A 288,358-nucleotide genomic window follows, 5' to 3' on the forward strand; every position below is an offset into this window, starting at 1 on the left:
TATAACATTGTATTGGTTGCAAGAATTTTGTATAAATATTTAAATGGAAAACTTCTTAAGTTTTGAATCTGCCGTCATTTTGTGTATCAGTTCATAAACCATGTGCCATGGAATCGGTACATCGAAAATCTCTTCCCAACTTTTTTGCAACCTGTATGGCACAGCTGTCCGTTTTTTGGTCCTTAAATGAAACTAGTATACTTTTTTATTTATCACAATTTTCCAATTTTGGTCTTTAATGCAGGGCCGACAGACAAGTTCCTTACCTCCTCCCCTTTCCACTTGCCTCCTCCATTTTTGCGGTAATGCTGCAATCAGTTGGTTGTAATTTTGGATAGAGCAGACATTTCACTATATTTTTGTTAACTGCATGTGTGACATACTGTAACTCCACCAGTCCTATTTATGATATAATTTACAAAGATTATACCATTTTTAAAAAAGAATCTAAAAAAAGTATGTTTTTTTGATCAATTAGTATATTTGAGTTTAACCATAATATTTGTTGTAATATTTGTTCTATATTTTCTGGTGGATTCATCTGAAATTGCAACCAGCTTTCTATGGCTTGTTTTAAAAATAGCAATATTTTGGAGATTATTTACAGTGAGGGAAAAAAGTATTTGATCCCCTGCTGATTTTGTACGTTTGCCCACTGACAAACAAATGATCAGTCTATAATTTTAATGGTAGGTTTATTTGAACAGTGAGAGACAGAATAACAACAAAAAATCCAGGAAAACGCATGTCAAAAATGTTATAAATTGATTTGCATTTTAATGAGGGAAATAAGTATTTGACCCCTCTGCAAAACATGACTTAGTACTTGGTGGCAAAACCCTTGTTGGCAATCACAGAGGTCCAATGTTTCTTGTAGTTGGCCACCAGGCTTGCACACATCTCAGGAGGGATTTTGTCCCACTCCTCTTTGCAGATCTTCTCCAAGTCATTAAGGTTTCGAGGCTGACGTTTGGCAACTCGAACCTTCAGCTCCCTCCACAGATTTTCTATGGGATTATGGTCTGGAGACTGGCTAGGCCACTCCAGGACCTTAATGTGCTTCTTCTTGAGCCACTCTTTTGTTGCCTTGGCCGTGTGTTTTGGGTCATTGTCATGCTTGAATACCCATCCACGACCCATTTTCAATGCCCTGGCTGAGGGAAGGAGGTTCTCACCCAAGATTTGACGGTACATGGTCCCGTCCATCGTCCCTTTGATGCGGTGAAGTTGTCCTGTCCCCTTAGCAGAAAAACACCCCCAAAGCATAATGTTTCCACCTCCATGTTTGTCCATGTGGGATGGTATTCTTGGGGTCATAGGCAGCATTCCTCCTCCTCCAAATACGGTGAGTTGAGTTGATGCCAAAGAGCTCCATTTTGGTCTCATCTGACCACAATACTTTCACCCAGTTGTCCTCTGAATCATTCAGATGTTCTTTGGCAAACTTCAGACGGGCATGTATATGTGCTTTCTTGAGCAGGGGGACCTTGCGGGCGCTGCAGGATTTTAGTCCTTCACAGCGTAGTGTGTTGCCAATTGTTTTCTTGGTGACTATGGTCCCAGTTGCCTTGAGATCATTGACCAATAATCGCACCAACTGTTGTCACCTTCTCACCAAGCGGATTGGCGATGGTCTTGTAGCCCATTCCAGCCTTGTGTAGGTCTATAATCTTGTCCCTGACATCCTTGGAGAGCTCTTTGGTCTTGGCCATGGTGGAGAGTTGGAATCTGATTGATTGATTGCTTCTGTGGACAGGTGTCTTTTATACAGGTAACAAACTGAGATTAGGAGCACTCCCTTTAAGAGTGTGTTCCTAATCTCAACTCGTTACCTGTATAAAAGACACCTGGGAGCCAGAAATCTTTCTGATTGAGAGGGGTCAAATACTTATTTCCCTCATTAAAATGCAAATCAATTTATAACATTTTTGACATGCGTTTTTCAGGATTTTTTTGTTGTTATTCTGTCTCTCACTGTTCAAATAAACCTACCATTAAAATTATAGACTGATAATTTCTTTGTCAGTGCGCAAACGTACAAAATCAGCAGGGGATCAAATACTTTTTTCCCTCACTGTAATTTTCAAACAACTGAAGTGGGAGTTTGTAATCGGATTAAAGGGAAAAAGACCCTTCTTGAACACGGCTAGAGCCATTCATACTAATCTGCTCGAGAAATATTTTGAATTTAAGTATAACTTTTGTATGACTGAAGCCTTTAGTGAGAGGTCCAATGCTTAAATATTAAATTATTTCTGCCCTCCGAATTCATTATTCATTGTATAAATAGGCCACTTAATTTTGTCTGGCTTGACGTTCCAAATAAAGTGGAATATGTTTCGCTCGTATAATTTAAAAAACAAGTCGTTAGTTGAAGGCAGGGCCATAAGTAAATAGGTAAACTGGGATATGAGTAAAGAGTTTTTTTCCACAAATAGACAGGTATTGTCCTTTCCATGGTAGCAAGATCTTATGTATTTTGGCTGACTTTCTATAAAAATGCATTGTAGTTAGATTATTTATTTATTTCAGGATATAAATACCGAGTGTGTCCACATCACTGTCAGACCATTTTATTGGTAAACTACAAGGTAATGTAAAAGTTGTATTTTAGCGATCCAATATGTAATATAGTGCACTTATTTTTAATTAATTTGTAATCCAGAGATGTTAGAAAAATTATGTAGATCCTCTATGAGGCTGTGCAGCGATCCAAATTGCAGATTTAAAAGAAAACATGAATCGTCAGTGTACAATGACACCTTTGTTTTTAAGCCCTGGATTTCCAGCCCCTTGATATTATTGTTGGTTCTGATTTTAATAGCTAACATTTCGATGGCCATAATAAATAGATATGCCAATAGTGGACAAACTTGTTTTATTCCTCTTGACAGTTTAATACTTTCAGAGATGTAGCCATTATTTACATTTCCCACCTATGGTTACTATACATAACTTTAACCCATTATACAAGATTCTCCAAAATTAAAATAGCCCAGGCATTTATATATAAATTCCAGTCGTACTTTAAGGCCTTTTTAAAGTCAGCTATGAATACCAGACCTGATTTCCCAGATTTTTCAGTGTTCTATTGTTATCTCCAATGTATCGTCCATGTAAAAATCCTGTCTGATTAGGATGAATAATATCCGACAATACCTTTTTAATTCTATGCGCTTTGCATTTTGCAAAGAAAATTCACAACACTGAAGTGTAAAGGGTCTCCAGTTTTTTAGGTGGACTGGATCTTTATATTTACCAGCTGGGTCCTGTTTCAGAAATAGTGAAATCAGACCTTGCTGAGTATCTGATAGTTTACTATTTTTATAGGAGTATTTAAAACATGTTAATAACGGACCTTTGAGTACATCGAAAATATTTGATATACCTCAACTGGTATGCCATCAAGCCCTGGAGTTTTCCCAGACTTGAAGGCTTTAATTGTATCTAGAATTTCCTCTGTAATTAGGCCTTTACATGAGTCTTTCTGTACAGCTGTTAATTTTACACTATTAATAAAAAAATCTTTACAATTAACTTCAGTTAGTGGAGATGGAGGAGACTGAAATGAAAACATATAATTAAAGTACCTTGCTTCCTCTTTCAAATGATCATTTGGTGACTGCTCACTTTAGAATGACTGACATTGGACAGGGAGAATTTTTGTATTTTTATGAACCACTTTTCTGTAAATGGCTCCAGATTTCAGAGGTATCTGAGACGTCCCATGTCGGATCAATCATCAGGTTCATTGAAATCTGGCACAAGTTCTTCTTTCAATAATAAGTACAGTTGCATAATCTAATTTAGAGGCAATGGCGGATGGGGGCCTGGAGACTATTGCGTAACTGTCGCTCGGGAGACAAGACGCTTGGTTTCTAACTGTGGTTTGGCGTAAATCTCTTTCTGAGTGTCTCCAACTGTCTGCTGTGGATGTGTGTGTGGATGTGTGTGTGTGTGTCCTAACCCATCTGTCCTTAGTTAGAGATCCAGGCTAGACAGTCCACTGACGAGGGAATAATTAAGACATTGACAGACTAACAGCATCAGGCTGGTTGGTATTCTCTCATCTACACACTGAAGCTGCTAAACTAACACAGCGCCTCATCTAAATACACTGATCCCAACTGAAATCAGGCTGTACAGTAAATATTTCTGGGAGTATGCCGGGTCTATGTAATCACTGGCGCAGCTGTATACAATTAGGATCCTATGCTGCCAGACTGTCCCCTCCAATAGACCGACTCTTATAGCTTCTATTGATAAGGTGGAGGAGTTAGCACATTATTATGCCAGACAGCAAGCATTCATTCCACTGTGTCACAGACTAGGATACAGTTGCACTAAGATCAGTCTTGTGTTTACTCCCCTAATGGTTAAGGTTACGATTAAGGGAAAGTAAGCTAATCCTAGATATGTGCCTAATTGTTTAGGCCCAATCAGAGGTAGACCTGAGAAATGCCCCTAGCTGTCGCTCTATACTCTCTCTGTAACAGTCGTCAGTCCCATGGTCAGCTCAGGCAGAAGAGATGCAGCACTGTACGGCACGTAGCTGCAGTATAATAAACCTCTCATCACCAGCAGCAACCCCACTACTCCTCTGACAGTCAATCCTGGGTCTACAACATACTCTCCTGGAGGATCCATTTAGTTTAGACTCTGGCTTCAGCGCTAGCTACTATCATTACAGTCTGAGTGGAGTGTAGAGTTCCTCCTGTCTAGTGGAAACTACTGATGTGCATCTCTGGACACCTTATCTCGTTACTCCAACCATGTTCCATTAGTCATTCTTCAACTACTGCCCAGTCTCTCCACATAACTGCCACCAAACCTGTATCTATAAACCATAACTGAACTTATCAACTACCTATCTGGATTTGATCTCTAGCCTATACATATACAGAACCCCTCTTTGCTACACCTGCCATTGATTCACAACAGCTTTTCTATTCTTACTGCCCTCCATTTTACGGTACCACACATTTATAATGTAATCTAATTTACAGTATATTACTGGAATTACCCAGTGTTCTTTTCATTTTTACATGTTGGTCATTTAGTGGGCGCTCTTGTCTTTAGCAACTTACAGTCAGTGCATTCAACCAAGTTTGATTAGAAAAAAAACATATCACAGTCATAGCAAGTAAAACGGTTATGTTACCGATACTGAAAATGTTGTTCTAGTTAAGGATACATTGGTCTTCAAAATGATTGTAATTACAACAATTTTATGATATATCTCTGACTATCTGGATAGTGCCAATACAATACTACAAACACAGTACAATGCAGTAAAAGTGACTAATTATTTCTACAGTATTTTACTGTAAGTACAAGGGATTAGAGCAAGCAGGTTGGCTCTGTGCATTTCCATATTAATCAATACTAGGTGTTTTATATCACTTGCACATCTAGAGGAGAGTGGTTGACGGTGTATGTCTTTCTGTTGGGGGAGGGGCTGGGGCTGCCAGTTACTGAAAGGAGGTGGCAGTTGTGGTTTGTCGGTGCTGTGTTCAGGTTTGGTGCTGGTGTTGTGGCTGGAACTGGGAAAACCTAGGTTGGTACTGATGTTGGGGATGAGACTTCAAGATGTGCTGGGACCGGGACTGGAGACCAGGGGCCGGATTCACAAAACCTTCTTAAGAAGACATTTCGGCCATTCTTTCCTGAACTATAGACTAAAGAAGAAATTTAAGCAAAATTGCTATTTCTCATTAAAGCTATTGGAAATGTTCTTACGTTTTTTTCCTGTTTCTTCCTAAGAAGAAAGTTAAGAAGAAATGGGATTCTTGAAAATAATGCTTTAAGATTTCTTCTTGGAAATGTACTTAACTTTACGACAGCTAAACCCTTCTCTTGTGCAGACTGGGCCCAGGGGGTGAGCATTTTAAAAATACATTATAACTAAAAACATCAATGTAAACCTTAATTTGAAAAGCTTTTAATAACATATTTGACGATAATAAATATTATAATAATATTTTTTGAAATGGTCATAAAATCAAATGATGACAAAGCTAAATGTATTGATTAGAAAAGTTATTAAAATAACAATAGTCAAAAAACAGAATAATCAAACAGGAATATTTAGTGATTGAAAGCTTACCATGACACTGTACATTAAAGGATGTCAATTCTTTGGGTAGCTGCTAGAGAGAGGGAGAACCCACAGAGGCCTCTCAGAGATCGGATGGATCCTCTACATGTCCCTGACCATGTTCTACTGAGGCAATATTGACTACCACAACACTCTATCATGTACTTAGCTGACCTTTTAAATGAAAACTTAAAAATAAAGACCATGAGATCTTGCCCTCTTTCAATCATCCTGCAAATCATGATTGCCCTGAGATTCCTAGCATCGGGATCCTTTCAAGCCTTGCTTGCAGGGACAGTGTGAGTTAGTCAGTCCTCTGTGATTCGGGTGGTTTGTGCAGTGTGTGATGCACTGTGTCATCATGTGCAAAGATTCATCAAGTTCCCATCAACTGCTGCTGAACAAATAAGCACCAAACAACATTTTTTTTGAGGTGGATAACTTCCCCAATGTCCTTGGTGCTATGGATGGGACGAATGTGACAATAAACGTCAGTGATGATGACTAGCTTCAGTCAAAACATGTCTACATAAGTAGTTTGCACCCGACCAGAATGTATTATTTCAGTAGGCTTTATAAGTATCTGATGTAGTCTTACCATTTATCGGGATAGAGTCCATGTGATGAGGAGGAAATGTATGTTCATCGAAATAACTTCCACTCTATCAATGTGCAAGTAGTCTGCAATGCCACACTAGCCTTCACAAATGTTATTGCCAAATGGCCCGGGAGCAGGAATGACTCCTTCATTGTATCAAATTCAGCCCTGGGAATCAAGTTTGAGGAAGGTCAAATTCCTGATGGATGGCTATAAGGTAAAGAAATCAGAAATCACTAACCCTTTCTTTTCTTTACCTGACACCTGTGGAATTGTTTTATGGTCCACAGCACACTTAAAATAGTGTTGCTTCTTATGATATCAATTTACTACTTTGTATGTTTGGGGTTTTAGGTGATAGTGGCTATGAACAAAAAACATTGCTCATGACACCAATCCTACACACTAACAACGATGCAGAAGAGAACTACAACCACGCTCAGATGAAAACGAGGAGTTTAGTAGAGATCTATCGGAGTCCTAAAATCCAGATTCAGATGCATTGACCACTCTGAGGGAGTTCTTTTATACAGTCCAGAAAAAACATGCAAGATCTTAACCTCAGCATGTATCTTGCACAACATCTGCATACAAAACAGGATGCCACATCCCAATATACCTGACATTCCACCAGCTGTACCTGACCAGGATGTTGCCGCTGATCACAATGCTGCTGGTAGATGCAATGCTGGCCTACAAGCAAGAAATTACTTCATAAGGAGGAGATTCACATGAAAAAAAAATGTATGTTTGTATATCGAAACAGATTTATTTTAGAATTGTAATCTTCAAGTCTTCTTCGCTTCTCCATGGCAAACTTTTCCTTCTCCAGGGCTAGCTTCTCCTTCTCCGGGGATAATCTCTCGCCTTCCGCCTTCAGCAGCTCCTCCTGCACCCTGCGCAGGGCCGTGACCTCCCCCAGGAGCGTCCTCTGGACAGCCACCATCTCCTCCACACCAGCAAGCCTCCTTGCCCGTGGTGGCACTGGCTCGTACATTGGGGTGTCATGATGGATAAGGATCTGAGACAGGCACATCTCCTCTGTGTCTTCAGTGATGATCTGTTGAGAAAATACAATCAATACAATCAATCTGTAATGATATGTGTTGTAGGCCTATTATAGAATAATATGGATGGTGGATCTGGTTCACTTAGGAGCAGGGGGAGGAGTCAGGGGCAGTAGGGGGAATGGGAGGGGTGTTAGGGGCAGTTGGCGGCGGGAGAGGGGATCAGGAATGCATCCTTTTTATCCACGCCAGACTTGGTGCAAAACTATGCCCACAAGAAACTTAGCAACTTTCAAAGCTGTGCTGATTGGTCAGAGTTCGGTTGTTCACTGTGAAAAGTAAAGACACGCGAGAGAAGAAAGAACGCTAGAGACAGAATCCCCACCAAAACAAAACATTGCCATCCCATACCTTGTATTTTCCCAAATTTGGATATGAAGTTGCATTAAACTATGTAGATTTTTAGTGAGTGGTTGCAGCTAGCCTGACTGACCAACTGGTTAGCATTGACATCATGGATAGTTGCATTGTTTTTGGAGGTAAGTAAGCTGTGAATTATATCAAGTGTTATCGCTATTTAACAACAGCAATTGGGATTAAGCTGTTTATTAGTGTGTGTCTGTCTATTAGTGTGTGTCGTCTAGCGTTAGCTAAGTGTGGTTATCTACATGTTTAGGAAAGGACTATTGAGATACTTACCTATATGGCGTTTGTGCTAGTTGGCAACTAAAAGAGATGCTGCATAGCTAGCTCTAGCTGTATGTGCAAAGCTAACTTCATTGATTCACTATTACTGACAATCATGTAATGTTAGCTATCTACAGAGTCACTTGTTTCTTGCCTTTCGTTTAGATAATTTCAAAAGAGGCCACAAAACTGAACTGAAAACGTTTGCGGGGATTCCCTCTCTAGCGTTCTTCATCTCTCACTTCGTTACAGGGAACTTCCAAACTCTGACCAATCAGTACGGCATTGTATGTTGCTAGATTACTTTTGGCATCTGTAGAAGTGCCCCTCCCCTTTGCACAGGTTGCAGGGTCGTAATCGTTTGCATTCTGATGTGGGGTGGTTGCCTTTGCAGTTTTTACAGAGGATGGCTCAGCAGGCACTGTGGCCAGATGGTCCAGTTAGCCGCAGTGCCTGCACAGCTTGGGCATACCGCAGTAGTGGATGGAGCCCCTGTTCTTCCTCAGCGTGATGGTGCTGGGGTTATGTTGGTATAACTGAACAAGCCATTTTTTTGCCCCAGTCCAGAGAACTCCAGGACTCTCCTGGCCGTTGATTTGATAAGGGCAAGCCTGCCGAGCCAAACCTGGATGTCAAAGTCTTGAACACATTCGTTATGGAGTTGAACAGTGACTACCTTGTTTCCTGTGTCTGAGAGAGGGTGTACTCTGAATTTGTTAATCGTGGGTACATTTTTGAGGTTCCTAAATGCTACCCAAAATTAGAAACTGCCCATACCTCTCTGGAGAACTGCCTTGCTGAAGCCAGGAGGGTCATGCTGTTTCCTGGTCTGTTGGTTCCGGTTGCCGCTGTTTCTCCATATCCGTTTGTGGTCGACTGTGGCACTCCCCTGTGGCCTGCTCGGTCCTGAAGTAGATTCGTTTCTTTGGGTCCTTCCTCCGCGATTGTAGCTGGGTCTGGTCTTGGGGGTTGTCTAGTCACTGGTCTACTCCGTTCCTGCAGGGGGAGGAAGGACAACCTCAGAGTAAGCAGTCACACCTGGTAGCCCATGACCCGGAGGTCAATGGCGGATCTCCCCTGTGGTCTGCTTACTCCAGGTGTAGTTTGGTGTCTTTGGTCCTTCCTCTGTACCTTTGGTTCTGGTGGTGATTGTGTCTGGTCTGGTCTCTCCTTCTGTTGGTCTGCTTTGGATGGTTGGCGGTCAGCTGGTCCTGCTGGAGTCAGGCCGGACCGTGGTCAAGCCACTGTTATCCTTCCAACTTCCCCAACTTCCCCAGTCCTGCTGTCTCCTGGGTTTGCCCAAAGAAAAGGCTAGTGAGAAAAGAGGGTAGAGAGTGGGACACAACCCTGGAAAATCTCCAGCGCACAGGTGTGTGCGTAATGAAGAGAAACCAGAGTTAAATATCTTGAATTACATTTTTCCTTTCATGGCAGAAACATTAACATACATACAGGGAGTCATGCAACAAGGCAATAGGTACATGAACTAACATTCATTGACTTGGGGGCAGTTACTGTCTATCATTCAGACATTGACATATGTGGAAACACTAAGAAATCTAGAAACGAAGAAACAAAGGGCAGGGAGGGTATGAGTTTCAGATGGCTTCTTAAGGAGGGTGCAGGTTCTAAGGAAAGACAACACAACATAATACAACACTACATATACGATATTAACTGGGGTTTATAAATGGGGTGGCATTATGTTGGTAGGTCAAATTGCGGGGGCAATAGTCAAGCAATGGTCTATTGGGGGAAGAGAAGGGGAGGGGCTGAAAAAGAAAAAAGTATTTGTGTCTGATGGAAAGGGGCGGGTGAGGCTACATTGTTCCATACTGTTGTGCTTTGATCAGTGTTCAGTGGGGGGGATGATGGTGACTGTGTCCCTGTCTGTGATGTGCTTTCTGAGGGTTTTGAATGACCGGTACTGGCTTGTGTGTGTGTGTCTGGAGCTGTAGGGAGGTGATGACTTTTTTAAGGGCTTTGTAGTGTTTCGGGGAGTCCCATGAGTAAGGTGTCCTATGGTCAAGGGTACAGAGCCCTAGTGGTCTGCTCATGGTGGAGAAGTAGAAAGTGTTGAAGATGCTGGCCTTACTCTGTTTTTTTTCTGTATTTTGGAGATAATGTAGCTAAGGCCCTGTACTGCTACCATGAGTGGGATGTTAGGGATCCCCTCAAAATGCATACTGCCTCCAGCTCATTGCAAAGTTGTTTGTGACGCGCTGATAAAGCCTGCCTTCCGTTGCCTATGCATTTTCTGTTTGAGATGCTGTAGGAGCAGCTCAAAGACTCTGTATCTGTATGCTATGAGCTACACGTGTGATACATAGGATAGGCCTACATAACGAATATACTGCACACAATTTCATTCCAGTAAATTATACAAATTAACCTATAGACCGGCATTACTAGTCAAATGTACACTATTTCCATCGACTGCTATTTTCATCAATGAATAGGCTAAAAAGCCTTATTTGGCAATGGGATTTTTTCTTGCAATTTTATTTATCAGCTTTTCTATTTTTTCCATCTGCCAAAAGCCAGCTATTCTCGGCTAATGGAAACCCTGGTCTGGGCCCAAGAGACTGATACGTCACCAGTTCTTGAGCTCAGTAGCTTCTCCCTTTCCCTTGTACAGGAGAGTGATTGCACTATCCCGTACTGAAGGAGCTAACCTTCAGTGTGGGAGAGTGCAAGCTAGCCATCCCTGTACATGCTACTGTAAACTGTCCCCAGACTGACTTACAGGTGTTTCCAAAATGCTACGTAAAACTCAGTAGGGAGCCCAACTGGACCTGGTGTCTTACCTTTGTTTAAGGAGTGCACGGCCCGGATGAGCTCATCCAGCGACAGGCCCATTTCCTCCTACAAGTCGTGTTGTGGGATTGGCGCTATGTGGCTGTGGAGTTAGTCGATCAGTGTGTCATCTTCGTCTTAGGTGAGTACAAATTACTGTAGAAGTCTGTAATGATGTTATTGATGGCCTGATCGTCAGTAGTGTCTGTTGGTCATCTTTCAATGCATCTATTGTCTGTTTCTTTCATCTGATTTGTTTGAAAAAGTATTTGGTGCATTTCTCTTCCTCTTCTAGGTGTTGGATTTTGCTTGTGTGTTTGATTTTCTGCTGTTTCTGCCTGTGTAAGAGTGCGAGTCTGTGTTTGGTGTCTGCTATTTCGGGTGCCAGATCGAAGCCTGCTTGCTGTAGGTCGGATTGGCTTGTAGTCGTTGGTTGAGTTTGTTCAGTTGTTCTCTTTTTACCTTTTGCTATTGTTTTGCCTGCCTTGATGTAAAGGTGTTTAGTTCTCCTCTTGACCATTTCCCACCACTCGATGGCGGAGTCCAAAAGGTCAAGGAGAGAGGTCCAGTTCTTCAAATGCGTGATGCATAGGTTGTTGAATCTGGTGGTCAGTAAAGTGGTGTTCAGTTTCCACAGTGCCTTTCCTATAACAGTCTGTATCGCTGGGAGGTGTCTGTGGTCTGAGAAGAAAGTGGCTGATGTGGTACCTGATGCTGTGGGGGTCTGGTCCAGGAGGAGGAGGTAAATCCTGGAGTATGACTGGTCGTCAGAGCTCACCCAGGTGTAGCAAGGCACCAGGTCCTTGCCCAGATCTTTTAGTTGGTACTCATTATAGACTTCTACAGTAAGTCCAGAACAGACTATGGGAGGCGCACAGTACTACATAGAGCCATGACTACATGGAACTCTATTCCACATCAGGTAACTGGTGCAAGCAGTAGAAACAGATCTAAAAAACAGATAAAAAATACACCTTATGGAACAGCAGGGACTGTGAAGTGAAACCCACACAGGTACAGACACATGCTTACGCACACACACGCTAGCACATGCACTCTACACACACGTACATTGTAATATTGTTGTATGGTGGTATTATACATTTTGTATTGTAGTCTATTGGTGTAATACTGTTGTATGATGTACTGTTTTCTTTTGTTTTATGTGTGATGTAAGTGCCTTAATTTGTTTGAACCCTAGGAAGAGTTGCTGATGCATAGACATTAGGAAATGGGAATCCCTAATAAATACAAATACAAACTTTTACATTTTCCCACAATGCACCATTAATACTGTAAAACAGATTTATGGTATTTTACTGTGCATTCTACAGTGTTTTACTGTTGAAATTACAGAAAGGTCTGTAAAACAAATGTATAGTATTTTGCTGTATTCAGTTCATACAGTATCATACTGTTTATCAATACAGTACATTACTAATAAAATGACAAAAAAGGCCAACAGTGCACATACACTGCACAGTCTTTCTAATGAGTGGGTTTGTAAACAATGGGATACACCTCCTGGAAATAATAACACACAAAGCTGTAGAGTGCCAGATATTATTGATGACAAACCACTACAAAAGTTGACAGACAATGGCATATTGAATAGCCAACAAATACTGTATGTCTTTATGTAACTTCATATCTTGCCTAGGGGCCTTAGTGTCTCATAACAAATATTTGAACAAAACTATACATTAAGTAATTATTCATCTGAACTAGAAGAGATCATTTAGGACTATTGTGGTGTGAATGTCCACACTTCACACTCACACAGCCTCCTGAAACAACTTTGGGGAATGTTTTGGCTCAAATTCAAGATGGCTGCCACTGTTCCAAACGCTAGCCTCATGGAGAGAGAATGGATTACTATGGTAAATAAGCCTATCACTGTCACATGTGTTTCTGAGGGAGCAGTTTGGGAGGAATGTGTATAAAATTCCATCTCTCCCTGGCCGTCGATGACAGTTTCTGACGAGGACCGTTGGCAACGGCAACAAGGGGAAGAAATGTGAACGGGACGGGAGGGAGGCCATAAAAAGGCATGTTTAAAATATGTGCTCACATTCTAGCTATGCACAGAGCTAGGGACTAAATTAGTCAAGGCTATTTTCATGTATTTGTATGAGGTCTAAGCATTTTTACTGTAGGGGTCCTAGGCATGAATGGTAAAACCAACATTGCAACTGAACATTGATACACTACTGACAACCTTCTCCATAGTACTACTTCACCGGTTTACTAGTTTCCCTCACCCTATCCTAAAGACGACAGAGAGGAAGTAAGATGGATAAATGAGGGTACTTCTACACTAAAAAAACTGCTGAGTTAAAACAACACAGTACTGGGTAAATAGTGGACAGAACACACATTGGATTAATTTTGACTCAGCCAGTTGAGTCACAGTTGGGTTATTGAGCTCATCGAGTCAGATCAGAAGACTGGAGGCGTGGCTTAATAAAGGTGTGGCTTTCAGATGGTTCCTTTTGGCCACTTGTGAGAGTAAATGTCATTCTGGTTCATCTGTTCCTTTGTATTGTCTACACCTGTTAAGGTTGAGCACCGACACTTTTGTAGTTTAACGCTGGGCTGTAAAGTCTCCTGTTTAGGAGATCTGCTTGGTTCTGTTTCTGACTCACATTTTTGCTTATAAATCAATCTGTGGAAATCCGTAGATCCAAATGGCTTGCATTGAGCGATAGCCCTGGTTCCCATGGACACAGAGCCTGCGTGACGTGGGATGTGAAATCTGAAACGACTTGATGCTGGGATGTCCCTCCTTCCATTTTCTTCGCTCTTCCGACTATCCATTAACTCCTGGCTGAACCCTATGTCACAGCCACTGACAATCCTTACATCGTAGCGCAGCAGGAGAGAGTGGTTTCATCTCTATAACACATTCAGAGATCAATTTATAAACAAAAAACACTTTCTGTTTGGCATAGATGGACTAGATTAATATGAGATGAATGGTGAGTTCCTAGCGATTTCAGGAAGCCAAGCTAGAGCTCTGTGTGATGTTCACAGCGGTGGGGCCAGACGTTTTGATCAAGAGAGACATTTAGAAAATATGCACATTTTCTCTAACACTAAACATACAAATATGTATTCTACAGTTATATAATTGAATAATGATGTAATTAATTGTAGTGATGTTACGATTGATACCGGAGCTCCAAGGCAAGTGTCGAAATCTCTAAGCAGCAAACTTCGAAGCAGTGTGCCAATGCATGTATCACTTTATCAGAAGTACGTCGTCAATGACGTCCGAAGCTTTGTTTGATTGCATGCTTTTTATAACCGTGTGTTGCAAAATGCGAGATCACACTGATTTCAACGTGGTTCCGTTGGTTTCTTTGATTCCAGGCTGGTTTCAAACACCAACCTCTGCTGGACAACGTACTTACAAATATAGTTAGGATTATGTAGTTTCACCTGACGGGTAGTTTAGCGGGTAGAGGAGGGAACTCAGGGACGTGAGAATATGAGGTCAAATCCTGTCGAAGACACACTCTTTAGAAAATTGTGAAACCACACTTTCTGCACTGTTGTTGAAATAATTTGTTTCATTTAGTATTGTATAAACTTCTGTCTTAAGCATCCTAAATAATGCCATAGATTCCGTTTTAGAAAAATAGTCAACTTGAAGGCAAAAAAGGGAAGCGTGATGTAAGATGCAAACCTGGTATTCCAACTGTATATAGGCTATTAAAGCCAACAACTTACCATTGCGCCATGGAGTTCTAATGAAAACAATGGAGAGAAAAAAACATCTATCTGATAATCGCACTCAGCTATTTATTTCTGACCAGCAGAACCGATAATGAACCACTTTTCAGCACAATTTGGTGAAAGCTCCAAAGCCTTCAGAAAGCCTTGGTTTCTTATCACTAATTAATTGTATATTAAAATATCTTACGTGCAAAAAATGATGAACATGAATTACATTTACTCTCACCCGTGGCCAAATATACCGATCTGAAAGCCACAACCCTAATAGGCCATGCCTCCTGAAAATAACCTATGGATTACGTTAAAAAGACCCATCCCTGGTTCAACCCAACATAATAGTTAATAAAACCTCAACTGATGGTTAAATTAACCCATGTTTGCGTAATCCAAAGGTGTGGCCTATTGGGGGCATGGCTTTCACCTATATATCCGTGAGAGTAAATATCATTCATGTTCATCATTTTAAGTTTGTAAACTGCAAACTTCAAATTTACATTTAAACTCAGTTGTTCACAATTCCTGACATTTAATCCTAATAAAAATTCCCTGTTTTAGGTCAGTTAGGATCACCACTTTATTTTAAGAATGTGAAATGTCAGAATAATAGTAGAGAGAATTATTTATTTCAGCTTTTATTTCTTTCATCACATTCCCAGTGGGTCAGAAGTTTACATACACTCAATTAGTATTTGGTAGCATTGCCTTTAATTTGTTGAACTTGGGTCAAATGTTTCAGGTAGCCTTCCACAAGCTTCCCACAATAAGTTGGGTGAATTTTGGCCCATTCCTCCTGACAGAGCTGGTGTAACTGAGTCAGGTTTGTAGGCCTCCTTTCTCGCACACGCTTTTTCAGTTCTGCCCACAAATTTCTATAGGTTTGAGGTCAGGGCTTTGTGATGGCCACTCCAATAGCTTGACTTTGTTGTCCTTAAGCCATTTTGCCACAACTTTGGAAGTATGCTTGGGGTCATTGTCCATTTGGAAGACCAATTTGCAACCAAGCTTTAACTTCCTGTCTGATGTCTTGATGTTGCTTCAATATAGCCACATACTTTTCCTCCCTCATGATGCCATCTATTTTGTGAAGTGCACCAGCCCCTCCTGCAGCAAAGCACCCCCACAACATGATGCTGCCACCCAGTGCTTCACGGTTTCCCCTTTTTCCTCCAAACATTACAATGGTCATTATGGCCAAACAGTTATATTTTTATTTCATCAGACCAGAGGACATTTCTCCAAAAAGTATGATCTTTGTCCCCATGTGCAATTGCAAACCGTAGTCTGGCTTTTTTTATGTTCGGTTTTGGAGCAGTGGTTTCTTCCTTGCTGAGCCGCCTTTCAGGCAATATCAATATAGGACTCGTTTTACTGTGGATATATGCTTTTGTACCTGTTTCCTCCAGCATCTTCACAAGGTCCTTTGCTGTTGTTCTGGGATTGATTTGCACTTTTCGCACCAAAATACGTTAATCTCTAGGAGACAGAACGCATCTCCTTCCTGAGCTGTATGTTTATACTTGCGTACTATTGTTTGTACAGATGAACGTGGTACCTTCAGGCATTTGGAAATTGCTCCCAAGGATGAACCAAACTTGTGGAAGTCTACTTTGGCTGATTTCTTTTGATTTTCCCATGATGTCAAGCAAAGAGGCACTGAGTTTGAAGGTAGGCCTTGAAATACATCTACAGGTACACCTCCAATTGACTCAAATGATGCCAATTAGCCTATCAGAAGCTTCTAAAGCCATGACATCATTTTCCAAGCTGTTTAAAGGCACAGTCAACTTAGTGTATGTAAACTTCTGACCCACTGGAATTGTGATACAGAGAATTATAAATTAAATAATCTGTCTGTAAACAATTGTTGGAAAAATGACTTGTGTCATGCACAAAGTAGATGTCCTAACCGACTTGCCAAAACTAGCTTGTTAACAAGAAATTTGTGGAGTTGTTGAAAAATGAGTTTTAATGACTCCAACCTAAGTGTTTGTAAACTTCTGACTTCAACTGTACATTTAGAAACATTCTTATATTATAACAAATATTATATTATATTATATAATATTATATCATAACAAATCTGTAACTTTTCCAACATTGGGATATTCATAGGCACTTAAGGAACTCATATTCTTGACTTATTAAAGCTACAAAAAGTGTGAGGGTTCAAATTAACATGCATTTACAATACGACAGAACAGATTAACTGGAATGACATTTACTCTCACACCACTAGTACCTCACTAGCTTTAAGCACCAGCTGTCAGAGCAGCTCACAGATCACTGCACCTGTACAAAGCTCATCTGTAAATAGCCCATCCAGTCTACCTCATCCCCATACTGTATTTATCTTGCTCCTTTGCACCCCAGTATCTCTACTTGCACATTCATCTTCTGCACATTCTACCATTCCAGTGTTTAATTGCTATATTGTAATTACTTCGCCATCATGGTCTATTTATTGCCTTACCTCTCTTATCCTACCTCATTTGCACTCACTGTATATAGGTTTTTCTACTGTATTATTGACTGTATGTTTTGTTTATTCCATGTGTAACTCTGTGTTGTTGTATGTGTCGAATTGCTTTGCTTTATCTTGGCCAGGTCGCAGTTGCAAATGAGAACTTGTTCTCAACTAGTCTACCTGGTTAAATAAAGGTGAAATAAAAAAATTAAAAAATAGTAAGCCACACCTCCAGTCTTTTGATCTGACCCAGTGGATCATAGCTCAATAACCCAGCATCAACAACCAATCTTAAAGAAAACAATGGGATGTTTCTGACCCAACTGGCTAGGTCAAAACAACCCAATGTTTGCTCTGTCTAATATTTACCCAAATTGGGTTGTTTTTAACCCAGCATTTTTTTTAGAGGGGTTTAAGGCCTTGGATGCAGGACGTCCTGTTTGGCTTGACTGAATGGAAAACATGTCATCACTGTGGTAGTGGTGGAGAGATGTACGGAGCACAGGGAGAGGGGGTTTAAGTGTGTGTGTGTGTGTGTGTGTGTGTGTGCACGTGTGTGTGAAGGTGGGGCTATATGAGGTTCCCAGAGACTCTTCCTCCTATCTTCCTTTCTTCTTACTCATCCTCTCTTCTGTCTTATCTAAGCAACACACATTGTCATGACGTGTGTGTATGCAAGAATTAGTGTGAAGGATGTGTGGTTTTATAACAATGTGTGTATGCATGATTGAATAGGGATAATAGGTGTGCGTTTGCAACTTTGCACATATCTGTCTCCTCCACACATGCTCGTAAGCCTTACAGTACAAATCTCCACAGCATCCAGTCTAGCCTCATCATTCTAGTGTCAAGCATGTAGACAGACAGACATACACTATATGACACCCCTTTGCTGCTATAACAGCCTCCACTCTGGGAAGGCTTTCCACTAGATGTTGGAACATTGCTGCGGTGACTTGCTTCCATTCAGCCACAAGAGCATTAGTGAGGTTGGGCACTGATGTTAGGCCATTAGGCCTGGCTCGCAGTCAGCGTTCCAATTCATCCCAAAGGTGTTCGATGGGGTTGAGGTCAGGGCTCTGCGTAGGCCAGTCAAGTTCTTCCACACCGATCTCGACAAACCATTTCTCTATGAACCTCGCTTTGTGCACGGGGGCATTGTCATGTTGAAACAGGAAAGGGCCTTCCCCAAACTGTTGCCACAAAGTTGGAAGCACAGAATCATCTACAATGTCATTTTATGCTGTAGCGTTAACATTTCCCTTAACTGGAACTAAGGGGCCTAGCCCGAACCTTGAAAAACAGCCCCTGACCATTAATCCTCCACCACCAAACTTTACAATTGGCACTATGCATTGGGGCAGGTAGCGTTCTCCTAGCACCCGCCAAACACAGATTCATCTGTCGGACTGCCAGATGATTTAGCGTGATTCATCACTCCAGAGAATGCGTTTCCAATGCTCCAGAGTCCAATGGCGGCAAGCTTTACACCACTCCAGCTGACGCTTGGCATTGCGCATGGTGATCTTAGGCTTATGTGTGGCTCCTCGGCCATGGAAACCCATTTCATGAAGCTCCACACAAACAGTTATTGTGCTGACGTTGCTTCCAGAGATTTGTCATCCTATGACGGTGCCACGTTGAAAATCATTGAGCTCTTCAGTAAGGCCATTCTACTGCCAATGTTTGTCTGTGGAGATTGCATGACTGTGTGCTCGATTTTATAAACCTGTCAGTAACAGGTCTGGCTGAAATAGCCCAATCTACTAATTTGAAGGGGTGTTCACATACGTTTGGCCATGTAGTGTACTGTACATACATTAAGAAACCCCATTGCCCTATGTACACTATTGTAAAAAAAAAAATTGGGGTCACTTATTAATTTCCTTGTTTTCCAAGAAAATACACATGAAATTAGTTGCAAAATGAATAGGAAATATTGTCAAGACATTGACAAGGTTATAAATAATGATTTGTAATTGAAATAATAATTGTGTCCTTCAAACTTTGTTTTCGTGAAAGAATCCTCCATTTGCAGCAACTACAGCCTTGCAGACCTTTGGCATTCTAGTTGTCAATTTGTTGAGGTAATCTGAAGAGATTTCACCCCATGCTTCCTGAAGAACCTCCCACAAGTTGGATTGGCTTGATGGGCACTTCTTACGTACCATACGGTCAATCTGCTCCCACAACAGCTCAAAAGGGTTGAGATCCGGTGACTGTGCTGGCCACTCCATTATAGACAGAATACCAGCTGACTGCTTCTTCCCTAAATAGTTCTTGCATAGTTAGTTTGGAGTTGTGCTTTGGGTCATGTTCCTGTTGTAGGAGATTATTGGCTCCAATTAAGCGCCGTCCACAGGGTATGGCATGGCATTGCAAAATGGAGTGATAGCCTTCCTTCTTCAAGATCCCTTTTACCCTGTACAAATCTCCCACTTTACCACCACCAAAGCACCCCCAGACCTTCACATTGCCTCCACCATGCTTGACAGATGGCATCAAGCACTCCTCCAGCATCTTTTAATTTTTTCTGCATCTCACGAATGTTCTTCTTTGTGATCCGAACACCTCAAACTTAGATTTGTCTGTCCATAACACTTTTTTCCAATATTCCTCTGTCCAGTGTCTGTGTTCTTTTGCCCATCTTAATCTTTTCTTTTTATTGGCCAGTCTGAGATATGGCTTTTTCTTTGCAACTCTGCCTAGAAGGCCAGCATCCCGGAGTCGCCTCTGCATTGTTGACGTTGAGACTGGTGTTTTGCGGTTAATATTTAATGAAGCTGCCAGTTGAGGACTTGTGAGTCATCTGTTTCTTTAACTAGACACTCTAATGTACTTGTCCTCTTGCTCAGCTGTGCACCGGGGCCTCCCACTCCTCTTTCTATTCTGGTTAGAGCCAGTTTGCGTTGTTCTGTGAAGGGAGTAGTACACAGCGTTGTACGAGATCTTCAGTTTCTTGGCAATTTCTCACATGGAATAGCCTTCATTTCTACGAACAAGAATAGACTAACGAGGTTCAGAAGAAAGGTCTTTGTTTCTGTCCATTTTGAGCCTGTAATCGAACCCACAAATGCTGATGCTCCAGATACTCAACTAGTCTAAAGAAGGCCAGTTTTATTTCTTTACACTGTATTTATGATCAATTTGATGTTATTTTAATGGACAAAAAATGTGTTTTTCTTTAAAAAACAAGGACATTTCTAAGTGACCCCAAACTTTTGAACGGTAGTGTATGTAAATGCTATAATTACAAGACACATGACTTCCTACTTGCAATTTGCCAAAAGGCACCTAAATTACTCTCAAACCATGAAAAACAAGATTCTCTGGTCTGTTGAAACCAACATTTAACTCTTTGGCCTGAATACCAAGCGCCACGTCTGGAGAAAACCTGGCCACATCCCTACGGTGGTGAAGCATGGTGGTGGCAGCATCATGCTGTGGGGATATTTTTCAGCAGCAGGGACTGGGAGACTAGTCAGGATAAAGGGAAAGATGATCGGAGCAAAGTACAGAGAGATCCTTGATGAAAACCTGCTCCAGAGCGCTCAGGACCTCAGACTGGGGCGAAGGTTCACCTTCCAACAGGACAACGACCCTAAGCACACAGCCAAGACAACGCAGAAGTGGCTTCAGGACAAGTTTCTAAATGTCCTTGAGTGGAAATAAAATAAAATAAGCTTTTTGTGCATATGGAACATTTCTGGGATCTTTTATTTCAGCTCGTTTATATTTTTGTTCAGTATAAGATAAGGAAGAAATGGAGAGTGAGGAAGAAAGAAAGAGAGAGAGAGAGCGATGGAAGAGAGAGAGATTTTATTTTTAATCAATGCTCCGTTTAAAGATTCATGGTTTTAAAGATAAGCATATCAGTGGTGGATCGAAGAGCCTGCAGGCACAAAGACAGCCTGCAGGCACAAGATCTGTAAACACACTTGTGATGCCATCAATACTTAGTGACAGGGAGGGAGGCGTTCACTATATCAGTAGCCAGAGGGAAATACATTCCATCTGAGTAAACACACACATGCTGGCGACACACACACGACAGCCCGCCCGTACAACGTACACACACACTGGCACAATCAATGCTTTCTACATAAACACACTCCTATGCTTTTGTGTAGACAGACAATGAACAAGAGGCGGTACGCGGTGGGAACGCTCCAGACCTATTTGTTTGTCAGCCACAATAATATTTACTGTATGGTATGCTCTCCTCTCCTCTACCCTACCTCCACCCCCCCCTCTCTCTCTCTCTCTCTGTCAGCATTCCCATTCTTTCCATCTCTACCACCTATCACCTTGCTTTCCCGCTCTCTTATGATACTTTCTCTAGAACTATCTCTCACCCTATCCTCTCTCCTATACTCGCACCTCTCAGGGCTCATCACGAAAGTTAGTTCATGTTTCATGGCATTCTTCAGACCATAGCATGGGCACAGCGACCCTTCTCTCATACCCTCTCCAGGGTCAGTGCTTCTGCCCTTTAGCCAAATCTGTCAGGTTCCATTTTGACGCAGGTCCGCTTCCTGAACAAGTGAGATTTTAATTGTTTCAAGGGACCCGACTCCAGAATCTCACTTCCACAGCCATTTCCTGCTTCCTCTCTGGCAGGAAGTGCTGCTTTGCTTCAGGTTTTTTTTTGGTCTCAGCAATCGGCATCTTTTCCTGGGCCAAATCTGCAATATGCCAGACTACAAAACTTTGCTTGCCTTGATTTCAAAGAAAGAAAATAATTCCTGTCTGAGAGAAACAGACACACACTCACACACTTGTACCTTTTGCGTCTCACATTCCTTTAACCTTTCCTGCCGCTCACCCTTGACAGAATGTCCTGAGTGTGTGTTGGTGTGTGTGGTCACCTGCGACCCCCAGCCATGGTGCTACAGCACGTAGGCTTCTCTGTTATCTCAGTAAAGGGTCACATCGCTAGGCTAAACCCCCAAATCACTGGGCCTTTAAACTTACCTCAGGAATAAAAACATGGCTAACCCTAGCAAGTTTTGTCTTTTCATTTAACTAATATGTTATTCTATTACTCTGGTGGTTTTGTAACATATCTGTAAACCAATATAAAATTATTACCAGAGAAAATGTGAACCAAATGTTAACCTCTGAACAAATTTTAAATGTACCTTTGATGTAAAATAAAAGGTACAAATCATCTATTCAGCATAGATAAAGACTGAGTAATTCAAATTCATGGGTTTTTACAGTCTTTGCAGCCAGTAACTAGCCTATGGTCTCTACTGAGTTTATACCCAGTCAGTGTGTATGACACGGTGACAGATGAAACACACACTCTCTTTCTTTTCTGGTTCATTGCAGCCACTCTCAATAGCTTTAGCCACATGTTGTGAGTACACATTATGAGTAATTGTTTAGAGTATTTATGTGCAGCGTGCGTGCGTCTGTCATTTTGTACACTTAGCATGACAAATGAAGACTGGATGTCAAACTGACTAATCATAATCTCATCTTCAAAGGAAACAGATGAGAGTGCTCCATCTTTAAAATGCTAATGACACACACTTCCCATTTACCTCCAAAAAGTTCTGGACCACATCAAATGAACATTAAACACCGTGTTTCCTCTCCCTCTCAGGCACACATTTATCTGAAAAACACATCTCAGATCCCATAACTCTCTCACACGTCCTCATCCACCCAGTTGGGAGTCAAAGTCAAACATGATGAAAATCAGCAAATTCACCACGAAATCTAAAATATGATTCATAGACTACATTATGACAGGTTTAAGGCAATACAAAACAGAAAGCAGCAAAGGAGAGTCCTCATGTGCTCCTAACACCTAATAAGAATATCAGTGAATACAGCACTCAGCTCTTGCCAGGATGAACACAATTGTTTTCACTCACTATAATTCAATGTTTATTCTTTGTGTGTCGTTGTTTCCATATTTCTGTGTTATACTGTCCTCTATTTTATGTATCGCTGTGCTGATGTGACGATATGTTTCAGAGGTTTTGAGAGTGACTGTACAGTATGTTTTGGAGGTGTTGAGAACGACTACAATCACAACTTATAAAGACCGATCCAACTCCAAATAAAAGCACAATAAACAAGTCCTAAAATGACACCCTCAATGCTTTTGCTTTGACTCGACTTGGAGCAAAAGGTCTCATGCTGCATAAGAGGGCCTAAAGTGTACATTTGAACGATAAACACATTTTGACGGATTATGGTTGCACTGGGACTATTCATTGGTTGTCATTCCATGTTCTCTGCAACTCTGAACACGAATTGTCTGTATTTTCAGTAGTAATGTTGCTATGCCTTTGTTGTAATGTAATAAAACATTTTGTGGGTTAAAATCTGATGGCTACAGTCCAGGGAGCCAATTCAGGAAGTAAACTGAAATTCAGTAATTGAATCAATGTAATATATTTTCAATGGTTTCTTAATTATTAAACAAAAGTTGAAGCTGTAAATTCAAATCACTTCAATGGACGCTTTTTCTTGTCCCCTCAAAACTGTCCGTAGGCAGAGAATTCTTAAAAAGGTGATTCACATAGCAGTTTGAGCAGGATGGAGAGTGTTTGTGCAGGAGAACGGTTTTATCAGCGCGAAACACTCACAGGAATTCCGGTTTGGGATTGTCCATCCAATTCCTGCGTTCCACAGGAAGCTCTGCATAAAAAGCAACTGAAAAACGCCCAAAGGCATTCCACTTTTCGTCAGTCGGTTCACGGGGAACATCTAGAAATTAACCGTTGAGGTTTTGTTCTAATAAAAAACCGTGGGTACGAGTTTAAAAGAAATTGTGTAACGATGGAAGATTATTCTAAACTGCCTGCCAAGTGGTCGGGGTTGGTTCCTATGGCAGCCTCCATTCATCGCGCACGCAGAGACGCACAACCACATGACCTCATACTGAGGGGGTAAGGAGAGTTTCTTTTTTCATTGATCTAAAAAAGCAGAATTTATGATAATTTCATTTACTTTTGAAGAAAAAATATATACATATTTAAACTTGTGTGATTGAATGGTTTAATTGAGCCATCCTTACTGCCAGCAGTAAAATGACATTCAGGCCTATTTGGATGTAGCCAGATATTAGACATACATAACCTAACCTTACCCTGGTTCAAAGATGCCACATAACTCCCATCAGGGCCGGCTCTAGCCTTTTGGGGGCCCTAAGCGAGAGTTGGTTGGGGTGCCCCACACCTCACTGCAAAACATTTCAGTAGCCCCCCTCATGATGGTGGAGAAAAACTATGTCGGCAATTCTACACATTTTGCCATGGGGTGTAAAGAAAATGTTACAGTTTTAAAGGGGCAATATGCAGAAATCGCTCTGACATTTCCTGGTTGCTAAAATTCTAATAGTTTGCCTAATTTTCGTTTTTGTGGCAAAACAGGCAATGTATAGTGTAGAGAGTCATTGTACCCTCTAAAATATTGTATTTTCAGCTGTTTGAAGCTGGTGTAAAAAATATAAAGTAAAAGATGCAAAAACGAAACTTAAGAAAGGGAAACATAGAAATAGTGCACATAGAACAGATTTACTGCTTCTTAGACTTGCTTTCAATGAGAATGACAGGTCTATAACTCACATTTCTATGTGAATTTGGTAGGGTCGCCAAAAAGTAACCTATTGCAGCTTTAGAGCAAGTTTTCTGCAATTCGACAAATCTTGCCATGGGGCGAAGAGAAAACGTTCCAATTTTACAATGTCCTGCGCTCTCTTTCACTTCAAATTTCATGCAATTCTACTCATTTTGCCATGGGGAAGAGAGAAAGTTTTAGCAGTTTAACAGCTAATTTCCTGCAATTCTACACATTATTCCATGGGGTGGAGATAACTTGATGCAGTTTTAAAGCTAATTCCCTGCAATTCTACACATTTTGTAATGACTTATGCCATGTTGATATGATGTCTGAGTGAGAATGACAAACAAAATCAATGTGGGCCCCCTGGAAGTCAGGGCCCTTGGTATTCAGCCATTATTACTACAAGTTTAGATAGCTGGCTAGCTAGACTAATGCTGCGTTCACATGCTATAAATTATAGGAAGCTCCTAGTTCCCAGTGGGAAATTTCACTTGAACTACCAATCTAGAAATGTTTAACTGGCATGGCTAATTGAGTGACTGTCAGTGACTGACATAACAAGTGAAAAACTGCTGGTGCACAACCAAATTTCCAAATTGCACCTACTATTCTTACTCTCACCAGTAAATTGAGCCCCCGACTGAGTTTTATGCCTAAAACCGCTTATGACTGGAACCGGCCCTGACTCCCATAGCAATGGAATCCATTCAGATCAAGCCACAGCCAACTATGATAGAATTCTAAACTATCCATTCACATTAACCATATTAGGCTAGGCTACTTTCTTGGCATGCATGAAAATTATATTTGTCATATTATTGATTATCAGCTGATTGAAAAAAATATGTAAATGCTTGTTGTAAAAATATATAAATGCCTGTTGTAGTCAAAAACGTGATTGTCATCGGTTTTATATATATTTCCACACTATGAGGTTGGAATAAAACTGTGAAATTGTGAAAATGATTATAATGCCCTTTTGGTGTAAAAGCTGTTTGAAACGACTGCCTGAATTTTCAGCCTGTTTTGGTGGTTTGAGTTTTGGCCTTCCGTGGTGACATTACTCTGCGGTTAATTAGTTGATAGACCAATAAAAAAGGGAGTTCCAACCCTCTCTGCCAATAACACCCAATTTTCACCTCCCCACTCAGACCACTCCCAGACAGTCTTGCACAATTCTTGCTTGAGAAATTGCCCTTTGCTAAGCAGCAATTTAATTTCAATTTTTTTAAAAACTGAAATCACAGTACGGTAATTAATTGTTACCCAGAAATGATTTGATATTGAGATCTCCGTATGCCGACGTCACGAAAGGTGCCCCCCTCAACCCGTCGTGGGACACCCAGCTGGTTCGAGCTAGAGGAGGTGCTGTTTTGGATAGGCTACCTACCCCTAATACGCGCGTTAACGTTAGGCTACTCATAGAGACCTAACCTGCATGTGAGATGACTGAGTGAGATATTACTACTAGGCTATTAACACAGGACGACTCATATGAGATGCTTACTACTCAAGCGAGTGGAAATAAAAGGCACCATAACTTTCTGTTGAGGATTTCGTCTTATACCGAAAGGGTTTTCTGTTTTGCTGGGAATTTCACATTTTGGTAAAGGGGACAGTGCGTGGCTACTAGGCTGCACATGGAACAGTTGTGAGTTTTGTGATTGGATTTGACAACATTTTACAAAAAAGCTCAGTGGAATAAGTATTCAGAGAACTTGCTTGTGAGTTGCACGTTTTTATTTATTTTCAGTCCATTACGCACATTCAAAACCAGTATGCATGCACTCGCCTCCATTTCGTTTTGATATGAACATAGGCTGCATGCTACAGATTTTTTAGGGTAATAATTTAGTTGCACTGTGACTATTAATCAATATCGATAACTTTAGCTTATTGTTGTATTGAGAAGAGGATAGGATGTCATTCTCTCTCTCGCTCTGTGTGTGTGTGTGCGTCTGTGCCCACGAAAGAAAGAAAGAAAGAAAGAAAGAAAGAAAGAAAGAAAGAAAGAAAAAGAGCAAGAGCATCTCTGGCTGAGGCAAGTTTGCGGTGTGTGATCTAATGATTAAAGTATTGTAAAACACTGCCGTCTTTGGGCCACTGTAAGAAATGTGTCACTTGTGCCAACTGCTTTATTATCATGATGCATTGACTAGACCAGGGCAATGAGGGCGCATGCTCTATCCATTTACTGTGTTGGCATAGCTGGTCTTGAATTTGACTACCAATCTCATTTGCAGCAATAACACTATTTTAATTTCTCAGCTAGATCAATATTTAACTGAGCTCAGGGCACTTGATTATCCCATTCATCAGTCCAGGTGTAGCTATTTTGTTTGGCTTGGCCATGTCTGATTTAACTCAGAGTAGTGTGTTCTCGGCTAGGTAGAGTTTTGGTTAGATGGTGCTTTGTGTGAACTGAGATTTAACCTACATGGGATATGTGTATTTTAGGGCTCCATTCAGTCAGGGCAGGGAGATACAGACTTTATCAGTCAAGAGTCAAGGGCTTTGAATTGCTGTAGGATTCTGCCAGTTTTAAATCCCCACCTCATGCACTCACACACACATCCCCAGGGTTAATGACATCAACCTCTGAAATAATCCATTCAGGAAGGTAGAAGTATGTGCTCTTCAACCTACAACTCACGCACTTTTTTCACTGTACCTGGAAACGGCAGTAAATTTTTTTGTGCTGCCCTTGTCCTCCCCACCCTTCCACTACCATCCCCTCTCTCCACTCTGAGGAGAGACCCTCAGACACAGTGGTGGTAGTCTGTCTTCCCACCCACCCCACCTCCATAGTCCCCTTCTTTGGCCCGACAGGCACATTGTGTAAGCTGATCCTACTGTCTGGTCTGTAGCCATTAAAGAGACATCCTCCCCTCTACACAGGGCTCCATAGAGCCTCACCCCTTTTCAGACACACACTTAGACAGATAGACAGACAGACACAGCCTCCAGGTCTCCTCTGCACTCCACTCTCAAACACTATCATCATCTGTCTGTCTGTCAGCATAGACCTCATTGCACCCTCTCTAGCTGGGTGGGGTCACCTGGGGCTGGGACACACCCAGGACGAGAGAGATGGAAGGGGGCACTGAGATGTTGGGCTATGTATGGTGGAAAGGGAAAGTGTTTTTTTAATGGGGCTTCATTGCCTGGATGACTTTCCCATGTAGTTCTTTATCACCTGTGGAGTGGAGTGTCATGTTGAGTCTGTTGTACAGGTAGAGTGAACCCAGGCATTAGCTGCTTCACTCAGTATATTTCTAGAGAGGATTATGTTTGTAAAAAGTATTGTATGGAAGAGCCAGAGTTGTGGATTCAATGAATTAATCCCCATAATCCCTCTTTGGCTTCCAAGCAAACAACTATTTCTTCAACCGGTGTGACACCCATTCTACCAATTTAAAGTCAGCAAAGATATACGCAGATATACAGTATCAGTCAACTTTGGACACACCTACTCACACCTACTCATTTGTCTTTATTTTTAAAATAAATGTTCTACATTGTAGAATAATAGTGAAGACATCAAAACTATGAAATAACACATATGGAATCATGTAGTAACCAAAGAAGTGTTAAACAAATCAAAATATATTTTATATTTGAGATTCTTAAAAGTAGCCACCCTTTGCCTTGATGACAGCTTTGTACACTCTTGGCATTCTACATTTACATTTACATTTTAGTCATTTAGCAGACGCTCTTATCCAGAGCGACTTACAGTAGTGAATGCATACATTTCATACATTTTTTTTTTCTTTCTGTGCTGGCCCCCCGTGGGAATCGAACCCACAACCCTGGCGTTGCAAACACCATGCTCTACCAACTGAGCTACAGGGAAGGCTTCTCTCTTCCACAACTTAACTATCTTCTGTATACCAACCCTACCTTGTCACAACACAACTGATTGGCTCAAACACATTAAGAAGGAAAGAAATTCCACAAATGACCTTTTAACAAGGCACACCTGTTAATTGAAATGCATTCCAGGTGACTACCTCATGAAGCTGGTTGAGAGAATGTCGAGAGTGTGCAAAGCTGTCATCAAGGCAAAGGGTTTGAATAATCTCAAATATAACTTTAACACTTTTTTGGTTACTACATGATTCCATATGTGTTATTTCATAGTTTTGATGTCTTCACTATTATTGTAAAATGTAGAAAATAGTAAAAATAATGAAAAACCCTTGAATGAGTAGGTGTATCCAAACTTTTGACTGGTACTGTATCTCGCCCAGACAGGTTGTTACTGTATGTGTCCTGTACTGTATTCCCTTTAGGGAGTGAGAATCAGACTATTGGAAGCAGTAACCAGTCTCAAAGCCTTACATTACCTACAACCTAATCATCAGCGTTACGGCCTGCCAGCAACAAGGCAAAGCTGTGATAGCTGCACACCCTAAGGTCTTCTTTGATACTTCAGAATTTCATTGATCTACTCTAAAGATAAGGGACACACACACACAAAGATAAGGGACACAAACACATGCATGCACACACACACACACACACACACACACACACACACACACACACACACACACACACACACACACACACACACACACACACACACACACAAGCCCCTGTCTCCCAAAGTGCCCCCCTGCAGAGCAGACTGGAGTTATTGGCTATAAAGGGATTGTAACATACTCTGTTTCACGGAAACATGGCTCTCTCGGGATATACTGTCTTTGACCATCCAGCTAGCTGGACAGGAATAATTAACTCTCAGGGAAGAAGAAAGGCGGGGGTGTATGTTTCATGGTTAACTACTCATGGTATGATTGTGATAACAAACAGAAACTCAAGTCCTTTTGTTCACCCGACCTAGAATTCCTCACAATCAAATTCCAACCGTATTACCTCCCAAGATAATTATCTTCGGTTATAGTCACAGCCGTGTATATTCCCCCTCAAGCCAACACCACGACGGCCCGCAAAGAACAACACTGGACTTTATGCAAACTGGAAAACACATATATTGTAGCTGGGGATTTTAACAAAGCAAATTTGAGGAAAACACTCCCGAAGTTCTACCAACACATTGGCTGTAGCACTCGCTCTGAGAAAACATTAGATCAAATCAAATGTATTTATATAGCACTTCTTACATCAGCTGATATCTCAAAGTGCTGCACAGAAACCCAGCCTAAAACCCCAAACAGCAAGCAATGCAGGTGTAGAAGCACGGTGGCAAGGAAAAACTCCCTAGAAAGGCCAAAACCTAGGAAGAAACCTAGAGAGGAACCAGGCTATGAGGGGTGGCCAGTCCACTTCTGGCTGTGCCGGGTGGAGATTATAACAGAACATGGCCAAGATGTTCAAATGTTCATAAATGACCAGCATGGTCAAATAATAATAATCACAGTAGTTGTCGAGGGTGCAATAAGTCAGCACCTCAAGAGTAAATGTCAGTTGGCTTTTCATAGCCGATCATTGAGAGTATCTCTACCGCTCCTGCTGTCTCTAGAGAGTTGAAAACAGCAGGTCTGGGACAGGTAGACCACTGCTATTCAGCTTTTCGAAATGCCTACAAGACCCTCCCCAGCCCTCTCTTTTTCGCAAATCTGATCACGACTCCATTTTGCTCCTCCCTTCATTATATTTGGAGGAAAAAGGGGGAGGTTTGCAAGCCGCAGAACACCATCCCAACCGTGAAGCACGGGGTGGCAGCATCATGTTGTGGGGGTGCTTTGCTGCAGGAGGGACTGGTGCACATCACAAAATAAATAGCATCATGAGGCAGGAAAATTATGTGGATATATTGAAGCAACATCTCAAGACATCAGTCAGGAAGTTAAAGCTTGGTCGCAGATGGGTCTTCCAAATGGACAATGACCCCAAGCATACTTCCAAAGTTGTGGCAAAATGGCTTAAGGAAAACAAAGTCAAGGTATTGGAGTGGCCATCACAAAGCCCTGACCTCAATCCTATAGAACATTTGTAGGCAGGACTGAAAAAGTGTGTGCGATCAAGGAGGCCTACAAACCTGACTCAGTTACACCAGCTCTGTCAGGAGGAATGGGCCAAAATTCACCCAACTTATTGTGGGAAGCTTGTGGAAGGCTACCTGAAACTTTTGACCCAAGTTCAACAATTTAACGGCAATGCTACCAAATACTAATTGAGTGTATGTAAACTTCTGACCCACTGGGAATGTGATGAAAGAAATAAAAGCCTAAAGAAATAATTCTCTCTACTATTATTCTGACATTTCACATTCTTAAAATAAAGTGGTGATCCTAACTGATCTAAGACATGGAATTTTTACTAGGATTAAATATCAGGAATTGTGAAAAACTGAGTTTAAATGTATTTGACTAAGGTGTATGTAAACTTCCGACTTCAACTGTAGACTTTAAATCAATGGCCACTCTAATAATGGGACACTAGTCACTTTAATAATGTTTACATATTTTTGCTTTACTCATCTCATATGTATATACTGTATTCTATTCTACTGCATTTTAGTCTCTGCCACTCCGCCATTGCTCATCCTAATATTTATGTATTCCTTAATTCCATTCTTTTACTTTTAGGTTTGTCTTTATTGTGTGTTTTGTTGTGAATTGTTAGATCGTACTGCACTGTTGGAGCTACAAACACAAGCATTTCGCTACAACCGCAATAACATCTGCTAATCATGTGCATGTGACCAATACGATTTGATTTGATTTGATACTCTGCCATAGCTGTGGCGATTTGTGAATGAACACAGGCTGAGTAAGGTTTGCCTGTCGACTCTCTGGGCATGGAGCCAGTAGAGGATCAGAGAGACATGCACACTGTCAGCCAGGGCTTTGCGGCACTTCCAGCCTAACTCTGCATCCCAAATGGCACCCTGTTTCCTATATAGTGCACTACTTTTGCCCAGGGCTCATAGGTTTGTCGTAAAAAGTGGTGCACGGTGCACTGTATAGGGAATATTTGGGACGCAGGCTAACTCATTGTTACGTGTCAGGCTAGCTGCTAGCCCAAGCCCAAGGCTAAGAGCAACCCTTCACGGTAACAGTTGTATAATGCTATAGGCTAGAACAAAACCCAAGGCCCCTGCCTATAGGATCAATTCCAGGTTAACTGTAGTCCTTCTCTTCTGAAGATTAACCAAACTCCTGCTATAGCTCTCCGTACATGTAATGGAGTAAGGGAGCAAGGAAGAGAGTATGGGCCAGAGCTGGAGGGAGACCTATCTTCACTTTATGTTCTGAGAGACGACTCAGTGTGAGTTCACCCCGCCTCACACAGGATGTATGATTGTGTGTGCGTGTGTGGGTTGGTTCGTGCTTATGTTTGTATGTGTGTGCATGTTGCCTTGGTGAGGGTGTGGGTCAATAGACAATATAACAGAGCTATAAAAATGTACTGGGTAATGGGGGGGGGGGGGGGGGGGTTAATGCACCCATGATGCCACCTCTCTCCCTGTGGCCCTGGCTGTGGTGTGGCGTGACGGATAAACGGTCCTCTAATGACAGGTCATCATTCTGCGACCGTAGGGGTCCAGCGCCAGTCTACATAATGGGGGTTAGCAGGGAACGTTAACCCAGCAGAGAGAAAGGTCAATGTTTACACACAGACGCAGACAAAGACACACACACACACACATACATACACACAACCTACCGCCTTGAGCATCCGACAAACAATCTAGCTCAGACGCAGTGCATAAAGCACAAACATGGCTCATAGCATCTTTACAGTCAGTCGTGAACTGTGTTCTGAGTAGAGGGGGTATAGCAACCAAAGTGCTAAATCTGGTTACTGTACCCCCTACTGCTACCTATCATCTGAACTCCTTGACTTTTACGCCATGTTTAAAAGCAACCACCAAGGAAGCACACTCAAATCTATTTTAACCAAAGCTCGGGGGGTCGTTATACGTCAAAAACTGGGTTGATTACATTAAGCTTTCCAAGATGAGGGGCTCTGTCGTTCATACAAATAGCTGTGGTAGGGAGACTAGAGTCATGGAACAAACAGGAGAGAAAATACATAGCTACATGTTATGAATACAGTGAAAATGGGACCTGTGTGAATGTAGTGAATGTTGAACGAGTCATTTGAAGTCAAGTGAAATGAATTTCAGTGCTGGTATGTTAATCACTGCCACATTTTTTATAATACAGTGGAGTCTTACTGTTCCTCTGAGTCTCTGACTTTACCTCTCTCTCTCTTTCTTTCTCTCTCTCTTTCTTTCTCTGCGTGTGCGTTTGTGTGTGTGTTTGTCCAACCCCATTCCATTACAACGTTATAATGTAGTAACAGAGTCATACTCTTCACTGCAGATTCAAACTTTGTATTATAACAGTATGTGTATCAGCTGTTTTAACGTCAAGTATTAAATTGTCCACTTCTGTCCATGTTACACTATCACTCCAGAACTTTATTTGAGGTGCAAAGTCAAGCAGTAAGTCTGTAACTTTGCAACGTTCTCAACCCTACCTGCCCTTTAAAGCTAATTGTTTATGACTAAGCTGTGTAGAGGAGGGTTGAAATCTGGACTTTGAGACTGTTTAATGTCCTCTATCCGGACCTTTGGCTGCAGCACTTCATCTAATGGTCTCTAATGCTTTCTAACTCAGGGTAGCTCGGGGTAAAGCTCTTGAGATGTGGAGGAGTGAGGGGGGAGGAGGAGGAGGGTGGCTTTAGTGCTCTCGCTGACACGACACAGCTAACAGCATGACAGCGTTCATTGGTCAGAGTGAGCCTATCTCAAGTGGCCCATATGCTGCCATAGAGATACAGTATGCTTGCTGGAATGGCGTGGGAACTGATATTGGGTGTGTTTTTAGGAGATGGATTGCCATGAATTTCACATGTGATCACATGCGGAGTGTTCCAAAAACACGTTTTCATGCGATCACGTGATCTTACGTGAAGTTAATGTCATAATGTGACGTGTCAAGAAACGGGGTTACATGGAACTACACGTGAAAACGTAATCACGTGAAAACGTGGTTTTGGAACACTTGTGCTCATTTCACATGAAATATTGTGATTTTCCCACATGTGAAATCATGTGGTTTTTCCGTAAAGGTGTGTTTGCGTATGTCTGTGGGGGTAACACTGAAGTCTTCCACATGAGATATGAGAGTGGAGAAGTAAGCTAGTCGTGTCTCTGAACGTATTTCTAACATGGTTTCTTTCAAATGTGCAAAATGTTACTATGACCAATTGGGATTCAAACTAGTCTTCTGTGCATCACAAGTGGAGTAGAAACATCAAGTGGAAATGCATGGGAAAAAAGTGAACAGAAGTTACTCTTCTCTTTCTAACACCTAACCTCTGTGTTTGTCTCTCTCTCTCTGTGTCGCTACAGGTAGCTGCCATCATCCTCCTGGAGATCAACACAAGGAGCCGTAAGATCAGAGAGATAGGAAGCCCTGCCACAGCCATTCTCCCCTCCTCCTCCCCCTCATCCTCCCTTCTTCTCCCATCAGACTGACAGAGAGAGAGAGTGAGGAAAAGAGTGAGGGAACGTGGGAAAAAAGAGGGAGACATGTACCAAACACTCCTCCTCTCTTCCTCTCTCTTCCTCCTCCATGTCACGGCCACTCCACAGTTCCACGGTCATCACGGGTAACCGCTCCCTCATTCCACTTCCTGTGCTTGTTATTGGCTGTCACTCATTGGTCGGTCAGCTTTGGTCCTTGGGACGGCTCGGCTACATGGGTGGCTAGCTTCAGTTACAGACTAACTACTTACTTAATTGGGAGCTATTTATTTTAAAATGTTATTTGCTTCTCCTGACATTCTTACCCTGAGTAAATGTGTACTGATTGGCCAGATAACAGTTCTTAGATTATTAGACTTAGGTCAACTCTGAGGAGATGCAGGTTCTATTTTTGAGATCTCAGTTGATTTTTATAGAGACCAAAACAAAATAAAGCCCTCACGAGAGTTCAAAGGGCGATGAAAGGTCAGAGGTGACTCTCAACCCTGACACCTTCAGTGGCGATTACATCGGCCAATCAGCATCAATTACATGTCAGCTAACCTCCACTGACACATAGAGACCTCAAGGTCACGCCATCAATTGAGAGTTAAAATGCTTGATGGACTGTTTAGTTTCCAGACTGGTTAGGAGACCACATAGACTGGTTCAGATAGCATATAGTAAGATTGAAACCCAGTCTTAATTAAACTGTCCCCTGATGCAGCACAATCTATAGGTGAATGCTTCAGAGGTAATAGTGTAAGTGGTGTAATTTCACATTTAAACCATGAAGATTCCTGTCAGTAATTTAACTACCAACATTATATAAATGGTTAATTTGATGTAAAATAATTATGATTATGATGAATTTCATGACTTAGTGTGGAGCTAGCTGTTACACTAATACAGTGACAGACTGATTTAACAACAGAGACAGTCCTCATATGTCCCAAAGAATACCTCTCCAGTGTGTGTGGTTATACCTGTGTGTGTGGTCTCACCTATGTGTTCCTACGTGTGTGTGCGGTTTAAGGAGGAGGGTGTGTGGCAGAGATGTCCGTCACAGCAGTGTAGTCACGACGACAGAGTCGTTCGTCCAGCCCGTTCACAAGCCCTACATCACCCTGTGTCAGGGGCACCGCTTCTGCAGCACCTACAAGTAAGAGACATAGCCATGACTGTCATGATCACGATCACTGTTACTATCGCTGTCACTGCAAACATGGTAGCTGACTCTATAGCCACTCCTATCTGTCATATCTTTAATCTGAGCCTAGAGGAAAGTCTTTGTCCTCGGGCCTGGAGGGAAGCCAAAGTAATTCTGCTACCCAAGAGTGGTAAAGCTGCCTTTACTGGTTCTAACAGCAGACCTATAAGCTTGCAGCCAGCTCTTAGCAAACGGTTGGAAAAATGGTGTTTGACCAAATACAATGCCATTTCTCTATAAACAAATGAACAACAGACTTTAAGCTTGCTCATAGAGAAGGGCACTCAACACATACTGCACTGACACAAATGACTGATGGTTGGTTGAAAGAAATTGATAATAAGAAGATTGTGGGAGCTGTACTTTTAGATTTTAGTGCAGCCTTTGATATTATTGACTATAACCTGTTGTTGAAAAAAACGTTTGCGTTATGGCTTTTCAATCTCTGCCATATTGTGGATTCAGAGCTATCTATCGAATATAACTCAAAGGGTTTTCTTTAATGGAAGCTTCTCTAATGTGAAACATGTAAAGTGTGGTGTACCGCAGGGCAGCTCTCTACGCCCTCTATTTTCTATTTTTACCAATGACCTGCCGCTGGCGTTAAAGAAAGCATGTGTGTCCATGTATGCTGATGATTCAACCATCTACACATCACCAACCACAGCTAATGAAGTCACTGAAACCCTTAACAAAGAGTTGCAGTCTGTTTTGGAATGGGTGGCCAGTAATAAACTGGTCCTGAACATCTCTAAAACTAAGAGCATTGTATTTGGTACAAATCATTCCCTAAGTTCTAGACCTCAGCTGAATCTGGTAATGAATGGTGAGGCTGTTGAACAAGTTGAGGAGACTAAATTACTTGGTGTTACCTTAGATTGTAAACTGTCATGGTCAAAACATATAGATTCATTGGTTGTAAAGATGGGGAGAGGTCTGTCCATAATAAAGAAATACTCTGCTTTTTTGACACCACACTCCAAAAAGCAAGTCCTGCAGGCTCTAGTCTTGTCTTATCTTTATTACTGTCCAGCTGTGTGGTTGAGAGCTGCAAGGAAAGACCTAGTTAAGCTGCAGCTGGCTCAGAACTGAGCGTCACGTCTTGCTCTTCATTGTAATGAGAGGGCTGATGTAAATACTATGCATGCCAGTCACTCTTGGCTAAGAGTTGAGGAGAGACTGACTGCATCACTTCTTTTTATAGGAAACATTAATGTGTTGAAAATCCCAAATAGTTTGCAAAGTCAGTTTACACACAGCTCTGACACACAGACTTACCACACCAGACATGCCACCAGGTTTTTTTTTCACAGTCCCCAAATCCAGAACAAATTCAAGAAAGTGTACAGTATTATATAGAGCCGATATTGCATGGAACTCCGTTCCATCTCATATTGCTCGAATAAACACCAAACTTTGTTTCAAAAACAGATAAAGCAACACCTCGCGGCACAACGCCTCTCCCCTATTAGACCTAGATAGTTTGTGTGTATACATTGATATGTAGGCTACGTGTGCCTTTATAAAAATGTATGTAGTTTTGTCCTTGAGCTGTTCTTGTCTATTAATGTTCTGTATTGTCATGTTTCATGTTTTGTGTGGAACCCAGGAAGAGTAGGTGCTCCTTGTGCAACAGCTAATGGGGATCCTAATAAAATACCAAAATACCAAATACCAATACCTAATCTTATCATAATACCATGCTAATGCCACCACAAGGTCCAAATCACTTCCCATTCAACTCTGCCCAAACTACCAAACTGCCAATACATAACCTATTAACTCTGCACGAGCAAGGTCCAACGTCTGGTCTGCTCCCAGCTGTACCATATTTACCATTGGGTCTATACAGTCTTGCCTCAGCCAACCTCATGCAACACATTCATCTCTGAGACAGATGCTACAGTTTATAAAATGTTATTCAATGTTTATTTGTTAGTTGGGCTACACTCTAAAGAAGGTAAAGGGCTCCTAATGTTATTTTGACTGAGAGTTGATGAGCAGAGTAGAGGAGCCTCACCCATCCAGCAGAAGACAAGGCACTGTCCTCTCTCATTCTCTGATTTTGTCTCTCTCTCTCTCTACCCCCCTGTCTCTATTACGCTCTTTCTTTCTCCCCACTCTCTTGTTCTCTCTCGCTCTCTCTCTCCCCGCATGAACAAATACTACAGTCTACTATATACTACTACAGTTAACTGTAGTATACTGTAGAATACTATACTACACACTGTATTATCCATCGATCATGTGTAGTACTTACTATATAATTGTGTAGTATAATGTAGTATACCATAGTAAATACTACAGATACTACAGACTAGGGTTGCACATTTTGGGGAATATGGAAACTTTCTGTGAGAATTAACGGGAATATATGGGAATTAACAGGAATATATGGAAATTAATGGAAATATATGCAAATTAATATTAATACCATTTAAATGTAGATGTTTTTTGCAATGGATATATTTAACATATCATATGGAGACAGAAACATAAACCTTTTACCTTATCATAAGTACACATAATTGCAAATGATTAAATCCTTCCAATATAATTTTTTTAAAACTATTTATGAATTGAACAATATAAATGAGTTGACTCTTCACATGGGATGATTTCACTCAACTACAAAAGAAAGGGAATATTGAATGATCCCCAATGATCCATCGCATCTCCCAAAAAACGTTTTCAACATACATCTGTAAAATTATAGTCTAGAAATGAAAGCTTTGGTTATCTTCCTCTCAGGCTTCCATGTCTTCTCCCTGGACCTACTCAATGTCCACCTCTTGAACATCAGACTGAGGCCTCATCTTCACTGTCACTTTCCAACCTTGTTGAGGATGGCTCGTTGTCAGGCTCGAAAAGCCCAACATTTGCCCAGATGATCACCAATTTTTCAACCCTTGTATTGGTCAGCCTGTTGCGTGCTTTGGTGTGTGTGTTCACAAACAAGGACCAGTTGTGCTCTGAGCAGCTGATGTTGGTGGGATTTGGAGGATGATGGAGGCAACCGGGGAAAGAGCCTCAGATCCACAAAGTCCTTTCCACCAGGTGGCTGATAAAATATGTTGGCACGACTGCCATATTGTCTCTCCATCCCAAAGCCCTTGCTTGGAAGTGTACTTTGCCAGACTGCCAAGAACCTTGCACTCATCCAGGCCAATGTGGCGAGACACAGTAGTGATGACACCATAGGCCTTGTTGATCTCTGCACCAGACAGGATGCTTTTGCCAGCACACTTGGGGTCCAACATGTACGCTATGGTGTGTATAGGCTTCAGGCAGAAGTCTTCACGCTTTTTGATGTATTTCAGAACGGCAGTTTCCTCTGCTTGGACCAACAGTGAAGTGGGCAGGGCAGTACGGATTTCTTCTCTTACATCTGTAAGCAGTCTGGACATCAGACAGGATGGCATTGTCTCCCTCAATCCGTGCAATGGCTACTGCTAAAGGTTTCAGGAGTTTCAGGCTGCTTACCACTGCTTGCCATCCAGGTGGATCCTCTTGATGGCGCTGTCCTTATCGGCAGACTGTGATATGGCCATTTCTTAGAGAGACTCCTTCCCCTCCTGGAGACTGTCAAACATGATGACAACACCACCCCAATGGGTGTTGCGTGGCAGCTTCAATGTGGTGCTATTTTTCTTCTCACTTTGCTTGGTGAGGTAGATTGCTGCTATAACTTGATGACCCTTCACATACCTAACCATTTCCTTGGCTTTCTTGTAGAGTGTATCCATTGTTCTCAGTGCCATGATGTCCTTGAGGAGTAGATTCAATGCATGAGCAGCACAGCCAATGGGTGTGATGTGAGGGTAGGACTCCTCCACTTTAGACCAAGCAGCCTTCATGTTCGCAGCATTGTATGTCACCAGTGCAAATACCTTCTTTGGTCCAAGGTCATTGATGATTGCCTTCAGCTCATCTGCAATGTAGAGACCGGTGTGTCTGTTGTCCCTTGTGTCTGTGTTCTTGTAGAATAGTCGTTGAGGGGTGGAGATGATGTAGTTAATTATTCCTTGCCCACGAACATTTCAACTACCCATCAGAGATGATTGCAATACAGTCTGCTTTCTCTATGATTCGCTTGACCTTACCTTGAACTATGTTGAACTTTGCATCCAGCAAATGAGTAGATAAAGCATGTCTGGTTGGAGGGGTGTATGCTGGGCGAAGAACATTCAGAAATCTCTTCCAAATATACATTGCCTGTGAGCATCAGAGGTGAACCAGTTGCATACACAGCTCGAGCAAGACATTCATCAGCATTTCTATGACTACGTTCCTCCATTCTGTCAAAAAAAACTTCTGATTCCAGGAGGACCATGAGCTGTTGCTATCGAAAAGGTGTCTGATTCATCATTTTCACCTCGAATAGAAGTGGAGGGACTTTTGTCAGAGGTTGCTTATGGTGAACGCTGAGGGAACTTTATGCACTCTGCCAGATGGTTCTGCATCTTTGTTGCATACTTCACATATGATTTGACACAGTATTTGCAAATGTACACAGCTTTTCCTTTTACATTAGCTGCAGTGAAATGTCTCCACACATCAGATGTGGAGACATCAGAACCCATTACTCCTGCCAATAGTCGACCAATTAGTCTACTCCCTACACTCAGTAAGATATTGGAGGGTATTGTGAGTAGACAAATATGGGAGTACATGGAAAAGAAGGATCTGATTACAGCCAATCAGCATGCTTATTGCAAAAACCATTCCACTACTACTGCATTGGTTGACATGACTGACCAGTGGCTCAATGCTATGGATAATGGCAAGTTTGTGGGTGTACTATTTTTAGATTTCAGTGCAGCATTTGATTTAGTGGATCATGAAATAATTTTGACAAAATTAATCCATTATGGTTTTAAGGAGGTAGCATTGAATTTGGTACAGTCATATCTAACTGACAGGAAACAGTCCACCTATATCAATGATTCATTTTCTTCCCCTCATGTGTTAAACTGTGGAATACAGCAGGGCAGCTGCCTTGGGCCACTTCTTTATTTAATATATACCAACGACCTTCCCTATGCCTTAGCTGAAACTCAAGCTACTATATTTGCAGATGATACTGCAAGTTATGCAGCAAGACAATCGGTTTAACAGGTACAGCAAGCTTTACAAGGAGATTTGGAGAATATCAGGGAGTGAGTTTGCCAAAACAAACTTGTTTTAAACAGCAAGAAAACCAAAGTTATGTTGGTCTGTTCCACTAGGAAAAGGCCAAAACAGCATGGGATACAATTAAGTATGGGAGGAGTACTAATTGAAGAAATGGCAGAAACCAAACTATTGGGAGTGCAGCAAATAACTAATCTATGTAAAAAAAAATATTAAAACAGCATGCATAATCAGAAGGATAGCTAAATATTTACCAGGAAAAATTATTCAGCAAATAACACAAGCATTAATTGAGAATCAGGTGAACTACTGTTCTGTGGTCTGGGGAAATGCATAATCAAGTGAAGTTAGGAGGCTGCAGATTGCACAGAACAAAGTAGCAAGGATTGTTTTAAGGTGGAGATGTGGTTCTTCTGTTGCAGTCATACGCAATGTTCTTGGTTGGTCATCAATCGACAAGATAATTGAAAAAAAACATGCTTATTTTACTTCATAATATACATAATTTAAAACTGCCAAGTTCTATTCACAATGGTATTCAGTTGGTAAGAGACAGACATTCCATAAATACTAGGAATAGATTGTCCACCATCTATGCGTTATCCAGACAGAAAAGAGAAATAGGCAAAAGAACATTTCAATTTAGAGCAATAAAGAAATTGAATAAATTAACTGAGCAAACCAGAAACCTTTCAATATATAAATGTAAACATTATTTTAAAACGATTTAAATATAATACATAGAAATGTTGTGGGACTGTAGTAGATGAAGAATCAATATTTTTTAGATTGAGTATTTATTGCTTCATTATGTTAGTATATTATGTATGTTTGTAATAGTGTGTTATATGTGAAAATGTGTTCATATTATAAATTGTATTTTAATGTTTAAGGACTCTTGGAAGATTAGTCCAAAAGAGATCCAAATCAAATCAAATCAGATAGTGCCCGTGGCATTTTCCTGTAAAGATTAGGAAAGAAATGAGTAAAAAAAAAAATAATACATTTCCACGTACAGATAAATGGTTAAGCAGTTAGATTTAAACAACTCCTTTGTAAGATACATGTTTTAAAATGAAACATGTATGGAAACAGGTGAATTAACACTCCTCAGTTAGCAGGCTCAAGAAAGCTAAAACCCATATGGTTGCAAAAACTAACTAGAAGAAATTGTTAACAAGTTAGAAATGATTTAAACACACTTTGCTGTAGGCTACTATTTACTAGTTAACAAAAAATCATGTATGTCATATAAAATACATTCACCCCGCCCAGTATTGTAATCCAAACTTACCAGAAAGTATGTAGTCCTTAGCTCAGACAGTGTAGTAGTGTGGGCTCAATAGCATCTCGTTAGTGTGCAAGATCTTGAGAATCAGCTGTACATGGATGGAGAGTGCAGTGCACATGTGATGGAGGAATGCACTGTGCATGCAGAGGGTTGCAATTCCATTGAATTGGGGATAGTTTAACCAAAATATGCCAGCAAAATTCTCAAAATGCCCGGGCTTAACTTCCCATGGAAAATTTACGGAAAACTTCCATAAATTTACCGGAAAGTTTCCGACCCTTTGCAACCCTACTACAGACTGGAAAAACGCTACAGTAAATACTACAGTAATGTCCGCAAAAAAATATTCACAAAAACACTAGTAAATACTACAGTCCGCAAACATTACTATATTATATAATTACTATAGTATATACTTCTATATACTTTTTCGGATGTATTTTTAACTACAGTATTTATACTATAGTACACTGTAAATACTACTGTATACTACAGTAATGTCCACAAAAATACTACAGTGAATAATGCAGTAAAGTCCTCAAATACACTACAATGAATACTATAGTATTTATACCATAGTACACTATAGTATTTTTTCATGTGTGATCACTCTTATATCATACTCATACACAGAAGTGGGTCACCTCACATATTTTGGTGGAATCCAAATATCAAGCACTTTGTATAACTACGTGAAATGACCAGCCAGCCCACAGAGCCCACTGCTGTGTTTATCTTGGACAACCTCTCCCTCCGTACTTACGCACTCTTTCTTTCATTCTTTCCCTCCTACATTTCTCTCTCTTTCTTTCTCACTCTCCCATTCCCTTGTTCTCTCTCTCTCTTTCTCTCTTCCTGCACAGTAATGTGACAACATTAAAAAATACTATACTATGATATAAATACTAAAGTATTCACTGTAGTGTTTTTGCTGACTTTAATGAAGTATTCACTGTAGAGTTTTACTTTACTGTAGTATTCACTGTAGTGTTTTTGCGGACTAAAGTCAGCAAAAACACTATGGTGTACTATGGTGTACAGTATACTACAACATTCTATAGTAAGCACTGCACATGATGTGGGTGGGCAATGCAGCAGACCTCTCATAGCCAACAACTATAATTATAAACTTTCCTTCCCACCATGAGGCTGTTATGAATTAATGTGTTTGAGTCATCTTTTGTGAGGCAATTGTTCTCCTTTCTTCCCTCTTTCCCCCTCCTTCCCTCTCTCCCTCTGATGTCTGTGCCCGCACACTGAGGACAATGCCAGGAAACATTTCAGCAGATTTCAGTGAAACAGCTGAACCAGAACTGGCTTGGTGTTACCCCTTCTTCTCCCCCCCCCCCCCCTCCCCAGCACTTGGTAACCAGGGGTCCATGGTCTAGCCTAATATTACTGTGAATTCCCATTATCTCATCTACACATACAAAAGTATGTGGACACCCCTTCAATTTAGTGGATTTGGCGATTTCAGGTGTATTAAATCGAGCACACAGCCATGCAATCTCCATAGACAAACATTGGCAGTAGAATGGCCTTAAACAAGAGCTCAGTGACATTCAACGTGGCACCGTCAAAGGATGCCACCTTTCCAACAAGTCCGTTTGTCAAATTTCTGCCCTGCTAGAACTGCCCCAGTCAACTGTAAGCGCTGTTATTGTGAAGTGGAAACGTCTAGGAGCAACAACGGCTCAGCCACGAAGTGGTAGGCCACACTAGCTCACAGAATGGGACCGCCGAGAGCTGAAACGAGTAGCGTGTAAAAATAGTCTGTCCTCGGTTTCAACACTTGCTACCGAGTTCCAAACTGCCTCTGGAAGCAACGTCAGCACACAAACTCTTCGTTGGGAGCTTCATGAAATGGGCTTCCATGGCCGAGCAGCTGCACACAAGCCTAAGATCACCATGCGCAATGCCAAGCATCGGCTGGAGTGGTGTAAAGCTCATTGGAGCAGTGGAAACGCGTTCTCTGGAGTGATGAATCATGCTTCACCATCTGGTAGTGCGATGGACAAATCTGTGTTTGGCGGATGCCATAAGAACGCTACCTGCCCAAATGCATAGTGCCAATTGGAAAGTTTGGTAGAGGAGGAATAATGATCTGGGGCTGTTTTTCATGGTTGGGCTAGGCCCCTAAGTTCCAGTGAAGGGAAATCTTAACGCTACAGCGTACAATGACATTCTAGACAATTCTGTGTTTACAATTTGGGGAAGGCCCTTTCCTGTTTCAACATGACAATGCCCCCATGCACAAAGCAAGGTCCGTACAGAAATAGTTTGACGAGATCGGTGTGGAAGAACTTGACTGGCCTGCACAGAGCACTGACCTCAACCCCATCAAACACCTTTGGGATGAATTGGAACGCCGACTGCAAGCCAGGCCTAATGGCCCAACATCAGTGCCCGACCTCACTATTGCTCTTGTGGCTGAATGGAAGCATGTTCCAACATCTAGTGGAAAGCCTTCCCAAAAGAATGGAGGCTGTTATAGCAGCAAAGGGGGGACCAACTCCATATTAATGCCCATGATTTTTGAAGGAGATGTTCGACGAGCAGGTGTCCACATTCTTCTCAGGAGCTCATCACACACAACGTTGACAGATAGGGGAATCTGACCAAATGCTACTCTACAGTGTAACAGACCAGTCTTGATTTCTCAGGATCATTATTCACACCTAACTGACTCTATGTCGGCAGCACAGACCCTGTCTAACCTCTCACTCTCTTTTGTGTGTTTTCTTCAGGACAGTGTACAGGGTGGCCTACCGTCAGGTGACCAGAGCGCCGCCACTCTCACACTCTTATCCAGAATGCTGCCCGGGCTGGCGACAACTCCACTCACACAACTGTAACCAAGGTAACGGGGGCTAACGCTCTCCTAGCATCCCATATGTCGTGTGTGTGTGTGTGTGTGTGTGTGTGTGTGTGTGTGTGTGTGTGTGTGTGTGTGTGTTTGTTTCTTATGCTATTTCTCTCTGTCCTAACCAGCGGTGTGTATCCAGTCCTGTGTGAACGGAGGAACATGTTTAAGACCCAACCGCTGTGCCTGTCCTCTGGGCTGGATAGGACAACACTGCCAAACAGGTACACGCATACACACACCTACAGTGAGGGGAAAAAGTATTTGATCCCCTGCTGATTTTGTACGTTTGCCCACTGACAAAGAAATGATCAGTCTATAATTTTAATGGCAGGTTTATTTGAGCAGTGAGAGACAGAATAACAACAAAAAAATCCAGAAAACGCATGTCAAAAATGTTATAAATTGATTTGCATTTTAATAAGGGAAATAAGTATTTGACCCCCTCTCAATCAGAAAGATTTCTGTCTCCCAGGTGTCTTTTATACAGGTAACGAGCTGAGATTAGGAGCACACACTTAAAGGGTGTGCTCCTAATCTCAGTTTTTTACCTGTATAAAAGACACCTGTCCACAGAAGCAATCAATCAATCAAATTCCAAACTCTTCACCATGGCCAAGACCAAAGAGCTCTCCAAGGATGTCAGGGACAAGATTGTAGACCTACACAAGGCTGGAATGGGCTACAAGACCATCGCCAAGCAGCTTGGTGAGAAGGTGACAACAGTTGGTGCGATTATTCGCAAATGGAAGAAACACAAAAGAACTGTCCATCTCCCTCGGCCTGGGGCTCCATGCAAGATCTCACCTTGTGGAGTTGCAATGATCATGAGAACGGTGAGGAATCAGCCCAGAACTACACGGGAGGATCTTGTCAATGATCTCAAGGCAACTGGGACCAGTGTCACCAAGAAAACAATTGGTAACACACTACGCCGTGAAGGACTGAAATCCTGCAGCGTCCGCAAGGTCCCCCTGCTCAAGAAAGCACATATACATTCCCGTCTGAAGTTTGCCAATGAACATCTGAATGATTCAGAGGACAACTGGGTGAAAGTGTTGTGGTCAGATGAGACCAAAATGGAGCTCTTTGGCATCAACTCAACTCACCATGTTTGGAGGAGGAGGAATGCTGCCTATGACCTCAAGAACACCATCCACACCATCAAACATGGAGGTGGAAACATTATGCTTTGAGGGTGTTTTTCTGCTAAGGGGACAGGACAACTTCACCGCATCAAAGGGATGATGGACGGGGCCATGTACCGTCAAATCTTGGGTGAGAACCTCCTTCCCTCGGCCAGGGCATTGAAAATCGGTGGTGGATGGGTATTCCAGCATGACACTGACCCAAAACACACGGCCAAGGCAACAAAGGAGTGGCTCAAGAAGAAGCACATTAAGGTCCTGGAGTGGCCTAGCCAGTCTCCAGACCTTAATCCCATAGAAAATCTTTGGAGGGAGCTGAAGGTTCGAGTTGCCAAACGTCAGCCTCGAAACCTTGATGACTTGGAGAAGATCTGCAAAGAGGAGTGGGACAAAATCCCTCCTGAGATGTGTGCAAACCTGGTGGCTAACTACAAGAAACGTCTGACCTCTGTGATTGCCAACAAGGGTTTTACCACCAAGTACTAAGTCATGTTTTGCAGAGGGGTCAAATACTTATTTCCCTCATTAAATTGCAAATCATTTTGTAAAATCTTTGACATGTGGTTTTCTGGATTTTGTTGTTGTTATTCTTTCTCTCACTGTTCAAATAAACCTACCATTAAAATTATAGACTGATCATTTGTTTGTCAGTGGACAAACCTACAAAATCAGCAGGGGATCAAATACTTTTTTCCCTCACTGTACACACTCACACACTAATGCTAGCACACTTAAATAAACAACATCAGTGACTCTCTCCTCCCTCTCTCTATCAGATGTGGATGAGTGCAGTGAGCAGCAGCCCTGTTCTCATAAGTGTGTGAACATGGCAGGCAGCTACCGGTGTGTTTGTAGAGAGGGCTACAGGCTGGCAAGAGACAGACACTCCTGTGAGAGCCTTCCTCCTCCTCCTCCTACACCTCCTGCCCCTCCCGCCTCTCCCACCCGCCCCGGCCAGGCAGCAGCAAACGATTACAGACCCCCCTCCAGTGATACAGGTACATCTACCTCCTCTCACTATTCATCCACAGGCATAGTAATCAATCATGTGCTATATGTGTGTGTGTTCCAGCATAGCCTCCTATGGGAGTGAAGAGGAGACACGACAATAGCCAGGCTCGCTGTCCATTATTACTTTTGGTACGCGCTATGCCAAACTCAACTCGTACCGTGAGTAATAATGCACTGCGGCTGGTACCAACTGCAAGTGGACCACATGCGCTCAACAACCAAGTGTGTGGTCATGTACAGTATGGTATGACCAGATGAACCATGCTGATAACTGCTGTTTCAACATAGATTGATGTAGACTTATCTTCCTTATCCTTTGCTTAGGAAAACGTCCCACATTTACAGAACTTTCGTTTAGTATTGAGTGAAGCATCCTTCTCTCCCGCACTTTCACACACTCGAGCGTTTCTCTAAACTGCTGCATATCACTCTGAAAAAAAGGAATAAATTGACTTTATGCAAGTGAAGTCATGCCGTATAAAAATAAATCACAACAACTGCGATGGAAACAGGTTTCGGTCCAATTTTATAAATACCGACAGATCATTTGTTTCGTTCGACATGGTGGGACTTTTTTGTTCTCGCATAATAAAATGTATTATGCGAGAAGTGGCGGCGAAGCGCCTTTATGCGCAAATATTGATATAATAACCATCATACTGAAGTAAACTTGGAGTAACGTGATGATGTGGTGTGTGGTCCTCCCACTACGACTCGAGAAAGCATGCAGTTTATTAGGCTACAGATGAAATAAGTTATGAACTTCACAGGGTGGTGAAAGAGCACAGTGATGAGCTTGATGCTCTTTTCCAATAAATATTGAGGGTCTTATTCTGGTGACATGAGGATCGATGCTTGACATATAAAAATATTCTCGCTATTATCCACAATAATCTCATCATGTAGACTAGCCTACCCGCACAGCCTACCGGCACTGTATCTGAGAGCTGTTAGCTAGAACGCATGTGCCAAGACCAGAGTTGCACATTTGCAATTTAACACTAAGGTTTTTGTGACAAAACTATTGGTAGAGTGAAAAATGTATTTTGTGTACACTACGTCATCACGCACTGATTTCTAGCCGCAACAAATCAGTTTGGTGGAAACACACCACTGGTGGGAAAATGTGCATATTTTCTTTATGCAGATTTAGAACATTCGCATGAAAATCTGTAGCCAATTGGATGGAAACCTAGCTATAGATGTGCTTTGTTTGGCGTAACATAGCAACGAGCTAAAATAACCTCTTGTCTAGAAGTGTCTGGACAATACATAAGGAAATTCCCTTTCCTCTCTTCTGTGGAGTATGGTTAACATACCGTACACTCATAACCTCTCAAAAGACTAATCATGTCCCCCTTTTTCTCTGTCTAGACCAGTGTTTCCCAACTCCGGTCCTCGAGGACCCCGCCAACAGTACATATTTTTGTTGTGGCCCCGACAAGCACACCTGATTCAACTAATCATAAAGCCCTTGACAAGATGAATCAGATGTTTTTGTCCTGGGCTACAACAATAAAAATGTGTGTTGTTGGGGGTACTCGAGGACCAAAGTTGGGAAACACTGGTGTGATAGAGGGGAGATATACAGGAAAGGTTGTCTTCCATGTGTTAAACACACTTAAAGACATAAAAACTGGTAGTACTGTACATAAAGTAGAAGCGGCAGCGTTGCCAAACCAATGACCTCTTTCTCCTAACCGCTTTCTGTCCGTCTGTATTTGTGTCCAGAGGAAAGGAAAAAGTGGTTATGACCAAATTCACACAAGATGGCTCTTCTCAGCTAAACTTAGACAGGCTGTTCACCCCCCTGAGTGTGGCTGAGGGTGGATATACGGTGGAGGGGCTTGTGTGTGCGTGCGTGCTTGTGGATGGATGAATAGGGGTTAGGGAGATCTTTTGCCTAATCGGCACAAAAGGAGAAAAACAGCAGGAAAAAACATATGACAGATCTCTGTACTTGGTGAAAGTGATGTGGGTGAGGGGAAGTTAGTTGGGGGAATATGTGCAGGCTCAGGCTCAGTACAGAAGTGTTCTCCTTGGCCAACAGAGTGCAAGGCCAGCAGGCAGTCGCAGCAGCAACATCAGTGTTGTGGTTAATGGCCCTATTATATCCATTAACTGTTTATATCCAGGCTGACGTCTGATGTTGATGAAGATCACCGAGATAAGCATGGGAATAAATGCCCTGCTCAGACCGTAACAGCTCTCGTCTGACCCCCTCTTCCTCCCCCCTCCCTCCATTTCTGGAGCCTTTTTTCTTCCTTCTCTCTCCCTCTTCTTGGCTGGGACTAGCGCTCTCATTCCAGCTCCATCAACCTCGTCTGCTGGGGGTCATCGCTCCCCCCCGTCCTCTTGTCTCAATAATAGGCCACATCTGGGAGAGATAAAACTGTTCTCAGTTTGACCCTAGCTCCAAGACGCGGGTTCCTACCCCAGCTCTGAACCCCTAGCTCTGGGGACCTGTCGTGGGGAGCAGGGGGACACTTGGTGACTGGTTGGACTCCAGCCCAGCTCACCCCTCCTTGTCCTGTAACCGATAGGACGACACGTTTAGAGAAGGCATGATGGACTGTGTGTCTGTTCATAGTGCCCTCTGTCAGTTATATGGTGTGTGTCTGTGTCATTTTCCCATATTCTCCAGACCCTTATGCAGGCTAATTTATGGATTTGTCACTGGCTTCACCCAAAGAACTGAATTCCCCAGCTGGCTTGTGGTTCTTCGGTTCTCTTCCCGTTTGTTTCATAGCTCTGCTTATTTATGAATCACTCTGTAGCAGGATCAGAGCAAGATGCTAGAGGCAATATCTATCTCAAAGACATGTCACAATTCCAAGCTTTTAATAGAATAGGAAGGATTAACAATCACACTCTTTCCCCCTCTGCTGAACCTGTCTGTAAGCTAACCCTACCAGGTCATATTCTGTAGGTTTCATCGTATCAAAACGTTTTGCAACAGAAAAGGAAAACGTGTTCTTATCAGAAAAGTTCAGGCAGTACAATCCGTTTTCAAAACGTTTTCTCTCTATAAGCAACCTTGGTGTGCAGTTGGAGGGTGTTTTAGATAGTGATCAACATTCTATTTTCATGTGTGTGTGTGTGTGTGTGTGTGGGGGTTGTCTACAGGTGGAAGGGTCACAGAGGAGGTACAGAGCCTGAAGAACAGAGTAGAGCTGCTAGAGCAGGTACAACTGCACTCCTCTACCATCACATGAACACGCACACGCTCTCGTGAACGGGTGTAAAGTCCCCCTTATAACCATTGCTAATGCCCCTCTAGCATCCACCACCCACCTTGACCCAGCCTTAGTCACACACTGCATGGTGTAATATCAAATACCATTCACGATGTAATCATGAAGCTTTGTTAATCGACAGAGAACACACACACACTCACAAAACCCAGCATCCTTTGAAACACCAGACTGTGCACCAGACATCCTTTGAAACACCAGACTCAAACCTTTTAAAAGCCTTTGAGTTTTTCATTAGAATTCATGTTGTTCATGCTCCGTGGATTACAGTAGAATGTAATATCTCTCCCCCCCTTCCCTCCAGAAGCTCCAGTTGGTCCTAGCCCCCTTCACCAGTCTGTTCCCCATGTCGCTGGACGAGGGCGTGTCTGAGAATACCAGCTTCCTGTCTCACTCCTTCCAGCAGCTGGACCGCATCGACTCGCTCAGCGAACAAATCGGCTTCCTCGAGGAACGCCTCGGTACCTGTGAGTGGATAAACACAGTTAAAAATGTATTTTCGTTGTACTCCTCTTGTTGGACAGGACAAATTGGCCATATAGAGGCTTGAAGTGGGTGTGAAATGATTTGGCTATAGATAGTAACACCCCACTGGGCAAATCAATGATGTTCCCACGTCTTTTCAATGAAATTACGTTGAACCAAAGTGGAATAGACATTAAATTGGCATATGTGCCCAGTGGGACTGATTTGTCCACTTTTCTGTCCTCACTACAGGTTCCTGCCAGGAAAATTAGACACAGAACATGACTGGGTGAAAACCAACCTGACATCTCAACAGTCTGAATCCACAACACAATAACAATAGGAATGGAATGATTGCCCCAGCCCAGGGATATGGTAGGAGGAAGAAAGTTAGCAGAACATAGGCCTACTCAACATTTGTGCATTCATGTTCCTGTACCAGCCCAAAGACTTGCTCTCGAGAACCCAAGGCATTAACAAGGCATTCTGCCTTATCTCAAGGGTTCTCAGCTATAAACACTAGTTACCGGTAGCACCATGTGAACTACAATCCCAACGCTGTTTTAACATTTAGAAACGTCAATAATCATCGCTTCCGATACGGTTTCTGAAACATAGAAAATGTATCTTTCATATCAGCGGGAATTAATCTTTCAAATAAAAACATACTTACTGAAACAGGTTTGCCCAGATCCTTACGTCTGTGTGCCTCCAGCCGTCAAACTACACTTCCTCCCCAGTTACGCTTACACACAGGTGTTCGAACACACTCTAGATAGCTAATTAGCACAGGTGGTCGTCTCTGTCCACCATCTGTCTTCCGTAAACAAGCGCTGTAAGATGGAGATATTGCCGTGTGCATGGGAACACTAACCCTAACCATATAAAAGGGGTGTAGTAATTTAACCTTTAGTTTTTTTACAATTATTTCTCGCTGATATGAAAGATACGTTCCTTATGTTTCCAAAACCGTACCGCAAGCAATGCTTGTTAACGTTCAGAACGAGCGTCGGGGCTCTTAACAAAACTCCCCTGGCCAGAAGATACAGCCATGAATAGATGCTAAAGGTAGTTTGTGTATATGTTTCAGGGTTCCTTGAGTGGCGCAGCAGTCTAAGGTACTGCATCGCAGTGCTAGAGGCATCACTACAGACCCGGGTTCGATCCCGGGCTGTATCACAACCGGCCGTGATCAGGAGTCCTATAGGGCGGCGCACAATTGGCCCAGCGTCGCCTGTGTTAGGGGAGGGTTTGGTCGGGGGAGGCCGTCATTGTAAATACGAATTTGTTCTTAACTGACTAGTTAAATAGTTAAATAAAAGTTAAAATAAATAATTTAAAAAAAGAATGAATGAGCTAGCCAAAGACTAGCTCTATGATGGGCAAACCTGTCATGTGCTGAGTCTCTTTTCTCTCCCAACAGCATAATTTCATGTCTTTACATTGCTGTTTTACCGAAAGACAGAATAGTGTAACATCACTACCTGTGACAGGGTTACTGGGGCCTCGTTCTCCCATTACCACATTACTGGACAATCTGAGAGTTTAAGGTCAAACAGCCATTTTGACTATGATGTATCTGGTTTCTGTGTTTTAAGTTCACATCAGTGCAGCTGGTTTCACTGTCAGAGCCCCCATGGTGGGTCTCGCATGGACATCTGTATTTATCTATTTAAGTTATAATTCCATGTGCTTATCTCAGAGTAACAATAGACAGTTGGCTTTTTTTATATATTTTTTTTTACATAGCTTTGTAACCTTTTGTAATAAAATGGATCAATTAAAAATGTCTAGTAGAGGATTTATTGTGTGAATATAGAATTTTTTTATGTGAAGCCACTTGGAAGAAAAGTAACTATACAGATCGATATCTCAATTTGACCACTCAAACACATTCCTATACTGAACAAAAATATAAACACAACATGAAGTGTTGGTCCCATGTTTCATGAGCTGAAATAAAAGGCACCAGAAATGTCCATATGCACAAAAAGCTTATTTCTCATATTTTGTGCACAAATTTGTTTACATCCGGTAGTGAGCAGTTCTTTGCCAAGATAATCAATCCACCTGACAGTTTTGCATCTCAAGAAGCTGATTAAACAGCATGCTCATTACACAGGTGCACCTTGTGCTAGGAACAATAAAAGGCCACTCTAAAATGTACAGTTTTGTCACACAACACAATACCACAGATGTGTCAAGTTGAGGTAGCGTGCAATTGGCATGCTGACTCGAGCTGTTGCCAGGGAATTTAATGTTCATTTGTCTACCATAAGCCGCCTCCAATGTCTTTTTAGAAAATGTTGCAGTACGTCCAACCGGCCTCACAACCGCACACTACGTGTAACCTCGGCAGCTCAGGACCTTCATCTGGATTCTTCACCTGCTGGATTGTCTGAGACCAGCCACCCAGACAGGTGATGAAACTGAGGAGTATTTCTGTCTAATAAAAACCGTTGTGGGGAGTAAAACTAATTTTGATTGGCTGGGCCTGGCTCCCCAGTGTGTGGGCCTGGCACCCAATCCATAGATTAGGGCCTCATGAAGATATTTCAATTGATTGATTTCTTTATATGAACTGTAACTCGATAAAATGTTGCGTTTATATTTTTGTTCGGTATAGTTACAATGTCAATTCAATGGAGAGTTAGGGAAAAAATATTGCCGGAGCCATCCTAAATCTCATCTGCAAAGCCTGAGTGTCCGAGGATAAAATTATATTTTAAAATGAAATAACACACAGCAATAAAGTAACAGCTCTTTAAGGAAAAAAATGACATTTATTTATCATTTCCCAAGGCATTCTTCAAACATCACACACAGAAGGCTCACCAAGATGTCATAAGACAAGACACTTTGGCCAGCTCACTTGTACATAGTTATCTTAAGCTACGAACAGATTACATTTTAATAGCTTTGGTGAAACTCATAGAATATTTTAAGATCATTTTTATATAACCACCCAAACTCACCATGAAGTGCTTAATTAATTTGGAATATTTGAAATTTATCCAATTTAATTGTGGAAAAAAAAAAACACCAGATCAACCAACAAGGCTCTCTAAAGAAGTGTTGCAGAGCCTGTCGAGTTATCACGGTCATCGAGTCGATGACGCTTTTAGCTGACACACTAGGAAGTTGAGCTACAAAACGTCCATGAAAATAATCATAGGCTAACTCTTGACCATTGTCTAAAATCATTGACAGATTACATTTGGTTAGTGCCAAATTGGAAGCATCTCTGAACATTGAAAACATTGTTGTTGCAGGATTTCAAAAATGTAACACCACATGAGGATAAGCAAAACAAATAAAAAATACTCTCATAAATATACTCTCCTGTGAACAAAAACAGATGTCACAGATTAATTTGATGTATTGGGACCGACTGGCGTTTGTATTTTACTTACATGGTGTTACTGGTATTAAATAACAAAGATGAGGAAAGCCCGAGTGCCGAGTTGATTTACTCCTAGGAGCCAAGTAAGCCAAGAGTCCAGCAGGTGACACTAAAGCTCCTGCAGCCACTTGACTATGAAGAGGCGTAGTAGTATACAGGTTTATTGCCAGACGAAACAATGTTTTCACTCCTACAACGTGAGCAATTTATCAATACCATTTCAATCCAGTAATTTCAGGAAGTAAACTGAAATTATAATTCCATATTTGTCTTATAGAAGAATTGAGGAAAATTGGATTTGGAAATTCAATTTATTTTCTGAATTGATTGACCCCAAACCCTGCTCCTCAGGAAGTTTAGGTGCACAAGAAATAAAAATGGATTCTGGAGGTTAACTAATTTAACACTTAATTTCAAATAAATACATTTGACACATTTTGTAGTGTCAGAAACCAACGTTATGCAAGATAACATTCTATTGGAATATGTTATACTTGAAAGAAAATTTAAAAAACTGTTACATGCAATTAGGCTGCATATACACAGGTAGCGCAATACGGATATGTTTTTACTAATTGGTCTTTCGACCAATCAGATCAGCTTTTGCCAATAATTGGGCATAATATAAGAAGTGGGCTGCCTGTGTAAACGCAGCCATAGTACACAAAGAATCATGAATGCCGAAATACATTCTCACACTGGCGTTTTTGACAGGCAAAAAGCTGCAAGCTACATTTTTATCAAACTGTAAAGTAAAAGCAGTGAATACAAAAATGTCAAGATCTGTATGCAAATGATAAACTATTGCCATAAATAAAAAAGTATCAGTAATTTACTGTAAGACGTCATCTGTCTATTAATTACAAAATATAAAACCTCAAGTTTAATTACTTCACAATCCTAAATTTGATGATTACTGTACCACCTTTTGACATAAGGCTAAAACGTCACAAATCTCAGCCAATTCCTTTTTTAAATAGCCCAAGCCTTCTAAACTGCAGTCAGACTTTACATATCATACACCGATAAAATAAACGTATTCTTAGTTTGGTTTTACGTATCATAAATTGGTCAGAAAACTACAGTAGGTGTTGAGACATTCCCGTAACACATATCCCTATTCCTCATTAATCTATAGTATAAACAGGACCTGTTTCTCAAGTATAAAGCTAAGGTAGCCTCTCGGACAGCAGCCCTCCTAGTTACCAGGTACCAATAGGGAACATTTGGCCAAGCAAAAGATTTAGAAGAGTCGTTACTGTGCTGTTACGATGCCAAGATTGTTTTAGAGCAATTGACAATTGCTCAATTTATTAGGCTATATTTTACTTCTTAACTACAGGTATCACAGGGGTTACCAAAATACAGGTGTGGTATTCAGTTTGAGGAGCATTTGATTCCTATTTCACCTCTAAAGATATGTATTTTTTGGGCTAGGCTGAAACAAGCAGGGTTTATTAGTAGTTAGTTATGGTGCTTTTCCATTAAGACTTAACCCCCACACCAATGGGTTGCCAGTGTTGGTTAAATGGAAGCTCTAGTGTAATTGTGTTTACATCAAGAGTGACTTGGGATGTGCAGAATCAACATCTGCATCATTCAAGACAGTTGCTTTGTGGGAAGGTGTTACATTTCACAGTTAGCCATTGTTATGTAAATGCCAGCTGAAAAGTTCCCAGGGCCTTGCCTCCAAGTTAGAGCAGGTCCGCCGGAGCCATGGCCCAGTGAGACAGGTGCTGGCCCACGTAGATAGAAACCGAAAAGTGTGAGCCTTTTGGGTAAATCACTGGGGAAAGTCCTCATTGGAAATGCACCATTAGTAAAAAAAAAAACAATTATAGTTAAGAGGACCATAAAAAAAAATTAATGTCAAACATTCGATTTGAAATGTGAAACCTGGCGACTGTCTCTACCGTCATCACCGCAGTGCAGCGAGGACTAGTAACAGATTTTTCATTGGAAACCATGAAAAACGATCAATCACTAACAGGTCACTTGTTACATTTAAAACACTTCCCTCAGAACCCGTTGTACTGTAACATCTAGATCACTCCCCAGTGTTAGGTTTAAAAACACTCCCCCTCAGTAAAACCTCTCTCCACTGTGTTACATTTACTTCCCTAAGAACACGTTGTACTGTAACATCTAGATCACTCCCCAGTGTTAGCTTTAAAAACACTCCCCCTCAGTAAAACCTCTCTCCACTGTGTTACATTTACTTCCCTCAGAACACGTTGTACTGTAACATCTAGATCACTCCCCAGTGTTAGGTTTAAAAACACTCCCCCTCAGTAAAACCTCTCTCCACTGTGTTACATTTAAAACACCTGCACACTGACATGGCACAAAACGGAATCTTGAACTTCATGAAATCACCTGACACTTCTTAAATAGAGAAGAGATATTTGATAAGACAAAAAAAAAGTGGAGTCAAATTTATGCCATTTAGCAGAAACTTTTACCCACAGCGATTTAGTCATGGCTGCATACATTTTCCGTATGGGTGAGGAATCAAACTCACAACCCTGGTGTTACAAGAACCACCCTCTACCAACTGAGCCCGTTGTTTTTTTTACTAGCTAAATAAACTATCATATGATGTAGAAATAAATATAAAGCAAAATATATAACACAGCTGAAGAAAACACTTTTTGCACAATGTTATTTCTAAGCTGTTGGGAAGTAAAACAAGACAACGTAGTAATAATAATTTGGCGGGTGCTTATATATGTCCTATTTCACACATGTACAATGTGTATTAATACATGTGTGAATGGGAAATGTGTATTTTTGCATATGCCAACTCCCCGAGACACCCTCAGAGAGTGAGGTCACGGCCAGGGTCTGCCATTATCAACGGAGCAATTAGGTTTAAGTGCCTTGCTCAAGGGCACAGACAGATTTTTCACTTTGTTGGCTCTGGAATTCAAACTAGCGACCTTCTGGTTACTGGCACAATGCTCTAACCACTAGGCTACCTGCCAGGCTAGTACACCAACAATGTACAGTGTTTGTAAATCGTTGAGTCCACTAGAGTCCATGAATTCACTGATGATTGTTCTCGTTGTACTTTGTTTCTTTGTGTATAGCTTGTTTGGCGTCGTCACAGTATGTCATTGAGCTATTTTGATCACATGGATTGAGAAGCAAGTGTGGTATGTACAGTGCATTCAGAAAGCATTCAGACCCCTCGACTTTTTCCACAGTTACGTTACAGCCTATTCTAAAAACAGATTAAAAAAATTATTATCCTCATCTACACACAATTCCCTAATTGTGACAAAGTGAAAAACAGGTTGACATTTTTGCAACTTCATCAGAAATGGCTTATTTACATAAGTATTCAGACTCTTTGATATGAGACTCGAAATTGAGCTCAGGAGCATCCTGTTTCCTTGATCATCCTTGAGATGTTTCTACAACTTGATTGGAGTCCACCTGTGGTTAATTCAAATGATTGGACATGATTTGGAAAAGCACACGCCTGTCGATATAAAAAGGTCCCACAGTTGACAGTGCATGTCAGAGCAATAATCATTCCATGAGGTCGAAGCAATTGTCCGTAGAGTTGTGAGACAGGACTGTGTCGACGCACAGATCTAGGCAAGAGTACCAAAACGTTTCTGCGGCGCTTTATTTTTGTCAATAAATTTGTAAACATTTCTAAAAAACCTTTTTTTGCTTTGTCATTACGTGGCATTGTGTGTAGATTGAAGGGAAAAAACGATATAATCAATTTTAGAATAAGGCTGTAACGTAACAAAATGTGGAAAAAGACAAGGGGTCTGAATACTCTCCAAATGCACTGTATGTAACAATAAGAGTTGATTGCACTGAGACACAGCTAAAGAACAAGTCCCTGATCAACTACTGACCTCTCCTTCCGCTCTGTCGCCCTCCATCTCCCCTCAAGACCCATGGTCCAGACCCTGGTTCCCTACTCCTTCAAAGAGAGGCAAGAGGCTGGTATGCACAACAGAACAGGAGAGGATATACTGGGGTTGGGTGGGGTGTTTGGGAAGGGGGTACTGTGGTGTGTTGTGCGTTAGCGGTGGGAGTGGTTTGCGTGTCTTTTATAGCACATTAAGAAAAAAAAGTTAAGGCAGCACCAGAGGATCAGTATAAATATCCACCGTCAACATATGAAATAACAAAAAAGTTGAGCCGGAAGGAAGGGAAAAAAGCAAAAGTACAACCACTGGCTGGTAAAATAAAAAAATTCAACAGAAATTCACACAATAACAATAAAGCCTCTTTTAAAAAGGTGGAGGTAGAGAAAAAGGTATCCCAAGCATGCATGATGAACGCACATTAATCATGTTCCGTTTTACTTGCCGTCCGTCCGTCACTCTACTCATAACCTGCAGAGCCAACAGGTCTTCTGTAGTGAGAAGTCAGGACTGCACTGTATGGGGGCTGGGTCGGAGCAAGAGCCAACCAGAACCAAACTGTACCAGGCCAAAACAGATGAGTTCATGAGGCCTGGTGTGTGTATTGTATCCTGGTACAGATGTGGTCAAATATATTGGCACCCTTGCACAATTCTCTATTTCTTCAAAAACAAGTTGAAATTGAAAACTGTGTTTACAACTGCACATTTCAAAGAAAAATGTCCTGGACTCTTGATTGGAGGCAATATAATTTGGTTAGAGGCAATATCTTGTTTACTGTGTCATTTATCTCACACCTGTGGTAAATTGCAGGTGCCATTCAAATAGTTTTGAAAAGATAAAATGGAACATTCTGCGCAATAAGGGTGCCAATATATTTGACCTAATCTGTAGGTACCGTAGGTAGGGAGCTGAGACGATTGGGGGGGGGGGTTTGGTGTCTCGGACATGAGAAATGTTCAGTGGTGCGAGGGGGGCCCGTTGCTCTGGGTTACGGGGGCGAAGCCAGAGATGCCCAGGAAGACTGAGCGCATGAGGTCGTAGGACTTGTCGGAGAGGCCGGCCACGTCGTCTGACGTCATGCCCTTCGTCTCGATCTTCGGAAGGATCTTCAACTTGATGGTCCCTGGTTTGAGCATAGCATCATCAGTCCAACCATCATTATCAGCACATTCATCATCAACGTGTTTGCATGAAACCAAAATACATCTTTCTATACATGTCATGAGCAGTTCATTTCAAGAGTGGCTGTGTATGAGCAATTTCACTATGAATTAAAACGTGATCGGTACCCGAGTTGAACAGCTTTTCTTTCTGTATGTAGAAGTTACTGTAGGAGGAGAACACAATGGGGATGATCGGAGCCTAGAACAGAGAGAGCGAGAGGGGGGAGGGGGGGGGAAGCGAGAGGAAGAGAGTGAGCAAAGCGAATTGGGAGGGAGGGAAAGAGAGAGTTACCATGACAGTTTGTTCCACATTCGATTCAAGCCCTGGGTACCTAAATACAAATTCTTTTCTCCAAGATAAGTTTAATCTTTTCAATGATTTTTCCTTCCCTCGGGCAAGACAAAGACAAACATGAACAATCAGATACAGACAATCACATGCATGGCTGACCCAGCTACACACAGACTGTCTGTACACACATCTACCTCTCCTCTGTCCACCCCGCCGTCCCTCCCTCCCTGACTGGCGCTGAGAGACGAGAGCTTGAACCATAGTGTAGAGAGAGACATCCGACCTTCAGTACAGACAGCAGCCTTGAACTGAACTGAGAGATTAGTGCTGCTTCTTCTGGACCAAGCTTTCAAAATACTAATCCTTTGTGTATCCCCCACTCTTCTCACCTCAGAAAACCTACCTGTGCCTTTCTCACACCAACACTCATCCTATCACCCTCTCTCGGTTACCTCAAACCCTTTTCATTACATCTCTCTCCCTCTGACTCTCTCCATCCCTCTTTCTTTTTCTCTCACAAAGGTAGTGAAAATATTCCCTGAAAATCAGATCATGTTCATTCAGTAACCACGTTGTTAGCTCCCCCTTGTGTCCTAAATAGGTATAATACCCACGACCCCATACTACCAGAGCCCCCCTACTCCGTAAACACCAAAATCTAAATCCAGATCACCACACACACACCAACTCCCTCCAAATAGAGTGACCACTGAAATAGAGGCATGGACATAAACGGATAAAGCCATGTGGCTCACCTGTGCCTGCACTGCCAGGTGGAAGGCTCCCTTCTTGAAGGGCAGCAGGTCGCCCCTCTGGTTCCGTGTGCCCTCAGGGAACACCCACAGCCGGATCTACCGGGGGCAAAGGTCAGGGGTCAAAGGTGAGGCCCATGAGGAAGCATGGACACAGTATGTCAATATCAGTGGTGGAGATTGACCAAGATACTCAGCTAGAAATTACAATAGAAAAACACAAATATCAAGTATTCGAACTTGAATGGGTTAAGTTTCAGGATATATTGGCTTGAGATTGTTATAAATCAGTCGCTCAAAGTCTTACGCTCCATCTCACTATCTGGCATAATTGCCAAATCAGGTTGGAGTTAATCATGACTTTGGCATGGCCCAGAGTACAGCAGAGGGCTACATGTATAATAATGCGGTCCCATTGATTAGTCCTGTAGAATTACCTGGTCTTCCAGCATGGTCTTGGCAGCGTCGGCCATGACACTCTTGGCATCGCTGGTCTTCTTGCGGTTGATGAAGACGATGCCGCCCAGCCAGGACACGATGCCCACCGTGCCCGCGTACATCAGCTCCTTCTTGGCAATCATGGTGCAACGATCTGGGAGAACCTCCATTAGACCTGGGGATTGGAGAAGATCTGTTAGGATCCGTTACAGGATCTGGTAGGATCTCCATTAGACCGGGGGTGAAAAGGATCCGAGAGGATCTGTTAGTGGATATCTAGCCCATTAGATCCTTTAGAGGATCTTTTAGACCTGATAACTGGGATATTGACTGTTCTGTATGAACTCACGTCATGTGGGGTTGAATCTAACGGAGTTTTCGCCCGATTCCATTGACAACACTGAATGGTTTGGAATGAGACTTTAGGACATTTTTGTGACCTTGAATGGTGCACAGCGTCTCTCTCCTGGGGCCTCATTTGTAAACATTGTGTAAATTTCACACTAAATATCTGTGTGCACTCTGAAAAAAAACATTGAGATTTCTTAACCTGACGCACATTTGTCGTGTCAGATAACGCGACGACGGCCATCTGCACTGATAACTCGCAAACACTCATGGGATAGCTAAAGAAAAGTTTGGCCACAATATGCTGTCCTGGCATTTGAAAATGTTACCAAGGTAATGATATTGTCCACTCAACTCCCTTTCTTCATCAAAAACAACCTGTAGCTGATATTGAAGTTTACCATCACCCATTCTACATCTAGCTAAGGTGTTGTGGTGGTAGAATCAGTATTTATCAAATTGGAAATTTGCACAAAAATGTAGTGTCTGCTTGCTGGCTGGACCAGTATCAAATCAATCCATATGAAAAGGCAGGCATGCTAACAATGCCAGTTCACTCACTCAATGCTGAACACTCCCTCTAGCTAGTGTAGTGAAGTTTTAGCTAATGCACAAATGAGTTACGATATCTGTTCTGCCGTGATTAGTGCGCAGAGTTCTAGAGCGCAGCTAATTGCACTCTGATGTTACAAAGTAGGGAGGCACAGTGCCAGCTGTCAGAGTCAGATACAAGCTGATTTCTGAGAACAGTCCCATAAATTGTGTCATGGCTTGTTGATGAAGTTCTGGCAAACTAGCTACAGTATGGCCATTCAAACAAGCTAGCACTGGGTTGCTAGCTGGAGCATGGTTTGCCGTAGTAGCCACTGCGTCAGAGAGCTGAGTGATTTTCAGAAATGGGAACTAGTGTACGGAACCCAAACCGGCTGCGCGCGTGCGCCATCGAGCATAAATATTTTTTGTCCCCCTACACCAAACGCGATCACGACATGGATGTTAAAATATCAAAACAAACTCTGAACCAGTTACATTAATTTGGGGACAGGTCGAAAAGCATTTAATTTTAACTTGCTAGCTAATGTGTCCTTTATTTCCAACTTGGAACTATTGGAATTAGGCCACAGTCATTTCAAAAACTAAATAAAATAATGGCACATTTTATCAAAAATGTTTTTGGATGTGTTGGCAGAAAGCAAAAATTATGCTGGACCTGTCAGCAGAACGTTTGAATTCAACAATGTTTAGCATCGACTTTTGACCCCAACCTAAATGCTGGACTGCCCCGAATTCTGAAATACTGTAGGCTACTCAACAACAAAAATATTACAGTAAGTGTACTTAGTGGTAGTGTAACCGATGTGAAATGTCTAGCTAGTTAGTAGGGTGCGCGCTAATAAAGTTTCAAATCGGTGACGTCACTCAGACCTTGAAGTAGTTGTTTCCCTTGCTCGGCAAGGGCCCATGGCTTTTGTGGAGCGATGGGTAACGATGCTTCGAGGGTGGCTGTTGTCGATGTGTGCTGAAGGTTCCTGGTTCAAGCCCAGGTAGGGGCGAGGAGAGGGACGGAAGCTATACTGTTACAGTAGCTTCAATGTTAAAAACCAACCGTCTTTTCACCTGTTCAGTTCTACAGTGTATTATAAATGTGCTTACACGTGGTCTAAATTTTGCATGGAGGTAAAGACATTCAACTTTTGCGGAAAAACTGGCACACGCATATTTTGGGGTATATTTTCTAAGTAAACAATGTTTATAAATGAGGCCCCCTGATCTGTTGTTCTACTCAAGACAATTACATCATTACTGTATCTGAGATGAGCTTTGGCCTGTTACTATCTTATCTCACACTGGCCTTGCGAAGGGAAAGCTAGTGAAATACGTCATTTATTTGTGTGGTGGCTGAAGCAATCCGTAATGGTATTTGGTCCTGGGTCAGGGAGCCATGCCTTGTAGTGAGTTGTATGTACAGTTGAAGTCGGAAGTTTACATACACCTTAGCCAAATATATTTAAACTCAGTTTTTCACAATTCCTGATATTAATCCTAGTAAAAATGTCCTGTCTTAGGTCAGTTAGAATCACCACTTTATTTTAATAATGTGAAATGTCAGAATAATAGTAGAGAGAATGATTTATTTCAGCTTTTATTTCTTCCATCACATTCCCAGTGGGTCAGAAGTTTACATACACTCAATTAGTATTTGATAGCATTACCTTTAAATTGTTCAACTTGGGTCAAACGTTTTGGGTAGCCTTCCACAATAAGTTGGGTGAATTTTGGCCCATTCCTCCTGACAGAGCCAGGTTTGTAGGCCTCCTTGCTCGCACACGCTTTTTCAGTTCTGCCCACAAATTTTTTATAGGATTGAGGTCAGGGCTTTGTGATGGCCACTCCAATACCTTGACTTTGTAACCTGTTATGGATAGGGGGCAGTATTTTCACGGCCGGATAAAAAACGTACCCGATTTAAATCTGATTATTACTCCTGCCCAGAAACTAGAATATGCATATAATTATTAGCTTCGGATAGAAAACACTCCAAAGTTTCTAAAAAACAGTTTGAATGGTGTCTGTGAGTATAACAGAACTCATTTGGCAGGCCAAAACCTGAGAAGCTTCCAAACAGGAAGCGCCCTCTCATTTTTTGCCCTCCTTGATCATCTCTATCCAATACAGGGGATCTCTGCTGTTACGTGACACTTCCTACGGCTCCCATGGGCTCTCAGAAGGCGGCAAAAAGCTAAATGACGTAATTCCAAGCCCTGGCTGAAAAGCTTTAGCGCATTTGCTAAGTGGTCTATCAGCGGACAATGGGACTCATGCTCGTGCACGAGACGACCCCATGTTTTTATTCTATCGTCTTTGAACGGATACAACGACTACCGGTCGGAATATTATCGCTTTTTTACGAGAAAATTAAATGATTTTAAACAGCGGTTGACATGCTTCGAAGTACGGTAATGGAATATTTAGATTTTTTTTGTCACGAAATGCGTCGTGCTCGTAACCCTTCTTTACCATTCGGATAGTGTCTTGAACGCACGAACAAAACGCCGCTGTTTGGATATAACTATGGATTATTTGGGACCATACCAACATTTGTTATCGAAGTAGAAGTCCTGGGAGTGCATTCTGACGAAGAACACCAAAGGTAATCAAACTTTTCTAATAGTAAATCGGAGTTTGGTGAAGGCTAAACTTGCTGGGTGTCTAAATAGCTAGCCCTGTGATGCCGGGCTATCTACTGAGAATATTGCCAAATGTGCTTTCACCGAAAAGCTATTTTAAAAATCGGACATATCCAGTGCATAGAGGAGTTCTGTATCTATAATTCTTAAAATAATTGTTATGTTTTTTTGTGAACGTTTATCGTGAGTAATTTAGTAAATTCACCGGAAGTTTGCGGGGTTATGCTAGTTCTGAACGTCACATGCTAATGTAAAAAGCTGGTTTTTGATATAAATATGAACTTGATTGAACAAAACATGCATGCATTGTATAACATAATGTCCTAGGGTTGTCATCTGATGAAGATCAAAGGTTAGTGCTGCATTTAGCTGTGGTTGTTTTTTGTGACATTATATGCTAGCTTGAAAAATGGGTGTCTGATTATTTCTGGCTGGGTACTCTGCTGACATAATCTAATGTTTTGCTTTCGCTGTAAAGCCTTTTTGAAATCGGACAGTGTGGTTAGATAAAGGAGAGTCTTGTCTTTAAAATGGTGTAAAATAGTCATATTGTTGAAAAATTGAAGTTTTCGGATTTTAGAGGAGTTTGTATTTCGCGCCACGCCCATCATTGGATATTGGAGCAGGTGTTCCGCTAGCGGAACGTCTAGATGTAAGAGGTTAACCTGTCTGGGCTAGGGGGCAGTATTTTCACGGCCGGATGAAAAACGTACCCAAATTAAACAGGTTACTACTCTGGCCCAGAAACTAGAATATGCATATTATTAGTAGATTTGGATAGAAAACACTGAAGTTTCTAAAACTGTTTGAATGGTGTCTGAGTATAACAGAACTCATATGGCAGGCCAAAACCTGAGAAAAATCCAAGCAGGAAGTGAAAAGTCTGAGAATTGTAGTTCTTTTGATTCTCTATCGAAGCAACAGTGTCTGTGGGGTGACGTTACACTTCCTAAGGCTTCCATTGGCTGTCTAAAGCCTACAGAAAGTGGTTTGAGCCTTCTGTCACTGGGCAGAGTATAGGAGCTCAGTTACTGAGTGGTCTGCCTGGCAACAAAGGGATTGGATATGCTCGGTCCCGCGAGCACTCCACTCCTTTTCCTTCTTGAATGAATATGCTATTGTCCGGTTGGAATATTATCGCAATTTTACACTAAAAATACCATAAAGATTAATTTTAAACAGCGTTTGACATGCTTCTAAGTACGGTAATGGAACATTTTGACTTTGTCTCTCGTTCCGCGCTCGCCTTTGGATAAGTGATCTGTACGCACGAACAAAACAGAGGTATTTGTACATAAATATGGATTAATTTCTAACAAAAACAACATTTCTTGAGGAAGTAGCAGTCCTGGGAGTGCATTCTGACGAAGATCAGCAAAGGTAAGAGAATATTTCTAATACTAATTCTGAGTTTAGGTTTCCCCGAACTTGGCAGGTATCTGAATAGCTTACCGTGATGGCTGAGCTATGTACTCAGAATATTGAAAAATGTGCTTTCTCCGTAAAGCTATTTTAAAATCTGACACAGCGGTTGCATCCAGGAGTAGTCCATCTATAATTCTTAAAATAATTGTTATATATTTTGTCAACGTTTATGATGAGTATTTTTGTAAATTGATGTGCACATTCACCGGATGTTTTGGTGAGAATACATTTTCTGAACATCATGCACCAATGTAAAATGCTGTTTTTGGATATGAATATGAACTTTATCGAACAAAACATACATGTATTGTGTAACATAATGTCCTAGGAGTGTCATCTGATGAAGATCGTCAAAGGTTAGTGCTTCATTTAGCTGTGTTTTGGGTTTTATTGACACGTCCTTGCTTGGAAAATGGCTGTGTGATTATTTTTGTCTATGTACTCTCCTAACATAATCTAATGTTTTGCTTTCGCTGTAAAGCCTTTTTGAAATCGGACAATGTGGTTAGATTAACGAGAAGTTTATCTTTAAAATGGTGTAAAATAGTTGTATGTTTGAGAAAGTTGAATTATGACATTTTGTTGTTTAGAATTTTCCGCCCTGATATTTCACTGGCTGTGTCCCGCAGGTGGGACCTAGCCCATAGAAGTTAAAGACGATTTTATACGCATCTAGATACATATGCTGCTGATGGAGCTCATGAGCTGGACCTCTCTCTCTCTGTGTGTGAGAGTGATTCAGGGTGTGTGCATTTTATTTTATTTTATTTTATATATATATATATATACATATATACATACATACATACATATAAATAAATACATATAAATATATAAATAAAGAAATACATATATACATACATACATATATATAAACTGAGTGTACAGAACATTAGGAACGCCTTCCTAATATTGAGTTGCACCCCCCCCTTTGGCCTCAATTCATTTGTGCAAGGTGTTAAAAGCGTTCCACAGGGATCCTGGCCCATGTTGACCCCAATGCTTTCCACAGTTGTGTCAAGGTGGCTGGATGTCTTTTGGGTGGTGGACCATTCTTGATACACAGTAAAACCGTTGAATGTGAAAAACCCAGCAGCGTTGCAGTTCTTGACACACTCAAACCAGTGCGCCTGGAAACTACCACCATACCCCGTTAAAGGCAGTTACATTTTTTGTCTTGCTCATTCACCCTCTAAATAGCACACATGATGGCGGCGCCGGAGGGTAGGGTAATGATGGCGCCAGAGGGTAGGGCTGCAGTCTTATCGGCTCTTAACCAACCATGCTATTTTGTTTGTTTTTTCGCATTGTTCATAACTTGTTTTGTATATAATGATGCTGCTACCGTCTCTTATGACCAAAAAAAGCTTCTGGACGTCAGAACTGAGATTACTCACCTCAAATTGGACGAGGAGTTCTTCTTCAATGTGTCAAAAGCGACGGATATACTACGGACACCCGACCAGGCCCAGATCCCTGTGATTGGCTGGAAAAGGAAACGTAGGTTTCGCGAAAGAGATCAGGATGCCTTGTGAGGATCAAGCGACGAGTGGCTAATCTGCTCTTGCCTTCCGTTCTGCTAGCTAACGTTCAATCGCTGGAAAATAAATGTGATGAACTGAAAGCATGCATGTCCTACCAACGGGACATTAAAAACTGTAATATCTCATGTTTCACCGAGTCATGGCTGAACGACGATATTAAGAATATACAGCTGGCGGGTTAAACACTGTATCGGCAGGATAGAACAGCAGCCTCTGGTAAGACACGGGGTAGGGTCCTATGCATACTTGTAAACAACAGCAGGTGCACAATATCTAAGGAAGTCTCAGGATTTTGCTCACCTGAGGTAGAGTCTCTCATGATAATCTGTAGATCACACTATCTACCTAGAGAGTTTCTGTATTTTTCATAGCTGTCTACATACCATTACAGACCGAGGCTGGCAATAAAACCGCACTCAATGAGCTGTATTCCGCCATAAGCAAATAGGAAAACGCTCATCCAGAGACGGCACTCCTAGTGGCCGGGGACTTTAATGCAGGGAAACTTAAATCAGTTTTACCTCATTTCTATCAGCATGTTAAATGTGTAACCAGAGGGGGGAAAAAATTCTAGACCACCTTTACTCCACACAGAGTACAAAGCTCTCCCTCGCCCTCCATTTGACAAATCTGACCATAACAATATCCTCCCAATTCCTGTTTACAATCAAAAATTAAAGCAGGAATCACCAGTGACTGTCTATAAAAAAAGTGGTCAGATGAAGCAGATGCTAAGTTACAGGGCTGTTTTGCTAGCACAGACTGGAATATGTTTAGGGATTCTTCCGATGACATTGAGGAGTACACCACATCAGTCACTGGCTTCATCAATAAGTGCATCGAGGACGTCGTCCCCACAGTGACAGTACGTACATACCCCAATCAGAAGCCATGGATTACATGTGCAACATTTGCACTGAGCTAAAGGGTAGAGCTGCCGCTTTCAAGGAGCAGGACGCTTATAAGAAATCCCACTATGCCCTCTGACGAACCATCAAACAGACAAAGCATCAATACAGGACTAAGATCGAATTTTACTACACCGGCTCCGACGCTCGTCGGATGTGGCAGGGATTGCAAACTTCTACAGACTACAAAAGGGAAGCACAGCCGAGAGCTGCCCTGTGACACGAGCCTACCAGACGAGCTAAACAACTTTATACTCACTTCGAGGCAAGTAACACTGAAACATGCATGAGAGCATCAGCTGTTCCGGACGACTGTGTGATCACGCTTTCTGCAGCTGATGTAAGACCTTTAAAACAGGTCAACCTTCACAAGGCCGCTGGGCCAGACGGATTACCAGGACGTGTACGCTGAGCCTGCCCTGACCAACTGGCAAGTGTCTTCACTAACATTTTCAACCTCACCCTGTCCGAGTCTGTAATACCAACATGTTTCGAGCAGACCACCATAGTCCCTGTGCCAAAGAACACCAAGGTAACCTGCCTAAATGACTACCGACCCGTAGCACTCACATCTGTAGCCATGAAATGCTATGAAAGGCTGATCATGGCTCACATCAACACCATTATCCCAGAAACCCTAGACCCACTCCAATTTGCATACCGCACCAACAGATCCACAGATGATGCAATCTCTATTGCACTCAACACTGCCCTTTCACACCTGGACAAAAGGAACACTTATGTGAGAATGCTATTCATTGACTACAGCTCAACGTTCAACACCATAGTGCCCTCAAAGCTCATCACTAAGCTAAGGACCCTGGGACTAAACATCTCCCTCGGCAACTGGATCCTGGAGTTCCTGACGGGCCGCCCCCAGGCGGTAATGGTAGGTAACAACACATCCGCCACACTGATCCTCAACAACCTCTCCCTCAACGTGATCAAGACAAAGGAGATGATTGTGGACTACAGGAAAAAGAGGACCGAGCACGCCCCCATTCTCATTGACGGGGCTGTAGTGGAGCAGGTTGCGTCTATAGCCAGACGAGTCGCATCTCAGGTGGTTGCTTAGGCTACTTTTTTTTTTATTTTTTATTTTTCACCTTTATTTAACCAGGTAGGCAAGTTGAGAACAAGTTCTCATTTACAATTGCGACCTGGCCAAGATAAAGCAAAGCAGTTCGACAACATACAACAACACAGAGTTACACATGGAGTAAACAACATACAGTCAATAATACAGTAGAAAAAAATAAGACTATATACAATGTGAGCAAATGATGTGAGATATGGGAGGTAAAAGCAAAAAAAAAATGCCATGGTGGCAAAGTAAATAAAGTATAGCAAGAAAAACACTGGAATGGTAGATTTGTAGTTTGAAGAAAGTTCAAAGTTCAAATATAAATAATATGGTGCAAAGGAGCAAAATAAATAAAATAAATAAATACAGTATACTTAATATACTCTTGTGAATTCTATGTTTTTTACTAGATTACTTGTAGTTTTTCATGTTGTTTGTCTGTAAAAAATGTTTTTACATTTTTGTAATGACTTGCTGCTGCCTATCTTGGCCAGGACACTCTTGAAAAAGAGATTTTAAATCTCAATGAGCCTTTCCTGGTTAAATAAAGGTTAAATAAAATAAATAAAAAACTATTTTCAACAGTGCATTTGATCAAAATATCCTAGCAAATTAAACGTATTAGTTTATTGAACTAATAAAGCCTAGTATTGCGCAAGCCATTTTACAAACATTTGAAGGTGCTGAAGGTGACACGCAGCCTACCTCGGTCAGCACGCAAAGTGGTGCACCGGTTGACTAGGCTACTGATAATGTCTGGGTTGTTCAGCATTGTAAAATGACTTGTTGATCAATGCCTGTCAACAGTTACATGCTTAATTCGACACTGAAGGAGAGGATGCATCAGTTGTCACAAAAGATAAGAGGTATTTTCAGAAAGTAATACGAGTAAAAAAAATTATATAATAATAGTGAACCGGCCATTCCTAAATTTGGAATTCATTATCTGACCCGATGCATACTACATTTGGATCGGTTTGGGGTCCCAACGATGGATGGACTTGCATCTATGCATATAAGTGAATCGTTACATCCCTAGCAGTTGGTATGGTAACTCTGAACCTAGATCAGCAATCAGCCTCCTGCTGTTTTCTCTCAGCTCTAATTAGGCACCACATCTTTCACATTTTAGTAATTTAGCAGACGCTCTTGTCCAGAGCGACTTACAGTTAAGTGCATTCATCTTAATTTAAGATAGCTATGTGGGACAAGTACATGTTTCCTCAATAAAGTAGCAATCAGCAAAAGTCGGAGCTAGTAAGGGGAGGAAAGAAGTACAGTGCGAGTGTTAGTTCACAATCTCCTTCTCCCTTCCAAGTTATCCATCCCTCTCCCTACCCTCCCGCTGTCAGTCTCCTGGCTTGCAGCCTGCTTATGTCACTCAGTCATCACCCAGACACACACCAACTCCACCAGCCAGCAAAGGAAAAAACACAGAGGCCAAATTAGCAGGCTCACGAAAGAGATTTAGGGGGTATGCTGACAGACGAGGCACACACACACACACACACACACACACACACACACACACACACACACGAGTAGCATAACCTAGACCCTATGGGAATCCAGTAGTAGACATGTTGAGAATTTCTCTCTTCCTCTGCTCTCAGACATGCAGGGAGACTGACTTTCCAACTCTGAACAACAGACAGCTCATCACATCTCTCCAAAGAAGTTTCATTCAAAAGGACTATACAATATAAACAAAATCTCCCATTAGGGGAAAACAAAATCTGCACTCAATACAGCCAGTCAGCCACTTCCTGGCACCATTTAGGGCTAGTGCTGCACAATCCTCTGGTGCAAAGTCCTCTCTTTCCTATTGTCTGAGATCCCTAAAGATTGGAAAGCTGCCACGGTCATCCCCCTCTTCAAAGGGGGAGACACTCTAGACCCAAACTGTTACAGACCTATTTCTATCCTACCCTGCCTTTCTAAAGTCTTCGAAAGTCAAGTTAACAAACAGATCACCGACCATTTCGAATCCCACCGTACCTTCTCCGCTATGCAATCTGGTTTCTGAGCTGGTCATGGGTGCACTTCAGCCACGCTCAAGGTTCTAAACCATATCATAACCGCCATCGATAAGAGATAATACTGTGCAGCTGTACTCATCGACCTGGCCAAGGCTTTCGACTGTGTCACTCACCGCATTCTTATCGGCAGACTCAACAGCCTTGGTTTCTCAAATGACTGCCTCGCCTGGTTCAACAACTACTTCTCAGATAGAGTTCAGTGTGTCAAATTGGAGGGCCTGTTGTACGGACCTCTCGTAGTCTATGGGAGTGCCACAAGGTTAAATTCTTGGGCCGACTCTTTTCTCTGTATACATCAATGATGTCGCTCTTGCTGCTGGTGATTCTCTGATCCACCTCTACGCAGACGACACCATTCTGTATACTTCTGGCCCTTCTTTGGACACTGTTAACAAACCTCCAGATGAGCTTCAATGCCATTCAACACTCCTTTGGTGGCCTCCAACTGCTTTTAAATGCAAGTAAAACTAAATGCATGCTCTTCAACCGATCGCTGCCTGCACCCGTCCTAGCATCACTACTCTGGACGGTTCTGACTTAGAATATGTGGACAACTACAAATACCTAGGTGTCTGGTTAGACTGTAAACTCTCCTTCCAGACTCGCATTAAGCATCTCCAATCCAAAATTAAATCTAGAATCGGCTTCCTATTTCACAACAAAGCATCCTTCATTCATGCTGCCAAACATACCCTCGTAAAACTGACTATCCTATCAATCCCTGACTTCCTCGATGTTATTTACAAAATAGCCTCCAACACTACTCAGCAAATTGGATGTAGTCCATCACAGTGCCATCCGTTTTGTCACCAAAGCCCCATATACTACCCACCACTGCGACCTGTATACTCTCGTTGGCTGGCCCTCACTACATATCCGTCGCCAAACCCACTGGCTCCAGGTCATCTATAAGTCTCTGCTAGATAAAGCCCCGCCTTGTCTCAGCTCACTGGTCACCATAGCAGCACGCTCTCCAGCAGGTATATTTCATTGGTCATCCCCAAAGCCAACACTTCCTTTGGCCGCCTTTCCTTCCAGTTCTCTGCTGCCAATGACTGAAACGAATTGTAAAAAATTAATTAAAAAAAATAATAAATAAATACAATAAAAAAAGTTAATACATTTCTGAAGCTGGAGACATATCTCCCTCTAACTTGAAGCATCAGCTGTTAGAGCAGCTTACTGATCATTGCACCTGTACACAGCCCATCTGTAAATAGCCCACCCAACTACCTCATCCCCATATTGTTTTTTGCTCCTTTGCACCCCAGTATCTGTACTTGCACAGTCATCGTCTGCACATCTATCACTCCAGTGTTTAATTGCTAAATTGTAGTTATTTCGCCACTATGGCCTATTTATTGCCATACCTCTCTAATCTTACTACATTTTCACACACTGTATATAGATTATTCGATAGTGTTATTGACTGTACGTTTGTTTATCCCATGTGTAACTGTGTTGTTTGTGTCGCACTGCTTTGCTTCATCTTGGCCAGGTCACAGTTGTAAATGAGAACTTGTTCTCAACTGGCCTACCTGGTTAAATAAAGGTGAAATTAAAAATTAAGAAGCATAATGCATTTCATATTGATCCTGGCTTTTCGCTTCAGTCAAATACAACCTTATCTATGAAATAATACAGTCTTACAAGTGCTGTTGTGCGGTTGATTGATTACATGCACCAGTCTGTCCTAGAGTTAGGCTACAGTCTCCGTTGGATTTGGACTAACTTCCTTAGACAGCCATGTCAGTGATCACATCTTGTGTGATGCTATACCAACTGACAGTTGTCAGTCTGTACCCACTGAAACCATGAGTGTAGCCCCATTATACTTTTCTCTCAGAATAGAGTGCCCTGTGACTGCACTCAAACCATTTCTAGAGGATTCCCTTAGGACGTGAGCTATGGAGGGTAAAGTGAAGTTAGTGGGAAGGGAGACAACCAGCACTTGCACTTCTATGATATGTGGTTGTCCCACCTAGCTATCTTAAGATAAATGCACTAACTGCAAGTCGCTCTTGATAAGAGCATTTGCTAAAAGACTAAAATATGAAATGTAAATGTGTGTATCGGCGTATCAGTGCATATGTGCGTCTGTGTGTGCAGGCACATCCATCTCTGTGTGTGACTGTCGGCAGGACCGCCCGTGTGCGTGCGTATGTATGTGGTGTGTGCACGCGTCCGTCCTTGCTGTCTGCTTGTGTGGCCAACCGACCGTGTATGTGTGTGTGTCCCATACCCAGAACGTCCAGGGAGCTCTGGTGGTTGGAGATGATGACGTAGGGTCCCTCTGTCTGCAGGTGTTCCAAGCCACTCACATCGAACCTCAGACCCAGGAAGTACTTAACATGACGAACCAGAGCACGGACCACCCTGGAGACAGGAAAGAACACAGCAATGTTCAATTCAATCTTGATCTGAAATTTAAAAATAAATAAATCCTTCTGGATTGGTTTTAGTTTTTATTTCCTTATTTAAGTTCCAGAGGAAATTGTGTATATACAGTGGGGGGAAAAAGTATTTGATCCCCTGCTGATTTTGTACGTTTGCCCACTGAAAGAAATGATCATTCTATAATTTTAATGGTAGGTTTATATGAACAGTGAGAGACAGAATAACAACAAAAATATCCAGAAAAACACATGTCAAAACCCTTGTTGGCAATCACAGAGGTCAGACGTTTCTTGTAGTCGACCACCAGGTTTGCACACATCTCAGGAGGGATTTTGTCCCACTCCTCTTTGCAGATCTTCTCCAAGTCATTAAGATTTGGTCTTTCACCATTTGTGAACAGGGTGGTGTACCTAATAAACTGGCCTAATACAACTATATTCAGTCAACAAAAAAAACAATTGCCATTTAAGATTAATTTATTGAAACGTAACAATTATATTGTGAACCAATCTTCAAAAAGGCAGTTATCGCAGCAGTGGCGCCTGCTTGTAGAAACCTATGAATGTGTAATGGCATAGCCTTGTATTGTTAATTTAGCAGATGTAACGCTCTTATTTCCTGAGCCCTTATCGCAGTCAAGACACCCATTTTATAGAAAAAAAACTATGTTGTAGAACAGAATATTTTCCAAATGAGAAAAAAATTTGCCAGTGCGAAGTGATGCGTGTCTGGAACGGTTTTTGAAACAGGGCTTAATAACAAAATGCCTTAGTTTTGATATAGGCCAACAGATTTTGTTTATTCTGTCTGTTCTGTGGAATTTTCTAAGTGGATTAATAATTCCACATTGAACACTGCACAGTGATTAATTACAGCCACGGCATCTGTTGGATGAGTTATAGGCCTAAACCGAATGATTCTGATGAAAAAAACACTCCGTCTTTATCAAACTACAGTTTTTGCATATTTTCAGTGTGGAACCTGTCAATGTTTAGGGGGGGGGGGGGGGGGGGGTGTTATAGCCTAGGCTAACCAATTCTAAATGAAACTAGCGGTTCGCAAAGTAGCCTAGTGGAAAATAGACAGGATGCAATTATTCCAAAAGTTACAGCTAGTTGTTGGAACACAGTCACATCTACTCATTAAGCCCACTTCCATTTTTGGACAAAAAAAATAAATAAAGCTTTGCTGTTTAATGTTTCAACCAATTTATCTGGTTATATTTATACCCATTTTTATACTAAGCCAATCAGATGTTTTATTTATTAAGTTGACAGTTATTTGTAAGTAACTTGTGTTGAGACGACCCTCAGATAAGGAAAATGTTCCTGATATTTTTTTTTACCTTCTCAGATAAGTGATCATGTCATTGGAAACACTTACTCCACCCCCCCTTTCTAAATTTTTTTAGACATGCATTTCTGTAGGCCTAATGGGAGCTTGTGCGTGAACTCGGCATGTGTGTGTGTGAGGGAGCGGTCAGAACACAATTGAGTGAGACATGGAGAGGAAAGGGAATTTATGGAGAAGAACTGTGTGATGCTTGCCTTGGCTGTACTAATGGAACACTAGAGTCAAAACAAATTAATGTTTTCAAGACAATTTCTTTTCTTCCCAGAACAAGCCACAAAGCGCATTCCACCAAAATAGTTTTACAGAACTCTTTTTTATTTTAATTTTTTTATCTCTGGTTCAAAAATTAAGTACTCAAAACGAGTGACAAAACTATTACTCATACTCATCCCTACAATAACGTAGCTAGAACATTGCCTGCTGGTGGCATCACATGTACCATTACATTCAATAACATGACTAGAATGTCTGCTGTTGGCATGACATTCAAAACATGTGTAGGCTAGATGTAGAACATTCTTACCCAACCACAATAAGGGGAAGGAAATGGCTCTCTTTGGGTTAGGCTCTCCCTGTGCCCTGTCAGGAAAGCAATAAAATCATGGCCGCCAAAACCAAAAATATCATTTTTATTTATTTATGGAAGATAAAACATGTGTAAACTTAAATGACTAAAACCAGATAAAGTATGTAGAAAATATACATGTTTAAATGAGCTCATCTTTGGAGAACCACCCGAATAAAAAGTAGACAGAATCAACATTTCCAAAGACGTCATGACATGGGGCCCTCATTGATTTTGTTTTAACGTTTGAGTCATTCCAATAGAATAAGAACATGGCATCCGCCATGGCAAAATGTGTAGAATTGCAGGAAAGGAGCTTTAAAGTGTCCAGTGTTTTCAGATTCTTATTAAATATGACCTATAATTAATGGTAAAAAAAAAAAAGGTAATGAAGTGTCAAACTGCAGCTTTTCTGTGTTTATTTGTACCGTAATTTCCGGACTATAAGCCGCAACTTTTTTCCCTCGCTTTGAACCTCGCGGCTTAAACAATGACCCGGCTAATATATGGATTTTTCCCGATTTCATTTTTTTTCCTCCAAAAGAACATTCTATGACGTGCTCAGTTTTTTGGCGGCATGAAGCTTTCATTAGACCAATGAAATTGCCAAACGGGTTACGGTCAAACAACTTTTTTGTTTACTGTTTAGATTAAATCGAGCGCTCTCAAACTTCCCATCATTCTGATTACGGTAGTCATTTTGTCACCCTCATCATGGCAAAGACACGGAGAAATGCATATGATGCAGCTTTCAAGTTGAAGGCGATTGATCTGGCTGGTTAATAGAGCTGCTGCACGGGAGCTTGGTCTTAATGAGTCGATGACAAGCAGTGTTTCGCTAAAGCATATTTATTTTTGTTACAAGCCGTGTTTCATTAAAGCCTGTGTAAAGTTCATTTGTTTCAATGTACCGGTAGGCACCTGCGGCTTATAGACATGTGCAGCTTATTTATGTTCAAAATAAGATTTTTTTTTAATTCAGTGGGAGCGGCTTATATTCAGGTGCGCTCAATAGTCCGGAAATTACGGTACTCCATTAGCTTTTACAGAAGCAGCAGCTATTCTTCCTGGGGTCCACAAAACATGACAAGTATCAAAACACTGGTAGACAAGGACAGTCACATTAAAATACAAAATAATTATACAAACAATACAACTGAAAAATAGTGTGTGCACGTGTCCCCTCACAGTCCCAGCGTTCCATGAGTTGTTTACATTTTTTTTTCTACAAAAGGTACTTTCGCCGTTTGGTTGAGTAATTGGAAATGGGAGTTCCATGCGATCATGGCTCTGTATAAAACTGCATTGCCGTGAATTTGTTTTGAACTTCGGGACTGAAAAAAAAAACCCTGGTGGCATGTCTGGGTGTCTGAGCAAAATGTTTTTTTTGGATCACGCAATTGAATTTGTCACAGTAATACTAAAACAAAACAAAAAGAGAAGAGAAGCAGTTACTCTCGTCAACCCTCAACCAGAAAAGCCTGGCATGCATGTTGATGTTAGTTCTGTATGTGCAGTTTAAGGGCAAGCCATGCTGCTCTGTTTTGAGCTAGCTGAAGCTTTGCTACCTCTTTCTTTGCTGCAGTTGACCATATTACCAGACAGTAAATCAAGATGAAACAAGACCAGAGCTTGAACTACTACAGTTTTTATAAACAGATATACCCTTCCCCCATCTTCACAACAACTCTTGTTAATATGACTTGACCAGCCAATGTTATACCTAAGAGTTAAGCTTTCTGTTGGAATGGTGTGGGCGTATATAGGGTCGTGGTGTCATGAAATTTTGTCCGCCAGTAATTATAATGCAAATGACTGCCAGTCTCACGGTAATTGACCGTTAATTAACAAACATGTTTAGCATCTCCCGGCTTCCATGTGCCCTAGGAACACCTACATTTTAAAAAGTAGAATAAATCCATTTCATATAGCCTACACGTCACAATAAAATCCATTATTTATTTAGTTGCGATAGTCCTAGAAACTTCATAGAAATCAAAACATAAGGGCTGTATGGTGCGACTATATTGAGGATTTGGGAAAAGTTTCAATGCAAGGTGGAATGAAAAATGAAATGAGAATGAAGAGCCAGAAGGTAGGCTGCTATTTACATTATAACCTGAATGGAGTTGTGTAGGCTAAATGTAGGACGGTGAAAAGCGCAGTAACGTTATTGCTAGCCTCAATTAGCTTCTCTCAGTTTGATGCAGTCAAGATAAATAAATCATCATCCCATCCGGTTACATAGTACCTATCAAGAACTAAGTCTAGCAAGAAATAAGTGGTTGCGGTCTCTCCCACCGTGCCTGCGCTGGTGCTTTGAGCTTTCCATGTCTTACTCACATGCACTGCACAGCTGTCACTCCCTAATAACCTTCAGCTGATCGCTCTGTGCCTCTCCCCCTCTCTCCATGGCTCCAGTTTAACAACAAAAAAAAAAGGTGCTTTTTGCCACTTCCCTCACTTGGATCGAACCGGTTGTTTTTTTTAGCATTGTTTGAGTTACACCAGACAAAGGTGTAAAAGTTCCAATCTAACTGAACAATCAGGGGTTTGTTTGGACAAGGCTGTAGCAGGCGTGGAAACAGGAGCAGGCTGACAGGGGAGGGGGATTTGAGTCTATTCAGGAGGAGAGCGTTTTAACATAACCCAGTGAGAAGGGTTGACAAGAACACACTACACAGCAGCACGTCATGGTTCACTAACACACCGACAGGTCTGTAATACTGTTGGCACTTCATCATAAGCCACTCCCCTTGAGCAGCTAGGAGACCGGTTAGTTAGGGTCTAAATCATATGTTTGTTTTCATCCCAAACTCAGTGTGAAAATTCATGATGGAATCTTGGCGACTGTTGACAGCAGCATTACGATTCCATTTGTTTGGAACGTCAGACAGGGGAAATCAGACAATTCCATCCCTGTTCCGGCTGAGGCTGAAGTGACACTTCAGTTCGCTTCAATGTTTGCTGCGTTGCGTGATGGTTTGTACTGAATGACAGTTTTCCACAAAACGGTGCACAATGTTCTTCAACAGCCTTTGAGTTACGTTTAAACCTGTTTGGTGGGTGTGGCAAGGTAAATCCTGATCAATATGGGTGACCATCTGAAATCGCAACACACCATATGGCAGGGATCATCAACTAGATTCAGCCACGGGTTGATTTTTTTTCTTTAGCGGGTGGTGGGGGGCTGGGAAAAAAATTACAAATAATTGGTAGACTGCAAATTGACTGCAAGAAACCCAAACAGATATATTTGACCAAAACAATTTCAAACCTTGCTTACATTTATATAGGATCACGTCTCTATTATGCGTGGGAATACTTCAGAACAGATTTATGGGGTCTATTTCACACCATATGTATCGAATTCAAAATTAAATCATGAATAAGTTGAGAATGTAAACATTTGAGGACGGGTCAAATAATGGACGTTGAATTCAAAAGTCAAACAATTGAAAGCATAATGTATAGAACTGTAAACAAAAATAAGACATCAAAAGCAAAACTTGTAAGCAAAACATTTTAAAGTGAGAGCAAAACTCTGACAAATTATTTAAAAAAGATATTTGAAAAGGAAAGCTACTCGATTCTTTGCTTTCACTGACAGTCTTTTCGATTGCGAGTTTTGGCATAATTTTTTCCATGAAGGGCGGGGTTTAGAGGGAGGCGTAGACAATGAGTCTGCATTGGTCCGCTAGTTTTGGAGCGACGATTCATCTTAAAAAACCTGCATCATGTTAATTTATTTGGTTTTCTACTGCCTGCTTAAGTAGACGGTCTGATGTCACCACTACACGCGAAAATGTTTCACCCTGTGCCTGCATGTTCTGAACATGGCGAACCAGTTATCAACACTTGCGCCGAACGTTGTGCAACAGGTAATTAATATGTTTACCTAAGTAGTTAGAAGGGTCAGAGCCAGTGACACGTCAAATCGTTGATTGGGTTAAGACGAACCATCACTCCAAAACTAGCAAACCAATAGAGACTGTCTACACCTCCCTCTAAACCCCGCCCTTCGCAGAAAAATAATGCCAAAACTCACACTCAAAAAGACTGGCAGTGAAAGCAAAGAAACAGACATCGAAAGCAACGATACGAGTAGCGTAACCAAAAGGTAGTACATGCAGGAAAGATTGTAGGCAAAATGTATTCAATAGGATTGGTTGCTGGGAAAGTTGAACCAAAAATGATTTTTGCATCCGTTTTCAAATATATATATTTTATCATTTGTCAGAGTTTTGCTCTCGCTTTAAAATGATTTGCTTCCAAGTTTTGGGGTTTTGCTTTTGATGTCTTATTTTTGTTTACAATTTTATACATTTTGCTCTCATTTGTTTGTTTCTTTGATTTCAACATCCATTATTTCATCCGTCCTCAAAAATATAAAAATGTTTACATTCTCAACTTTATTTTTCATGTTCACAATTTATTTTATTTCGAATTCTATACATATGGCGTAAAATTGACCCCATACAGATTTCCCAAATTAAAATGCCAGAGGGGATTTCCTGGTGTCAAAAAATATATATAATAATAAAAAATAAAAAAAATTGGTGAACTTTTTAATATGGCCTGCCCCCCTCTGGGTCACTGTGTCTGGGTCCCTATCGCTTTCTCTTCATCTTGCACACTCCCTCTCCGTCTGTCTGTCTCTCTCTCTCACACAACACACACGTTAACGACAGTGAATAGGGTCCCGCACCGGACACCCTTTAGGGTAAGAGAGAGAATGCTGCCTGGAGCAACATGACACCACTGCCAATACTACTGATCTGCACACCTGGCTGTGAAACAGTTCAGTTATTCCAAGAGCACTGAGTCAGAGCCAGGTCAGTCTGCCTTGCCCTGTGTTATCACTAAACTAACAAGGACAACAGGTAGCGCAGGCTGGGGGAGGCCATCCATTGATTTCTAGGGGACCTTTCGGAAGACATAACCAGTCGATAACATGACCCTAACCAGGGGGGATATTCAGTTCTATCTGACCCCCATTCCTCGCTGAGTAATTATCCGATAATATAGCCACTTGTGTCCAATAGGCCGTGTCTCTGTCCACAGTACAATACCCAATCCCTCTGGCCTGCTGACAAGTGGACTGAGTGACACAGATGTAGTTTAACTCCACCAAGGAAAGTATTAGGTGGAAGTTGACCCGGTAAGAAGAGAGATGTTTACAATGTACGTTTCTTGTGTAGGGAATGCCAGGTGGGATTTTCCTAAATTAAATAGCCAGTTGGAAATTGGCAACCATCCAAAACACTGTAAAACGATTTAATAATCGATTCCAACACGGAAGTGGTATTGGTTTCATTTAGACTAAAATCATTGACATTTTGATTTGCTTGCATTAGCCTTCAGAATGACAGGCTGCCATGATCAGGACACCGCAGGGCCAGTGTGAGATATTGCTCAAAAAACGTATCTCAATCCAGGGATGGTAGATAGCGATTTACTGTTAATTATCCCATATGATACATCGAGAAGATTGAAATACAGCTAGTTTTTAATTTAAAAAAAACGGCCTTTTTAACAGTATACTAGGCTAGCTAAAGAAACCCCTTGGAGTCGACTAGACTTCCAGTAGTTAACCACCCAAACGCTAGGTATCACATGTTCATGGAATCCAATGGGCTGCTATAGCATCAGCTAGCCTAGCACGCTGACAAAAACAGCAGTTACATTTTTTTTCTTAACGAGTAGCATTCCAATCTTCTCGATTCATCACTCAGGAATAATGAGTAGAGCGACATATTCCATTCCTGGATTGAGGTACATTTTCCAAGCCATATAGCGCGCCGGGCTCCGATGTCCACATTCTGGCATAGAAACATGGCGATGTCTTCAATTGTGTAGGCAACGCCATGTACATTTACATAGGAAACACCAAAACGTCCCTCGTCTGTCATGAATGTTGAATTATATTATATTTCGACTTACTCTGCCAAATGTCAGCTTTTGAGAGAATTTGAGACAAAATATCCACTGGAAAAATATATTAAACTGACATGGGTCTGTGTGTGTGTGGCAATCAATAAGCGTTTGCTCATGACCAAAGGCATGTGCACAAGACAGAAGTACATACACACTAAAAAAGGTGTTTACATGGTTTTATGCATGTGCCAGGTGATTAAAATAATATAAGCTGGGTAAACATTTCGAGCAGCTGAATGACAACTGGTAGAGTAAGTTGAATACAATTACATCCAAACATGCTGGCTTGTAAGGAAAATGTCCACAAAAGTGCAGTGGTTTGTTTGATTGTATACGAATAATTGGTATCAAATACAAAAGTATTATTAGACTAGGCAATGTTCCGAATAGCGAGAAGAAACTAACGAAAGTCGGATTCTTATGGCTAGTATGGGGCATGACTCTAAACTAAAAGAATTCAGTTGACATTAAACAAACTGATGAAACCAAACATCCTCTTTTCTTGGTCCTGTTTAGACATGAAACATTGACACACAATCTATGCAACAACCTACGCAACAACAACAAAAATGCATAGATTAAAGTGGCATTTTCTGCAATCTATTGTTGGTTTACATCTGTGCAAAAAACACACGCCTGTTGGATATGTTGTTCCAAACCGGTTTACAGTGACGAAAATGTCGGGCCCAGAGGCCATGTCCGGATGCGAGGTGAAGCTAACGTTAGCAAGCTAGCTAGTATTAGCCGCCTGGTTTTGAAAGTCCCAAACATCTGGCAATGCATTTGAATCTAGCTAGCTAAATGTGCTATCTTTCCAACCCCTGGATAACCACCGCGCATTTCGTTATAAAAATGTTGCAACCAACCGGTGAAAAATATCAGTAAAATGGCTTACGATAAATTAGGGTAAAGCCACAGATTGATGTTATGTTTAACATTTCAAGATTTGGCAAGTTAGGCATCTTCCATTCAAATGAGCAAACGAAACGTTCCCTGGCAAAGCACGGCTCGCGCTGTTGTACAACCTGGAACTTACCTCATGTTTTCAACGTCTCTGCCTCCGCATTTCAGAAAACTAAGCGGAATCGCAATCGCACCCAAAACCATCATATAAGCCACGTAGAAACACTTTTTGAAATAAAAAACAAAGGTGCTGCTAGTCCATAGCAGAAGTGGGACCAGCAGCATTAGGAATACCCAGAGCGCATCCATACTGATTCCTGCGAGAAAATTGGCAGCAAAAGCTGACGTTACTGTAGCTAGTGAGCAAGCGTGAGCGGCACTGTGGCACCGGCTGACATTTCAACTTCCAAGGTGCACAACTCGTTCTCTGGGTTAAAATAACGCGACCGTGAACAACAAATATGACAAAACTTTTCAGTCGACGATGGTGCAGGCAGCCTCATGTAGGTTCCGATATGAAATTCAATGATTTCCGGTGGCACAAGCATTAAGTTCCTCTGCAGAGATGGGCAGTATAAAGCCCCACAGTGGAGTTGTAATAATACCCATAAAACCTAGCGGGCAATTAAGGAAATGGTTCCAATCGTTTTTCTGCCATAAATTTTTCCCATAGGGAATTTTAGAAACACTTAAAATAAGGGCTGTGTTTCGTGTAGACTTACCCTGGCGTGACGTTTTGATAACCATGTAAGTCTCTCTCAGACAACGTGACTTTTAACAATCTATTCAGCTCTATTTCCACTCAGATTCAAAAATGCAAATTAGCATCCAAGTAGACATCATGCAAGACTACAAATCCCTGCAAGCTCCTGCACATCATCTCTAGCTGACACTTTTGATAACATGGATTGTGTCAATTGAAAACTTGCACAAGACAGTTCTCAGAATTGTCAATAAAAAAAAAGTAAACTATTTATTCATGACAAAATTTTGCTAACGTTAGATAGTCAATGCAGAGATTCTTACCTTTACCTTGATTCGGCAGTCTCGTCCAGATCATCACGGTATTAGTAGTTGCGGACGTTACTTCTGTTTATTTTGTCATTCAAGTTACACTGGGCTGAATTATACTCCAATGTATTTTCAAAATACTGTAATTTGTATTTTCAAAATACAAACTACTTTACTATTAAAATGTTTTACAGCAGTTCAGATTTTGTGGTCCACCTTTCAAACTGCATTGGGATCAGAAGTCTGATAGCCTATGGATCGGTGTGATAAGAGCATCCGCTAAAAGAACAAAATATAAAAGTATGTGTACAAATCTTGATAAATACTTTGTTGAATGTACTTAATATGTACTGAATGTAGTTAATACGATTGTTATATTATGTTGTCTCACCTAGCTATCTTAAGATGAATGCATTAATTGTATGTCTCTCTGGACAAAAACGTCTGCTAAATTACTCAAATGTCTACCCGGACTATTTGCATTGTGTGCCCCCCAACCCCTCTTTTTACACTGCTGCTACTCTCTGTTTATCATATATGCATAGTCCCTTTAACTGTACATTAATGTACATACTACCTTAATTGGGCCGACCAACCAGTGCCCCCGCACATTGGCTAACCGGCTTTCTGCATTGTGTCCCACCCACCACCCGCCAACCCCTCTTTTACGCTGCTGCTACTCTCTGTCCATCATATATGCATAGTCACTTTAATCATATCTACATGCACATACTACCTCAATCAGCCTGACTAACCGGTGTTTGTATGTAGCCTCGCTACTTTTATAGCCTCGCTACTGTATATAGCCTGTCTTTTACTGTTGTTTTATTTCTTTACCTACCTATTGTTCACCTAATACATTTTGTTGCACTATTGGTTAGAGCCTGTAAGTAAGCATTTCACTGTAAGGTCTACACCTGTTGTATTCGGCGCACGTGACAAATAAACTTAGATTTGATTTGAGTGGATTTGAAATGGAAATGTGAAAATGAACAATTTCAAAGCAGGACAACTGGTGAAAGTGTTGTGGTTAGATGAGACCAAAATGGAGCTCTTTGGCATCAACTCAACTTGCCGTGTTTGGAGGAGGAGGAATGCTGCCTATGACCCCAAGGACACCATCTCCACTGTCAAACATGGAGGTGGAAACATTATGCTTTGGGGGTGTTTTTCTGCTAAGGGGACAGGACAACTTCACCACATCATTTGACGGGGCCATGTACTGTCAAATCTTTGGTGAGAACCTCCTTCCCTCAGCCATGGCATTGAAAATGGGTCGTGGATGGGTATTCCAGCATGACAATGACCCAAAACACACGGCCAAAGCAACAAAGGAGTAGCTCAAGAAGAAGCACGTTAAGGTCCTGGAGTGGCCTAGCCAGTCTCCAGACCTTAATCCCATAGAAAATCTGTGGAGGGAGCTGAAGGTTCGAGTTGCCAACGTCAGCCTCGAAACCTTAATGACTTGGAGAAGATCTGCAAAGAGGAGTGGGACAAAATCCCTCCTGAGATGTGTGCAAACCTGGTGGCCAACAACAAGAAATGTCTGACCTCTGTGATTGCCAACAAGGGTTTTGCCACCAAGTACTAAGTCATGTTTTGCAGAGGGGTCAAATACTTATTTCCCTCATTAAAATGGAAATTATTTTATAACATTTTTGACATGCGTTTTTCTGGATTCTTTTGTTGTGTTTCTGTCTCTCACTGTTCAAATAAACCTACCATTAAAATGATAGAATGATAATTTCTTTGTAAGTGGGCAAACGAACAAAATCAGCAGGGAATCAAATACTTTTTTCCACCACTGTATAAGGTCCCACAGTTGACAGTGCATGTCAGAGCAAAAACCAATCCATGAGGTCAAAGGAATTGTCCTTAGAGCTCCAAGACAGAATACCAAAACATTTATGCAGCACTGAAGGTCCCCAGGAACACCGTGGCCTCCATCAGTATGGAATCACCAAGACTCTTCCTAGAGCTGGCCTCTTGGCCAATTTGAGCAATCGGGGGAGAAGGCCCTTTGCCAGGGAAGTGACCAAGAACCCGATGGTCACTCTGACAGAGCTCCAGAGTTCCTCTGTGGAGATGGGAGAACCTTCCAGAAGGACAACCATCTCTGCAGCACTCCACCAATCAGGCCTTTATGGTATAGTGGCCAGACGGAAGCCGCTCCTCAGTAAAAGGCACATTACAGCCCACTTGGAGTTTGCCAAAAGGCACCTAAAGGACTCTCAGACAATGAGAAACAAGATTCTCTGGTCTGATGAAACCAAGATTGAACTCTTTGGCCTGAATGCCAAGAATCACGTCTGAAGGAAACCTGGCACCATCCCTACGGTGAAGCATGGTGGTGGCAGCATCATGCTGTGGGGAATTTATTTCAGCAGCAGGGACTGGGAGACTAGTCAGGATCGAGGGAAAGATGAACGGAGCAAAGTACAGAGTTCCTTGATGAAAACCTGCTCCAGAGCGCTCAGGAACTCCGACTGGGGCGAAGGATCACCTTCCAATAGGACAACGACTCTAAGCACACAGCCAAGACAACTCAGGATTGGCTTTGAGACAAGTATCTGAATGTCCTTGACTGGCCCAGCCAGAGCCTGGACTTGAACCTGATCGAACATCTCTGGAGAGACCTTAAAATCTCTGTGCAGCGACGCTTCCCATCCAACCTGACAGAGTTTGAGAGGATCTGTAGAGAAGAATGGGAGAAGCTCATCAAATACAGGTGTGCCAAGCTTGTAGAAGACTCAAGGCTGTAATCGCTGTCAAAGGTGCTTCAACAAAGTACTGAGTAAAGGGTCTGAATACTTATGTGATATTACATTTTTTATACATTTGCCAACATTTCTAAAAATCTGTTTTTGCTTTGTCATTATGAGGTATTGTGTGTAGATTGATGAAGGAAAAAATACAAATAATCAATTTTAGAATAAGACTGTAATTTAACAAAATGTGGAAAGAGTCAAGGGGTCTGAATACTTTCCAAATGCACTGTATATAAAATATCTGAAGTAAACAATGCATTAGACATGCATACAATGTTATGCATTTCCTCTCATACAGAAACATCTACTTTGATATTGATCTAAGGATGACTCATGTTTGACTCACACATTTAGGACTGAGCTGAGGACACTCTGAAATGCATGTTGGTGGACTCCCTAACAGCACTCAATACATTCAGCGAGGTGGACCTGATGGTTTGAGGTCTTCAGTACAAAGAGGTAAGCAAAACATTTTGATATTGTTTGTTTCGCTTGTACAATAAAATCCTTATCAACTGGGGTCTAAGCTTAACCAGATTTCATCATTTCTGACCGTGAAGAGACATGTCATGTTTATCCCTCTTATAAATCAAGTTGTTCAGGAGTCAATATGCCAGATTTAGACTACAGATATAACAGGATTAGTTGTGATAATCTAGGAGTGTAATCCAGCCCTGCCCGGCGCCTCAGATCTCAGACCGGTGTATCTGCTGTTTGTTAACTAGAAGCTTTGGACCGATGCCAGTTAATTAATCCCTGAGTGACTGCAGTGTTGTACCACTACTACTGTTCTACTCAATCAAAATCTGTAGTTTTTGACTGAAGGTTTTGATTGAGTGGTGCAGCGGTCTAAGGCACTGCATCTCAGTGCTTGAGGTGTCACTACAGACACCCTGGTTTGAATCCAGGCTGTATCACAACCGGTCGCTGTGATACAGGGCGGTGCACAATTGGTCCAGCGTTGTCCGGGTTTGGCCGTCATTGTAAATAAGAATTTGTTCTTAACTGACTTGCCTAGTTACATAAACTAGAAAAATTAAAAACAGCAGTTTCAGGAGTAGGCAACACAGCATTGATTCATTATGATTATCTTTCACTGTCATTATTTACAGTCAACATTGTATTGTTTTTATAAAATCAGTAACCTGATGTAAATAGTGGAAGAAACCTCACAGGAAGTATATGGCTGATTTATATTTAGGGATACTATACTACCTGCCGCCCCACGCAGGTAGCCTAGTGGTTAGAGCATTGTGCCAGTAACCTGAAAGGTTGCCAAATTGAATCCCTGAGCTGACAAGGTACAAATATGTCGTTCTGCCCCTGAACAAGGCAGTTAACCCTAGGCCATCATTGTAAATAGGAATTTGTTCTTGCCTAGTTAAATAAAAATACAAAATAGTTGTATGGTTTTGGACAAGAGCCCAAAGATTTCCGTATCACGGTGTTGCTTATGCATCTATCAGTTTTGGACATATTGAACTGAGCTGTGATTCCATTATCTTTTCCAGCGTCTTCTCCTCATATACAAAATGGGGGGCGGGGGCGTCTATTTATACCGGCGGAATAAAAGCTGCGAAACCAGATGAGATTTGTAACTTCCCCTTTTAAGATAGCGCTCACATGAATCGCTACAACAGCGCTGTAACGAACGAGGGTTGGTCGGTGGAGTCGGAAAGTGTAGCAGCGTAGCATATTATAAAAAGGCTACAATATATGGAAAACGGGGTATCTAACTTTATACATTATTTATTTGTTGAAACAGGGGAGTGGGACAGGATTTTTCTGCTGTCCTAATCGATGGCGCCTCGGCAGCTGAAAACGTGTGGCTAGAATGTCATTCTGTATGATCTGAACGGAATATCGCTGCACTTTGTATTTTTCCCCAAGGACGGGTGAAAGCCTTGGATCGGTTATTATTTTCTGCCAAAAAATAATGGCGTTCTTGTTGAATAGGATTATGAAACGATGCCCTCTGTCTCGCTGACCTGACTCATCGCCGTCGCTCTGGACTGTTTATTATTTTGTTTTCAATTTTCTCAAAAGATCTTTGCCCCTCATGCAAATATCGCACGACAAAGGCGCATAATACTGAATGCTATGGGGTTGAACGAGTGATGTCAGTTTATTGTGCTCAGACGGGAAAGGCTGATCTCAAGGATTTTATTGTGCTCAGACGGGAAATGCTGATCTCAAGGATGTGACTCGACGGGAATACGGTTCAGTGATTTGCCATCCCAGCCCCAGCGCGTCCTAATCGCCCATGATGCACAGAGGTTTACGGAGACTCGTGCACCTGGTGCTGTTTTGCCCTCTGTCGAAGGGGCTGCAGGTGGGACCAGTACCTGAGATTTGGCTGCGTTTTTGTGCCTTAGGCCATCAGATAATCACAAATTAAGAGCTCTTTCTGTATAATTAGGTCGGCCTAATAACACCATAAACCAGTGTGTGAATTTTATTTTGGTTGAACAAAGGTGAAAACAGGCTATTTGCCTTGTGGACAATGAGGTGCTATTGAATATCAATGTGGAAAGATTTGAGTGATATAAATCTGTGGTATTCATTTTGGAGATGGATGCACAAGCCTCCGTTTTTGGCTGCGGTCATGGCGCCGAAACTGAATGGTGGCTTGGCAAATTGCATGAAAATCGAGACAAGTTACTACCCCCACAACATATGGGCTGCACATAGGCCTACTTCACTTATGTATTAAAAGTTATTGTTCATATGTCATATTCATATGACAATCAACCCGTTTGAGGAGTAAAAGAATGGTGCCAGAAATGGCATGGCTAGTTTCACGTTTTTTATGTCACCTGCACAAGTACAGTGAAATGCCTTTCTTGAAAGCTCTAAACCCAACAATGCAGTAATCTTTAACGCTGTAATACTAAAAATAACAAGGTAGAACAAAAACACGAGAAATAACAAATAACAAATAAGGAACATGAGTATGTAAGTAAGCATACTATATACAGGGGCAGTCAGTTTCAGTAACATTTACTGTGTGTGGGGGTGGGGGGTTATGGTGACGAGCCATTGTGAGTGCGCGTGTGTAGAGCCATTATTAATGTATGTGCATATTATGTGTGTGTGTTGGAGTGAGTGTGTAGGGCCCTGTCAGTGTGCATAAAAACAGTGCAAAAAAAATAGGGTGAAATCAGTCCATGTAGCCATTTTGTTAGCTATTTAACAGTCTTATGGCTTGGGTGGCTGCAGATTTCTTTGCACATGAGATGGTTCAACAACAGGAAATCTGTTAAAAATAATGTGTACTTTGTTAATATCCCACTCTGGCACGGCACTACAGATAACAGTAAATACAGGTGCCAATGGCCCAGTAAGTTAGAGCATGCTGCTGGCAATAAGTTGATTCCCGCGCGCGCCACATACAATGCTGACACTTCTGTAAATTGCTTTGGATAAAAGCATCAACTGAATGACCATGGTGTCTTCCTCTCTCCCATGTAGAGTCGTCTCCCGCTGTTAAAGGTGAAGTACCTGCTGCTGGCCTGGTTGGGTATCCTGGTGGCCAGCTGGGTCCTCTACATGCAGTATGCCTCCTACTCCGAGCTCTGCCGAGGACATGTCTGCCACATGGTCATCGTAAGTATGAGTGTGCTCACAAGATTGGATAGCTTACTTTCTAAATGTAATCCATAACAGTTACTAGTTACCTGTCCAAAATTGGAATCAGTAATGTAACTTCTGGATTACCTTCTGTTACTTTTAGACTACTTTCCCTGAAAGAGGCACAGGTTAGTATCTGACACAGTGCAAGTAGTCTTACTCCCATCGGCTACGGAGAACGTGATCATAAAGTCGTCCGGAACAGCTGATGTTCTCATACATGCTACAGTGCTGCTTGCCTCGACGCGAGCATAGAACTAATTTAGCTCATCTGGTAGGCTTGTGTCACTGGGCAGCTCATGGCTGTGCTTCCGTTTGTAGTCTGTAATAGTTAGCGAGCCCTGCCACATCCGACGAGCGTCGGAGCCGGTGGAGTACGATTCAATCGTAGTCCTGTATTGACGCTTTTCCTGTTTGATGGTTCGTCGGAGGGCATAGCGGGATATATTATAAGCATCTGGGTTAGAGTCCCGCTCCTTGAAAGCGGCAGCACTACTTTTTAGTGCAAATGTTGCCTGTAATCCATGGCCTCTGTTTGGGGTATCTTTAAAAAATATATATATATTTAACCAGGTAGGCTAGTTGAGAACAAGTTCTCATTTACAACTGCGACCTGGCCAAGATAAAGCAAAGCAGTGCGACACAAACAACACAGAGTTACACATAAACAAATGTACAGTCAATAACACAATAGAAAAATCTATGTACAGTGTGTGCAAATGTAGAAGATTAGGGAGGTAAGGCAATAAATAGGCCATAGAGGCAAAATAATTACAATTTAGCATTAACACTGTGGTGATAGATGTGCAGATGATGATGTGCAAGTAGAGATACTGGGGTGCAAAAGAGCAAGAAGATAACTAACAATATGGGGATGAGGTATGCTATTTACAGATTGGCTGTGTACAGGTACAGTGATTGGTAAGCTGCTCTGACAGCTGTTGCTTACAGTTAGAGAAGGAGATATAAGACTCCAGCTTCAGTGATTTTTGCAATTCGTTCCAGTCATTGGCAGCAGAGAACTGGAAGAACGAAAGGCGGCCAAAGGGAGTGTTGGCTTTGGGGATGACCAGTGAAATATACCTGCTGGAGCGCGTGCTACGGGTGGGTGTTGCTATGGTGACCAGTGAGCTGAGATAATGCGGGGCTTTACCTAGCAAAGACTTATAGATGACCTGGAGCCAGTAGGTTTAGCGACGAATATGTAGCGAGGGCCAGCCAACGAGAGTGTTGGAGGCTATTTTGTAAATGACATCGCCGAAGTCAAGGATCGGTAGGACAGTCAGTTTTACGAGGGTATGTTTGGCAGCATGAATGAAGGATGCTTTGTTGTGAAATAGGAAGCCGATTCTAGATTTAATTTTGGATTGGAAATGCTTAATGTGAGTCTGGAAGGAGAGTTTACAGTCTAACCAAACACCTAGGTATTTGTAGTTGTCCACATATTCTAAGTCAGAACCGTCCAGAGTAGTGATGCTGGGCGGGCGGTTGCGGGCAGCAATTGGTTGAAGAGCATGCATTTAGATTTACTAGCATTTAAAAGCAGTTGGAGGCCACGAAAGGAGTGTTGTATGGCATTTAAGCAAATTTGTAGGTTTTGTTAACACAGTGTCTAAAGAAGGACCAGATGTATACAGAATGGTCTCGTCTGCGTAGAGGTGGATCAGAGAATCACCAGCAGCAAGAGCGACATCATTGATATATAAAGAGAAAAGAGTCAGCCCAAGAATTGAACCCTGTGGCACCCCCAATAGAGACTGCCAGAGGTCTGGACAACAGGCCCTCCAATTTGACACACTGGACTCTGCCGATAAGAATGCGGTGATTGACAGAGTCGAAAGCCTTGGCCAGGTCGATGAAGATAGCTGCACAGTACTGTCTTTTGTCGATGGCGGTTATGATATTGTTTAGGACCTTGAGCGTGGCTGAGGTGCACCCATGACCCGCTCGGAAACCAGATTGAATAGCGGAGAAGGTACGGTGGGATTCGAAATGGTCGGTGATCTGTTTGTTAACTTGGCTTTCGAAGATTTTGGAAAGGCAGGGCAGGATGCTTATAGGTCTATAACAGTTTGGCTCTAGAGTGTCTCCCCCTTTGAAGAGGGGGATGACCGCGGCAGCTTTCCAATCTTTGGGCATCTCAGACGATATGGAAGAGGTTGAACAGGCTAGTAATAGGGATGGCAACAATTTTGGCGGATCATTTTAGAAAGGGTCCAGATTGTCTAGCCCAGCTGATTTGTAGGGATCCAGATTTTGCCACTCTTTCTTAACATCAGCTGTCTGATTTTGGGTGAAGGAGAAGTGGGGTGGGGGCTTGGGCAAGTTGCTGCAGGGGGTGCAGAGCTGTTGGCCGGGTAGGGGTAGCCAGGTGGAAAACATGACCAGCCGTAGAAAAATGCTTATTGATTATCGTAGATTTATCAGTGGTGACAGTGTTTCCTAGCCTCAGTGCAGTGGGCAGCTGGGAGGAGGCGCTCTTATTCTCCATAGATTTTAGTGTCCCAAAACGTTTTGGAATTAGTGCTACAGGATGCAAATTTCTGTTTGAAAAGCTAGCCTTAGCTTTCCTAACTGACTTTGTATATTGGTTCCTGACTTCCCTGAAAAGTTGCATATCGCGGTGGCTATTTGATGCTAATGCAGAATGCCACCGGATCTTTTTGTGCTGGTCAAGGGCAGTCAAGTCTGGGGTGAACCAAGGGCTATATCTGTTCTTCTCCACTTCTTGAATGGGGCATGCTTATTTAAGATGCTGAGGAAAGCACTTTTAAAGAGCAACCAGGTATCCTCTACTGATGGGATGAGGTCAATATCCTTCCAGGGTACCCGGGCCAGGTCGATTAGAAAGGCCTGCTCGAGGAAGGGTTTTAGGGAGCGTTTGACAGTGATGGGGATGGTCGTTTGACCACGGACCCATAGCGGACGCAGGCAATGAGGCAGTGATCGCTGAGATCCTGGTTGAAGACAGCAGAGGTGTATTTAGAGGGCAAGTTGGTCAGGATGATATCTAAGAGCGCGCCCATGGTTACGGATTTAGGGTTGTACCTGTAGGTTCCTTGATATTTTGTGTGAGATTGGGGGCATCTAGCTTAGATTGTAGGACGGCCGGGGTGTTAAGCATATCCCAGTTTAGGTCACCTTACAGTACGAACTCTGAAGATAGATGGAGGGTGATCAATTCACATATGGTGTCCAGGGCACAGCTGGGGGCTGAGTGGGGTGTATAACAAGCGGCAACGGTGAGAGACTTGTTTTTCTGGAAAAGTGGATTTTTAAAAGTAGAAGCTTGAATTGTTTGGGCACAGACCGGGATAGTATGACAGAACTCTGCAGGCTATCTCTGCAGTAGATTGCAACTCCGCCCACTTTGGCAGTTCTATCTTGTCAGAAAATGTTGTAGTTGGGGATGGAAATTTCAGGATTTTTGGTGGCCTTCCTAAGCCAGGATTCAGACACGGCAAGGACATCAGGGTAGGCGGAGTGTGCTAAAGCAGTGAATAAAACAAACTTATGGAGGAGGGGACGACTGTGGGGATGACGTCATCGATGCACTTATTGATGAAGCCAGTGACTGATGTGGTGTACTCCTCAATGCCATCGGAAGAATCCCAAAACATATTCCAGTTTGTGCTAGCAAAACAGTCCTGTAACTTAGCATCTGTGTCATCTGACCACCTCTTTATTGACCGAGTCACTGGTGTTTCCTTTTTTAGTTTTTGCTTGTAAGCAGGAATCGGGAGGATAGAATTATGATCAGATTTGCCAAATGATGGGCGAGGGAGAGCTCTGTACGCGTATCTGTGTGGGGAGTAAAGGTGGATGCACATTTAACAGGCTGGTAGAAATGAAGTAAAACTGATTTAAGTTTCCCTGCATTAAAGTCCCCGGCCACTAGGAGCGCCGCCTCTGGATGAGCATTTTCCTGTTTGCTTATGGCCGTATACAGCTCACTGAGTGCGGTGTTTGTGCCAGCATCGGTTTGTGGTGGTAAATAGACAGCTACGAAAAATATAAATGAACTATCTTGGTAAATGGTGTGGTCTACAGCTTATCATGAGATAGTCTACCTCAGGTGAGAAAAACCTCGAGACTTCCTTAATATTAGATTTCGTGCAACAGCTGTTTAGAAATATACACAGTCCACCACCCCTTGTCTTCCCGGAGAAAGCTGTTCTATCTTTCCGATGCAGCGTAAAACCCCGCCAGCTGTATGTTATTCATGTCGTCGTTCAGCCACGACTTGATGAAACATAAGATATTACAGTTTAATGTCCCGTTAGTAGGATATTCGTGATCGTAGTTAGTCTATTTTGTTATCCAATGATTGTACGTTGGCTAATAGGACTGATGGTAGAGGCAGATTACACACTCGCTGTCGGATCCTTACAAGGAAATCGCTCAATTGCACTGTCTCTTAAGGACAAGACTTGTCAACCTGCTTAAGATGCATTAGAAGAAGACTAAAATTAGTATTACCAATTTAATGACATCTATTGCAGGATACATCAATGTTAGAGGTTACATAACTGGCCATAAATGGATGTTGCCTTTTACTTTATGGGTTGGTTGGTTATGTAGGCTTCTTTAACCCATTGCTTTCTACTACAGATAGTAATACCGTTAGGAAATATTTTTACATAAAAATAAATAAAAAAAACTGTCAGATTTCCAGTCATTCCAATTAATTTAATACCCCTTGATCTTTAAGAGTAGGACTTGGAAATATAGATTAGCTAAATTGTTTTACCTGAGGATAACCCCAAAACCAATGACTAATTAGCCTTATCTTTTGTAGTGATTTGTAATTGTCATGGAGGACTGATTGGGCTCATTGCTTGTAGTTGGAAAAATAAACGCTGGTTTTGTCTTGTTTTGTGCTGTTTGCGTCCGTAAGGATACGCCCCTTTTAAAAAAAATGTTTTGCCTAAAATAACATACCCAAATTTAACTGCCTGTAGCTCAGGCCCTGAAGCAAGGATATGCATATTCTTGGTGCCATTTGAAAGGAAACACGTTGAACTTTGTGGTAATGTGAAAGAAATGTAGGAGAATATAACAGAATAGATCTGGTAAAAGATGATACAAAGAAAAAACAACCGTTCTTTTGTATTGTTTTTGTACCATCATCTTTGAAATGCAAGAGAAAGGCCATAATGTATTATTCCAGCCCAGGTGCAATTTAGTTGTCCACTAGATGGCAGCAGTGTATGTGCAAAGTTTTAGACTGATCCAATGAATCATTGCATTTCTGTTCAAAATGTTCTATCAGGACTGCCCAAATGTGCCTAATATGTTTATTAATAACTTTTCATGTTCAAAATGATGCACTCTCCTCAAACAATAGCATGGTATTCTTTCACTGTAATAGCTATTGTAAATTGGACAGTGTAGTTAGATTAACAAGAATTTAAGCTTTTTGCCAATATCCGATACAGTGAGGGGAAAAAAGTATTTGATCCCCTGCTGATTTTGTACGTTTGCCCACTGACAAAGAAATGATCAGTCTATAATTTTATATTATATTTGATTTACAAATATTTTTTATATAAAAAAAATCTTTGGTAAACATAATTCCACTTTGACGTTATGGGGTATTGTGTTGGCCAGTGACCAACAACAAAAAAATCGGGCTGTAATACAACGAATTATGGAAAGTCAAGGAGTGTGAATTCTTTCTGAAGGCTCTCAGAAGTGGTTGCTCAGCAGTCAGCACACACATATTCAAGTAGTGAAGGATCATGAGAGAAAAAGAGGCGAAGTGTGAAGATTAATGGACAGCCTGAGGTGGTCCTGTTTTGGTTTCTCTATCTTTGCATTGTGATCAATACGGCAGCACTGTTGTGCCCAACTCTTCTTTGTGCTGCGAGAGGGAGGCAGGCTCTCTCGGGACATACAAGACATTGAAAACAGTGTCTGAGAGAGGAGAGATGAGAGTAAGGGAAGGAGGATTGTTCTGCCTCAAAGCACAAAAAATAGGATTTCGACACCCACCATCTCAGATTGTGCTGAATTTGTTTCTGTAGTTAGAAACGTAACATTAGTATTCTTGAAACAGTATTTTGTTGCAATGTAATTTCATCTCTGTGAAATTAAGCTAATTAATTGCACCCAAATTGGCCATTTTAATTTATAAGATTCATATAATCTTCAATAAATATAGTACCTAAAATCCGATTTGGAACATAATTCTTCCTATCAATGAGTAAGGCATGCGGAATCCAATAAAATGCGCAAAGCCTCCATACCCCACGCTAATCCCACCCCAATTGATATTAGATCGAAGAAGTTTACACAAGGGAACTTTACACAAAGTAGTGTGGCGCTGCAGCTTGGAGTATTGCTCTTTCACCCTATGTAATGTATTCCCTGTGAATGTTTTTTTTTTCGCCGTTCAGAGAAATTTGCCATTGAAGTCGCTTACATTATTTACCATAAATTAGTGTGAAAGTACTAGGTTTTGCCCACTATATGCCGCTGTTTGTGCTATTGCCACATCCTTTTCCATTTTGCTGGTCTCTAGTGTTTATTAAATGGATACCTCTACCCAACATTGAGCAGAAAACCAATAGCTTTTTCTCATGATGAAAATAAGTTGTGGTCATCCTTACAATTCAAGCCAGTCCTCCATGAAAGCAATTCAGTTTGTCTTTCTCATAGGTTTAATCTGTGTCAAGGAATCGGCCCCTCTGTGTGGTTTATTCCCTTCAAAAAGATCTGGATTAGTTAGACCATTCCTGGTGAACAAGCAAACCATTAACCAAACCAACCAGCATTGTAAGTACATTTACATTTTAGTCATTTAGCAGATGCTCTTATGCAGAGCGACTTTCTGGATCAATTAGGGTTAAGTGCCTTTCTCACCTGGGTACTATATTATGTGAATCCTAAAATGTATTTTTTAAATAAGGAAAAATAAGCATACTGTCTTAATAAAAGCACAATTTTCCACCACCATGCTAGAGTGGCTAATGGTACTTCCTGATGTTCAACAAATCAGGTTGCAGCAGTCTATTGTTTGCCCCTGGCTTAACCCTGTGTGCATTTTTTTTGTTCGGTGGCTCGCCAATACAGCTAGTTAAGGAGGAAATCGACGCCTTTGCAGCCTGAATGCAGGATGTTTTAACCCCGTGTGCATTTTTTTGTTCGGTGGCTCGCCAATAAAGCTAGTTAAGGAGGAAATTGATGCCTTTGCAGCCTGAATGCAGGATATTTTATGTACGAGCCTGTCACCAGGGGACACAAGTGTATAGCTGGCTGCATACATTCCAGTTGTATGCAGATGACAAACAACGTAAAAGGAATAATAGCGCCATCTGCCGACCGGTTGGGCTACTTGACTTGAATGATGCAATTCATATTCCACTTTCAAAAAATATAACATAAAATTCTACTGAACAAATCCCCCTGTCGTTTTACAAGATATAAACCACAGTAACATTTAATTTGGGAGGTATTTCATGTTTTACATATGTGAAATCTGACAAACAAATGCACGTAATTAGGCACGCTTCTCCATTATTATGTGTGAAATTGCGCAAACTCAAAAATAACAGTCCTGGGATTCCATTTTGTTCTGAAGCTGGCAGCTTTGCTGGCTCGGTCTGAGTTGTTATTGGAGGGTCTAATTATCCCCTACACCCTCCCTAATTTTCACTCCCTTAGCTTTGTGGACACTTGTGCATATGGCGGAGGCGAGGGCTGATGATAAGGAGGTAATTTGGGATTCTGTGTGTGTGTGTGTAAGAGTGTTAGCAATGTTGTGTGTACTCCCAGGGTAATCTGCACATTACTGTGACATTAAGGACAATACAGTAGCTGGGCCTGCAGAATTACCCCCCCCCCCCCCCCAAAGGAAGATAAACAAATAATTTTAAAAAAGTCCTTTAATTGGTTGGCTCGCAATCCATAGTGTCCATAATTAAGTCATATTACCATAGCAACCACCATACAGTGGAGGAGGAGGTCACAGCCTATAGTCTTAAGTATTTTTGTTTGGTATGATTCATGCTGTTTGGGTGGATCTCATTTTACTGGAGCTAGCTCTTAGAACAGTGGAGTTAGCTCCAGGCTGGCAGGGTGCCTGGATGTTTTCCAAGCAAGATTATCTCACACCCCAAAAGCATGCTATTTTATGCTGTGGTTAGGGTTGCAAAGGGTCAGAAACGTTCCGGTAAATTTCTGGAAATTTTCCATGGGAGGTTAAGCCTGGGGATTTTGCTTAAATTCATCAAAAAAGTTAGCGAATAACAGTGAACCTTTGTTGTGGGATACACATAAGGCAATTCTAGGTCTTGTGGCATGTTTGGTTAACCTCTCTTGGGTAGGGGGCAGTATTTTCACGTCCGGATGAAAAGCGTGCACAAAGTAAACGGCCTGTTACCCAGGCCCAGAAGCTGGGATATGCATACAATTGGTAGATTTGGATAGAAAACACTCTAAAGTTTCTAAAACTGTTACAATTATGTCTGTGAGTATAACAGAACTGATATGGCAGGCGAAACCGTGAGGACAAACCATCCCCCCCCAAAAAAAATCAGCCTACAACTGTTTTCAATGGCTGTCACTTTTATTATAAGGCGAAATCCTCCCAGATTGCAGTTCCTAGGGCTTCCACTAGATGTCAACAGTCTTTAGAAAGAGTTTCATGCTGGTTTTTGGAAAAATGAGCCAGAAATTGTAGTTTTCTAGGTGGCTCCCATTTTGGAGTGCCAACAGAAGAAGATCATCAAAGGTAAGGCATTTATTATATCGCTATTTCTGACTTTCGTGTCGCACCTGCCTGGTTGAAATATGTTTTTCATGGTTTTGTATGCAGGGCGCGGTCCTCAGATAATCGCATGGTGTGCTTTCGCCGTAAAGCCTTTTTGAAATCTGACACAGCGGCTGAGTTAAGCTTTATTTTGATGTATTACACTTGTGATTTTATGAAAGTTAAATATTTATAATTCTGTTGGCCAGGTGGGATGCTACCGTCCCACCTGCCCATAAGACCCACCTGCCCCTCCCCATTAAACTATCCCCAATTCAATGGAATTGCAACCCTTTGCGTGCACGGTGCATTCTTTCATCACATGTACAGCTGATTCTCAAGATCTTGCACGCTAATGAGATGCTACTGAACCGACACTACTACACTGTGTGAGCCATGGACTTAAATGCTTTCTGGTAAGGTTTTGATTACAATACTTTGTGGAGTGAATGTCATAAAAAATATACATTATTTTTTGTTAACTAGTAAATAGTAGCCTACAGCAAAGTGTGTTTAAATCATTTCTAACATGTTAACAATTTCTGCCAGTTAGTTTTTTCTACCATGTGGGTTTTAGCTTGTTTGAGCCTGCTAACTGAGGAGTGTTAATTCACCTGTTTCCATACATGTTTCATTTTGAAACATTTATCTTACAAAGGAGTTTTTAATCGAACTGCTTAACTATTTATCTGTACATGGAATTGTATTTTTGTATTTTTTTACTATTTTTTTCTAATTTTACAGGAAAATGTCACAGGCACTATCTGATGTGTGGAGACATTTCACTGCAGCTAATGTAGAAGGAAAAGCTGTGCACATTTGCAAATACTGTGCCAAATCATATGTTAAGAATGCAACAAAGATGCAGAATCATCTGGCCAAGTGCATAAAATTCCCTCAGCGCTCACAACAAGCAGTCTGACAAAAGTCCCTGGAATCAAAAGTTTGACTCATTGGAGGAATGTAGTCATAGAAATGCTGATGAATGTCTTTCTCAAGCTGTGTATGCAACTGGTTCACCTCTGATGCTCACAGGCAATGTATATTGAAAGAGATTTCTGAATGTTCTTCGCCCAGCATACACCCCTCCAACCAGACATGTTTTATCTACTCATTTGCTGGATGCAGAGTTCAGAGTTCAAGTGAAGGTCAAGCAAATCATTGAGAAATCAGACTGTATTGCAATCATCTCTGATGGGTGGTTGAATGTTCGTGGGCAAGGAATAATTAACTAAATCATCTCCACCCCTCAACCAGTATTCTACAAGAGCACAGACACAACAGACACACCGGTCTCTACATTGCAGATGAGCTGAAGGCAGTCATCAATGACCTTGGACCACAGAAGGTATTTGCACTGGTGACAGACAATGCTGCGAACATGAAGGCTGCTTGGTCTAAAGTGGAGGAGTCCCACCCTCACATCACATGCATTGAATCTGCTCCTCAAGGACATCGTGGTACTGAAAACAATGGATACTCTCTACAAGAGAGCCAAGGATATGGTTAGGTATGTGAAGGGTCATCAAGTTATAGCAGCAATCTACCTCACCAAGCAAAGTGAGAAGAATAAGAGCACCACATTGAAGCTGCCCAGTAACACCCGTCAGGGTCGTGTTATCATGTTTGACAGTCTCCTGGAGGGGAAGGAGTCTCTCCAAGAAATGACTCGATCACAGTCTGCCGATATGGACAGCCCCATCAAGAGGATCCTCCTGGATGATGCATTTTGGGAGAGAGTGGTAAGCAGCCTAAAACTCCTGAAACCTATAGCAGTAGCCATTGCATGGATTGAGGGAGACAATGCCATCCTGTCTGATGTTCAGACTCTGCTTACAGATGTAAGAGAAGAAATCCGTACTGCCCTGCCCACTTCACTGTTGCTCCAAGCAGAGGAAACTGCAGTTCTGAAATGCATCGAAAAGCGTGAAGACTTCTGCCTGAAGCCCATGCATGCCACAGAGTACATGTTGGACCCCAAGTATGCTGGCAAAAGCATCCTGAGATCAACAAGACCTATGGTGTCATTGCTACTGTGTCTCGCCACCTTGGCCTGGATGAGGGCAAGGTTCTTGGCAGTCTGGCGAAGTACACTTCCAAGCAAGGGCTTTGGGATGGCGATGCAATATGGCAGTTTTGCCAACATATCTCATCAGCCAACTGGTGGAAGGGACTTTGTGGGACTTTGTGGATCTGAGGCTCTTTCCACTGTTGCCTCCATCCTCCAAATCCCACCAACATCAGCCGCCTCAGAGCGCAACTGGTCCTTGTTTGGAAACATACACACCAAAGCACGCAACAGGCTGACCAATACAAGAGTTGAAAAATTAGTTGCCATCCGGGCAAATTTGAAGCTTTTTGAGCCTGACAAAGAGCCATCCTCAACAAGGTTGGAAAGTGATAGTGAAGATGAGGCCTCAGTCTGATGTTCAAGAGGTGGACATTGAGGAGTTCCAGGGAGAAGACATGGAAGCCTAAGAGGATGACAACGAAAGCTTTAGTTTCTAGACTATCATTTTACAGATGTATGTTGAAAATGTTTTTTGGAGATGCGATGGATCATTGGGATCATTCAATATTCTCTTTTGTTGTTCAGTGAAATCATCCCATGTGAAGAGTCAACTCATGTAAATAAAGTTACATTCTAAACTAAATTGTTTTTAAAAATTTATATTGGAAGGCTTTAATAATTTGCAATTGTCTGCTTATGATAAGGTGAAAGGTTTCTGTCTCCATATGATATGGTAAATATATCCAATGCAAAAAACATCTACATTTAAATGGTATTAATATTAATTTGCATATATTTCCATTAATTCCCATATATTCCCGTTAATTCCTACGGAAAGTTTCCACCTCTGAATATTCCCCAAAATGTACAACCCTAGCTGTGACCACTTTTTTTTTGCGGCTTCTGCAAACTTTCTTTTAGAGATGTGTGTGTGTGTGTGTGTGAATCACAGTGGATTGCTAGGCCTGCTACGCTGCTGCAAAATGGACCACCATCGGCTAGTGGGATAGAATGGTAGACTTTTGCACAGAGTGGGCTCCATTTATGGTGGGACGGTGGTCAGGCCTCTGCACTCTAGTTATGCATTTGTCTCCCACTGCCATATGGACGCATTGTATGATACACCAAGAGCGAACCGCACCCACTGTGTGTACGCCTGCTTGCAGAACTGTGTGGAGATATGGGATCAGAGCATGACAATTTGCTATTTCACACCGAGGCTCATATTTTGTTAATTGAGGTACTGTTGTCATTCACAATGGATGTAAAAAAAAAAAAAAAAACTGACTTTGTTGACGTTTTGTGTGATGAAAAGAAAATGTCTCCTTGCCTATGTAACAGACATATTTGGGAAACTGAACGCAAGCATGCAGGAGAAATACAAAAACATTAAATAGATGAGTGACCAAATCAGTGGATTCTGAGGAAAGAGTGTCCCACATGAGTGATGCCCGCTCACCTCCAACGTTTGGAAGAGCACTTTGGGACCTAAACTCAGCAAAAAAAAAAGAAACGTCCTCTCACTGTCATGGTTGAGCAGGGAGTACAGGAGGGGACTGAGCACGCACCTCTTGGGCGGTATGCGAATTGGAGTGGGTCCAGGGTTTTCTGGGATGATGGTGTTTACTTTGAATACTTTCGCAAGCCACTGTACGTATGGTCACTGTGGGGACAACGTCGCCAATGCACTTATTAATGAAGCCGGTAACTGATGTGAACTCCTCAATGCCATCGGATTAATCCCTGAATATATTCCAGTCCTGTAGCTCAGCGTCCACTTCGTTGGACGACTTCCGTATTGAGCACGTCACTGGTAGTTCCGGTTTGAGTTTTTGCTTGAAAGCTGGAATCAGGAGGATAGAGTTATGGTCCTCTGTATGCATCTCTGTCTGTGGAGTAAAGGTGATCTAGAGTTTTTATCCCTCTAGTTGCACAGGTGACATGCTGGTAAAACAGATTTCAGTTTTCCTTCGTTAAAATCACCGGCTGCTAGGAGTGCCGCCTCTGGATGAGCATTTTCTTGTTTGCTTATGGCCCTATACAGCTCATTGAGTGTGGTCTTAGTGCCTGCATCGGTTTGTGGTGGTAAATAGACAGCTACAAAAAAATACAGAAACTCTCTTGGTAAATAGACATGGTATCAAGAACAAGATGAAATGAGCTGAAACGAACCACTTACGATTCCCCAGTTGTCATTCTTGCTAGCAATCAGGCCATTCAGAATCACAAAAACACGCTGGCTTCTGCCCCATGGAAGCACAGCTAACCCATTCATAACTCACTAGAACAGATAGGATTTTTTCTATTTTCACCCCGTGAGATTCTAACTTGACATCTATGTGGGGAATCTTGAAATTCCCAATTGACATCTACAGTATACATGATTTGTATGCGGGTGGGATTTGGGCCATAGTACAAATGAGCAAGAGATTGTAGGATCCTTGGATCCTCTTCCTGTTGATTAATGTATTTCTGGTTTCATGTCTGTCTGTGCCAGTGTGACCACTACAGAAGCGGCATTGTCTCAGGGTCGTCCTGCAAGGCCCTATGTGAGGGAAGGACTCTGACCCTGCAGCGATGCATGTCCACCTCTTCCACACATCAGGTAGGTAACACACACACATCAGGTAATACACACACACACAGCCCTACCAGCTGCCAACCACACTTCACAAGGTACAACCACCTTACACCTGCTAATCTTGCTTGCCAGACTTGACAGCTGGTGTAAAGGTAGCCGGAGTATATTTCAGTAAACGTAGACACATGTCTGGCTCTGCGTGATTACACATGCACGCATACCACTTGACAAAACCCCACACCCTACCTACTCTACCTAATGACTGTCTATCTGGGGTGGCAGGTAGCCTAGTGGTTAGAGCGTTGGACTTGTAACCAAAAAGTTGCGAGATCAATTCCCTGAGCTGACAAGGTAAAAATCTCGTTCTGCCCCCGAACAAGGCAGTTAACCCACTGTTCCTAGGCCGTCAGTTCTCAACTGACTTGCCTAGTTAAATAAAAGGTCAAATTAAATAAATAAATGAAGAAAAAAATCTGTGTTTGTAGGTTTACAGTGGTGTGTGGAAGGAGAGGCCTGTGGTCATTAAGTGTGGTCTGGAGGAGCCTCTGAAGGGAGACGTTGCTCCTGACTCTGTACTGAGACAAGAAATGACTCTGTTTGACAAGCCCACCCGCGGGACCTCCATGGACGAGTTCAGAGAGATGCTGCACAGCTTTCTGAAGGTCTGGCTGCTCATTTCCCTTCATCTCAGTCCTCACAGTTAGATTAGATATAAGAACTTTCCACAACTGGTGTTTTTTGGTTATGTTAGGCAGTAGGCAGTATTACAGACAGGCACATTTGAATACAATACCATCACACAAAATAATATGTTACTTGTAGTATTATGAGAAATTTTACAGATTTAAAAGATGTACTGTAATTTACACATTGACCACGGGACCAATAATAGAAAAGTGAGGTGAGGACCATAATTGGAAATTAGTTTGACCTTGTGGCGGAGGGAAATTAGGGCATGTTGATACAGTATATTGAGTCGGAAGCTAACATAACATGGTAACTGTTAATCACTGTGAAGCTGAGTCTCTCTGAGGGACGGTTCCTCTGTAGACAGGCTTCATGTAGCTGGTGCTGGAAATGAACAAAGGCAGGGCAGAGTGACCTTATTACTAGTGTGTGTGCTTTCAGAATGCTGCTGGCTCCCCAGAGAGAGAGAGAGAGAGAGAGAGAGAGAGAGAGAGAGAGAGAGAGAGAGAGAGAGAGAGAGAGAGAGAGAGAGAGAGGAAAAGAAAGAGGGAGGAGGGGTTAGTGTGCGATGGAAGGAGGCAGTAGACATAGGGGGAGAATCTCAATTGCATACTCCTCGTGTCCTCTCACCTCATTCTCAAACCCCATTGGAGGAGAAGGTCAGAGGGTAGGAACCTCTGGCTTTCTCGTCCAATGGGTTTTGAGAAGGAGGCGAGGAAAGAGGACACGAGGAGTATGCAATTGAGATTCTCCCAGGGAGTGTGCGTGATGGAAGGAGGCGGTAGGGGGAAGTGAGAGAGAGAGCAGGAAGCTAGGGTTTAAAGCCCTGTGCCAAATATAGTGCAAGACAAGGTGCTGAAATAGCAGTCATTTTCAGCACAATGGATCCACCCAACTGTAGTGAGATCGAATCATATTAGTGTCCCCCCCTGCCTGTTGAACATTAGCTATGCAAGGTTTGAACATTACTCTCACCTGTAAACATTTCCTCACTTCCTATTTTCTTCTCTCCATCCTCCCTGCAGTCTAAACTCGGGGAGCAGCCCTCTCTCACCACCTTGGTAGGGCGTGTCATCACCCTGGCTGACGTCAACAAGGACGGCAAGGTGTCCCTGGCCGAGGCCAAGTCTGTGTGGGCTCTCCTCCAGATTAACGAGTTCCTGCTGATGGTGGCTCTGCAGGAGAAGGAGCATACCCCTAAACTGTTGGGCTTCTGCGGGGACCTGTATGTGACTGAGCGCGTGAGCCACAAGTGAGGAAAGCTTAATTGCAATGCAACAAATATTGTTCCGGTTTTTCTCTTGGCTTTGTAACCAACAGTCCAATCGTGTTTTCATTTATGCTTTCAAGTGATATCCTCTGGGATCAAATGCACATCTTGTTTATATAGACCCATTTCCCGGCCGCATCGTCAAAAATTGCACTCGCAGTTTCGAATCAATGTTTACATTCATGGTGAGTGGATACAGAATCCTCTGACTTCAAATGCAGCTCATGCAAGTTAACAAACACGTAATCCGATGGTTGTCTACATACATCACCGATGTCAACGCAGGATTGATTACCTAGCAAATTAGCAAGCCAGCAAGGTACAATATCACAAATAGAGCTAGATAAAGCCAGAAGAATAATATACCTGTTGAACATAGCCATCAGACGTGCGTGTTTTCATGGTCATCACTAACTCACTGTTAAGTTTATCAAGGTCCCGACATCAGTTAGCTATGCTGCTAGAGCATTTTTAGTGTAAGGATGTGCATGCATCACTCGAACTTGACATTTGCTTGTAAACAAAAGAATTCTCTATATACAGTACCAGCCAAAAGTTTGCACACCTACTCATTCAAGGAGTTTTTCTTTATTTTTACTATTTTCTACATTGTAGAATAATAGTGAATACATCAAAACTATGAAATAACACACATGGAATCATGTAGTAACCAAAAAAGTGTTAAACAAATCAAAATATATTTTAGATTCTTCAAAGTAGCCACCCTTTGCCTTGATGACAGATTTGCATTCTCTCAACTAGCTTCATGAGGTAGTCACCTGGAATGCTTTTCCAACAGTCTTGGAGTTCCACAGATGCTGAGCACTTGTTGGCTGCTTTTCCTTCACTCTGCGGTCCAACTCATACCAAACCATCTCAGTTGGGTTGAGGTCAGGTGATTGTGGAGGTCAGGTCATCTAATGCAGCACTCCATTACTCTCCTTCTTGGTCAAATAGCCCTTACACAGCCTGGATGTGTGTTGGGTCATTGTCCTGTTGAAAAACAAATGATTGTCCCACTAAGCGCAAACCAGATGGGATGGCGTATCGCTGCAGAATGCTGCGGTAGCCATGCTGGTTAAGTGTGCTTTGAATTCTACATAAATCACAGTGTCACCAGCAAAGCACCCCCACAACATCACACCTTCTCCCCAATGCTTCACGGTGGGAACCACACAAATAAAATAAAATGTTATTGTTCACATACACATGGTTAGCAGTTATTGCGAGTGTAGCAGAGATCATCCGTTCACCTGTCTCACAAATTTGGACTCATCAGACCAAAGGACAGATTTCCACCTCTCTAATGTCCATTGCTTGTGTTTCTTGGCCAAAGCAAGTCTCTTCTTATTATTGGTGTCCTTTAGTAGTGGTTTCTTTGCAGCAATTTGACCATGAAGGCCTGATTTCACACAGTCTCCTTTGAACAGTTGATGTTGAGATGTGTCTTTTACTTGAACTCTGAAGCATTTATTTGCGCTGCAATCTGAGGTGCAGTTAATTGCTGATTTCTGAGGCTGGTAACTCTAATGAACTTATCCTCTGCAGCAGAGGTAACACTGGGTCTTCCTTTCCTGTAGCGGTCCTCATGAGAGACAGTTTCATCATAGCGCTTGATGGTTTTTGCAACTGCACTTGAAGAAACTTTGTAAATTCTTGATATTTTACAGATTGACTGACCTTTATATGTTAAAGTAATGATGGAATGTCGTTTCTCTTTGCTTATTTGAGCTGTTCTTGCCATAATATGGACTTTGTCTTTTACCAAATAGGGCTATCTTCTGTATACCACCCGGTGGGTAGCCTAGTGGTTAGAGAGATGGGCCAGCAACCGAAAGGTTGGTGGATCGAATCCCGAGCTGACAAGGTAAAATCTGTCGTTCTGCCCCTGAACAAGGAAGTTAACCCCCTGTTCCTAGGCTGTCATTGTAAACTGACTTGCCTAGTTAAATAAAAATAAATACCTTGGCACAACACAACTTGATTGGCTCAAACGCATTAAGAAGGAAAGAAATTCCACAAATTAACTTTTAACAATGCACACCAGTTAATTCAAATACATTTCAGGTGACTACCTCATGAAGCTGTTTGAGATAATTCGCTGTCATCAAGTCAAAGGGTGGCTACTTTGAAGTTTCTCAAATATAAAATATATTTTGATTTAACGCTTTTTTGGGGGGGTTACTACATGATTCCATATGTGTTATTTCATAGTTTTGATGTCTTCACTATTATTCTACAATGATGAAAATAGTAAAAATAAAGAAAAACCCCTGAATGAGTAGGTGTGTCCAAACTTTTGACTGGTACTCTGTGTGTGTCTGTGTGCGTTTTTTACCCAAAATAACATTCAATTCACAGCTCCCTCTACAGGCTGGAGGTCCCCAGCTACCTGCAAGCGTTAGTCCCGGAGGCCCTAAGCTCCAGCATGAACCAGTGGCTGGCCCCGGCGTGGCCCCGGAGGGCCCGCATCACCATCGGCCTGCTGGAGTTCATAGAAGAGGTAAAGATAAGATACTGACCGTGTCTGAATGCCCATATACCGTACTACATACCATGTACTCAACGTCGCATACTATTTAGCACGTACCATTTAGTAAAAAGTATGCAATATGCCACAGCTGAATAAACAGCATGATCATTACACAGGTGCACCTTGTGCTAGGGACAATTAAAAGGCCACTCTAAAATGAGAAGTTTTGTCACAACACAATGCCACAGATGCCTTTAGTTTTGAAGGAGTGTGCAATTGGCATGCTGACTGCAGGAATGTCCACCAGAGCTGTTGCTAGAGATTTGATTGTTCATTTCTCTACCATAATCCGCCTCCGTCGTTTTAGAGAATTTGGCAGTATGTCCAAACGGCCTCACAACCGCAGACGACGTGTATGGTGACATGTGAGCGAGCGATTTGCTGATGTCAACGTTATGAACAGAGTGACCCTTGGTGACGGTGGGGTTACGGTATGGGCAGGCATAAGTTACAGACATCTAACACAATTGCATTTTATCAATGGCAATTTGAATGCACAGAGATAAAGTGACGAGGTCATGAGGCCCATTGTCGTGCCATTCATCCGCAGCCATCATCTCATGTTTCAGCATGATAAATCATGGCCCCATGTCACATAGAAAATGGCATTTCTTCCATGGCCTGCACACTCACCAGACATGTAACCCACTGAGCATGTTTGGGATGCTCTGGATCGACGAGCACGACAGCGTGTTCCAGTTCCAATATCTAGCAACTTCGCACAGCCATTGAAGAGGAGTGGGACAACATTCCACAGGCCACAAACAACGGCCTGATGAACTCAATGCTAAGGAGATGTGTCGCACTGCATGAGGCAAATGGCGGTCACACCAAATACTGTCTGGTTTTCTGATCCACGGCCCTACTTTTGTTTTGTTTTTAAGGTATCTGTGATCAATGGCCCGTTGTGTCAAGTCACTCTGGTTCACACTGACCGTGTGCAATGCCATAACAATCATCTTAAGCTTTAGCCCCCACCCAAACTCTGACCATTTTACTCACCCTAGCAGAGCTGGTTAGGCTGTTTATGTTATCCAAAGCATTGGTGACTAACTGTGCTCCTGGCAACAATTGAATTACGCTTTTTTGCTGGACATTTACTGACACCAGCGATATTCAACCGGTGTTGAGCCTTCGTAAATACATCCGCTTTTCTGCGCTCTGGCACACTGACGAGAGTGCTCTGAAATAGTTGTTGCAGTGACATTCTATTGAAATGGATACTTGCATAGTGGAGTCTTTTGTTTTACTACGCGATACATTTCATAAAAAGCATCGTTAAGACATGATTACCTACACATACTGACCAGCTCAAATAGACAAGCGTGCTATATGGCAGACCAATCCAAACTCATCTCTCAGCATGTCTAGCCCAATCATGGCTAGCGGGAAGGTTGCTCACTTTCTGTGGTTTAATTTAACCATTTTATTCATATTTACAAATGGCATACAAGTATTATTTATTATTATTTTACCCCTTTTTCATGGCATCCAATTGGTAGTTAGTCCTGTCCCATCGCTGCAACTCCTGTACGGACTCGGCGAAGGTCGAGAACCGTGCGTCCTCTGAAACAACCCAGCCAAGCCGCACTGCTTCTTGACACAACACCCGCTTAACCCGGAAGCCAGCAGCAACAATGTGTCGGGACGAAGCGCCTTACACCTGGCGACTGTGTCAGCATGCATTGCGCCCGGCACAGGAGTCGCTAGTGCGCGATTGGACCCTCCCCTAATCCGGACGACACTGGGCCAATTGTGTGCCGCCCCATGAGTCTCCCGGTCGCGGCCGGCTGCGACAGAGCCTGGACTCAAACCAGGTTCTCTAGTGGCACAGCTAGCACTGAGATGCAGTGCCTTAGACCATTGCGTCACTCAGGAGGCCCACAAGTTTAAGGTACATGAAAGTTCACGTTTTGAGAAGGAATTTTTGCCAAAAAAACCCCCACATTTTGATTCAAAAGTTCAAACGGCTCTCCTGCCCGCAACATATGTCTACTTTCCTGAAACGGGTCACATCAGTAATCCCAGTTTTGTGAAATCCATAGATTAGGGCCTAATGAATGTCTTTAAATGGACATTTCCTTATATGAACTGTAACTAAGTAAAGTCTTTGAAATTGTTGCATGCTGCGTTTTTATATTTTTGTTCAGTATAAGTAGCCTATAAAGCAAAAACAATCCATATGTTCAAATGAAAAGGCCTGATTAACATGACATCAATAAGGAAGCCACATCCTGAGTGCACATTCAGAAATCAAAAGATGGTTTAGCGTTTAGTTTAAAAGCTATGATGAAGGCCAAGAAACACTGAAATGAGAACAGAATCCACTATGGATAAAACATTTTTAAAGACTTGTTTTCAAAGATGTAGCCTAGGATGCAATACTCATGATAATTTTTTAAGCAGAACAAAAACGGCTTCACTTACGTTTGAACATCACCGTAGAAGCTTCCCAATTAAGTAGCCTAGTTTTGTTGTTTGGCTACTTGAAGAGAACCAGCGCCTATAATTCACAGCGCATTATGCATCATAAACTCAACAAAAAAAAGAAACGTCCTCTCACTGTCAACTGCGTTTATTTTCAGCAAACTTAACATGTGTAACTATTTGTATGAACATAACAAGATTTAACAACTGAGACACAAACTGAACAAGTTCCACAGACGTGACTAACAGAAATGGAATAATGTGTCCTTGAACAAGAGGGGGGGGGTCAAAATCAAAAATTAACAGTCAATGCATTTGGTGGCCACACCAGATACTAAGTACTGCAGTGCATCTCCTCCTCATGGACTGCACCAGATTAGCCAGTTCTTGCTGTGAGATGTTACCCCACTCTTCCACCAAGGCACCTGCAAGTTCCCGGACATTTCTGGGTGGAATGGCCCTAGCCCTCACCCTCCGATCCAACAGGTCCCAGACGTGCTCAATGGGATTGAGATCCGGGCTCTTCGCTGGCCATGGCAGAACACTGACATTCCGGTCTTGCAGGGAATCACGCAGAGAATGAGCAGTATGGCTGGTGGCATTGTCATGCTGGAGGGTCATGTCAGGATGAGCCTGCAGGAAGGGTACCACATGAGGGAGGAGGATGTCTTCCCTGTAACGCACAGCGTTGAGATTGCATGCAATGACGACAAGCTCAGTCCGATGATGCTGTGACACACCACCCCAGACAGAGTCAGTATAAAGGCCTCTTTAGTCTCCTAAGTTTTCATAACGGTGACTTTAATTAACAGCTTACAGAAGGTAGGCAATGTCTTAACGACCGTTCCACAAGTGCATGTTCATTGAACAAGCATGGAAAACAGTGTTTAAACCCTTTACAATGAAGATCTGTGAAGTTATTTGGCTTTTTACAAATTATCTTTGAAAGACGGTCCTGAAAGACGTTTCTTGTTTTGCTGAGTTTATTTTACTAGATGAAGAGCCGAAATGAGTATACATCCGGGCATTTAAACCATACTCCATTTTCAAAAATTCACATACTATGAAGCTTTCTATTTTCACATACTGGTAATGCGCAATTGCGTTGTTTCCCGTTATTCGATGATTTCAGTAGCGCATCCCCATATCTTGTTGATCAACTGTTGTCAGAGCCGAAATCAGTATGATATCTGGCATTTTAAAGTATACTAGATTTTCACATACTCAAACGGCCTACTATTTAGTATAGGTATTCGGATGCGACCACTGTATTATCCCCATAACATTTTGTTTTGCAGCTTTGTGCATACATAAACAAAGGACAGACCGTTACAGAGACTAAATACAATCATTGGGAATAGAAAAAGTTCAGTTAATGTGTGATTCAGTTACCTAATTATATACCACATTATCAACAGGTGTTCCACGGGGCATATGGCAGCTTCCTGATGTGTGATGCCAGCCCGCGCCATGTGGGCTACAACTTCAAGTACGACTGCAAGATGGCCGACCTGCGCAGTGTGGCGTCTGAGACGGCGGTCCGCGGGTTCCTGCGGGGGCGTCACTGCGAGACCAACGCAGACTGCACCTTCGGGAGTGACTGCACGGCAACCTGCGATCGGTTGGTGAAGCAATGTAACACGGAAGTGGTCCAGCCCAACCTGGCCAAGGTGTGTGTGTTGCTACAAGACTACCTGCTGTTCGGGGCGCCCCAGGACCTCCGCACAGACCTGGAGAAGCAGCTCCGCACCTGTGTGACGCTCAGCAGCCTGGCCAGCCAGATGGAGGTGCACCACTCATTGGTCCTCAACAACCTCAAGACCCTGCTGTGGAAGACCATCTCCAACACACAGTACTCATAAGGACCACAGAGATACTAGGATCCTGCCTCAGACCTGGGTCATATTCATTAGAAAACTTGACTCAGGTAGACATAACATTAATTTGTGGATGTCCATCTATTTTATGTTACACATTTCAATTTGTGGCCAATGTTAGCTAGGCGGCAGTTATGCTAAGTAGTTGGACATGAGCGTTATACACACACCCAGCTACCTTGTTTTTTGTCTGGCGTGTCCTGGATTTGTTTACTGTTACATCTTGTCAGGCACGCTGCGCTCCTGAGTGGAGCAGCATCTGCTGGAGAGGGGGTGTCACTGGGCAACCTGTTGAGTCCAATAGGGCGGCACACAATTGGCCCGTGTAGGCTCTCATTGTACATAAGAATTTATATAAAGCTAATTTGACTTGATGTGCCCTGATGAATAAAACCCTGGAGTCCCCCCCCCCCAATAGAACTTAACCAGGGAAAAACTACAGGACCTGCTGATAAGTGAAGCATGTCCAAACTACATCATTTACTCGAGGTACTTGTACTTTTCTTAGAGCCATGCTGGAAGGTTGATGTATGCTCTGGGCCTTGCAATGATCATTTTAAACTACTCTACGAGAAGTAATACTGAATAAACTAGTGCCATCAAAAGATCTGATGTAACTGTATGGTGAGTTTTTATACATTTCCTGTCAGGAATATGATCCACTCAGACAGCCAGGGAAATGAAAAAGGATTTCTCATGGGGAGATCCCGTAACCAATCTCATGAACATATCTGGAACAAGTAGACTGCACTCCAAACAACGGCCAGCATACAGCCACTTATGGGGAACTTTGGAAGTCGGCCGATTATGATTTTAATTCCGATTTAATCAGGCGTTTTATTTTTTGTAATAATAATTACATCAATAGAATAAATTATACCTCAAATAATGCAATAGTGTTGGAGAAAAAAGTAAATGTGCAATATAAGAAAGCTAAAGTATACATTCCTTGCTCAGAACATATGAAACCTGGTGTTTCCTTTCAACATGAGTCTTCAATAGTCCCAGGTAAGAAGTTATAGGACTCTCTCTATACCTTAGACTATTGGATGTTCTTATAGGCACTTTAGTATTGCCAATGTAACAGTATAGCTTCCATCCCTCTCCTTACTCCTACCTGGGCTTGAACCAGGAACACATCAGCCACCCTCGAAGCATTACCCATCGCTCCACAAAAGCCGTGGCCCTTGCAGAGCAAGGGGAACAACTTCAAGGTCTCAGAGCAAGTGACGTCACTGATTGAAACGCTATTAGCGTGCACCCCACTAACTAGCTAGCCATTTCACATCGGTTACCCCAGCCTAATCTCGGGAGTTGATAAGCTTGAAGTCATAAACAGCTCAATGCTTGAAGCACAGCGACGACCTGCTGGCAAATGCACAAAAGCGCTGTTTGAATGAATGCTTACGAGCCTGCTGCTGCCTACTACCCCTCAAATACTTAATTATAACACAGAAATACAAGTCTTAGGTCAATAATATTGTCAAAAGTCGAAACTATAAATTTCAAAAACAAAACATTTCAGTGAAATACGGAACCATTCTGTATTTTATCTAATGGGTGGCATCCGTAACTTGTAATACCCTGACTGTTGCACAGAACGCAAGAAAAGTGACCATTTCCCTAGTTAAAATAACTTCATGTTAGCAGGCAATATTAACTAAATAAGCAGGTTTAAAAAGATACTTGTTTAGGTACACATTGGTGCAACGACAGCGTTTTTTGCAAATGCGCTTGTTACTCATTTGGCAAAGTATTCAATGATAAATTAACAAGCAACACAGGACAAGCTAGTAACATCAACCATGTGTTGTTAACTAGTGATTATGTTGAGAGTTTTTTTTGTATAAGATATGTTAAACGCTAGCTAGCACCTTACCTTGGCTCCTTGCTACATTCGCATAACAGGTAGTCAGCCTGCCACGTAGCCTCCTCGTGCAGGGCAATGTAACCGGCCATGATCGGTGTCCAAAAACGGCGATTGTTATGAAACTTGAAATCGGCCCTAATTAAATCAGCCATTCCGAATAATCGGTCGACCTCTAATCCGGTTGCTATTAGTGTGTAGTTTGTCCCTCCATTTCAGTCAAGGCATGAAGGTCACACTGAAACCATGCTCAACTTAATTTCCATCCATTCCAGCAGACCTGTGACTTCACTGGTTTGTCAATTCAATAAGTTCACACAACTTTCAGTTCTCTGTAGTTAGTCATAGTGAAGGGCAACAAAAAAAAAAGCTTACATTTCTACCAACCACTGAGACCAGCTTTAGTTTATTTCAATTATCTTGAAAGCAATACATTTATTTAAATCAAACAGGGCAGGTACATTGGCTCAACAAATACTAATTAAACAATTTCACACCAAGTCAAAAGGGTTTCCACGTGATAACCAGATACAAACTTAAACTGAGCACGCTATGGTAAACGACATCTAAAGGCTATAATGGCGGCAGCTGCATACACAAAATCAGATGGCACCCTAGTCTAGGACCGGCAACTGAACAATCTCCTTTCTTCTACTAAGGTACAACCCATTACTGCCACCTTGCATCTTCAACTGAAACGGGCCACAATCTTCATTTGTTCTTCAGCACCTCCGATCTAGCAATGAATCAGGAAGTGGGTGAGAATTAATGCCAAAAAAACCTGCAACCTTGAGTGACCAAGTCCTAAAACCTCTAGTTAGTTGAATCAACTAAGTATTGGCCCAATGGCAATTACCCGTCGGTAATAAAATTGGTTTTGGCAAAACAAGATCAAGTACCTCAGTTTAAAACAAGCACTCAGACACCTGTTCAAGCACTATAAGATAACATTTGTCTACGGGCCTAAAATTGGTCCCAACACGGCCAAATATCGGTGCTATGATCACTCCAAGTACCCACTGTTCTGGGTCCTTGGCGTAGACATAGCCCTGTCACTCTCCGCCCCTCATGACACAGGCTCAACACGTACAGTCGGACTGCAACACCTCAAGGGGCAGATTTCGATGAGACCGATATACATTTGGCCAGTGTGTAACCGAATGAGGCGGACTTACAATGATTTGCGGCTCCATGTCAACCCCACTACGACCAGTGTGCACTGCTGCACCTCCAGACCATCTGAAAATAACAGACGTAACGGTTAAGTTTAAAAAGCCATAGATCAAGGCAACAGCATACATATTAAGTAGCGGGTCCAAATATACTGCTCCAAAAAATAAAGGGAACACTTAAACACATCCTAGATCTGAATGAAAGAAATAATCTTATTAAATACTTTTCTTTACATAGTTGAATGTGCTGACAACAAAATCACAAAAATAATCAATGGAAATCCAATTTATCAACCCATGGAGGTCTGGATTTGGAGTCACACTCAAAATTAAAGTGGAAAACCACACTACAGGCTGATCCAACTTTGATGTAATGTCCTTAAAACAAGTCAAAATGAGGCTCAGTAGTGTGTGTGGCCTCCAAGAGCCTGTATGACCTCCCTACAACGCCTGGGCATGCTCCTGATGAGGTGGCGGATGGTCTCCTGAGGGATCTCCTCCCAGACCTGGACTAAAGCATCCGCCAACTCCTGGACAGTCTGTGGTGCAACGTGGCGTTGGTGGATGGAGCGAGACATGATGTCTCAGATGTGCTCAATTGGATTCAGGTCTGGGGAACGGGGGGGCCAGTCCATAGCATCAATGCCTTCCTCTTGCAGGAACTGCTGACACTCCAGCCACGAGGTCTAGCATTGTCTTGCATTAGGAGGAACCCAGGGCCAACCGCACCAGCATATGGTCTCACAAGGGGTCTGAGGATCTCATCTTGGTACCTAATGGCAGTCAGGCTACCTCTGGCGAGCACATGGAGGGCTGTGCGGCCCCCCAAAGAAATGCCACCCCACACCATGACTGACCCACCGCCAAACCGGTCATGCTGGAGGATGTTGCAGGCAGCAGAACGTTCTCCACGGCGTCTCCAGACTGTCACATGTGCTCAGTGTGAACCTGCTTTCATCTGTGAAGAGCACAGGGCGCCAGTGGCGAATATGCCAATCTTGGTGTTCTCTGGCTAATGCCAAACGTCCTGCACGGTGTTGGGCTGTAAGCACAACCCCCACCTGTGGACGTCGGGCCCTCATACCACCCTCATGGAGTCTGCTCAAACGGTCAGAAACAGAGACACATGTGGCCTGCTGGAGGTCATTTTACAGGGCTCTGGCAGTGCTTCTCCTGCTCCTCCTTGCACAAAGGTGGAGGTAGCGGTCCTGCTGCTGGGTTGTTGCCCTCCTACGGCCTCCTCCACGTCTCCTAATGTACTGGCCTGTCTCCTGGTAGCGCCTCCATGCTCTGGACACTACGCTGACAGACACAGCAAACCTTGCCACAGCTCGCATTGATGTGCCATCCTGGATGAGCTGCACTACCTGAGCCACTTGTGTGGGTTGTAGACTCGGTCTCATGCTACCACTAGAGAAAGCACCGCCAGCATTCAAAAGTGACCAAAACAGCCAGGAAGCATAGGAACTGAGAAGTGGTCTCTGGTCCCCACCTGCAGAACCACTCCTTTATTGGGGGTGTCTTGCTAATTGCCTATTATTTCCACCTGTTGTCTATTCCATTTGCACAACAGCATGTGAAATTTGTCAATCAGTGTTGCTTCCTAAGTGGACAGTTTGATTTCACAGAAGTGTGATTGGCTTGGAGTTACATTGTGTTGTTTAAGTGTTCCCTTTATTTTTTTTGAGCAGTGTACATTGATGCTAGTTCTAGAGTACTGCACCACTAACAAACGTGATTAATAGGTTAGGGTTCTGTACCCGCTTCCCACTAGAGGGCAGTCAAGTCATTGTGGGTCAGTTTGTCATGCAATGACCAGGCAGACAGTGGCATTGGAGCCACAAGTACATCTCAAGGGGTAGGAAACACCATTAATACATGTGCTGAAAAACAAACCTATTAAACATTGGGGCCTACATGGATTCTCCATTGAAAGAGCTTTAGTCCATGAGTAGGTTTAATCTATACTGAATATAAACTAAATTCAAAATGTCAGAGTTAAGTCACAAGGATATCAGTCAATGGTACTAAATTCATTAGGCCCTAATCTATAGATTTCACATGACAGGGAATACAGATTTTGGTCACAGATAAAGGCTCGTGCGACAACCATTTACCTCAGGCATCACAACATCTTCACATAGAGTTGATCAGATGATTTAGTGTGGCCTGTTCCACCTAAATGGCTGTGTGAAGTTGCTGGACATTGCAGGGAAATGCCGTCATACACGTCGATACAAAGCATCATAAACATGCTCTGGTTAGTATGTAAGCCATGGAAGAACCGGGACATTTCAGCTCACAGGAACTGTGTACAGATCATGGCGACATAGGGCCATGCATTAGCGCTGAAACACGAGGTGAGGCAGATGGCAGCACAACAACGGGCCTCAGGATCTCATCACGGAACCTCTACATTGAAATTGCCATCGATAACATGCAATTGCGTTTGTTGTCCATAGCTTATGCCTGCCCATATCGTAACACCACTGTCACCATAGGGCACTCTTCACAACTTTCCCTGCCATCTACCCGGTACAGTTAAAACTGGGCTACACCTGTGAAGGGCACACTCCAGCGTGCCAGCAAAGGTGAGCATTTTGCTGCTAAAGACACCGAACTGTAGTCAGGTCAAGACAACGATCGTCCTGAGACTGTTTGACAGAAATGAATGTTGCGCAAACCCAGTTTCAGTTGTCCGGGGAGCCGTCTCAGATCCTATAGGTGAAAATATGGCGGTCCTGACAAATTCTAAAACGTCGGGAGGCTGCTTATGGTAGAGATGAATATCCAAATCTGGCAACAGCTCTGGTGGACATTCCTGCAGTCGGCATGCTAATTGCACTCCCTCAACTTGAGAGATCTTTGGCATTGTGTTGACAAAATGGCATATTTTATTGTCCACAGCACAAGGTGTACCTGTGTAATGATCATGCTGTTTAATAATGAAGCTTATGTCATATCAGGTCGATGGATCATCTTGGCAAAGGAGAAATGCGCACTAACAAGTTTGTGCAAAACAGAAATAAGGTTCTTGTGCACATGGACATTTCTGCGATCTTTTATTTCAGCTCATGAAACCAACCCGTTCATTTGCTCAGTAGCATTAACCTGTTTGGTATAGGGGGCAGTATTGAGAATTTTGGAAAAAATATGTTCCCATTTTTAACTGCCTCCTACACCAACTCAGAAGCTAGAATATGCATATTATTGTTCAGGTTTGGATAGAAAACACTCTGAATTTTCTAAAACTGTTTGAATGGTGTCTGTGAGTATAACAGAACTCCTATGGCAGGCAAAAACCTGACAAGGTTTCAAGCAGGAAGTACCCTGTCTGACAAGGAGTCGTGCGTCTTACCTCTTTTTATTGAAAAGTAAGGATCTTAGCTGTAACGTGACAATTCCCAGGGCTCCAATAGGCTCTCAGAGCCCGCGAAATAACTGAAGGTTTACGAGGGAACCTCAGGTTGAAACATATTATCGCCTTTTGTAAGTGGATGCTCGGAGGACCTTTCAATGATGCGCGTGCATGAGTCGCTTCTGAGGAGAAATTTTATTCGGCTGTTTAGGCTCAATGCATACTCCCGGTCGGAATATTATCACTTCTCTACGACATAAATGGCATAAAAATTGGTTTTAAACAGCGGTTGACATGCTTCGAAGTACGGTAATGGAATATTTAGACATTTTTGACACGCCAATGCGCCATGCGCGACACCGCGAAAAAGCATTCTAGAACTCACGAACAAAACGTCGCTGTTGGAACATAACGATGGATTATTTGGGACCAAACCAACATTTGTTATTGAAGTAGAAGTCCTGGCAGTGTATTCTGATGAAGAACAAGCAAGGTAAGAACATCTTTCTTATAGGAAATGTGATTTTGGTGGATGCTGACCTGGGTGGGTATCTAAATAGCTAGCCCTGTAATGCCGGGCTATGTACTTAGATTATTGCAAAATGTGCTTCATCCGAAAAGCTATTTTAAAATCGGACATATCGAGTGCATAGAGGGGTAATGTATCTATAATTCTTAAAATAATTGTTATGCTTTTTGTGAACGTTTATCGTGAGTAATTTAGCAAACTGTTAGTAAATTCACCGGAAGTTTGCGGTGGTTATGCTTTTTCTGAACGTCACATGCTAATGTAAAAAGCTGGTTTTTGATATAAATATGAACTTGATTGAACAGACATGCATGTATTGTATAACACAATGTCCTAGGTGTGTCATCTGATGAAGATTATAAAAGGTTAGTGCTGCATTTAGCTGTGGTTTGGGTTTATGTGACATGATATGCTAGCTTGAAAAATGGGTGTCTGATTTTTTCTGGCTGGGTACTCTGCTAACATAATCTAATGTTTTGCTTTTGTTGTAAAGCCTTTTTGAAATCGGACAGTGGGGTTAGATTAACGAGATTCTTGTCTTTAAATAGCTGTGAAATAGTCATATGTTTGAGAAATTGAAGTTATAGCATTTCTAACGATTCAAAAATCGCGCCACTGGATTTCAGTGGCTGTTACGTAGGTGGGACGAAATCATCCCACATGTACCAGAGAGGTTAACAAGCTTTGAGAATTTGTAACCATGTCTCTGCAGGCCTCAGATTATGTGGTAGAGGTTATCCATCACAAGTTCAGCGTGGTGCATGATTTCTCATCACAGACCTATTAAACATTTATTTTAAGACTTAGTTAAAATGCCATGGATGCTGCTTACCGTTAAGTGCACAGCATTCTTTCAGGAAGGAAAGGCGGCAATCATTCTGCTACTTCCAGGTTACATCCGCTAGGACAGGACACCAATCAGCGGTACTCCAATTTCTCATTGGCAGCTTCACATCTGAAGGACAACCAGAGAAAACAGGACGTTACATGTATGATATGAACCCCAGTCATTTAGCCGTATTACATTTCATATTCTGTTGCTGATGTTGGCGCTATGATCACTCCAAGTACCCACTGTTCTGGGTCCTTGGCGTAGACATAGCCCTGTCACTCTCCGCCCCTCATGACACAGGCTCAACACGTACAGTCGGACTGCAACACCTCAAGGGGCAGATTGCTAGGAGAACAAGACATTCAGCCAGTGTGTAACCAAACGAGGCAAGGACTTACCATGGCTTGTGGCACCATGTCATGACCCACTATGACCAGTAAGTCAGCACTGCTGCACCTCCAGACCATCCTTTATCTGAAAATAACAAGATGGTAAAAGTTAGGGGTAAAAGTTAGGGCAACAAATAGTCAAAGTGTAGATATAATAAGTCGTTTGTCCAAGTAGATAGCTGCTAGTTCTACAGCCCTGTCTGGACCTCAAAGCCACTTCTGAGTTTGTTTCCTCTAAATCAGGGACTGATTTAGAACTGTGATCCCAGGTGGGTCCAATAATCAGGTATAACAGAACACCAGCAGGCTCCAGACCTCAAAGGGTAGCGTTTTGTTTTTTTGCACCAACAGAACTGATTCAAACTAGCAAAGCTTGATTAGTTCATTATTTAAATCAGCTGTGCTTCAACAATAGCAAAACGTGCACCCCTTGGGGTCAAGAGGACAGTTTGGGAAACCCTGTCGTAGGGCAAGGGTTGAATACCACCGTTCTAAAGCATCAGCCATATCAAGATCAAATGTACTTCACTAATAGGTCAGACACATCCTTTCCTCCCGGTGAGTGGATGATACCTGGGCCTATCAGGCCCGGTTCCATGCCCACTGAACAGGGCAGCCGTGCCATCGTTGGTTAGTTTGTCTGCCCGCTCATTGTAACAGTGGCATTGTAGGCACAGCTACATCGCAAAGGGCAACAACCACCAAGAAATACCATTAGTAACTGGTCTTCTGAAAAACAAGCCCATTAAACTGTTAGGGGCCTATGTGGATTCTCCACTGAAATAGCTTTAGCCCAGAAGTAGGCTTAATCCATGTCTGGGAAACCAGAACCAAGCATTCACAACCCAGCCTTATGAACTAGCATTTATTTGTAACCAGGTCTGTGCAGGTCTCAGATTATGTGGTAGAGGTTATCCATCACAAGTTCAGCGTGGTGCATGATTTCTCATCACAGACCTATTAGACATTTATTTTAAGACTTAGTTAAAATGCCATGGATGCTGCTTACCGTTAAGTGCACAGCATTCTTTCGGGGAGGAGAGGCGGCAATCATTCTGCTACTTCCAGGTTACATCCGCTAGGACAGGACACCAATCAGCAGTATGCCAATTTTTCCATTGGCAGCTTCAGATCTGAAGGACAACCAGAGAAAACAGGACGTTACATGTATGATATGAACCCGTCATTTAGCCGTATTACATTTCATATTCTGTTGCTGATGTTGGCGCTATGATCACTCCAAGTACCCACTGTTCTGGGTCCTTGGCGTAGACATAGCCCTGTCACTCTCCGCCTCTCATGACACAGGCTCAACACGTACAGTCGGACTGCAACACCTCAAGGGGCAGATTTCGATGAGACCGATATACATTTAGCCAGTGTGTAACCGAATGAGGCAAGGACTTACCATGGCTTGTGGCACCATGTCATGACCCACTATGACCAGTAACTCAGCACTGCTGCACCTCCAGACCATCCTTTATCTGAAAATAACAAGATGGTAACAGTTAAGGAAACCGATCTAGGCAACAAAGCCAACAAATAGTAAAAGTGTAGATATAATAAGTAGTTAGTCCAAGTAGATAGCTGCTAGTTCTACAGCCCTCAGTCTGGACCTCAAGGCCAGTTCCACAGAGTTCGTTTCCTCTAAAATCAGGGACTGATTTAGAACTGTGATCCCAGGTGGGTCCAATAATCAGGTAGAACAGAACACCAGCAGGCTCCAGACCTCGAAGGGTAGTGTTTTGGTTTTTTGCACCAACCGAACTGATTCAAATTAACAAAGCTTGATGATTAGTTGATTATTTAAATCAGCTGTGTAGTGCTTAGACCAAAAACATGCACCCCTTGGGGACAAGAGGACATTTTGGGAAACCCTGTCCTATAGCAAGTGCTCAATACCCCTGTTCTAAAGCATCAGTCATACCAAGATCAAATGTTCTTGATTAATAAGTCATAGACATACATTCCATGCCATCATTGGTTAGTTTGTCTGCCCGCTCACTGTAACAGTGGCATTGTTGGCAGTTACATCACAAAGGGCAAGAACCCCCAAGAGGTACCATTAGCAACTGGTCTTCTGAGAAACAAGCCCATTAAACTTTTAGGAGGGGCCTATATGGATTCTTCATTGAAACAGCTTAAGCCCAGAAATAGACGTAATCCATGTCTGGGAAACCAGAACCAAGCATTCACAACCTAGACTTATGAACTAGCATTTATTTGTAACCAGGTCTGTGCAGGTCTCAGATTATGTGGTAGAGGTTATCCATCACAAGTTCAGCGTGGTGCATGATTTCTCATCACAGACCAATTACACTTTACTTTTTTAGACTGGACAGAGTTCCAAATGCCACCTGGTGTAGCTTACCATTATATTATTCTTTCAGGGCGAAGGCAGGCCTTACTGCTACTTTCATGTGCCATCTGCTTGGACAGTGACACCAATAGGTTATGGCGGTATCTAATGTTCCCCATAGTACTCTTCACCTCCGAGACAACTAGAAAAAGAGAACACAGGACATTAGTGATTCTTTACCCTTAAAAGAGCAACTCCGCCACAAACATATTCACAATCTCCAGCACTAAAACAGTCTACATATGTGAAAACGGCACAGTTACGTTATAGCCGATGACAAAACTAGAAATTGTAAGGACTGATTTTCAAACACTGATATTCGCGGGTCATGGGGAGCAAGAAAATAGACTCCCTCTGGTTAAAAGTTACTATATAGGTTTAAAAAAAGAAAAATATTTTACTTCTAAGCCTACCGTGATGTCAGAAGCATTTAGGACCTTTATCTTAACCACAGAAACGCAACGTTTTCGTATATGTAGACACTGGTTTGGTGCTGGAGATAATGAATGAGTTTGAAAAGTGGAGTTGCCCTTTAATAGTTGACATATACATAAAATGTAGACAAATCTGTGAGCGCCCAGGTGGCCGCCGCAATCGAAAAAACGGAAACGCCACAAACCGAGCCTGCAACGCCTCTAATTAGAGAACATTTTAAAGGCATAAAAAGCATGCATACCCCGCTAGAAATGAAACGTATACGACGTGCGTGACTGGCTGTCAGTGAGCTACTTTTGCTAGCCGCAATTGCCAACAGCCAATGTCAGACTAAGTTACATGTGTTAATTTGAATCAGCAACATGTTACTTCGAATATTTCTCAGACGCTCCAGAAACATCGTTGCCAACCGTATCAGAAACCGTCTGTACAGTAGTACGGAACCACGTGCGTATGGTTACAACTCAATTTGTAGAGTGGAAGAAAAAAAAAATATATATAGCTGCACCAGAGATAAACAAGTACTCAAATACTCATGTTTGACATGTACTACAGTAGGTAGGCCTGAAACTAAAAACACGTAAACCAACATGTGCTACTCACCATACTCAGACCACTGAGTGAGAACAGAAGACAAGAGAACGAGAAACCGGGAGGTGTCTCTTTATAAGGATCACCTACGGAATCTTTCAAGGACAATTTAAGGCAAGCAAATATGCGTTCGAGTGGTTTCATTCAATCGCATACAGGTCCACTAGCTAGGTTTCCATTCAACTGGCGGCAGATTTTTAAGTGAATACTCATGAATAAGCAAAAAGTAAATATGCGCCTTTTCCACACCAGTGGGGTTTCAACCAAATGTACTTTTTGCGGATCAAAATCAGTGCGTGGTTAAGTAGTGCACACCAAATGTACGTCTTCGCGTAAGTCTTCATGTACCCAATAAAAGCTTATAGTTCAATATGTTTCCATTGCATTTTCAACTCTACTCATAGTTTAGTCACTAAAACTGTTGCATTAATTAAATAGCAAATATGCCTACTCTGGCCTTGGCATGTGCACTCCAGCCCAAGGTTTCCCATAGTCGGTCCTGGGCCCCCAGGTGCATGTTTTGTTTTTTGCCATAGTACTACACAGCTGATTCAACTTACCAACTCATCAATCTTTGATTGTTTGAATCCGCTTTGCAGTGCTTTTGCAAAAAACAAAACGTGCACACAGGGGTGGGGGCCCCAGGACCGACTTTGGCCAACCCTGCTCTAACCAACAGCTCACAGTGCTGGTAGGCTGTAGACGCAGTGGCCCAAATGTATTTATTTTTTAGGAACTGTCTGGGTCTCAACCTACTGTTGAGAGTTAGCATAATAGAATACACAAGGTGCAATTTCGAAATTTGGTTGCGCATCAGCAGTCACTCAATTAGCTCGTGTCAGCTAAACGTATTTAGATTGGTAAATTAGTCTAGAGGCCAGCTATCTAAACTTGTAGTATGCATGGTCGAATTACTGACCAGGGTGTGGCCCATTGATCGTCAGTTACCATATTAAATGCTGCATTTTTTCTACCCGCTCCATGGCAAAATTTGTAGAATTACAGCAAATTTGCTTTAAAACGGCAACATTTTCTCGACGTCCCATGGCAGAATTGTTTTCTCTTCGCTGGCACGAGGGGGGCCTATAAAATGTTTTGCTCGCAGAGGGGAGGGCAGGGGTGGGGTACGCAGAGCCACTGCAGCCCGCATGATTTCCCATTCCTGATCTACATGAGATTATGGATAAGAGTGAGAATATTTGTGTTTGTCAAACGGCAGTCAAGCATCAGTCATCATGTCACCAGAATAAGACCCACGATATTTTTTTGAAAGGAGCATCAAGATCACAGTGCACCTTCACCGTCCTGTGAAGTTCATCATTTACAATATTTAATCTGTAGCCTAATAAACGGCATGGTCTCCCGAGTCGTAGTGGGAGAACACACCATGTTATCACGACTCCAAATTTACTGCGATAGGATGGTTATATCAATATTTGCGCATAAAGGCGTTTCCACTGCCATTTCACACAACTTTACAGACACAAAAAGATCACACCATGTTGAACGAATAAATTATTTGTCCTCATTTATAAAATTCAACCTAAATTTCCTGTTTCCATAACAGCTGTCCTGACTTTTAAAATACGATATGACTTTACTCACATAAAAACTGTAGATGGAAACATGGTTAAAGTTGATCAAAAATGGAAGCTACGATGAAGACATCTGAAATGTTGATTGCTATACAGTGGGTGCAATAGCCCTTCCACTGGAGTCACCATGATCACTCTCCTTGGTGTAAGTTTCATGTTTTCATATGTAATAATAAATATGCCATAGCTATACATTTTATTGGCACAATGATAAGGATTAGATGAATTTAGTCATTGCCAAAGTAATAGTTTTTTATACTAGTTGGACATGAACACTTTTAGCCCAGTATTAAAATCCACGAAAAAGTGTGCGTGAAGACAAATGCGTACAAAAGAAGAGACCAAACAAATTTAGTGAAAATAAAGTTTACTTGATAAATATAATGAATGTAGTGCATTCACGTCATTTGATACAGAAATGCTATTGTTTCATTGAATTTGACCAGACAATGAAAAACAAGCTGAGATTTAGCAATAATCTGGAAACATGCTGATCAAATCTGGATCATTTGATGGAACAAACATAGGAATTACACATTTTGTACACCTCAGCTTCTCCAGATACATCTAAAAAAGAGCAACAATTCTGTACAAATTCCACAAATCTGTTGCTGAAACATGATGCTTCAGAGTATTCAGAGTATTTTAGCAGTAATGTCCTTGTCCCTGTTCAAATACTGAAAATGAATCCTTTATCTGCTCTTCTTTGTCATAAATCCATCATCTGATATCCATGTGTTGGGGCAAACTAAGAAGTGGAACACTTGCCTCCAGATACTACTCTCTTAGCAAAAAGGTAAAGATTTCACCTATCCTGTTACTTTAGATCAGGTATTACTTCAAGGAAGGGAGTAAAGAAGAATGCATTTTCAAAGAACTCAAACAGGGGCCCTTCATTCCCCCTTGTTGACGCTCACTAGGAGTCTGGTGTGAGGCCCACTGCCGATAGACACTGCAGCAGCTCCATCTGTCTCCTTTTGTCCTTGGCTCGGTTGATGGTCATCTTGAACAGGCGGCAGTACAACTCCATAGCGGCTGGTGTGTCGTCATTCCCAGGCACCGGCTAAGTCACCAGGCTGGGGTTGCAGTTAGAGTCCACCAGCCCCACTGTGGGTATATTCATCTTGGCCGCATCGCGGACCCCCACGTGCTGCTGGAAGACGTTGTTCAGCGTTGAGAGGAAGACGATGAGGTCAGGCAGCCGAACCCCAAGGCCATACTGGATGGGTGCGTTGGTGAGCAGGCCGCCCTGCCAGTAGCGTGTGTGGGCATAAATCTGGCATTTCAACGGGAAGGTTCAGGATCTTGTCAGTGACATCTACAAAGAAAGAGAGAAGAGATTATCGCCTTGTGATGGTGGAGTAGAGAATGTTCATGAATGCGTGTAAAACTTAATATCCATACCTATAACTACTGTAAGATAGCTAAATGTACGTGTCACTGACAACTGCCTACCTGTGCTGTCAGTTTGCAAGGGGAGTGTTTTGACTGCCGCAGCAGTCGCACAGAGCGGTCCACTACAGGAATATCCGGCTGCAACAAGCCAGGGGTGGTGGAGCCTGCACAAACCTAAGAAACACACCAGCATAAAGTTAGCTTGCAGTCATAAAATTACGACAGTAGCTAACTACAACATATCAGCAATTACATTGTAGCGCTGACCATCCAACTTGATTTGAATGTGTGATGTAGAGGGCTGCATTCCCGATGGACCCGACAGAGATCATTGCGGTGCGCCAGGAGCGGGCAGTCAGACAGATGACTTTGGCATTCAAATATTTGTTGTCCCGCAGATTATTTGAAGATGTTTGTCATGCATGCATTATTTTAAGCCTACCTATTGTATTAAAAGTACTTTATTTTTTTTGCATTATTCACACATAATTCACTGGTTCAACTTCAGTAGCCTACCTCTCCTCTATAGTTGGGTATGTAAGTTCAAGTATGCCTAGTATGTGTGGTCTCATTGAAATAGAGTAGGCTGCCAACATGGGCAGAGAATCAAGTGGCAGTTAAATATGAAATTAACTACATATGATTAGACTGTTGTTTACTACCGTGTCTGTAAATAAATATTGATAACGGAAAAAAGTGTAGGGAGCTCAACCAACGTGAGTCGAGGTGCAGTAAAAAATAAATAAAATCATTAAAAATGAAAAGGCTGCAGTGCATTCAGAAAGTATTCAGACCCCTTGACTTTTACCACATTTTGTTACGCTACAGCCTCATTCTAAAATTGATTAAAGAGTTTTTTCCCCCTCAATCTACACACAATACCCCCCAATGACAAAGCAAATACAGGTTCTTAGCAAGTCGCCCTAAATCTTGTGAGATGCTAATTGTTAGCCGCTAATGCTAATAGCCAGCAAATAAATGTACTGAGTAAGAGCAAACGTAGCTAGCTAATACAGCCTGATAATACCAGTGATGGTGTAGACCTAAATCCACATGTTGTTTGTGCAACAGTATCTTCTAAATCAAAGAGGAATATGCAAAGCAAGAATATGTTATCTACATTAAGTAGCTAAGAGAAAACATGCAATGTAGCCAAAGCTTATAGGGTCCCCTAGAAAACACTTAAACACTTTAGTTCCTACCATGTCAGAATAACTCCTCCCTGGCATTTTTATTTATTGTCATCTCAAACACTGTATTCAAAGTGTTCACTATTATAACAATATAATTAGAATTACTATTCTATTTCCATGATTCCAGCAGTTTTGCTCTAATTCGCAAGTCAAATCACAATTGCAACATTTGGTTAAAAATAAGTCCTCGATTATTTTCCCGTGTCATGCAGCGCTACGTGGCAGTGTGGAAATTCTCTAAATTGAGCAGTGGCGTAAAGTACTTAAGTAGTACTTGAAAGTATTTTTACTTAAGTATTTTTTTTTTGTATCTGTACTTTACTATTTTTGACAACTTTTACTAAACTACATTCCGAAAGAAAATACTGTACATTTTACTCCATACATTTTCCCTGACACCTAAAAGTACTTGTTACATTTTGAATACTTAGCAGGACAGGAAAATGGTCCAATTCACACACTTGTCAAGAGAACATCCATGGTCATCTACTGCCTCTGCTCTGAACGACTCACTAAACACAAATGTTTTTTTTGTAAATTAAGTCTGAGTGTTGGAGTGCGCCCCTGGCTAGCAGTAAATAATAAGAAAAAGAAAAAAAATGGTGCCATCTGGTTTGCTTAATAAGGAATTTGAAATGATTTATACTTGTACTTTTGATACTTAAGTACATTTTATCAATTACATTTACTTTTGACACTTAAGTTTACTTAAAACCAAATACTTTTAGACTTACTCAAGTAGTATTTTACTGGGTGACTTTCACTTGAGTCATTTTCTATTAAACATATCTTTACTTTTACTCAAGTATGACAATTGGGTACTTTTTCCACCACTGCAATTGAGTGCAGGAAATGATAAGTGCTGAAATTTGTTTTAGTTGAATTGAACAGTATAAAACAATCAGAATGGAGAAAGACTCATTGAAATCACTTAGATTGAATGTGTTGCCACCCTAGGATCACTCACTACTCATAAAGCAAATGTACAACTTTCATTATTCAAAAACTAAAAATACCGGCCAATTTAAAAAAAATACAGCCCTACTGAGGAGTGACTTCCATCTGGCCACTCTACCATAAAGGCCTGATTGGTGGAGTGCTGCAGTGATGGTTGTCCTTCTGGAAGGCCCTTCTCCCCCGAATGGTCAGTTTAGCAGGGCAGCCAGCTCTAGGAAGAGTCTTGGTGGTTCGAAACTTCTTCCATTTAAGAATGCTGGAGGCCACTGTGTTCTTGGGGACCTTCAATGCTGCAGAAATATTTTGGTACCCTTCCCCAGATCTGTGTATCGACACAATCCTGTCTCGGCGCTCTAAGGACAATTCCTTCCATCTCATGGCTTGGTTTTTGCTCTGACAGTCATTGACAACTGTGGGACCTTATATAGACAGGTGTGTGCATTTCCAAATCATGTCCAATCAATTTAATTTACCACAGGTGGACTCCAATCAAGTTGTAGAAACATCTCAAGGATGATCAATGGAAACAGGATGCACCTGAGCTCAATTTCGAGTCTCATAGCAAAGGGTCTGAATACCTATGTAAATAATGTATCTTTCATTTTGGGGGGAGTTGTGTATAGATTGAGGGCTGAAAAAAAGAGAATGTAATCAATTTTAGAATAAGGCTGTAATGTAACAAAATGTAGAAAAGGGGAAGGAGTCTGAATATTTTCCCACATTTTAATGATATCCTATATGCAAAACGTAGCAAGTGTTGCTGTCATCATTCTTGTTGCTTTAAGTTCAGTAGCCATACGTGAGAGTTTAGGTACGCGTGTGGTCTCAACTAAATAGAGTAGGATATAGCCTATGCATGGGCGGAGAAGCACGGGGCAGTCATCTTTCCAAGGAAATGTATTTCCTAAATATGATTAGGCTATAGTTTACTCCGTCTGAAAATCTTCCCACTCCTAAAAGGTAGGCTATGAAAATAGCTCAAGAGAAAGTGCAAGTCTCCAACTCTGCGCTCTTCAAACTACATCTAGCATATTGGCTAGATGTAGTAAAAAATAAATGTTCTCTCACTGTCAACTGTGTTTATTTTCAGCAAACATAACAAGTGTAAATATTTGTATGAACATAAGATTCAACAACAGACCTAAACTGAACAAGTTCCACAGACATGTGACTAACAGAAATGGAATAATGTGTCCCTGAGGGGGGGGTCAAAATCAAAAGTAACAGTCAGTATCTGGTGTGGCCACCAGCTGCATAAAGTACCGCAGTGCATCTCCTCATGGACTGCACCAGATTTGCCAGTTCTTGCTGTGAGATGTTACCCCACTCTTCCACCAAGGCACCTGCAAGTTACCGGACATTTCTGGAGGGAATGGCCCTAGCCCTCACCCTGCTCAATAGGATTGAGATCTGGGTTCTTCGCTGGCCATGGCAGAACACTGACATTCCGGTCTTGCAGGAAATCACGCACAGAACGAACAGTATGGCTGGTGGTATTGTCATGCTGGAGGGTCATGTCAGGATGAGCCTGCAGGAAGGATACCACATGAGGGAGGAGGATGTCTTCCCTGTAATGCACAGCGTTGAGATTGCCAGCAATGACAACAATCTCAGTCCGATGATGCTGTGACACACCGTCCCAGACCATGACGGACCCTCCACCTCCAGATCGATCCCGCTCCAGAGTATAGGCCTCGGTGTAACGCTCATTCCTTCAACGATAAACGCGAATCTGACCATCACCCTTGGTGAGACAAAACCGTAACTCGCTAGTGAAGAGCACTTTTTGCCAGTCCTGTCTGGTCCAGCGACGGTGGGTTTGTGCCCATTGGCGACGTTGTTGCCTGGATTTCTGGTGAGGACCTGCCTTACAACAGTCCAGCCTCTCTCAGCCTATTGCGGACAGTCTGAGCACTGATGGAGGGATTGTGCGTTCCTGGTGTAACTCGGGCAGTTTTTGTTGCCATCCTGTACCTGTCCCGCAGGTGTGATGTTCGGATGTACCGATCCTGTGCAGGTGTTGTTACACGTGGTCTGCCACGGTGAGGATGATCAGCTGTCTGTCCTGTCTCCCTGTAGCGCTGTCTTAGGCGTCTCACAGTACAGACATTGCAATTTATTGCCCTGGCCACATCTGCAGTCCTCATGCCTCCTTGCAGCATGCCTAAGGCACGTTCATGCAGATGAGCAGGGACCCTGGCCATCTTTCTTTTGCTGTTTTTCAGAGTCAGTAGAAAGGCCTCTTTAGTGTCCTAGGTTTTCATAACTGTGACCTTAATTGCCTATCGTCTGTAAGCTGTTAGTGTCTTAACAACAGTTCCACAGGTGCATGCTCATTATTTGTTTATGGTTCATTGAACAAGCATGGGAAACAGTGTTTAAACCCTATACAATGAAGATCTGTGAAGTTATTTGGATTTTTAGGAGTTATCTTTGAAAGACAGGGTCCTGAAAAAGGGACATTTCTTTTTTTGCTAAGTTTATGTGCAGACAGAGCTCCCTGCCATCCAGGACCTCTACATCAGGCGGTGTGAAAAGTACACCTGGAAAACTGTCAAAGACCCCAAGCCATAGACTATTCTCTGTACTGCAGCATGGCAAGAGGTACCGGTGCATCAAGTCTGACACCAATATGCTCCTGAATAGCTTCTATCCCCAAGCAATACAACTGATAAATAGCTATAAAAAAAGTTTAAAAAAGAGCTACACGGACCTTGTACCTTGTATCTTTATTGACCTTTTATTTCAATATTTGCGCTGTCCCTATGCACACTCGCAGGGCCCTACACACTCACTGTCACTCCAACACACAAACACTCACTGCATAATTTGCTCACTCACACATAATATGCACATACATTTATACAGACTCTACACACCCACTCACATACAAGCTGCTGCTACTGTTCTTATATCCTGTTGCCTAGACCCCTAACCCCTATACATGTCTACCTCCATCACTCCAGTATCCCTGCACATGTAAATATGGCATTGGAACGGACTTTTTAAATATGTCCTGTATATTGTATGCTTGATCACTTACTTACTTTGTGTATTTCATATTTTCTATTCCTCGTGTTTTTTTCTAGTAATACATTTGTATTGATTATTACATTGTTACTTATTATTACTTGTGCATGTCAAATACTAGTATACTGTAGCCCAGTAATACAGATAGCCTAAAATAATGGGCCACCTGAGAATCTCTGGTGTTTTAACCTATTTCTTGAATTATTTTTGCGCATTTGATACTGCCTATAGGGGGCAAAATTGCTGGGACTAGGTCGGGTTTTGGACAATTCTTACGGTAGTGGGTGGGAGTCGGACAGAAAGCCAGAGGGTGCGGGCGGACGGGAGCAAGACGAAGAAATCAGGCCCAGGCAGACCTCTAGTGTGACGCTACTGCTAGCTAGCCAGTATGCATTGGTTGTGTAATGGAATTATCGGCCTATCAAACGAGCAAAGGTTGTACAGTTTTACAAGGTAGCAAAATAGATTTAAAATCTATTTTCTTTAGAAGCATAACCAACATACATAAATTGATTATATCATTTCAATAAACTGTATCTTTGGTAAAAACTCCGGCTGCCATGCTTGATTAGGCTCTGTATCCTCCCACTGAAGGTCAAATAAAAATGTGACTGGGTAGTTGTAGTCCATTGGCTGTTCCGTGCGCGCTAGATCGAGCGTCAATAATTTCTATTAGACCACAACTCCCATGAACATTCATTAATTTGAATGTTTATTCAAAAACTTTATTGAAATGTAATACAAAATCAATGTACAGGTAACTGCCAAAATAAAGGAAACACCAACATAACGCGTCTTAAAATTGGGCGTTCGGCCGCCACGAGCCGCCAGAACAGCATCAATGCGCATTGGCGTATATTCTACAAGTGTTTTGAACTACATTTGTGAGATGTGCAGTAGCGGTGTCTGTATAAAATCACTGGGGAAGTCAAGCTAGTAAAAAATCCATTTAACAAGTTAGTTTGTGATAATTGTGTTGTTTGCTCTATAACCCATTCCTTCATAAGCCACCGTGATATAGCCTAAAATAAGGCAGAGACAACTGGCACACAGTGGCGGAATAAATTGAACGACACATAGCTTTGTTTAATCACATAACCTGAGAGCAATCTGTCAGGTGAAGTCCATAAAACAAATATTGCATGTAACAAACAGTTAGACCTACAGCGTGGTCAAACAAGTTAATGTTTTTGACAGTTTCCTAAACAACCATACTGAACAAAAATATAAACGCAGCATGTAAAGTCTTGGTTTCATGAGCTGAAATAAAAGATCCCAGAAATGTACCATACACACAAAAAGCTTATTTCTCTCAAATTTTGTGCACAAATTTGTTTACATCTCTGTTAGTGAGCATTTCTCCTTTGCCAAGATAATCCATCCACCTGACAGGTGTGGCATATCAAGAAGCTGATTAAACCGCATGATCATTACACAGGTGCACCTTGTGCTGGGGACAATAAAAGGCCACTTGAAAATGTGCAGTTTTGCCACACAACACAATAGCACAGATGTCTCAAGTTTTTCTATTGGCATGCTGACTGCACGAATGTCCACCAGCGCTGTTGCCAGAGAATTGAATGTTAATTTCTCTACCATAAGCCGCCTCCAACGTGGTTTACAAAAATGTGGTAATACTTTCAACCGGCCTTACAACCGCAGACCACGTGTAACCTAGTCAACCCAGGACCTCCACATCCAGCTTCACATCCAGCTTCTGAGACCAGCCACTCGAACAGCTGAAGAAACTGATGAGTATTTCTGTCTGTAATAAAGCTCTTTTGTGAGGAAAAACTAATTCTGATTGGCTGGGCCTGGCTTCCCCAGTGGGTGGGGGCCTATGCCCTCCCAGGCCCACCCATGGCTGCGCCCCTGCCCAGTCATGTGAAATCCATAGATTAGGGCCTAATTTATTTATTTCAATTGACTGACTTCGTTATATGAACTGTAAATATATTTCTGAACTGTAAATAATATATTTATTTAAATGTATAAAATCGTTGAAATTGTTGCATGTTGCATTTAGATTTTTGTTCAGTATAGAACCACCGAGTTACCAGCAAGTCAGCACAAAGACAACAGGAGCTTTGCCTCCACTATTCCAGCACCATTTCAACATCATCAAATCAACTAGGCTATATATCATTAGTTTAATACCGTGAAAACAAACTTAAATATACCAAAAATGATTTAGTCCAATCAATGTTGCTAAATATAATGTGGCTGTCCATGGTAATGATTTGTTTGTGCTCAAGTAATAAAAAACAAAAACAAGTTGACTTTTATTTTTTTTCACCTTTATTTAACCAGGTAGGCTAGTTGAGAACAAGTTCTCATTTACAACTGCGACCTGGCCAAGAAAAAGCACAGCAGTTCGACACATACAACAACACAGAGTTACACATGGAATAAACAAACATACAGTCAATAATACAGTAGAAAAAATAAAAATGTATATACAGTGAGTGCAAATGAGGTAAGATAATGGAGGTAAGGCAATAAATAGGCCACGGTGGCGAAGTAATTACAATATAGCAATTAGACACTGGAATGGTAGATGTGCAGAAGATGAATGTACAAGTAGAGGTACTGGGGTGCAAAGGTGGAAGATAAATAAATAAATACAGTATGGGGATGAGGTAGTTGGATGGGCTGTTTACAGATGGGCTATATACAGGTGCAGTGATCTTTGAGCTGCTCTGACAGCTGGTGCTTAAAGCTAGTGAGTGAGATATGGGTCTCCAGCTTCAGTGATTTTTGCAGTTCTTTCCAGTCATTGGCAGCAGAGAACTGGAAGGAAAGGTGGCCAAAGGAGGAATAGGCTTTGGGGGTGACCAGAGAGATATACCTGCTGGAGCGTGTGCTACGGGTGGGTGCTGCTATGGTGACCAGTGAGCTGAGATAAGGCGGGGCTTTAACTAGCAGAGACTTGTAGATGACCTGGAGCCATTGGGTTTGGCGACGAGTATGAAGCGATGGCCAGCCAACAAGAGCGTACAGGTCACAGTGGTGGGTAGTATATTTACATTTACGTCATTTAGCAGACGCTCTTATCCAGAGCGACTTACAAATTGGTGCATTCACCTTATGATATCCAGTGGAACAACCACTTTACAATAGTACATCTATATCTTTTTTTTGGGGGGGGGGGGGGGTTAGAAGGATTACTATATCCTATCCCAGGTATTCCTTAAAGAGGTGGGGTTTCAGGTGTCTACAGAAGGTGGTGATTGACTCCGCTGTCCTGGCGTCGTGAGGGAGCTTGTTCCACCATTGGGGTGCCAGGGCAAAGTATATGGGGCTTTGGTGACAAAACGGATGGCACTGTGATAGACTGCATCCAATTTGTTGAGTAGAGTATTGGAGGCTATTTTATAGATGACATCGCCAATGTCGAGGATCGGTAGGATGGTCAGTTTTACGAGGGTATGTTTGGCAGCATGAGTGAAGGATGCTTTGTTGCGAAATAGGAAGCCGACTCACTCTACTTCTAGACTAGTTGAACGCCAATGCCATCCTCTTCTTTCATGTTAGCAAAACGGTCTATGGCTCTGTCATACAGTACACTTTTAGTTTTTGTTGTCATAGGCTACGAAGCTAAAATGCTTGCTAGCCTAACTTCTTCGCATGGGCAATAATGAACAAGCTATGTTAACTAGCTAGTTATGTGAGCCTACTAGGCTACATCTATGCTACATATTGAACTTCAATCGTCTCAAGCCAACATTAATTCATGGTTAGATCAGAATCGCCATCATAATCATTTTCCTGTACAGATAATTAAGTCAAAACCACAAGTCCAAATCCCCATCTCCATCGATGGTTTAGAAAATGGCTTATTTAGCAAGCTAGCTACTGCAGGACATCAACACAAGCAGACCAGAAACAGACACGTTATTCTGACAATGGCAGATGTGATTTGATTGTTGTGAAGCCAAATCCATACTAGCCTCCCTTGGGGGGTTGCTGCAGCAGGACAACCCACAGTTGAGCTCAGTGTGTCCAAACGTTTGACATGTACTGTATATATTTTTTAATTAGTCTAATATTTGGGGAAGCCTGGCTTTCCTTGACATCCATGAATACACACCACTGGGGATGCGACACCATTCATCCACAAGAAATTCCATCCACTTGATATTTTGTTGATGGTGGTGGAAAATGCTGTCTCAGGTGCTGCTCTAGAACCTCCCATAAGTGTCCAATTGGGTTGACATCTGGTGACTGACATACGTTTGTTTTACTATACTTTGAGGACCAACAATTGATTCCCATGAAAAATTATTTCCCCTAACCTTAACCCCAAATCCTAAGCTAAAGTAGCTGTTTTCCTTGTGAGGACCTGCAAAATGTCCTCACTTGTCAGCATCTTCCTTGGTTTACAATTGTGAGGACTTCTGGTACTCAGCAGTATAGTAAAATACACATACTTTAAACCCCCTATGCACCTTTGAGACCCCTCGTTCAAAGTCATTGAGATCTCTTGTTCTAGCCATGGTAGCCAAAATAATGGGTAGCTGGGCATATTTATACATGACCCTAAGCATGATGATATATTAACATGCTTAATTAACTCAGGAACCACACCTGTGTCAAAGCACCTACTTTCAATATACTTGGTGTCCCTCATTTACTCAAGTGTTTCCTTTACTTTGACAGTAACCTGTACATTCCTCTTTCTTGTCAAATTCTAGCCAGATTTTCCAGATCTGTTGATTTCATAACCTTGTTTTTACCAAAAGTGTCAAGAAATTATATTTCAACATTAATATGAACATGATGTAGAAAATTTATTGGCATTTAAAACATTCAACAACTCTCAAAATGTTAATATTGAAGATCAATGGCCTAATCAAAATAGCCTACTATGCAAATACGAAACAAGTATAAATAATACAAATATTGTTGAACAAACCAACAAAGAGCTGAAGTGCAACTTCAACACAACTAACATACTCCCCAATCAAACAATTCAACCAACGATAAGAGTTCAACATTTCATTGTTTCATAAGAATTCTTGAAGATGTGCTTCACTTCCAAGTTGATTCATTTTTCCTGCAAAGCAGAATCATTTATCATTACACTCATTTTTTCTCTCTGCATTGTTGGGAAAGGCCCATAAGTAATCATTTCACTGTTAGTCCAACTGTTGTTAACTAAGCAGGTGACAAATAAAATTTAATTGGACTCAAGGAACCCATTGGATTCTAATCATGGAATTTCCTACTCCTTTATTGATCTCCTTATTGTACTATTGTGTTATCAAGTATGGTAAATGTGACAAGATGAGACTGACAAAATGTACCTGGATAGTGGTAGAAATTGGAGCACTCTCTTGACAGGTTTTTTCATCTTGGTCTAATGAAAAAAAGCAACCGAAAGATTCCATTGTCAACAAACCAAGCCAACAAACCCCAATTCATCACAAACCTATTCCAGACAAATCAGAACACACCCTAAAGCCACTTGCACAATGCCCATACAATACCCAACACACAGACACACCTAGCCAACTCAGTTTCTGTTGGTGTTTGTTTGGCATTGTATGGGCAGTGTGCAACAGGCTTAATTGTTCCTGTATGTCACTGTACCTTTGGCTGCTTTACAGCGACTGCTTTATACATCAATCCTCTCCTCTTGCTCCTCTCCTCTGTGTTCAGTGCTATGTAAGGGCTGAGGTCGACACCAGGGTCAATGGCGCTGGATAGAGACCTGGGGGCAAGGTAGGGGATGTAGCATCAGTGCATGTTTAAGACTGGCTACATTGCAGCCGGCAACAGCAGACTGACTGACCTACACATCACCCTACATCTTAAATGACTACTCATTATAATTTGGAGATTAGACAATCTGCTCAAGAATAATCGAACACAGCCTTATCTCCATACTCCTTAAACAGTGACTGCTTATGCACTACACGTTATGAAAAGTATGATCATATCATTCTCAATCTCAACATTAGAGAAATCTAAATAGTCAGGCCGCAGAACAGAGTTACATGCGGTTACCAGAGGGAGATGTTAAGAGATCAAGCAGAGACCTTGGAGTTTCTCATTCATGTCTTCCAATCAGTCTGTCTGATAAAATGTATCTGGGCCCAAGGTACTGCTGAGTAACTTTGTTTTGATACAATAATGAAAGGAGAAGTAGGAGGAGACTGAGGCCTTTAACATTAGCTAAATGAGTCATGTACATGGACAATATAGCAAGGGTTACATACAGTGCCTTCAGAAAGTATTCACACCCCTTGACTTTTTCCAAATTTGGTTGTGTTACAGCCCTTATTTAAAATGGTTTACATTGATATTGTTTGTCACTGGCCTATACACAATGCCCCATAATGTCAAAGTGGAATTATGTTTTAATGTCTACACATTAACTAAAATTAAAAAGCTGAAATGTCTTGGGTACAATAGGTATTCAACCCCTTTGTTATGGCAAGCCTAAATAAGTTCAGGGGTAAAAATGTGCTTAACAAGTCACATAATAAGTTGCAATAATAGTGTTTAACATGATTTCTGAGTGACTACCTTATCTCTGTACCCCACACATAAAATTATCTGTAAAGTCCCTCAGTCAAGCAGTGAATTTCAAACACAGATTCAACCACAAACACCAGCAAGCTTTTCCTATGCCTCGCAAAGAAGGGCACCTATTGGTAGATGGGTAAAAAAAGCAGACATTGAATATATCCCTTTGAGCATGGTGAAGTTATTAATTACACTTTGAATGGTGTATCAATACACCCAGTCATTACAAAGATACAGGCGTCCTTCCTAACTCAGTTACCGGAGAGGAAGGAAACCACTCAAGGATTTCACCATGAGGCCAATAGTGACTTTAAAAAAGTTATGGAGTTTAATGGCTGTCATAGGAAAAAACTGAGGACGGATCAACAACATTGTAGTTACTCCACAATACTAACCTAATTGATAGATTGAAAAGAAGGAAGCCAGTACAGAATAAAAATATCCCAAAACATGCATCCTGTTTGCAACAAGGCACTAAATTAATACAGAAACATCCAATACAACACATAACTGAGTACCACTGCATATTTTCAAACATACTGGTGGCTGTATCATGTTATGGGTACGCTTGTAATCCTAGAGGAAAACCTGCTTCAGTCTGCTTTCCACCAGACACTGGGAGATGAATTCCCCTTTCAGCAGGACAATAACCTAAAACACAAGGCCAAATCTATACTCCGAGTTACAGTTTTGACTTAAATTTGCTTGTAAAATCTATGGCGACCTGAAAATGGTTGTCTAGAAATGATCAACAACCAATTTGACAGAGCTTGAAGAATTTTGAAAAGAATAATGGGCAAATGTTGCACAATCCAGGTGTGAAAAGCTCTTAGACTTAAGACGTCAGCATGCTTCAGTTCGGCTGGTGTCTAGCCGAACGGAACGAGTGTGCTCGCATACTCCCTTTAAAGACCTTTACTTGTATAATGAGAAAAAAGTGGCAATAGTACTTTGTCCGTCCATTTTGAGAAGCGGTAAACAGTACACACTTCCTCAAAATAGTATGTATTAATCTAAGATAACTCAAGAAATCTGTCATTACTTTCAACATTTTTGCCAAGGAGATTTTAGTCGCGCAATTGTACATCTAAAATGTTTGGTGCAGGACCGTAGACTTCAGCTCCAAACTTCGTCTTGCCCACCCAAATAATTGTGGGCTTGAACAGCCGAAAAAACCCTCACCAAAACAAAACAAACAAAAAAGTCACAAAATGTCATCATAATATACGCATGAACTCTTCCGAACTGTTTCGGCTGGGAAGCATGCGGATGCCTTTACCCAGAAAGACTCACAGCTGTAATCGCTGCCAAAGGTGCTTCTACAAAGTATTGACTCAGGGGTGTGAATACTTAAGTAAATTAGATATTTCAATAAATTTGCTAAAATTTCTAAAAACATTATGGGGTATTTTGTGTTTGAATTCAGGCTGTAACATGTGGAATAAGTCACAGGGTATGAATACTTTCTGAAGGCACTGTAGATATTGTTGTTTAACAGCAATTCACAGTCCTCGAGTGGCAAGTGTCCTGAGGAGTAACAGCTGGTGGGTACATCTTGAAGAGCTCTTCCATTGAGGCTTCCATTTAATTTTAAACTATATTAAAAATACAATATGATTGTCTTTTGACATTTTCTCATTGGTTCACAAATACATGCACACATACTCATACTGACCATATCAATCTTGAATTGTTAAATCAGATAAGAGGCACCACTGTTGTTGAAATTCACTCTTTATTATACAGTTGCACTTTAAAGATACAGTCAAAGTATCCTTCCTCTGACAGGGAAAACCGGTGAAAGTTCAATTTTTGCAAAATATTTATGAAAACTGGCGATGCACAGCATGTTCAGTAAGTATTTTTTCCTCCTTTTTTCCCCATAAACAAAAATAAATAACATTCTTTTCACATATGAAAATTCAAGAAAAAACTACTGGAACATAAAACAAGCAAACAAAGAAAGAAAAAAACCCCCACCAAATGGCAAGTGGAGAAATACAAAGAGCCCGATGAGTTTGTGTGTGTGCTGTTGACAGTTTGTGAGCGGGAAATGAATCATTGATATGGGCAATGTGCCTATGATTGTCTTCTTTACAATCTCTTCATGATAGGCCACAAATTCAGAAAGTATTTGTATATTTTCATCAGAGACAAAACAGAGCAAACATACAAACATACAAAAAGCATGTGTAAAAACAGCATCTGAACGGGTGTTGGTCGCTTTTGCTAATTTAACCGCTGCTGACAGAACCCTTCAGAACAGAAACGTAGCTTATGATAAGGGCTTGTTATGAGAATGATACTTTTTTTCCCCCCATGCGTTTGTGTCATTAAATGGGGAAGACTGTTAGAATGCACAGGGAAGATTTTAGTCTATTAAAACATTACAAAGAGGGTAAGGGAACACAGACACACACGGGAATATTAGGCTAGTTGAATGCAGAGTTTGAAGTATTTGCATTATAAAAAGGAGTCCCTTAAGCAACTCATCCATGGAGCTACAAAACACTTCTACCTCACTGCTCCCTGTTAAAATGTCTTTATAATTCTGTATTTGACCTAACATTTTATAGTACTAGTGTAGTATTTTAGGGTGGTTAGGTTTATATATTTGATAGGGTTTGAAAGTTTAGCATTTTTTTTTAAATGTCAGTGAGCCAAAAAAGACCAGTTCCTGTATTAAATGACCAGACACACACAGCTGTGCATTGGTGGTATGAACCTTCATGCACTAGGCTTGTTGTTTCAGGGTGTTGATTGATATTGCTTTTAAGAGCTTGAACGATAAGAATGTAACAGAAAATGGAATCTCAGAGCACAAATGAAAAAAAAGAAGGTAGGTTTGTCTTAAATTCTTGATGACATTGTGTTATAGTATTTTAAATAGATGTATAAAATGTACAAACATATAAAAATAAGCTTTGTACTATGCTCATTTTGTGTATCAACAACAAACAAAACTATCCATTGGAACCCTCAAATGAACGAATGTACATGATATCCACTAGGAAGGAGGGCACACTCAATAGGTTGACTAAAATAAAGGCTATGTGATGCTACTATGTGAAGTTACAAGGAAAAAGCCTGAACTTACAAAGTAGGAAAGCCCTGCTTCTTCTCTGGGCTCGTCCTCTCGTCTGACTCGCTGACATCTGTCTCATCTACACACTCCTCTCCTCGTCTTTCTATCTGCTCTCCTCCTCTCTCCTCTGGCTTTCTGCTCTCCCTTTCGCTTTCCTTCTCTCCTGCTGGCAAGTCACTGCTCCTTTCCTTCTTTCCCTCAATCACTGTCACCTCCCTGCTCCTGACCTGTACATGGTTGGTCTTGTTCTCGGACAGTTCGACAAACGTGGTCTGGTTCTTGGCCACGTGTACCACGCTGCTCTCCGACAGCCCTGGGGTCAGAGTTGGAGGTTGACCCCAGCGGCTGCCCGGCCCTGACCCATGACCCTGGAGGAAGTACCTCCCTGACGGCCCCGTCTCCACAGGTCTCCTGGTTAGGCTTGGGAATGGAGAGCTGAAGACGACGGCAGTCTCTGAGGATGAGGGGCAGTGGAAAGGAACCAGTGGTGATTTGATGATGCTCCCAATCCGTACAACATCAGGACAGGTGGAGACAGGTGTGTCCAATGCAGGTGCAGGCTCAGCTCTCCTCCTATGTTGATAGATACTGGCTGGTACTCCACACTGATACGCTGGCGTGGTGGCTGTCTTCTCACCAAAACTAGGTGAGCTGTACTGGAATGGGTTCCGGTTATGGATCTTCTCTTTTGTCTCAGTGGGGGGGAACACTTGGCTCTTAAGCCACTGCTCTGAGTCAGTCCTGGGCAAGGGGGTGCTGGGGCTGGGAAATGACCTGTGGCTGTGACCCCTTGCCATCTCTGAGCTGGCATACTGGTGGGCATCACCGCTTCCTGAACCCGAACTGGATCTCCTCCTCTTGTCAGCTCTGGCAGCCCCAGCGCCATCAGCAGGCTCCAGGGCTGTAGGATAGGAGCTGGGGGTGAGGGCTGAAAGGAGGCACGATCCCCTGGCTGTTCCTAGGGTGGAGGTGGGGTTGGGGTTTCCTGGGGGTGTGTTGGGAAAGACTCCTCTGTCCGGAACTCCTCTTTGCTCAGAACTGCTCTGACGAGGCGGGTCAGGGAATTGGGTAACATCCATTCTTGGAATTTCAGCCAGCTGATTTTCCGTTTTGATGCGTTTCTCTGTGAGAGGGACCGTAGTTTTGCCCTTGCCGTTCCCGATCTCCTTTCCATCTCCCGTTTTCCCTGCGGTAGTAGAAACTTTAGCCTTTTCCGCCAGGAACTTTCTGATCTCCTGTTCAATGCTGTCATCGCTGTCCACTGAACTACTATCTTCCTTTATCTGAAGCACCCCTGGGTTAACAACTCCCGACAGGCATTCTACACCTTTTGTCCCTTCAGATCGGTCTGTCTCATATGCCTGGTGAAGGGGCTCTTTCTTCTTATTGCTCTGTGGATGCTTTGACACATTCTTACTCACTTTGCACTTCTCTCTGTTGTCGTTCCCACTCTGGGCTGTAGTAGTAGTAGTAGTAGTAGTAGTGACTTTAAGGGTCGTTTTCAAAAGCCTGGTGGTCTTGGGCTCAGGCTCCGTTCTGAGCTTCTTTAGAGGTGATGCTGTTTTTCTAGACAAATACTCATCCTCCTTGAGGCCCTTCCTTGACTTCAACTTCATATCTCTAGTCTTCTTTTTCAACTTCTTCTTTGTCTTGAGCAAGTCTTTTATTGCAGTGTCCAGGTCTTCGTCACTGTCCAGTGAGCTACTCTTCTCTCCGCTCTGTTCCCTCCTCCTCTCTGAGCCCTTCACTGATTTCAGTGGAGCTTTCTTCAGGGATAACACGGATGAGCTTGGCCCTCTGTCATGCTCAGTCAAGGGTTTTGGGACTGCCTCTTCTTTCATTTTGAGATCAGTCTCTCGTTCCTCCTTGGAACCGTTCCTGCTGCCGCCTTCCTCTCTGCGCTTTCTTCTCTGCGTCAAAGACAGCCTCAGTGTTTTCTTCTGGGCCAGACTCAGTTTGGTGTTTTTCTCTGGTTCAGTCATAGTGTTAGTTCCACCCTGACTTGTAGTACCAACAGCTGAACCAGGCAACAGTTTGTGCATTTGGGCCTTCTGCTCGAGAAACTTCCGGATTTCCTGTTCGATCCCCTCCTCACTGTCAACGGAGCTCTCATCATCACTTTTATTATTATCATCAGGACAGTTTGTGGAGATGAGGAGGGAAGTGGTGGTGGTGGACTCTGTGGAGCTGCTGTTGATATTGATAAGGTCTGCTGCGTTAGGGTTAAAGGCCTCTGGAATTTTAATGACAGCTTTAGAGATGTCCAGAATGGCCTCAGCACACATCAGCTCAGCTGTGGTGGTAGTGATGGTGTTCACCTTCAGGGTGGCTGGGCCTGGGGTGGTGTCCCTCTCTCGCAGGGGCTCCACATGAGTCAACAGGAGGAGGCCGTTCCCTTTGGGACTGCTAGCTGCTAATCTCTTCTTGATAAGAGAGAGTGAGGAACTTGGAGTTTGTGAGGGTAGATAGGATTTTACATCCCTAGTCTCAGGTTTATTTTTTTTATTTTTAGACAGTTTGTGTTTTTTCATGGCCCCTGCCGGAGTGCTGATGCTCTCTGGACAGCACAGGGAAGTGGCTGCTATACTCACTTGCTTATGTTTAGGGGGTAGAGATAGAGAGAGTTTGGGTACACTCTTTTTCTCTTTCTGCTTCTCCAGCTGGTAGTGGCGGATAGCCTCCTCAATTCCGTCATCGCTGCTGCTGGAGTCTGACTCCTCTTTGAGGAGAAGAAGGGGCTTGGAGGACTGTCTGCCTCCTCCTTCATGTCTCTCTTTCTTCTTCTCCTGCTGGTAGCGTTGAATAGCCTCCTCTATACCGTCATCACTACTGCTGTCACTGTCAGACAAGTGTTCCTCCACTGCTTTCACCAAGGGACACTTCAGTTTGTCAGAAAGAGGGTTCGAAATAGAAGGGCCTCTCTTCCGTTCGAAAGAGGACAGTTTTTTGACCACCGCTGCTTTGCTTGTTGTGCCCAATTTCTTAAAGGGATTCTCTTTGCAGGTGGGTGTCTTACTTTTTACACGTTTTTTCATGGGTTGTGGTGTGGTGTTTTGCATTTCTTTTTTGACACTTCTCGGGACCTGGTTGCTGGCAGTTAAAACCTTATTGCTGTCGGATTGTGGTTTGGGAGATTCTGGAACGGTTAGAGGAGACTTCCTCCGCGGCATCTTGGGTGGCTGCAGAATATTAGTGGATGGCTCTGGCTCGGCCTTGCGTTTGTGGTCGTCCTTTTCCTTCAGGTACTCCTGTATGGCCTCCTCGATCCCTCTATCCACCGAGTCATCGCTGTCAGAACTCTGGCTCTCCGAATCAACATTTGAGGAAACTTCTGGCACTGCCAGCAAGTTATTAATGTGAGTGGCAGGAAGAGGTCCTCTGAATTTGGGCCCCATCACCACAGGAGGCCCCCTCCCGGCCTTGCAGCCCTGGCCCTGGGAGCCGCGGGCTCCGACATCCTGTCCTGGTTGTCCTGACAGCACCTGGTTCCCCTCTGTCTCATTGCCCATGTCGCGTGAGGAATGGGTGCTCCTTAGGCTCTCTATGATCATCTGGACCTTCTCTGGGATGGGTGTTCCAGTGGTGGACAAGTCGCTGTCAGAGTCATTGAAGCAGATGGGCAGACCGCTAAAGCCTCCGGGCGGACCGCCACACGATGACTTCCATTCTGTGTGAATAGCCGCGACTGGAGGCACGTTCATCAAGTACATTCTAGTGTGGTGCTGGGGTGGGTGGAAGCATGGGAGCACATCTGCCTCTGACAATACTCACATTTTTACATCTGAAACAAAGAGAGAAACGAGAGGGGGTCAAAATACAGCTTTTGTATGCATATCATACAACATTCTTTATGTACAGCTGAAGTCGGAAGTTTACTTACACCTTGGCCAAATACATTTAAACTCAGTTGTTCACAATTCCTGACATTTAATCCTAGTAAAAATTCTGGTCTGAGGTCAGTTAGGATCACCACTTTATTTTAAGAATGTGAAATGTCAGAATAATAGTAGATAATCATTTATTTCAGATTTTATTTCTTTCATCACAGTCTCAGTGGGTCAAAAGTTTACATACACTCAATTAGTATTTGGTAGCATTGACCTTAACTTGTTTAACTTGGGTCAAACGTTTCAGGTAGCCTTCCACAAGCTTCCCACAATAAGTTGGGTGAATTTTGGCCCATTCTTCCTGACAGAGCTGGTGTAACTGAGTCAGGTTTGTAGGCCTCTTTGCTCGCACACGCTTTTTCAGTTCTGCCCACAAATGTTCTATAGGATTGAGGTCAGGGCTTTGTGATGCCCACTCCAATACCTTGACTTTGTTGTCCTTAAGCCATTTTGCCACAACTTTGGAAGTATGCTTGGGGTCATTGTCCATTTGGAAGACCCATTTGCGACCAAGCTTTTAACTTCCTGACTGATGTCTTAAGCTGTTGCTTCAATATATCCACATAATTTTCCTGCCTCATGATGCCATCTACTTTGCGAAGTGCACCAGTCCCTCCTGCAGCAAAGCACCCCCACAACATGATGCTGCCACCCCCATGCTTCACAGTTGGGATGGTGTTCTTTGACTTGCAATCCTCCCCCCTTTTCCACCAAACATAACAATGGTCATTATGGCCAAACAGTTATATTTTTGTTTCATCAGACCAGAGGACATTTCTCCAAAAAGTATGAACTTGGTCCCCATGTGCAGTTGCAAACCGTAGTCTGGCTTTTTTATGGCGGTTTTGGAGCAGTGGCTTCTTCCTTGCTGAGCGGCCTTTCAGGTTATGTCGATATAGGACTCGTTTTACTGTGGAAATAGATACTTTTGTACCTGTTTCCTCCAGCATCTTCACAAGGTCCTTTGCTGTTCTTCTGGGATTGATTTGCACTTTTCGCACCAAAGTACGTTCATCTCAAGGAGACAGAACGCGTCTCCTTCCTGAGCGGTATGGCGGCTGTGTGGTCCCATGGTGTTTATACTTGCGTACTATTGTTTGTACAGATGAACGTGGTACCTTCAGGCGTTTGGAAATTGCTCCCAAGGATGAACCAGACTTGTGGAGGTCTACAATTGTTTTTCTGAGGTCTTGGCTGATTTCTTTTGATTTTCCCATGATGTCAAGCAAAGAGGCACTGAGTTTGAAGGTAGGCCTTGAAATACATCCACTGGTACACCTCCAATTGACTCAAATGATGTCAATTAGCCTATCAGAATCTTATAAAGCCATGACATCATTTTCTGGAATTTCCCAAGCTGTTTAAAGACACAGTCAACTTAGTGTATGTAAACTTCTGACCCACTGGAATTGTGATACAGTGAATTATAAGTGAAATAATCTGTCTGTAAACAATTGTTGGAAAAATTACTTGTGTCATGCACAAAGTAGATGTCTTAACCGACTTGCCAAAACTATAGTTTGTTAACAAGACATTTGTGGAGTGGTTGAAAAACGAGTTTTAATGACTCCAACCTAAGTGTACGTAAACTACCGACTTCAACTGTATGTTGTTCAAATAGTCACTGTAAACTATAGGCTATCCATCATTGCATTTCGATTAAGGACCTATAAAGGACTACATCACATTAATGCTGAAATGCTCCTTTATTGAATATCATGATTATTACAATGCTTTTTAGAGCTACAGCAATGCAGTAAGGGCATAGGCCTAAATTGGCCAAAATACCAAATCTGCCAGAATATGAATTGCTTATAATTTACTAAATCACTTAACCAATTAGGGTTAATCTACAGAGACTATGGGATGCACGAGTACACTGTATTAAACTAGCAGCAGGTGGAGGGGTGGTCATGTGTAGCGCGATACTCAAACCCGCCATACTGTATCTCCACTGTCTGAAGCCTACCAATGAGAGTGATCAACAACGTTGCCGACTTCCAAGGCTGCAGTAAACCGCCGAGGAAGGGCCTCAAGCTCCGAGAAGACCAAGCCTAGGCTACTGTTTCATTCAATAATACTTCACAGAAACGCCAATATCATGTGATACACGAATAGAACGGGATATGAGTCAATGTACATGTACAGCCAGTGTATGACGGTAGAAAGTCAAACTAGACGACAATCTGTCCAAATAGCCATCATCATCATACATAATTTAACCCGAGAACGACTTCACACTGGATCCAAAAATGATTTGTTCAAATTGAACTTTACCTGTGACAACATTAACATAGTCTGCATAAGGCTATACCTGATAAATAGGACGGTTTTATTTCCAACAAAATCGTTCACGTACGTCGAGGACATTCTCTCCGTACCTCAATGCATCGGTTGTCACAACGCCACCCCCGGCAGTCCCCGTATCCCTCTAGCGGCCCAGGCTGCACTTATGGCCGGTGTGTATCACTAGGAGACACCGCAGACCAACCAATGTTCCTTCGCTACCCGGCCACTGATCATCCAAACCCTCACTTTACGTTGTCATCTTCTCAAAAGGACACGGGTTGCTCGACAATATGTTTTTATCACTAACAACGATATTAAGTTAAATGTATAAAACAGGCGGGATTGGGAAATCTCATTGAACCTATTCGTTGTCTTGAGAAATAAGATACTTGCGGGCCTCTTCTGTACAACCGGCATTTTTTCTGCGAAGAAAACCTTTGTATTGTGCTCCTCAACCACCTCTATAGTCACACGGGACTGTCGTGTCGGCACAAGATATATCAGGACGTCAACTTAGCTCAATTTACCTGGTTATGGTTGAATCGCTTCATACGCGTTAAATGTCCACCAGTTTCGCTGGTTTTCCTAGTAGCTAATTCTATAGATTTCAGCAGTATTCACACACAGAACTGACACAAGCAAACAGCGCACGGTCTCTAGCACCCCTTCCTCTCCGCCTCGGTCAGCTCTTTTTTTTTTAAAGGAACATAACCTAACTCTCAAAGTTGACCAATGACCGTAAGGACTATGTTGGCTTATGTAACAGCTCCAACCTAAAATTAACCTACAAACCATTTCATATTCAGATTTCATTGATATGGACAGATATGTTAGACATTAAACAGGGAGGCCTCAGCCTAATTTAATTATAGTAGCCTATGATTTTTACAAATCATGCCCACAGAGGGGTTGGCTGTTTAGCGTGCACAACTATGGTGTGAAAGTTATGGCGTTGGCTTGGGTTGTTGACAACATGCATGCTATATTTTGTCTCCAATGTTTTTTGAAAACGTAAATAAATTGGCACGATGAGCATTTGTTGACTTTGAAATACATCGTTAAAGTTGTTGGTTAGCTAGCTAGAACATGTTTTGCCATATTAGTATAGACTTGACAGCAGTCAAAACACCTAAAAACAAAACAAGGTAAATATCAATAACAAGATAAAACGGTCTGAAACGAGCCACCTATGATTCCCCACATTGCAGATTTCTGTAATTGTTGCTATCATCAAGAATCACAACAACAACACGCTGATTTCTGCCCCATGGAAGAGTGCACGATGTACTTACATTTTAAGAAATATTGTGGCTAATTATATTTTGTAATAATTACACCTTCTTCAATGTGAAAAGCACATCACAACACCTCAAGTTAAAAAGTAAATAATCATAATAGTATGTTAAATTGATTCCACTTTTATTCCAACAAAGCTGCAGGGTCAAACATTATACAGTTATGCATTTAGTGCAGTACAAAGTAGTAATAGTAGCCTAATAGAAAGTAATGGTCAAACCTTGATGTTTATAATTCATAAAAAGTTTGAAATATGTATTGCCTACTATGTTTCATGCATTTACTGTAGGTTGATGAAGGTACAGTAGGTAGGTGAATACTACATGGCTATACTATACATATTCTGTATCTGCAGTTGTTTCAAATACCACAAGATGGTGCTATATGCAAACATAAAACATATATCTTATTTTCTTCTCATCCGCGCCCCTCTCCTCACCTCTCCCCTCCGTCTCTCTTTTCTCACCCTCTTCTCACCCCTCTCTTTCGCTCTCTCCTCCAGCTCTTCTCACCTCCCTCTCTTCCCACCTTTCCTCATATGTCCTCTGTTTTTCTTCCTCCATCTTCTCACCACGCTCTCTTCCTCAGGTGCAGTTTCACCTCATGTTCAAAATACTGATTCTTCTTGTCTCCTTTAGCTTCTTTCTGCTATTTCCTAATGTCTGTCTGCTTGTCTTTCTCTCTGGGTGCGTCCCAATAATCTCTCCTTCTTTGTGAAGTGAACACTTGTTCACTACTCTGCACACATTTAGAAGCATTTCATTGGTGTAGGCATGGTCTAGACTAGGGGGACTTCCCATACCAGTCATTTACTTTAAAATCCACAAAGGTAAGCGAACAAGTGCATACTTCAGGAGAAAATAGAGATTATGGGAACAACCCCTCTCACCTTCTATCCCCTTCCTCCCTCCTTCCTCCCTCCCTCCCTCTTTATTAATGATTCACTGGCTGGATACTACTTGCAACTCTTCCTTGTTGTTTACAAAATGAAAATACAAAAATAAAAAACATTGCTATCTCCCCTTTGTGAATGGGAATGGGACCGTCGAGGATATCATGTTACCAAAAGGTGTTCGCTACTCCAAAAATCCCACTCCTCCCACGTGCAAGCATGCACGTAGATCAACAGAGTGGAGCTTGTAGTAACCTTAACAGGCTTCTATCACAGTGATTCTCAGTGGAGTCGGTCACTTTCTCTCTTCCTCTGTAATTAATCACTGTTGTGTCCTAAATGGCACCCAAATCCCTACAAAGTGCACTACTTAGCCCTCTCGTCAAGTAGTGCACTTTGTAGGGAATAGGGTGACATTTTTGAGGCAGACACTATTTCACACACCAGTTTAAAATATCTTAAAGCTACAGTCTGGGATCTGGGAATCTTTACAATTCTTAGCCAAAACCCATTGATTCTTGAATAATATAACAAAATATATGCCTCATGACTCATGAGATTAGCACAGTCCTTGGATCTAGAGTGATGTCTTTGAATTTGAGAAGGCTTACATTTCCCACCTAAACTCCTTCTCTCAGATGAATACCAAAATAAGTGGCAAGCGGCGCTGCAATTTGGCTGAAATACGAATCGCAGATTGTAGCTTTAATGACGACAAATTCCGATTGGTTCCCAGGAACTCAGTAGTGAGAGTGTATGTGTCCCAAATGGTAACCTATTCCTTATATAGCGCACTACTTTTGATCAGGGCCCATAGGGAGTATGGTGACATTTGGGAAGAAGAGGGCCTGATTAGGGAGTTGGGAGCAGTTTTCTATCTTTAGGCCCAGTATGAGGAATGTTTCATATTCAGGTCGAGCAGTTTCTTGAGTTGCACTGTTAGTATCTCCATTAAAAACTTCTCAAAGTCCCTCACCGCACCAAAAACTTTTCCCCCTTATGTATATTTTCCCGAACTGTGTGTGTGAGATCCACCAAACATTGTATTGATGCAGCCTTAAATAACGAATGGGTATTCTAATACTAAGGCTCATGAATGTTCAGGAGGATGAGTCTTAGTATTAGAATACCCATTCGTTATTTAAGGCTGCATCAGAACAATGTTTGGTAGGCCGTCACATTGGCTGTAGCAGTGAAGAGGCAGACATGTTTTACAAAAAATCTGCCCTTAGGCGAGGCTGTTATTAACAAAAGTGGAAAAATAAATAGGCACCAAACATCCAAACATAGGCTACTACTTACAATATTTACAAAATGATAAACAGGATGAAGAGCAACAAGTCATAGCACGGACCTAATCCAGGCCTCAGTCATGCATTTGACCCATAATGCATTTCACCATGGGATATTTCCAAAGGCATAAATTAGCAAGAACACCAGTGAATGAAAATATAAATAATAATATAAACTTCCGGCAATACACATAAGCTTACATACCAATAGCACACACTTCAATCAAGGTGCTAAACCATGCTTTAATAAGCTGCACATTTCAACGTTTTCTAATCACACCTGGAGTAGCATGGTGGTGATTTAGTCAAATTTGCATTTTTCTCTGCTCTGAATGGGATTTAGTTAAGGAGTTGTTGCTGTGTTTATAAGAATGCAACACACACATTGTTGCAATTTCCATTATTTGTTAGTGTGACACCACAGAAATAATATTTATGAGGATAGCATGCCAACCAGCATTAATGAATTAATTATTAATTAAACGTATAAATGACATAATGATTAGTTATAAAATGTTTGCTCCTGCGGACTTGTCATTGTTTGTTGACAAGGACGCCCTTGAAAATCCTTGATGGCCATTAGTGAATTAATGAGTTTGCACATCGAGCGAGAAAACATACATTTATTTTCCTCTCTGGTGGACAGATGACTTTGTTGTAGGTCACGCAGAGACAGATGTGAGAAGGGCTGATTTAGCGAAGTTCCATTTATTTGCCCAAAGTTTGCAAATAAATTGTCAAACACACACACACACACACACACACAAAAGTGACCCTTGGCTGGCTGTGAGGATAGTTTCATGTCAGATAAGAGGCAAAGTGTCTCTTCATCCCACTGTGTGTGTGTGTGTTTCAGCCCACGGCCCTCTCCGTATGGCTCCTCTCCCAGTCCACTCCCTGCCCCACAGTGTGATATTGATTGTTGGAGAAAATACAATTAATATCTCTCACAGCAGGTTGTCTGTTGTGGCCAACTGTCCTTGAGGCTCCCATTTGACTTATTTTAATAGAATATTACAGAGGGAGAGGGAGGAAGAGATAGGGATAGGGAGGGAGGGAGGGAGGGAGGGAAGGCAGGAAGGAGAGAGTAGGAGAGAGGGAAAAAAAGGGAGAGAGAGAGAGAGAAAGGCAGAGAGAGAGAGAGGGAGATATGCCCCCTAAAAATGTTACTCTCCAGTGGAAATATTGAGTTGATGGGTTTCTGTCCAAAAAAGTAATGATGCACTTTGCAGTGTATCCAAGACGTTGTCATCTTCCAAGATGGCGTAGCAGTCGGATGTCTGTTTTGTTTGTCTTGTCCCGTCCCGTGTATATATTGCTTTTCTTCGCATATATTTCATATATTTTTAATCTCAATTTCCATCTACCGACTGAACATACTCTCCTGCTACCCACCTCACCCAATGTGGTACGGATCTGCTATTTTTTATACTTTAGAACCGGAAGCCACTTCAGAAGCTAATCAGCTAACTAGCTACTAGCTAGTAGTCAGTTAGCTACTGCTAGCGGTCATCACCGTTAACTCGGACATCTGCCAGCCTCAGTCAATTTCTACCAGTCTGCACAGCGCGATATCAACCCAGAGCATATCAGCCTGCTTTTTCTCTACCACATCTCCGGATTCCTACCGCAAGCTCTGAACCTTTACTCCGGATCATCGCAGCTAGGTAGCTGCTATCCGAGTGGCTACTCCTGGCTAACGTCTCTGGCCCGAAGCAAGCACCAGTTAGCCAGGAGCTAGCCTCCCTCTAGGCCCATCTACTGGCTAGCCGAAGAGATCCATCAGACAATTCCTGGGCTTCAGTACCTCTTTTGCCAATTGGCCTGGACCCTTGACACGGAGCCCCGCCGATCCATCACGTCTGGTCTGCCGACGTAACCGTGCGAAGGGGTTTCAACAGACTCTTCAGTTGCGACGTCCCCCTGAGGCCCATCTGCTAGCCTGCTATCCCCGGCCAGCTAGCCTGCTAGCCCCGGCCTGATAAATGTCTGAATCGCTGTGCCTCCAGCTCGCCTAGCTACTCACTGGACCCAATGATCACTCAGCTACACATGCCTCTCCCTAATGTCAATATGCCTTGTCTATTGCTGTTTTGGTAAATGATTTTTGTCTTATTTCACTGTAGAGCCTCCAGCCCTGCTCAATATGCCTTAGCTAGCCCTTTTGTTCCACCCCCCACACATGCGGTGACCTCACCTGGCTTAAATGGTGCCTCTAGAGACAAAACCTCTCTCATCGCCACCCATTGCCAAGGCTTACCTCCACTGTACTCACATCCTACCATACCCTTGTCTGTACATTATGCCTTGAATCTATTCTTCCGCGCGCAGAAATCTGATCCTTTTATTCTTTCTTCCGAACGCACTAGTCGACCAGTTATTTTAGCCTTTAGCTGTACTCTTATCCTACTCCTCCTCTGTTCCTCTGGTGATGTAGAGGTTAGCCCAGGCCATGCAGCCCCCAGCATCACTCCCATTCTCCAGGCGCTCTCATTTGTTGACTACTGTAACCGTAAAAAGCCTTGGTTTCATGCATGTTAACATCAGAAGCCTCCTCCATAAGTTTGTTTTATTCACTGCTTTAGCACACTCCACCAACCCGGATGTCCTAGCCGTGTCTGAATCCTGGCTTAGGAAGGCCACCAAAAATCCTGAAATTTCCATCACTAACTATAACATTTTCCGACAAGATAGAACTGCCAAAGGGGGCAGAGTTGCAATCTACTGCAGCGATAGCCTGCAGAGTTCTGTCATACTATCCAGGTCTGTGCCCAAACAATTCGAGCTTCTACTTTTAAAAATCCACCTTTACAGAAACAAGTCTCTCACTGTTGCCACTTGTTATAGACCCCCTTCAGCCCCTCCTTCAGCCCCCCTTCAGCTCCCAGCTGTGTCCTATCTTCAGAGTTCGTATTGTTAGGTGACCTAAACTTGGACATGCTTAACACACTGGCCGTCCTACAATCTAAGATAGATGCCCCCAATCTCACACAAATTATCAAGGAACCTACCAGGTACAACCCTAAATCCATAACCATGGGCACCCTCTTAGATATCATCCTGACCAACTTGCCCTCTAAATACACTTCTGCTGTCTTCAACCAGGATCACAGCGATCACTGCCTCATTGCCTGTGTACGTAACGGGTCCACTGTCAAACGACCACCCCTCATCACTGTCAAACGCTCCCTAAAACACTTCCTCAAGCTGACCTTTCTAATCGACCTGGCCCGGGTATCCTGGAAGGATTTTGACCTCATCCCATCAGTAGAGGATGCCTGGTTGCTCTTCAAAAGTGCTTTCCTCACCATCTTAGATAAGCATGCCTCATTAAAAAAATTTAGAACGAAGAACAGATATAGCCCTTGGTTCACCCCAGACTTGACTGCCCTTGACCAGCACAAAAACATCTTGTGGCATTCTGCATTAGCATCGAAAAGCCCCCGCGATATGCAACTTTTCAGGGAAGTCAGGAACCAATATACTCAGTCAGTTAGGAAAGCTAAGGCTAGCTTTTCAAACAGAAATTTGCTTCCTGTAGCACTAATTCCAAAAAGTTTTGGGACACTGTAAAGTCCATGGAGAATAAGAGCACCACTTCTCAGCTGCCCACTGCACTGAGGATAGGAAACACTGTCACCACCGACAAATCTACAATAATCAATAATTTCAATAAACATTTTTCTACGGCTGGCCATGTTTTCCACCTGGCTACCCCTACCATGGCCAACATCTCAGCACCCCCTGCAGCAACTTGCCCAAGCCCTCCCCCTGCTTCTCCTTCACCCAAATCCAGACAGCTGTGGTTCTGAAAGAGCTGCAAAATCTGGATCCCTACAAATCAGCTGGGCTAGACAATCTGGACCCTCTCTTTCTAAAATTATCTTCCAAAATTGTTGCAATCCCTATTACTAACCTATTCAACCTTGCTTTCGTATTGTCTAAGATCCCCAAAGATTGGAAAGCTGCCATGGTCAATCCCCCTCTTCAAAGGGGAGACACTCTAGACTCAAACTGTTATAGACCTATATCCATCCTGCCCTGCCTTTCTAAAATATTCTAAAGCCAAGTTAACAAACAGATCACTGACCATTTCAAATCCCACCGTACCTTCTCCACTATGCAATCTGGTTTCCGAGCTGGTCATGGGTGCACCTCAGCCATGCTCAAGGTCCTAAATGATATCATATCCGCCATCGATAAAAGACAGTAGTGTAGCTGTCTTCATCGACCTGGCCAAGGTTTTCGACTCTGTCAATCACCGCATTCTTATCGGCAGACTCAATAGCCTTGGCTTCTCAAATGACTGCCTCACCTGGTTCACCAACTACTTCTCAGATAAAGTTCAGTGTGTCAAATCGGAGGGCCTGTTGTCCGGACCTCTGACAGTCTCGTGAGGGTGCCACAGGGCTCAATTCTCGGGCCGACTCTCTTCTCTGTATATATCAATGATGTCGCTCTTGCTGTTGGTAATTTTCTGATCCACCTCTACGTAGACGACACCATTCTGTATACATCTGGCCCTTCTTTGGATACATTGCTAACAAACCTCCAAATTTTTTCCACATTTTGTTACGTTACAACCTTATTCTAAAATGGATTTTATATATATATATATATATATATATATAAAAACTCTGCAATCTACACACAATACCTAATAATGACAAAGCAAAAAAAGGGTTTTAGAAATTTTTGCAAATGTATTCAAAATAAAAAACAGAAATAGCTTATTTACATATGTATTCAAACCCTTTGCTATGAGACTCGAAATTGAGCTCAGGTGCATCCTTTTTCCATTTATCATCCTTGAAAAGTGTATACAACTTGATTGGAGTCCACCTGTGGTAAACTGAATTGATTGGACATGATTTGGAAAGGCACACACCTAGGATTGCAAAAGGTTGGAAACTACCCAGTAAATTTCCGGAATTTTTCCTCAAAAAAGTTAGCATACAACAGTGAACCTTTTTGGTGGGATACACATAAGGCAATTCTAGGTCTTGTGGCATATTTTGGTTAAACTATCCCCAATTCAATGGAATTGCAACCCTCTGCATGCACAGTGCATTCTTCCATCACATGTACAGCTGATTCTCAAGATCTTGCACACTAATGAGATGCTATTGAGCCCACACTACTACACTGTCTGAGCTAAGGACAACATGCTTTCTGGCAAGTTTTGATTACAATACTGGGTGGGGTGAATATATTTTACTTGACATACATTATTTTTTGTTAACTAGTAAATAGCAGAGTGTGTTTAAATAATTTCTAACTTTCTGCAAGTTAGTTTTTGCTACCATGTGGGTTTTAGCTTGCTTGAGCCTGCTAACTGAGGAGTGTTAATTCACCTGTTTCCATACCATGTTTCTTTTTAAAACATTTATCTTACAAAGGAGTTGTTTAATCTAACTGCTTAACTATTTATCTGTACATGGAATTGTTTTGGGGTTTTTCTTTACATTTTTTTTTCTAATCTTTACAGGAAAATGCCACGGGCACTATCTGATGTGTGGAGACATTTCACTGCAGCTAATGTAGATGGAAAAGCTGTGTAAATGTGCAAATACTGTGCCAAATCATATGTGAAGAATGCAACAAAGATCCAGAAGCCGATATGGACAGCCCCATCAAGAGGATCCTCCTGGAGGATGTATTTTGGGAGAGATTGGTAAGCAGCCTGAAACTCCTGAAACCTATAGCAGTAGCCATTGCATGGATTGAGGGAGACAATGCCATCCTGTCTGATGTTCAGACTCTGCTTACAGATGTAAGAGAAGAAATCCGTACTGCCCTGCGCACTTCACTGTTGCTCAAAGCAGAGAAAACTGCAGTTCTGAAATACATCAAAAAGCTTGAAGACTTCTGCCTGAAGCCCATACACACCGCAGCATAGATGTTGGACCCCAAGTATGCTGGCAAGAGCATCCTGTCTGGTGCTGAGATCAACAATGTCTATGGTGTTATCACTACCGTGTCTCGCCACCTTGGCCTGGATGAGGCAAGGTTCTTGGCAGTCTACATTTACATTACATTTACGTCATTTAGCAGACGCTCTTATCCAGAGCGACTTACAAATTGGTGCATTCACCTTATGATATCCAGTGGAACAACCACTTTACAATAGTACATCTATATCTTTTTTGGGGGGGAGGGTGGGGGGGTGGGTTAGAAGGATTACTTTATCCTATCCCAGGTATTCCTTAAAGAGGTGGGGTTTCAGGTGTCTCCGGAAGGTGGTGATTGACTCCGCTGTCCTGGCGGCGTGAGGGAGCTTGTTCCACCATTGGGGTGCCAGAGCAGCGAACAGTTTTGACTGGGCTGAGCGGGAACTGTGCTTCCGCAGAGGTTGGGAGGCGAGCAGGCCAGAGGTGGATGAACGCAGTGCCCTTCTTTGGGTGTAGGGACTGTTCAGAGCCTGAAGGTACGGAGGTGCCGTTCCCCTCACAGCTCCGTAGGCAAGCACCATGGTCTTGTAGCAGATGCGAGCTTCAACTGGAAGCCAGTGGAGTGTGCGGAGGAGCGGGGTGATGTGAGAGAACTTGGGAAGGTTGAACACCAGACGGGCTGCGGCGTTCTGGATGGGTTGTTGGGGTTTAATGGCACAGGCAGGGAGCCCCGCCATCAGCGAGTTGCAGTAATCCAGACGGGAGATGACAAGTGCCTGGATTAGGACCTGCGCTGCTTCCTGTGTAAGGCAGGGTCGTACTCTGCGAATGTTGTAGAGCATGAACCTACAGGATCGGGTCACTGCCTTGATGTTAGCGGAGAACGACAGGGTGTTGTCCAGGGTCACGCCAAGGCTCTTAGCATTCTGGGAGGAGGACACAATGGAGTTGTCAACCGGGATGGCGAGATCATGGAACGGGCAGTCCTTCCCCGGGAGGAAGAGTAGCTCCGTCTTGCCGAGGTTCAGCTTGAGGTGGTGATCCGTGATCCACACTGATATGTCTGCCAGACAGGCAGAGATGCGATTCGCCACCTGGTTATCAGAAGGGGGAAAGGAGAAGATTAATTGTGTGTCATCTGCGTAGCAATGATAGGAGAGACCATGTGAGGATATGACAGAGCCAAGTGACTTGGTGTATAGCGAGAATAGGAGAGGGCCTAGAACTGAGCCCTGGGGGACACCAGTGGTGAGAGCACGTGGTGCGGAGACGGATTCTCGCCACGCCACCTGGTAGGAGCGACCTGTCAGGTAGGACGCAATCCAAGAGTGAGCCGCGCCAGAGATGCCCAACTCGGAGAGGGTGGAGAGGATGATCTGATGGTTCACAGTATCAAAGGCAGCAGATAGGTCTAGAAGGATGAGAGCAGAGGAGAGAGAGTTAGCTTTAGCAGTGCGTGACACAGAGAAGAGCAGTCTCAGTTGAATGACCAGTCTTGAAACCTGACTGATTTGGATCAAGAAGGTCATTCTGAGAGAGATAGCAAGAGAGCTGGCCAAGGACGGCACGCTCAAGAGTTTTTGGAGAGAAAGGAAAGAAGAGATACTGATCTGTAGTTGTTGACATCGGAGGGATCGAGTGTAGGTTTTTTGAGAAGGGGTGCAACTCTCGCTCTCTTGAAGACGGAAGGGACGTAGCCAGCGGTCAAGGATGAGTTGATGAGTCTAGCAAAGTACACTTCCAAGCAAGGGCTTTGGGATGGAGAGGAAATATGGCAGTCGTGCCAACATATTTTATCAGCCACCTGGTGGAAAGGACTTTGTGGATCTGAGGCTCTTTCCCCTGTTGCCTCCATCATCCACCAAATCCCACCAACATCATCCACCTCAGAGCACAACTGGTCCTTGTTTGGGAACACACACACCAAAGCACGCAACAGGCTGACCAATACAAGGGTTGAAAAATTGGTGACCATCCTGGAAAATGTGAGGCTTTTTGAGCCTGACAACGAGCCATCCTCAACAAGGTTGGAAAGTGACAGTGAAGATGAGGCCTCAGAGTCTGATGACCAAGAGGTAAGCATTGAGGAGGTCCAGGGAAAAGACAAGGACACCTGAGAGGAAGACAACCAAAGCTTTAGTTTCTAGACTACATTTTTGGGACGTGATGGATCGTTGGGTATCATTCAATATTCCCTTTCTTTTGTTGTTTATTGAAATCATCCCATGTGAAGAGTCAACTCATTTAATTAAAGTTACATTTGCAACTAAATTGTTTTTTAAATTTCTGTTGGAAGGATTTATTCATTTGCAATTATGTCTACTTATGATAAGGTAAAAAGTTTATGTTTCTGTTTCCATATGATATGGTAGATATATCCAATGCAAAAAACACCTACATTTAAAAGGTATTAATATACATTTGCATATATTTCTGTTATTTCCCATATATTCCTGTTAATTCCCATATATTCCCGTTAATTCCCATGGAAAGTTTCCACCTCTGAATAATCCCCAAAATGTGCAACCCTACACACACACACCTATCTATATAAGGTACCACATTTGACAGTGCATGTCAGAGCAAAAACCAAGCCATGAGGTCGAAGGAATTGTCTGTAGAGCTCCGAGACAGGATAGTGTCGAGGCACAGATTTGGGGAAGGATACCAAAACATTTCTGCAGCATTGAAGGTCCCCAAGAACACAGGGGCCCCCATCATTCTTAAATGGAAGAAGTTTGGAACCACCAAGACTCTTCTTAGAGCTGGCCGCCTGGCCAAACTGAGCAATCCGGGGAGAAGGGCCTTGGCCAGGGAGGTGACCAAGAACCCAATTGTCACACTGACAGAGCTCTAGAGTTCCTCTGTGGAGATGGGAGAACCTTCCAGAAGGACAACTATCTCTGCATCACTCCACCAATCAGGCCTTTATGGTAGTGTCCAGACGGAAGCCACTCCTCAGTAAAAGGTACATGACAGCCCTCTTGGAGTTTGCCAAAAGGCACCTAAAGACTCTCAGACCATGAGAAACAAGATTCTCTGGTCTGATGAACCCAAGATTGAACTCTTTGGCCGGAATGCCAAGCGTCATGTCTGGAGGAGACCTGGCATGATCCCTATGGTGAAGCATGGTGGTGGCAACATCATGCTGTGGGGATGTTTTTCAGCAGCAGGGACTGGGAGACTAGTCAGGATCGAGGAAAAGATGAATGGAGAAAAGTGCAGAGAGATCTTTGATGAAAACCTGCTCCAGAGTGCTCAGGACAACAGACTGGGGCGAAGGTTCACCTTAGAACTGGACAACGACCCTAAGCACAGCTTGAAGAACCCTACATAGAGGGTTCCAGATAGAACCCTCTGCAAAGGGTTTTACCCAGCACCAAAATGGGATCCTCTATGGGGACAAACCTAAGAACCATGTATGGTTTTACTTAGCACCTTTTTTTTCTTAGAGTGTAACATTCACAGTGGCAGCCTCAGGTATCTGTTCCACAACAACAACAACAACAACAACAACAACAGGGAAACACTGATGTATTTTCAACACCAGGAATCCTCTCACCCCATCTCCCCAGGTTCCTGGTGAGAGTTCCTGGGAAGGAGAAAGACACTGGACGACCTATGACAGTGATCTTCCCTGTCTCACTCTTCACCGGAGACTCATTTCAAATATCTGGATTAGGGATATCCAAGTCTTGTCCTTGAAAGTAGAAAGTAGAAGGAGGAAACAGGGATGAAGAGCAATTTAGAGGCAAGAAAAAAGCAGAAAAGGAAAGTTGAGATAATAAGAGGAAGTAAAAAATGGGGAGGCGATATCAGCAAGGTAGAGTGGTGTTGGAAAAGAATGGAAGGCTATTTTTGGGTCACCAGTGTGTTGCAGCTTGTGAAGCACCAGCAGCTCACATCCACTTCATTCACACTCCACACAAAGAACAAGCCAATCTATTTCAGTCATCTCCACTGTAGGCTAGTCTGTAGCTCCTCTCAGCCTCTGACAGCCCTTGTGTGTGTGTGTGTGTGTGTGTGTGTGTGTGTGTGTGTGTGTGTGTGTGTGTCCTTGAATAGGGAAGCTAGTTGGACTTCATTATAACTGCCTTGTTCTTGTTGACTGAACTTCGGAACTCCGATAAGATGAAGGACTTGGAGAATAGGTCAACAACGTCATAACAGTAAACTTTTACGTGGAAGTTAAAGTAATGGTGTGAACGTCCTCACATCGCATTTGTCTCCTTTAATACATTTATATTTGTCCCATCCCTCTCTCTCTTATTGTTCAAGGGAGAAAAGCATCCAATATCTGGATGAGCTTTGGAAAGTCCAGGGGTAATAGAAAAGTTTCTAAATTACGAAACTCCCCTGCCTCCAGTTCTAAAACTACCTTGAAAATGAAATCGATCAGTTATTTTCCAACTAGTTTCATAGCCTCATCATACCATTTTTATCAATCTCTCCTCATTTTCCCATCTTGATTGACATCTTGAAGTCAATATTTAATTTCAGAAGTCAGTGAGAATATCAACCCTCTGTTGGTGTGGCATTTCACACACAGCAACTGTCTGATCCTTTATGACGGTTGCTGTATAAATGGCAGGATTAACATTGATGGGAGTTTATGGCACATCCTGCTGAGTTCTCGGCAGTTGAGAAGAAAATGTTTGCGTATTCGATGTGACTTTTACCCAGAATAACCCCATGGGGTTCAGAGCTGGGATCAGAGTGAAAGGTTGTCTATAAAATATGCATGCTACGGGAGGGAGGGCCTGAAGTAAAGTGTGTGTGTGTTTGCGTGCGCACGTGCTTCTGTGCGTGTGTGCATGTGTTTCTGAGTGTGTGTTTGCATGCTGGCATGTGTTTCTCTTTGTGTGTGTGTGTGTGTGTGTGTGTGTGTATATGAGGGGCAAGGAGACTTCCATAACGAGTTATACTATGAAACTGATTTAAAAGGGCTTTCAGAGGTGCACTTAGCCAAAGCCTGAGAGCTAACTGCTTATGTCATCCACAATTGGCCACTGGAACTAAAATATAACACACTCTTTAGTCTGTTAGCAGAACCACACACAGCACTGACAGGAAGGTTCTTACTTGAAAACAAAGAGATCCTCACCTGACTTGAACCACCCATCTGTGGTTCTCACTATTTGACAAAGTGGTAACATACAGACAGTAAACGAACCATGCATTGCATTATAGTGTTTTAGAGCATTGATGTCTTCAAAAGTGAATGTAAGTTTGAAATGACAGTTTTGGTTTGGTGTACTATATATAGGCTACTTGGTATTGAAAACAGACTACTAAATCAATGAGCTTCGGTTAGAACCGCTTACTAGCATAATCATTTTTTTGATGAATACTGTCTAGAAAACATGCATTTGTGACTACTAGTGTAGTCTAGAGTAGCCTAGGAGGTAACTCGTCAGAGTATTTAGCACTGTCTTGTAGGAACGTCAGAGAATGATACTGTGATGTGTACCACCGCCTATCACTGGTTATTTGGTTCAAAGTTCAGAGTGTTTCGGGCTCTAAGCAGGTCCAAAGGAGGGAGGAGGGGGACTTAGAGAACATCAAATAAACAAATTAAATGACACCCTATTCCCTATATAGTGCATATAATCCTGGTCAAAGATACACAGGGAAAAATATCCTGTAATTTTTACAGTAAATTACAGGCAGCACGGTAGCCAGTAGGTTACTGTAAATTTACAGTAAAATACTGGCAGCACAAAAGCCAGTAAAACTGGAGATTTACAGGACCTTTACTGAAACACAAATTTAAAGCATATTAGTCTAACACCTGACTACAGTGACATACTCTATTTCTATCATTTTCAGTGCATTACTGGTAGCACAGTGGTCAGTAAACTGTTGCAAAATTACAGTGCATGTAGCATAGCATCAACGATGGGCAGTATTTCTGTTACATGGATTTGATGTAGGTATTTCGGTCCCACTTTATTTGAAGTGCACCTTCATATAGGCTTCATATGCTCTACATAGATTCTTCACAAATCATCTACAAACATATATCATGCTCGATAAATATTAATAATGTGGTATAACTGTGTAACATAACCATCAATTTATTTGTTCACATGAATGAATATTTTATAGAGCATGAAATACGGTTATAGATGATTTGTGACCCATTTATGCAGTGCTTATAAAGCCTATATGAATGCTTTATGAAGCCTTCATAAGATGCACTTCAAATAAAGCAGGACCAGTATTTCAATAGTTTTAATTCTTATTTTGTAATTTTACTGACCTGCAGTACAGTTAATGTATTTTGTAATCAGTTTAATTATATATTGAACAAAAATATAAACGCAACATGCAACAATTTCAGCGATTTTACTGAGTTACAGTTCATATAATGAAATCAGTCAATTTAAATAAATTCACTAATCTATGGATTTCACATGACTGGGCAGGGGCACAGCCATGGGTTGGCCTGGGAGGGCATAGGCCCACCCACGGGGGAGCCAGGCCCAGCCAATCAGAATACATTTTTCCCCACAAAAGGGCTTTATTACAGACAGAATTACTCCTCAGTCTCATCAGCTGTCTGGGTGGCTGGTCTCAGACGATCCCGCAGGTGAAGAAGCCAGACGTGGAGGTCCTGATCTGGCGTGGTTACACGTGGTCTGCAGTTGTGAGGCTGGTTGGACGCACTGCCAAATTTTCTAAAATGACGCGGGAGGCAGCTTATGGTAGAGAAATTAACATTCAATTCTCTGGCAATAGCTCTGGCGGACATTCTTGGAGTCAGCATGCCAATTGCACGCTCCCTTAAAACTTGAGACATCTGTGGCATTGTTGTGTGACAAAACTGCACATTTTAGAATGGCCTTTGATTGTCCCCAGCACAAGGTGTACTTGTGTAATGATCATGGTGTTTAATCAGCTTCTTGATATGCCATACCTGTCAGGTGGATGGATTATCTTGGGAAAGGAGAAATGCTCACTAACAGGAATGTAAACAAATGTGTGCAAAACATTTGAGAGAAATAAGCTTTTTGTGCTTACGTAACATTTCTGGGATCTTTTATTTCTGCTCATGAAACATAGGACCAACACTTTACATGTTGCGTTTATATTTTGTGCAGTATAATACATTTACTTCGTATTTTCTAATACAAAAAGACGCTTGCAAGTGGCCCACTTAACTACAACAACATTCTCGGTAATGGTAACATAATCTTTCTATTTGCTATGACTGTGATATGTTCTTGTTTATCTACCTTAGTTTAATGCACTGCTAAATGACCAAAATGTACATGTAACAGTTATATGTACATATCACAGTTATAGCAAGTAAAACGTTTTTTGTAACCGTTACTGAGAATGTTGTTGTAGTTAATGACACATTGGTCTTCAAGAAGTTTTGTGTAAAGATACAATTTTATGTATCTCTTCCATTGCTGGCTAGTACTAAATATGTTACTGTATGGGAACTTGCCACCAGCTTCCTGTAAATTAGTGATGTGGAAACAAAGTTTCATGAAGCATTAATGCTTTCCAGCCAATAGTGTCAGAAATATGTTCATTACTAGAGGCTTTGAACAACACAGTGTTCACTAGTTGCACCTGCTGGTCAAAAGAATTTAGATCAGCCAAATTATTATAGATGACGTTCCACACGCTATAGCGCATGCACAGAGTAGCCTTTTTGTCTTCTACCAGAACCAATACCAAACCAATCAGGTGGTTGTTCGACAAAACGAAGCTTCCGACGTCATTGATCATGTGCTTCTGATAAAGTGATACAGGCATCAGCACGCTGCTTAAAAGTAAACTGCTTAACGATTTCAACGCATGTCTTGGAGCTCTGGTATTAAACGTAACATCACTACTGTTGTTTCAGAGCAATGATTAGACTACTATACTGTGAGAAAGTTAATGCTAATGTAATCATAATACTGCTATTTTACAGTATTCTACAGTAATTACATGGGATTGTGGGATCGGTGCAAGCAGGTTGGCTTTTATGTATTTGTATATTACAGGATATTTATGAATATTTTGTGTTTTATATCACTTGCACTGCTAGATGCCTAAACATAGGTTTTCAAACTGGCCGTGATTACAGAGCAAATAACCAGTAAAGTTTTAAGATCATTTTATTTGTTTTTTTTCTCAAGTCAATAGAAGGTTCACATTTCAGTTGTTAAAAACAGTGTAATCAATCAGTTCAAGAAATGTTAAAATAGTCAATAAATAGTAAGCTATTAATCAAACAGTTCTTAAATCAACACTAGGCAACATTTACATTACATTTTAGTCATTTAGCAGACGCTCTTATCCAGAGCGACTTACAGTAGTGAATGCATACATTTCATAAAACATTTTTTCATACTGGTCCCCCGTGGGAATCAAACCCACAACCCTGGCGTTGCAAACACCATGCTCTACCAACTGAGCCACACGGGACCAACAAAAGTAAACTACATACGGGAAGGAAAAATTATCATTCCTTAAACAACAAAGAAAGACAAAAGAAAACTACACATAAAAATACATTCAAAGTCTTAATCTTACTGGCCATAATTCGTTTGTCATTTTATTTGGTTATTGCCAAATTCAGTACAAGTTAAAAAGTTCAATCAGTTTAGTTAAAATTCAAAATAATACATACAGTGCCTTGCAAAAGTATTCATCCCCCTTGGCGTTTTTCCTATTTTGTTGCATTACAACCTGTAATTTAAATGGATTTTTATTTGGATTTCATGTAATGGACATACAGTCCAAATTGGTGACTTGAAAGGGAAAAAAATAACTTGTTTAAAGAAATTCAAAAAAATGAAAAACGGAAAATTGGTGCGTGCATATGTATTTGCTATGAAGCCCCTAAATAAGATCTCATGCAACCAATTATCTTCAGAAGTCACATAATTTGTTAAATAAAGTCCACCCATGTGCAATCTAAGTGTCACATGATCTGTCACATGATCTCAGTATATATACACACCTGTTCTGAAAGGCCACAGAGTCTGCAACACCACAAAGCAAGGGGCACCACCAAGCAGGCAGCACCATGAAGACCAAGGAGCTCTCCAAACAGGTCAGGGACAAAGTTATGGAGAAGTACAGACTAGGGTTTGGTTATAAAAAAATATCTGAAACTTTGAACATCCCACGGAGCACCATTAAATCCATTAATTAAAAAATTGAAAGAATACGGCACCACAACAAACCTGCCAAGAGAGGGCTGCCCACCAAAACTCACAGACCAGGCAAGGAGGGCTTTAATCAGAGAACCCTGAAGGAGCTGCAAAGCTCCACAGCGGAGATTGGAGTATCTGTCCATAGGACCACTTTAAGCCATACACTCCACAGAGCTGGGCTTTACAGAAGAGTGGCCAGAAAAAATAAGCAAACATGTTTGGTGTTCGCCAAAAAGCATGTGGGAGACTCCGCAAACATATGGAAGAATGTACTCTGGTCAGATGAGACTAAAATTGAACTTTTTGGCCATCAAGGAAAACGCTATGTCTGGTGCAAACTCAACACCTCTCATCACCCCGAGGACAACATCCCCACAGTGAAGCATGGTGGTGGCAGCATCATGCTGTGGGGATGTTTTTCATCGGCAAGGACTGGAAAACTGGTTAGAATTGAAGGAATGATGGATGGTGCTAAATGCAGGGAAATTCTTGAGGGAAACCTGTTTCAGTTTTCCAGAGATTTGAGACTGGGGCAGAGGTTCACCTTCCAGCAGGACAATGACCCTAAGCATACTGCTAAAGCAACACTCGAGTGGTTTAAGGGGAAACATTTAAATGTCTTGGAATGGCCTAGTCAAAGCCCAGACCTCAATCCAATTGAGAATCTGTGGTATGACAAAGATTGTTGTACACCAGCGGAACCCATCCAACTTGAAGGAGCTGGAGCAGTTCTTCCTTGAAGAATGGCCAAAAATCCCAGTGGCTAGATGTGCCAAGCTTATAGAGACATACCCCAAGAGACTTGCAGCTGTAATTGCTGCAAAAGGTGGCTCTACAAAGTATTGACTTTGGGGGGGTGAATAGTTATGCAAGTTTTCTGTTTTTTTTGTCTTATTTCTTGTTTGTTTCACAATAAAACATATTTTGCATCTTGAAAGGGGTAGGCATGTTGTATAAATCAAATGATACAACCCCCCCAAAAAATGTATTTTAATTCCAGGTTGTAAGGCAATAAAATATGAAAAATGCCAAGGGGGTGAATACTTTCACAAGCCACTGTAATTCTAAAAATTATTTGTTAATCTAACTTAAGCTAAGCCAATAAAAACATTTATTGTAAACAAATGTATTCAATCAAAAAAAAAATATCCATAATGAGTCAATTAGTAGAACCCTGGGACCGGGAAAACCTGAGTTGGTGCTGGGTCTGGAGCTTGGACTGGGGGCCTGGGAGAAACAGGAACCGGGAACTGGGAACTAAGACAGGGTCAGGGTTGGGATCTGTGTCTGTAGAGGGGAGGAAGAACAGATCCAGAGGTCAATAGTGGTACTTCCCTATGTCCTGCTCACTCTGGGTGAAGATGTGGTCTTTGGTCCCGCTTCCGTGCCTCTTCTGGTGGTCTGGTGCTGTGACTGGGTCAAGTGCTGGAACTGGGACTGGTGTTTGATCTGCAGAGGGAAGGAAGGACAACCTGAGGAACTAGCAGACACACCTGGAAGCCCAAGACTCGGAGGGCAGTGATAGTACTCCCCTGTGGCCTGCTCTCTCCGGGCATAGGTCTTGATCTTTGGTCCTTCCTCCACGCCACTTCTGGTGTGGTGATGAATGGTTCCTAGTTCTGGTCTGGTTCTGGTTCTGTGAGAGGGATTAGTGTAGAGGGAGGAACGGGGAAAGTGATGTAGAGGGAGCTGGGGGGTAGGGGTGATGGAGGGTATGTCCATCAGCCTTGGCTGGTGTTGGAGGAGGAGCGAAGTGGTGGCAAGTGTGGACGCTGGAGGGAACAAACAGGGCCCAGACCCACTTGGTCACAGAGCACTCACAAACAGTTGGTGGGTGAGTTTAGTGCGAGTGCCTCCATGAGGGCAGTTCTCTGTACGTACCTTGTGCCATCGATAGATGGATTTCCTAGTGGGAAGGCAACCATGAACAGATGTCTGAGCAAAATCCTTCTGTTCGGAGTGTGTTTTCAGGGTCATGATGATGGGTTATTGGGTGGGTCCAGGTCTTATCATTTCATTGCAGAGGGCCTCTAGCAGGTGGTTTGTGTTGTTGGGTGGTTCTTGGCTGTTCACAAGTCTTGAGATGCCTCCCCACTGACTGCCTGGTGGCCCACTGTACTGACTTGGTATTAGACTGGGGTGCGGGAAGTGGTGAAGGTGGTTTGGAGTGTCCGGGGGGTCTAGACTGAGACTGGTTGGCTTGCTGCAGAGTGGGATCATTGGCAGGGAGGGCTAAGGGGGGTGGATCTGCATCGGTAAGGATCAGGGAGGAGGAGTCAGGGGCAGTTGGTGGTGGGAGTGAGGAATCAGGGACAGAAAGGAGCGATCAGAAGAAGTAATGGACGGACGGATGGACAGGGGCGGGGGGTGGTATGGTGAGGGGTCTAGGAGGGTGAGACGGTTTCTGCACAGTTGGCCGCATTTCCTTGGTGGACTGAGCTCTGTTGTTTCGCAGCATGATGGTGCTGGGGAGGTGTTGGACTCCGCCCACTCCGGTTGGGTCAATCCCCAGTCCAGATGTTGTCTTCGTCCAGGACCCTCCTAGCCGCTGACTTGAGGGTGGCGAACCTGCTTAACCAAACTTTTATGTTGTAGTCCTGGATGCATTCATTGTGAAACAGTACTGTAACTGCTTTGGATGCTGTGTCAGAAAGGGGGTATGCTTGGAGCCTGTTAAACAGGGCTGAATCTTTGCCCTTTCAGAATTTTTACCAAAACTGTTCGAGTAACTGGGGGGTCTTGAAACTGGCTTCAAATGATTCCTGTGGCCCTTGGGGTTTCACCAGTCAGTTCAGGTCAGACGGCACAAACCCCATACCTCTCTGGAGAACTGCCCTGCTGAATTCCATGTGGGTCATGGTTTCTGGTCTGGCGGTTGTTGTTCCTCTTGCTGCTCCCCGGCGATTGGTGGCTCTGTCCTCGGCAGCCTTCTCGATGGGGATTAGCGTCAGCCTCACCGCGTTGTTACGGTGCATCACTCCTGGGTTCTTCCAGGTCATCTTGGTCAGGTGGAGGGGTGGTTGTTGTTTTGGGTCTTGATGATATCTGGTCTGGTCGTTAGTCTGCTCCGGTTCTGCAGGGGGAGAAAGGAAAAACCTCAGAGCGAGCAGACACACCTGGAAGCCTGTGACCATAGGTCAATGGAAGCACTCTCCTGTGGTCTGCTACCTCTAGGCATATGTTGATGTCTTTGGTCCTTCCTCCGTGCCTCTGGTTCTGGTGGTAATGCTGTCTTGTCTGGTCTCTCCTTCTGTTGGTCTGCTCTGGTTGGTTGGCAGTCTGCTGGTCCTGCTTTGGTTGGTGGTGGCCTGAGGAGGGCAGATGGAAAAAAAAGGCGGGGGAGGAAGGCTGCAGGCCAAGGGAAGAGGGAGTTAAGGCTCACCTTGGCAGCACTCTACTAGCCTCGATGGCCTGCAGTCCATCGTCTCCTCCTCAGGCAGTTGCTCCGGTACTAGTTCTGGATGCTGAGGGGGTGTTCATGTGTTACCCTTCTGTGTTCCCCAGTCCTTCGGCGGTTCTGACCTTATCCGCTGGACCAGAAAGACAGCGCCTGACGCTGTCAAGACACTGTTACCGTTGTTGCCTCCTGGTCCGTCCAAAGAAAAGGATAGAAGAGAGAGGGTAGAGAGAGTAGAGAGCGGGACACAACCACAGAAAATCTCCACCATGCAGGGTTGTGTGTAATAAAGAAAAAACAGCGTTGTACTGTACTGTAATTTAGAGTAACTAACTATAATTTTGTACTGTATATTTACATAAATTTGTTACAGTGTAGTGCACACTATTTTTTGAATATGGTGCCATTTCAGACCCTCTATAGACTTCAGAAGATGGAAGCTTAGCATGGAGGCTATTTATACCATTATTCTTCACACAATCTGCACAGGGTACAAGTGGGAAGTGAACTCTAAAACACCTAGCTATTTCTAGGTTTAACAACCGACATGCAGGGGAAATGAAAAAGCAAATCTAAAATGAAAGAGCAATGGTTGTAAGATTTCTTATGATTGAGAGAGAGAGAGAGAGAGAGAGAGAGAGAGAGAGAGAGAGAGAGAGAGAGAGAGAGAGAGAGAGAGAGAGAGAGAGAGACATAAATCCATTTTCCATTTACATCCTTTTACATTCAAATGGTACATTATTGAACCCATGTATGCTGTGAGAGAAGTATGACTCTCCCACTGCCAGTAACCCAATTTTCTCAGAAACAACAGAACACAACAACCGCAAAGACAGAAACGAACATTAGAATGGCACTTTGAAGTACACAGTAAATCAAGGAGTGTGGAAATCACAGAGTAAAAACATTTAGAGTTAAATTTAGTGTTGATAACTTAAGTTGATTGGGACTGAGTACTTTTAAATCCATTAAGAGTAAACAGAGACAGTGGCTGTGTCCGAATACCAATACTTATGTCCTAAATAGTAAGCTGTTTGAGTTTGCGAAAAAAGTATGTGACATTTTCTAAAATCAAATATACTTTAAATGATGTTATACTGATGTCATACTGATACTTTGACAAAAGCTAATAATCCTATATGGGGATGTGCTACCGAAATTAACTCATAACTCGAAAACGACATTCTCTCTGAGCCTCTTTACTGTGTCGCCACCATGCTCGATGCGAGGTACATGGACCACTACTTTGATGCAGACAAGAAACAGGGTTTACGTGAAATGTTTCATACACAGCTGGACAAGATGGAAATGGACACAGCGCACCGATTAAGAGAGGCCACGGACAGACAGAGCTGAAACTTCACTGCTTGACATGTATGATGAAATCCTGGTTGAGACTGAACAAATGAACAACGAAACAGCATAGCAAGTCAAGAAAAAGGTTTTGATTACGTTTTACTGGTAATGGGGACATACGTAAATGCCAACAAAATAACTTTTTGGTCAGTGTGGTGTGGTATGTGTGTGGTGTGTGTGTGTGTGTGTGTAACCTTTATTTAACTAGGCAAGTCAGTTAAGAACAAATTCTTGTTTACAATGGCGGCCAAACCCGGACAACGCTGGGCCAATTGTGGGCCGCCCTATGGGATTCCCAATCACGGCCGGATGTGATACAGCCTGGAATCTAACCAGGGACTGTAGTGACGCCTCTTGCACTGAGATGCAGTGCCTTAGACCCCTGCGTCCATGTGTGTGTGTGTGTTAACTATTTAACTGTACTAGAATGCTTAAATATCGGTTATCGGTATAGTTTTATTTGGCAAGGAAAATATTGGATATCGGTATCAGCCAAAAATGTCATATCGGTGCAACCCTATTTAGAATGCAATTAGTGTCCTGTCCTCCCAGGCTGCCGGCCTGGTGTAGTATCAGATAGGGCCAAGTAGTGGAATAGTGATTTTACAGGGTGAAGGGTTAGTTGTTTTTTTCCCCTTTTCCACTTCTTTTTTCCCTTCCCTTTTTGTGTCACAAAGTGTAATGAATTTACCCTCTAGAACAGTAGGTGGAAACACAGGGCTAAAAAAGAGAAATTGATAAATAGGGAGGCGTGACACTACAGTACCGTAGGTAGCGATGTATCCACCTCTCGTTTCAATCTGCCAATACAAATTTAAAGAAGAAGAAGTACTCTCCTCTGTTCTGACATGCATTCTAAATGTAAGTTGTGTGTGATGTAAAATTGCTGGACAATCCTCCCTCTTAAATGAATACCAATAGAGATTGGATAACACACTGCAAGCCACCTTAATATGACACATTAAGGAATACGTAAGTGACTTCACACCTTTAAATATAAACCCCAAAATAGTGATGAGTTTGACTCCACAGGAGTTGAATTAACTCTTGCGATTATATTGGGAGAGTAAACATTACTCTAAATAATTAACTCTAGAATACTGAACAACACAGCAGTACCACCACTAACAGAACAATATTTGGTGATTGGTTGCCAGCAGAGATTCTAGCGGCACTAGACAATTTAACTATTACAGACTAAATCAATCTACTCGGACAGTCTTACTTCTCTGTGGAAGCTGTATTACCTTGCCATGGTTGCTAGGAGACTACGGGGCCTCAGGTATCTAGGCTCTACTTTCTGTCATTCTGGAGGCCTCCTGACTTCACCAGGGGAATTAGAGCTAAAAGTCTGAATGTTGTGTTGTAAGGAATGATTCCAGAATTGAACTGCAAGAAAATCTGCTTTCCGTCAAATATGTGCAGCTGCTGAATGGATAATTTAGTACTATAACATTATTTGGTTCAAGTGTTGGAATGAATGTGTAATTTACTTGGGATTACTACTTAGAATAGATTATCCAGCACCGCTCATCCCAGTCAAAGCTGTTCTCTGTCCTGGCACCCCAATAATGGAATGAGCTTCCCCTCATGTTATGATAGCAGAGTTCCTGTCCATCTTCCAAAAACATCTGAAAACCTACCTCTTCACAAAGTATCTTGATTAAATCCCACAAAAAAAGGAAATAATACGCACTTGTCTTATCTTACTAGCACTGACTTTGCTGATGTCTACTTTATTGAGTAAAAATGTACTTACTATGACTATTGGTTAGAGCCTGTAAGTAAGCATTTCACTGTAAGGTCTACCTGTTGTATTCGGAGCACGTGACAAATAAACTTTGATGTGATATGTGGTTGTCTCACCTAGCTATCTTAAGATGCATGCACTAACTGTAATTCACTCTGGATAAGGGCGTCTGCTAAATTACTAAAACGTCAATGTAACATTTAGATTTTACATCTGAACGTATGTACATTTCGTAAGTGGTTTGAGGAAAAGAGAAGAGAAGAAGAAGTTTAGGATAGATGGAAAGAGAAGATTGAGTGAGTAAAGAGTGACTAGAGAGAAGAGCCACCTAAGAATAATTTCTGCTACATGTTAGATTTGCCTGGTCTATTGTTTCACAGCAGTTCAGATCTCAGCCAGACAGGGCCAGTAGTGTTCTGTCTCTCAGGTAGCCCCATTGAGCACTGCGTTACCCTCGCCTCACTTCTCTCTCTTCTCCTCTTTTCTCATGTCTTCTCTCCTTTATTCTATTCTCTTCTCTTTCTCATTATAAGGTTTCTACATCTGTGAACAAAGACGATGACAGTTTAGTTTTACCCCATACATAATCCTAAATAATGTATTTCCAAAAGGGGAGCCAATGAAATGGATTTGTAGTGCCCATGTAGATTATCCGGCATGCTGGTCCGATCGATCCCAGACTCCTTCGCTTCGCAAAAGGCCTTTGGCTCGTTCATTAAAACTGGAATTGGTGGTACGATTGAAACCTGTGAAAGAGACAGTGTGCGTGATGTCAGACAGACAGTAGAGGATAAAAACACTCCTCTTATGTCTCTCTCTCTCTCTCCATTTCTGTCTTTTGCCCGGGGCATTTTTGTTTTTAGAGAAAGGTGTCACCTACCTGGCCCCCTGTGTAATACTGTATCTGGTCTGCAGCCCATTGGTTGAGGGCTCAGGAAGGGCTCCGGTGCCTCGGCAGGCGATGCTTAAGGCTGAGAAAAGGTCTTGTTGGCACCTCCTGTTCCCTCTGCTGTGTTGGGACTTGCTACAGGAGACTTTCTAGCAGAGGCACCATGAAAAAGCTGCTCCGAGCTAATGACCTATTCATTTTGTGGTGACAGGCAGAAGGGACGTGTCTGGACTTTGACCATCTGGGCTGCTTTAGTTCTGTGTGGCCCGCTAGTCCTGCTTTTTCTAGAGGGAAATAATTAAAATATACGTTATCCCTGAAACATACTGATCTGAATGTTTTAGAGCCCTCAAACTCAACTCTAGACCTCAAAGCCAGTTCCAGTGTATTTTGTCATTGTTCCCCTCTAATCAGGGACTGATTTAGACCTGGGACACCAGGTGTGTGCAATTAATTATCAAGTAGAACAGAAAACCAGCAGGCTTCAGACCGCGTAGTGTAAGAGTTGAATACCCCTGTTTTAGAGCACTCACATCTATGATGTAATACCCCACTACCTCTAGCTGTGATATAATATTCCTGTATATGTCAGCGTCGGCCTAGCGCGCCTCTTTGAAGCTCCTCTATAACGCCACCAGCCATATAACACCCCTGTATATATAGTGAACAAAAATATAAAAGTAACATGTAAAGTATTGATCCCATGTTTCATGAGCTGAAATAAAGACTCCAGAAATGTTTCATATGCACAAAAAGCTTATTTCTCTCAAATTCTGTACACAAATTTGTGTACATCTCTGTCATTAAGTATTTCTCCTTTGCCAAGATAATCCATCCACCTGACAGGTGTGGCATATCAAGAAGCTGATTAAACAACATTGATATCTTTCTTGTGATGTGCTTCACAGCAGCTCTGACGGATGTGTTGACTTGACAACTGCGTTTGAGTTTTTAACGACACTTCCCACCCTTTTGTTCCATGTTGGCTGAAGACCTAGTTAGCCAGTAACTAGCAAACACCAGACACAGATGAAAGGGGAAACATACAGTATCGGTATCCATAGATGAAAAGGGTAAACCTTTAATTATATTTGCTGACACCTACAGTTACATTTTGGCACCAGTAGAGTAGCTATCTAACTATATAAACCAAGTCCCTCTGCAAACACACCTTCTCCGATGTTGATTACAAGGCAATACTTACTTAAATTAGGTAAGAGAATATCATGTTACCATTACTTTTGTTAATGGGTTCCAAAGTATTCCCACGCAGAATAGAGAGATATGCGTGATGGTATAAAAATGTAAGCGAGGTTGAAATTATAATTTTCTTGTCAAATATTATATCTGTTTGGGATTCTTGCATCAATTTGCAGTGTACAAATTATTTGTAATTATGTGCCGGCCCGCTGACCATCTGCTCAAGGCTGAATCTAGTTGATGATTCCTACGTTATTAGTTACCTGTCAATAATTGTAATCAGTAAGGTAACTTTTGGATTACCCAAACTCAGTAACAATCTGATCTCACTCCAATATATTTTAGCAAAAATAGTTAGCAAAAATAGATAAGATCTTGCTACCATGGAAAGGAAAATACCTGTCTATTTGTGGAAAAATCCCCCTGATTAACTCTTTAGTCATATCCCAGTTTACCTACAGTATTTGCTTATGGTCTTGCCTACACCTAGCGAACAGTTATTTAAATTATATGAGAAAATAATATTCAATTTTATTCAGAACGGCAAGCCAGACAAAATTAAACGGGCCTATTTATAAAATTAATATGAATTTGGAGGGCAGAAATTATTAAATATTAAAGCATTAGACCGCTCACTAAAGGCTTCAGTCATACAAAAGTCATACTTAAATTCGAATGGGTTCTCTAGCAAGTTAATACGAATGTCTCACCCTATGTTCAAGAATGGCCCTTTCCCTTTATTCAGATTACAACCTCGCACTTTCAGTTATTTGAAAAGGAAATCATCTCCCCAATTACCGCTATTTTTAAAACAAGCCATAGAAAGTTGGCTGCAATTTCAATTTAATCCACCAGAAAACAAAAACAAATAATACAACAAATATTGTAATTAAACTCAAACATACTAATAAATAAAAAAAACATTATTTTTGGAAAAAATGTTTAAAAAAGGAATAATACTTGGAAATTATATCATTAATAGGACTGGTGGAGTTACAGTTGAAGTCGGAAGTTTACATGCATCTTAGCCAAATACATTTAAACTCAGTTTTTCACAATTACTGACATTTAATCCTAGTAAAAATTCCCTGTCTTCGGTCAGTTAGGATCACCACTTTATTTTAAGACTGAAATGTCAGAATAATAATTGAGAGAATGATTTATTTCAGCTTTTATTTCTTTCATCACATTCCTAGTGGGTCGGAAGTTTACATACACTCAATTAGTATTTGGTAGCATTGCCTTTACATTGTTTAACTTAGGTCAAACGTTTCGGGTAGCTTTCCACAAGCTTCCCACAATAAGTTGGGTGAATTTTGGCCCATTCCTCCTTGTCAGGTTTAAAGGCCTCCTTGTTCGCACACGCTTTTTCAGTTCTGCCCACAAAATGTCTATAGGATTGAGGTCAGGGCTTTGTGATGTCCACTCCAATACCTTTGAATTTGTTGTCCTTAAGCCATTTTGCCACAACTTTGGAAGTATGCTTGGGGCATTGTCCATTTGGAAGACCCATTTGAGAACCAAGCTTTAACTTCCTGACTGATGTCTTGAGATGTTGCTTCAATATATCCACATAATTTTCCTCCCTCATGATGCCATCTATTTTGTGAAGTGCACCAGTCCCTCCTGCAGCAAAGCACCCCCACAACATGATGCTGCCACCCCCGTGCTTCACGGTTGGGATGGTGCTCTTCAGCTTGTAAGCCTCCCCCTTTTTCCTCCAAACATAACGATGGTCATTATAGCCAAACAGTTTCATCAGACCAGATGACATTTCTCCAGAAAGTATGATTTTTGTCCCCATGTGCAGTTGCAAACCGTAGTCTGGCTGTTTTATGGCGGTTTTGGAGCAGTAGCTTCGTCCTTGCTGAGTGGCCTTTCAGGTGATGTCGATATAGGACTCGTTTTACTGTGGATATAGATACTTTTGTACCTGTTTCCTCCAGCATCTTCACAAGGTCTTTTGCTGTTGTTCTGGGATTGATTTGCACTATTCGAGGCAAAGTACTTTCATCTCTCGGAGACAGCGGTATGACGGCTGCGTGGTACCATGGTGTTTATACTTGCGTACTATTGTTTGTTCAGATGAAGGTGGTACCTTCAGGCGTTTGGAAATTGCCGCCAAGGATGAACCAGACTTGTGGAGGTCTACATTTGTTTTTCTGAGGTCTTGGCTGATTTCTTCTGATTTTCCCATGGTGTCAAGCAAAGAGACACTGAGTGTGAAGGTAGGCCTTGAAATACATCCCCAGGTACACCTCTATTTGACTCAAATGATGTCATGGGTTTAGAAGCTTTTGATAGGCTAATTGACATCATTTGAGTCAAATAGAGGTGTACCTGGGGATGTATTTCAAGGCCTACCTTCACACTCAGTGCCTCTTTGCTTGACATTTTCTGGAATTTTCCAAGCTGTTTAAAAGGCACAGTCAACTTGTTTAAAGGCACAGTCAACTTAGTGTATGTAATTTTCTGACCCACTGGAATTGTGATTCAGTGAATTATAAGTGAAAAAGTCTGTCTGTAAACAATTGTTGGAAAAATTACTTGTGTCATGCACAAAGTAGATGTCCTAACCGACTTGCCAAAACTATAGTTTGTTAACAAGAAATTTGTAGAGTGGTTGAAAAATGAGCTTTAATGACTCCAACCTAAGTGTATGTAAACTTCCGACTTCAACTGTATATGCTGCCGCTTTCCCCAACTTTAGCAAGGGCCAGTGATAACTGTTAAATGGCTTGGCTATGGATATTGGATCACTACACACGATGCCCACAGGCTGGGAACAAGACTGAGAACAAGATATATCTCAAAGTAATGCCTGGATTGCCATAACATTTGTTGTGCACAATCAAGACCCCAAGTGGAAGAAACCCGTCATCAGGCCATCAGGCCTTTTCATTTCCATGTTGTTTTCCATTTTCCATTTCCACTTTTACAGCTGCTTATTTTCTAGTTGGTATATATACTTAGTTCAACAATCTGCTGCTGATTTTATTATTTTGTTTGTTATATCATCCTATAGATGATAATGTTCATTTATTTTCATTGAAGAGGTTAATGTATATTTAAATTATATTTATTTTAAGTTAATTATTAATGTTAAGAGAATTCCATTCCATTCAAAAATTGTAACATTAAACTTACATTTAGACTGTCAAAGATGGCCTTTAGCACATTTCTTATAGAGGGTATCAGTCTTGCATCAAATAGCAAATTCCACTGTATGCAGAATGTTGCATGCAGGTCTGCACAGTGTTATATTTTCACAGCTCACTGTCAGTAAATATCGTACAGTAAATATTGGACTACTAGAGAGTTGCAAGCCTGCAAAGGTAGAGTTATTTAAAGCTTTGCATGGGTTGATTGGGTTCTGGAGGTGTGGTTACAGCAATTGCACAGGGTTGGTGTGGCCTGTGGTGGTGGGGCCCAATGTGATATCTTTTCATGGGGTCCAAAATCCCTGGCGGCGCCCCTATGCACAAGTAATGTAATATTAATCAAACAATAACTTTATTGGAAGAATACGGTTAGGGGATGTCACGATTCCCACCGACGGTGGCGCCCCCTCCTGCTCGGGTGGCACTCGGCGGTCGTCGTCACCGGCCTATTAGCTGCCACCGATTCCCTTTTGCTTTTCCCTTTTTTTATTTTAGACACCTGTGGTCAATTAGCCATTAGAGGGGCTATTTAGTTTAGCTGGCCCGCTCCTTGTCGTGCGGGATTAATTGTTGTATTCAACTGTCTAGTTCGTGTTGGCTTGGCATTGTCGTACCTTATATTTATTCCCCTGTGTTTGGGAACTTTGTTTTCTTCTCTCAAAGTGTTATTAAAAAACAACACTCCCTGTGCTCGTTGCTTCCTGCGCCTCATTCCTACAACACGACTACCAACGCCGTTACAGGGGAATACATTGTCTCATTCCCCTTATGGAAAAAAACACATGAATTTCACAAGTGAACACGTGATCTTGTGTGATCACCCTATATTATTATTATTATGATCTCATGTGAAGTTAATAAGATAACGTGACAACCTGTGAAGCAACATGTGAAGCAAGATGTGATAACAAAACTACACATGTGAAAACATGATCCCATGTGAAATAAATGTGACAACATGGGGATGCAAAATTTCAACATGTGATACCATGACACTTCACATGTGACAACATTTGAGCACATGTGAAATCCCAGGTGTCAAATGCAATTTAGAATATTTTACTTTGAAAGGCATAATTTACATTGATTCAATGTAAACAGTCATGGTCCCCTGCAGGGTTTGTCTAGTTCCCAGTTTGTTCCAGGGACGTCCCCAAGGACATTTTTAGGACTTTCTTAGAATGTTGTGTCATGGTCCCCTGGAGGTTTATGTCTAGTTGCAGTGAAAATATGGTAAATCTACAGCTAAATTCAAGTGTTAAAGGACAATATACTGATCACTTCAGACTCAACCTCCCTTGGGATTTGAACTTACAACCTCATGGTAGCAAGCTACAGTGCATTCGGAAAGTATTCAGACCACTTGATTTCTTCCACATTTTGTTACGTTACAGCCTTATTCTAAAATGGATAAAATAACACATTTCCCTCATCATTTTACAAACAATACCCCATAATGACTAAGCGAGAACAGGTTTTAAGACATTTTAGCAAATGTATAAAAAATAAAGAACAGAAATACCTAATTTACATAAGTATTCAGCCCCTTTGCTATGAGACTCGAAATTGAGTTAAGGTGCATCCTGTTTTCATTGATCATCCTGTGGTAAATTCCACCTGTGGTCCACCTGTGGTAAATTCAATTGATTGGATATGATTTGGAAAGGCACGCACCTGTCTATAATAAGGTGCCACAAAAACCAAGCCATGAGGTTGAAGGAATTGTTCGTAGAGCTCCAAGAAAGAATTGTGTCGAGGCATAGATATGGGGAAGGGCACCAAAACATTTCTGCAGTATTTGAAGGTCCCTAAGAACACAGTGGCCTCCATCATTCTCAAATGGTAGAAGTTTGGAACCACCAAGATGCTTCCAAGAGCTGGCTGCCAGGCCAAACTGGTCACTCTGAAAGAGCTCCAGAGTTCCTCAGTGGATATGGGAGAACCTTCCAGAAGGACAGACGTAAGCCACTCCTCAGTAAAAGGCACATAAAAGCCCGCTTGGAGTTTACCAAAAGGCACGTGAAGGACTCCCAGACCAGGAGAAACAAGATTCTCTGGTCTGATGAAACCAAAATTGAACTCTTTGGCCTGAATACCAAGCATTACGTCTGGAGGAAACCTGGCTCCATCCCTATGGTGAAGCATGGTGGTGGCAGTATCATGCTGTGGGGATGTTTTTCAACAGCAGGGACTGGGAGACTAGTCAGGATCGAGGGAAAGATGAATGGAGCAAAGTACAGAGAGATCCTTGATGAAAACCTGCTCCAGAGTGCTCAGGACCTCAGACTGGGGCGAAGGTTCACCTTCCAACAGGACAACGACACTAAGCACACAGCCAAGACAACCCAGGAGTGTCTTCGGGACAAGTCTCTGAATGTCCTTGAGTGGCCCAACCAGAGCCCGGACTTGAACCGATCAAACATCTCTGGAGAGACCTGAAAATAGCTTTGCCGCAAGGCTCCCCATCCAACCTGGACAGAACTTGAGAGGATCTGCAGAGAAGAATGGGAGAAACTCCCCAAAGGTGTGCCAAGCTTGTAGCATCATACCCAGGAAGACTTGAGGCTGTAATCACTGCCAAAGGTGCTTCAACAAAATTACTGAGTAAAGGGTCTGAATACTTATGTAAATGTTATATCAGTTTATTTTTTTATGTCCTAAAAAAATCTAAAAAACATTTTTTGCTTTGTCATTATGGGGTAAAGTGTTGAGGGGAAAAAAAACACTTTAAATTCATTTTAGAATCAGGCTGTAACATAACAAAATGTGGAAAAAGTCAAGGGGTCTGAATACTTTCCAAATGCACTGTACCTGATATTCCTGCTGTACCACCAGGTCTGGGGACATAATAGAGATTGGCACAGATTGGCACAGATACATTTCTGCACTTAGCCTGAAGTTTCAGTAAAAATCGAAATAAATGTATTCAAAAACTTTGTGTCATTCTATAAAATCACAGTAAGCTGCTGTATTCTGATTTAAATTAGTGTGAACAATCTTGTTTATTTTTGTACTGTGGCCACACTTGGGACTCAGCGTTAAATGGGATTTGCACTCATAACCTCTTGGTTGCTAGTAACCTGAAATATCCCATACAGTGCAGCTACACCACCAGATCTGTGATCATGAAAGATATATGGCCAAATACTTATTTGCAAGAATGCATTTATGTACTTTGCTAAAAGTTGCCCAGAATCAAGTAAATAATGATCCAATTATCACCACCAACTTAACACTAGAAGTGCTCAAGGACACTTAACACAGAGTATACATTAATTATTTGAATGTGCAACCTCTTGGTTGTGAGAGCAGTGATGTTTCTACAGTGCCACCAGTTTCATACATATTCATATTATATTCTCCAGTAGAATTGCATCAGACCTCAGTGAGTTATAACGAAGCCTGTATGAGATGATACCTATGTAGTCAATGAATAGTTGTCTTTTTATAACTTCACGGTATCGGTACACTAAACCTCCACATTCCTCATTCTTTCCCTCCCCCTAGCGTTGAGTGAACCTCGAGACCATGCAGGAGCTCCAGAAACCTCCTACAACTCAGCAACCCTGTGAGAAACCCAGGTAACGACCAACATACTGTACAGTGTACATACAAATTGTTTTAAACCAAGTACATTACAATGACAGAATTTGAAAGCGGTTTCATTTAGTTTTTCACTACAGAATTATTTGCCCCTCACAGTAACAATTGTATTTTTTCTGTCTTATCTTTTGGAATACGTCTCTAGATTAACAGTAAAGGCCCTGATGGACTAAGACCCCTGCTGCTGGACTTCTCTAAAGACCCCTCTGAAGCCTCCACTATCAAGCAACTAGGGGGAGACCTCCCTGCCTGCCTCCCAGTCCCAACCTCAAAACTGATGCAGCACTTTCTCCATGTACCAGGCCACACACACAGACTGGTGACAGGAACATACACAGGGATAGCTCTATGGCTGGCTGGCATGGTGAAGGAATGAGATGAAATTAGCATTGATATAATGATGTGCGGAGGGGCCTACAGTGCCAGACCATTTCTGTAGGTTTACTTTGCTCTGTAACCATGGCCTTACTTTTGAGATTGCATTACTTACCATTATCACGTGATCACCCCATTCAATTTGCCAAGCAGCTCCTTCTAAAAGGCTCTTCACAAAAAGTGACATCACACATCCCAACTTGCGAACGAATCATTGGTTTAGAAGACAAAATAAGAGTGGCAACGTGATTCTAGCCTATTGAAACAACACAGAGCAGACCATCCCCTTCTCAAACCCCTTGCTTCACACCTGAACCTTATTTTGATTTAAATTGTGGTCGGTGGTGTACGTGAGGTCATTTGAATGGGGTGATCACGCTATGACAGTGGGCCTTTTAACAGTTAGTTCAGATTAAATCTATAGAGGTCTTTACACAGCTAGAACCATTGATCATCCTATGCTGCTATGTCTTACCCGGACCACCTGTCAGCCATAGCTCTATTAAAATATATTGTTGGCCTCTTTACCCTCCTCTAATCCTCCCATCCCTGTGTTCATGTGGCTCTACCTGCTTCTAGGGGTGTATATTATTTCTGGGCTGACACACACATCTTTTATTTCTTGTTAGGTGACAAGTGACAGAAGGTTCTGGATCATATGTGTTTTTGATCTGGTTAAATTCTGAGTTTCTGTTTTAGTCATTTATCAGTTGACCATTGTTCTTGGTAGTTAAGGGTTAACTTGCGTTTGATCATGTTCACATTGCATCTTAACTCCTTAAAGCTGGAATCGGCGAGTCGTCTGCGACCCCTAGGACGCACCTCTTTTGTAATTTCATTTGTAACAAAACCCAACACTGACCTCTTTTTCTCACTTCTCTTTTCGGCTCGAGTTGATCCAGATCCAATACTAATGATGATGACGCTTGTTCAGTAGAACATTTCTGAAACACGTTGTCCCTGCAACCACAACTGTTTATCTACAACTAGCTAGCAGCTGACTACTCTGCTGTGTACATTCTAGCTCTCTAACACACGCTCATGCACTCTCCCTCATGCCCAAGCGCTCTCTCTCGCATCTGTGCGTTCTCCCACTCTCTCACAACCATATATTGTATATATAAACAACGCAAGAAGCAGGGGGAAGTCTGGGGTAATGGTCCCTGACCACAACACTTCCTCTCTCTGTCTGTAGGAATCCCCCATGCAGTTGCCACAGGTGCAGCAAGGTGCACCTGATACATGTGCAGGTGGTCGATCATCATTCCGCCGCCGGTAAATCTCGAGGACATTAAAAACCAACCCTGGCTCTCGTTGAAACATCAGCCTCACCGTCTCCCTGTTGTCTGCATCATCCAGCTCCCTGATGAGGAATTCCTGAAGGAACAGATGCACACATAGCATACTATCAGTAAGGCTGAATGTGATATTTTTCTCCACACCCCACTAAAGGTATTTCTCATATGTGTTGCTGTGGAAATTCTTACACATGGACACTCGAAGTCAATCTTAAATGAATCACTGTTTATTGTCAGCGCACTGGAGAGGTTACAACAAACTTAATGCACTATAGTGAACATCTGTCAGAAGCTCTGCTGGGGCAGTCCCAGCAGTTGTCTTGTATACGGCTATACAAAGACAAGTTATATTTGAATGATTTAGCATAATTATTTAATCATTACTATTTTGTTTCATTCATGTGACTGAATACTACTGCTTCATAACATGTGACAGACCAATACCTCATAGACTTGAGATATCTTTCGTTCTCAAAACAAGGCCTGGGCGTACTGCCAAATTGCAGATACTCAGGATTCGTTCAATCAGTTACTTGCATGAACACAGAAATTGGTTATTAGAACAGCACATGAATAGAACACAGAAATTAGTTAAAGAAAAGCACATGTATAAAATGTCCATCACATTCCATCCTCTTATCACTTGTGTGATAATAATCATAAAATGTTTATGTAAGCATTTAGATTTGAGCTTCTATATCAGAAATTTCTATATACCTATTAAAGTAAGGGAAGTCAACACAGAAAACCCCCAGAAACTTCATAATTTCAAACCCTTAATTCTGGGCTGTACAATCCAATTTGTATGGTAATACTATAACCATAATAAAATTTTGACTTCTATTAATGGTAGTGAGTATCAAAAATACACAAGGGATCTGTAGATTCAGAGGTAATAACTCTCTCAATGTAACCATTATTTCCATATCTTACCAAAATTGGGTTGGATGTAAATAGTCCGGTAGCCTTTTGATTAATTGTTCAGCAATCTTATGGCTTGGGGGTAGAAGCTGTTAAGGTGCCTTTTGGTCCTAGAATTGGAGCTCCAGTGCTGCTTGCCGTGCAGTAGCAGAGAAAACAGTCTATGACTTGGGTGACCGGAGTCTCTGACAATTTTATGGGCTTTCCCCTGACACCGCCATCTCAATTCCAAGATGGCGTAGCAGTCGAGTGTGTGTTTTGTCTTGTCCCATGTAATTATCGTTTTCCTCGTTTTTTTCTCTCGTATATATTTCGTATATATTTTAATCTATGGACTGAATATACTCTCCTGCAACCCGCCTCACCCAATGTGGTACAGATCTGCTATTTTTATACTTTAGAACCGGAACCCCCATCAGAAGCTAGCCAGCGAACTAGCTACTAGCTAGTAGTCAGTTAGCTACTGCTAGCGGTCTTCACCGTTAACTCGGACACCAGCAAGCCTCAGCTCGGTCAATACCTGCCAGTCTGCACAGAGCGATATCAACCCAGAGCATATCGGACTGCTGAATTGGCTCCCTGACTCACCTATTGCTACTCATTGGACCCTATGATCACTCAGCTACATATGCCTCTCCCTAATGTCAATATGCCTTGTCTATTGCTGTTTTGGTTAGTGATTATTGTCTTATTTCACTGTAGAGCCCCCAGCCCTGCCCAATATGCCTTTCATAGCCTTTTTGTTCCATCCCCCACACATGCGGTGACCTCACCTGGCTTAAATGGTGCCTCTAGAGACAAAACCTCTCTCATCGTAACTCAATGCCTAGGTTTACTTCCACTGTACTCACATCCTACCATAAGCTTGTCTGTACATTATGCCTTGAATCTATTCTTCCACGCCCAGAAATCTGCTCCTTATACTCTCTGTTCCGAACGCACTAGACGACCAGTTCTTATAGCCTTTAGCCGTACCCTTATCCAACTCCTCCTCTGTTCCTCTGGTGATGTAGAGGGTAACCCAGGCCCTACAGCCCCCAGCACCACTCCCATTCCCCAGGCGCTCTCATTTGTTGACTACTGTAACCGTAAAAGCCTTGGTATCATGCACGTTAACATCAGAAGCCTCCTCCCTAAGTTTGTTTTATTCACTGCTTTAGCACACTCCACCAACCCTGATGTCCTAGCCGTGTCTGAATCCTGGCTTAGGAAGGCCACCAAAAATCCAGAAATTTCCATCCCTAACTATAACATTTTCCGACAAGATTGAACTGCCAAAGGGGGCGGAGATGCAATCTACTGCAGAGATAGGCTGCAGAGTTCTGACCAGGTCTGTGCCCAAACAATTCGAGCTTCTACTTTTAAAAATCCACCTTTCCAGAAACAAGTCTCTCACCGTTGCCGCTTGTTATAGACCCCCTCAGCCCCCAGCTGTGCCCTGGACAGCATATGTGAATTGATTGCCCCCATCTATCTTCAGAGTTCGTACTGTTAGGTGACCTAAACTGGGATATGCTTAACACCCCGCCCGTCCTACAATCTAAGATAGATGCCCTCAATCTCACACAAATTATCAAGGAACCTATCAGGTACAAACCTAAATCCGTAACCATGGGCACCCTCTTAGATATCATCCTGACCAACTTGCCCTCTAAATACACCTCTGCTCTCTTCAACCAGGATCTCAGCGATCACTGCCTCATTGCCTGCGTCTGTTATGGGTCCGTGGTCAAATGACCACCCCTCATCATTGTCAAATACTCTCTAAAACACTTCAGGGAGCAGGCCTTTCTAATCGACCTGGCCCGGGTATCCTGGAAGGATATTGACCTCATCCCGTCAGTAGAGGATGCCTGGTTGCTCTTTAATAATGCTTTCCTCACCATCTTAATTAAGCATGCCCCATTCAAAAAATGTAGAACTAAGAACAGATATAGCCCTTGGTTAACCCCAGAGTTGACTGCCCTTGACCAGCACAAAAACATCCTGTGGCGTTCTGCATTAGCATCGAATAGCCCCCGCGATATATGTAACTTTTCATGGAAGTCAGGAACCAATATACACAGTCAGTTAGGAAAGCTAAGGCTAGCTTTTTTAAACAGAAATTTGCATCCTGTAGCACTAATTCCAATTTTTTTTAGGGCACTGTAAAGTCCATGGAGAATAAGAGCACCTCCTCCCAGCTGCCCCCCGGCGAACAGCTCTGCACCCCCTGCAGCAACTTGTCTGAGCCCTCCCGCTTCTCCTTCACCCAAATCCAGATAGCTGATGTTCTGAAAGAGCTGCAAAATCTGAATCCCTACAAATCAGCTAGGCTAGACAATCTGGACCCTCTCTTTCTAAAATTATCCTCCGAAATTGAAGCAACCCCTATTACTAGCCTGTTCAACATCTCTTTCGTATCATCTGAGATCCCCAAAGATTGGAAAGCTGGCGCTGTCATCCCCCTCTTCAAAGGGGGAGACACTCTAGACCCAACCTGTCCATCCTGCCCTGCCTTTCTAAAATCTTTGAAAGCCAAGTTAACCTGTTGGGGATGGGGGCAGTATTTGCACGGTCGGATTAAAAACGTACCCGATTTAATCTGGTTATTACTACTGCCCAGAAACTAGAATATGCATATAACTATTGGCTTTGGATAGAAAACACCCTAAAGTTTCTAAAACTGTTTGAATGGTGTCTGTGAGTATAACAGAACTCATATGGCAGGCAAAAACCTGAGAAGATTCCTTACAGGAAGTGCCGTCTCTGACCATTTATTGGGCTTCTACACTCTCTTTTTTGAAAACTGAGTATCTCTGCTGTAACGTGACACTTCCTACGGCTCCCATAGGCTCTCAGAAGGCGGCAAACCGCTGAATGATGTCTTTGCAGGCCCTGGCTGAAAAACATTAGCGCATTTGGATGGTGGTCGATCAGAGGACAATGAGACTGAGGCGCGTGATTTTTTTTGTCACGAAACGCGTCGAGCGCGTCACCCTTCGGATAGTGTCTTGAACGCACGAACAAAACAGAGGATATTTGAACATAACTATGGATTATTTTGAACCAAACCAACATTTATTATTGAAGTAGAAGTCCTGGGAGTGCATTCTGACGAAGAACAGCAAAGGTAATCCAATTTTTCTTATAGTAAATCTGACTTTGGTGAGGGCTAAACTTGGTGGGTGTCTAAATAGCTAGCCCGTGATGGCTGGGCTATCTACTCAGACTATTGCAAAATGTGCTTTCACCGAAAAGCTATTTTAAAATCGGACATAGCGATTGCATAAAGGAGTTCTGTATCTATAATTCTTAAAATAATTGTTATGTTTTTTGTGAACGTTTATCGTGAGTAATTTAGTAAATTCACCGGAAGTTTGCGGTGGGTATGCTAGTTCTGAACGTCACATGCTAATGTAAAAAGCTGGTTTTTGATATAAATATGAACTTGATTGAACAAAACATGCATGTATTGTATAACATAATGTTCTAGAAGTGTCATCGAATGAAGATCATCAAAGGTTAGTGCTGCATTTAGCTGTGGTTTGGGTTTATGTGACATTATATGCTAGCTTGAAAAATGGGTGTCTGATTATTTTTGGCTGTGTACTCTGCTGACATAATCTAATGTTTTGCTTTCGCTGTAAAGCCTTTTTGAAATCGGACAGTGTGGTTAGATTAACGAGAGTCTTGTCTTTAAAATGGTGTAAAATAGTCATATGTTTGAGAAATTGAAGTAATAGCATTTCTAAGGTATTTGAATAACGCGCCACGGGATTCCACTGGCTGTTGAGTAGGTGAGAGGTTAACAAACAGATCACCAACCATTTCGAATCCCACCGTACCTTCTCCACGATGCAATCTGGTTTCCGAGCTGGTCATGGGTGCACATCAGCCACGCTCAAGGTCCTAAACAATATCATAACCGCCATCGATAAAAGACAGTATTGTGCAGCAGTCTTCATCGACCTGGCCAAGGCTTTTGACTGTGTCAATCACCGCATTCTTATCGGCAGACTCAATAGCCTTGGTTTCTCAAATGACTACCTCGCCTGGTTCACCAACTACTTCTCAGATAGAGTTCAGTGTGTCAAATCGGAGGGCCTGTTGTCCGGACCTCTGGCAGTCTCTGTGGGGTTGCCACAGGGTTCAATTCTTGGGCCAACTCTTTTCTCTGTATATATCATTGATGTTGCTCTTGCTGCTGGTGATTCTTTGATCCACCTCTATGCAGATGACACCATTCTGTAAACATCTGGCCCTTCTTTGGACACTATGTTAACCTCTTTGGGCAAGGGGGCAGTATTTTGACGTCCGTATGAAAAGTGTGCCCAAAGTAATCTGCCTGTTACTCAGTTCCAGAAGCTAGGATATGCATGTAATTGGTAGATTTGGATAGAAAACACTCTAAAGTTTCTCAAACCGTTAAAATAATGTCTGTGAGTATAACAGAACTAATATGGCAGGCGAAACCTCGAGGACAAACCATCCAACAACAAAAAAAGGTTCAGCCTACCACTGTTTCCAATGGCTGTCATGTTTATTATGAGGCGAAATCCTCCCAGATTGCAGTCCCTAGGGCTTCCACTAGGTGTCATCAGCCTTTAGCCTGTTAGGGCTAGGGGGCAGTATTGAGAATTTTTTGAAAAAATATGTGCCCATTTTTAACTGCCTCCTACACCTACCCAGTAACTACAATATGCATATACTTATTATATATGGATAGAAAACACCCTAAAGTTTCAAAAACTGTTTGAATGGTGTCTGTGAGTATAACAGAACTCATTTGGCAGGCAAAACCCTGAGACAGATTCTGACAGGAAGTGGATACCTGATGTGTTGAATTGACTTTGAGCCTATGCCATTGAAAAACAAAGGGGGTTAGGAATATTCTGGCACTTCCTATTGCTTCCACAAGATGTCCCCAGCCTTTACAAAGTGTTTTGAGTATTCTACTCTGAGATCTGACCGAATAAGAGTCATGGAACGTGATGGCCGATTAGACCCCTGGCGCGCGATTTGATGGTGGGTACTCTCATTCCGAAACGTTTTAAAAGAAAACCCAATGGTCCGCCTTGAATTTGATTCATGTTCTGGTTAAAAAAGGCCCTAATGATTTATGCGATACAACGTTTGACATGTTTGAACGAACAGAAAATATATTTTTTCCGTTCTTGAAGTGAAGTGAAGTCCGGCTGGCTTAGCTCATGTGCTACAACACGGAGGTTTTTGGACATAAATGATGAGCTTTTTTGAACAAAACTACATTCGTTATGGACCTGGGACTCTTTGGAAGTGACATCTGATGAAGAGAATCAAAGGTAATGGATTATTTACATAGTATTTTCGATTTTAGATCCCTCCAACATGGCGGTTAGTCTGTATCGCAATGCGTATTTTTCTGGCGCAGTGCTCAGATTATTGCAAAGTGTGATTTCCCAGTAAGGTTAATTTTAAATCTGACAAGTCCATTGCGTTCAAGAGATGTAAATCTATAATTCTTTGAATGACAATATAATATTTTAGCAATGTTTTCTAATATTAATTAATTATTTTGTTGTCATGACTTGACTGCCGGTATTGGAGGGAAGCGATTTCCTGAACATCAACGCCATAGTAAAACGCTGTTTTTAGATATAAATATGAACTTGATAGAACTAAAAATGCATGCATTGTCTAACATAATGTCCTAGGAGTGTCATCTGATGGAGATTGTAAAAGGTTAGTGCATAATTTTAGCTGATTGTATGGTTTTGGTGACGCCTGTCTTTGAATCGACAATGCATTGCACACAGCTATTGTCAATGTACTCTCCTAACATAACCTAACTTTATGCTTTCCCCGTAAAACCTTTTTGAAATCGGTAAACGTGGTTAGATTAAGAAGATGTTTATCTTTCAAAGGCTGTAAGTTAGTTGTATGTTTGAGAAATTTGAATTTGGACATTTATTTGGTTTCAAATTTGCTGCTCTTGAAATGCACCTGCTGCTGATAGGGTGCGCCACGGGGGGCACGCTAACGTCCCACATAGCCTCAAGAGGTTTTAAAAAGAGTTTCAGGCTTGTTTTTGGAAAAATGAGCTAGAATTTGTAGTTTTTCTAAGTGGCTCCCATTTTGTCTGTAGTGTTTTCATGCGCGTGAATGAGAGCGCGTTCTTTGTTGTTTATCTCCGGAAAAGACAATAACGATTCTCCGTCTTAAATTTGATCATTTATTTACGTATTAGGGTACCTAAGGTTTGATTATAAACATTGTTTGACTTGTTTGGAGAAGTTTATTGGTAACGTTTGGGATTCATTTTGTATGCATTTTGAAGGAGGGAAACCGGTGGATTTTTGAATGAAGCGCTCTAAACTGAGGACATTATCTGCCTTTCCTGTGTTTGTGATGCTCGTTGTTTGGTGCAACGCAGGCAGGTTGGTGTGAATGGTGAAATACGAGTCGTTGTCTGTCATTTAGAGTTTTGATGTTGAGTCTTTGCCCAGCAAAGGGATGTTAGTTATCTCGTACAAGCTTTTGTGATGAATACATTACGCTGTTACAGGTGTTAAGCTTATGGGCATGTGGCAGCAGTGTGTAGGATGGAGGTTCGTAGGTGTGAGAATTGTGCAGAAGGGCATTGGGGAAAAGTAGTGGTATGTGTTAATTGTAGGTGTGCCCATGGGGCTGGGGATCAGAAATGTCTGGTGCGAGTGAGGCAGGTTGAGGTTTCCAGGGTTAGAGTACTGCAGAAGTTGTCGGATGCTGAGGCAGTGAAGAAAGTAGAGGAAGATGGGTCAAGGGGGAGGGATCCTGAGAGGAGTGATGTGAGTAGTAGAACTGTACCAGTACAGAAGGATAGGCCAACAAGTGATATACGTTTCAGTAAGATTGGATTTTTTGCTTTTATAGCAATGGTTATCAATTGTACTGCAGGGATGGAACGTAAGTCGCAGAAAATTTAGGAAGTGGTGACAGCTGCAGAGAGGTATTTGGGTGTGCGAGACTTGATGTCAGAAGAGTTACAGGGTGTGTTAAGTGGTGGTGTCCCATCCTTTCAGGCTGTTGGCCTGAAGTAAGAATAATTTGATTTAAATAGTGGAGTAGGGTGGTGGGTTTTTAGTGAGTGTAGGGTTAGATGGTAGGGTATTTGTTGATTTATTTTGTATTATTATTTTTCAAGCAAAGTATAAGGGAGTTATACTCCCGTCTAGTAGGTAGCAGTAATGCAACATTTATTGGATGCCAACCACTGTTAAACCTCATTGAAGAAGAAGAAAATGGTTCATTTGATGCTGCAGCCACAGGGGGGTGCCTCTCCCCTACTCAATCTGACAGGATATGACCAACATTGGCAGCTCCATCATTCAGATTTGGACAAGAATTTCAAGGTAAGAAACTGTCATTTGTTTTTATGTTGGTAATGATAATATCGACATTTTCAAGTATTTTTTTCGATTGATGAGATGAGTCTGTGAAATCAACTTTTGAAGCCTGGTGAGCTAACTAGCTACCAAGCCAAGTAGAATTACAAAGTAGAATCAGCTTGAAAGTGAGTTGACAATTTCTATCTGAGGTAAAAGTTAATATTATCTGATCAATGACATCAATATTTCTAAAGTACATGAAAAGCTCTATGAAGTGAATCAGAGATGATAAAAAATCTCCTCAGATAATGCTAGCTATCTAACTAGATTGCTAGCTAGCCACCTAGCTAACTATGATGGTTAGTTAGCATGTGTTGGTCAAGTCAGTCACCCAAGACGGAGCAAGGTAGCCTACTTGATTTAGCTTTTGTCTTGTCTTTTTGATGTAATGTTTTCTTTGGTAACTGTACAAAATAAAATGCATTTGTCATTAGGTATTAGAGCTAAAAACAAACTGGCCAGTGATTATATTTAGTCTCTAGCTAGCCAGCCAAAATAGAGAAGGGTGCTATGAAGGAAAATTGGATGGCTATATTTTACTAGCTAGTCATATCCACTCGCTAGATGACTACATGGCTATATCTCATTAGGTGTCTGTGATATGATTCCTATGAAATATTAAGCATTCTGGCTGTTGATTGCAAGAATTAATGTAACGTTATAGCTTAAACCTTACGATAAAAGCTTATAAACAATGACTTTGTGGTGGTCAGCTTGGTAACTAAATTAGCTGGTTTGTGATTTTGATTTTGCTACTTACAGACAGATTATTTCAGTTATGGATTATCAGATATGCAATTGATAACTTGTGGATACACTATTCACTTTCATTGATGAGTCTCATTTTTATGTACTGAAGTGTATTCTGAATATAACTTTGTGTCACTCTTGGGCTATTCTTTGGAGGGGTTGTCACTGGTTTACATTTGAAATGTTCATTTTCATGCTTTGTCTTTATGTTTTAGAAATGGACAGAGGAGACCAGTACCAAAGGATAATGCAGTTCCTGTCCTTGAGGAAGAGGATACTGACAGCAGATGAGCTACGGGTCATTGCTGCGGAAGGCCTGCAGGATGAGGAGGACCATGAAGGCATGGCCTTCTTAGAGGAAGATGCCTTTGAGGTTGAGTTACTCTGAGAAGATGAGGATGAAGAAAATGAGATCAAGGAGCCAGGGGGAACCACCTGAGGCCTCTCAGCCAAGCTCTTTAACTGGAAGTAAAACGCACATGACAGCCCGCTTGGAGTTTGCAAAAAAAGGCACCTAAAAGACTCCCAGAAACAAGATTCTCTGGTCTGATGAAACCAAGATTGAACTCTTTGGCCTTGATGCTAAGCGTCACGTCTGGAGGAAACCTGCACCATCCCTACAGTGAAGCATGGTGGTTGCAGCATCATGCTGTGGGGATGTTTTTCAGCGGCAGGGACTGGTAGACCAGTCAGGATAAAGCGGAAGATGACCGGAGCAAAGTACAGAGAGATCCTTGATAAAAACCTGCTCCAGAGCGCTCAGGGCCTCAGACTGGGGCGAAGGTTCACCTTCCAACAGTACAACGACCCTAAGCACACAGCCAAGACAACGCAGGAGTGGCTTCGGGACAAGTCTCTGAATGTCCTTGAGTGGCCCAGCCAGAGCCCGGACTTGAACCTGATCGAACGTCTCTGGAGAGACCTGAAAATAGCTGTGCAGCGACGCTCCCCATCCAACCTGACAGAGCTTGAGAGGATCTTCAGAGATGAATGGGAGAATCTCCCCAAATACAGGTGTGCCAAGCTGGTAGCTTCATACCCAAGAAGACTCGAGGCTGTAATTGCTTCCAAAGGTGCTTCAACAAATTACTGAGTAAAGGGTCTGAATACTTATGTAAATGTTATATTTAAGTTTTTATTTTTAATAAAAGTGCAAAAATGTCTAAAAAACAGTTTTTGCTATGTCATTATGGGGTATTGTATGTAGATTGATGAGGAAAAAAACCAATTTAATCCATTTTATAATAAGGCTGTAATGCAACAAAATGTGGAAAGAGTCAAGGGGTCTGAATACTTTCTGAATGCACTGTACATACACAGAAATCAGTACCATGGGCAGCCACATCACATTTAAGTTACGTTGATTGGACAAAATCGTTTTTGATATCTTTTAGTTGTCACTGTATTAGCACAGGTGATTAGATGATGTTGAAGTTGAAATGGTGCTGGAATAGTGGAGGCAGCTCCTGTTTTCTTTGTGACTTGCGGTAACTCGCCGTGGTTCTAAATCAATAGTTGTTTAGTAGTCCAAAAATGACAGAACAATGACCTTGCTTGACCATGCTGTAGGTCATGTAACTGTTTGTTACATGCAATATGTTTAGTGGACTTCACCGAACAGAGGTTGCTCTCCAGTTTTGTAATGAAACAAATATGTGGTTGAATTTATTCTGCCACCGTGTCTTCTCATCGTCTCGGCGTTAGGCCTATATATCAAAGTTTCAAGGCATATGAACTAACAGGTTATAGACCAAACAACGCAATTATCACAACACATTGTTTGTAATATGGCTTTTTTTTCTGGATTGGCTGCCCCAGTGATTTTAGCCACACACTATTACTGGTTACTTGATACACTGATAAACTCTGTGCCGTATAGTTTAGGACCCAAAGTTTTTCGCTAACTACATGTCCTGACCAGGAAACACTCTGGGCCCTAGTTATAGATTATTATATTGTCGTCCAGTTTTTCCTGGCAGTAGGGCACTACCATCTCCATGTTCGGCCCCCAGCCAGCTACATTCAACATCCTTTAGTACCCTCACAGCGAGAGTCTGGCCTGTGCCACCAGTCCCCCTATACCCCAGTCAGAGGGCAGTCTGTAGTGGGCCTGGTATAGTAATAGAAACATACTGGTACCTACTCCAGTGTGTCCCCATTGGCTCAAAGCCTCATTAAGGCTGCTCAGGGCTCAAAGGCCTGTCACACTGCATCTCTCTGCCCATTTGTCTGACTAGCACTCAGGCCTGGGTATGTGGGTGTGCGTCTGTGTATATATTTGTATGAGAGGTCAGTATGCCAAAGGAACAATTTCTCTATCCCTCCATTTCCCTCTCTCCCACTTTGGTGTCCTATTTCATTCAGATAGTGGGATTCTGCTTGGCTATGTGAGGCTGCCTATAAATGCAGGAAATACAAACTTACATAAAACACTGCTATGTTTCAACAGCAAGCAGCTGGCAGAGCAGGTAAAAAAAAACAAGTCCATGTTGAAACTGTTGCTAAAGGCGGATAAATACCCTAATTTGGAAACCTGACAAGAAATGCTGTTTATTTTCAAATGGTAGCTTTTGATACTGCCCTGCAGGGCATCTCTCTCTCACACACACGAGCCAACTCTTGTACATGGACAGAATGTCAAAGATAAACACAATATGGCTGTGCATGGCAATTAACACTTGAGGCACACTGGAGATTCTGTGTTGTTGTTTGTGTGTGTTTTCTCTCCCAGCTATCTTAAAGTCACTGCCACTCATTAGAATTCCCTGCAGGCGTAATCCAAAAGCAGCCCTGTTCTCAGGTGCATCATATTCAACTGTCTGTCAGGACACATCTCTGCTATGAGTGAGTGAGAGTGAGAGAGGCTGAGCAATGTTCCCTCCAATTGTTTTTCTAGCTCTGAGCAAAATATACCCGCTTTCCTCTTAGATGTAATGGCAAAATGTAATTTTCGCCTAAATAGACATACCCAAAAGTAACTGCTATTCATGTCTAATTACATGATTCTGACATGCCAAAACTTGGTATATTTAGAAAGAAGACATCTGGGAGATTATGAGGAAATGATCAGAAGATAGATAGGAGTTACATAGTTCAGAATACACAAGATCAAGCACACACAAAATAATTTTGAAAGTAATCTTTCATTGACAAGCTATAAGTAAATTATTGATGGCCATAGCTGGAAAAACATCAGATGGCTTACACAACATGTGAACAATATCAGAACAGACCTAACAACTAGAAATGGGCAGATGTTTTAGTAAGTGGTGTCAGGTATGGTCACTGGATGTTTCCAAGTTTCCCTAAACCTCTCCAAAGTGGCATATGTCTGTAAATTAGATAATTCCAGTGCTACATATTTGTAATCCCTAAATGCTAATTGTTCAGTATAAAAACACAATTTCTACCATATCAACCTCACTCAAACATTGTGGTGGTGTTATGGGGTATCCAGGGTACATTCAAGTGTCCCTTTAACCTCTCCAAAATGTCAGAATGTGGTAATTGCACTGTTTTTGCACACTGGATGTGCTTAAAAGTTATTGTTCACTATAAAAACATTTCTACAACACCAACCTCTCTCAAACATTGTGGTGGTGTCGGGGGACATACAGGGGATATCTGTCACGCCCGGACCTTAGAGATCCTTGCTATTCTCTATGTTTGGTTAGATCAGGGTGTGACACGGGTGGGAAATTCTATGTTTTCTGTTTCTGTTTTTGGGCCCTGTGTGGTTCCCAATCAGAGGCAGCTGTCTATCGTTGTCTCTGATTGGGAATCATACTTAAGCAGCCTGTTTTCCACCTGAGTTTGTGGGATCTTGTTTTCTGTTTAGTGTCTGTGCCTGACACAACTGTTCGCTTTCGTTTTGTTGCTGTAGTTATTTTGTTTTAGTGTTTCTTGAATAAATGTATCATGAACACTTACCACGCTGCGCCTTGGTCTACTTCTACCACCAACGAGAGCCGTTACAATATCCAAGTGTTTTCATCATATTTTTCATGTGCGAAGATATAGTCACTCGGTGGACATTCGATGTTGCCATTAAGTCATACATCATCAGATAACATTGGCAATAGGCTACATTTGTTCCTACGAACCAATGGGTTAATTTTATATGCCCCATTTAGCTATAGCTCAAACACAGACCACCTTGTAAGATGTTTGCTGTTTGATGAAAACATTGTGTAAAATAAACATTTTGACTCTCGGGGCTGGTGATCAATAACGGTAGGTCACCGGCAGACAAATAAGACATGATCTGTGGGGTCCCGGCTTGTGAATCAAAGTATTACGTGTTTATTTTGTTTATGCTTCACAACGCTAAGCGGAATGTAGGTAGCAGCCATCTTGAAATGAGGTCATCGGATCGGCCTGCCCTTATACATTCGTATGCCCATTGATGGGTTCTGACTTCTAAACTTGAAAATTTGAAATATCCTTATTCATGTCACTGAGAGAGAGAAGGGAATGTAGAACGTTTACATTCTGTCAGAGAATGTTATTGTTAGACATCAGGGATCCTATGGAAAGTAGAAGGGCCACCGTCTGGTACAAGTCAACAGGACAGCCGTGAGTTGGGGAGGAGTGAGGAATTTGGGACGAGGTCAGTTCAGATGAAGTGAGGAAGAACAGATGTCACTAAAGTTCTGTCTAGCAACAGAGGTGTATTGGCTGTTCAGATGTGTAAGGAGGAGACTCAGCATAGGAGAAAGGGTTAAATACCAGTGCTTGTGTGAATATGTCTTTGTCTGTTCATCTGTCTGACCCTTTGGGTGAATAAACTAGATTTGAGCTTTTCATAGTTGTCCGTCAGTTTTTACCCTATTATTTAGAACCTAACACCATATATGATAGTAAGTCACACCAAAGATTTTATTAAGGCACAGATCAAAAGCCTAGATACTCAGCTTTCCGCAGACACTCTGCTTTTGCAGAAAGGGGCTACTGTTCTCATACCAGACTGAATTGAATAAAATAAAATCAAATAGGGTCCCCAAGAGGATTTAAAACCTGTTAGGGTATAGGGGGCAGTATTGAGAATTTTTGAAAAAATATGTGCCCATTTTTAAATGCCTCCTACACCTACCCAGTAACTACAATATGCATATACTTATTATATATGGATAGAAAACACCCTAAAGTTTCAAAAACTGTTTGAATGGTGTCTGTGAGTATAACAGAACTCATTTGGCAGGCAAAACCCTGAGACAGATTCTGACAGGAAGTGGATACCTGATGTGTTGAATTGACTTTGAGCCTATGCCATTGAAAAACAAAGGGGGTGAGGTATATTCTGGCACTTCCTATTGCTTCCACAAGATGTCCCCAGCCTTTACAAAGTGTTTTGAGTGTTCTACAGTGAGATCTGACCGAATAAGAGCCATGGAACGTGATGGTCCATCATTCACCCTGGCGCGCGATTTGATGGTGGGTACTCTCATTCCGAAACGTTTTAAAAGAAAACCCAATGGTCCGCCTTGAATTTTATTCATGTTCTGGTTAAAAAAGGCCCTAATGATTTATGCGATACAACGTTTGACATGTTTGAACGAACGGAAATATATTTTTTCCGTTCTTGAAGTGAAGTGAAGTCCGGCTGGCTTAGATCATGCGCTACAACACGGAGGTTTTTCGACATAAATGATGAGCTTTTTTGAACAAAACTACATTCGTTATGGACCTGGGACTCTTTGGAAGTGACATCTGATGAAGAGAATCAAAGGTAATGGATTATTTATATAGTATTTTCGATTTTAGATTCCTCCAACATGGCGGTTAGTCTGTATCGCGATGCGTATTTTTCTGGCGCAGTGCTCAGATTATTGCAAAGTGTGATTTCCCAGTAAGGTTAATTTAAAATCTGACAAGTCCATTGCGTTCAAGAGATGTAAATCTATAATTCTTTGAATGACAATATAATATTTTAGCAATGTTTTCTAATATTAATTAATTATTTTGTCGTCATGACTTGACTGCCGGTATTGGAGGGAAACGATTTCCTGAACATCCACGCCATAGTAAAACACTGTTTTTAGATATAAATATGAACTTGATAGAACTAAAAATGCATGCATTGTCTAACAAAATGTCCTAGGAGTGTCATCTGATGGAGATTGTAAAAGGTTAGTGCATAATTTTAGCTGATTGTATGGTTTTGGTGACGCATGTCTTTGAATCGACAATGCATTGCACACAGCTATTGTCAATGTACTCTCCTAACATAACCTAACTTTATGCTTTCCCCGTAAAACCTTTTTGAAATCGGTAAACGTGGTTAGATTAAGAAGATGTTTATCTTTCAAAGGCTGTAAGTTAGTTGTATGTTTGAGAAATTTGAATTTGTACATTTATTTGGTTTCAAATTTGCCGCTCTTGAAATGCACCTGCAGTTGATAGGGTGCGCCACGGGGGGAACGCTAACGTCCCAGGTAGCCTCAAGAAGTTAAGTTACAGTTTTAACAGTGGCCAAGTAGGCTACTGTGGCAATTTGATGAAAATGTAGACCAACCAGTGTGGCCTATCATCAAAATACAATGGAGAAAATGGAAAATGCATCCATAACATTTTAACATGGAAAGAGCTATTCTATCATTCAGCCTACAGCAGCAGCCAATATGTGGTATTCAATGTAGGCCTACATTCCATGAGACTTTTGAAAAAAACATCCAGGGCTTGACATTAACCTGTTTATCCACATGTCCTTCAGACAAGGAGATGGCTGAAAATGTTGTTGTGTTTGATGCAAAAAAACACTTTACAAAATAATGGTTTTACATACCATTAATACAGAGAATAAGACAAATTATGCTACCCTCTGCCTATTGGCTACATAGCCTATTCAAACCTGTCTCAAAATACACCACTGCCCCTTTAAGAAAAAAAAGCTCTTTACCTAACTTGCTTTTCAAAGATGTCTCGAAATGTACACGTTTTGTGCTCTTGTAGGAAGCAATCACTCCTCTATTGCTGACTACAAATTATATATAACTGGGCCAATAACTCACTAACTAGCAAAGGATATGAACAAAATACGCACATGTGGCTACATGCAGCCCTTGCTGTGATCTCAAAACAAGCGCACCTACTCACGACCACAGATGTAAACACAATCCAGTTCAAAGTAAATGGCACAGATCCATATATGGCAATGGTCTATCTGCAAATAGGCCTCCTGCAGCTCCTGCAACAAAATTGAAAAACAATATAACTGGGAATCAAAATGGCATGCCCACACTCCAACATTTCACAATAATATCTTGCAATCTGGAGGGCGGCCTTTTGTATCCCCCCCAATGGGTCTAAATGTGGAATCCGTACCCTTGCCAATATCATGGGCAGTAATTGTTTGAAAACATTCCAAGATTTGAAAGACATTACGAGGCAAATCCTTTTTTCTATTTACAAATTAAGTCAACTATGCTGGCCTATGGAGTCCCTTAGGAAACCCAACTACCGAAACATCCAATGATGGGATTTTAAAATAAATTTAAAATCTCTATAATATATAAATAACTTGCAGAAAGCTCATATTCTGAGCTAGCCATAACAAAAATGGTCCACAGATCTAAGTGAATGTGAACGACCCTTTAACTGAACAGAATATGGAAAAATATGAACTTGGAATCCCATAATCTGAACCATCAATTTATACATTTTAACTTTGTTCACAGTCTGTGTTAAACACCAAGGAAACGTTTTACAATGAAATTGTATGGGAGACGTTAGAAAGTTGGCTGTCAGAAGTATTACAATGGAAATGAACTTTCAATCTGTCTTTTTGCATATTTCAAGATATGGCATATAAGGGTGCAGTGAGATACCCTATGGGTTGGACAACACTTTTATTGTCAATCATCTTGAAAAATAAGATATAATAAAAAAATGAAAATCAACCAATGTCAGCCTTTAAATGCTTCATTATCCAAATGTTGAAAGTAAGTGAAACAAAATGGTGCAGTTTGAGACCATGTGGCGGATAGTGATGCAGGCGCTGGAGATGGGGGTGTGAGCAGGTGGATCTGGGCAGGTGTGATGTAGTTGTACTTTGTATGTATATATTTTGTATTATCTAAAAAAATTTAATCTTACAAAAAATAAAGGAAAAATAAGAAGCTTGCAACACGCGTCTGATTATTCATTATGAATTGGATTTATTTGATTTATTTTGGTTACATTCTTTATTGTAACCACAATGTCACAAATAATTGAACATGTACACACACAACATGAGCAGATTAACTTGGTCAAAACATTTATTTATTAAAGACAATCAGAAAGAATGTTGGTACTTATTTAATTTGATCTAAATCCACAAATGGATAGTCACTGAGCTTCATGCTGATAAATATAGCTTTATTCTGCAAAATAGCCCACTAAATATGCCAAGCCTAAACAAATATATTACATTGACTAAATAAACTAGTGTATTTCATAAATAAAATAAATAAATTAGGTCTCAACTCAGAAATATGGGCAAACTTTTTCCCCTCCCTATCCTTGCTGGACTCTTTCATTTAGTTTCTTCTTCACATCAGCAAAGAAGGACTCCGTGTTTCAGAAACTCACTTGAAACAGTGCATTAGGAAATTATTCATACCGTCAACTTTTTCCACATTTTGTTAAGTTACAGCGTTTTTCTAAACTTGATTGAATAGTTTTTTCCCCCCATCATCAATCTACGACAATACCCCATAATGACAAAGCAAAAACAGGCTCTGCGTTGTCTTGGCTGTGTGCTTAGGGTTGTTGTCCTGTTGGAAGGTGAACCTTCGCCCCAGTCTGAGGTCCTGAGAGCTCTGGAGCAGGTTTTCACCAAGGATCTCTCTGTACTTTACTCTGTTCATCTTTGACCCCGATCCTGACTAGTCTCCCAGTCCCTGCTGCTGAAAAACACCCCCCACAGCATGATGCTGCCACCACCATGATTCACCTTAGGGATGGTGCCAGGTCTCCTCCAGATGTGACGCTTGGCATTCAGGCCAAAGAGTCTTTAGGTGCCTTTTGGCAAACTCCAAGCGGGCTGTCATGTTCTTTTTTCTGAGGAGTGGCTTCCATCTGGCCACTCTAACATAAAGGCCTGATTGGTAGAGTGCTGCAGAGATAGTTGTCTCCACAGAGGAACTCTAGGGCTCTGTCAGTGTGACCATCGGGTTCTTGGTCACCTCCCTGACCAAGCCCCTTTCCCCCCGATTTCTCAGTTTGGCCGGGCGGCCAGCTCTAGGAAGAATCTTGGTGGTTCCAAACTTCTTCCATTTAAGAATGATGGAGGCTGTAGGGGTTAGGGTCTCATCTATTTATATTCATTTTGGAGAGGTAATTCAATGACAATTACCTAAATACTAGTTATTTTGTTTTTGGAGAGGTGATTCAGCAATAATCATCTATTTATTTTGGGAGGTAATTCAGCAACAATTACCTGAATATGAGTTATTTTGCAGAGGTGGTTTGATGAGGCTGCCTGAATTGGATTGTGTTTGAATATTGTACTGTGTTTTATTTGTTTTCTCTTGTGGATTATGGTGGTTTTATTGGGTAATGGCGCAATGGTGGAATAAAATGTTAGGAGTGGGACAGAAGTTATTTGAATAAAAGGTTGAACATATTTGTTAGTGACACTTTCCTACCATAGGACAGTATAGGAAATGTACAACCCTTAGTATATCAGTAAATTATTACAAGGAAGTTGTGTTCTGTAGAGATTTTCATAAAAAATGACTTTGTGACGCTATCACCAGGGGCACTGGTGAATATAATATTACTGTTACTCTACACCCTTAAGATATAATATTAGGACTTGAAGTCTATCATGCGGTTGTCTCTGTGAGGCACGTGTGTGAAAAATATTTGAGTTTAGTAGAACCATTTACTATAGCCTGGATTAATAATTGTCTTAAGTCTTACAGGCAAGTGAGAAGACTAAGTGATAGTAGAATGAGGATTTCAGTATCACCCACTGTTGTTTAACACACACTGAAAGGAGATAGAGAATAATTTATATAGGCATATTCATACATATTACACCCACTGTAGGATAACCCTATAGAAATTGGAAAACACATCACACGCAGACTATCTAAATAAAAAGCCGGAGCACCATGGCACAGTCAAACCAGAATGAGGAGATAGGAGCAATGAAGCCTGTCACGCTTGTTGAATATATGCAAAAGAAGTTCTCTCCCCAGGAGTCGCCAATGCCCTATGGACAAGGAGGACAAGTTAATGACAGAGGACAGCCATGGCCAATGGGAAATCAGAATACCAACAGTTCTTATTTCCCTCTGAATCAATAATGAAGGCACCCGACTCCCCTGCTCCAGTGTCCCCAGTACGAATTCAATAATAAAAGATAAGTGCCAATGGTTACTCTTAATGTTAATGGACATGACCTACCATTTCTAATAGACACTGGAGCTCACTGTTCCTGTTTAGGCAAACCTGGACAAGTTGTTTGGGCTTCTCTGAGCAAATCATCAGTAACAGTAACAGTGGCATCTGGACAGCCCAGGAATGTGTACTGGACAAAGACTTGTTTGATGAACCTCTGCTTGACTCTGACACGGTGCTGTTCGTTAATGGTTCTGCTTATATAGATCAAAGTACAGGTAAAAACATGTAGGATTTGTTGTAGTATACGTGGAAGATGATATTGAGGTTATACAGCCCCTACCAGAACATTTATCAGTGCAACAAGCGCTCTGTAAATTAGCTCTGTAAACAGCTTTTGAATTGGGGGAAGGGAAGGCCCTTACTGTCTACTCAGACTCAGCATATGATATTGGGGTTTGTCTGTCCTGGTGTGGAGTATGGAGAGCCAGAGGGTTTACTAACACCACAGGAACACCTATTAAGAATAGGACATAGGACACAGTTGATTGAAGCAATGCGAAAACCTAACAAATTGGCTATTGTTAACTTGTTGGGGATAGGGGGCAGTATTTTTACGGCCGGATAAAAAACGTACCCGATTTAAACTGGTTACTACTCTTACCCAGAAATGAGAATATGCATATAATTAGTAGATTTGGATAGAAAAAAACTCTGAAGTTTCTAAAACAGTTTGAATGGTGTCTGTGAGTATAACAGAACTCATATGGCAGTCAAAACCCTGAGACAAATCCTAACAGGAAGTGGAAATCTGATTTGTGGAATCACTTTCAACCCTTTGCCTATGAAACACACCGTGAGTTAGGATTCATTTAGCACTTCCTAAGGCTTCCACTAGATGTCAACAGTCTTTACAAAGTGGTTTGAGTCTTCTCCGGTAAAAACTGACCAAACGAGAGGCCTGGAAAGTTTGTCATAGAGGGAGGGCCATTACTACTATGATGCGCGTGCTCGTGGGTACTCTCTCGTTCCGAAACGTTTAGTAAGACAATGCAATCGTCCGCCTTGAATTTTATTGAAGTTCTGATTGAAAAAGGCCCTAAAGATTTATGTTATACAACGTTTGACATGTTTGAACGAACGTAAATACATTTCTTTTGCACATTTGTGACGACAAGTCCCACGCGCTTCGTACATTATGAGTAGCCTTCGGTACGCGCTAACAAGAAGGAGCTATTGGGACATAAATTATTCACTTTTTTGAACAAAACTACATTTGTTGTGGACCTGGGATTCCTGGAAGTGCCTTCTGATGAAGATAATCAAAGGTAAGTGAATATTTACAATAGTATATTTGATTTTAGATGAGTCCAAGATGGCGCTAACCTGTATCGCCTAGCCTATTTTTCTGAGCATAGCACCTCGTTTATTGCAAAGTGTGATTTCCCAGTAAAGTTATTTTTAAATCTGGCAATGCGGTTGCATTCACGAGATGTTAATCTATAATTCTTTGAATGACAATATTATATTTTACCAATGTTTTCGAATAGTAATTTTGTAAATTGTAGCGCTGATTCACCGGAAGCATTTGAGGGAAAATATTTTCTGAACGTCACGCGCCGATGTAAAATGCTGTTTTTATATATAAATATGAACTTTATTGAACAAAAAATGCATGTTTTGTGTAACATGATGTCCTAGGAGTGTCATCTGATGAAGATTGTCAAAGGTTAGTGCTGCATTTAGCTGTGTTTTGGGTATTTGTGATGCATGCTAGTTGCTTTGAAAATGGCAGTGTGATTATTTTTGGCAGGGTACTCTCCTAACATAATCTAATCTGTTTTGCTTTTGCTGTAAAGCCTTTTTGAAATCGGACAACGTGGTTCGATTCAGGAGATGTGTATCTATAAAATGGTGTAAAATAGTCATATGTTTGAGAAATTAAAGTTATAGCATTTATGAGGTATTTGTATTTCGCGCGACGCGATTCCACTGGCTGTTGACTAGGGTGGGACGCAAACGTCCCACGTTTCCCAGACAGGTTAAGGTTTAGGCACACACGGGTAGGAGTGATTATGCTAGTCTTAGTAACAGCATAGCTGATGAGGCGGCCAAATTGGCTGCTTCTCGTTGTCACACACATGCATTCTATTTTTAGTCGTTTGTGTCATCTGAAACTACTGATCTTGAGAAACAGCAGCAGGCTGATATTCTCAAATCACCAAGTGTGGAGGGAGAGAGGGTGTGCTCTCTGTCCTAGGTCTGGCTTGTGGCTACATCTTTTGTCTGGCATGACCTGTTTACCATCAACCATGATCTCTACTGTTTGCCAATTGGCTCATGGAGTGAGCCATTCGTCAAGGGGAGATATGGTGGAGAAGATTTCGGCCCAATGGTTTTGGCCAAATTTGAATCAGCACGAAAAACAGTTAATTTACTGTTGGGCGACATGTTTGTTTTATAAAATAGACAAGGGAACTCCACTGCAACCAGGGATGTTCCCCACTCCAAAATGACCTTTTGTCCACCTTGCTATGGATTTCATAGACATGGTAGAGCGAAAAGAAAGAAAGAGATACTAGTTTGAATGTGGTTTTTTATACTTTATGCAGAGAGGTAATGAGAAACAACCTACTAGGCGAAGAGAGACCACAGGACTGGTCTTTGGGAGAAGAACTGAGAGGTTAGCTGGGGATCATGGGACACATGTATGTTGGGGCGGTCACAAGAAGGGAGCAAACTTACCTAATGTGGTAGAAGAAAGCAGGCAGATCCCTCTATGGCCTAGAACTCCTCTCGGGAGAGGTGAGTCAGTCTTCACAGTAAGAACTACCCATCCTGTACGGTGTAATTATCCCAGCAGTTAGGAAATGTTAGGAAATGGAAGCTTGAGCGTCAATCCCATACTGACCTCCCTAAGCCCAAAGTCAACCCCTGCCCTGTGTCTTTGTAATGATGGGAAGGAAGATATGGGAGATACTAGAGCTTGTCGTGTATATATGGGTAAACTGAGAGAAGATTATAGTGATAGGAGAAACTATGCTAAAGTGGATTTTAGTGTGTTAGGCTTACAGCAACAGATGACAGGTGTAAACCTCTCCAAGATAGAGGAAGGCATGGGAGCACCTTTTGGGTGGATGTGTGTATGCAGTTACAAGGAGTACCTCACTTTACCTCCTGGATGGGGGGGATGTTGCTATTTGGGGAGAACAGAAATGTACATGTTAAGAATTCCGGTCACTGACCTTTTCAATGAGACAGGTCAAACCAACTCTGGGGAACTGAAGTGTGCCAAACGACTCATCCCAGACACCCTGCTGAGATTTTTGGTATGTCAGCCATACCCTCCTGGGGTGTGGCTGTCCTGGGAAAGTGGGTAAACAATTTAACCAACTCTTTACAGGCCCATATGAATTTGACGATCCGAGGATTTAGCCAACTCTCATTAGATGTCCAAAATCTGAAAGCAGTCGTCAGCCGCCATGAGTTGGCGTTAGATTATATTTTGGCAAGGAAGGAGGACACTGTAATGTACTAGGTATTGTTGATCTTGGCAATTATGTTATGCTCCTCCCTGACTCCTCTGAGAATATGACTGCGATAATGGATAAGATTGCTGATCTGAGTAAAACTCTCTCAAAATCAGAAAAATCTGTCTTTGACAAAATTGGTGACCGGTTTAACCTCTCTGGGACAGGGGGTTGGTATTTTCACGTCCAAAGGAAAATCATGCCCAGAGTAAACTGCCTGCAACTCAGGCCCAGAAGCTAGGATATGCATATTTGGATAGAAAACACTCTGACATTCTAAAACTGTTTGAATGATGTCTGTGAGTATAACAGAACTTATTTGGAAGGCGAAACCCCGAGGACAAACCAACCAGGATTTATTTTTTAGGTCACTCTTGTCAATGTTTTTTCTATGTGTATATAGATTTATAAGGCACTTGCTTGCAGTTCCTATCGCTTCCACTGGATGTCAACAGTCTTTAAAAATTGCTTGATGTTTTTCCTTTGTGTAATGAAGAAGTAGCCCTGTTCAGAACGAGGGCCGAGTGAAGTGTACTGTTGTGGTTGAGGCGCGTGACCTGAAAGCACGCTCCACTTTGTTTTCCTCCGATATTGAACGCAGTTTATCCTGTCTTAAATTTTATCGATTATTTATGTTTAGAAATACCTAAAGTTGTATTAGGAAAGTTGTTTGAAATGTTTGGCCAAAGATTACAGGTAATTTATGAGATATTTTATAGTCATGTTGCGCGAGTTGGAACCGGTGTTTTTCTGGAACAAATGCGCCAAATAAATGGACATTTTGGAGCTATAACGATGGAATTAATCAAACAAAAGGACCATTTGTGATGTTTATGGGACATATTGGAGTGCCAACAAAAGAAGATCTTCAAAGGTAAGGCATGAATTATATTGTTATTTCTGAGTTTTTTTGTCGTGCCTGGCGGGATAAAATATGATTGTCTGTGTTTGTTTGATGGGGTGCTGTCCTCAGATTATCGCATGGTGTGCTTTCGCCGTAAAGCCTTTTTGAAATCGAACACTGTGGTTGGATTAATAAGAAGTCTATCTTTAAAATGGTGTACAATACTTGTATGTTTGAGGAATTTTAATTATGAGATTTCTGTTGTTTGAATTTGGCACCCTGCAATTTCACTGGCTGTTATCGAGGTGAGACTCTAGCGTCCCTCAAATCCCAGAGAGGTTAATGCTACATTTGGAAATGTAATGGGAAAAGTTATGTTGACTTTGTTGTCATTGCTTACTCCTGTACTTGTAGGAGGTTTGGTGATTTTGGCTACTGTTTGTATTTGTAAGAAATGGCTGAAACTGCTCTTGAACATGCTGGAGTGATTGTGTTGGTGAAAGCTGATAAAAATCGTACTGAAGGTGAGACTGGTGCATTTCTGGTTCTCTTAATCCCATTGTCTTTCCAACTTGTGAGGTTCTTCCCAAAACTCAGGAAGAATGGGAATATAGACAGACTCACCCCACCCCACCAGCATTCCAGGAACCTCAGGAGTTGTTTCTCCCTTTAGCAGGCCATCCCTGGGATCAAATGGATCCCGGGGATTTGCCAGATCTGTTTGATTACTGAGGATAATATTATAATTGAAACTGTGAGTCTAATTAGTCTCAAAGGGGGGAATGTAGGGGTTAGGGTCCCAAAGACCCTCCACATTATTTATTAAGGGGACTTTAAGATTCATATGTTTTGCTGTAGGCCTTATAATAGATACTGTTGCTATGTGTTTAAAACTCTGCCACTATATGTTGCACAAGCCATTTATATTAGTATTTGTGGTTAAGCCCAAACTGTTGCAAGACTGTGCTTGCAGGTCAGGTCTGAGTCAGACCAAAACTAGATAAAGAGAAATATCCACTGTCTGGTTTTGACATTTTCATCTTGTGTGACAGTGGACAATGCTAATGAATTCAGAGAATCTACTGTACTAGGTTACCTTATAAGGTAACCTCAGCTTATTGCTGCATACATACATTGACGTAGGTGATCATACCACCAGGGAGTGATCACATGTATAAAATCAGCTGCGCCCTTAGGTGGGTTGCAGAACTTACTCTGAAACATACATGCTGTTTCCATTGTCAACTTCTGCCTGCAATTGCATTAATAAAGGTATGATTGATTTACTTAAACACAGTTGTGTATAATGGCAGGGTATTCTTAGCAAACAGAATGGGCCGGTTTGCAGACAAACTGAAGGGGTTTAAGGTTTTAAGCAATCTTGGGTTAAATTAGTCAAGTAGTATGTTAAAGTAGGGGAGTTTAATAGGTTTGAAGTACAGTATTGTATCCAAGGGTAGCGCATGTGCAAGTAAGTTTAAAACTAATGACCGGGGGGAGTATAATGGAATTATAAAGTATTTTTAGGTTTGGTTTGTAGTTAACGTTTGGGTTTTTGAATCGGTGTAGTATGAGGAAATGCTGACAAAGTGGTTATTTTATGGAAAAAGGAACGCTTAACTGTCTTTGGAAAAAATCCTAGGGACAGGATATCTTAAAGGGGTATACACACATGGCATTTTGGAAGTTTTGTTTTCTGAGTTTTAATAAACACACAAAATTCTTTTGATAAGGGATGTTCTGGGAACCTGGGATACAAATGTAGATAAAGTTCTTAGCTTTAATTTGTTTAATGTAGTAAGAAACACGGTTCTGAAAGGGTGGTATGACTTTTTAACCCCTCTGGTGACTTTTCCTGTGTGGTCTGATCAGCCACATTGAAAAGCCATTTGAATGGTGAATTTAAGGGCATTGGTGATATTGATTTTAAGGGAATTTGTAGAACTGATAATAATGATGAGTTAAAGCTCTTAGACACAATTGATAATTTGAACCAATGATAGGACTAAAAGGGTAAAGCCTTAGACTAAGGGTAGGCTTCCTTAAGTCTATTTTCCTAGAACAATAAGGGTAAAATATTTTTTCTGGGTGGAGTAAATCAGATGAGTTTTTTTGATCTGATTATGTGATTTGAAAATATTTTGACCAGTAGCAGGGGTATTTTTTACATGATCTAGATACGTTTATTTTCCCTTAGGAAGTCAGCTGTTGTTGAATTCAGTGTAAGAGATTTAACACAACAAGGCTGTGAAATTGATATACTAGTATTACTATATTTTGTTGTGAATAAGTTTAATAATGGTAGACTTATGTCAACAGGACAGGGATACATGACATCTTTAGGTGATCCAGGATTATTGAGGGTATCGAGATACATTTAAGTAGATATGCAATATCTAGACGGGTTGATTTTTCTAAAGTTCAGGAGTGCAACCAAGGAGACAATGAGACATTTAGTCAATATTTGGAAACAACCCAGATTTGATACTTTCTGTTATGGGAAAGAGCTGGAGACAGATAGAAGGGCAGACAGAGAGATCCTCCCCTGCACTGCTGTAACCTTGAGGGTTGGGGAGTAGCAGGAAGAAAGAAGGGGGGCCAGCAGGAGTAGATAGGAAGAGAATTTGGTTCACTTAGCTTTAGGATATTAATTCATGGAGAGACTATCGGCTCCATTGGCAGGCATGTATTTTAGTTTTGATTTTATGTTTGGTAAAATTCGCTAGGAAAAGATATGATAATTTAATGGAAAGTAGTTAAATCTTAAAGAAGATAAGACACTTGATAGAGAATTGTTACAGGGTAGCTAAGGAGGAATGCCCCAGGGAGAATTGGACATGTGGAAAATGAAAGGGGGCAATCCTACAAGAGAAGGGCTGACATAAGGATAATTTACTAACCTTACCAAAGACACTGTTTAGATATGCAGCAAAATTGATACATGGCTTGAGCCATGTATAAATAGGGGGAGTATGGTAGAGCAGGTGATAGAACAGGTTAGGATAATTATTTAAACAAAAACATTTTTTGTAGAATATCCATTCCAACATTTGGAAATGGACTTATTGAACTATTCCGAATTGAGGGGAAGAAGGGGTGTTTAACAATAACAGATAAGTATAGCAAATGGGTAGAAGCGTTCCCAACTTACTTGGTGGACATGATTATGGTAGCTAGAATATTAGGTCAAGATATTATCCCTAGAGTTGGTTTACTAGGATCTATCTCTTTAAATGATGGATGACAGTTTAGCTAATCAGGTAGAGCCTATAGAATGCCAGAGTTAGAGATACCAAAACAGGTAGACATAGAAATTAAAGATATACTAGCAGAGCACATGAGAAGACTGTTTGTTAACCAAACCCGTATGTCCAAGAATTTGTGTCCAACAGGTGAATTACAGGAGAAGGTGATTCACTCAATCCAACCAGGAGACTGGGTGTGGATCCAGTCCCTGAGGAGAAAAAACTGGAAGCAACACAGTTGGGAAGGCCCATACCAGGTTCTGTTAATAAACCACTGCCTTTGCCATTAGAAAAGCTGAGAGAGTCACTTGGGTCCACGTTACCCACTGCAAGGAGGTATGTACAAATATGAACACTGTTGATCACACACAGAGTTAGGAGAAGAACCGATACCAATAGGGTCCGGGGGTTACCTCCTTAACGAAGATTTCCTATCCCGACCGTTCATCACTGTGTGTGCTCCTAGAGGTGTGAGTATGGGGTGGTACCTAGCAGAGAGACTAAGGGCAGGAGAGGGTTGGCGGTTTTTGGAAAGAGTTTAGACTCTGAGCTGCATCATAGTCTAATCTGACTGATACATTCAAATCCACCACCTTCTGGCACTAATCATACGATACCGTTGTCATTGAGAAAAAGTAGAGGATAAACTATATAATACACTGATGAGTGACTTACAGAATAAGGAGTCAAAGAAGATCAAGATGTAGGATTTAAGGTAAACATTAAACAATTTCCTGGGAAAGAAGACAACTGTATAGGAATGGGGGTTGGCCAGATTGAAGTGCTCAGCCAACCCACCTCGGTTCACCTGGATTCCTGATGAGCACCAGTGTTATAGATACAAGAATGGCACCGAGAAATAAGATGATTATAAAGGCTGGAAAGGTAATCGTTAATGTGACGGACTTAGGTTTGAAAGCACAGGAGAAAATGTGTAACCTCATAGCACCTATGGCTGATGAAGGGTGGGCTAGTACCAGCAAAGGACGCATACGACGGAAATTACCACAAAGGGTGGTTAAGAACTTGCGCCCTGGGGTTATTGGTCCCACCAGTTCTAGTTAGTTATCAGAGGCCAGTTATAGGAGGCTAAAGTAGGCACAGGAGGAGTTTTGACCAGGATGGGAGTAGCTTTGTCTAGATGGATGCTAGTGGCATCCTCAGGGAAGTTCCAGATGAATACAAAGCTATGAATCAAATATGTGAAGGCTTTAACACTACATTATTTTGGTGGGTGACAGTAAATTAAAATGTGGATTGGATTAATGACATCTTTTAAAATCAACAGAGATTCAGGAATGAAACCGGGGATGCAGTAAAGAGGTTCTCTGACCAATTATCCGCCACCCCCCCTCATGACCTGGTAAAATAGACTGACTCTCGATATGTTATTGGCAAAGGAGGATGGTGTAGGTAGAATGATTAGGTTCATTGCTGTACGTACATTCATGAGAACACATCCCATGTTTGGGAAATGGAAAAGTGTTGTAAGAACTGTATTATGGGCTGCTTTCACCGGTATGAGTGTGTTGATTGATTGATGAGTATATGCCAAGAATGAAAGGTTTAATCACCAGAATTCTGGAGAGATTGATAACGGAGCAGATGGGCAACCGGAATGATGCCTTTGATGGAAGTGACCCCGGAGGACACTGAATCCAGCTATGGGCAATGATCCTTGGTTTACTGTTGAGGAAGCAGAACCTACTTACATATTCCAAGACTAGATGTGTCACGTCTCTTGTGAGACGTGAAGAGGGGGACTCACAAAATTTGCCAGCTGCAAATTTCGGTTTCTATGGTTCACGTCTTTTAGACGTGAAGAGGGGGATTTGTAATAAATATATTTGATAAGCTGGTCTATTGCGCAACACTTATCTGCTGATACAAAAGACACATTCTGTGTTGAACTGATACTAGCTATACACGCACACCCAGAAACAGATTGGCCGACTTAGACCTTACACAGCACTGATAAAACAGGAAATGCCCTGATCACAGGGGCCAACGTCCAGTCTCGCAATAACATCTTGTGACTACAGAGATACACAGATAATGACTCAGCACAAAATACACACGTACGCACACACACAAACCCATCCCAGAGGGCTGGGTCAGCGGAACAAAGAACACACTCATGGACCAATGGGGAGTCGACACCGACCCGAGACCAGATCGTCACGCCACTCATCGACCAGTCAGGAGGACGAATCTACAAGACTCAACATACGTCATTACATTACAATCATGTTGTATAAAACAGATGCACACTATGTTTATGGCGCTCTCTTCCGCTAGTTCCCTAAGAGCTAAACGAAGGAGTCCGTGCACGCTTTGCCAAATATCTTTGTCTCATAATAAAATGCCTTACTATAATTGAATCCACCCGGTCCAGCGTCCTGACTTGGTCTCTTGCTCAAGTAACTGATCATCAACACTCCCCTAAAATGAGTGTACTATGTACAAAAAGTGCTGTAATTTTAAACTGAACTTTAACCTCATAGTCATTGTTTGATTTAAAATCCAAAGCTTTGAAGTGTAGAGCCAAAAGAAGAAAAAATGCTTCACTGTCCCAATAAGTATGGAGGGCACTGTACAGTGCATTCTGAAAGTATTCAGACCCCCTTGACTTTTTCCACATTTTGTTACATTAAAGCCTTATTCTAAAATTGCTTAAATATTTTTTTCCCCTTCTCAATGTACAGTTGAAGTTGGAAGTTTACATACACCTTAGCCAAATACATTTAAACTCAGTTTTTCACAATTCCTGACATTTAAGCCTAGTAAAGATTCCCTGTCTTAGGTCAGTTAGGATCACCACTTTATTTTAAGAATGTGAAATGTCAGAATAATATTAGAGATAATTATTTATTTCAGCTTCTATTTCTTTCATCACATTCCCAGTGGGTCAGAAGTTTACATACACTCAATTAGTATTTGGTAGCATTGCTTTTAAATTGTTTAACCTGTTTGGGGTAGGGGGCAGTATTGAGAATTTTGGAAAAAATATGTTCCCATTTTTAACTGCCTCCTACACCAACTCAGAAGCTAGAATATGCATATTATTGTTCAGGTTTGGATAGAAAACACTCTGAATTTTCTAAAACTGTTTGAATGGTGTCTGTGAGTATAACAGAACTCCTATGGCAGGCAAAAACCTGACAAGGTTTCAAGCAGGAAGTACCCTGTCTGACAAGGAGTCGTGCGTCTTGCATCTTTTTATTGAAAAGTAAGGATCTTAGCTGTAACGTGACAATTCCCAGGGCTCCAATAGGCTCTCAGAGCCCGCGAAATAACTGAAGGTTTACGAGGGAGCCTCAGGTTGAAACAGATTATCGCCTTTTGTAAGTGGATGCTCAGAGGACCTTTGAATGATGCGCGTGCATGAGTCGCTTCTGAGGAGAAATTTTATTCGGCTGTTTAGGCTCAATGCATACTCCCGGTCGGAATATTATCACTTCTCTACGACATAAATGGCATAAAAATTGGTTTTAAACAGCGGTTGACATGCTTCGAAGTACGGTAATGGAATATTTAGACATTTTTGACACGCCAATGCGCCATGCGCGAGACCGGGAAGAAGCATTCTAGAACTCACGAACAAAACGTCGCTGTTTGGATATAACGATGGATTATTTGGGACCAAACCTACATTTGTTATTGAAGTAGAAGTCCTGGCAGTGTATTCTGATGAAGAACAAGCAAGGTAAGAACATTTTTCTTATAGGAAATGTGATTTTGGTGGAGGCTGACCTGGGTGGGTATCTAAATAGCTAGCCCTGTAATGCAGGGCTATGTACTTAGATTATTGCAAAATGTGCTTCATCCGAAAAGCTATTTTAAAATCGGACATATCGAGTGCATAGAGGAGTAATGTATCTATAATTCTTAAAATAATTGTTATGCTTTTTGTGAACGTTTATCGTGAGTAATTTAGCAAACTGTTAGTAAATTCAACGGAAGTTTGCCGGGGGTTATGCGTTTTCTGAACGTCACATGCTAATGCAAAAAGCTGTTTTTTGATATAAATATGAACTTGATTGAACAGACATGCATGTATTGTATAACACAATGTCCTAGGTGTGTCATCTGATGAAGATCATCAAAGGTTAGTGCTGCATTTAGCTGTGGTTTGGGTTTATGTGACATGATATGCTAGCTTGAAAAATGGCTGTCTGATTTTTTCTGGCTGGGCACTCTGCTGACATAATCTAATGTTTTGCTTTCGTTGTAAAGCCTTTTTGAAATCGGACAGTGGGGTTAGATTAACGAGATTCTTGTCTTTAAATAGCTGTAAAATAGTCATATGTTTGAGAAATTGAAGTAATAGTATTTCTAACGATTCAAAAATCGCGCCACTGGAATTTCAGTAGCTGTTACGTAGGTGGGACGAAATCGTCCCACATACCCCAGACAGGTTAACTTGGGTCAAACGTTTCAGGTAGCCTTCCACAAGCTTCCCACAATAAGTTGGGTGAATTTTGGCCCATTCCTCCTGACAGAGCTGGTGTAACTGAGTCAGGTGTGTAGGCCTCCTTGCTCACACATGCTTTTTCAGTTATGCCCACATATTTTCTATAGGATTGAGGTCAGGGCTTTGTGATGGCCACTCCAATACCTTTGAATTTGTTTTCCTTAAGCCATTTTGCCACAACTTTGGAAGTATGCTTGGGGTCATTGTCCATTTGGAAGACCCATTTGCGACCAAGCTTTAACTTCCTGACTGATTTCTTGAGATGTTGCTTCAATATATCCATATAATTGTCCTTCCTCATGAAACCATCTATTTTGTGAAGTGCACCAGTCCCTCCTGCAGCAAAGTATCTCCACAACATGATGCTGCCACCCCTGTGCTTCACGGTTGGGATGGTGTTCTTTGGCTTGCATACCTCCCCCTTTCTCTTCCAAACATAGCGATGGTCATTATGGCCAAACAGTTCTATTTTTGTTTCATCAGACCAGAGGACGTTTCTCCAAAAAGTATAATCTTTGTCCCCACGTGCAGTTGCAACTGTAGTCTGGCTTTTTTAATGGCGGTTTTGAAGCAGTGGCTTCTTCCTTGCTGAGAGGCGTTTTAGGTTATGTCGATATAGGACTCGTTTTACTGTGGATATAGATACTTTTGTACCTGTTTCTTCTAGCATCTTCACAAGGTCCTTTGCTGTTGTTTTGGGATTGATTTGCACTTTTCGCACCAAAGTACGTTCATCTCTAGGAGACAGAACGCGTCTCCTTCCTGAGCGGTATGACGGCTGCGTGGTCCCATGGTGTTTATACTTGCGTACTATTGTTTGTACAGATGAACGTGGTACCTTCAGGCGTCTGGAAATTGCTCCCAAGGATGAAACAAAGTTGTGGAGGTCGACACTTTTTTTTCTGAAGTCTTTGCTGAGATCTTTTCATTTTCCCATGATGTCAAGCAAAGAGGCACTGAGTTTGAAGGTAGGCCTTGAAATACATCCACAGGTATGCCTCCAATTGACTCAAATTATGTCAATTAGCCTATCAGAAGCTTCTAAATCCATGACATCATTTTCTGGAATTTTCCAAGCTGTTTAAAGGCACAGTCAACTTACAATTGCGCGTAAACTACAACTGCGTGTTCCAGTTCCTGCCAATATCCAGAAACTTCACACAGCCATTGAAGAGGAGTGGGACAACATTCCACAGGACAAATCCACAGCCTGATCAACTATATGCGAATGAGATGCACATATGGAATCACAAATGAACCAAAACAGTGTTAAGCAAATCAAAATATATTTTAGATTTTAGATTCTTCAGAGTAGCTACCCTTTGTCTTGATGACAGCTTTGCACACTCTTGGCATTCTCTCAACCAGCTTCACCTGGAATGCTTTTCCAACAGTCTTGAAGGAGTTCCCACATATGCTGTGGTAGCCATGCTGGTGAAATGTGCCTTGAATTCTAAATAAATCACTGACCGTGTCACCAGCAAAGCACCCCCACGTTCCATCACACCTCCTCCTCCATGCTTCACTGTGGGAACCGCACACGCAGAGATAATCCATTCACCTACTCTGCGTCTCACAAAGACACGGCGGTTGGAACCAAAAATCGGAAATTTGGACTCATCAGACCAAAAGACAGATTTCCACCGGTCTAATGTCCATTCAGTCTAATGTCCATTGCTCGTGTTTCTTGGCCAAAGCAATTCTCTTCTTCTTATTGGTGTCCTTTAGTAGTGGTTTCTTTGCAGCAATTCGACCATGAAGGCTTGATTCACGAAGTCTCCTCTGAACAGTTGATGTTGATATGTGTCTGTTACTTGAACTCTGTGAAGCATTTATTTGGACTGCAATTTCTGAGGCTGGTAACTCTAGTTAACTTATCCTCTGCAGCAGAGGTAACTCTGGGTCTTCCTTTCCTGTGGCAGTCCTCATGAGAGCCAGTTTGATCATAGCGCTTGATCGTTTTTGTGACTGCTCTTGAAGAAACTTTCAAAGTTCTTGAATTTTTCCGGATTGACTGACCTTCATGTCTTAATGTAATGGTGGACTGTCGTTTCTCTTTGCTTATTTGAGCTGTTCTTGCCATAATATGGACTTGGTCCTTTACCAAATAGGGCTATCTTCTGTATACCACCTCTACCTTGTAACAACACAGATGATTGGCTCAAATGCATTAAGATAGAAAGATATTCCACAAATTTACTTTAAACAAGAAATGCATTCCAGGTGACTACCTCATGAAGATGATTGAGAGAATGCCAAGAGTGTGCAAAGCTGTCATCAAGGCAAAGGGTGGCTACTTTGAAGAATCTCAAATATAAAATATATTTTGATTTAACACTTATTTGGTTAGTACATGATTCCATATGTGTTATTTTATAATTTTGATGTCTTCACTATTATTCTACAATGTAGAAAATAGTAAAAATAAAGAAAAACCCTTGAATGAGTAGGTGTGTCCAAACTTTTGACTGGCATGTATATTGTTGAATTACTTTTGATCTAGTTCAGTTTTGTCAATCACTTAAACATATTTAATAATTATCTCTTACATAGCTTGATGTCTGGGTGCATTTTTTATTACTTTTTGTTTTTCTACATTGAGACGGCTAGAAGGGCAGTGGGTAATATTGGATTGTGTAAAAATTTTGGAAATGCGATTCAGATGCCCACCGCCAGGTTGTCCCCCTCACTTCTAAAACCAAAGTTGCGCCCCTGCAGGCAACTATTTGAGACTGCGTTTTATTTCAGTTTAACATTAACATACATTCCATCCTGTTACTTTGACTTATTGCACCTGTAACTGAAATGGTTGTTCCAGTTTAGATGTTTAAAGGTAGTATCATATTTTAATCTTCCCAACCCTGCCAGTCATTCTGAATGCAGGTTGCGGGTAAAAAAATAAAGAAAGTATGGATATCCCCACGCTGGCTAGATTCCAATTGGAATTACACATCACTTTGCAAGCCAGCAAAATGTGACTTGCAGGCCTGATGTGACCTGTAAACTATGAGTTTCAGGTCACTCTATTAGGGTAAAATTAGGCTCTCAAAAGAAGGCCATATGGCATATGTATTGCATTTCTCAAATAATTTAATATATGTTATACATATATTTTGTACATATTCACTTAGGATCTCACTTAATGAATGAATGCAACAACCATATCTCTGTCACTAGCAAAAACAGTCATGGGTGGTACTGGTAACTGTAAAATTCCCCCAAGAGGTCCCTGGGAAATAAGGCTTAAAAACCTACAGCAGGGCTATTCATTGAATATGGTTCTTCAGAGACCCTAAAATGGTTCACCTATGGCATTGATCTCAATAACCTTATTTGGTTCCAACTTGCATGTTTACTTTTAAGAGTGCATGGTTCTAAATGCCAATGAAGGCCAACAGAATCTCTGAATCCAATTGAATCAAAAGGATGTGTCAGTCTGAGGTTCACCTGCCCAGATAACTGATGCAAGAGGAAATACCGTAAACACCCATTTGAAACACTGTCTAAAGAGTGATTATCTTTGTCTGTTGGCTAAAAAACAATTAACCGGTCTTGTCCAGCAGGTTGAACCTGTTCTTTCACATGGGTGAGGCTATATCAAACATGCAAATCAACTCGTACTTAGATGTGACTGTTCTCTGCCTGTGAGTGAAACTATGTCAGTTGCCAGTGACAGATTTCTCAGACCAATATCATGCATGAAATGTACAGTCCTTAAATGGCAACTGTGGGGAAAAATGAAACGGCGTCCATTTTGTCTGTAACAGGATAGGATGAAAGTAGCTCTGCAGCGAGCAGAGAATGCAGTCCCATTAATTACCCTCTGATTGGTGTTATTAAGACTCTTGGCTCCGACGGCAGTGGGGCGACGTATGCTCATAATCAGACAGTAATAGAGCAATTCATCAGGGCCACTGCAGTCTGCAGCCATCGCAGACTGTGAACACCCAGAGACTTCATTACGCTGGTAATATAGCTGTTATCAGCCACCACACACAGACCTGGGTTCAAACAGTATCCGTTTTCTTTTCAAATATTTGGAGTGTTTGGATTGAGCATGTCTGGAGGTCTAAGTAGATGGGGTTGGCACTTTTGTGATTATTCTATTGGTTCCATTGCATCAGGCAAGCTCAATCATGCACAGTAATGTATTTCCAAAGTATTTGGAGGAAATAAAATATTATTTCAAGAGGGAGGGGGTGCCATTTGAGCTAAATAATTATGAAGTGTGTGGATTATGTGAGAGGAGAATACTGAAGTGTTTTTATGAGCCAAGCTAGAAATGTGTGACAGTTTAGACAAGGGGATGAATGGATGGGGAGAAAACAAAAATACAGTTATAGAAAGAGAGAAGGGGAGAAAGAGGGAGACAGGCAAAGCTGAGAGGCTTTGAAGTCGAGTTTTGAGAGCGGAGGTTCTTTCTTTTTCTATTTTTTTAGTTTTTCTTGCATTCTTTCTTTCAAGTTACCAAAAAAGCTTAGAGTGGCTGCCATAGGCAGAGAGTAGTGTCTCCCTCCTGGGGAATAGGACGAGGAGGGAACGTATTGAAATGCAAGATGGAAATGTCCAAAAACCTGGAAGAATAAACAATTAAAACAATTATGCATGACATGGGGCTTGACGCAGTGAGGGGTTAAAATGGATCGGAAGGGTAAACCTCAGTCTCATGCAAACTTCTTACATTAGTAAAAGGGGTTCCGGGTTTTAGTATTTTTAGCAACTCTTTTAGAAACATTGACTGAACTGAATCCTGTCCTTTCCATGTCCCGTCTTTGGATCTCTATGTTCAGGATAAGCCAAGAGGAAACAGGAGATGTTGAGATTATGAGTCAAAGTAAGGTCCAAATTAGAACAGGGAGAAAGACAAGTTCTTGCATTGAGGCCAAAGTTATCACTTCTCTACTCTTCACCACCTCAAGCCACTATTCATTATTCTATGTCACTCTACAGCTGTCTAATCTAGTCAAACTGTACTGCATTGTTTCATCTAGTGACAGAAGTTGAGATAACTACAGAGAAAAGCACCAGGGGACTGACTATATGCAACATCTTCTGCCTGCCACTGATCGTGTGTTCCTTTTCTTTTTGTAATGATTGGACAGCCGTCTCTGTCTGTCTGTCTGTCTGTCTGTCTGTCTGTCTGTCTGTCTGTCTGTCTGTCTGTCTGTCTGTCTGTCTGTCTGTCTGTCTGTCTGTCTGTCTGTCTGTCTGTCTGTCTGTCTGTCTGTCTGTCTGTCTGTCTGTCTGTCTGTCTGTCTGTCTGTCTGTCTGTCTGTCTGTCTGTCTGTCTGTCTGTCTGTCTGGTCTGACTCCAGGAGGAAATGCATTCAATCACAGACTCCTGCTGGTGACATTTAAGACATGCTGGCCCACCCGGGGTCTCTCTACTGTACCCCCCACCCCCCCGAATCTATTTGATCCAACAACTTGAATGTTTTCTATATAATTTATGGGGTTTATCCAACGGTCTCTGAAGAATAGGTTTGTGACATCTTTCTTAGCTATAGTCAATATGATGTTGATTTGTAAGACATTGATTGAGAATGTTTCGAGGGCAGAATTACTATGTCATATTTACAGATTTCCAGTAATACATTTGGCATGATTTACAGTTCTCTGTATAATCAATTATTCCCATATTAACCACAGAAATAGACTTCCTACAGTAATGGTTGCCCCTCCACCTTTATTTTGGTCAGGCGTTTTGCTTTTTGCATTCTGTGTCTCTGGTTTGAGAGTAAGATCACATGAATTAGTGATGTGGGGTGCAGACTGGTAAGGCTGCGAAGAGAGTGAGGGAAGATGAGGAATTGAGAGAGAGGAGGAGAGAGAGAGCGGAGAGGGTGGGTCTGGGGAGGCTGTGCTTAAAATGGTGTGGTAAAAAGATCTAGACATCAAAGAAGGGGGAGAGGGCAGAGAGAGAGAAAGTAAATATATTTAAGGGGTATAGAGAAGAAAAACCCTCTCCAGTATTCTTCCAGTAGCTGTCTCAGGTTGAATACATGTAGCTGTTGTCTGTTGAGAGCATATAGCCGTATAGCTGCATCGGGGGCCTTAGCATCCACAGATAATACAGTAGCTGTCTCAAGTTGAGAGTGTAGCTGCATTGGGCTCTAGCATCATCCAAATATAATTCTGACTGTGGTTAACCCGATAGGGACTTCCAGTCAGAGCGGGTGATGCGGCATGAAGAAGAACAGTAAACGCTCCACCGCCGTACCGCTAGCTGTGGTGACAGTCAGGGGCCCACTGTTCAGACCGCCACTCTCCCTCTATGACACCACCCGGCTGTGTGACCTCTCAACTGTGAAGAACCCATACAGCACACACATGCATACACACACACACACACACCAAAACCGACAAAGGCACACAAACACAAAACCCGCCCCTCCCGCCGGTGCCTTTCAAACTTATGGGAGAGGATGAGCTAACAAGTTTCACCCCAGTTCACAATACAGATATGCATTTTTCATGAGAGAACTTGAACTCCAAGGATCAGTGCTTCCACTTACAGAGATGACTAACTAGATAACTCTTTGATGATGATGACTCTTTGATGGTGATCTAGGTTGTACAATAAACACGCAATTAGTGCATTCAAGTTGTTTCCAGACTAAGTTAATAGAAAATCAATGCCTTGTATGCAATTAATTATTTAACTGTGTATATCATTAAAGTGTTTCATACCCATCTAATGAGCATGCAAAAAGACTATAATAACTATCTTTATGAAGATTCCCTTACGGAAATACCACATGAATTCACATGAGGAAAACCACATGATTTCACGTGACACGTTTCCATGTTTTGCATGTGAAATCAAGGGTTTTTGGAACACTTCACATGTGATAATATTTCACATGAAGCTTCAAATGTTGATTTTCACGTTATCACATAACCTTTCACATGTGGATTCAAATTTTCACAAAATTTTACAGGTGATGCCGTGTTAACAAAAATGAGTCGTAATGATACACACACAGTACTTTTAACATTGTGTTTCCAACTAGTATTTTTTTTAACATGTCCTTAACTGGGATTTGAACTCACAACTCAGCCACTGCATTTCACCAAGGGAGTACCCCAAGGCTAAAGCTAAAGCTAACAACTGGAACGAGCAGCAAAAAACATTAAAACTGGACAGTTTTATTGCCATCTCTACATTCAAAGACTCAATCACGGACACACTTACTGACACTTGTGGCTGCTTCGCTTGATGTATTGTTGTCTCTACCTTTTTGTCCTTTGTGCCACTGTCTGTGGCTAACAATGCTTGTACCTGCATAGCTGGTGTTTTGGCAGTGTCGGAGGTGTAACTGCGTTAGAGCAAACAATGCGGATTTCTATCAGCCTTATTGAGGTGTACATTACATATCACATTCAAGTGTCCCAACTTGTAAACAAGGCTGTATGGTATGTCTCATAATGCAGCTCCGTGCAGCCAATGGCAATTTCCACTTCAGGTATAATGCCGGGAGACGCTTGTGGATTTGACAGCTCTATTGCAGTTCCACTTCCAACATTGGCAAAATAACTACTATGCAGGTGTCTGCTGGCATGGATCTGATAGAATCTTTTTTTTCACCTTAATTTTAACCAGATAGGCTAGTTGAGAACAAGTTCTCATTTGCAACTGCGACCTGGCCAAGATAAAGCAAAGCAGTTCGACACATACAACACAGAGTTACATATGGAATAAACAAACATACAGTCAATAATACAGTAGAAAAAGTCTATATACAGTATATGCAAATGAGGTAGGGTAAGGGAGGTAAGGCATTAAATAGGCCATGGTGGCGAAGTAATTACAATATAGCAAATAAACACTGGAATGGTAGATGTGCAGAATATATATATATACACCGCCACTCTCCCTCTCTCTCTCTCTCTCTCTCTCTCTCTCTCTCTCTCTCTCTCTCTCTCTCTCTCTCTCTCTCTCTCTCTCTCTCTCTCTCTCTCTCTCTCTCTCTCTATATATATATATATATATATATATATATATATATATATATATATATATATATATATATTCTGCACATCTACCATTCCAGTGTTATTTGCTATATTGTAATTACTTCGCCACCATGGCCTATTTATTGCCTTACCTCCCTTTATATATATATATGAATGTGCAAGTAGAGATACTGGGGTGCAAAGGAGCAAGATAAATAAATACGGTATGGGGATGAGGTAGTTGGATGGAATATTTACAGATGGGCTATGTACAGGTGCAGTGATCTGTAAGCTGCTCTGACAGCTGGTGCTTAAAGCTAGTGAGGGAGATATTAGTCTCCAGCTTCAGTGATTTTTGCAGTTCGATCCAGTCATTGGCAGCAGAGAACGGGAAGGAAAGGCGGCCAAAGGAATTGGCTTTGGGGGTGACCAGTGAGATATACCTGCAGGAGCGCGTGCTAAGGGTGGGTGCTGCTATGGTGACCAGTGAGCTTAGATAAGGCGGGGCTTTACCTAGCAGAGACTTGTAGATGTCCTGGAGCCAGTGGGTTTGGCGACGAGTATGAAGCGAGGGCCAGCCAACGAGAGCGTACAGGTCACAGTGGTGGGTAGTATATGGGGCTTTGGTGACAAAACGGATGGCACTGTGATAGACTGCATCCAATTTGTTGAGTAGAGTGTTGGAGGCTATTTTGTAAATGACATCGCCGAAGTCAAGGATCGGTAGGATGGTCAGTTTTGCGAGGGTATGTTTGGTAGCATGAGTGAAGGATGCTTTGTTGCGAAATAGGAAGCCGATTCTAGATTTAATTTTGGATTGGAGATGCTTAATGTGAGTCTGGAAGGAGAGTTTACAGTCTAACCAGACACCTAGGTATTTGTAGTTGTCCACGTATTCTAAGTCAGAACCGTCCAGAGTAGTGATGCTGGACAGGCGGGCAGATGCGGGCAGCGATTGGTTGAAGAGCATGCATTTAGTTTTATTTGCATTTAAGAGCAGTTGGAGGCCACAGAAGGAGAGTTCTATGGCATTGAAGCTCGTCCGGAGGTTAGTTAACACAGTGTCCAAAGAAGGGCCAGAGGTATACAGAATGGTGTCGTCTGCGTAGAGGTGGATCAGAGAATCATCAGCAGCAAGAGCGACATCATTGATGTATACAGAGAAGAGAGTCGGCCCGAGATTGAACCCTGTGGCACCCCCATAGAGACTGCCAGAGGTCCGGACAACAGGCCCTCCAATTTGACACACTAAACTCTATCGGAGAAGTAGTTGGTGAACCAGGCGAGAAAATCATTTGAGAAACCAAGGCTGTTGAGTCTGCCGATAAGAATGTGGTTATTGACAGAGTCGAAAGCCTTGGCCAGGTCGATGAATACGGTTGCACAGTAATGTCTCTTATCGATGGCGGTTATGATATCGTTTAGGACCTTGAGCGTGGCTGAGGTGCACCCATGACCAGCTCTGAAACCAGATTGCATAGCGGAGAAGGTACGGTGGGATTTTCCATCTACAGCTTTTTTCCATCTACGTAACATTGCAAAAATCAGAAACTTTCTGTCCAAAAATTATGCAGATAAATTAATCCATGCTTTTGTTACTTCTAGGTTGGACTACTGCAATGCTGTACTTTCCATCTACCCGGATAAAGCACTAAATAAACTTCAGTTAGTGCTAAATACGGCTGCTAGAATCCTGACTAGATCATATTACTCCAGTGCTAGCCTCCCTACACTGGCTTCCTTTTAAGGCAAGGGCTGATTTCAAGGTTTTACTGCTAACCTACAAAGCATTACATGGGCTTGCTCCTACCTATCTTTACGATTTGGTCCTGCCGTACATACCTACACGTACGCTACGGTCACAAGACGCAGGCCTCCTAATTGTCCCTAGAATTTCTAAGCAAACAGCTGGAGGCAGGGCTTTCTCCTATAGAGCTCAATTTTTATGGAATGGTCTGCCTACCCATGTGAGAGACGCAGACTCGGTCTCAACCTTTAAGTCTTTACTGAAGATTCATCTCTTCAGTAGGTCCTATAATTGAGTGTAGTCTGGCCCAGGAGTGTGAAGGTGAACGGAAAGGCTCTGGAGCAACGAACCGCCCTTGCTGTCTCTGCCTGGCCGGTTCCCCTCTCTCCACTGGGATTCTCTGCATCTAACCCTATTACAGGGACTGAGTCACTGGCTTATTGGTGTTCTTCCATGCCATCCCTAGGAGGGGTGTGTCGCTAGAGTGGGTTGAGTCACTGACGTGGTCTTCCTGTCTGGGTTGGCGCCCCCCCTTGGGTTGTGCCGTGGCGAAGATCTTTGTGGGCTATACTCGGCCTTGTCTCAGGATGGTAAGTTGGTTGTTGAAGGTATCCCTCTAGTGGTGTGGGGGCTGTGCTTTGGCAAAGTGGGTGGGGTTATATCCTGCTTGTTTGGCCCTGTCCGGGGGTATCATCGGATGGGGCCATAGTGTCTCCTGACCCCTCCTGTCTCAGCCTCCAGTATTTATGTTGCAGTAGTTTATGTGTCGGGGGGCTAGGGTCAGTCTGTTATATCTGGATATTTCTCCTGTCTTATCCGGTGTCCTGTGTGAATTTAAGTATGCTCTCTCTAATTCTCTCTTTCTCTCTTTTTCTCTTTCTCTCTCTCGGAGGACCTGAGCCCTAGGACCATGCCTCAGGACTACCTGGCATGATGACTCCTTGCTGTCCCCAGTCCACCTGGCCGTGCTGCTGCTCCAGTTTCAACTGTTCTGCCTGCGGCTATGGAACCCTGACCTGTTCACAGGACGTGCTACCTGTCCCAGACCTGCTGTTTTCAACTTTCTAGAGACTGCAGGAGCGGTAGAGATACTCTCAATGATCGGCTATGAAAAGCCAACTGACATTTACTCTTGAGGTGCTGACTTGTTGCACCCTCGACAACTACTGTGATTATTATTATTTGACCATGCTGGTCATTTATGAATATTTGAACATCTTGGCCATGTTCTGTTTTAATCTCCACCTGGCACAGCCAGAAGAGGACTGGCCACCCCTCATAGCCTGGTTCCTCTCTAGGTTTCTTCCTAGGTTTTGGCCTTTCTAGGGAGTTTTTCCTAGCCACTGTGCTTCTACACCTGCATTGCTTGCTGTTTGGGGTTTTAGGCTGGGTTTCTGTACAGCACTTTGAGATATCAGCTGATGTAAGAAGGGCAATATAAAATACATTTGATTTGATTCAAAATGGTTGGTAATCTGTTTGTTAACTTGGCTTTTGAAGACCTTAGAAAGGCAGGGTAGGATAGATATAGGTCTGTAGCAGTTTGGGTCTAGAGTGTCTCCCCCTTTGAAGAGGGGGATGCCCGCGGCAGCTTTCCAATCTTTGGGAATCTCAGACGATACGAAAGAGAGGTTGAACAGGCTAGTGATAGAGGTTGCAACAATTTCGGCACCTAAGAGAGCATTAATCAAATCAAATTGTATTAGTCACATGCGCCAAACACAACAGGTGTACCCCTTACAGAGAAATCCTTACTTACGAGCCCCAAACCAACGAGGCAGTAAAAAAAAATATATGAATAAGAAATAAAGTAACAAGTAATTAAAGAGCAGCAGTAAAATAACAATAGCGAGACTATATAGAGGGGGGTACTGGTACAGAGTCAATGTGCAGGGGCACCGGTTAGTCGAGGTAATTGAGGTAATATGTACATGTAGGAAGAGTTATTAAAGTGACTATGCATAGATGATAACAACAAAGAGTAGCAGCGGTGTAAAAGGGGGGTAGGGGACAATGCCATACCAGGCAGTGATGCAACCAGTCAGGATGCTCTCGATGGTGCAGCTGTAGAACCTTTTGAGGATTTGAGGACCCATGCCAAATCATTTCAGTCTCCTAAGGGGGAAAGGTTTTGTCGTGCCCTCTTCACGACTGTCTTGGTGTGCTTGGACCATGTTAGTTTGTTGGTGATGTGGACACCAAGGAACTTGAAGCTCTCAACTTGCTCCACTACAGCCCCGTCGATGAGAATGGGGGTGTACTCGGTCCTCTTTTTATTGTAGTCCACAATCATCTCCTTTGTCTTGATCACATTAAGGGAGAGGTTGTTGTCCTGGGACCACACCACACTGCCAGTTCTCTGACCTCCACCCTATAGGCTGTCTCATCGTCCTCTATGATCAGGCCTACCACTGCTGTGTTGTCAGCAAACTTAATGATGGTGTTGGAGTCGTGCCTGGCCATGCAGACATGAGTGAACAGGGAGTACAGGAGGGGACTGAGCACGCACCACTGAGGGGCCCATGTGTTGAGGATCAGTGTGGCGGATATGTTGTTATCTACCCTTATCACTTAGGGATAAGCATTCTCACATAGGTATTTCTTTTGTCCAGGTGGGAAAAGGCAGTGTGGAGTGCAAAACATCTGTGGATCTGTTGGGGCTGTATGCAAATTGCAGTGGGTCTAGGCTTTCTGGGATAATGGTGTTGATGTGAGCCATGACCAGCCTTTCAAAGCACTTAATGGCTACAGAGGTGAGTGCTACTGGTCGGTAGTCATTTAGGCAGGTTACCTTAGTGTTCTTGGGCACAGGGACTATGGTGGTCTGCTTGAAACATGTAGGTATTACAGACTCGGTCAGGGAGAGGTTGAAAATGTCAGTGAAGACACTTGCCAGTTGGTCAGCGCATGCTCACAGTACACGTCCTGGTAATCCGTCTGGCCCTGCGGCCTTGTGAATGTTGACCTGTGAATGTTGACCGGCTGCGGAGAGCGTGATCACACAATCTTGCGGAACAGCTGGTGCTTCTTATGCATGTTTCAGTGTTATTTGCCTCAAAGCGAGCATAGAAGTAGTTTTGCTCGTCTGGTAGGCTTGTGTCACTGGGCAGCTCTCGGCTGTGCTTCCCTTTGTAGTCTGTAATGGTTTGCAAGCCCTGCCACATACGATGAGCATCAGAGCCGGTGTAGTATGATTCGATCTTAGTCCTGTTTTGATGCTTTGCCTGTTTGATGGGTCGTCAGAGGGCATAGCGAGATTTCTTATAAGCATCTGGGTTAGAGTCCTGCTCCTTGAAAGCAGCAGCTCTAGCCTTTAGCTCAGTGCTGATGTTGACTGTAATCCATGGCTTCTGGTTGGCGTATGGTACGGTCAATGTGGGGACGACGTCGTCGATGCACTTATTGACGAAGCCAATGACTTATGTGGTGTTCTCCTCAATGCCATCGGAGGAATCCTGGAACATATTCCCGGCTGTGCTACCAAAACAGTGCTGTAGCTTAGCATCTGCTTCATCTGACCACTTTTTTATTGATCGAGTCACTGGTGCTTCTTGCTTTCATTTTTGCATGTAAGCAGGAATCAGGAGGATAGAATTATGGTCAGATTTGCCAAATGAAGGGCAAGGGATAGCTTTATACTGTGTGTGGAGTAAAGTTGGTCTCAAATTATTTTCCCCATCTGGTTGCACATTTATCATGCTGATAGAAATTACGTAAATGATTCAAGTTCCCCTGCATTAAAGTCCCCGGCCACTAGGAGCATCGCCTCTGGATGATTGTTTCCCTGTTTGCTTATGGTGGAATTCAGCTCATTGAGTGCGGTTTTAGTGCCAGCCTCGTTCTGTAGCGGTATGTAGACAGCTACGAAAAATACAGATGAAAACTCTCTAGGTAGATAGTGTGGTCTACAACTTATGAGATACTCTACGTCCGGCGAGCAAAACCTCGAGACCTTAGATATCGTGCACCAGCTGTTATTTACAAAAATACATAGTCCGCCGCCCCTTGTCTTACCAGACAGCGCTGTTCTAACCTGCCAATACAGCGCATAACCAGCCAGCTGTATGTTGATAATGTTGTCGTTCAGCCACGACTCCGTGAAGCATAAGATATTGCAGTTTTGAATGTCCCGTTGGTAGTTTAATCTTCCACGTAGGTCACCAATTTTATTTTCCAAAGATTGCACGTTTGCTAGCAGAATGGAAGGCAGTGGGGGTTTATTGGATCACCTACGAATTCTCAGAAAGCAGCCCACCCTCCAGACCCTTTTTCTCTGCCTTCCCTTCACCCAAATGACGGGGATCTGGGTCTGTTCCCGAGAAAACAGTATATCAATCACATCGGGCTTGTGAGACTCGTTAAAGGAAAAGAAGAATTCTGCCAGTTCGTGGTGAGTAATCGCAATTCTGATGTCCAGAAGTTGTTTTCGGTCATAAGCGAAGGTAGCAGCAACATATGTACAAAATAAGTTTAAAAAGAAGAAACAAACAACAATACAATTGGTTAGGAACACGTAAAACGTCAGTATTCTTCTCTGGCGCCATCTTTTAAATGGTCTCGGGATTTGAACTTGCAAGCTTTTGGTCTTAAGTGCATTAATGTTTCAGCAGTGCAACCAGATGGTTATTTATTGCCAAGAGCATACACTGAGTATACCAAACATTAGGAACACGCTCAGAACAGCTTCAAGTTGTCGGGGCATGGACTCGACAAGGTGTCAAAAGCGTTCCACAGGGATGCTGGCCAATGTTGACTCCAATGCTTCCCACAGTTGTGTCAAGTGACTGGATGTCCTTTAGGCAGTGGAGCATTCTTGATACACGCAGGAAACTGTTGAGCATGAAAACCCCCGCAGCATTGCAGTTCTTGACACAAAACAGTGCACCCTGTACATACTACCATATCCCGTTCAAAAGCACTTAAACCTTTTGTCTTGCCAATTCACCCTCTGAATGGCACACATAAACTATCCATTTCTCAATTGTCTGAAGGCTTAAAAATCCTTATTTAACCTGTCTCCTGACCTTTATCTACACTGACTGAAGTGAATTTAACTAGTGACATCAAAAAGGATCATAGCTTTCACCTGGATTCACCTGGTTAATCTACGTCATAGAAAGAGGAGGTGTTCTTGTTTTGTAATGTGTCTAATATCTTGTATACTCAGTGTTTATCCACACACTCTCAAAAATAAGAGTATGGCTATGGTAAAGTGTTGTTCCCTGGTGTACAAAAACGTCAAAGGTACATATAAGGTAACTTCAGAAGTACACATGGCACTGGTCGGTATCTTTAGGGCAGGGATTCCCAAACTTTTTCACTTTGGGCCCCACTTCCAGCATTGGTTTGTTTCTATGAGCTGTTCATGACACAAACTGACACCGCTCTTGTTGGTGGAGAGAATTTTGTAGCTTAAGTAATAAATGGCTCTCTAAGGTATACAATGACTAACATGACCAGAAGGACTGATGATGCACTACCCAATTACTATTACAACTTTCAAGAGTAACTTTAAAGCCGGACTGAGTTCTTTAAAAAAAAGGCACACTTCCAGCAGATACTGCAGGGTCCCTCGGACCCGTCGAGTCTCCAACAGCCGCCAGACAGTATAGGCCATCCACAAGTTGAGGGTGCATAGGAGCAGGTGTGGGGGGAGAGAAGGGACGGGTCCTTACCAGCTTGAGACGGGAGACATGGAAGAACGGACAGACCCTCATGGACCTGGGAAGCTGGAGACGATAGGTTGATGCGACTTAGGATCTTGAATGGTCCTTTGTAGCGAGGAGCGAGCTTCCGCGAGTCCACCTTTAACCTGTTGTGGCTAGGGGGCAGTATTTGCACGGCCGGATAAAAAACGTACCCCATTTAATCTGGTTACTACTCCTGCCCAGTAACTAGAATATGCATATAATTGTTTGATTTGGATAGAAAACACCCTAAAGTTTCTAAAACTGTTTGAATGGTGTCTGTGAGTATAACAGAACTCATTTGGCAGGCCAAAACCTGAGAAGATTCCAAACAGGAAGCGCTCTCTCTGACCATTTCATGGCCTTATTGATCATCTCTAACAAAAACAGGGGATCTCTGGCATGACGTGACATTTTCTAACGCTCCCATAGGCTCTCAGAAGGCGCCAGAAAGCTGAATCGTGGCTTTGCAGCCCATGGCTGAAAAACATTAGCGCATTTTGATAGTGGTCGATCTGAGGACAATGGGACAGGGCGCGCGTGCCCGAGTCGACTACATGTTTACTTTCTCTCTCTTTGAACGAAAACCACCACTCCCGGTCGGAATATTATCGCTTTTTTACGAGAAAAATGGCATAAAAATTGATTTTAAACAGCGGTTGACATGCTTCGAAGTACGGTAATGGAATATTTAGAATTTTTTTGTCACGAAACGTGTCGGGCGCATGACCCTTATTTACCCTTCGGATAGTGTCTTGAATGCACGAACAAAACGCCGCTATTTGGATATAACTATGGATTATTTGGGACCAAACCAACATTTGTTATTGAAGTAGAAGTCCTGGGAGTGCATTCTGACAAAGAACACCAAAGGTAATCAAACTTTTCTAATAGTAAATCGGAGTTTGGTGAGTACCACACTTGGTTGGTGTCAAAATAGCTAGCCTGTGATGGCTGGGCTATCTACTTAGAATATTGCAAAATGTGCTTTCACCGAAAAGCTATTTTAAAATCGGACATAGCGATTGCATAAAGGAGTTCTGTATCTATAATTCTTAAAATAATTATCTTTTTTGTGAACGTTTATTGTGAGTAATTTAGTAAATTCACCGGAAGTGTTCGGTGGGAATGCTAGTCACATGCTAGTCACATGCTAATGTAAAAAGCTGTTTTTTGATATAAATATGAACTTGATTGAACAAAACATGCATGTATTGTATAACATAATGTCCTAAGATTGTCATCTGATGAAGATCATCAAAGGTTAGTGCTGCATTTAGCTTTGGTTTGGGTTTATGTGACATTATATGCTAGCTTGAAAAATGGGTGTCTGATTATTTCTGTCTGGGTACTCTGCTGACATAATCTAATGTTTTGCTTTCATTGTAAAGCCTTTTTGAAATCGGACAGTGTGGTTAGATTAACGAGAGTCTTGTCTTTAAAATGCTGTAAAATAGTCATATGCTTGAGAAATTGAAGTAATAGCATTTCTAAGGTATTTGAATAACGCGCCACGGGATTCCACTGGCTGTTGAGTAGCCCAGAGAGGTTAAGCAACGTTTATTGTACTTATCAATGTTATGGATGAGCGCGTTGTTTGTCTGGTTCTGTTCCTCTCTCTCCATCTCTGTAAGCGTCCCACCTAGCCCATAGAGGTTAAGGGAAGATCACGGGTGGACAGCCACAACCATTTACCCGGTCGGAGGAGCCGAAGCGGTCTTCGGTGCCTGTTTGCCTGATGTTGATGTCGGGCAGAGGAGCGGAGCAAGGAGGCTCGCACTCTGATCCAGGTGCGACGACATCGACGAATGAACGCCTCAGCTGATGGTATCCCACTTCGGCCTCTTCTTCAGGGAACAGGGGGAGGGCAGACCCGAACTGACACTCGAAAGGTGACAGTCCAGTGGACGAGTCGGTAATGTGTTATGAGCATACTCCGCCCAGACGAGGGTCTGCTCAAATTCCTGGCCTGAATGGAGACGAAGCAGCGGAGGAACTTCTCTAGCTCCTGGTTGGCCCGCTCAGTTTGCCCATTTGACTCTGGGTGGAACCCCAAGGAGAGACTCACAGATGCCCCCAAAAGGTAGCAGAAGGCCTTCCAATAACGTGCGATGAACTGGGGCCCCCGATCTGAGACAATGTTTGGGGCAGTCCATGTAGTCAAAAGACATGGGTAATCATGAGATCAGTGGTCTCATTCGCTAAAGGCAACTTGGGTAAGGGGTTGAAATAGGGTGTTGAAATGGGCTGCCTTGGAGAACAGATCGACAAGCACCAGGATAGTCGTAAACCCTTGAGATAGAGGTAGCCCATTGATAAAGTCTACAGATAGATGAAACCAGGGCCGGAGATGGGCAGAGGTTGGAGCAACCCAGCCGGTCACTGACATGAAGTCTTGCTTTGGACACAGATGGAACAGGCCGGAAGAAAGGATCTCACCTCCTCAATCATGTTGGGCCACCAGAACCTATGCCTCAGGAACTCCAGTGTCCGATTAACCCCTGGATGCCCAGTTAATTTAGAGGAGTGTCCCCATTGTAGTACTTGGGACCGGGCTGATTGCGAAACTTAAAGTCTGTTAGTGGGTTCCCCACCGGGGTCAGGTTCTCGGGTCTGAGCTTGTCGGACTGTGGTCTCAATACTCCATATCACAGGGGCCACAATGAGTGAGCTGGGGATGATGGCTCGGGGTCCCTCTCCTCGTTAGAGACATCGTGTTGGCGGGACAGAGCGTCTGCTTTCTGATTCTTGGATCCCGGGCGATAGGCTAGTGTGAAATTAAACCTGTTAAAAAACAAAGGCCACCTAGCCTGGCGAGCATTCAACCTCTTGGCTTCTTGAATAGAGAGCAAGTTCTTATGGTCCGTCCAGATCACGAAAGGATGAGGTGCCCCCCTTCAACCAGTGTCTCCACCCCTCAAGGACCCATTTAACTGCCAAGAGCTCCTGGATGCCTACATCGTCGTTGTGTTCCACTGGCGAGAACCACTTAAAGAGAAAGGCGCATAGGTGCAGTTTGTTGTCCTCCTCATTCCCCTGTGAAAGGACCGCCCCTGCTCCCGTGTCGAGGTTATCCACCTCCACCACAAAGGGACAAGTCGGATCAGGATGAACGAGGATAGGTCTAGAGGTGAAACGTCCCTTGAGCTCCATGAATGCCCTGTCAGCCTCGGTGGTAAAACATTATTATTTAACTAGGCAAGTCAGTTGAGAACAAATTCTTATTTACAATGACGGCCTACCGGGGAACAGTGGGTTAAATGCCTTATTCAGCAGAAAAACAACAGATTTTTACCTTGTCAGCTCGGGGATTTAATCCAGCAACTTTTCGGTTACTGGCCCAACGCTCTAACCACTAGGCCCACCCCATAGAGATAATGTGACCCAGGAAGGAAACTTGGGATACATGGAACTCATGCTTCTCTATCTTGACATATAGTTGACTCTGCAGGAGGCTTCTCAGCACTTGGCGGACATGCAGTATGTGTACCGGAAGCGATTCAACATATCCCTCAGGGTGTCATTGACCAATGCTTGAAAGACTGCCAGTGAGTTTGATAATCCGAAGGGCATGACTAAATACTCATAGCGGCCACAAGGGGTGTTAACCTCTTATGGCTAGGGGGCAGTATTTTCACGGCTGGATAAAAAACGTACCCGATTTAATCTGATTATTAGTCCTGCCCAGAAACTAGAATATGCATATAATTATTAGCTTTGGAGAGAAAACACTCCACAGTTTCTGAAACTGTTTGAATGGTGTCTGTGAGTATAACAGAACTCCTATGGCAGGCAAAATCCTGAGATGCTTCTGTTCAGGAAGTACCCTCAGACCTTTTATTTTCTTTGTTTGACATCTCTTCCAAAAACTAAGGATCTCTGCTGTTACGTGACACTCCCCACGTCTCCAATGGAGTCTCAGAGCCCGGGAAAAACAGGAATGACGTAATTCAAAGCCCTGGCTGAAACAAAGGAGAGCAAAAGCTAAGTGGTCACTCAGTGGACTAAGCCTTACGCTCGCGACCCGCCCCGCCCCCGGCTTTCGGTTTTTCCCTCAGTATACAGACAGGCAGATTCCCGGTTGGAATATTATCGCTTTCCTACGAGATAAATTGCATAAAAATTGGTTTTAAACAGCGGTTGACATGCTTCGAAGTACGGTAATGGAATATTTAGAAATTATTTGTCACATTCTGCGTCATGCTCGTGGCCGAGTTTAGCGTTGGGATAGTGTCTAGAACGCACGAACAAAACGTCTTGATGGAACATAACGATGGATTATTTGGGACCAAACCTACATTTGTTATTGAAGTAGAAGTCCTGGGACTGCATTCTGACGAAGAACAAGCAAGGTAAGAACATTTTTCTTATAGGAAATGTGATTTTGGTGAAGGCTAAACTGGTTGGGTGTCTAAATAGCTAGCCCGTGATGGCTGGGCTATGTACTTAGATTATTGCAAAATGTGCTTCATCCGAAAAGCTATTTTAAAATCGGACATAGAGTGCATAGAGGAGTTCTGTATCTATAATTCTTAAAATAATTGTTATGCTTTTTGTGAACGTTTATCGTGAGTAATTTAGTAAAATCACCGGAAGTGTTCGGTGGGAATGCTAGTTCTGAACGTCACATGCTAATGTAAAAAGCTGGTTTTTGATATAAATATGAACTTGATTGAACAGACATGCATGTATTGTATAACATAATGTCCTAGGTGTGTCATCTGATGAAGATCATAAAAGGTTAGTGCTGCATTTAGCTATGGTTTGGGTTTATGTGACATGATATGCTAGCTTGAAAAATGGGTGTCTGATTATTTCTGGCTGGGTACTCTGCTGACATAATCTAATGTTTTGCTTTCGCTGTAAAGCCTTTTTGAAATCGGACAGTGTGGTTAGATAAAGGAGAGTCTTGTCTTTAAATAGCTGTAAAATAGTCATATGTTTGAAAAATGGAAGTTTTCGGATTTTAGAGGAGTTTGTATTTCGCGCCCCGCCCATCATTGGATATTGGAGCAGACGTTCCGCTAGCGGAACGTGTAGATGTAAGAGGTTAAAGGTGGTCTTCCACTCATCTCCCTCTCTGATTGTCACCAGATTGTAAGTGTTGCGGAAGTCCAGTTTGTGAAGAATTGGGCCCCTTGGACCAACTCCAATGCGGAGGACATGAGGGCTAGGGGGTAACGATCCTTGGTCATAATCTGGTCCAGCCCTCTGTAATCGATGCAATGGCGAAGGCCTCCATCCTTCTTACCCACGAAGAAGAAGAGTGCACCAGCAGGGGATGTGGAGGGGCAAATGTAACCTACCTCGAGGGAACGCCGGATGTAATTGTCTGTGACGGCTGCTTCAGGGGTCGAGAGAAAATACAGATGACCCCAGGGAAGTGTGGCGCCAGGTAGGTGTTATATGGCACAGTCGTAAGGACGATGAGGGGGAAGGGGGGTGGCTTGCCTCTTACTCAACGCCTCCCAAAGGTCGAAGTATTCGGGAGGAAGAGTGGAACAGTCTTGGTCTTCAAGGAATGAAGAAGGACACAGTGAGGTTCTTGGTGGGCGTCTTAGACATTTTGTCTGGCAGTCCTTTTTATTTTATTTCACCTTTATTTAACCAGGTAAGCTAGTTGAGAACAAGTTCTTATTTACAACTGTGACCTGGCCAAAATAAAGCAAAGCAGTGCGATACAAACAACAACACAGAGTTAGTTACACATGGAATTAACAAGCGTACAGTCAATAACACAATAGAAAAAAATTAAGTCTATATACAGTGTGTGCAAATGGCGTGAGGAGGTAAGGCAATAAATACGCCATAGTAGCAAAGTAGTTACAATTTAGCAAATGAACACTGGAGTGATAGATGAGCAGATGATGATGTGCAAGTAGAAATACTGGTGTGCAAAAGAGCAGAAAAGTAAATAAAAACAATATGGGGATGAGGTAGGTAGATTGGGGGGGCTATTTACAGATGGGCTATGTACAGCTGCAGTGACCTGTAAGCTGCTCAGATAGCTGATGTTTAAAGTTAGTGAGGGAAATATAAGTCTCCAGCTTCAGCGATTTTTGCAATTCGTTCCAGTCATTGGCAGCAGAGAACTGGAAGGAAAGGCAGCCAAAGGACGTGTTGGCTTTGGGGATGGCCAGTGAAATATACCTGCTAGAGCACATGCTACGGGTGGGTGTTGTTATCGTGACCAGTGAGCTGAGATAAGGCAGAGCTTTACCTAGCATCGACTTATAGATGACCTGGAGCCAGTGGGTCTGGCGACGAATATGTAGTGACTAGTGATACCTTTATTAAGTGGCCAGAGATTTGAGCCTCTCTGTTAGTGATGGCTGTTTAACAGTCTGATGGCATTAAGATAGAAGCTGTTTTTCAGTCTCTCGGTCCCAGCTTTGATGCACCTGTACTGACCTCGCAATCTGGATGATAGCGGGGTGAACAGGCAGTGGTTCGGGTGGTTGTTGTCCTTGGTCTTTTTGGCCTTCCTGTGACATCGGGTGCTGTAGGTGTCTTGGAGGGCAGGTAGTTTGCCCCCGGTGATGCGTTGTGCAGACGGCACTACCCTCTGGAGAGCCTTGCGGTTGAGGGCGGTGCAATTGCTGTACCAGGCGGTGATACAGCCTGACAGGATGCTCTCGATTGTGCATCCGTAAAAGTTTGTCAGTGTGTGAAGTGACAAGCCAAATTTCTTCAGCCTGTTGTGATAGTAAAAGCTTTGCGTTCTATATTGTCTAGCGTTGTTTTTGTGTGGTTTAGGCTCGGACTATCACAGTAGGTGTGAGCAGAGCATGTTGAGCATCTGATACATACCTCTTAGGTCACAGGATGTGGCTTGGGTGGGTGTAATAGTGGGAGTTGGGCCTGTTGCTCTGCTCATGGCCAGGGCATAAGTCCTGCTGTCATGAGGTCCTTGCGTGGGGGGCATGGGGTAGGCAGAAGGGGCATAGGTCTGATATGGGGGTGGCCTTATATAGGGTGTGGCCAGAGTTTGCTTGTGGGGGTCTTAGCTGGTTGGGGTGTGGCTGTTGATGCTGTGGTCTGGGTGTAGGTCCTCTTGGCGTGGTTTCTCTTGATGCAGGTCCTTCGGAAGGGGGTCTTCCAGGTCTGGGAGGGTGTCTCGCTGGTCTGGGCGGGGTGTCAATTGCTCTGTTGCTCCTGTGGGAGGTGCTGGGTGACGTCCTTCTGGGTCCTGGCAAAAGTTGGGATTGCTGCCTTGTGGTGGTGGATCTGGTCGTAAAGGCTGTTCAAGTCCAGGATGGAGTGGTGGGCCATGTATACATTAGGTTTTGAGGCACAGTCTTGCAATATGCTTGCATTCACCTGCTGTATGGTGGCAAGGTGAAAGTATTTTCGTGGTAACAGGGTGGAGATAACCACTTGTGCGTTGGGGAAAGTGGAAGAAGCGTTTTCAATCCCTCCTTTGAGTGCTGTGGCCACCGTTTCCAGCTAGGCCATTAGGTCATTTGAGCACGTGTGAATTATATGTGGCTGGGGGACCCTAGTCTGTCCTCTGACAACAGCTCCAGGGCATGCCTAGCTTTGTGTCCTCATTGGATATGTGTGTGTGTGTGTGTGCGTGTGTGTGTGTGGGGGGGGTTCTGAGGTGGGCTGTTCTGCTGGCTTGTCTGGGGGAGTGTCCTGCTCTCTCCCTCTCTCCACCTTCTTTCCTCCCACTCCCTTTCCCCTCTCCCTCCCTCTCTCCAGGCTTCATTAGTTGGTAATTACATTGGATAGCCCTGGGCTGTGCCTCTTTGATAAAAGAGAGCCCCTTGATCTCCCTCTGTAATAGACTGACACAATTCAAACGAAAAGGGCTTACAGACATATTGGCTGTTTAGCAACAAAACCGACGAGTGTGCAACTATGGGGAAAACAGACGGGCTTGGCTGAGATTTTTGACAATGTGTAAACTATATATTTTTCTCCAATGTTTATTGAAAACAAAAATAAATGTGCACAATGAGCACTTATTTTCTCTCAAATACAGTACATCGTTGTTGGTTAGTTAGCTGGCGAATTTAAGCCATATTAGAGTAGATGTGACATCAGAACAAAACAACACGTTATCAAGAACGTCATGAGGAACGGAAGTGGCTAACGGGTCTGCAAACCCACAACCATACACACACTAGCTTTTTTGATATGCATGGGCCGTTAGTTGCACATCCATGATTTAGAGGTAAATATGGACAGAGAGAAAATTAGGTAAACACAAAAAAATGTGGGTTCCTCTAGGGTTCTTTGGGAAGTGTGAGGGTTCTATGTGGAATCATAATGACTCCATTTTATCCCTTTGAGATTTTCAATGGTTCTTTACAGTTCCCAAAATGGTTCTTTGCTCTTTATGTGATAATTAAAATGGAAGGAAGTGGTTCATTAGAATATTTTGGATGTGGTTTACGCACAGTTCTTTTTGTGCAGCCGTTTGTGAGAGTGTCATGACAAGATGTATTTATATGACTATGGCCAGTGACGGTATCATGTGAAAGGCCCAAGTATGGGCTTGTGTCAATTGAGAACAGTTGACTAAATTAGTAAGTGGTTCTTTAGTCTCCATGAACCCCTAGCAGTACCAGAGGTAGCGCACTTGATTCAACGAGGAATTTTAACAATATAATTTGGCTGACCAGAAAAAAACAAGAAAAAAACATGATTCTTGGAAAGGATCCACAAAGAACCTTCCAGATTGGTTCTATAAAGAACCTTTCTCATTCTCCATAGGGGTTCTATAAGTAACCATAAAAAAGGGTTCTACAATCGCCCCAAAAAGGGTTGTAACCACAGCAGAACCCTTTTTTGGTGCTATGTAGGTTCTTCATAGAACCTTAAGAAATTGTTAATTATAGCACCATACAGGTTGCATTTACAAACTTATGAGCATGGTTCTTTATTTAACCTTCAAAAAAGGCTTCTACAGTGCCTTCAGAAAGTATTCATACCCCTTGACTTCCACATTTTGTTGTGTTAAAGCCTGAATTCAAAATGTAGTAAATTGATTGTTTTTTCTCAACCATCTACACACAATACCCCCTAAATGAAAATGTTTTTTGAAATTTCAGCTCGTTTATTGAAAATGAAATACAGAAATATCTCATTTGCATAAGTATTCACACTTTTGCATAAGAGTCAATACTTTGTTGAAGTACCTTTGGTGGTGATTATAGCTTTGATTCATCTTGGGTATGTTTATCAGCTTTGGACATCTGGATTTGGGGATTTTCTCCTATTCTTCCTTGCAGATTTTCTCAAACTCTGTTAAGTTAGATGGGGAGCGGCGGTAAACAGCAGTCATCAAGTCTTTCCACAGATTTTGAATGGGATTCAAGTCTGGGCTTTGGCTGGGCCATTCAAGGAGTTTCACATTCTTGCTCTGAAGCCATTCCAGCTTTGCCTTGGCTGTATGCTTGGGGTCATTGTCCTTTTGTAACATACATCTTTGCCCCAGTCTAAGGTTGTTTGCACTCTGAAGAAGGTTCTCATCAAAGATTTGCCTCTATTTGCCTCCATGTATTGTTCTCTCTATCCTTACCAGTTGCCCAGTCCCTGCTGCTGAAAAGCATCCACATAGCATGATGCTGCCACCACGCTTCATGGGTAGGGATAGTGTTAAACGGGTGATGAGTTGTGCCTGGTTTCTCAGGCCAAAGAGTTCAATTTTGTCTCATAAGACCATATAATCTTTTGCCTTATGATTTCAGAGTCCTTCACGTGCATTTTTACAAACTCCAGGCATGCTGTCATGTGCCTTTTTCTCAGGAGTGGCTTCCGTCTGACGATTCGCACATAAAGCCCAGATTGGTGAAGTGCTGTAAAGACTGTTGTTTTTCTGGCAGGTACTCTCATCTCAGCCATGGAACTCTGTAGTTCTGTCAGAGTGGTCATTGGGTTCTTGGTCACCTCCCTGACCAAGGTCCTTCTTGCCCGGTTGCTGAGTTTGGTCGAACGGCCAGCTCTAGGCAGAGTCTGGGTAGGTCCACATTTTTTTCAATTTCCCGAATGATGGAGACCACTGTGCTCTTGGAAACGTTCAACACTCTAGAAATTGTTTTATACCCTTTATCAAATACAGTGGGGGAAAAAAGTATTTGATCCCCTGCTGATTTTGTACGTTTGCCCACTTACAAAGAAATGATCAGTCTATAATTTTAATGGTAGGTTTATATGAACAGTGAGAGACAGAATAAAAAAAATTAAAAAAAAAAGTTATAAAATGATTTGCATTTTAATGGGGGAAATAAGTATTTGACCTCTCTGCAAAACATGACTTAGTACTTGGTGGCAAAACCCTTGTTGGCAAGACGTTTCTTGTAGTTGGCCACCAGGTTTGCACACATCTCAGGAGGGATTTTGTCCCACTCATCTTTGCAGATCTTCTCCAAGTCATTAAGGTTTCGAGGCTGACGTTTGGCAACTCGAACCTTCAGCTCCCTCCACAGATTTTCTATGGGATTAAGGTCTGGAGACGGGCTAGGCCAGGACCTTAATGTGCTTCTTCTTGAGCCACTCCTTTGTTGCCTTGGCCGTGTGTTTTGGGTCATTGTCATGCTGGAATACCCATCCACGACCCATTTTCAATTCCCTGGCTGAGGGAAGGAGGTTCTCACCCAAGATTTGACAGTACATGGCCCCGTCAAATGATGCGGTGAAGTTGTCCTGTCCCCTTAGCAGAAAAACAACCCCAAAGCATAATGTTTCCACCTCCATGTTTGATTTACATTTTTTTTCTTCATTTTTAGTCATTTAGCAGACACTCTTATCCAGAGTTGACTTACAGTAGTGAATGTATACATTTCATTTCATGCATTTTTTTGTTGTTGTACTGGCCCCCCGTGGGAATCGAACCCACAACCCTGGCGTTGCACACACCATGCTGACGTTGCAAACACCATCCTCTACCAACTGAGCCACAGGGTGGAGATGGTGTTCTTGGGGTCATAGGCAGCATTCCTCCTCCTCCAAACTCGGCGAGTTGAGTTGATGCCAAAGAGCTCCATTTTGGTCTCATCTGACCACAACACTTTCACCAGTTGTCCTCTGAATCATTCAGATGTTCATTGGCAAACTTCAGACGGGCATGTATATGTATTCTTCAGCAGGGGGACCTTGCGGGTGCTGCAGAATTTCAGTCCTTCACGGCGTAGTGTGTTACCAATTGTTTTCTTGGTGACTATGGTCCCAGCTGCCTTGAGATCATTGACAAGATCCTCCCGTGTAGTTCTGGGCTGATTCCTCACCGTTCTCATGATCATTGTAACTCCACGAGGTGAGATCTTGCATGGAGCACCAGGCCGAGGGATATTGACAGTTCTTTTGTGTTTCTTCCATTTGCGAATAATCGCACCAAATGTTGTCACCTTCTCACCAAGCTGCTTGGCGATGGTCTTGTAGCCCATTCCAGCCTTGTGTAGGTCTACAATCTTGTCCCTGACATCCTTGGAGAGCTCTTTGGTCTTGGCCATGGTGGAGAGTTTGGAATCTGATTGATTGATTGCTTCTGTGGACAGGTGTCTTTTATACAGGTAACAATCTGCGTTTAGGAGCACTCCCTTTAAGAGCGTGCTCCTAATCTCAGCTCGTTACCTGTATAAAAGACACCTGGGAGGCAGAAATCTTTCTGATTGAGAGGGGGTCAAATACTCATTTCCCTCATTAAAATGCAAATCAATTTATAAAATTTTTGATGTGCGTTTTTCTCGATATTTTGTCTCTCACTGTTCAAATAAACCTAACATTAAAATTATAGACTGAAAATGTCTTTGTCAGTGGGGAAACATGCAAAATCAGCAGGGGATCAAATACTTTTTCCCCCCACTGTATATGACTAATCACAATTTTATCTCGGAGATATACAGGTGAAGTCGGAAGTTTACATACGCTTAGGTTGGAGTCTAGTTTTTCAACCACTCCACAAATTTCTTGTTAACAGTTCTATTTTTGTTTCATCAGACCAGAGGACATTGCTCCAAAAAGTACTATCTTTGTCCCCATGTGCAGTTGCAAACCGTAGTCTGGCTTTTTTATGCCGGTTTTGGAGCAGTGGCTTCTTCCTTGCTGAGCTGCCTTTCAGTTTATGTCTATATAGGACTAATTTTACTGTGGGATATAGATACTTTTGTACACGCAGCGTGGTCCCACAATTGTTTCTGAGGTATTGGCTGATTTCTTTCGATTTTCCCAAGATTTACATTTACATTTAAGTCCTTTAGCAGACGCTCTTATCCAGAGCGACTTACAAATCGGTGCATTCACCTTATGATATCCAGTGGAACAACCACTTTACAATAGTGCATCTAAATCTTTTGGGGGGGGGGGGGGTTAGAAGGATTACTTTATCCTATCCCAGGTATTCCTTAAAGAGGTGGGGTTTCAGGTGTCTCCGGAAGGTGGTGATTGACTCCGCTGTCCTGGCGTCGTGAGGGAGCTTGTTCTACCATTGGGGTGACAGAGCAGCGAACAGTTTTGACTGGGCTGAGCGGGAACTGTGCTTCCTCAGAGGTAGGGAGGCGAGCAGGCCAGAGGTGGATGAACGCAGTGCCCTTGTTTGGGTGTAGGGCCTGATCAGAGCCTGAAGGTACGGAGGTGCCGTTCCCCTCACAGCTCCGTAGGCAAGCACCATGGACTTGTAGCGGATGCGAGCTTCAACTGGAAGCCAGTGGAGAGAGTGGAGGAGCGGGGTGACGTGAGAGAACTTGGGAAGGTTGAACACCAGATGGGCTGCGGCGTTCTGGATGAGTTGTCGGGGTTTAATGGCACAGGCAGGGAGCCCAGCCAACAGCGAGTTGCAGTAATCCAGACAGGAGATGACAAGTGCCTGGACTAGGACCTGCACCGCTTCCTGTGTGAGGCAGGGTCGTACTCTGCGAATGTTGTAGAGCATGAACCTACAGGATCGGGTCACCGCCTTGATGTTAGTGGAGAACGACAGGGTGTTGTCCAGGGTCACGCCAAGGTTCTTAGCACTCTGGGAGGAGGACACAAGGGAGTTGTCAACCGTGATGGTGAGATCATGGAACGGGCAGTCCTTCCCCGGGAGGAAGAGCAGCTCCGTCTGCCGAGGTTCAGCTTGAGGTGGTGAGCCGTCATCCACACTGATATGTCTGCCAGACATGCAGAGATGCGATTCGCCACCTGGTTATCAGAGGGGGGAAAGGAGAAGATTAATTGTGTGTCGTCTGCGTAGCAGTGATAGGAGAGACCATGTGAGGATATGACCGAGCCAAGTGACTTGGTGTATAGTGAGAATAGGAGAGGGCCTAGAACAGAGCCCTGGGGGACACCAGTGGTGAGAGCACGTGGTGCGGAGACAGATTCTCGCCACGCCACCTGGTAGGAGCGACCTGTCAGGTAGGACGCAATCCAAGCGTGGGCCGCGCCGGAGATGCCCAGCTCGGAGAGGGTGGAGAGGAGGAGGGAGGGGGAGGAGGATTCAGGAGGAGAGGAGGAGAGGAGCAAACGAGGATCGGATGTCATCAGCCTTCTTTTCAAAATGGTTGACGAAGTCATCCGCAGAGAGAGAGGAGGAGGGGGGGAGGGGGAGGAGGATTCAGGAGGGAGGAGAAGGTAGCAAAGAGCTTCCTAGGGTTAGAGGCAGATGCTTGGAATTTAGAGTGGTAGAAAGTGGCTTTAGCAGCAGAGACAGAAGAGGAAAATGTAGAGAGGAGGGCGTGAAAGGATGCCAGGTCCGTAGGGAGGCGAGTTTTCCTCCATTTCCGCTCGGCTGCCCGGAGCCCTGTTCTGTGAGCTCGCAGTGAGTCGTCGAGCCACGGCGCAGGAGTGGAGGACCGAGCCGGCCTGGAGGATAGGGGACAGAGAAAATCAAAGGATGCAGAAAGGGAGGAGAGGAGGGTTGAGGAGGCAGAATCAGGAGATAGGTTGGAGAAGGTTTGAGCAGAGGGAAGAGATGATAGGATGGAAGAGGAGAGAGTAGCGGGAGAGAGAGAGCGAAGGTTGGGACGGCGCAATACCATCTGAGTAGGGGCAGAGTGAGAAGTGTTAGATGAGAGCGAGAGGGAAAAGGATACAAGGTAGTGGTCGGAGACTTGGAGAGGAGTTGCAATGAGATTAGTGGAAGAACAGCATCTAGTAAAGATGAGGTCAAGCATATTGCCTGCCTTGTGAGTAGGGGGGGAAGGTGAGAGGGTGAGGTCAAAAGAGGAGAGGAGTGGAAAGAAGGAGGCAGAGAGGAATGAGTCAAAGGTAGACGTGGAGAGGTTAACCTCTTGGGGCTATTTGGGACGCTAGCGTGCCACCCGTGGCGCACCCTATCAACAGCAGGTGCATTTCAAGAGCGGCAAATTTGAAACCAAATAAATGTCAAAATTCAAATTTCTCAAACATACAACTATCTTACACCCTTTGAAAGATAAACATCTCCTTAATCTAACCACGTTGTCCGATTTCAAAAAGGTTTTACGGCGAAAGCATAAAGTTAGGTTATGTTAGGAGAGTACATTGACAATAGCTGTGTGTAATGTATTGTCAATTCAAAGACAGGCGTCACCAAAACCATAAAATCAGCTAAAATTATGCACTAACCTTTTACAATCTCCATCAGATGACACTCCTAGGACATTATGTTAGACAATGCATGCATTTTTAGTTCTATCAAGTTCATATTTCTATCCAAAAACAGCGTTTTACTATGGCGTTGATGTTCAGGAAATCGTTTCCCTCCAATAACCGGCAGTCAAGTCATCACAACAAAATAATTAATTAATATTAGAAAACATTGGTAAAATATTATATTGTCATTCAAAGAATTATAGATTTACATCTCTCGAACGCAATCGACTTGCCAGATTTAAAAATAACCATACTGGGAAATCACACTTTGCAATAATCTGAGCACTGCGCCCAGAAAAATACGCTTTGCGATACAGACTAACCGCCATGTTGGAGAGATCTAAAATCGAAAATACTATGTAAATAATCAATTACCTTTTGATTCTCTTCATCAGATGTCACTTCCAGGAATCCCAGGTCCATAACGAATGTAGTTTTGTTCAAAAAAGCTCATCATTTATGTCCAAAAAGCTCCGTGTTGTTAGCACATGATCTAAGCCAGCCGGACTTCACTTCACTTCACAAACGGAAAAAATATATTTACGTTCGTTCAAACATGTCAAACGTTGTATCGCATAAATCATTAGTGCCTTTTTAAACCAGAACATGAATAAAATTCAAGGCGGACGATTGGGTTCTCTTTTAAAACGTATTGGAACGAGAGTACCCAACATGAACTTGCGCGCCAGGTGTCTAATGGGCCATCACCGTTCCAAGGCTCTTGTTCGGTCAGATCTCACAGTATAAGACTCAAAACACTTTGTAAAGGCTGGTGACATCTTGTGGAAGCAATAGGAAGTGCCAAAACATTCATCAGCCCCTTTGTTTTTCAATGGCATAGGCTTAAAGTCAATTCAACACATCAGGTATCCACTTCCTGTCAGAATCTGTCTCAGGGTTTTGCCTGCCAAATGAGTTCTGTTATACTCACAGACACCATTCAAACAGTTTTAGAAACTTTAGGGTGTTTTCTATCCATATATTATAAGTATATGCATATTCTAGTTACTGGGTAGGATTAGTAACCAGATTAAATCAGGTACATTTTTTTATCCAGCCGTGAAAATACTGCCCCCTAGCCCAGACAGGTTAAAGTCACCCAGAACTGTGAGAGGTGAGCCATCCTCAGGGAAGGAACTTATCAAGGCATCAAGCTCATTGATGAACTCTCCAAGGGAACCTGGAGGGCGATAAATGATAAGGATGTTAAGCTTGAAAGGGCTGGTAACTGTGACAGCATGGAATTCAAATGAGGAGATAGACAGATGGGTCAGGGGAGAAAGAGAGAATGTCCACTTGGGAGAGATGAGGATTCCAGTGCCACCACCCCGCTGGCTCGATGCTCTAGGGGTATGCGAGAACACGTAGGCAGACGAGGAGAGAGCAGTAGGAGTAGCAGTGTTATCTGTGGTAATCCATGTTTCCGTCAGCGCCAGGAAGTCTAGGGACTGGAGGGTAGCATAGGCTGAGATGAACTCAGCCTTGTTGGCCGCAGACCGGCAGTTCCAGAGGCTGCCGGAGACCTGGAACTCCACGTGGGTCGTGCGCGCTGGGACCACCAGGTTAGAGTGGCAGCGGCCACGCGGTGTGAAGCGTTTGTATGTATGGCCTGTGCAGAGGGGAGAGAACAGGGATAGACAGACACATAGTTGACAAGCTATAGAAGTGGCTACGCTAATGCAAAGGAGATTGGAATGACAAGTGGACTACACGTCTCGAATGTTCAGAAAGTTAAGCTTGCGTTGCGAAAACCTTATTGACTAAAATGACGAAAATGCTAGCTAACTAACACAACACTACACTAATCAAGTCGTTCCGTTGTAATGTAATAGTTTCTACAGTGCTGCTAGTCGGTAGAGGTTGGCTATTATACAAGCAAAGAGGCACTGAGTTTGAAGGTAGGCCTTGAAATACAACCACAGGTACACCTCCAATAGACTCAAATGATGTCAATCAGCCTATCAGAAGATTCTAAAGCCGTGGCATCATTTTCTGGCATTTTCCAAAATGTTTAAACGGCATAGTCAACTTAGTGTATGTAAACTTCTGACCCACTGGAATCGTGATACAAGTGAAATAATCTGTCTGTAAACAGTTGTTGGAAAAATGACTTGTGTCATGCACAAAGTAGATGTCCTAACCAACTTGCCAAAACCATAGTTTGTTAAAACTTCTTGGGGCTATGTGGGACGTTAGCGTGCCACCCGTGGCGCACCCTATCAACAGCAGGTGCATTTCAAGAGCGGCAAATTTGAAACCAAATAAATGTCAAAATTCAAATTTCTCAAACATACAACAAACTTACACCCTTTGAAAGATAAACATCTCCTTAATCTAACCACGTTTACCGATTTCAAAATGGTTTTACGGGGAAAGCATAAAGTTAGGTTATGTTAGGAGAGTACATTGACAATAGCTGTGTGTAATGTATTGTCGATTCAAAGACAGGCGTCACCAAAACCATAAAATCAGCTAAAATTATGCACTAACCTTTTACAATCTCCATCAGATGACACTCCTAGGACATTATGTTAGACAATGCATGCATTTTTAGTTCTATCAAGTTCATATTTATATCTAAAAACAGCGTTTTACTATGGCGTTGATGTTCAGGAAATCGTTTCCCTCCAATACCGGCAGTCAAGTCATCACAACAAAATAATGAATTAATATTAAAAAACATTGGTAAAATATTATATTGTCATTCAAAGAATTATAGATTTACATCTCTTGAACGCAATCGACTTGCCAGATTAAAAATTAACCTTACTGGGAAATCACACTTTGCAATAATCTGAGCACTGCGCCCAGAAAAATACGCATTGCGATACAGACTAACCGCCATGTTGGAGAGATCTAAAATCGAAAATACTATGTAAATAATCCATTACCTTTGATTCTCTTCATCAGATGTTACTTCCAAAGAATCCCAGGTCCATAACGAATGTAGTTTTGTTCAAAAAAGCTCATCATTTATGTCCAAAAAGCTCCGTGTTGTTAGCACATGATCTAAGCCAGCCGGACTTCACTTCACTTCACGAACGGAAAAAATATATTTACGTTCGTTCAAACATGTCAAACATTGTATAGCTTAAATCATTAGTGCCTTTTTTAACCAGAACATGAATAAAATTCAAGGCGGACGATTGGGATCTCTTTTAAAATGTTTCGGAACGAGAGTACCCACCATCAACTCGCGCGCCAGGCGCCAGGGGTCTAATCGGCCATCACCGTTCCAAGTCTCTTATTCGGTCAGATTTCACAGTATAAGACTCAAAACACTTTGTAAAGGCTGGTGACATCTAGTGGAAGCCATAGGAAGTGCCAAAACATTCCTCAGCCCCTTTGTTTTTCAATGGCATAGGCTTAAAGTTAATTCAACACATCAGGTATCCACTTCCTGTCAGAATCTGTCTCAGGGTTTTGCCTGCCAAATGAGTTCCGTTATACTCACAGACACCATTCAAACAGTTTTAGAAACTTTAGGGTGTTTTCTATCCATATATAATAAGTATATGCATATTCTAGTTACTGGGTAGGATTAGTAACCAGATTAAATCGGGTACATTTTTTTATCCAGCCGTGAAAATACTGCCCCCTATACCCTAACAGGTTAACAAGAAATTTGTGGAGTGGTTAAAAAATGAGTTTTAATGACTCCAACCTAAGTGTATGTAAACTTCCGACTTCAACTGTAACACTCATTCCCTCTGTTCTGTTACAGATCTACTTTTCACAGGGATCCTTTCAAAATCCCTCACTTTTGATCCACCCTCCTCTACTTGTTTCACTGCCTCTGCATACGACACTTCTATACAACTCTGACTCTGGCCACCTCAACCTACCTCCGATCCCCAGCAACATGGGCACCCCTACAGTTGACACTGAACTTTTTTCACCAAAACTACATATTCCTCTGTCCCATTCCCTCCGTCACACTTCCCACATCTTGGAATCTCCCTCCAACACACTGCTGCAACATGCTCATACAACGTGACACCTATAACACTGCAGTGGATTTGGCACAAAATCTCTAACAGCATAACTCGTACATCCTAACATCACTTTGTCAGGCAAAGACTAAATCAAAGCTCAAAAGAACAGACTTTGTCACCTCTGTTTCATTACGCTTTCCTCTGGGTCTGCATCGCACCAAAAGGCGGGCGTCACAAATGTCAGGAATCCTCAACTTCAATTGCTCTACCTCCACACTTAATGCTACCCCAGAAACCACTCCCTTCAATTGTGCCCTGTACCTAAGTGTAAAGCAAGATACAGGTATTTTGTCGCACAGAGTGTCTGCTCCCTCTGTTCTGAAGACACACAAACAAACATCACAAGTCCATTTGGGTTACCTCACCGACTCAACACCACCCACCATATTTTCCACCCAACCTGAAACCACCCATGGATAAGCCAAAAGCCCTGGATTCGACCTCTTCAAAAATCTCACTCCCACTGGCCAAAACTTACCTCTATCAAAAACCATGTCCATCAATGCAAGGCTTGGGCTCCGAGTTCCTCACCACATCTATAATAAATATATATATATTTTTTTTTTACGTCTTATTAGCGTACACCTAATATGTTCCCCCTGTTGATGATGTTTATTATTCATTATATATTAAGGTTGAACAAAAAGATTACATGTAACAAAAATGAAATACGAAATGATTGTGAAATTGAATGAAACAACAATGTATTTTGATGCTAATATGATGTACAATGTTCCATTATGTTTCTATATGATAACAATAGCGTAATATTTAATATGCCATATACTATTTTTTTTAACAGTTTCACTAATTAATATGAATTAACTTAATCATTATGACACACCCCTCACTACTGTCATTGGTTACACTAATTGCACTGTGTGTCAACATAACCTGGTTCAAGTATTCATGACATTACCCCGAGGAAGGCACAGTGACGCCGAAACGTTGGTTAATACCCATTCAATTGCTGGGAGATTATACATGGAGTGTGCGACTTTCTTTATTTTGATAGTTCCCAACACAATTGCAACATGTCACAATTTCATCACTTTTAAAACACATATGATCTTTTCCACACGTCTCAGCTTCTTCCTTCTGCAAACAAACACTTGAAACATGTCCAAAAGCTTTACAATGATCACACTGAATATGTAGTTTATATATCCCAAAGGCACTTGAATAGGGAGAGACTCCATATCAAAAGAACAAATACTCTTCACTTGTACTTCATTCACCACACGATTTTTCCGACGAGCATCAATCACTCCAGGAATAGTTTTCATCTCTGCAACATTGGCTTCCCACGAAATGCCAGACATTGCTCTCTTGAGGGGTGCCCTGTTCCGAAGAGACACACAGGACACATCAAACTTCTCAAATCGAGTAATACGCAACACGCTTCTTCTAATCCTCAGACGTACAAAAAGTCTGCCTCTCGTGATTCTCACAACCTACACTTTACCCAGCACTCTCTCTCTACCAGTTTGGATATATGAAGTGGATTCTTAACATTTCGTAATCCAATCAGCTGATCCTCATTAACAACACGTACAAGATAAGAAGGAACATTTCTCATCCCTGTATGCTACTTGCTCCGTTTCTATTGTTTGGACAATATTCCAATTCTGCTTGATTCCCCCGCCATTGTATTCACGCTCCACATCAGTATCCACTTCCACCATATTTTACGTCTCTGACATGTACTGTCAATTTTGGGACCTTATGTAGACAGGTGTGTTACTTTCTAATAACAAACCTGACTCAGTTACACCAGCTCTGTCAGGGGGAATGGGCCAAAATTCATCCAACTTATTGTGGGAAGCTTGTGGAAGGCTACCCGAAATGTTTGACCCAAGTTAAACTATTTAAAAGCAATGCTACCAAATACTAATTGACTGTATGTAAACTTCTGACCCACTGGGAATGTGATTAAAGAAGTAAAGGCTGAAATAAATCACTCTTGTGATCCTAACTGATCTAAGACAGGTAATTTATACTAGGCTTAAATGTCAGGAATTGTGAAAAACTGAGTTTAAATGTATTTGGCTAAGGTGTATGTGAACTTCCAACTTCCAACAAAAAAAAAAAAACACATTTACATAAATATTCAGACCCTTACTGAGTACTTTGTTGAAGCGCCTATGGCACCAATTACAGCCTCGAATCTTCTTGGGTATGATGCTACAAGCTTTGAACACCTGTATTTGTGGAGTTTCTCCCATTCTTCTCTGCAGATCCTCTCAAGCTCCGTCAGGTTGGATGGGGAGCGTTGCTGCACAGCTATTTTCAGGTCTCTCCAGAGATGTAGGAAGATTCTTGGTGGTTCCAAACTTCTTAAATTTAAGAATGATGGAGGCCACTGTGTTCTTGGGGACCTTCAATGCTGCAGAAATGTTTTGGTACCCTTCCCCAGATCTGTGCCTCATCACAATGCTGTCTCGGAGCTCTACGGACAATTCCTTCGACCTCATGCCTTGGTTTTTGCTCTGACATGCACCACCAAATGTGGGACCTTATATAGACAGGTGTGTCTTTCCAAATCATGTCCAATCAATTGAATTTACCACAAGTGGACTCCAATCAAGTTGTAGAAACATCTCAAGGATGATCAATGGAAACAGGATGCACCTGAGCTCAATTTCACGTCTCATAGCAAATGGTCTGAATACCTATATAAATACATCTTTTCATTCATTGTTTTGTACATTTCCCAACATTTTGAAAAAACCTGTTTCGATTTGTCATCATGGGGTATTGGGTATAATTTGATGAGGATTTCTTTTTAAAATCAATTTTGGAATAAGACTGTTATGAAACAAAATGTGGAGAAAGTCTTGGGGTCTGAATACTTTCCAAATGCACTATATGTCCTTGTGATATAACTTCTCAGGGATAGCCCCCTTTTTAATTTTTTTTTGCCTAAATGACATATGGGTATGTGGGTATCTCAGGCCCTGAAGCAAGGATATCTATTCTTCGTACCAATTGAAAGAAAACACTTTGAACTTTGTGGAAATGTGAATTGAATGTAGGAGAATATAACACAATAGATCTGGTAGAAGAAAATACAAAGAAAAAAACAACCTGTTTTTTTTACCACCATCTTTGAAATGCAAGAGAAAGGTCACTGTTATAGCCATCACTCTGGTTGTAATTCCGATAGTGTCCACAAGATGGCAGCAGTGTATGTGCAAAGTTTCAGGTGGATCATTTGAAGTATGACTGAACCTCAAGACTTTTAGTGTGAAGTCCCCAGGTACATTTGGGCAAATCGTGAACGAGATATTCACATTCATATTCCATTTTTCTGCAAGACTATCGTCAAATCTGTATACTTGGACTTGATGTATACTTGGACTTGATGTAGCTTTACATGTATTAGTAGCCATATTATAAGTTCAACATTTGCAAAACAACCAGTTTTCATAACTTCATAACATCCTCATAATTTTTGTCCAAAATGAAAAGGCATGCTGTTGTACAAGGTTAGAAGCTACATTCTACGACATATACATGGTTTCCGGATGAAAAAGCTGTTTTGTTGTTAGGAGCTCTCCTCAACAATAGTATAGCATTTTTTTCGTAGTAATAGCTACTGTAAATTGGACAGTGCAGTTATATTAACAAGAATTTAAGCTTTCAGCCGATATAAGACACTTATATGTACCAACATTTGTTGTTTCTCTAAAATCTGCGATCTTGACATAATGCTCAGCATGATTTACAACTGTCCCGTTGACCGGACGACGATCCTTATTAATCCACAGCATTTTTAGGGGGACGCTATTGATCCTCTGTGGCTAAATTATGCTCTATGTTGTTTGACTTTATTCATGTCTGTTTAAACAGGAGCTATATATTTTTGGACAAAATAATTTTTGTTACATGATTTGTGCAAAATTATTTCAATTTATCAGAGGGTGCTTCTGCACCTCCAGCACCCCTACTTCCAGTTCCTCTGGCTATGCCAGTGCAATTGCGATGGCCGATGCGCAATTTCACACGCTCCGTATTTCAAAGCAATATCAGCTATCTTTATTGTAAAACAGTGTGCTTTGAGCTCAATAATGATTGAGAAATAAAAAGTAAACCTACAGAAAGCTGAGACCCTCCTCTCTTTAATATGGACAACACGTTGCTTTCAAAGACATTTTCTTTACCACAAGTTCTCTGGCTCATTCTGGGTTTGATCACCATATTTCCCTGGATTTAAGATCAGTTACTTACCCCACCGGCCCTCCCCATAACCTCTATGTACAAATAAGAGAGCAGGTCTGGAATCAGTGTGGCAGGATAGGATGATTAAACAGAAGGATCATTACGCTTTTACATTATGGTTTTTCTGGGGGGCGGGAGAAATAATGAGGAGGCAACTTGATTTAACGCTGATCGTTTTTATTAGAATGTCTACAGTGCGAACAGTGAAACCACTAGTAAATCATGCTGCAAGAGATACCGGCCACAGTGAAACAGGCAAGCACAGCGGCAAGGCAGAAATTTTATCACAGGAATCACAAGGATAATGCTCTTTACTGTTTTAACAAATGCAAGGTTTTAACCGCCCCAAAAATGTGATGTTTTGGTTGAGGTGTCCAGGTTGAAGGTCCTGCTCGCACAGCCAAGATAATGGGTCGCAAACTGCAACTAAATGGTCGCTGTCTGGATTCCTACACTCACACACACCATGTTCATGATCATCTCTTCCACTGTGAGGTGTCCCCATTTTTTCACACAGACAGACAATGAGTCTCTCTCTCTCTGTTCCTGCAGAGGCTGATTATGACCTAGATAATGTGTGGTTGGTAGAATGGGAAGTCAGATATTTAGCTAGCGAGAGGAGCCGCAGGTGTGGTGTAGTTGTACAAGAGATTTGCCTTGTTAAATATGCAGTAAGATCTTCCCAATCACACACATCCAATACAGAAGTAGAAGAAATAGTCTAGGGTCACATTACATAAGCATTACAAGTGGTATAATCTGTACAGTGTGTGTGTGTGTGTACAGAAAGAGAGAGTGCAGGAATAACAAGGGTGAGACAACTCTTCGGGGAGAGAGAAAGAGGGAGACTGCAAGATGAAGAAGTGAAGTGGGTAGAGTGGTATGAATTAGGGAGTTGGGAAAGTGATAGCTTGGAATGTACACCAGGGAGGGAGGGAAGGAAGGAAGAAAGAGCAATAGCTGGGTAATGGGCACAGGAACGATGTAGTGGATGGAAGATGGCTGGGGGTACGGTAGAATGAGGAGAAGGGGAGAGGAAAGACTGAGGTGAAATGGAGAGTGAGAGGGGAGAGAGGTGTGAAGTAGAAAAAGGTGGGGAGAGAAGGGTGAAGTAGAGAGAGGGAGGGGGAGGGTGTTTGGCAGTGGGGAGGCAGTGTTCTACTCGCACACAGAGCAGCTGACAGTAAACAGTACCAGTCACTGTGTCATCTCCTCCTAGCTGAGACAAGTCACTTTAGACTGCGACCAAACGCTGCCGCAGACACCAGCTAATTGCCCTCGATCCCGATCCCAGTCCCATGTTTACAAGGCATTGGAAAACCTCCCTGGTCTTTGTGTTTGAAACGCACTGCTCGACTAAGGGACCTTACAGATAATTGTATGCGTGGGGTACAGAGATGAGGTAGTCATTCAAAAATCATGTTAAACACTATTGCACACAGTCCCTGCAATTTATGTTACTTGTTAAGCAAATGTTTACTCCTGAACTTATTTAGGCTTGCCATAACAAATGGGGTTGACTCAAGACATTTCACGTTTTAATTTGTAAACATTTCTGAAAACATAATTACACTTTTACATTATGGGGAATTGTGTGTATAGTTCAGTAACACAATCTCAATTTAATCAATTTTAAATTCAGGTTGTATCAGAACAATGTTGAGTAAGTCAGGGTCTGTGAATATTTTCTGAAGGCACTATTTTTGACCAGGGCAAATAGGGTGCTATTTATATGGGATGGAGCCCCAGTCCCTCCATCTCTACAATAAATACAGAACTAGAGAAAAACACAGATGGAAGGAAGTAATTTTGTCATTTTTATTTTGTGAAGTGCACCAGTCCCTCCTGCAGCAAAGCACCCCCACAACATGATGCTGCCACCCCCATGTTTCATGGTTGGGATGGTGTTCTTCGGCTTGCAAGCCTCCCCCTTTTTCCTCCAAACATAACAATGGTCATTATGGCCAAACAGTTCTATTTTTTTTCACCAGACCAGAGGATATTTCTCCAAAAAGTACGATCTTTGTCCCCATGTGCAGTTGCACACCGTAGTCTGGCTTTTTTTTATGGCGGTTTTGGAGCAGTGGCTTCTTCCCTGCTGAGCAGGCTTTTCAGGTTATGTCGATATAGGATTAGTTTTACTGTGGATATAAATACTTTTGTACCTGTTTCCTCCAGCATCTTCACAAGGTCCTTTGCTGTTGTTCTGGGATTGATTTGCACTTTTTGCACCAAAGTACGATAATCTCTAGGAGACAGTACGTGTCTCCTTCCTGAGCGGTATGACGGCTGCGTGGTCCCATGGTGTTTATACTTGCGTACTATTGTTTGTACAGATGAACGTGGTACCTTCAGACGTTTGGAAATTGCTCTCAAGGATGAACCAGACTTGTGGAGGTCTACAATTTTTTTTCTGAGGTCTTGGCTGATTTCTTTTGACATTCCCATGATGTCAAGCAAAGAGGCGCTGACTTTGAAGTTAGGCCTTGAAATAAATCCATAGGTACACCTCCAATTGACTTAAATGATGCCATAAAGCCTATCAAAAGCTTATAAAGCCATGACACCATTTTCTGGAATTTTCCAAGCTGTTTAAAGGCACAGTCAACTTAGTGTATGTAAACTTCTGACCCACTGGAAAAGTGATACAGTGAATTATTAGTGAAATAATCTGTCTGTAAATAATTGTTGGAAAAATGACTTGTGTCATGCACAAAGTAGATGTCCTAACCGACTTGCCAAAACTATAGCTTGTTAACAAGAAATTTGTGGAGTGGTTGAAAAACGAGTTTTAATAACTCCAACCTAAATGTATGTAAACTTCAGACTTCAACTGTAGGTCCTGGATGGCAGGAAGCTTGGCCCCATTGATGTACTGGGCCGTATGCAGTACTCACTTTTGGGCCTTACAGTCAGATGCCGAGCAGTTTCCATACCAGGCGGTGATGCAACCTGTCAGGATGCTCTCGATGGTGCAGCTATTCAGACCATTTACTCAGTACTTTGTTGAAGCACCTTTAGCAGTGATTACATTATCGAATCTTCTTGGTTATGGCGCTACAAGCTTGGCACACCTGTATTTGGGGAGTGTCTCCCATTCTTCTATGCAGATCCTCTCAAGCTCTGTCAGGTTGGATGGTGATTGTCACTGCACAGCTATTTTCAGATCTCTCCAGAGATGTTCGATCGGGTTCCAGTCCGGGCTCTGGCTGGGCCACTCAAGGACATTCAGAGACTTGTCCCGAAGCTACTCCTGCGTTGTCTTGGCTGTGTGCTTAAGGTCATGGTCCTGTTGGAAGGTGAATCTTCGCCCCAGTCTGAGGTCCTGAGCACTCTGGATCAGGTTTTCATCAAGGATCTCTGTGTACTTTGCTCCGTTCATCTTTCCCTCAACCCTGACTAGTCTCCCAGTCCCTGCCGCTGAAAAATGTCCCCACAGCCTGATGCTGCCACCACCATGCTTCACTGTAGGGATGGTGTCAGGTTTTCACTAGATAATCTTGTTTCTTATGGTCTGAGAGTCCTTTAGGTGCCTTTTGGCAAACTCCAAGCGGGCTGTCATGTAACTTTTACTGATGAGTGGCTTCCGTCTGGCCACTACCATAAAGGCCTGATTGGTGGAATGCTGCAGAGATGGTTGTCCTTCTGGAAGGTTCTCCCATCTCCATAGAGGAACTCTGGAGCTCTGGCAGAGTGACCATTGGGTTCTTGGTCACCTCCCTGACCAAAGCCCTTCTCCCCATGATTGCTTAGCTCTAGGACGAGTCTTGGTGGTTCCAAACTTCTTTCATTTAAGACTGATGGAAGCCACTGCGTTCTTGGGGACCTTCAATGTTGCAGACATTTTTGGTTCCCTTACCCAGATCTATGCCTAAACACAATCCTATCTCGGAGCTCTACGGACAATTCCTTCGACCTCATGGCTTGGTTTTTGCTCTGAAATGCACTGTCAACTGATGGACGTTATATAGACAGATGTGTGCCTTTCCAAATCATGTCCAATTAATTGAATTTACCACAGGTGGACTCCAATCAAGTTGTAGAAACATGTCAAGGATGATCAATGGAAACAGGATGCACCTGAGCTCAATTTTGAGTCTTATAGCAAATGGTCTGAACTTATGTAAATAAGGTATTTGTTTTTATTTTTAATACATTTGCAAAGATTTCTAAAAACGTGTTTTCGCTTTGTCATTATGGGGCATTGTGTGTAGATTGATGAGGAAAACAATTCATTTCATACATTTTAGAATCAGGCTGTAACGTAACAAAATGTTTACAAAGGGAAGCGGTTTGAATACTTTTCGAATGTACTGTACGTCATGGAATCCTAATGTTTTGTACACTCAGTGTATAAATCTACTTTAGAACAAGTTGCTAATTTGCTCTGTTGAGAGACTGTTGCTGTTGTTCTTCACAATTGATTTGCATGTGTTTGAGAGGGATCTTGATTTATGTGCACAGGTCTGGCAGTGCACTGTAAATATGTTCATGTGAGATGATTTTCAAGTACATCCTGTGACATGCAACACAACATACAACACACAAATGCACACACACAGGGATGAGAGTTTTTTTGGCTTTGATATGTATTAGCAGAGAGAGCGAGAGGTGGGGAGAGGGTGAGTGAGAGAGAGAGTTGTGTGTGTGCATGTCTCTGTGTGTGTGAGAGAGAGTGAGTTATGTCTTTAAGGAGTGCTGGTGCATGATTATGATGAATTATGCACAGCTGAAATGAGCCCAATTCCCATTGTTCTCCTCTAAGATCTGCAACACAAGCTTTCAGAGCAGCACAGGGCTGGCTGAATGCATATGCAGAGGGAGGGAGGGAGGGAGGGAGGGAGGGAGGGATGGTTGGGTAGGGAGAGGGATAGGAATGGAGAGGGATAGGAATGGAGAGGGATATGTATATAGGAGAGAGAGATAGTGAAGGGTGGGAGAGAGATGAAGGGAGTGAGAGAGATGAAGGGAGTGAGAGAGAGAGAGAATAAATAATAGTGGAGGGTAGGAGGGAGAGGAGGGAAAGTAGAATCAGGGAGTGGTGGGGAAAGAGGGATCGGAGGGTGGGTAAAAGGAAGATGATAGCTGATAACACAAATCATGCTCTCCAGTTCTCTGATGAATGTTTTCAGACCATCAGAACCTGAAATGCAGTGTTTGCTGCTTCTGCTGGAATCTAGTATTCACTGCATATTTTATTGTTTTATAATGCATGAATCTATGTTTAGTAACTGATGCAATTATCTGTGCAATTGAACTGCGCAGTGTCTAAATAAATGTGAATTCAAAACAGGAAAGCTGATATAGCTCATGATGAAGATGCTGACTATCAAATGTTCGGATGCAAGTAAGTTGTAATCTTGTATCAAAGTACATTTTATTGTATTACAGGCATATATATTCAGCGGCACATTACCTAAACATCTCTTCATCATTCTGTCAACAATTTTGGGCACATCAACATTCTCATCTATCCATCTCTCTGTCATATTTATACTAGATGTTTCCGGTTCAATTCCAGGACTACCAAGCGTTCCATTTCTACTTTAGATGAATCAATAAATTGTTTGTAATCTGGCTGGGAGATCAGTAAGAGATTGGATGCACTCCCTAGTCTGTGTTCTCTATCTGTATGAAGCCGTATTGTATTCCCAAGTCCGTAAGGAATTGATAGACATACAGTCAGCAACGCGATATGCTTTTGAAACCATGAACACTTGTAGCCTGAAAATTACTTGGTCAAAGTCCTTAGAAAACACATTGAAAGAGTCCACCAAGACAAGTAACAGATAGAAAAGTGAGTTTAAGCTTTGTGATGTAGATGATCTTCAAACTAATTTTGGTACCAGCCTCAGAGCCTTAACAGTTTCTGGCCTATAAATTTGCTTTAGCCTCAAATATTCTATTTAACTACACTATATGATAGTTACAAGCATTTGGGTCTGCATTAGCAGGGATTCAGAGTGGTATCAATGGCTGGTGTTTTATTTTATAATGGGAACATCTCTTTGGACAACTCTGGGTAGAGCCACAAATACTGTACAGTTACAGAATCCTGAGCAGCATGAACATAGGAAATGCGTTATGCTGAGATGCCGCAGTTCTGCTCTAATGTGTGTCTCTGTCTCTCTGTCACACAAACATCTATGACTAGCACACCATGCAGCACAGTGGTGGTGGGTACCTCCTCATAACACAAACATACACAGACACATCCATACGCACGCACGTACAGTATGCATGCACACACACGCAAAGAAAAAGCAAACCCATTGGGTCCAAACAAACCTAATATAGCCTACCCGCATGACCTATGGACCTGTGTGTGTATGTGCCTGTGTGTGTGTGTGAGAGAGAAATACAGAGATTCAGAGAGGGAGAGCGAGAGGTATAGTACCCGCATCAGTCTCCTGGCTCCCTCCTTCCGTTCCCTCCTCTCAGTGTAGTTGTTAAATATGCATGGCTATGCTTTTTCACTGCAGGCATCTGCCTCTGCTACTGCTAGTCCTCCACACGTTATCTCTCCTCCAACAGAACCAGCCCAAAACACAGATTAAGCATCTTTTGACACAACGCTAGTCTTTGATTATGAGGGTGGCTCAGATCAGGCCCGCCCTGATCTTTGATTGACGGTTTAACAGTTAATCTTTGGAGACCGTGTTCATACATAGCAGGGAAAGATTTGATCTCTCTTCCTTCCTGTCTTATTGTAGTTCTCTCCATCTTTTCCTTTTTTGTGCCTGTATGTTGTGTATAACTCCTCCTCTCTCTGTTACTCTTACTTACTCCCTCTCATTTTCTGGGCTGTACAGCTCTCTCTCTCTCTCGTTACAAGAGAGTGGGAGTGTACCATATCACACTGCCTCATGTCTGTCATTCTTTTGTCACCTGTCTTGTATTTCATATACACACACACACACACACACACACACACACACACACACACACACACACACACACACACACACACACACACACACACACACACACACCAGAGTGCCAACACTGAAGCAAACGACTGTTTTCCATGTGTTCCTAGCCAGAAGCATATTAACATTCTAACTCTCTCTCATGTTTATTTCATAGTGCCTTGTAAAACCTCTGGATAAATTAAGCATACATTTCATTATTCGCTCCTTCCTTTCAAACCTCCTTTCAGGAACAGGCCTATAAGCTAATTTGTCTCTGATCCTGTGTTTATCCTAAATCACTGCATCAGATGTGATCATCTACAAGTGTTCCAAATGGCACCCTATTCCCTACATAGTGAACTAGTTTTGACCATAGGGCTTTAGTCAAAAGTAGTGCACAATATTGGGAATAGGGTTCCATTTGGGATGCACACTATGTCTGTTAGCCCTGCATGGTTTCCTGTCCAGGACACTCTGTCATGTAGCCAAAGTAATTCCTCTCACCTCAAATCTAAGACGATCCATTGTTTAATATCCCAGGGGCTTTCACTTTGACGCTGATCCCAGGGTTTAATTTCCTAATAGTGGAGAGAATATGCAGAGAAACCAAACAAAGACTAAAACTGCTTCCCAGTTGCCACCCTATTCCCTATGGGCCCTGGTGAAAAGTAGTGCACTATATAGGGAATAGGGTGACATTTGGGATGCAGCCTAAGCTTGCAGGGGGGTTTGTGTGAATGTGAATGCCATTATGGCAACTGTCTCATGGTTATTTCATGGCCCTTTTAGCTGTCAACGTTCCCTAGCAGGAGACAGTGCCCGTGTCCCAAATTACACCCTATTCCCTATGTAGTGCGTGACTTTTGACCAGAGCCCATAAGGAATAGGGTGTCATTTGAGACTCAAAAGTTTCCCCTCTTTATCTCATTACAGCTAGTGGGTTGTAAAATAGTCTAACTGTTAGGTGACACATTAAATCTGTCCAGTCCAATCCTCCGCCTCTATGGTGAACTATCTTTGTTGTTGACCTGTTACTCATGGACATATGTCTCTATTCTAGTTTAATCTATACTTCTCATAGAACACGCAGTCAGCTTGTTTTCTCTCTTGGCTCTCTGTTATCCATTGTAAAACCCCATCATTATCCTGAAGTGAGATGAGCTGGTTTATTCTATACTTCTCATAGATAATGCAGTCAATTCCTCAGTGTCACTTTTGGTTCCACTTCTACAATGCTAAACCCATCATGATCTTCTCAAGAAAATCTTGAAATGTAATTAGCTGGCAGCATTTTGTACTTTAGAAACTCTCCTCTTAAGTTAATCCTGAAATTAGTCTACAAACTGGTCTTCACACGACTTCTCTATTTCTGTCTGACTCATGCATCGTGTGTGTGTTGTTTTGCGTCGTGTTTGTGTGCGTTGCCAGCATGATGGTAGTGGTGGTGGTGGTGTGTGTGTGTGTGTGTGTGTGTGTGGGTAGGTAGGTTAACATCCCATAAGGGGTTGATCTGCCCCCATCTCCAGCACACACACATACACATCAATCTCTCTCTCTCTGCCCACCCATATGGGCCCTCAAGACCATTTGTCTCAGCATGCACTGCTGCCAGTACCACTAGTTCCTTTTCCTCTACCATCCCCTCTTCTCTCCTCCACCTTCCTCTCTTCCTCTCTACTGGTCAAAGCCTGCCTTGCTCCCCTCTGGACCCAGTGTGCTTCCCAAATGACACGCCCCTGACCAGAGCCTTATGGGTACTTCCACTGGGCACACCACGTCATTTCAATGTGGATAATATTTGGTAGAGACATTAATCAATGAGATTGTAACCAATATTCATGCTCTCAAAAAGACAGCCAAAAGTTAGTTGATTTTCCAATGTGTTATCATAATGCTTTCAACCATCTAAATGCATAACCAAATTCCAATGGAAAAACAATGGCTGATTTTTCGTTTAGTTGTCAGTGGGCATTCAACCCTTTAAAAACACAGCAAAGTTCAAATAGGAATTGCGACAACCTATGCCTTTTAAAAGGATCAACTTGGATTAGCTAACACAACGTGCCATTGGAACACAGGAGTGAAGGTTGCTGATAATGGTCCTCTGTACGCCTATGTAGATATTCCAATACAAATCTGCCATTTCCAGCTACAATAGTCATTTACAACATTAACAATGTCTGCACATTTTAATGGACAAAAAATGTGCTTTTCTTTCAAAAACAAGAACATTTCTAAGTGACCCAAAACTTTTGAACGGTAGTGTATGTAGATGATAGCAAAACATCTCTCTCAAAAACATTCTCACGATTGCACAGTAATAGCCAGGGACAAATATCAATGCTAAGCTGGGCTTGGTTAAAACCCTGGATGGGAGACCAAAGTGTAGCTGTAGATTAAACAGTTCTCCAGTAGGAGAGCCTATTTATATTTCTGATCGTGGATATACCATGAAATATGTGACGTTGTTTTAAAGGTACAAATTCTAAATGTTTGTCTATGTTGAATTTTGGTTACCATGATAACATAATCATGTGGTTGAAATTTCACGCTTAAAACAAGTTTTATGACTTTTTTCAACTTCAATGTATTCCATGTAGATTCCACGTCACAATACGTTAACAATTTACATTGAAAGAACATTGACTCAACCAATTTGTGCCCAGTGGGTTGATCCCTATTCATCTGAATCACAGGGATTGTTTATCTTCACACAAACAGTCCTGCTAATACTCTACCATACTGTCCCACAGTTTCTCTGATGTCCCCTATCTACAGTGCATTCGGAAAGTATTCAGACCCCTTCACTTTTTCCACATTTTGCTACATTACAGCCTTTTTCTAAAATGTTTATTCTAAAATATATTTTTTCCTCATCCATCGATACACAATACCCCATAATGACAATGCAAAAACTCAAATATTACTTTAAAATAATTATTCAGACTCTTTACTCAGTACTTTGTTGAAGCACCTTTGGCAGCGATTACATTATTTTCTGCAGATCCTCTGTCAGGTTGGATTGGGAGCTCTGGCTGGGCTCTGGCTGGGCCACTCAAGAACGTTCAGAGACTTCTCCCCCGATTTCTCAGTTTGCCCGAATGGCCAGCTCTAGTAAGAGTCTTGGTGATTCCAAACTTCTTCCATTTAAGAATCATGGAGGCCACTGTGTTCTTGGGGACCTTCAATGCAGCAGACATTTTTTGGTACCCTTTTCCCAGATCTGTGCCTCGACATCATCCTGTCTCGGATCTCTACGGACAATTCCTTCGACCTCATGGCTTGGTTTTTGTTCTGAGATGCACTGTCAACTGTGGGATCTTATATAGACAGGTTTGTGCCTTTCCAAATCCTGTCCAATCAATTGAATTTACCACAGGTGGACTCCATTCAGGTTGTAGAAACATCTCAATGATCATCAATGGGAACAGGATGCACCTGAGCTCAATTTCGAGTCTCATACCAAATGGTCTGAATACTTATGTAAATAAGGTATTTCAGATTTTTATTTGTAATAGATTTGCAGAAATGTCTAAAAACGAGGAGGATAAAAAAAAATCCATATTAGAATAAGGCTGTAATGTAACAAAATGTAGAAAAAGTCAAGGGGTCTGAATATCTTCCGAATGCACTGTACATACATTTGTCTCTTAGCCAGACTGCATGTGCAGAGTATGGTAAAGGTGCGTGTGTGGCTAAATATTTAAACAGCTTGTGTGCCCTAACATTTCAAGCAGTTGTACGTGAAAAAATGTTGAAGAGAAAGGTAGTGCATGTAGTGTTTTGCAAGAACAACACAGGTTATGTTTACGGCAACCTCTTCTACCTCGAACATGGTTTTGTGGCTGCTTGGATTTGTAATGTTGTGGATGTAGGTCTGTTAGGACATGAGAGAGAGACTCATAGTCACAACCGTAATGCATGCTGAGGCCCCTGGGAACTCAGTCTGTTAAGTCTCATTTACTGCAGGTGAAAAGCTAACTACACTGAGATGCTATAATTTGCACTATTTGTTTCACGTTCACTTTGTTGTTGTTTTGTGATATCTTCTGTTTTTGGCGTGTGTTTTTACCTTGTGATTGGTGGCTCCAGATGGCCATAATATGAGCAAGGCTTAGTCATGGTGAACACTGTCTGCCAACTCCCACCGCAAATGGCACACACACGAGCACGAACACGCCCATGCACGCAAACACACGCACACAGAGATATGCACTCACAACACACGCACACACACTCGGAATGCACACTCGAACGAACGCAGACACACATACGTACACACAACATACATAGATGCACAAATCTTCAAGCTGGACATTCACTTAATACTGTAAAATATTGTAACAATGCAGGCAGAAGGAAGATATTTAATATACTTATAATACAGATATTATGATCAAAGAGTTTTGGTTAGAAGGATGAAGTCTAAAATCTTTAAACAATGTTTCTGTTTCTCATCTCACAATTAGCTTGGATACATTTCAAAGCCACATCTTTCTCCTTGCTATCTGTGGTCTTTCAGTTATTATGAAGTATTAAAACATCTGACTTCCTACAAGACCCCCTGCTGACACCTTTTGATATTTGTATCCAAGTCTACATTCACATTCAGTCACTTTTATCAGATCTGTGTGTGTGTGTGTGTGTTGTGTGTGTGTGTGCACGTGTGAGAGTACTTGTGCATGCGCTGTGAGTAAGCACATGCTTAGTTTAGGTCCCTGTGGTTGGAATTTATTTTGAGGCAGCCAGACAGGATAAAAGCTAGAAATGTTTGAGATATCAAATAATAATGACAGATTGGCAAATCTTAGAGCGACACTGATTCAATTTACTGATGCTCTGACAAGGCACTCTGCTTTGATACCTGTCACCATACTGTGTGTCAGACATATGGTTGAGGGAAGAGAGAGATCTGATGCAGACTGCTGCTATCTGGGTAGTCCGGGTTTAAGATTTTTTTTTTAATGTCTTGCAGTTCTTCTTTGCATGTACTGGAATTACATTTATGAAATAATACAATTCAATCATCTTTTTTTTTTGCAGCAAATATCGATGAAGCAAATTCGAAGAATGCAATTAAACTTGAGAGTGGCCAAAAACACTTTCATGTTTCAACAGAGCGTGGATATATCATCTTTATATTTTTCTGATTTCATTTTTAGCAGAGATATAACTTTTTGTGAAAGGGTTATTAAATATTAAGCAGTGGGCACGGGGGGGGGGGGGGGGTATTCACAGCAACGTGAGCTGAAGGAGATGACGTCTGACTCTCTTCGTCTTCTCTGCTTGCTCCTCTTTCTCTCTCCAGCAGCAAGGCACTCTGGCTGCATTTTTCATAAGCGGTGAGCTTTATAAATCAATATTAGGAAGGTGTTTTTAACGTTTTGTACACTCAGTGTAACTCGCTGGACTGAGGCTGGCTATATGAAGTTGAGGCAGCCACAGTTTTGATACTAAACACTCTTCACGTTAGATTTTTTTTGATAGTGAGGTAGGATAGTTAGACTGTACTTTAAATGGCACCCTATTCCCTATAATGCACTACTTCTGGCCTGGACCGACAGGGAGTAGGGTGCCATTTGGGACGTAGGCGTGGTGTTACGGTATCTAGGTGATGAATATCAATATGAAGGGGGTTAAGCACATATCTGCAACAAAACAAATAACAAATAGCATTTAGTCTTACATATGATAAGGAAAGACATAAACAGGTGATAATATTAATAAAACAAGAACTTTATTGAAAGAATAATCTTAGGGGAAAACAGTGTCTCATTCAAACCTGAAAATTAAGACACATTTAAATCACTAACTTGGTTTGACACTCCCACTTTTTTAAGTCCTTAAATGCATCAGGAAACAGTTTCTGGTTTACCCTACAAGTCCCACGTGCATTGAACCCCTGCTGTCACGTCCTGACCATAGTAAGAGGTTATTTTCTATGGTAGAGTAGGTCAGGGTGTGACAGGGGGTGTTTTGTTCTATGTTTTCTATATCTATGTTTAGTTCTAGTTTTCTATTTCTATGTTGTTTTTTGGGTTGATCCCCAATTGGAGGCAGCTGGTCCTCACTGTCTCTAATTGGAGACCAAAATGGAGCTCTTTGGCATCAACTCAACTCACCGTGTTTGGAGGAGGAGGAATGCTGCCTATGACCCCAAGAAGACCATCCCCACCGTCAAACATGGAGGTGGAAACATTATGCTTTGGGGGTGTTTTTCTGCTAAGGGGACAGGACAACTTCACTGCATCAAAGGGACGATGGACGGGGCCATGTACCGTCAAATCTTGGGTGAGAACCTCCTTCCCTCAGCCAGGGCATTGAAAATGGGTCGTGGATGGGTATTCCAGCATGACACTGACCCAAAACACACGGCCAAGGCAACAAAGGAGTGGCTCAAGAAGAAGCACATTAAGATCCTGGAGTGGCCTAGCCAGTCTCCAGACCTTAATCCCATAGAAAATCTGTGGAAGGAGCTGAAGGTTGGAGTTGCCAAACGTCAGCCTCAAAACCTTAATGACTTGGAGAAGATCTGCAAAGAGGAGTGGGACAAAATCCCTCCTGAGATGTGTGCAAACCTGGTGGCCAACTACAAGAAACGTCTTGCCAACAAGGGTTTTGCCACCAAGTACTAAGTCATGTTTTGCAGAGAGGTCAAATACTTATTTCCCCCATTAAAATGCAAATCATTTTATAACATTTTTGACATGCGTCTCTCACTGTTCCATTAAAATTATAGACTGATCATTTCTTTGTCAGTGAGCAAACGTACAAAATCAGCAGGGGATCAAATACCTTTTTCCCCTCACTGTACATACAAATAACATAAAATACTTTTGGAAAGCTTATTTTCTGAGCTAACCATTCAAAAAGTATAGTCCACAAATCTAAGTGTATCTGAAAACCCCTTTATTTGGAACAGCATATGGAAAAATATGACTTTGTCATCCCGTAATCTGAACCATCAATTGATGACCAATAAAAAATGTAAATATTTAACCTTTCTTTAACTGGGCAAGTCGGTTAAGAACAAATTCTTATTTACAATGACAGCCTACAAGGGAACTGGCTTGTTCAGGGGCAGAATGACATATTTTAACCTTGTCAGCTCAGGGATTTGATCCAGCAACCTTTCAGCCACTGGCCCAATACTCTAACCGCTAGGCTACCTGCCGCCCCCAATGAAACATTTCATGATGAAATTGGCCCCAACTCCCAACTGTTCAATGTGTCCCCTAAATCAGGTAGGCACTTTCCTTCATATTATGTGGGACTGCCCGGATGTTAAATGCTTCTGGGACACAAATCCTTTCGAAGTGCATGAATGCAAATATTCAAGGCTTTGCATTTGCTATGTTACTTAATGCTGATAGCTCCTTGAATCTCGCAATTAATCAGAGATGTTTACTTCTGGAAGGGACCACTACCGCCAAAAAAAAAAAAGATGTTGGCTCTTTGATGGCAATTACCTCACTCTCTCACAATTCACCAGTGGAACCAGTTACTATTAGGTATAAGGTATAATGTTAGAATTATCGACAGCGAGAATGAATTGGTTCTAGTCAAGGAACACTCGAGGCTTGGATAAATACACTTGACTCTGTAAAGAATAATCTCAGTTAAAGCCCAACACATACAAATAAACAACCTATATACAGTGCATTCTGAAAGTATTCAGACCCTTTGACTTTTTCCACATTTTGTAATTTTACAGCTTTATTCTAAATGGATTAAATAAAACGTTTCCCTCGTCAATATACACACAATACCCCATAATGACAAAGCAAAAACTGGTTTTTAGAAATGGCTTATTTAGATAAGTATTCAGACCCTTCATTGGAGTCCACCTGTGGTAAATTAACTTGATTGGACATGATTTAGAAAGGCACACACTTGTCTATATAAAGGTCTCAGACCATGAGAAACAAGATTCTCTGGTCTGATGAAACCTGCACCATCCCTACGGTGAAGCCTGGTGGTGGCAGCACCATGCTGTGGGGATGTTTTTCAATGGCAATGACTGGGAGACTAGTCAGGATCGAGGGAAAGATGAACGGAGGAAAGTACAGAGAGATCCTTGATGAAAACCTGCTCCAGAGTGCTCAGGACTTGGGCGAAGGTTCAGCTTCCAACAGGACAATGACCCTAAGCAGATAGCCAAGACAACGCAGGAGTGGCTTGGGGACAAGTCTCAGCTATGCTCCCCATCCAACCTGACAGAGCTTAAGAGGATCTGCAGTGAAGAATGGGAGAAACTTCCCAAATACAGGTGTGACAAGCTTGTAGCGTCTTACTCAAAAAGACTTGAGGCTGTAATTGCTGCCAAAGTTGCTTCAACAATGAACTGAGTAAAGGGTCTGAGTATTTATGTAAATGTGATAGGTCCTTTTTAATTTGAATTCCCCAAAATTTGGAAAAACCTGTTTTTGCTTTGTCATTATGGGATATTGTGTGTAGATTAATGAGGGAAAATAACAATTTCATGAATTTTAGAAGGCTATATTTATTTAGGTTATAACGTAACAAAATGTGGAAAAAGTCAAGGGTTCTGAATACTTTCCGAATGCACTGTAGGCTAGCTAGCTACGTTATTGTGATCATCATCTCTGTCTGTCTCTCTCACACACACACACACACACACACAGGACACACACTCACACATTTACTGTCAATCATTTTCAAACATTATACAGATACATAATGGAAATAGCATAAAAATAAAGGGTTTTCTAAACCCCGGTGGATTGTAGGATATTGGAATAAAATACACAGTATATACTGTATATATTTATTAAAATGTTAATATCACACAGTAGAAATCTAAGCCTATAGCCCTATGCATGCAATGCCCTGATACATTTAGTGCTCAAATCTCTGACAGCTGAACTGTGAGGTGGTCAATTATTGTTTTAGGAAAGTAGCCTAAATAACAATTTAAAAAATGGCTATAAAGTTTTGCATATGCTACACATCGAAACACAAGGAATAGTGTTTTTGTAATTTTTTGTAGGCTGTTTTTAAGGACATGTAAATGTGGCTCATTTGGCCGATATCCCAATATGATGGTGCTGGCTGCGCCAGGTCAGATGTGAATGCATATGAATGTCCGGTAAACTTCTCAAATGTCCGGTAAATTAAAATCTTCCCTATCATGTTGTCCGGTGCCAAATTTTCCGAAAGGAAACTCTGAAATGGCATAATGTGTCAGGCCCTGATCTGTTTCACCTTGCCTTGTGATTGTTTCCACCCTCTCCAGGTGTCACTTATTTTCCCTAGTGTGTTTCCACCCTCTGCAGGTGTCACTTATTTTCCCTAGTGTATTTATCCCTGTGTTTCCTGTCTCTCTGTGCCAGTTCGTCTTGTCTGTTTCAAGTCAACCAGCGTGTTTTTCCTGTGCTCCTGCTATTCTCTCTTTTGCTAGTCCTCCCGGTTTTGACCCTTGCCTGTTTTCTGGACTCTGTACCCGCCTGCCTGACCAGTCTGCCTGCTCTGACCTTGAGCCTGCCTGCCACTCTGTACCTACTGGACTCTGATCTGGTTTTGACCTTTTGCCTGTCCATGACTATTCTCTTGTCTACCCCTTTTGGAACTAATAAATATCAAACACTCAAACCATCTGCCTCCCGTGTCTGCATCTGGGTCTGGCCCTGAACCCTTATATGTTTGAAAATATGCATGAAAATCTGTCACCAATTTGATGAAAACCTAGCTAGTGAGCTAGTCCAGTGTCACTGATTATCCTTGCACATCATGGTTCACCAGCAGCCCCAAACATCTAAAGGACAAGCTACCAGCCAAACAAGCTTGTAATAATTGTACTTAAGCTCCCCCCTCATACTCATCTAGAGGTTGAGCATTTTTTGTCTCTATCTCTGTAATATGTCTGTATCTATGTAATTGTATATGTATTTTTTTAACTGACAAATAAAATCAATCAATCCAAACTGTGCAGTGGCCAATTGATGAATGGAAAGAGACATCTGTTACAAAACACAAAAAAAGTTGAATTACATTCGGAGATTGTCAAGCCAAGCTTTCAATACTGGTAAAGCTTACAAGGTATGTATTTTATGTTTGTTGAGATTGAGATAGTCTATTTATTGTGCTCACTGCCTTGCCTCATTCCATCTGCAATAAAACAAAGAGATGTGTCAGATGCTAGATTCTGCTCTGGATGAATTACATCTCATCCCTGTTGTCCTGTTGGGGCTAGCAGTCGATGAATTACTCCCTTGGTCCAAAAACTCCCCCTCCCCAGGAAAAATGTAATCCTGTCACCTGTGTTACCATGTAACCTTGTAGAGTGAGTTAGAGGAGAAAATGAACAGTTTTTCTACAAATATATGACGACAGAGTCACAGAGCAAGGGATGGAGTTATCCGTGTAAAATCATAGAAGGGCTATCAACACAGGGAGAAGAAATTGATGGAATAATTTCTGTATGAATCACTGAGCACGAGGAAAATTGTATGGCATGATTGCAAAATGGATTGAATGGAAATGATAGATTAGTTCCAGTACCATGACATTCAATGACTTTACTTGATGTTTGTGGTTTTCTTATGTTGTTGTTATACAGCAGCAACCGTCCGTAATGAGATTGTATATCATATCGCACATTAGAAGAATCTTTCTTTCCGACTGAGGCATAGCCACCCTAGAGTCCCAGCAGTGGAGTCTCTCTTTCTCTCTAGCCCCCCCCAAATACGGGGACATGTTTGTCACAACTAAGAGTCACACCTCACTCTGTTTCACTCACCTTGACTTTAACACTAAACATAAACACACTTTCTCAGTCACACTCATCGATGGAGGTGTCATAATAACTTTATTCTCCACCTGCAGATTGTGTCTTTGTCAGGTGAGAAGTTTTTGTGTGAATTCCCACTGCTCTGCCACTGTCAGCACACACTTACATAGACAAAGAAACAGTCAGTAATTCAACAAAACATTTTGCACATACACACACCCAAGCTTAAGGAAGCATTTTTCTACTTTTCAGTGGTCAAAACACCATTTTAATTGTACTCAAATTCTTCCATAGACAAAGAGATACTTACTCTGGCAAATATTTGGCACACACACAAAAACTCAAGCTTTAGCTTTAGGATGTATTTTTCAACTTTTACGTTGTAACACCACGATTTTCACTGCATTAAAATGATTTGAAGTCTTCTAGTGGTGTAGAAAAATAAAAAGTATCCTACTTGTAAATGAGAACCATAGAAAGTCTATTTGCTATAATCAGTCACAACATTTGCACCTTGCGAGCAAAACATTCTAGCGGTAACTTGTGTGGTTCTACTATACCAACTCTCAACAGTAAGTTGAGACCCCAACTGAGTTCCTCTAAAAAATTCTAACTAATATTGTTTTTTTTTTGTGGGGGGGATTTATCCTACAAAAGGGGTGCGGGCCTCCACGTACCCATCCCTGCTCTAAAGCTACTGAAGATGTCTATCTCCTCAGTTGTAATTAGTTCTAATATTTGATTTTACATCTCAAAGATGCCATCATTTGCAGCCATCACTAGGCCACTGTTTGCTCTCGATGCAGCACTGCTCGCTCGCGCTCTCTGTGTATATGTCTCTAAGTGTGTGTATCTGTGTGTGTGCATGTGGTGTCCTTGAAAAAGAAAAGGAGAGCCGCATACTCTAAGAGCTCAAATGCAATAATTTAATAACCGACGTTTCGACAGACAAGCTGTCTTCATCAGGGTATAATGACAAACACTGCGGTTCACTAGTTTATATAGTGTCAAAGGACACACACAGGTGTCTGTAATCATGGCCGGATGTGGCTTGACATCATTGGTTAATTAACAGATAGAAATAGAACATACAAAAAACAGGAAAGGATAGATTACGATCATAGATACAATTTGGCTACATAGGCCAACAAACATTTACAATGAATAGCAAAATCACAATACTCACAAGAATGGCTTCAGATCAAAGTCTATGTTGAGACCGAAGAGACCAAGGGTCTTTAAATGAAAGATCCATGCAGCCTCACGTTTTAACAGACTTCTTACGCCTCCAGATTATGCATGTGGTGCCTTACCTCGTCCTTGGCAGTCATACAGTATAAACACTTGGCTGTTTTCTCATTACCCCACTACTTTACTGTGAGAGAAGAGGACTGGAGCCAGCAACACTGCTACCCATAGAATTATGGAAATAGTCATTATTGATTTAGCATCAGTGGATGACTACATTATTCCCTTGATCAACAACAAAAAATGGGATGTCACTGTTCATTAACAATATTGGATGAACAAGCACTGAAATATCCATAATTATACCCCAAATGATATGAAATGTGCTATATGTGTAAATATAGTAACAAGTAATGAATCACTATAACACAGTGTCTAATATAATCAAATATACCTGACTACTTACTGTACAGTGCAGTTTAATTCTGTAGATAATCTAATAAGACGCCTTACGCATTACGGAAATACCACATGAAATTTGTGTGAACACATGATCACGTGATTTAAAGAGATACTTCATTATTTTTGCAATGAAGCCCTTTACTTCCCCAGAGTCAGATGAACTCGTGGATACCATTTGTATGTCTCTGCGTGCAGTTTGAAGGAAGTTGCTAACTAGCTTTAGCCCAACTGCTAACTAGCATTAGAGCAATGACTGGAGTCTATGGTAACTGCTAGCATGGTAACTGCTACTTCTAACTTCACACTGGATGCAGAGACATAAAAATTATCGATAAAGGGTGTCATTGCCAACATCCCAAAGTATCCCTTTAATGTGACAACATGTGAAGCAATATGTGGTAACATAAAACTACACGTGAGAACATGTGAAATAAATAAGACAACATAAGGATGCAAAATGTCAACATATGATAACATTAAATAACATGTGTAAAACCAAGGTGTCAAATGTCATTTATAATTACTTTGAAAGGCATAATAGACATGAATTAAATTTAAACAGTCACGGTCCTCTCAGGTTTTGTCTGTTTCCTGGTTTGTTCTAGGGACAACCCAACGGACGTTTTTAGGACGTGCTTAGAATGTCCAGGTCCCCTGGTGGTTTTTGTCTAGTTGCGGTGAAAATATACTAAATGTACAACTAGTTACTGTATTTGTTACAGCTAAATTCAGATATAAATACTAAAGGACAGTATGCTGCTTACTTGGGACTCAACCTCCCTTGGGACTTGAATTCACAACCTTTTGGTTACTAGCTACCTGAAGTTCCTGCTGCAACACCAGGTCAGTGTATATAATGGAGGTTGGCAAGAATAAATGTCTGCACTTTGCCTAAAGTTGCAGTAAAAATAAAGTAAATATATACAACAACTTCAAGGTGTTATTTCTATAAAGTGACAGGCTGTGTAAAACAATATTTTATAATTTTGTACAGTGACGGCACTTGGCACAGAAACCTGTTTGTGGAAACTTGTTGTATATATTTTATATAATTATAAATATGGCATCAAAATGTTGAAAATCTGATTTCCCCCTAGCTAATCATTGTCTGCAGCCGGCTTTGATCATAGTGTAATGAAACCGGCAGGGGGAGGGAGCTCGCCTATGGTGGTCAGCAATCCAAGAAATGGTAACTCATATTCTCTTGGTCGCTAACAACCTGAAATGTCCTGTTACAGTGCAGCTACAGCACTAGATCTCTGAGTGTGAAAGAGAAATGGCCACAAACTTATTGGCAAGAATGTATTTCTGCACTTTGCTAAAAGTTGCCCAACATCAAGTAAATAATTGTCAGATTATCACCACAAACATAACCCTAGCAGTGTCGAAGGACTTAGATTATAAATGAACTCTTTGAGGATTTGAACTAGCAACCTTTTGGTGAGGAGTGCAGCGATGTTTCTACAGTGCTAGTTCAAACTTATTCATACTATATTCTCAAAAAATTAGGGCATGTTACGGTATAGTGTTCTACCTGGGGTAGAAAATGGCCTAATGTACAGTACCAGTCAAAGGTTTGGACACACCTACTCATTCCATGGGTTTTCTATACTATTTTCTACATTGTAGGATAATAGTGAAGACATCAAAACGATCAAATAGCACATATGGAATCATGTGATAACCAGAAAAGTGTTAAACCAATCAAAATATACTTTATATTTGAGATTATTCAAAGTAGCCAACCTTTGCCTTGATGACAGCTTTGCACACTCTCGGCACTCTCTCAACCAGCTTCATGAGGTAGTCACCTGGAATGCATTTCAATTAACAGGTGTGCCTTGTTAAAAGTTAATTTGTGGAATTTCTTTCCTTCTTAATGCGTTTGAGCCAATCAGTTGTATTGTGACAAGGTAGGGGGGGTATACAGAAGATAGCCCTATTTGGTAAAAGACCAAGTCCATATAATGGCAAGAACAGCTCAAATGAGCAAAGAGAATGGCCACTCTACCATAAAGGCCTGATTGTTGGAGTGCTGCAGATATGGTTGTCCTTCTGGAAGGTTCTCCCATCTCCACAGAGGAACTCTGGAAGTCTGTCAGAGTGACCATTGGGTCCTTGGTGACCTCCCTGACAATGGCCCTTCTCCCCTGATTGCTCCGTTTGGCCAGGTGGAAAGCTCTAGAAAGAGTCTTGGTGGTTCAAATTTATTCCATTTAAGAATGAGTCAGAAATGTTTTGTCACCTTTCCCCAGATCTGTGCCTTGACACAATCGGGAACTCTACGGACAATTCCTTCAACCTCATGGCTTGGTTATTGCTCTGACATGCATTGTGAACTGTGGGACCTTATATAGACAGGTGTGGGCCTTTCCAAATCATGTCCAATCAATTGAATTTACCACAGGTGGACTCCAATCAAGTTGTAGAAACATCAAGGAAGATCAATGGAAACAGGGTGCACCCAAGCTCAATTTCGAGTCTCATAGAAAATGTCTGAATACTGATGTAACAAAAGGTATTTGTTTTTTTATACATAATGACAAACCTGTTTTTGCTTTGTCATTATGGGGTATTGTGTGTAGATTTATGAAGAAAACATTTAATTTAATCGATTTTAGAATAAGGCTGTAACATAACAAAATGTGAAAACAATCAAGGGTCTGAATAAATTCCGAATGCCCTGTAGGTATTGGAATGGGGTCAGACTAAATGATGATGTTCACTGCAGCGCAATGAGAGTATGGGAGTGGAAGGTATATGGTGAATAATTAGAAATCGGCTGGTTTTTGAAATATGGAGAAGGTTTGTGCGTGGGTGTAAAAAGATGACCGAGTCTGTGTGTGTAATAGCATGATAATAGGTATTCCAGAATTGATTCCATTAGTTGATTAATTCTGTTAACCCTTTGAACCGTACCAACAAACGGGTGTGATCATTCTACAGTGGTCCCTGCAGCGTACGCTTAACCTCTTGACGGTCGCCTAGGATAGGGGGCGCTACAGCAATTTTTGAAAAAAATTAGTGCCCATTTTAAATGGCCTCCTACTCAAACTCAGAAGCTAGGATATGCATATAATTAATATGGATAGTAAACACCCTAAAGTTTCTAAAACTGTTTGAATGGTGTCTGTGAGTATAACAGAACTCATATGGCAGTCAAAACCCCGAGACAGATCGTAACAGGATGTGGAATTCTGAATTGCGGACTCAACTTCATCACTTTGCCTATAAATCACACCGTGAGCTATGGTTCATTGAGCACTTCCTATTGCTTCCACTAGATGACCCCAGTCTTTACAAAGTGGTTTGAGTCTCCTACTGTGAAAACTGACAGAATGAGAGTCTGTGGAAAGTGGTCACATGGAGAGGGCCATCACCATTATGACACCGGCGCCCCTGGCTACCCTCCCCTTTCGAAACGTTTAGAAAGACAATGCAACCGTCCCCCTTGAATCTTATTGGAGCTCTGGTTGAAAAAGGCCCTGTAACGGTAGCCTATTTTTCTGAGTATCGCAGAAAAAGACTCTCCTTTATCTAACCACACTGTCCGATTTCAAAAAGGCTTTACAGCGAAAGCAAAACATTAGATTATGTCAGCAGAGTACCCAGCCAGAAATAATCAGACAGCCATTTTTCAAGCTAGCATATAATGTCACATAAACCCAAACCACAGCTAAATGCAGCACTAACCTTTGATGATCTTCATCAGATGACACGCCTAGGACATTATGTTATACAATACATGCATGTTTTGTTCAATCAAGTTCATATTTATATCAAAAACCAGCTTTTTACATTAGCATGTGACGTTCAGAACTAGCATTCCCCCGCAAACTTCCGGTGAATTTACTAAATTACTCACGATAAACGTTCACAAAAAACATAACAATTATTTTAAGAATTATAGATACAGAACTCCTCTATGCACTCGCTATGTCCGATTTTAAAATAGCTTTTCGGTGAAAGCACATTTTGCAATATTCTAAGTAGATAGCCCGGCATCACAGGGCTAGCTATTTAGACACCCACCAAGTTTAGCCCTCACCAAAGTCAGATTTACTATAAGAAAAATGTTATTACCTTTGCTGTTCTTCGTCAGAATGCACTCCCAGGACTTCTACTTCAATAACAAATGTTGGTTTGGTTCAAAATAATCCATAGTTATGTTCAAATATCCTCTGTTTTGTTCGTGCGTTCAAGACACTATTCGAAGTGTAAAGAAGGGTGACGCGCCTGACGCGTTTCGTGACAAAACATTTCTAAATATTCCATTACCGTACTTCGAAGCATGTCAACCGCTGTTTAAAATCAATTTTTATGCCATTTTTCTCGTAACAAAGCGATAATATTCCAACCGGGAATCTGTGTTTTAGTTCAAAGAGAGAGAAAATAAAAACATGGGGTCGCCTCGTGCACGCGCCTCAGTCTCATTGTCCTCTGATAGACCACTTACCAAAGGCGCTAATGTTTTTCAGCCAGGGGCTGCTTCGACATCATTCAGCTTTTTCCCGGGTTCTGAGGGCCTATGGGAGCCGTAGGAAGTGTCACGTTACAGCAAAGATCCTAAGTTTTCAATAAAAAGAGTCAAGAAGCCCAAGGAATGGTCAGAGAGGGCACTTCCTGTACAGAATCTTCTCAGGTTTTTGGCTGCCATATGAGTTATGTTATACTCACAGACACCATTCAAACAGTTTTAGAAACTTTAGGGTGTTTTCTATCCAAAGCTAATAATTATATGCATATTCTAGTTTCTGGGCAGTAGTAATAACCAGATTAAATCAGGTACGTTTTTTATCCGGCCGTGTAAATACTGCCCCTTAGCCCTAACAGGTTAAGCCATTTTGCCAAGTATGCTTGGGGTCATTGTCCATTTGGAAGATCTATTTGCGACCAAGCTCTTCCTGACTGATGTCTTGAGATGTTGCTTCAATCAATCCACATAATTTTCCTCCCTCATGATGCCATCTATTTTGTGAAATGCACCAGTCCTTCCTGCAGCAAAACACCCCCACAACATGATGCTGCCACCCCCATGCTTCACGGTTGGGATGGTGTTCATCGGCTTGCAAGCCTCCCTCTTTTTCCTCCAAACATAACAATGGTCATTATGGCCAAACAGTTCTATTTCTGTTTCATCAGACCAGAGGACATTTCTCCAAAAAGTACGATATTTGTCCACCTGTGCACCGTAGTCTGGCTTTTTAATGGCGGTTTTGGAGCAGTGGCTTCTTCCTTGCTGAGCGGCCTTTCAGTTTATGTCGATATAGGACTCGTTTTACTGTGGACCTGTTTCCTCCAGCATCTTCAGAAGGTCCTTTGCTGTTGCACTTTTCACACCAAAGTACGTTCTTCTCTAGGAGACAGAACGCGTCTCCTTCCTGAGCGTTATGACGGGCTGCGTGGTCTCATGGTGTTTATACTTGCGTACTATTGTTTGTACAGATGTACGTGGTACCTTCAGGCATTTGGAAATTGCTCCCAAGGATGAACCAGACTTGTGGAGGTCTACAATTGTTTTGGTCTTGGCTGATTTATTTTCATTTTCCCATGATGTCAAGCAAAGAGGCACTGCGTTTGAAGGTAGGCCTTGAAATACATCCACAGGTACACCTCCACAGGTACACCTCCAATTGACTCAAATTATGTAAATTAGTCTATCAGAAGCTTCTAAAGCCATGACATCATTTTCTGGAATTTTCCAAGCTGTTTAATTGTACAGTCAACTTAGTGTGTGTAAACTTCTGACCCACTGGAATTGTGATATAGTGAATTACAAGTGAAATAATCTGTGTGTAAACAATTGTTGGAAAAATTACTTGTGTCATGCACAAAGTAGATGTCCTAACCAACTTGCTAAAGCTATAGTTTGTTAACAAGAAATTTGTGGAGTGGTTGAAAAATGAGTTTTAATGACTCCAACCTAAGTGTATGTAAACTTCCAACTTCAACTGTATGTGGGAACTCCTTCAAGACTGTTGGAAAAGCATTCCTCATGAAGATGGGTGAGAGAATTCCAAGATTGTGCAAAGCTGTCATCAAGACAAAGGGTGGCTAGTTTGAAGAATCTAAAATCTAAAATCTATTTGATTAACACTTTTTGGGTTACTACATGATTTCATATGTGTTATTTCATAGTTGTGATGTCTTCGCTATTGTCCTACAATTTACAAAATAGTAAAAATAAAGACAATCCCTTGAATGAGTAGGTGTGTTCAGACTTTTGACTGGTATGCTTCAGTAGAAATAACAAAACAATATACAGAAAATAAGGCACACTGTTATTATTTATAAGGAAAACAACAATGAAGGCAATGCGAGTGCCAGCCAGAAAATGTGCCAGGGGGAAAACGTTTGTGCCAGACTGCACAAATGTGTGCATACTTGATCAGTGCTTGGGCTCTCCTTGGTGAGAGAAGTTTGAAAGGTTCAGTAAAGCCTCAAACATTAATTGTCCACAACAGTGAAATGGGCTACTTCTATGTGAATTAATGAAGAGGCGGAACACACCTCAATTAAAACTGTTAGAAAATAAATCTTGTTGAAACATAGCCTATAGATAATTAGCAGGTAGCGTGCTTTGGTTTGAGGGCAGCGTGCTTCTTCGTGATCGATGCCCCGTCCACGGGACGGTTGAGCTAACATAGGCTAATGCGATTAGCATGAGGTTGTAAATAAAAATAACATTTCCCAGAACATAGCATATCTGATACTGGCAGAAAGCTTAATTTATTTTTCATCTAATTGCCCTGTCCAATTTACAGTAGTGATTACAGTGAAAGAATACCATGCTATTGTTTGAGGAGAGTGCACAATAATGCACATTTGGGCAGTCTTGATACAACATTTTGAACATAAATGCAATGGTTCATTGGATCATTCTAAAACATTGCACATACACTGCTGCCATCTGGTGGCCAAAATCTAAATGCACCTGGGCACAGTTGTTTTTTTCTTTGTATTATCTTTTAGCAGATCTATTGTGTTATATTCTCCTACATTCCTTTCGCATTTCCACAAACTTAAAAGTGTGTCCTATCAAATGGTACCAAGAATATGCATATCCTTGCTTCAGGGCCTGAGCTACAGGCAGTTAGATTTAGGTATGTCATTTTTGGCGAAAATGTATTAAAAGGGGCGGATCCTTAGTCCTGTGGCGTAAAAAAAAACTCACACTGGGGCGACCGTTAGAGATATTTGGAACTCACACGTGAAAAGGTTCAATCAAAGGTCAAACAAGTTTCAGCACTTGTTTTCCATAGTGGCAGTAGCCACTGAAGTCTCCCTACCTTGTTAGTCTGGATTTTGAACCACCAAATCATAATGGCAGCGGTGGGAATAACGACACATCAACACATTAAATTAATGATGTGGTTCACCATCTCACATATTGTCATGGGATGCATTTGAATACCAGGCAGGTGTGTGGACTTCCTCCCACCCTCTGATTGCCTTGTTAGATTGATCATTAGTGCTGGTATGAGAGAGAAGTGTGTGTGTGTGTGTGTGTGTGTGTGTGTGTGTGTGTGTGTGTGTGTGTGTGTGTGTGTGTGTGTGTGTGTGTGTTTAACTATTCTTGTGGGGAGCAGAAGTTCCCACAAGAACAATAAACAAACAAAAATTTGACCAACTGGGGACATTTCTTTTGTCCCCACAAGGTCAAATGCTATTTCTAGGGGGTTTAGGGTTAAGGTTAGAATTAGTGTTAGGAGCTAGGGTTAGTTTTAGGGTTAGTAGCTAGGGTTAGGGTTAAGGTTCGGTTTTTGGGTTAAGGTTAGTGTAAGGGTAGGCGTATGGGTTAGGTTTAGGGTCTGGGGTTAGGGAAAAAAGGATTTTGAATGGGACTGAATTGTGTGTCCCCACAAGGTTAACTGTACAAGACTGTGTGTGTGTGTGTGTGTGTGTGTGTGTGTGTGTGTGTGTGTGTGTGTGTGTGTGTGTGTGTGTGTGTGTGTGTGTGTGTGTGTGTGTGTGTGTGTGTGAGTGTGTGAGAGAGTGAGAGAAACCTGGTCTATAGTATAATGTGGTCCCTGTAGAGTGGAACTGATCAGCATTAACATTAAAGTGGTTTGTGGCTGCTTTAAACCACACTCACAGGGTGATCTATCATAAAACCTTCTTCTCTTTTTCTTACCTTATCTTTCTTCTCTCTTATTCTCTCCTGTGATACCCAACTTTTCTTCCTCCTTTGTGTTTTTTTTCTTGCCCTCCTTTCTCATGACCTCTTAATCACACAGCCCTTCATTTAGCTATACCCCCTGTTGTCCCTTTCTCTCTTCTCTTCTGTTCTTCTCTGTTCTATTATGGGCGTGGGATTCTGTGGTGGAGTTACGAGATTCACAATGAGATTCACACACTGGATCTGGGTCAATGTTTCGTCTACAGATACATTTCAACTTTCAGGAGGGTTCTCTTCTGGATACCCAGGCCCACTCCCCCTTGCCTGACGACACACCATAGCTTATTTTTCGTTTTACAACAGGTTTACTGTATATATTAACTCGTCGCTCTTCCTTTCCCTCCCCCTCCCTCCCTCTCTTTCCCTGTACCTTTCTCCCTACTCACTCTCTTCATTTCGTTATTTCTCTGGTATTACCCTACGGCAGACATGGTTGTTAGCTGTGATCCTAGAGGACCTGATGAATGTGCTGATATGGGGGGAGACAGGCGATTTTTATGTATAGATAATTAAAGATCCTTTGTTTCATCTGAGCTAGGAGAAGAAGGCCCTCAATCCTCTTTTATTCATTACTCAGCATTTCTTGCTCTTTCTGTATTTTATATCTCTCTTCATCTCTCTATCTGCCACCTTTCTCCTTCTCTCTGTTCATCTCTCTCTCTGTATCGCTCTGTTTCTCTGTCTCTGTATTTCTCTCTTTGCCCCCTCTCACTGTGTATCTCTCGCTCTACAATATCTCTCCCTTTCTCTCTCTCTCTCCTTCTCCTTCTCTTTCTCGTTCTCCCTTTCTCAGAGGAATGGCCAGATAAACCAGATGTACAGTAACCAGCATGAATTTGCTGGACTGTGAGAGTGTGGAAGGATTATGATGAGTTATGTACACCAAGTCCACCCAGCACACCCAGAGGTACAGATCACAGAGAGTGGGGGCAGTTTGAGGATGTCAGTTTTCATGCATGAAGCCTAACATTGTTATGACTGTTGCGGAACCATCTCCATCTTGTTGTGATGGTAGAGGACAGAGAGAATGTCTACATGTAAAACAAATGTGGATTTAATATTTTGGTTCTCTGCACATTCACTGAGTGCATGAAACTGAGTACCCCAGTCATTTCTTTCTCAGAGAAACTCTGTAGATACCAGACAAGGTCAGTAACTTGAACCGGCTGCACTGTGAGAGAGTGCGAGTTATTTAACTTGTTATGGATAGGGGGCAGTATTTTCACGGCCGGATAAAAAACGTACCCAATTTAATCTGGTTATTACTCCTGCCCAGAAACGAGAATATGCATATAATTAGTAGCTTTGGATAGAAAACACTCCAAAGTTTCTAAAACTGTTTGAATGGTGTCTGTGAGTATAACAGAACTCAAATGGCAGGCAAAAAAATGACCACTTACCAAATGCGCTACTGTTTTTCAGCCATGGGCTGCAAAGTCATCATTCAACGTTCTGGCGCCTTCTGAGAGCCTATGGGAGCCTTACAAAGTGTCACGTTACAGCAGAGATCCTCAGTTTTCAATAAAGAGAGTGTAGAAGGCCAAGAAATGGTCAGACAGGGCACTTCCTGTACAGAATCTTCTCAGGTTTCTGCCTGCCATATGAGTTCTGTTATACTCACAGACACCATTCAAACAGTTTTAGAAACTTTAGGGTGTTGTCTATCCAAATCAAACAATTATATGCATATTCTAGTTTCTGGGCAGTAGTAATAACCAGATTAAATCAGGTACGTTTTTTATCCGGATGTGAAAATACTGCCCCCTATCCTAGAGAGGTTAACTTCTGGGGGTAATGTGTTGTGAAATTGTGAGTTCTGTTGTGGAAGCAAAGTCTCGTCCCTCGTAAAACTAAACTCTTGGCCAAACTCCTCCCTTCCGTTAATTTCACCTGTGTTTATGATCAAGCAGTAAAAATGGAAGATGTGAGTGAGGATGTTTTCAACACAGCTATTTCAAATCTTAGCAGTGTCCATTCCATCCTATTGTTTAAGCCAGTGCAACCGTTGTGCTTAAAAATGTTGACTGGCAAAGGGGATGTTTTAGCATGCTGGCCAACTGGTGATGGCAAAAGTTTAATATATTGTAACGGGCGTCATATAGAGGAGACCAAGGCGCAACGTGTTGAGTACTCATCGTTATTTTTTAATGAAAATGAACACTAGACAAAATAATCAAAATGACAGCCAACAGTTCCGTCAGGTTATACAAACTAAACAGAAAGCAACTACCCATGAAAACCAAGTGGGAAAAGGCTGCCTAAATATGGCTTCCAATCAGAGACAATGATAGACAGCTGCCTCTGATTGGAAACCATACCCGGCCAAAACATAGAAACAAAAAACATAGAATGCCCACCCCCATCACACCCTGACCTAACTAAACAGAGAAAGAACAGCTCTCTTAGGTCAGAGCGGGACATATGTTGAACAACTGCTTCAAACGGTGTTGTTCACCGTTAAGTATACATTTCAGATTAACTCCTGGCTAACCATGCAGGTAGCTAGCTGTATCATTCATCCTACTTTACTAACATCGCAACAGCTGTATCAGGCAGCTTAGATGCAAGGGACAACAAATAGATTTGCTAGATATCCATCTGATTGAAGTTGAGCAAATGTCATGAATTTCTACCTTCAGTCTGATTTGAGTTCACCTTAGCCTAGCTAAGTGGTTTCTAGATAATAACTAGCTATATAATTGCTAGCTACATTTTAATAAAGACTAGTTACTGACTAGTGATTTTTTTTGTCAAACTACTTTGTTCCCCTGCCTGTTTATTGATTCATTGGAGACTGAAAAAGTTGGCAATATAGCAAATTACCGCTCCTGATTTTACTGCAAATAGGCTGTGTTGTTTTGATATAATTTGGCTGATTAGATTTGTGTACATTTACCTGAGCGCTTCATTAGTTATCTAAGTTACCGACTGACTAAGCCAACTCTTTTTCATGTTGTTGTTGCATTTCAGGTGGAGAGGGAGTTGGATCACAGAAAGCAGCATGCTACAGACTGACCAGGGCCCATATTCACAAAGCATCTCAGAGTAGCAGTACTGATTTAGGATCAGTTTTGCCTTTTAGATCACAATGAATATGATTACATTGACAAAAGCGAAGTGGTCCAAGATCACTATCCCTACTGTGAAGACACTTTGTGAGTATGGAGCCTGGAATAAAGCTGTTGCCCAATACCTTGCACAGCATTAATTTCACCACAGTACCCTAGAGGTATTACAGTCAACAATTATGAACTGAAAATAAGTGAATTTCCATATATCAAGAACATTAACAAATAGGTAGAATTTTTCAGCAAGATGTGTAGTAAACACTTACACAACTTTGGTTATGAAAGGTACATAATGCATTTATTGTCATCTCCCTATCAGGCCACCGCATGCCGTGACATGGGCCTGGATGGTAACACACATCTTCAAGCTGCCTGACTAAATACTGGGGCCTTCAGTGGTAGCGGAAGCAAGGGCCTTACCTGGGAGCACAGCAACAGTCAAATGGACAAAATGAATGTCAGTGCTTTTGACCATAGTACTTTGCATGAATTTGAGTGGTTAGATATAATGCATATAATGCATATAATGGCTAAGAATGGCTTTGTCCATCAGCCATTCTGTCAACATTTATTGTATGTAACCACTCAAATTCATACGAAGTACTACGGTCAAAAGCACTAACTTATATTAACTTTGTCCACTTGACCCATTCTTCAATCTTGAATGGGATATACATTATATTTAAGTTGACACGCCTGTGCGATGTGTCAGCTACAAGGTGATACGCTTGCACCCACGTGCCAGATTGAATGAGATAAGCAGGCCTGCACAGATTTTGCCCCCAGACTTTGCAGTGTTGGAAGAACAAGAAAATTAGGTGCATGTTCATCTATCGGCCCAAGGATGCCTACCCCTTACCAAGGGTTGAAGACTCTTTGGATGTTCTAGGAAAAGCTGTTCTCCATCCTTGACCTTACCTCCAGGTACTTCCAAGTTGCAATGGATCCATATGACCAGGCCAAGACTGCAATCACCACACCATTTGGCTTATTCGAGTGGACCAGGATCCCTTTTGGATTGTCAAATGTTCAAGCGACCATCCAAAGGTTAATGTAGTCAGTGCTGGGTGATCACCTGTTCGAGATTCTGTTGATATACCTCAATGATATATTTGTTTTCTCCAGTGACTTTAAGTCACATGTGGAAAGTACAGTGTCTTTGAAGCTCAGAGAGTGTGGTCTGAAACTTAAACAAAGCAAATGCCATCTAATCAAGCAAGATATGCAATTCCTGGGACAAATCATCTTAGCCAAGGGTATCCGTTTCTATGAAGGAAAAACCACAGTGTTAAGAGACCGGGCCACCTACAAATGCCCTCGTGATGTCTGCCAGGCTTTGGGGTTTATGAGCTATTTCCGAAGGTTTGTCCCTTACTTTTCTCGGATTGCAACACTTTTGTATGGGCTGGTGGAAAAACCAAAGAAGAACAATGAGGCACACCCCTTTCCGATGGGACGTGGCCTTTCAGCAGGTGTTCGGCGACCTTAAAGGTAAACTTACCATAGCGCCTATCTTGGCCTACCCTGACTTCACAGAGCCATTTATTTTGACTTGGGCTGTTACAGTGACCGTATTACCACCACATCGGTGGTCCCGAGTCATGACTTTTTCAAATCATAGTCGCACACCTCATGTGGCCTAGCCCGTGAATGAGAGACTGATGAAGTGTGTGCAGCCTGTGCAATTAACAAAGCAGAGCTCATGTCTTTCATGCAACTTTTTTCAAATCATCATTAGAGTCACATCATGCAGCCTTAGAATGTATTAAAAATTAAAACATATAGCCCAACGCAATAGCGTAGCTTAATCATGATGGGCCCAGGGCCCAAAATAATGTTGGGCCCCGATCACCACCCATATTTCCCTTGAAATTTTAATTATTTTATTGGTAAGGCTGTGTCTTAATATTACTAAGCATTGTAACATCAGAGCAGAACCTAATCTAAGGGCACGTTTGAAGCTGTTACCAGAGAAGTCGCAATTTAGCCAATACATTCAGCACCATGGACGGCGGTCAGAAATTAACCCGTATAAGTCGATCAGCACCATGGAAAGCACAAAGCGGTCAAAAAACACCCTATTTTATCTGCAAATAATAGGCAATAGTCTATATTATAAAACAGAAATATATAGATCAATCTCTTGACAGAAACACCGATACACAGCTGATGTTATGCACAGCGGCAAAACTGACATACCGGTATTTGAAATGATCTGCCTCCTGCAGAGGCCTATAGCAAAAACACCAGAACATGGTTTCCAAAGACAGATCAAGCATAGTTATAGATTGACAAGCAATGTAAATTAATCTCAATAAAGCTTGATTTATATAGGCTGTCTGGGTAGCCTGCCCTGTAAAAATATAATCTTACTCACTCATTTGATTGGCATTCGACGGGCCTTGCGCTCTGTGAAGTCGTTGACTATGGCATTCAAATCCATTGTCCTGGCCCTGGTGTTTTCAATGGACAGAATGGTCAACCCACTCAGTCTCTCATGCTGCTCCTCCGGTATGATTGAATTATTTTCAGTTTGGAAAAGGAGCGCTCGGCACTGGCTACCGTTACAGGCAGAGTCATAAAAAGGAGCATCGTAGTAACTACTTCCCCAAATGTAATAGTGACTGAATTGTAATCCACAATGAGCATCATGGCCAGGTCTCTCACTGTAGTGTGATTTGCTATTTCCTTCTTATAACAGGCCCTGAAAGAGAGTAATTGGCCAGGGAAGCTTGCTGATATATCTTTGCTGTAACATTCAGCCATCCGGCTGGCGGTCTAGTAGAGCACATAATCATCTGCGTTGACCGGGGTAGTAGGATGGATGGAGTCAGACTCGATGTTGCCTGCAGACTTTTAAATCTGTTTGACAGCTGGTGGATAACGATGTCAAGGTTTGCATTAAAGACATTGACTCTAAAACTACTCTCCCCATCAGAGAGTCGCTCGTCCTCACCTAGCTCATCAAAATACTGCCTTGCCTTCCTTCTCCGAGTGTCTTCAAATGCATTCTGAGCTCCCCATTTACATTACATTTTAGTCATTTAGCAGACGCTCTTATCCAGAGCGACTTACAGAAGTGAATGCATACATTTCATACATTTTTTTTATTTTTATTTTTTACTGGCCCCCCCGTGGGAATCAAACCCACAACCCTGGCGTTGCACACACCATGTTCTACCAACTGAGCCACAGGGTAGACCATTTGATGGCAAGGGCCTTTGCAGTGACTTTGGCCTTCTCAATATCCTGTTGGATTTTGGACAGGACCTTTATCATGTCCTTGAGTAGGCTGACTGCCCTGTGCAGGTCTTTGGCTTGTAGCATTTTGGAGACGACGTTCACATTTTCTAAAACCGTTATCTGTGGAATGACAAAAAAAATAAAAGTAAATTTTTCATTTTATTTTTCAGTGCTGCTGCATCATCTCTCTCGTCCTTCTTGGTGAGTGCCTTCATTACGTCCACATATCTGTATCTCAGGGCGGCAAGGGACTCATATCTAGATGATCAGCGGGTGAGACAGTCATTTTAGAGTTACATTTTATTTTTCGGATGCAAAATCAAATATACAACTCAACATTGACCATCTCTTTATGCTATTCCTGACGAAGGTGTATAACAGTTCAACAGTATCATAAAACTGTTTAATCTCTGGCACATTTTTGACAGAGTTGGTGAGAGCCAGGTTGTGCACTAAGATTGTGCGCTGCGCAATGCACATAAACAGTAAGCGGCTCTTTTTCGGATATTCTGGCCTGCACACCCGAATAGACCCCGCTCACGTTAGCAGCTCCATCATACCCCCTTATGTTGAAGCTCAGCTGCTGATGTGTCAGCAGTCTCCAGAAATCTTCCAAAAACGACTCTGTGATGGTCAGATCTGTGGCGACATTATTTGCATCCCTTATCACTCTCACATAGCAATAAACTTGGCTTAACTGGTCTATTTTGGATACATCCGGTGTGGTGTCCATAGTAATAGAAAAAATGGGGCTTCCTGCATCTCTCCCTGAATGTCACACTTCACAGGCTACAGGTTATCTACAAGTCTCTGCTAGGTAAGCCCAGCCTTATCTCAGCTCACTAGTCACCATAGCAGCACCCACTCGTAGCACGCGCTCCAGCAGGTATATCTCACTGGTCACCCCCAAAGCCAATTCCTCCTTTGGTCATCTTTCCATCCAGTTCTCTGCTGCCAATGACTGGAACGACCTGCACAAATCTCTGAAGCTGGAGACTCATATCTTCCTCACTAGCTTTAAGCACCAGCTGTCAGAGCAGCTCACAGATCACTGCACCTGTACATAGCACATCTGTAAACAGCCCATCTATGTACCTACCTCATCCCCATACTGTATTTATTTATTTATCTTGCTCCTTTGCACCCCAGTATCTCTACTTGCACATTCATCTTCTGCACATCTACCATTCCAGTGTTTAATTGCTGTATTGTAATTACTTTGCCACCATGGCCTATTTATTGCCTTAACTTACCTCATTTGCACTCACTGTATATAACTTTTTGTTTTCTTTTGTTCTACTGTATTATTGACTATGTTTTGTTTATTCCATGTGTAACTCTGTGTAGTTGTATGTGTCGATATTGGTATGCCTTATCTTGGCCAGGTCGCAGTTGCAAATGAGAACTTGTTCTCAACTAGCCTACCTGGTTAAATAAAGGTGAAATAAAAAAATAGAATAAAAACTCGCTCGGCTAAGATATAAATCAGCTCATTTTGGATTTGAGGACTGAGATAGCTAACGGATCCTGCAGGGCGTTCTAAAAGTTATTTCAGAACTGGGTCGTAAAATGACAGCAGTTCAATTATACTGAGAAAATTCCCACTGTTGGCCTGCCCAAGATTTTCACGGTGCCCTCTGAACACCAAATTACATGATGTAAGTGTGAGAATTACATTAACTATGCACTCCAACACCTGTCACCAGAAATTTGCTGCACCTCTTTCCATTTCTGCGTCAATGGTGCCATTGAGCTTCCATTGCTCATATACCAAACAGGCACCATTGTGAATCTGGGATGTCTCATTACATGCTATTTTGGATGTTAGGTGGCGCCAATCTCTCACCCCAATCACCCATGCATCAGAGAAGAAAGGGGCA

At 42.1% G+C, this 288,358-nt stretch overlaps 4 protein-coding genes, 4 long non-coding RNA genes and 3 other non-coding genes across 15 annotated transcripts; 3 read left to right on the forward strand and 8 right to left on the reverse strand.

Annotated features, from left to right (window-relative positions):
• The first annotated feature begins 24,024 nt into the window (after positions 1 to 24,024).
• On the forward strand, positions 24,025 to 51,472 carry LOC115203837 (epidermal growth factor-like protein 7). Its single transcript, XM_029768869.1, has 9 exons — positions 24,025 to 24,295; positions 34,306 to 34,565; positions 35,456 to 35,581; positions 44,801 to 44,913; positions 45,045 to 45,140; positions 46,841 to 47,062; positions 50,202 to 50,260; positions 50,634 to 50,796; positions 51,047 to 51,472. Exons 2-9 carry the CDS (start codon positions 34,486 to 34,488, stop codon positions 51,064 to 51,066), a joined length of 879 nt encoding a protein of 292 aa, XP_029624729.1. The 5' UTR covers positions 24,025 to 24,295; positions 34,306 to 34,485; the 3' UTR covers positions 51,067 to 51,472.
• A 6,335-nt stretch (positions 51,473 to 57,807) lies between these two features.
• LOC115203839 (1-acyl-sn-glycerol-3-phosphate acyltransferase alpha) lies at positions 57,808 to 83,013 on the reverse strand. Its single transcript, XM_029768870.1, has 6 exons — positions 82,560 to 83,013; positions 73,514 to 73,647; positions 60,735 to 60,910; positions 60,301 to 60,396; positions 59,380 to 59,452; positions 57,808 to 59,213 (listed from the first exon to the last, which is right to left on the reverse strand). Exons 1-6 carry the CDS (start codon positions 82,733 to 82,735, stop codon positions 59,047 to 59,049), a joined length of 822 nt encoding a protein of 273 aa, XP_029624730.1. The 5' UTR covers positions 82,736 to 83,013; the 3' UTR covers positions 57,808 to 59,046.
• A 4,786-nt stretch (positions 83,014 to 87,799) lies between these two features.
• Positions 87,800 to 112,585, forward strand: LOC115203840 (divergent protein kinase domain 1B). Of its 2 annotated transcripts, none has more exons than XM_029768872.1 (7): positions 87,800 to 88,537; positions 89,677 to 89,811; positions 103,110 to 103,203; positions 103,665 to 103,841; positions 104,892 to 105,118; positions 107,498 to 107,639; positions 111,515 to 112,585. In XM_029768872.1, exons 2-7 carry the CDS (start codon positions 89,762 to 89,764, stop codon positions 111,956 to 111,958), a joined length of 1,134 nt encoding a protein of 377 aa, XP_029624732.1. In that variant the 5' UTR covers positions 87,800 to 88,537; positions 89,677 to 89,761; the 3' UTR covers positions 111,959 to 112,585. The 2 variants fall into 2 exon arrangements, with proteins under 2 accessions (XP_029624732.1, XP_029624731.1); XM_029768871.1 differs by having other exon boundaries at positions 87,801 to 88,537; positions 103,096 to 103,203.
• Positions 112,586 to 114,216: 1,631 nt separating this feature from the next.
• Positions 114,217 to 123,591, reverse strand: LOC115203841 (uncharacterized). 2 transcript variants are annotated; one of them, XR_003880264.1, is made up of 8 exons: positions 123,518 to 123,591; positions 122,492 to 122,621; positions 121,529 to 121,604; positions 121,130 to 121,245; positions 120,130 to 120,205; positions 119,732 to 119,854; positions 115,016 to 115,079; positions 114,217 to 114,576 (listed from the first exon to the last, which is right to left on the reverse strand). It is a non-coding gene; the product is annotated as an uncharacterized LOC115203841 (long non-coding RNA). The 2 variants fall into 2 exon arrangements; XR_003880265.1 differs by having other exon boundaries at positions 121,130 to 121,253.
• Positions 114,828 to 114,959, reverse strand: LOC115204824 (small nucleolar RNA SNORA17). The gene has a single exon (XR_003880492.1). It is a non-coding gene; the product is annotated as a small nucleolar RNA SNORA17 (small nucleolar RNA).
• Positions 118,058 to 119,719, reverse strand: LOC115203842 (uncharacterized). Its single transcript, XR_003880266.1, has 2 exons — positions 119,579 to 119,719; positions 118,058 to 118,123 (listed from the first exon to the last, which is right to left on the reverse strand). It is a non-coding gene; the product is annotated as an uncharacterized LOC115203842 (long non-coding RNA).
• LOC115204825 (small nucleolar RNA SNORA17) lies at positions 119,942 to 120,073 on the reverse strand. Its single transcript, XR_003880493.1, has one exon. It is a non-coding gene; the product is annotated as a small nucleolar RNA SNORA17 (small nucleolar RNA).
• Positions 121,339 to 121,470, reverse strand: LOC115204826 (small nucleolar RNA SNORA17). Its single transcript, XR_003880494.1, has one exon. It is a non-coding gene; the product is annotated as a small nucleolar RNA SNORA17 (small nucleolar RNA).
• A 1,868-nt stretch (positions 123,592 to 125,459) lies between the features above and the next one.
• Positions 125,460 to 132,263, reverse strand: LOC115203844 (uncharacterized). Of its 2 annotated transcripts, none has more exons than XR_003880267.1 (3): positions 131,952 to 132,263; positions 126,556 to 126,669; positions 125,460 to 126,418 (listed from the first exon to the last, which is right to left on the reverse strand). It is a non-coding gene; the product is annotated as an uncharacterized LOC115203844 (long non-coding RNA). The 2 variants fall into 2 exon arrangements; XR_003880268.1 differs by lacking the exon at positions 131,952 to 132,263 and adding an exon at positions 128,764 to 128,805.
• Positions 132,264 to 136,446: 4,183 nt separating this feature from the next.
• LOC115203845 (protein phosphatase 1 regulatory subunit 26) lies at positions 136,447 to 148,154 on the reverse strand. 2 transcript variants are annotated; one of them, XM_029768876.1, is made up of 5 exons: positions 147,995 to 148,154; positions 141,304 to 145,072; positions 137,268 to 137,388; positions 136,982 to 137,034; positions 136,447 to 136,731 (listed from the first exon to the last, which is right to left on the reverse strand). In XM_029768876.1, the coding sequence occupies exons 2-5, from the start codon at positions 144,999 to 145,001 to the stop codon at positions 136,707 to 136,709; spliced, it is 3,897 nt and encodes a 1,298-aa protein (XP_029624736.1). In that variant the 5' UTR covers positions 145,002 to 145,072; positions 147,995 to 148,154; the 3' UTR covers positions 136,447 to 136,706. The 2 variants fall into 2 exon arrangements, with proteins under 2 accessions (XP_029624736.1, XP_029624735.1); XM_029768875.1 differs by having other exon boundaries at positions 136,447 to 137,034.
• Positions 148,155 to 191,114: 42,960 nt separating this feature from the next.
• Positions 191,115 to 192,478, forward strand: LOC115202732 (uncharacterized). Its single transcript, XR_003880034.1, has 2 exons — positions 191,115 to 191,301; positions 192,303 to 192,478. It is a non-coding gene; the product is annotated as an uncharacterized LOC115202732 (long non-coding RNA).
• The last annotated feature ends 95,880 nt before the right edge of the window (positions 192,479 to 288,358 follow it).

This window comes from Salmo trutta, chromosome 12 (assembly GCF_901001165.1).
Source record: "Salmo trutta chromosome 12, fSalTru1.1, whole genome shotgun sequence".
NCBI classification, from domain to species: domain Eukaryota; kingdom Metazoa; phylum Chordata; class Actinopteri; order Salmoniformes; family Salmonidae; genus Salmo; species Salmo trutta.

What these genes read in the sequence shown, in the direction of transcription:
- LOC115203839 (XM_029768870.1), bottom strand. Translation starts at nt 82,735, where the DNA reads ATGGATGCGCTCTGGGTATTCCTAATGCTGCTGGTCCCACTTCTGCTA. An exon ending in GAGCTCCCTGGACGTTCTGG is followed by an intron (nt 60,911 to 73,513) that starts GTATGGGACACA and finishes TCCAATCCCCAG; the next exon opens with GTCTAATGGAGGTTCTCCCA. An exon ending in AGAAAAGCTGTTCAACTCGG is followed by an intron (nt 59,214 to 59,379) that starts GTACCGATCACG and finishes TGCTCAAACCAG; the next exon opens with GGACCATCAAGTTGAAGATC.
- LOC115203845 (XM_029768875.1), bottom strand. Translation starts at nt 145,001, where the DNA reads ATGTACTTGATGAACGTGCCTCCAGTCGCGGCTATTCACACAGAATGG. An exon ending in AAGCAGGGCTTTCCTACTTT is followed by an intron (nt 137,389 to 141,303) that starts GTAAGTTCAGGC and finishes CCTTGCCCCCAG; the next exon opens with GTCTCTATCCAGCGCCATTG. An exon ending in TCGCTGTAAAGCAGCCAAAG is followed by an intron (nt 137,035 to 137,267) that starts GTACAGTGACAT and finishes TTTTTTCATTAG; the next exon opens with ACCAAGATGAAAAAACCTGT.
- LOC115203837 (XM_029768869.1), top strand. Translation starts at nt 34,486, where the DNA reads ATGTACCAAACACTCCTCCTCTCTTCCTCTCTCTTCCTCCTCCATGTC. An exon ending in GAGTAGAGCTGCTAGAGCAG is followed by an intron (nt 50,261 to 50,633) that starts GTACAACTGCAC and finishes CCTTCCCTCCAG; the next exon opens with AAGCTCCAGTTGGTCCTAGC. An exon ending in CGAGGAACGCCTCGGTACCT is followed by an intron (nt 50,797 to 51,046) that starts GTGAGTGGATAA and finishes TCCTCACTACAG; the next exon opens with GTTCCTGCCAGGAAAATTAG.
- LOC115203840 (XM_029768871.1), top strand. Translation starts at nt 88,469, where the DNA reads ATGATGCACAGAGGTTTACGGAGACTCGTGCACCTGGTGCTGTTTTGC. An exon ending in CTCTGTCGAAGGGGCTGCAG is followed by an intron (nt 88,538 to 89,676) that starts GTGGGACCAGTA and finishes TCTCCCATGTAG; the next exon opens with AGTCGTCTCCCGCTGTTAAA. An exon ending in CCACCTCTTCCACACATCAG is followed by an intron (nt 103,204 to 103,664) that starts GTAGGTAACACA and finishes CTGTGTTTGTAG; the next exon opens with GTTTACAGTGGTGTGTGGAA.